The following is a 288,358-nucleotide window of genomic DNA, read 5'->3' on the forward strand; positions in this document are numbered from 1 at the left end:
GCAGAAATTGTATATGCTTGAAATATCTTTATGGCTTCTACGCACATTGTTAGCACGACTAATAATTTACAGAGGACGATAGTGCGATTGTTTGCCGATAACTGTTGCGAAGCTCTTACCTCTTCTTAAATCGAACACAATGTGTCATCCTACCGCTCTCCGTCGACGCCATTTAGTGCGGGCAACGCACTCAAATGACGCGTGATAAATTTTGACGAATGACACATTCGACATACGCGTAAGTTTGCGCACCTCACTTCGCTACAGTCACCATTACGTCACTTACTGATAGTCACTTGGAGTATGCAAAGGTTCTATAAATTGCGGGCGGATGTGGGTCTCTTCAGACATTCGATACTGTCAACTGAGTGTGGTCAATATTTGAAAAAACAACAAGAAAGTAAGTATTTTTCCTCTTTTTTCGTATTAAACGTTTTCTCTGTATTGTTTGTACAGACTCAACTCGAAAATATCTGTTTGGGCACCGTTAGGATTGTAAGGCATCACTGCGCTTGCAGCTGGTAAAAAGAAAGAAAAAAAATTTTCTTTGCTCACTTGCACCTTGTAACTTCGCTTAGCGTTCACCTTTATGAACCACACTGGCCGCAACTTTATTCACATTCAAAGTTGAAATTTCTAGCAAATATCATTCGCGTAATATTTCCGAAACAAGTGCCAGATCAGGCAAAGTATCTGTGCACGCGTTAGCCTAATATAGGACGGTCATGTGCGCATGTTTCAAACTTTTCAATGATCTACCGGCATTGATATATGTAGGCTCAGGCAAGTATAGTAAACATTTCAGCATTTTATATTCAATACATTGTTGTGTCATAGGTCCACTCAAGAGGATCGACCAAAAGTGTAACAACATGCACTGGCCTATCCTCTTGGCGTGAACTAAATGGTTTTAAAGTATAGTAAATAAACAGCCTCCAATATATGATGCATATTTTACTAAGACATCCGTCTGCTTTATAAATATGATACACTATATATATTAGAATAATTAAAAGTAGTTTATAACAGTATAAAATATAACTCATTACATTTTCATGTCAATAATAACAAGTAATTTTCTTAGTTGCTTGGTCTGGAGCGCGCTTATCGCCGTTACATTGTTGGACAACATTAAGATCCAATAAGCTGTGCGCTGACCCAGACGCGATACGTGAAGCCAGGTCCAGATGAAGAAAAGGCTTCTGGTTGATGCAAGGACGTGTACTGTGCCATGTGCACTCTTTCGTGACCTTCGAGCTTCGTTTCAAACAATACACGTACGTTCTGATTCTGATTAAAAGCTCCTCGAAAATTTTTAAAATGAAAAGCATTAGTGACTATCGGTAATTATTCAAGTTGCATATTGCCTTTCATAATATAATAACTTGGGGCATCAGTACCAAGTTCAGTTCCAGAAATCAATGCTGATTGCCCCATTGCCACCTCAAGGTGAAGCCAACTTACACGCTATTAGGTATCACACTGTGAACATCACTGTTTGGCTGTCTGGCTGTGTACAAGATGTCAAGTTCGGGGAACAATTGCACTGGAAATTTTTCATGTATTTCGGCACCGAATACGTACGTTGGTCTATATAATAAACAGCTTTACATCGAAGAACACAGCCATGTAGGAACGGAATGAATGCTTCTGAAGTTTGTTTGGAAACAACTTGAGGTTCACTGCTCATGAAGCAGCGCATGCGAAGAGCGAGTTTTGGTGTCTCATTTCTCCAGAAAGAGCCACATCAAGTAGTGATTTGACAAAGTTGCCTTCTACGGTATAGAATGATTTTGTCGGCGTTGAACAGTTGTGCACTTTAGGAACTGTTGCAGCATCGCCAGAGCCTGTTAACTGTGAAGCACCTGCATGAGTAATACCTGTGTGCAGTATTTTACACTGATATCTCTGACCGGCAAATTGAATAGTGCTCTCTCTATTGACGCAACATGTTCTGCACTTGTCCGTACACTTCTAAGCATCGTAAACTATTCCACAGATATGGAAAAAGAAGGGACACGTGTCTAACCCATTGCGCTGCAAAATATTTTACGATCAACAACCACCACCTTTCCCAACTCGCGTTTTTTCTTGAGCAGTTCTGAGCAGTGGCAACGCAGAGAAATGTTGATTAGATGTGAAAATAACCAGATGTTAAACGTTTTCAGGCGTAACACACCCCTATCGACCCTGCGTCTCTGAAGGTATAAAGCCTTTGACAGGTTAAGTCGCATACATAAGCGGGACAGCTGAAATTGGACTGCTAACATCACTTAACTTGCCATCCTGCACGTTTGATGTGACAGTTGTCTGCAGCTATCTTTTCGACTACTAACTAAATGACAAGTTTGCCTTGTATTTTTGCATCGGTAATGGTTACTCAACCTGAATGTACAGTACATGTCGTAACGTTGAGAAACCTCTTTACTCCGGCAATTGTTGAAGTCACATCCTTTTGAGCTCATTGTTTCAAAAGAGATCACAACGCAAATTGGGGTAACTTATCTGATGACAGTATTTTGAGAGCTAATGCGTTTTGGTGCTACTGATGACCACCTGTCATGCTACTTGCTTGAGCCATCCGAGCCCACGCGATCCCGCATGAATAGACGCAAAGAACGTGTACGCAAAGCTTTACGTCGCCTTTATCGTCATTGTGCATACCTTATACATATAATATGATGCGCTCATTTCTAAGAAACAACTTACGCCCTAAAGCAGTGTGAATGCTACGAACTCCAATCGAAAACTTTTAAATTGCTTCTTCCCAGAAATAACGCATATGAGTAGGTCTGCAGAGCTCACCGGTTTGCAACAATACCTCCCACCCAGCTCTTTTTTATTGAAGGCCCATAGCTTGAATTGCTTTGTCACACTTAGTCCTAGACATCTTGACTGAGTAATATGTAGCAACGTCGTAAGATGGAACCTATTGTTAGCGAGCCTGACGTAAAAGGCTGTGCTGTACTCCAAATGACTTGCATGACACAATACACGGCTTTATAACAATCCGAGCACTCCGTTTCACATTTTTGGGCAACGTGTTACTGAATTATCGCGGATCATCTTCGTTGTACCAGTGCGGCAGGGTTTATATACAAAATAAACACTTGATGGATCATGTACAGTTCCCACGTAAAATCATGACGTCGCGCGCAACTAGCCTTGCTACACTATGACATAACGCCATCAATTCTGTCACATGGTGCAAATTTTCTTGACGTGATTGTGTAGTTAGGGGTTGAATCATCTCAGGCTACGTGGTGACTTCATTACGAGTCTTCAAAAGGGGGCCGTTCCAGCTGGCTCTGCTACACCGCGTAAAGTGCAGAAAGCTTTGAGAAGGAAGATTCAATGGGAGATAGAAAGGGGCATGATCTTTACTATCTACCGACAAGAAAAGTACAGAAAAAAAAGATCGCTTTCGCCTTCAAGTCGTCTTTGGCGAATGTATAAGACATTATGCGACTTCTCATGTCAGCCACCGGCAGATGCGAGCAAGGAAGCACTTGCACATGAAGTCAAACACCAACACAGAAGCGTATGGATGCACACACACGAGCTGCGACACCCATACAAATAGGAGGAACCAAAATGGGTTGAATCAGACTCAGTCACAATGCGCACTGGTGCATCCTCCATATCTTAGTGTTACGTTGACCAAGATTTAACCGGCCATGAGTAAACGTAGTATTTTACACTCTAAATATAGCAAAGATATCCTGGTGGTACTGACAAGATGTCACGCGCACGTATTTTTACATATTGTAAGAAAGTGGTTTAACAAGCGCCCGGCATAGCTGCTTTATCGGCGACCAAAATGACGATCGAAAAATCGGTCATTGTTTCAGTCAACCATCAGCAAAATCAGACAGTGAAACCTGTTTCACGAAGCACAGAAGTAACACATACCAAAAATACTACGGACACAATTATTTGATACCACTCAACGAGGTGTAAATCATACATAAAAGCTAAAAATTCCACGCAACATGCATAATGTAGACCACCAAGTAGCTGAACCAAAGAGGACCACTGCAAGCGTAAGCGACCTTTCTTTCTGAGTGCTTTCAATGTGACGCTACTCGAAATGTCAGACCCTTGAACGCTGCGATGTCAGCTCACGTTAAAGAACACCAGATGTTCGAAATTTTCAGAGCCCTGCACTATGGCGTCTCATAACCAAGTCATGACTTTGGGACCTAAACCCGGGTTACTATCATTATTATTTGTAGTAGTAGTGGTACAGTAACCGATGTGGCCAACAGAAAACGGGGCCTCCACAGATACCGGTGCATGATGGTGGGGTGCGCGTTTCCACATGAGTACCGCCAAACTTCATCACCTGTCACCGTTCGTAACGCACCGAGCGTCTGCGCGCCTGCGTTTGTCTCTTCTTGTCAATCACTGCGGCGCGAGCCTATACTCCTGAGAGGCATCACTATCATTTGTCGTGTGAGCGCTTTGGTTTGAAAATAATATGCTTGCACAACTCATGATAGTATAGCAACAGTTACACTAACGTTGCAGTGTGCAAGTAATTAGACAGTTATACAATAAGGGATACCAGGCGTACCGTGATAGTGGGATCAAAGTACGCATGTGCAGATACGCACGTTACCCGTACCGCTAACCAACCGCGTCCTATTTTTCAGATTGAACGTTTCCGTGTTAGCGTAGGTGTAAGTAGTGTACGTAAAATATGGAAGCGCTCTCGGACGCCCGCTTCGAAGTGATTTTGGCGCAGTTGTTGAACGAATAACTATGTTCGCAGCAAACTACTGTTTAAAGTGGCTTCAATTGCCTTCAGTTAGCTTCGACGACCGAGTATTACGGATAAGTTGGCGAAGTTTTTGAGATAGCTTCCGATTTCGAACGTGTCTAAGCCTAACTACAGCCCTGCCGCGGTGGTCTTAAGACAAAGGTTGTGACTAAGGCTGCTGACCCGCAGGTAGCGGGATCGAATCCCGGCTGCGGCGGCTGCATTTCTGATGGAGGCGGAAATGTTGCAGGCCCGTGTGCTCAGATCTGGGTGCACGGTAAAGAACCCGAGGTAGTCGAAATTTCCGGAGCCCTACACTACCGCATCTCTCATAATCATATGGGGGTTTTGGGACGTTAAATCCACATATCAGCCTAACTACAAGATCGATGTAAACAAATCGACGTAAACAAACATAAATGTTTTCGCGTTGGGTGCGTTCTTGACATTTATTTACTTTTATTATTACTAAAACAAACTTGTAACAATGCTCCGTGCGGTGAACCATGGAGACAATTTCATTTTCTTTTCTACTTCTCAACCCTCCAATAGGTGGCGCCACAATCTCAGTTGGGGCACGTAAACCACGTAAACGCTATCCCGTTAAGCTATAAGACGCTGCCTGCGACGAACTTTTGCTGCACGGTGACGCAATTCCCTTAACCTCCGCCGTCACACTAGCGTTAAACTATAACTGTCTATTATTGCGCCATTGCATTTGCTGCGGCGCACATCTGTTGCAATAGTAATTACATAGACACACTCGACTGGATTTAGCCGCCGGCGTCGGCGTCCACCATCATCCACCGTATATATATATATATATATATATATATATATATATATATATATATATATATATATATATATATATATATATATATATATATATATATATATATATATATATATGGGAAAGAAGTGTATACTTATGGGCTCGTTTTTCCGTAATTTGACACAATATTATTAAGATTTAACAAACAATAATGCCAAGGAATGTGTAGGGGAAGTTATTAGAACCAATGTAATGTGAATAAGAAGAAAATTGGGTGAAAAAATAACTTGCCGGGAGCAGCAGTCAAGCCTACGACCTTCGAATAACGCGTTCAATGCTGTAACCACTGAGCTATCACGGCGGCTATCTCTCTAGCCACTTTATTGGGTTTCTATGTGAATTTAAACGTGGGAGTGTCGGTCAGCACCATCTGTAGCTATGGCGGCGAGTGTGGAACACCCTTTTATAAGCCTGTGTGGCGTCACGTGCCGTTAGATTGTATACGAGAGACTATTGGTCAGCTGCCCGCTCATAATGAGTTCACGTGCTATGTGACGCCACACAGGCAATTAAAAGGGTGTTCCACACTCACCGCCATGGCTACAGATGGTGCTGACTGACATTGCCAAGTTTAAATTCACATATAAACCCAATGAAGTGGCTGGGGGGGGGAGGGGGATAACACCCATGATAGCTCAGTGGTTAGAGCATCCAACGCGTTATTCGAAGGTCGTAGGTTCAATTCCTGTACACGGCAAGTCATTTTTCACTCACTTTTCATCTTATTTACATGACACTGGTTCTAATAACTTCACCTATACATTCTTTGGCATTAGTGTCTGTTAGATCTCATATAAATGAAACGCAAGAAAGAAAAATTATCTAAAAAGTACAAAGACTCCGGTGCGCGGAATCAAATGTCCGACTTTTTGCTGGTGAGTGCGTGGCGTTAGCCACTGTGCCACAAAGGAGCACCTCCTTCGACTTTGAAACGCACGCTATTTGTATCTATATACCACTTATCGCTAGCGATGGCTACCACTTACGCTAGCGATGGTGATCTCCGGGTAACTATCATGTGTACAGCATTACCAGTGAGAGGGCGCAATGAGCGCGCGTCACCAGATCGTCATGATCCAGCGACGCGCCCTTCTGCGTTCATCTACCACGCCTACTGCACCAGGCGGAAGGGGGTGGGGGCTGTTGATTCTCATGCGTTCACGCTTATCTCACGATTAGAAAAATCTACGCCTTGGGCTTTCTCCAAAACTATTCTGTTGTTACCTGTCGTAAAAAGGTCTCTGCACTCGCTGCACAGTCTCTTTTTGGGCAAAAGGTGCGTTTTCAGACACAGTAATGTAACAACTGCCACTTATTCGCCTTCATCTGTACCTGTACGTACGTTTCGTGCGTCATCTCTGCGTGAGAAGTGCGTGGCGTGTTTCGATCTGCTTGCCCTTCTTTGCGTGACATTCCAATTTGTTGCTACCGCATTCATTGCTTCGTGTTTGCGGCAAAGCTGTGACTTTTATTCAGTGAGACATGGTCATGGCTTTTGGAGATGATGTTCTAGCAATACTTGCGCTTGCAAAAATCATTGAAATAATCTTTCAGGCAAGTATTGTGTGCTCGCGCTTTCAGGCACAATATTTAAAAAGAAGATATTTAGGCGTCCATTTTCAACTTTTCCAGAAGATTAGACTCCGGCAATACCGAAGACCTTTTAAAGAATCAGTTTTACCACAAGGGCGAAAAAATGAAAGCGATATGAAAAAATTATACCCATACGAAAGAAGGCTAGCAGCTAGCTGTTTCAGATTCAATATCGCATAAAGGCTGGTGCACACCGGTGACTAGCAGCGGTCGCGCGACCATTTGCGACAGGTCGCAAACAGTCGCGAACGGTCGCAAAGCGACTGCTTTGGGTAGTCGCTTCCTGACCGATTTTTCAGTCACGCTAATGCAGTCGCAAAGCTGCTGGATCCAATCAGCGATGCTCAATTTTTAAAGACGATAGTCTTTCCTCGGGACCTTCGACGCAAAAAGTTTGGTCTATCAGTCTGTACATTTGTCTGTTTGTCCTCTGTTACCGCGAACCAGGTACTTTAAAGAGCACCAGCCAATACCCCGAACGGCCGACCCCTTTCGCAATGCCCACCAATGTTGCTCAAGAATCAGCATTCATACGTGTGATTGTCAATTGAAAATCAATTATTGCGCATATATGAAGTACCATAACAACACATATATATTCTGCATGCTCGTCTTTTACTAGAAAAGCCCCGCCGCGGTGGTCTAGTGACTAAGGTACTCGGCTGCTGAACCACACGTTGCGGGTTCGTATCCCGGCTGCGGCAGCTGCATTTCCGATGGAGGCGGAAATGTTCGCTCGTGTGCTCAGATTTGGGTGCACATTAAAGAACCCCAGGTGGTCGAAATTTTCGGAGCTCTCCACTTCGGCGTCTCTCATAATAATATGGTGGTTTTGGGACGTTAAACTCCACATATCAATCAAATATTTCACTAGAAAAGGCATACATAAGTAATTCTAAGGACCGTAGCGCTTATCACGCTGCGCTGAAGATGAAACGCTTGCACGGAAAGGCGAGTGTTTCCAACACTTTGCTAAGAAGACACGGTGGTGGCCCCTATCCGTCACCTTGCGTTCTACAACTTATCACCTCATGCCCGTCTGAAAGGTGATAAGGCGTGTGCGCCCATCTCAGGATCACGCGCTTTGTTTTCCAAACGAACCTGCCAGATGGCGCTCATGTCTCACGTGTGACGTGACCTGATGTGCTCGTTCGCCTCCGCTGCACGCTCGAGGCACTCTAAACGCAGCGCCTCCGGAATACGATTCGCCGATTTTCTTGCGCAGAACATCAAATAAATGTTTAGTTCACTCTCTTCACACGTAAGACTATCGTCTTTTGACGACATATGCAGAATACATGCAGATACGGGGCCATTTTTTGTTTTTTTTCATTGCGCTGGCCTCCATCCGCCATATACAAACGAGTGCGTTCCTCTAGATCTGTGGCACAATGGCCACTACGAAATACTTGGCTTGAAGATGGCGGGACACAGCAGCTCGAGCAAAGTGTCAAATTTACGTGGTGGCATTCGCAAAGAGCTGAGAATACGGGCACTATCGAAGCCCGTATTCAGAATCGTTTTTTGTCTTGAACTTTACTTGTCACCACCTTCAATGCAGCGCGTTTGAAACGCATTTGTGCTCCATGCATTGGCAACGACTTAAGACACCGCGTTCGAGACGCGTTTGTGCTGCACAGGAGGCTGTGGCAAGTCAAAATAAATTCAAGAGCGTTTCTGAATACATACGACTCTCGGAAATACTTCTCGTCGTCTCAGCACAGCTCGGGAGGCAGGCGGTTTGCATGGCCGGCCAACTCCTGTGATCGAAGGGATGGTCACACTCACCACCAACTTTTTTTTTTGGAGGCATATGTGCTGCCAGCGCTGACACCATGGCGCAGCACGCCAGCACCATAACGATTTCTTGTTCTTCGCTTGAATCGAACTCCTTCACGCTGTTGGGAACGCTGTGCGAGAACGGACAAAACAATAAATGTGGCGCGATCGGTTTGCTCTGCTCACTTAGCTGGCGGCAATCAGCTGATCGGCGCCGGTCTCCTGAGTTCTCACTGATAACGAGATCCAGACGTGACTCTCCAGTTTTGCGACTTCCGGTCGCTCGCATGCAGCCTCTGCCGATGTGAACATCAGTCGCTTTTTGGTCGCCAGTCGCGAATGGTCACGCGACCGCGGCTAGTCGCCGGTGTGCACCAGTATTAACTCTACAAAGCAGTGTGGTAAAAAAACGCGGCAGCTTCAAGGAGAGAGGTGGTTTTCGCGCTATCTGCAGCCTTAATGTGAAGTAAACGGAGAGAGCATAACATGTGCAAGGGTGTAAAATCCGTTTGCTGATATCTGCAGAGACAGTGCGCGTACTATCGCTGGAGACCAGGCTCTTTGGATCAAACGGACAAGTTTGACGCAGCACAAAACGACACACGGACACACGACGAGGCACATATGAACACCGCACAGCCCTACTAAAAGTTCGCAGTGTATGCTCGAGTGACGCATCTTTCCTCCCCCCCCCCCCTCATTGGCCAGCGTCACTTCATGCTTCTTCACCAAGCATGACGAAAGATGGTTGGGCAATTCCTTTCTGTTGGAGCAGCAATCAAGATTGTAATGATTGATTGATTGATTTGTGGGGTTTAACGTCCCAAAACCACTATTTGATTATGAGAGACGCCGTAGTGGAGGGCTCCGGAAACTTTGACCATCTGGGGTTCTTCAACATGCACCCAAATTTGAGTACACGGGCCTACAACAATTCCGCCTCCATCGGAAATGCAGCCGCCACAGCCGGGATTTGATCCCGCGACCACCGGGTCAGCAGCCGAGTACTTTAGTCACTAGACCACCGTGGCGGGGCTTGACGTTAAGAGGTCGCAATGTTTTTACAAGAACATCTTAATATACTAACTATTGACGATACTTTCCTCGTAAAGGACTCTGAGGCAGTTAACAGGTTCTTTAAGACCAAAGACAAAAGAATGAAGGCTTTCTTGAGAGACACAAAGGATTTGTATTATTCGCTTCCACATTTGTTCTAGTGCGTATGAGAACGCATCGATTATTTTGGGTACAGATAGACTTGCAGAATCCGTCAGGCATGTCGGTTGGTGGTTGTCTTGAATTGCTTTCGTCTTATTTATACTATACAGTTGCGTATTGTAATGAGGAACATTTTATTGAAAACAGTGGTGTCTGCATAGGTTCTTGTGTTTGGCACCAGTCTTGAGCGACATCTTTCTCGCGCACAAGAATCACCATCTTCAAAAAGATCTCGACTTTTCTCTTGTTGTGAAGGTCAGTAGGGTGGCCGATGACTTCATAGCATTTGTGGATTGCTCGGGTACCGTCCTTGAAGTTGTAGTACCTAGTTTTTTGGGTTTCTTTAGGAATCACTCGCATCATCTAGAACTTACTCATGAGCTACTGTCTGTGGATTCGACTAGGTTCTTAGAACTAACACTCTTTTTTCGGAGCAATCATTTGTGCTGTCTGTTCTTATGGAGAAGTTATAAACCCCATTTACTTTACCACACGGCTCATTCTAAACTGGTGAAATTGGGTATAAATATTTGTCTTAGGAACGCTCTTATTAGATCATGCCTGCACTAGATGCAACGAAGTTTCGAAGCACAGGTCCAGAACCTTTTAAGCGCTGGTTACTCAAACACCCTACTTTCTGCTGTTGCGAAAAAGCTTTCGAAACAAGTCAATAATAATCAAGGAGGGCAATCTCAGCCTCAAAATCCGTCAGTTCCTAAAAATTGTGTTACATCCCTTATCTGCACAACATTTCACGTAGGCTGAAAAAAAAAAATGGGGAAACGCGCTGGTATCACTGTTGTATTTTCTACCCCGGAAGAGCTATCAAACATTTGTAAGTTGCTGAATTATCAAGCTGCAAATAGAGTAAAATGCTCTCTGAAACACAGAACGCGCTTTGTACCCTGTGCTATCCGTGTAGTATAAATTCTTACACAATCCTGCGGAAGAAGATAGCGGGAATAGGGTAAATTGAAAGGTGCTTGAATGACCGTTTAAGAGAGCATAGTAATATTGTGCACAATGCGGCTCAAGGACATTCGGAATCCACTGCCGAAACTGCGGCTGCGTGTTTCTCCTTTAGCGTTCCGAGGTGATAAGCAACCTTCACTCGTAGGCCACGCGTAGAAAAATTGAAGCTTATTACATAAGTCTGTTTGACGATTGATTGATATGTGGGGTTTAACGTCCCAAAACCACCATATGATTATGAGAGACGCCGTAGTGGAGGGCGAAAAAGTCTGTTTGACGGTACATGTGTGAATTCCGCATATATTGCGATATTAATAAAAATGTGCATCTTCATCAATTTTAGGCTGAGTATTTGTTTCCAGCTCAATCAACAAGAGACAAGACTTTTGTTGACATTGTATCGCAGTGGTTTTTCACTGGACCCTTCTAAGCATACCCATTCTTTTTTTCAACTGTATACGTACACGACTCTGCTTTGAATAATTTTTGAAAGTCAGCGCTTTTTCGGTACCTGTTTTTTGCTTCTGTGTAGTTCATGAACTTTCAAACTCTCTTCGTTTGGTTGCGGTCGCATAAACATTCAAGCTACACAAAAAAGGCAAAACTCAAAGAAAGCGATAAAAATGGCGCAAGGACTCCCTCCGCCGTACCGCTAATGCATAAGCAGTATAAATGCTTGTTATTCACTTCTGGTAAGCGACCGCAGAAATAATAGTCCGAGGCTTCAAAAGCAAACTTGTAAACGATGGTCTCAGAGCCTCAAGAACCATCTAGAAACACGAACAAAGCTTCGGAAAAGCACGCACGTTCCCGAGCGAAGAAAACGGCGCACGCTGCCTTTGAGCCTATGCAGAACTTGTCAACTCCGTAACCATCCCAATGCTCGCCAGTGAAGAGAGTGTTGGCGCGAGTGCACAGACGTGCTTTCTTCTTCTTACAGAAAGATCCACTGCCGAGATACGTGGAGGTTCTCCAGTTGTTATTTCGCGAACGCTAGGCCCGCGTTGAGCGTGCTTTCTTCCTTTGCACAATTTGAAATCAAAGAAGAAATTCATGTGATGGACCTCCTCTCCGACGCGCCTAAGCTGTATAAACTAGTTTTTTATGCTATCTGGAACATGCGATGCAGATATGGCGTCACTTTTCCGCCGTAAGTGGAACGACTATAAAAGCACGCCACTAAGTAACTGGAACAAATCGCTGGGCTCGATGGCATATATTGGGTTACACTTAAGTAAACAAAAACTAAAAAAAACCAGCTGCTGTTCCAGATAACCCTCGCCAAACCACTCTGATCCACATAACAGCTTCGTCTGTTCCGGTTAACGAGTGCTTTATCTGGAAGCTATGTAGAACAAGATTAAGAGTGTAGTTGCGCTGAAACCACTTCTAGGTTGCGCTGCTCGTATATTCAGTTACTTCATAGTCACACAAAGAAATTATCTGTTGTTCTTCATGCGTGTGTACAAAGTGTGCGTGATTCAGCTCACGGATTAATCGTGCTACTCGCTGGCATTGCAGCGTGAGAGCTGCCCTCGAGGATAACAAAATTGGTATGAAGGACCCGATATTCACTGTGGGCGTCTGTCAATCAAACTGGGTGACACGTGCACTCAGGTGCAAGCTCGTCATTTCTGAGAAGTTCCACTCGTGACGGTCATACTGCCGGTGTGATACTCTGTCACGCATTTCAAGCGATGGACGCTAAGCAGCAGCTGATTTTAATATAAAATACTTTGTTGTGCTTGCACTGTTTGTGAATGTCCGCAATTATTAGTAGAGCCTGTGCTCACCTATAGGCTCTTCCAGCTGTTTACGTGGTTCAGCGTCTATCCAGCCTGCTCGGCCGGCTTCGGCGGGAAACTGCGTCAGCTTGGTCTCAATACGGGTGGTATTCCTTCCCTCGGTCTCAATTGGGTCCTAACAAAGGAATGAACAGTTGTGTCATAAGTGAAGTTGTTTCTAGTTAACGCAACAGTAATAAGACAGGCCTAAGTAGAATTGCTATTATTAGATTGATTGATTTACTCAGTCAGATGAATAATTCAGTTAGATGAATCATTGCTCTTTACTAGAGCGACGGGTCATCATTGTCAACGATTGTTACCTTACGGCAATATAACAGTAAAAAAAATCACTGCCCAAGCACTCCGCACAGATGGTTAACTAGCTAAGCAGAAACGTGCGGTCACAGGCAGTCGCAGTTATCGCAGCTGAAGCCCAAGTGCCACTCGAGAAATTTCCGCCGAAAGCGGTCATCGGCCCTGGTGAACGCGTTCCCGTTGTTGCCATGTGGACGCTGCTCTGCCTTCAGTGCCCATTCCTTCTCTCACTGGTGTCGCTTGCATTTAGCTCGGAATGTTGCCACATCCTCAGTGTGCAGTTGCTACTCGTACATCGCCAACATAGACTCTTCTCTCCGGACTGCTCTATCAGTCCGGCGAAATGTATTCTCTCACGGATCAGCTTTGGGCGCTGTTCTTGGAAAGTTGTCTGCTGTTCGGGCGTTCGTACGAACATTGTGTCCTCCCTATGTGGAAGTTCAAAGGTGAAACTGCTTTGAGTGGGCTTGGCGGCGCGGCTGTGAAGGAATGAATGGTTTCACTGAGGGCACAGCCAATGGCATGAGTGCTTGGGCATGACGCATAGAATGGCGTCTTAACCAATGGGTGTGAAGTAGAGAACGACGTAACCTACCGAGTAGCCAATGGAGACCGATATCGTTTCTTATGATGAATGGATTTGCGTTTCGCCAAGCCATATGCATTTTCACTGTAAAAATGGTCACAGCGGATGGCGAGTCTCCTTTCATATGCACAAACCATGTGCATATGAAATCAATAGTGTGTTCATACGTTTCAGGTGAACTTCCTGTACAGACAGCAGAGGTTAGACAACCTTAATATGAGTGGTTGTAAAGGCTCTAACTAAACATCCATCGCAATGAATCTCGAAGTAGCAGTTGTTTATACATGTCAAAACTTGTCAATAACTTTTTCTTGTTTTGCAGAAAAGCACCAGTGTCAGGACGCTCGTTAGAGGCTTGAACTAATATAAAAAGTGACGTACACAAAATAAAGCTTTATGATGGAAGTTTTCCGGTTTCTGCTGGTAGCTTCAGCGATGTCAGGTAAGAAGACAATCAATCCAATAATTTCAGAACACCTGTGTTATACAACCTAAAATGTCGGCCTTTCAAAATATGCCAATGAAGGCGCATTGTTCTGCTCGCAAACTTATTCCCAGGTGATTTAAAAAAAAATTTGAATCAGCACCATGTAGAAGTTTTGAACTGGTGCCATTTGGTTTCTGTGTACATTGCCGCCTTCATAAATGTCCCACTTTGCTGTGGTCCTTTGACTAATATTCTTGAAAGTGTCAAGTTGGTTACTACTGATCCGGGTTTTCGCTTCTGCGAAGTGAGTGAAGTAAGCGGTCATAGATCTGGAGAGTGCAGTGCGTTTCACCAAGAAACCTCATTCAAGCAAAACTGCCACAAAAATTTACCTTGTCTTTTTTTAATTATGGGTTTCGCTTTCTTTCCCGCGTAGAAATGACACGAACTAGTCATGTGAAGCTTTTCATAAAAAATGGGATGGCTCCCAGTCCTCGGCGTTCCACGAGATTACTGATAAGGAATAACACCAGCCTCCTTTTTTTTAACCGACGTCTTAGAGCCCACAATATGTAAAATTGCATGTTGTATACTAACTGCTGCTTTCTATCAACCTATTGCTGAGCAAGTAACAGCTGTAGGTGTATATATTTTCAGCTTACATCGCAGATAGCGAAATAGTTTACCCGCGCATAATTGAGGAACGAAGTGATTCCGGATTTCTTACCGTGAAAATAACGGAACAAATAATCCTGGTTCTGCAAAAAGCTTCTGCAACACTGTCAAGAGTTCGAGTGGACACTGTAAAGAAAAGATCAGTTCGTCACGAAGTCGTAAGTAGAATTTTTTTACTGAAAAAAATTAGCGTAGCTTGCTCTAACGCGCAGTGCTAAAAAGACAGCGGAACTGATGAGTCCCGTATGCATCACATAAACCTCATCACATGACGGGGTGGTGCCTCAACATACGCCTGCGCTGTTCTCCCATTTATCCATCCATTTATCCGCCTGCGGATACACCCCAGAATTTCGGCGCACGACCACCGTTTTCAAACACGCTGAACCTCGCATAGGAGAAATAACTGAAGCCTTTGCGATCTGCAAAAATGGTGAGGCCTGTGTTAGCGCACCGTCCATAGCATAACTTGATTTGGATCTGACGTATTCGAGAAAAAAAAAACAGTGATGCTACGTATATAGTCTTTTGTCATGTGTATAAGTTGCGCGTGCATGTTTCGCTCTTCTGTCTTCCCTTTGCTTTTCTGTTTTGCTCGAACAAAAGAACCATTCGCCAGCCTTCGCTCATGTTGTCTAGTCTTCCTTTGTGATTCGTATCTGCGCGGTTTCATTATGAAGACAAGTCAACTAGCCCAACTCTGTGTGTAAATCATGTTTTTCTGTGTGTAAATCATGTCATAGCACTATATATGATGTGTAACGAAGGGATGAAAAGGGGGAGTTAGGAGGTGGATGCTTGATGTTTGGGTAAGGAGAGACAAGATGAGCTGAGAGGGCAAACCATCTAACATGTACAGACTATATCATAGAAAGGGGTAATAAAGCAAGGTGAGGCATGAAAGTAAAAAAAAAAAAGAGGTGGGGACAATGTAGAAAAAGGTAGACAAGCAAAGTAGAAAGATGTGAAAAAAAAAACTAGGTGACGAAATATCAACAAAGTACTTTATCTGTGTTTTTTTCGGCGGTGGCGCTCTCTTGCCAGCTCCACTGTTTAGTCAGATTTCACAGGCGTGAAGCTGGCTTCAATTCTCTGTACCACTTATGATTTGCTTCACAATTTAATTTATTCCTGTCATTTACACACCTGTCTGATTGCCCCATACATTTGCAGAAAAGAGAAATCACACCAATCGATTCCCTACTGTCAATGAGGGGGGGGGGGGGGGGATTACCGGTTTGCCGCAAGGTGTGCGGTCGCGTCCGCGTATTTTGCAACATTTCGGTGGCTGGAAGGGCTAAAACACGGAAAAAGCGTGAAATAATTCACGCTGTTCCGATATATACACTTCATATACTGATATAGTGCCAGCACTGTAATCCGAGTTTTTAAATGATTAAAGATCTCTGGTTTCTCGAGAATGACTCTATAGCATGTACTGTTGGGGATCTTTCAATGTGATTGCCGCTTCTGCACATCGTTATATCTGTTTCTTGTTCGAGTTTTTATTGAATCAATGTAAGTTGATAGTCTAGCATTCTTCCTGTTCCTGCGTCAATTTTCTGTTATCGGTTTCGTCTGCTTTCTTTTGATATGGTTGACATTACCTGATACCAAAACCATGTAGGAACCTGCTCTGCAAGCCACCTCAATGACCTTTTTCCTTTAAATAAACCCGCTCGTCACCTCTCCTTCTCCCCCTCCTCCACATTCACAGTGAGCTTCTCTACCTTCTTTGTATTGGAGGTGAGGATACAAAAATGCATGCACAAGCGCTAACGAAAGCAGCTGCAGCATTCAAGAAGACAAGCCAGCTTGTCACCGCAGGTGAATACTAGCCAGAAATTCCTTTGTCCTAAAGAAAGGTACACAAGTAATTCCATTTTTACGAATTTTGGTGTGAAAAAATATTTATGTTATTTGAACTGAAAGCAAAATAACTTCTCAAATGCAAGTCAATGTATGATAAAGTTTATATCGTCTTAACCATTTCATCCTTAGATCAATGGGTCTACATTGGACGAAGAACTTTACATCAATTCGGCACATGGAGCTGCGCTAATGGTGCACAGGATCAATGGCGGCGTTGAACTGGTGCGTGCCTGAATATTTGATAAAATTTTCATGTTTACCTCACACCCAGCCTATAAATTGCGAACATCCCCACCTGCACCATTACTTGACCTTCATCAGATTACTTCAGCAAAATTTAGTGGGAAGATTGTTTTTAAAATAAAGTTTGTTTTAAAAATCGCTCGGGTTTCCAATGCCTAGAGAACCCTCAACAATTTTGCTTGTTATCGTATAATGGAGGCGGAAATGTTGTAGGCCCGTGTACTCAGATTTGGGTGCACGTTAAAGAACCCCAGGTGGTCAAAATTTCCGGAGCCCTCCACTACGGCGTCTCTCATAATCATATGGTGGTTTTGGGACGTTAAACCCCAGAAATCAATCAATTGTTATCGTATAAAGGCGTAGAATAGCTCATTTCCTCACGAATCGACTGCACACCGAAAATTTTAGAATCTGTCTAAGACGAGCGGAGTTACGGGGATTTGCGCACGCTTTGAACGCTTTCTCTTTCCTAAAGTGTGTACCAGCGAATGCGCTGGAAGTAACGTAGGAAAGTGATGACGAAAGGCCAAAAAAAAAATCTGTATCTTCGTCAGCACACGTCGTGACCATTAGCTCTTTTTTTCATGAGCGACTCACTTTGGGTGTGATTAGCACGCGCACACATCCTGCTGCAGCCATGGTATATAACGATTGAGCCCACAAAGCTAGATTCATTGAACGGCTACAGGCTTAATGTACAGCTATTAGGGTATAAGGCATCATTTTTAGAGAGAAAATTGAGTGATTTCTAGCTGACTTTGAGAATTAGTTGCAAATTTCAGGCCGTGTGCAGCGCCTTAATGTTGGCTCGCGAGATATGATGAGCCTCGACTATACTGACTGGTGGTGTTTTCTGACCTCACTGAAAAATACTTGCAAAGTCTCAAGTTGAATTTGAGGTGTGTTTTGAGGACGTATACATACATACGCGTGAACAGCCCACAACCGCCACTTCTTCAAGTGAAAACAAAATAATATGGATCTATACCAGCCCACTATACTTTTGTGACAGCTGCAGCAGCTTCACGCATTTCTGCTGAAAGGGTACCACTCCAGCATTTCGGGTTCACAGAATGAACTCCCAAAAGGTGTTGGTCTCGCAAAATTGCGAATAAATAATAATAATAATAATAATAATAATAATAATAATAATAATAATAATAATAATAATAATAATAATAATAATAATAATAATAATAATAATAATAATAATAATAATAATAATAATAATAATTGTTAATGATGTTGTTGCCAATTTCTCTAAATGACCTGAGCAAACAGACACTAATAGCCGGTTTCAACTAAACAGACTTTACAGCACATATTGCAGTCGGGCATTCAGTCTGTATGTCCCCTGTATCATTACTCGTGAGGCTCTGTGGCTATATACTATGTAAATACGTATTCCTGCAGTGATACCTGCTCCATCAATACCTTATTTGCCTTACATCGCTACACTTCACAAGGCAGTCGTATCAATGCATAGCAGTGACGCTGACGTTAAGCTGGTGCGTACTAAATGTTGTAATAGCAGATGTTTAACGTCCCGAAACCTCCATATCATTATGAGAGACGCCGTAGTGGAGGGTCCTGGAAATTTCGACCACCTGGTGCTCTTTACGAGCACCAGGTGGTCGTAAACCAGCATCTACTGCTGGTTATCAAGCAGTAGATGCTGCTTTTCATAACCAGAATACTGCTTTTCATAACCAGGTAAAACGGTTAGTAGATGCTGGTTATCCTGACAATGTGATTTCGTCTGTGTGTGAGTCAATGGTTCGGAGCGTTAAGCTCGTGAAACACAGAGGAGCTCAAGAAAATTCTGATAGAAAAAGAAAAAGAGCAGTTTTTCCTTATGTACACAAATTGGTGCATGGACTGAAAAACGTAGGCTCAAGGTACGGTGTCGATGTTCTTTTTTCCGCCAAACATAAGGTAGGTCGCAGTTGCCCGATGGTTGATCATGCGCTGAGGAACAAACAAGCCAAAGGGAGATGCGCGTGAATCATAAGAACAAGTACATCGCATGCGTAAAAAAGCTGTGTATTTAACTCCATTATCGTGTGGTAGGGAGTGCGTGGGACAAACGAAACGATGTGTGAATGTTCGTTTAAGAGAGCATGAGTTATCTCTTCAAGGAATCGCGCGACTTCATCTGCCGGAACATTGCAGGTCATGCGGTTGTCCGATATTTGAGAGAACCACCATCATCTTCAAGCATCCTAACCAGCCAACAAGAGAAATCACTGAGGCATATCATATAAAGATTAGGGGGAGCAAGTGCGTTAGTGAACCATCCAGCACACTGCATGAAAAATGGTTAAGTTATTTAGGCCAATTTTGTTTTTTGCCATGAGTGTGATAACGTTACCTCGGTGCACCTCGTATTCTGCGCATGTTGTGGTGTAGGCTGCCAGCACCTATATATACACTTTTCACCCCGTTTTTTTCCAATAAACAACAGTTGTGAGCCAGCGCCGTCTTTTCTTTTTCTTTTGCTCCTTCCCTGTCCTGTATTTTTTCTGGTCTTGCGTTGTAAGTAAGTTCACGATGTATTTATGGGTATTTGATTCCCGGAAACGTTATTCCTCTACTTTAATTTTTTTCAGTTGCGTTCATAACCATTGCCCTACAGTTGAAAATCCTGCATATAGTATCTCCTATACCTTGCTTGCCTTGCATGTACGTTTTATTTGGTTGAAACCTACAAAGAAACGAGCCCCTCTATTCCTGTATACTTTGGTCATGCGCTGTTGTGTGCTGTATTTTTTTTACATGTACTGATGTTCCTTTATAATAAAAAACGAATTTGTCATTTAACGCTGTCATTCTTGTTCTTTTTTGTTATTCGTCTTCCCAAGCTGTTACTTTTATATGTGCATAAATCGGCTTCATCCTGCTATAAGACATGTCCACTTTATCCTGCTTTCAGACTGGAATGATCTCCGAGAGAAAACGAATACATCCAATGCCGGAGATTTTTAGGACAAAATTACATATAGAAGGAGCACATACGCTTGAAAAGATTCCCAGGACCATAGTAAAAGACAGCGCAAGTAAACGCTAATACTACTTTTTTTTTTCATCAGTTATAATCACTCTAAGCGTTTTATGGTCTTTGATTTCCGGAGCTCTTTAGGTCAGTGTTATGCATATGGATAATTTTACTTCAACTAAAACTCTTACTTTTACGTTAACGGGAATACAACGGGCATACAAACGTGCCCTTTGCTCTATGCTACGGTTCACGTCGAACACCTGTAGGTGAACACATTCAGTTGGCTTTGACCACATTTCACCCACTCAATCCCCACAAGTTTACCGCGACCTTATTTTGCGGTGCCGTCGCACCAATTTTCGCTAGAGAATGATGGTGATGTAGACTGATTGATATGTGGTGTTGAACGTCCCAAAACCACGATATCATGATTATGAGAGACGCCGTAGTGGAGGACTCCGGAAATTTCGACCACCTGGGGTTCTTTAACGTGCACCGAAATCTGAGCACGCGGGCCGACAACATTTCCGCCTCCATTGGAAATGCAGCCGCCACAGCCGGGATTCGAACCCGCGACCTGCGGGTCAGCAGCCGAGTACCTTAGCCACTAGACTACCGCGGCGGGGCATAGCGATGTAGAGTTGTTGGTTAACGTACATTTTGCAGAATGTTCAATGCTATCCATCGGAGTCAGCAAGGGGGTGTGAAAGGTCTCAAGCTGCATGAGAAGCTTGCCCCTTGCTCCTTCGCAATGCAACGCAGAATTGAACCACCCGCAGACGAAACACTGCTGACGCCCATGCCGCAAGCACGTGACATCGGCCCGCTGTTCACTTTATCATTGTAAAGGAAAACTGTGTGAGTTTTGTGGATGTACGGGATTGCCAGACCGTATTGTTGTACGGGCAGGCCGTGCGAGATCACCGTATAGAATTGCCTCAAAATTTCCTTATATAGACTCTCCGTTTGGATTCTTCCTCAACAGGCAAAAATCAACGCCGTAGGCTCTGGGGCAAGAAAATGTGTAATATAGTTGAGTAACGCGTCTTTTGAAATCGTTCAAGGATGTTCTTCGAAGCAGTTAAACGTATAGCTGTGGCAGGATTTTTCAGAGAAGTTACCAAGCATGCACGAAAAAATACACTGCTTACAAGTTTATAGAGCCCAATGTCACGTGAAATTTCAAAGTGGCTTACTTTTATGTGGGTGACATATCCAGAAAGAATGACTCCAGACAAAATTACCTATGGCATAAAACTGTGTTCTGATCCTTCTCTAAAGAGTGAGCGAATTCTAGTTGCCTAAAACACTTGCGCTGTTCGTCTAAGCGGTAAAAAAAATCGAATTTGTACGCGTTGTCACTGGAAGAGAACGGACATATAATCAACGCTTAAGAGAACAATCTAGACATCAGGATTGTTTCAAGCTCTCAAAAATGACCCACTTAGTGAGGATGAGTGAGGGGTAGTCAAGCAAAGCACAGGTTTGGTACCACACGCCCGACCATCACATGTCGCATGCAGCGCTTCAAGTTCACCAGGAGGCTGTTCAATAACACAACTGGCCTCTCCTAATTGGCCTGATTTTATCTTCGGTCGAACCACAGAAGCATTCCAAACCATGATGCAGTTCAAATGAACGACCAATTGCGCACCTGCTAGCCACGTATTTGTAAATTGTGGCATTAACGTTATGGTGAACTTAGGCACTAGGAGTGGGTGAATAACAAATTTTATAGCCGAATCAAATGCGGACTTTAATAGCGATGACACCGAGGCAAATACTATTACAATAGTCAAATGGTAAGACAAACATTCTATACGCAACCTTCAACGGTAATGTAGTTTTTTTTAATTATGCAGTTTAAGAGTTCGAGAAAGTTTTATTCGAAACAAATATTAGCATGCTTTCTTTAACTTTACGATTGGTTCTAACCGAGAAATATGCAGCACATTTGAGAGAATCAGGGCAAGCACGTATGGAGTTCCAGTTATAGTCTCACAAGTGTTTTGTAGTAGCAAGTTGAAATACTGCAGTGATTGCTCCATTGAAAGCAACACTTATTCACTACTTTCTAAACAAAGCGGATGTATAAATGTTAAACACTACTCATGGGTCACCATTATCATTACCGTCATAATAAAGACAGTAAATTGATCGGTTTGTCACTTCGGCAGTGCTGCAGTTTTCAACAAAAAACGTCGTCACTCCGTAATGAAGGCAGCACCGACAGACCCGTACAACCTCTGACTGCGTCCATCTCGGTAATTAAAATCAGCGAAACAGGAAAGGTTATCCTTCTGTTTCAACATTTAATTTTTTAAAGCTTTTTAATCGCTGCTTATTGTTCGAAAGACATTCAAGACATAGTAGCTATTTTTGATATGCGTTGTTCGTAACGAGTACAGAATCCATTGAAACGCTATTCAATTCGCTATTCGAAAACTTTGAGTGTTGGCACATCCAGTTTAGACACGGTTAACCCTGTTACGCGCACGTCTCAGTTTAAAGGGCCAGCCACCATGGCAGATATTAGCTTTACGTCAAGCTTTTATTTGCAAGCGTTAATTTCTTATTATTATTACGCACTCATGTCGAGTTTTCACAGGGTTAAGTTTTATTTTTCTCATTCAGAAGGCTACAAATACTCGGGGATATCTACGACACCATGTGTAGTAGATATCCCGATGTGTGTCTTTCCCGACATATTACTTAGCTTAATTCGACTTTCTTTATAATGAGTATAAAGCTCAGTTATTGTTCTGAAACATGACTGCAAGTGACTTCATTACTTCCTGCTATGCTTCGCACGCCACAGCATAAGCGTCTACCAGCACCTGTATAGCTCCTCAACGTTCTGTGTTTCTGTTTTTTCCTCTGTAGGTAATGAAGTCAACAATATCTCAGGAGTCGTTCTCGTCGGTAAGTAGAAGCTTATGCACAGCTGTTGCAGACTATATTGTGCTGTAATAGGGAGAAACCCGTAGTCAGAAAACAAGTTCAAAGCACAAGAGCCGATTCTATGTGGCATACCTTGGCCATCTATCATGACTTTTTAAAGCAGAGTGTTCCTTTCAAGCAAAAGAATATATATATATATATATATATATATATATATATATATATATATATATATATATATATGTATATATATATATATTATCCTCTATTTTGTCAATGAGACGCACTGTTATAAATTCATCAGACTCAATAATTCTATGGAACTTTGCACTATATCGACATTAGAACAGCCCATTACTCCATGCGGCCTCTTCAAATCCCGGGTCGGCGCGGCGATCTGTTTGGAAGTCTCCGGTTCAAGATTCCGCGTCTCTAGGACCAGAATTTTCACAAAAGATGTCGCGACAGCAGCAGTGCACTACCACTGAGGATGTTCGCAAAAAAAAAAGTCTCTCTTTTGAGCTCTGGCTGCTAATAATGATGTGTTTCACATTGTAAAATGCAGGATTTTTTATTTAGCTCTAAATGCGAGATAAATGCGCAAACATACCATTGTGAGAAATGCGACACGGTCTGGGTCGAGTGATACGAGATTTCCAGAGAGCCTGCAGGTCAATTGGTCGTGCAGGCTGAGCACCTTGATGGCACACGCATCAATGAGGCCGAACACAAACCTTCTCCGTTGAGGAAACTTGTCAGACGTCTCAACGTGCTTCTTTGCGTGTGGAACTTTATTATGAGAGTTGTTTGAACATGCATGAATATGCACCTACGTCGTTGATGTTAGAGCCCTGGGTTTCTTGCGTATATTCTCAGAGTTGCCATTCCTCGAGTCGAGTTGAACAAGCTTGCCTGATTTGCCCAAAGGTTCTGTCCAGGGCTAGGCTGCCAGGGACCTACCGTTTTTATTCATTCTTATACTGATTTGCTTTGTCACTGTGGCGCTCTCCAGAAGTCACTCATTTAGTGTTGCCCACAAACCACGTGCTTCAGATTGAGATTACAGACATCCTTTTTTGCCTTTTCAAAGCTGTCAGTCCCATCGCTAACACAATACACAATTTTTTCAGACTTTCTCGTCGCGACGTCTTCGACAGCAGTACTATCATCACTTCTTTAAACGTTCCTTTCTGTAAGGCACAGGAATATTGTCATTCCTTCTAGCTATCGGGTCGTCGTCATTGTTGTCTTGAGGGTCGTCACTCTTATCATGTACGCCTCATTCCTATACACCAGCACTTGATGAAGGACGGACTGCTGGGCAAGTCGGTAAGTCATCTACAAATGGTAGTACGCAAAAAGGACTGTAACGCTAGAAAGAGGGAACACAGAGGCTACCCTGTTAACTTGCGCCATGGCAGTGTTTTCTTTTTCTAAAGTGTTATATTCTTTTCCGTGCACGACCGTTTGTAGATGTCTTCGTGACCACGAGGACAAAAATTACTCGTGAGTACACGATAATGGCTTAAAGTGATTGCGTGTAGTAATTGTTGTTCCCGACATTGGCTGTTATAGAAGTGAAACACCTGCTTAAAATATTCTAATTTCTTTTTCTCTCTAGTTATTCTCGCTTCCTGCCATTTTGCAGAAATTTTATGCGCGTCATTGCTTTAGGCATGACTTGATCGATCATAAAAAACAAATAAATATGTTACCTTTGTTAGGAGGGAACCGAGCTGCTGCTAATTTGGCGCTGTAGAATAAGCTTGTGTTGGTACCTACTGGCATCTGAATAAAAGCTCCCTCTTGTAATGATAGGCACACCTTATAGCGCCATGGGTACTTGTAAACAAATCAAATGGCGAAAGTTATTAGTGTTACATTCTCCCCCTCGCCAATTAAAAAGTCAGTAAGGAGCTCCTAGCGTCGTCTTCTTACGATACACAGTGTATTTCAAAAGCCTTTGTTGATGTCAATTTGTATTTATTTATATTTTTTTACATTTCATATTTATCAGAACCTAGCATGACACATTCTGGGCATTTTCTTAACAGAGGGCCGGGCGCCAACGTATGATGCAAGCAGTATTGTGTATCCGGAAGTGTTCGTGGCTGTTGACTCGAGCTACGGTGGAGGCGCCTCTAATGAACAGCTACTGCGTTATCTGATAATTTTTCTTGCAGGGGTGAGTTTATTTTCTCTTCATTTTTGTATTATGCAAGATACTTACTCTTCAGAAAGCATAGATTCGTCATGTAGGCCTAAATATTTACACTCGACAGCACAAGTGGTGCCTAGTCACGGGAACTTGCATGAATACGGTCTATCTTACATTTCGTTTAATGCTCTTAATAGACATCAATATCGATATTTTGTGGCTCTTTAACGCGTTATCAGGGCCCGTACGCCGGTGTTCTTAGCATTTTGTTCTATTAAAATGCAATCGCCGCAGCCTTCCGACATTGGTGCATGCTGGTGTTCGGCATCATCATCATCATCAGCCTGACTACGTCCACTGCAGGACAAAAGCCTCTCCCATGTTCCGCCAGTTAACCCGGTCCTGTGCTTGCTGCTGCCAATTTATACCCGCAAACTTCTTAATCTCATCTGCCCACCTAACCTTCTGTCTCCCCCTAACCCGCTTGACTTCTCAGGGAATTCAGTTAGTTACCCTTAACGACCAGCGGTTATTCCTGTCTACGCGCTACATGCCCGGCCCATGTCTATTTCTTCTTCTTGATTTCAGCAATGATATCCTTAACCCCCGTTTGTTCCCTAATCCACTCTGTTCTCTTCTTGTCTCTTAAGGTTACACCTACCATTTTTTTTCCATTGCTCGCTGCGTCGACCTCAATTTATGCTGAACCCTCTTTGTAAGTCTCCAGGTTTTTGCTCCGTAGCTAAGTACCGGCAAGATACAGCTGTTATATACCTTTCTCTTGAGAGATAGTGGCAATCTACCTGTCATAATTTGAGAGTGCTTGCCAAATGTTCTCCACTCCATTCTTATTCTTCTAGTTACTTCAATCTCGTGGTTCGGCTCCGCGGTTATTAGCTGCCCTAAGAAGACATCGCCTTTTACAACTTGAAGTGCACTATTACCTATCTCGAAGCGCTGCTCTTTTCTGATGTTGTTGTACATTACTTTCGTTTTCTGCAGATTTATTTTAAGACCCACCTTTCTGTTCTCCTTGTCTAACTCCGTAATCATGAGTTGCAATTCGTCTAGCGAGTTACTCAGCAATGCAATATCATCGGCGAAGCGCAGGTTACTAAAGTACTCTTCAATAACTCTTATCCCTAACTGTTCCCATTCTAGGATTCTGAAAACCTCCTGTAAGCATGCGGTAAATAGCATTGGGAAGATTATGTCCCCCCTGCCTTACACCCTTCTTGATCTGTATTCTGTTGCTTTCTTTATGAAGCACTATGGTAGCAGTTGATCCCCTGTAGATTTCTTCCAGTATGTTTATATATACTTCATCGACGCCCTGATTCCGCAGTGTCTGCATGACGGCTGATATTTCTACAGAATCAAACGCCTTCTCGTAATATATGAAGGACATGTATAGTGGCTGGTTATATTCTCAGCATTTCTCTATTACCTGATTAATAGTATGAATGTGGTCGATTGTTGAGTTGCCTGTTCGAAATCCTGCTTGTTCCTTTGGTTGATTGAATTCTAATGTTTTCTTTACTCTGTTAGCAATTACCTTTGTAAATAGCTTGTATACTACAGAGAGCAAGCTAATAAGCCTGTAATTCTTCAAGTCCTTTTCATCTCCTTTCTTATGTATTAGATGATGTTAGCGTTCTCCCAAGACCCTGGTACTCTTCCCGTCAGGAGACACCTCGTAAATAGGGTGGCTAGTTTTTCTAACACAATCTATCCTCCATCTTTCAGCAGATCTGGTGTTACCTGATCCTCACCGGCAGCTCTGCCTCTCTGCATGTTCTCCAAAGCTTTTCTGACTTCTTCTATCATTACTGGTGGGGTGTCATCTGGGTTACTGCTAGTTCTTATAGTATTAAAGTCGTGGTTGTCCCGGCTACTGTACAGATCTCTGTAAAACTCTTCCGCTATTTTAACTATCCTATCCATATTGGTAGTTATTTTGCCTTCTTTTTCCCTTAGTGCATGCATCCGACTTTTGCCTATCCCAAGTTTCTTCTTCACTCTTTGACGCTTCCTCCGTTTTTCAGAGCGTGTTCAATTCTCTCCATGTTATACCTTCTTACATCAGATACCTTACGCCCAATAATCAACTTCGGAAGCTCTGCCAGTTCTATTTTGTCTGTTGTACTTGAGACTTTCATGACTTTACGCTTCTTAATGAGATTCTTCGTTTACTGGGAAAGCTTGCCAGCGTCCTGTCTAACTACCCTGCCTCCAACTTCTACTGCACACTCCGTAATGATACTCGTCAGATTATCATTCATTGTATCTATGCTACGGTTGGTTTCCTAAGTAAGAGCCGGGTACCTGTTTTGAAGCGAGACACTGAATTTCTGTACTTTCCCTCTCAGTGCTAGCTCATTGATTGGCTTCTTGCGTATCAGTTTCTGTCGTTCCTTTCTCTGATACGCAAGAAGCCAATCAGTGAGTGTGCACTGAAAGGGAGAGTAGTTTGTCTTCTTAGCCTTGTTAGTCTAACATAATGGCTGCAGAAGCGTAAAATCACGCCAGGAGACAAAATATGTGAATTGAGCAACGTGTGGGTGTTTAAAGGGCCGCCCATTACAAAACGCTCAGACATATTTATATCTCAACAGCATCACAACTATCAACACAGTGAACAGCTGCGCAAGTTACGTGTTGCCTGCCGTACGGACGCGTATCCTTCGCAGATTCGAAAAAGAAATAATTTTGCCGGCACTAAGCATGAATTCAGTGACACTTTGAAACAGACAATGTTGAGTGCTCAGTTGTTCCTTTCCTTGCGGCACGGTTGAGGCATGTACCGACAACCATAGCAGGTGAGCAGTTCAGGATGCGCATGCACACGAGACCCGAATACGCTATCACGACCACTCTTGAAGGGGAAGCTCATGCGTCCTCCAATTTTTCGCTAGCACTAGTCAGCGTCCCAAACATCCAGAACTCGCTTCCCGCGAACAACAAAACGCGAGTTTTGCCATGACGTTCACAAAGTGCTGGTATTCCCGATGTGTACCACTCTTCACATGGGCCTCACATGACGTCCTGCTGAGGGCTAATCAAGAATAACACTTAAGAATGAACGATCATTCACGTCAGCGTTGCCGTTTGGTAGATTTGAGAAAGAGCTGAAAGTCAAGCTAAAAAGAAGTAGCCATAGTGTATAATCATGTACTTTATATTTTAGCTAAAAGTTACTTTGATTAAAAGTAGCCAGAGTAACCATGGCGGACAGGGTCCAAGAGTAGCTAATTTGGTGCAAACTAACCACCAACGGCAACCCTGATTGACGGGACAAATGAGCATATAAAATATTTTTGTAGTATTTAGGTATGAAAAATCTGTAATTTATATTTATTTCGTGACCTTGACCTGTTGAAGACTGATTCGGTAAGAGGTACAATAGCATCAGGGTAAAAGTTTATTAGGTTTCTTGTTTAGTAATGTAGTCAGTAATTGGTTACATTTCTCAGAAACATGTATGGATGTGTCCTCTGCTTATAGAAAGCTTTCAGAGTTAGGAAATACCCAGCAGTAAGAGTAACATCTTTAGTAAAAATAAAAATTGAGGACCCATTTTCATTTAGCTGATCATGCACACTACAAATAAATCCAAAACTTCTGCCAGAAAGTCTTGATTGAATGCAGTGTATGCTCCTGTAAAGATTTACATTTGATTAGCGTGCGCGTTTTGCCTTTACACCCCTTTTCTTGAGGGCCTTCCTGCATGAGGTTGGCCTATCAAGGCGGATTTTGAGGAGCCTTTTGAACAACTTGCGTCTTTTAAGAGCGAAGCTGCTCAAGCAAGTCATTCCGATGCCTCGTGCGAACGGCATTCATCTTCATCATTTCAGTCGAAAGCTATCAAGTCAACAAATGAAAAGATACCCCCGCAAATACACTAGCATCAAAATCTTTTTTAGTGTAACCAATAAATATGCGAAATACAATAAATACTAGCAGAAAAAGAGCTCGTCGAAAGCTTCACCTATGAGGTGCCTGCTGGTATAAAAAATATACACGAGTACTTAGTGATTGAATTTCCCAGTGCACTTCTAAAACATTTCGCTTGAAAATTGGGAGTCCCTCAAGCTTCGCCCTCCCCAATGCTGAGAGCCACCTCTTCACCAACCCTGAGTAGCAGGTCAAAACATAGACTTAGGCCAAACTCGCAGCTTTTCAAGCCTAATACATCTTTTTTTCTGTCTTTCTCACTCACTCTTAAGTTTGTGTTTGGAAGAAAACTCATATTTTGTTATTCTAATTGTTGTTTGGCGTGAATATGAAATAACGGTTATATTGCAAACTCTTTGTTCCGTATAGCTTGAAATATGACACGATAATTACTACATGTACTAACCCTTGTACTTGTACAGCAGCTTACAAGCGCATGAATGAATGAATGAAAGAATGAATGAATGCACATAGAGAATGGTGTGTTCGAAAAGCAATCGAGCTCGTGTGCCGACACGTATACCAAGAGACAAAAGTTTAGTTGAAGAATCAGGCATGTGGTATTGTTGTGTCGATCCGCGTTCTCTGTTTACTTGTGCACAACATCCTTACCTGTGAGATATTTAGGTAAAACTTTAAATTTACATCAGAAATGTATATTTCATGCACATTTGAACATGCACTTCTCTTCCGTGAGCTTTCATATAAATTCTAGTTTTCCGCCTTTTGAAGATATCTTTCTTCCCATAGCTTTTCATTCACTTTTTCCAACGGCCCCTGTTGTACACGATCTTGTATCTTGTGTTTTTATAATACAACCCATGTGCACTTCTGTACTTTCTTTCACTTTACGCTGTCTTAGACAGTGCTGCTATAAAGGGCTTTCAGGCAATCCTAAGCTGCGTGCTACAGCTTTTTTGCCTCAAGGGGCCCCGACAAATTGTACTAAAATGTGGGAAATATAAATGTGATTGATTGATTATTCACTGATTTCTCATTTATGTGTCGCTTCATTTTTTTTAGATAAACCTTAAGCTTGAGAGCTTGATGATGCCAAGAGTTCAACTACGTTTGGCTGGTTTTACAAGAGGTGAAGTAATGGTGCGTCGAACCGCCATTCCCCTCACTTTTGGTCTGCGCGAAGAGAAGCCCAAATCAAATGCTGAAATTTTAATTTCAGGACCGCAGCCTGAAGCGCGTGACTTATTATCACATCGATGCCGACCTGACATTGCAGCAATTTCATCTGCAGCTGTCAAGGTACCAGTTTGGGAACCCCGATATATTCTTGCTGCTCACTGGGTATGTATCTTTGAAATCTTAGGTGCACGAATGCGCGTTGGGGAAGCCATCTTACAAAACACATGACACTTAGCAAGTAATATTTTGTCCGGACACTACAAGCGACTCAAGCAACGTGGATCACTGCTAAAGGAAAATTTTAAGGGCTTGTTTTACTCCGGTAAACGATATACTAATCAGAACTCATTATAGAGAATTGATGTTAGAGAAAACTTGAGAAGCATGGTACATTGTCCTGACGCAGACAACTTTCTCACTTCCTGTGTGTGACAGCTTACAAATTTTGTCCAGATTCAATACTCATTGTAGTATTGCGAGCATTCCTGGGTTACTGCCAACTAAAAAGATCTCAACAAAGCATCTAAATTGGCTAATTACCGATGCAGTCATGCTTATTATTTTCGCAGGTATTATTTTCAGAATCGACAATGGTATGAAGAAAAACTTATTTCTAACTAACGTTCAATGAAATCCGCGCATTACTGAATTAGCAGAAAAGAATAAGAAAGGCAATCAGTTAGTGTAGAGATCATTCTTCACACGTGATTGATGTTATTTCAAGATCAACCCTCATTACGAACGTAAAGACAACCCTTGTTAAAAGGTTTGTGTCATGGCCAGTCGTTGTCCAACAAACCACCAACCTCCCTAAAATGTACCGAACACGCTTTACTGCGACACATATACTTCTCAGAAAAATATCCACAGCGCGAAAAGACAATCTGGAAACACTTTGGCGACCAGCGATTTCCAATAAAGTGGCCCTTCCAGAGACCTCTTAGTAAGGGTTTCTCGTTAATTACTCAGCTTCTGTTCAAAATGATGAAGCGGTTTTCTGTAGCGTCTACACATCTAAATGCACATGCCAGCCAAATTTGGTGCACTTAACTTCAGTGGTGTAGCCAGACGGCAGGAGTATCCCACCGGTGACTACACTTCATCGATGTGCCACTACAGCCCTTACCTATACAAGGCAGGATTTACGTGCAGAAAACTGGATTTGCAAGTGAATATACACATGCAAAACCTGGCAAAAAATACAGTTTTTTGTATTGATGCGTCTTTGTGAAAATGGCGCAAAGTAACAAGGTACCCTCTGTGAACCCTTTTTCGTGCACTCTGCTCTAAAACCTCATCAGCCACCTACCATATATATATAAACTGAATATACAAGATAATGTGACCAGCTTAGGTAAAGTGATTTCGGTGAGAGTACACTATTAAATGCGAAGCATTTTTTTGCGTACCGCAGACAAAGTTAGCGTTTCCAACCACCCATCCGTTTAATACAATCCATCCATCCATCCATCCATCCATCCGTCCGCCCGTCCGTTCGTCCGTCCGTCCGTCCGTCCATCCATCCATCCATCCATCCATCCATCCATCCATCCATCTATCCATCTATCCAGCCGCCTACGTCTGGGTTCTTTTGTGATCACTTCCTTAACTTGGGACACACCAAAATCAGTATTGGTGGGTGATAAGTTCCAGGATTAAGACTTTCAGGTGATGGCATGAATAATATAAAAATCCCATCACGTACGATGTCAAAGCCTTTCCTCCCGTCACATGTGGCACATACCCGTACACCTCGCGCCGCTATATGCACCACAAGTGTTTGACCATATATATCTGCTCAAGAACGGCGAGAACCGACATTGGTAATATTAATTGGTAATTGAGGAAAACTTACATCGGCAGCGCTGACTCAATAAATGCGAAGAACATGCGTTATTCGAATGCGAAGCAGCAATTGTATGGAAGAATTCTGTGGGGCAATGCTGTATTGTAACACAGACTCATGCCAGACATGAGAACTCCTTTGGAAAAAGACCCTATGGGGGTATAATGTTGGTGAAACAATTGTGGTTGCAGTGCGTCCCTTCTAATTTTATAAACATTACATTTTGACAATACAGGGGTCATGTCGAGTTCGCATCACTTATAATTAGGCGCCATCCACAGAAGATAGTTGGCGTAGTATCACCAAGAAGTACCATCTTCGCAAGCACAAGCCCTACATTGCAGCTTACCGATTCTGGTGTAGGTAATACCTACGTTGCCCTTGGCATTGTTTCGACTCTGCAAACGACTGATTGTATAAAACATACGCAACTGTTAAACTTATAACTTAAAGTGCTTGTCCGTATAGCAACTGTACATATGTTTTAGCGTCATTTTGGAATGTTTGCCCCTAGAAAAAAATTACACCATATAATCACATTCCATCCGCATGTTTCGCATGACATATATTCCCAACGCACGTGAAATCTGCAGATTTTTTCTGTATCTTTCGTTTGGTTCTCTTTTTTACCATGTCACTAACACTGTCAGCCATATACGTACTCATGAATATGCATTTATTTTTGCAATTTTCATGAGTCAGCTCTTCCCATAAGAGTACCGGAATGCCCTTTCTTTTCATCTACTGTTTTTTTTCATTCTCTTAATTCTCTCTTCAGAACTAATTTTCAGAACACTGAATCCACTAACGACTACTGCATCCCCATAAGTCTACACGACGTTCAATGTGGTCTGTATGCGTTAATGCTACGCGGCGCTAATGTTTGGTGTAGTCTAAAGCATAGGGCAATGAAAAAATTTGTGTAGGGTAAAGTAGGGTACTTTTAACCTTGGCAAAGAATATTTTGCAGAAATTGGTTGACAACAGTGTTTTTATGCTACAAGTGAAGCAGAGTTCCCCACTTACTGTACGGACGCGCTACTATCTATGGCTAAGTCCTGGTGGCGCCTAATGTTTACACGGCGTTACAGCATCATTGAGAAAGTTACTTCATTGTTGCGCCAACATTCCGTGCTACCAGAGCGGCTGTAAATATAGCACATGTTAGCTCTCACTGAGGGAAAATTGCGGGCTGATATGTAAGGGCTGCTCGGCAGACTAAGGTTGAGGGCACCGCCGAATACGCACGTCTTCTCGTGGCAGAGCATCTATAGGCCACGAATTATCAGTCTGCTGCGAGCGCAATGTGCCAACTCTACGTTAAGTGCTGAAAGTAGTTCGTGAGCATAAAATGAGAAAAAGGAACGATCAAGAGCCACAACTTTCATGCGCTTTGGTATTTTTCATAATATGTGGGCAGAACATTCCCTTGTATTCAGTCCAAATATGAAGTGTGTATTAAAAGTCTTATTCGTCGTAAGGGACAGCAGGAACGGAAGTACGAAGAGTACAGTTACATTTTGGGCATCGCATTTTGACATTGTAATACGGCGCGTACTACCATGTATAATAAGATTTTTTTTAGATATTTCTAACTCGTGGAAACCAAACGTGAAACCAGAAAAATCTTAGCGCGTGTGGAAAAGATGAATAGTTTTGGCACAAAGCTCAAGGCAAGAAAGTATTTATTTATATTGTTACAGTCCCAATCAAGCGAACTATGTTATAAATCATTTCAAAAGGGTTCTTATTTTGAGTTTTTGTCACGTCCATGTTTCCTTCCGACTCATCCAATGGAAAAAGCAAACAGTGACAGCAACGCTAATTTTTGAACTTGGCGATGATAACACGCACTATTTACCGCACACCACTTTCACGCTTGACAGAAATATCCGAATGCAACTCCAATGCATCGAAACGGTCGTACATAGCTTTTGTGTTGTGGTGTGAAAACTTATAGAAATCTCGTTATTTTATGTTAGCGACGACTAAAGTGCTGCCGCACAAATCCGCAACTAAACACAAATACAATGAAAATTAGCAGTAGCACAATAGATAAATGCAGCGCTGCAAAGTCTACAAAGATGGCAGCAGACAAGGAACACCAAGAGTGTCACCAAGCGCGCATGCATAAAATCCAACACCAAGTGAACAGGCGTGGCTTTCATAGTTCCTTTTTTTTTGCAGAAATACATTGCTCTCACAAGGGCACTTCCAAAATCAGTGTGGGCTGTTTTGTTTTCATGGCGTTTCAGTTAAAATCATCAGTCCCTCAATGACTTCCTGGATCTCTTATCAGTGCTAAGTATCTTTATTGATTCTGTGTAAATACCCAGAAAACATGTTTTTGCGATTTTGAAGAAATATACTTGGGCGCTACATTTTTGGGCCATTTCGGTAGACCCATGCGAGATGTTGTGATTTGTTGCGTCCTAGTAAGTTGGGGTCATTGGTGTGATACAATAGCAAGAAACATTGATTTCGTTGTCGTATATGAGGAAAAAGAGAAAAGGAATATGAAAAAAAGGTAACTAGAAAAGAATGAATGAATTAGGGTAAACAAACACTGAATTATTTTCGGAAATCCGGAATCCATGGGCATCTTTAGGCCCCAGAAAGCATCCTTTTTAAGATGTTACTAAAGCCTACTTCTTCCATGGAGGCAGGAAAATGACAAGCATGTAGCGTCATGCAAGTTTTTTAGGTGCAGTAATAAAAAAAGGCTTCGGAAAAACTTGCTAAGCTACCGCTCGTGATAGCTTAGCAGGTCTTAAAAGGTATGTCGTCGACGGTACTTTGATACCAACCCACGGTAGTCGCATTTTGGTGATGCGAGTACCATATGATCGAAAGCATAAATTCAAAAAATATATATATCAAGCACGTATGAAAAAGAATGTGCTAAAAAACCCTGTGTTTCAGCTGCGGGACCAGCCTTCGCCTTCCTGTGGCTGCAAAGCCAGTTTTTTCTGGAAGGATTTTTTCTACGTGCTTGATATATTCTTTTCAACATTTACGACGGGTTATTTCTTAGTTCATTTTTTCGATAGATATTTCGCTTCGTGTTTTGCCGTTATATTTTTTACAAAAGAAGAGGTAAGGGACAATTTTCCGCCCGTTCCTCCAAGTAAATACGTTTTTGCAACTGGCAATGGCGCAGCCCAGTGGCAGGGTACACAAGCACCACCCACCTCCCTAAATCTCTTTGTCTTGCATGTATACATTACACGCACAAGTACAAACATACGCAGGACCCTTAATAAATGATGGCTTTAGCGCATGTACAACAACACTCTGCACATTCTTCGTTGAACAAGCGTTTAAAACGTCTCATCGCAAGCCGCCGCTCTCTCTTCACTCTATTGCATCGAAAGCAAGGTGAAGTGTGCCATTTTCTTCGTGTGTGTTGCAGGCACGACTTAATTGGACCTGTAAATGGCATGTACGACCCACGGCTAACAGGTGAGCTGAAAACGTTTTTTTATTACTAATCATGTTACTTAACACTCAGATTTTAGGACGTCCCGCGAGCACGCGTTATCACAAACCTAGCGAAGTAAAGCTCACGCGTTGAAAACGGCCCTCATAGGAGCGCGTGTGCACACGCACACCATAGACACCCCCTCTCCCACTCACACACACATGATTTATTGGTTGATATGTGGGGTTTGACGTCCCCAAAACCACCATACGATTATGAGAGACGCCGTAGTGGAGGGCTCCGGAAATTTCGACCACCCGGGGTTCTTTAACGTGCACCCAAATCTGAGTACACGGGCCTACAACATTTCCGCCTCCATCGGAAATGCAGCCGCCGCAGCCGGGACTCGATCCCACGACCTGCGGGTTAGCAGCCGACTACCTTAGCCACTAGAGCACCACGGCGGGGCCAGTCACACGCATATACACACACATACACACAAGCACTTTTTATTGGATGGACGAATGTTTGTCGAAAAAAAAAACTGAATTATAGATGCGTAAACAAGCAGTCCAGTGTCTTACGGTGTTTTTTACGCGCAAAGCAGGAACCGTTGCCCATGTAGAAGAGGTGCTGGTTGAGAATTTGCACGTTCTCTTGGTGTTGTATTGGTATGGACAGCGTATTCCGGCTACTAAATACTAACCATTTATTGGGTGCATTCTTGTTAAATACTAAGTGCAAGAAATGCATGCTCTGCAGTGATACGGCAGTTCAGAGCGTTGGTCATCCAGAATATGCTGCAAAAGGTGTCGGCACTTCTACATGTGGAATCAAATATTCTAACGTTATCGCTGGTGGCCACGTTATTAGTCCCAGGATAAACTGAACTGTTCGCGTTTGTCTCACGACCTCAACAGAAGATTGTAAAATAATCGATGGAAGTTTCAGAAACAATTCGTTGTGGGTCCGCGCAGGACACCGGTTACACGTGTAACGAATGAACAGATTACACAAAGTATAAGAAGCGTGTGTGGCAGTAAGAAAACTGGTTTTAGCACTTTGCTGCTTGTATTGCCTTACAGGTTATTCCCCGGTAGGAGGGATGTGCATTTTAGGACGAAACGCTTTAATCTCTGAAGACATGTTCCTTTCATTTTCGGGATTGGATGTGACAGCGCACGAATTCGGACACATGTAAGTGTGGTTTCAGAAAATAATTAGTGACGGCTTCAGGTATTACGTAACGCTAACATAAATGCCACAGAAATGTTACTTTGCAATCTTTGCCATTTTTACAACGCTTGCACTATAAATGTACCGGGAATCAGCGAACGTAACTTGTTTTATAGCCATCTGGAACCAAAACACAGTGGTCACGCTAAGTCGTTTTTCAGACCCACACTTGTTTACCGACTGACACTGCGGGCTTTGATAAATCAGAACGCTTTTTTCGCAAAAGAAGTAAGCGTCTCTCTGGGTGAAAGGGTATGCTTGCCAGAAATAACTCACTTGCCGAATCTCGCGATTTTCATTTACTGATGTGTTCTCATTGAATACGCGCGGAAAACTGCCTGACACTTGAAATAACCATGATGTATTATCTATATAATCAAGTTAGGGTAACATCAATTTCAATTATGAAAAATGGAGTTCCTGCTTCGGCTCCGGGGGGGGGGGGTCAAGAAGCTGAAATTCGCAGTAAACGAGCCAGCAACGCTGCGAACAGGAACAGCTTTTATTTCACGACTCAAAAGAATCACAACCAGCCTTCACGGCCGGCACAACACAGCACTAACGCACAAAGGTGGACCGAAATCCCGGAATGAATACTCTCCGGAGACTTGTGGTCAATAAAAACATACTGCACGATACATAACGGCAGGACAGCCGGCGCGAAATATACTAGAAGGAAAGCGAACTCACATGCAGCAGTGGAATAACGAGCCATCAACTTAGCTTACGCTTGAAACTGGTGGTGCCTCTGCTCTGCAGCACTCACGGAGGAAAAACCTCCTGCCTAGCGTGGCCGTCCTTGGATCCCATCACCATGCCGTCGAAAAGTCTGTGCGGTGGTCTCACCCTTTTTCGTATCAGCTCCCACGTTTCCGCCCCCTGTGTTTTTTAAGGACGATAGTCTTTCTTGGGGACTTCTGACGCAAAAGTTTTGCTGCCGTTGTCAGATGGGTAGGAGAAGCGGTGCGAAACTCTTTGTGCCAGAGTTACACCTAACTCATCAACCCATCATCATCCGTACGTCTGTTCCGACACTTCCCCCCCTCCAGGGTCATGGTAGGGGAAGTTTTGTTCCGGGCAGACGGCCATATCCTGGCAAGGGGGTCACCACTCGGCGCCAAGTGCAAAACAGATGAGGCCTGCCTCCCAGCGTACAATCCAAGGAGACCCAACAAAGGGACTACCCTTCAGCGCAGATATTTTGGTCGAGGCGCACAAAGCGAACGTTCCCTGCAAGGTGGACTATCGCAGCGCGTGGGGCGCGCTGCGGTCATGGCCTGTCTTCTGACCACTAGGGCCCAGCGAGACTCAACAGGGGGGCGACCCTTCGGCACGGCGACTTCAGGCACCTCACGCCAAGCGGACGAACCCAAACACGTGACAACGGGACTGCCCTTCGGCGGGGTAACTTCAGTTACCGCACCCAAAGTGCGCGTGCTCTCACACTGTCGTGTGGCTCAGAGCCTGCGGCGTCCCCTCAGGACCGATGGGCTATCGCTCGGTGCAAGGCGCTTTGCGGTCACGGCCAGTCTCCTTACCACTATGGCGCGGTGAGAAACAATCCGTTCCTTGGGGAGTACGAAACTACTGTTGGGTACAGAGGCCAATGTCGCTGCACTCAAACCAAACTCACTCTGGGAAATCAGCTCGGCTGAAAGCAGGCTTAAGCCTGTTTCACATGCGAGCGAGTTTGCTCCAAGAGCGGAGCGGTGGCCGCTGTGCGAGTCCAAAACAGGTTTCTACAGCGGTGACAGGACGCTTTTGTGAATATCGCCAGAGTTGGAAAAATTCACTCACGGTAGAAGCGGCAGAGTTACCAGTGACATCGTTGTTTCACACGTGATGCCAGGGGTGGAGTCAAGGAGTGGACACACGCGCTGCTGGGAACTCGCTTCACAGAACTCGCTCCGACTGAGTATCAGACGACATCCGTCCTTTCCCCGGCTCACAAATGTCTCGCGCTGCTTTGAACCAGTTGCTCATTGCAGAAGTTGTGAAGCGACCTCGTCTTTGGGACGTCAAGAAGAGGATTTCTGCAAGAAGCACAAGAAAAACATTCTCTGAGAAGAAATCGTTTAGCTTCTTAGGAAGTCGCATACTTCTGTAAAGTAGTGGTCGTCGCTTGACCTGGCCATGTTCACTGATGAAGTCGAAATTCAGCTGTTTCGATTTTGTTGCTCTCGACGATGCTTCCACCGGAGTGATATTTGTGTGTGGTACCTTTTTTAATTCAATGATAATTTTGCCACTTTATTTATTTATTTTTGCATTTTGATAGATTGTTACTCCCACGTACAGGAGACGCATGCCACGCCGTACTCCTCTGTCGCAGTAAACGTCGCTGGTTTAACAAACTATGAAATTTGGTGACACGCTGCATAGATGAAATGGTTCACATGAACGAAAGAGCAAGGCGGGTGCTACAACAGTCGACTTGATAAGTAACATTCAACACAGGTCCCTAAAAAGGAGTTTCGGACTGTGACTCAACAAAGAGGGGGCGCGAAGCTTGCTGCCAAGGTTCCGGGAAATAAGGCATTTGTATTTGTTCTTCGCTTCAAAAACACCTCAATTTCTCACTAAAACCCGGGCTCACTTGTCCGTGTCCACTGCGACGCTTTCTGCGCAAGGAACAATTGCACCGTACAGCACTCAAGTTTGCAGGCTGTCGACAAGTCCTACCACACAGGCCCGCTGCTCTCCGTGACACTCAGTGCCGAAATACGTGGCTGGCTGGGCGAAAATAGATGTTTGGTTGCGAGCACAACATAATTGATTGATATGTGGGGTTTAACGTCCCAAAACCATCATATGATAATGAGAGACACCGTAGTGGAGGGCTCTGAAAATTTCGACCACCTGGGGTTCTTTAACGTGCACCCAAATCTGAACAATCGGGCCTACAGCATTTCCGCCTCTATCGAAAATGCAGATCCCGCAGCCGGGATTCAAACCCGCGACCTGCGGGTCAGCAGCCAAGTACATTAGCCACTACACCACCGCGGTGGGGCGCGAGCACAACATAGCCTGCGTAGATAACGAAGAACAGCTGTTGATTTCAGGCACCGGAAAAATGACGATGCCTAGGGGCATGCACCTTAATTACACGGCCGAAGGCTACCAATTGAATGTCACTGTGTGCTGACGGCAAAGGTGTGTTGTGTGAAATGATGTGATACTTCGGCTTTCCTGCTCACCACAGCAGCACTTGTGGACGCAAATTTCGCTAAAGCAAAACTCGCTGCATAGTCCCTGACCTGGGCCGCGCACAAGTTTATATATACATCAGCCAAAGAACCGGGACAACGAGCGTATTACGTATACCATGCTACCTGCCGTAGGTGAAACTCTTCTTGGGGTGCATTACTGAATCATTGACAAACCTAAGAGGCTAACTATTTATGGTGGAAGCATACAAATTTGAGAGCCAAAAGAGATGTAGACAATTCAGAAAATCCCGATGAACACTGTGTTTGCATATGCCACAGGGTGACCACAAATATAGTCGATGCTTACCACTGAGAGTTTTTATATAAACTTTTATTTTGTCTTGAGCGAACAGGTACTGGGCTGACAGAAACCCTGTTCAGCGTCCTAAAGTTAAATCACTGAAAGCAAGAGCAATGAATCGGAAAAACATGGGAAGTGCTGTGCAAAATACGCTCGCAGTTCTTAAACATTCACCTAGCTGGAACAGCTGTCTAGTAAAACCATACCAGCAAACTCTTTCTTTTGCTTCTACATGGTCAGTTATATGAGCGCGCAACAAAAACCATACTATAAAGAGCCGGGACAAAACAAAAAGAAACTATATACGTTGCTTATTCGTTATAAGATTCATGTTACACTTAGTTCAATCAGTGTACAGACGCGTGAAAGTCGAGCGGTTATTGATGATGAATTTTGTAGCAAAGGGATGCTAAAGGGAGGACACTTGGAGGAGAGCGCAGCTTATAAATACTACTGAGTACAGCGGTTAACTGGCACCTTTCGCGGACAACATTGCCGACCAGAGCGGCGGTCGTCGCGCAACAGCAGTGGTAGCAGCGGCACATGTCAAACGAACAAGCGTCCGCGCGTCCTTTCGCCGCTCATCGCCGCGACCATTGCCGCTTGGTCACTCGCATGTGAAACAGGCTTTCGTCCTTCGCGAAGAAGGGAACCACCCTCCGCCTCGGCTAGTACGGTCGCCGGGAATGGAGGAGGAGTCAGCATGGACCTTGCGAGTAAAGCCCGACATGGCGACAGGATCATCGTAGCGAATGCAAAGGTCCGGCGAGCAACCACACAAACTAAACTCGGAGGCGACCGGCTCACTAGGCTTAGTCGTGCAACCTCAGAGAACGCCCTCACTTAACTTGATGGTTATCTGCCCTTCTGGCTCACTAAAAATCACTGCCGGACGATGTCACATCTCATAAAACTTCTTTGCGCCTTGGCGCTCCCACTACAGAAGGAGAATGAACCTGACCTCTTTTCGTACTTTTGCAACTACTTCGTGAAGCTCGGGTCATTTCCTAGAAAAGATGGCACTCCACCGCGGCACCCACACTTGGTAGGAGCACTCAACAAGCAGAAGCACGTACTGCTTAACCGCTTGTCCTGACAGAAGATGCAGAAAACGAACAGTGTAGAAAGGAACACCGAGGTGGCCAAACAAGCTAGCTATTTTTCAATGAAGGGCGCCTGGTAATGCACACTGAGAGAACATGTGAACCATGTCCTCCATACTGCCACAAAGGGGCACGTTCTTCATTGAGGAATTCTCGTGGCGCCTGAACTTTATGGGCAGGCACCCTCTGCCCAGGCAATACATGCATGTAGCGCGCCTGGCGTCCGGGAAACTGGCTGTAATGAACCACCAGTAAGGACTATGATGGGACAGGTCAAATGCTCGACAGTTTGCAAGTAACTCTGCGTTGAGTCTATAAACCAACTCGTGGAGTTCGATTGAAGCTAAATCTATCAATTTTGGTCTGTCTGTATGTCTGTCTGTCTTTCTGTCTGCACATTTGTTTGTATGTCTGTATGTCTGTCTGTACATTTCCCTGTATGTCCGACCTTAACGGTAACCCAAATAATACGCCAAACGGCGGACCCCATCCGCAGCGCCCAACAGTATTGCTCAAGTTTGAGCGTTCATACTTGTGCAATTGTCAATTAAAAACAATTATTGTGCAGATCTGAGGCACATAACTACACGTCAATATTCTGTAGGTGTGCCTTTATACTAGAAAAGGCATGCATAAGTAATTCTAAGGACCGTAGCGTTTTTCACGCTGTGCTGATAATGCAACGCTTGAACAAAAAGGCAAGTGTTTCCAACGCTTTGCTAACACCAACGTTGGCTAAGACGACACTGTGGCGGCACCTACATGTCGCATTACGTTCTACACGCTATCGCCTACAAGACGGTTGCACACGCCGCGCGCTTCGTTTTCTAAGATAACTGCCAGATAGCGCTCTTGTCACATGTGTGACGTGACTCGAAGCGCTCATTCACCTCCGCTGCACGCTCGAGGCACTCTGACGCAGATGCTCCAGAATACCATTCACCAATCTTCTTGCACAGAACTTCAAATAAACTTTTTGTTCACTCTCTCCCGACGCAAGACTATCGTATTTCGACGACATTCGCGGTGTAACATGCAGATATGGGGCCAATTTTTTTTGAACGCTGACGCTTGTCATGCGCGTGGGCAATACGCGGGTGTTCTTCTCTCCCTCATTCCACCGTGCGTGCTGCATATGACGGCCCGTCAGCCCGACAAAAGGAAAAAACGAATCGCAATATGAGTAATGCTACGGTGGGATATATGTAGAAAGAAGTTACCAGTAACGATGTGCCAGCACCGATGGTTGGGTGAGTTGGTTTCTAATTATGAAGACGAGTATGTTAAACAGCATACTGAACAGATCAAAGCGGATAAAAATTGATAGTGTTTTACGCATGTGTCTTTGCTGGTTCCTGTTCGGTACGCTGCTTTTCACACATGTTGTGATGACAGAGTACCACACCAGGTAGCACCGTAGCAGTTCTCTAATTTTTTCTGTCTTTCCTTTGATATGTAGTACTATTTCCTCCTCTCTCTTTTTCGCTTTCTGACTGGACAGTATACTGGCTGGGTGACTGCTGGTACTTGCGCCGTTTTAAATAGTATGTTCCTAAAGAACACAGGAATTGGTCTAAGGCAGAAGCACCGCTTCGAAATAAGCCATGTTGCTTCGAGGGTTGCAGACAATACAGACACTGTCCTCTTAATACCTGTCTACCGGAACATGGAAAACGACTATGTCGAGCGCGTAGCCTTTTGCCTATGGATATGTAGTCGCCATTGGAAAAACTACGTAAGCCGTCGTGGTCTTGGCGTCTGCTCTCATAAGACACGAAAGGAATGAGGCAGCCGACACCCGTGCGCTCTCATACCGGGTGTTCCCAATCGATAAATACGACATTGAATCCACTGTCGTGCATATTGCCGCGAAATTTAGCAGCATTTCCAATACAACAACAGCTTTGTCCACGCCCGTGTGAAGGTTTAAGTGAACTAGAGGAGCAGCTCTTATTCGAATTGTACACATTCACTATGATATATGTTGAGCCCGCAGCTCTCAAACAGTTTGATCCCGATTTTGCCAGCCATCGCTCACTCTGTGGCAATGTCTTCCACCATCTATATTATGGTTTGGCCATGTCCCTCCAATTCTGCTATAGGTCGCCTATTTTCGGAGGTGACCCTTCTTGGCGGTTCTAAAGGCTTTGGTTGAATGAAATTAGGAAGCAGCCGGTGAAACACGGTCACTGAATTTTCAGGCCGAGTACGCAGATACTGTCGACCACGAGGATCTCTGTGCCGTTGATGTACAGGTAGATGTCGACCTCGTGCTTTCAAGTCGTCATTTTACGATAGGTACGAATAATATCCGTGACACACAGGCCAAAGTAAAGTACTTTCAAGTAAACCCCTTTTGTCGCCTAAGGGGACCATTTGCAGAAAGGAGTGGCACTGATGACACACTGCACCAGACTACTGCTTTAGGCGGTGCCTCAGAAGAACGCTGCAGAAAAAATGGCGCTGTTTGTGGAAGCAGCAAGATTGGAAATAATAAAAAGAATCTGCGCATGTACATCGCATTCAGCGACGCCGGAGCAAAGAACCGTTTCTTTATTGTCTGGTGGCTTATAATGCGCATACCTGTAATTTTCTTTCGCTTTTTTGCGTTTTTAGCAGCAACTTAAGTTCATCTGGCAACTATGAACTGTCGGTGTTTTGCTGTTTTTTGTTTTTTGTCGTGCTTTTTACGTGGCTGCGTCCAGCTGGGTCAGTGATGGTGTGCCGCGTTTCATCGTGGTCCTGCGATGTCTCAGCGCAGAGACAGAGAAGAAGCAACAGTTGAGGTGGACCTGACTCTTGTCGCCCTCGGCTCCATCGAAGATGAGCTAAACGCTGCGAAGGCAAGAGTGATGAGCCTCAAACAAAAACTCGTCATGAACAGCTTCATTTTCGCTGCTTCCGCACTGTCCCCCCGAGCCATCAACCGCGAAAGGTGGGCCTATGTGCGCAACGAACACTGGTTCGAAGACACATTGCCGTTATTAGGCGTTGGCCACTTTAAGCAGTGTTTTCGAGTGAGCCCAGCCACCTTTCTTTTGAGCCGACTCCATTGTTACAAGATACTACGTCGCCGACACAGCAACTGCCGCTGCCAACTCTAACATAATCGCGCTAGTGACGTAATGCAGGCGTTTGAGAGTATGGACAGACTATAGGCCTTCACTATTCAACAAATCGCACTGCTGCTGAAAATTAAAACATTTTCTCAGTGCAAAAAAATACTGACAGGGCACCGCAGTGTTGCGACACGTTTTCTTCTGTTGATAAATTATGCACACTGTATGCGAGAGTACTTCCTTCCTGCCAGAAAAGTAGATGTGGGATCTGCTTTTGCGAAAAGGATCTTTGCCGGAAAGGAGTTACTCCTTTGTCGTGTGTCACTGCGCCCGAACGCCTTTCTGAAAGATGTCCCCTTGTCTAAAGAACTTCAGGGTGCCCGTGTGTCAGGGGCATAATAGTGCTTCTGGTTTTTCCCTTCAGTTATGCCAACTGCATTTTGCAGGGTGCTTTTTATTTGCCCGCCACTGTCCTTGTTGATTCGTAATGTTAAATCAGCCGTGTATATGGGCACGGCATGGGCACGGCGGACCTTGCGCAGACATGTGGCATAAAGCGCCGTTCTTTTATTTCGTACAGGCTTTGCTGCTTGGTTTTGCCGGAGCATCTTCATCGCTGGACAGCGCCATGATTGACACGTGCTGTTCCGAGACGCACTGGTTACTGCCTGGACTCAGCAGCGGTCAGCTCGTCGACGTGCTTCCGGCAGCTCGCCTATCTGGCCACGTGACATCAAGTGAATCACCTATAAAGGATCGACCCAGCAACTTCACCTTCAGTGGGCACGGCGGGCCTTGCGCAGACATGTGGCATAAAGCGCCGTTCTTCTATTTCGTACAGGCTTTGCTGCTTGGTTTCGCCGGAGCATCTTCATCGCTGGACAGCGCCGTGATTGACACGTGCTGTTCCGAGACGCACTGGTTACTGCCTGGACTCAGTAGCGTTCAGCTCGTCGACGTGCTTCCGGCAGCTCCCCTATCTGGCCACGTGACATCAACTGAATCACATATAAAGGATCGACCCAGCAACTTCACCTTCAGTGGGCACGGCGGACCTTGCGCAGACATGTGGCATAAAGCGCCGTTCTTCTATTTCGTACATGTTGGTGCTTGTTACACTACATGTTGAAGTGATTGCCGCGGTCTCGTGGTTCTGCCGTGCCCCAGCAGTGTCTTTGCATCATATATGATGTGTACTGTGTGTGCCTATTGGTATTGTGTGGGGATGTCGAGGTAAATTTGGGTCCTACAGTAGAGGAAATGTTTGTAACACTCCTTTCGGGCCAAAATAACATAACTTCGGAAATCGCAGCACTTAGAGCTCAACAGGACGACATGCGAAAGCTTATGAGTGAGTGGGCCTTGCGTTTCGCGGAAATGGAAAAATGAGTAGCTAGGGTAGATAATTTGGAAAAAAAAAATCGCTTCCCTCCAGGCCAAAATAACTGACTTCGAAGATAGAAGCAAACGCGCAAACTTGGTCGTTCTTGGAGTGAACGAGGGTCCTGCGGAAACCGAGCCCGATTTGAAACGCAAAGTATTCATCGAAATCTTTGACAAAAAGCTTCATGTTCCTTGCAGGTCAGTTTGTAGGATACATAGGATCGGAAAGCCAGGAAAGCAAAGACCAGTGATTATATTCTTTCAGGATTTCAATGAAAAAAAGCAAGTTTTGATGAACGCTAATAAACTGAAGGGTACCGAGGTATCTATCCAAAATGATTACTCGAAAGAAACACTGCGCAAACGCAAGCTACTGTGGGAGAGCGCAAAAAATGAAAAACTGCAGGGAAAGAAAGTAGCCCTTGTACACGACAAACTTCGAGTAGACAAAGGAAAATTCGTATGGGACAATATCACAAACTCTCGAATTAAACTAGGCGCTTCTCCGAACAGGAAATTCAGCGCTTGACCAAGATCCCCTGAGGATAAGCAGCTCCGTCTTTTAAACATAAATACTCGCAGTGTTGCAAATAAATCGGAACAGCTTGAAGCTATCATATTGGGCCATAACCCACATGTTGTAGTTATTCCAGAGATTTGGTTACGGGGTGATATCGAGGACGATACTGTTTTTCCCCCTTCTTATCAAGTATTCCGCCGTGATAGATCGTCTAGGGGTGGCGGTGTTGCCGTTCTGGTAAAACATGGAATTAACTGTACTGCTTTGCAACAGCTAAGTAATCATGAGAGCCTTACTGTAAAAGCATCTTGTTGGGGGCGTTGTTTTCTCATTTTTGCGGTTTATCGTACACCCGATTCCCCACCGGAGTACTTAAAAGCTTTGTATGACCATAAGGCGACATTTCGGCATGACAGATTTTTTCTGGTAGGCGATTTTAACTTGCCTGGCGTTGATTGGGAAAATACTATTTGCAGTACAGGATTAAGCACTCACGCGTCTTCCCTTTTTAATATAATAATAAGCCATGACATGCACCAAATCGTAACACAACCAACACGTGTTTCAGGGTCAAGCAGCTCGATGCTTGATCTAGTTTTTCTGAGCCGTATAATTGAAAATGTTACCGTGAATGTTAGTAGCGGTATTTCTGACCATTTAATTGTTGAGTTTTCCTGTGTTTTTGAAAATGTACGCTACCCCGAGCCACGGCCTAAATCTGTATTTGTCAAAAATTTTTCAATGGCCCAGGATGAAAGTGTGTTAGACCATCTCGACCTTTCCCTCAGCTGGTTTTGTGGTTCTGATGCCGTCGAATTATGAGATAAATTCAAAAACATTTGCTTATATTGCCTCGACAATTTCATTCCAAACAAAATAAGACATGCATGAAAAACAACTCCATGAATAACGCGTGAAATTTCGCATATCAAAAGGAAAATCAAAAGGCTAAGACGAGGAGCGGCTGACCGTAATACTATTAGTGCCAACCAAATCGTTCTCAACTCCGCAGTAGCAAACTCAAAGCGTCTGTACTTTGAAAATACTTTGCCAAACTATATCAGAAATGCCCCACAGAAGTTTTGGCGTTTCCTGTCCAGTAAAAAAAAAAGCCTATAAAACAACTTAACCGCGGTGGCATGCTCCTTGTTGAACCTCTCCATATTGCTGAACATTTTAATGCTTATTTCCAAAGTGTTTTTTCTAAATAGAGTGATCCCATGCCTACAATCCATGTGCCTTCAGCCCCCGATGATGACTTTATATCTTTACCTGGTGTTGTTTCATTGCTCCTTAACCTTAAAACAAAAGCTTCCCCAGGCCCGGACAAATTGCCCAATATTTTTCTTCGTCGTTATGCCGAGATGTCGGCTCCATTTCTGGTTATAATTTTTCGCGCATCTCTTTCAACCGCAATTGTACCTCCTGACTGGAAAATAACCCGCTTGGTACCCGTCTTCAAAAAAGGTGACCCTACATGCCCTTGTAATTACAGGCCAATTTCAATGACATCATCGTGTTGCAAACTTCTTGAGCATATCATAGCTAACTACATTCACAAATTTTTACACGACCGTAATTTGCTTTCTTCTGTTCAACATGGTTTTAGAAAAGGTTTCTCTACAGTAACGCAATTAACATCGGTTGTTCACAGTTTTGCCGCCATTCTTGACAAGTCGGGCCAAGTAGATGCTATTTTTCTAGATTTCTCCAAAGCTTTTGATGTTGTTTCCCATGTTCACCTTATCAATAAATTACAATCTACTGGTCTTCCTGCATTTATAGTTAACTGGATATCTTCGTACCTGAGTAACCGCAAGCAATTCGTTCGCATTGATAATGACTGTTCACAATCCCTCCCCGTGTCATCTGGTGTCCCGCAAGGAAGTGTCTTAGGTCCTTTGTTGTTTCTCATATATGTTAACGATATTGTGGAGGTGATTACTGGCCCTGTTCAAATAAGGCTGTTTGCAGATGATTGTGCATTATTTATTGAAATAACGTGCCGAGAAGACCAATCAGTATTGAATTCCAATCTTTGTAATATATATGACTGGTGTACTAAGTGGAATATGAACCTAAAGGCCGACAAATCAGTTTTTATGAAAATAACCAATAAGAAAAATTCTCTATCCTTCCCTTACAACCTTTCAGGACAACCTTTGAACGAAGTTACAGAATATAAGTACCTGGGTCTTACCACAACAAACACTTTAAGTTGGAACAAGCACATTTCAGACATTTGTGCGTCATCCTTTCGTAAACTGAGCCTTTTAGGACATAAGCTGAAACATGCTCCTGCAAGTGTTAGAATGCTAGCCTATACATCTATTGTAACACCTAAATTGGAGTATGCATGTATAATCTGGGACCCTTACACAAAAACTAACATTCATGCACTTGAGTTGATTCAGCATAAAGCGGTTCGGTTCGTTTACTCTAAATACCGTTCGAGCGATTCCCCAACCCAACTCATGAGAGACCATAAGATACCAACCTTAGAACCAAGATGTAAAATCCAAAGATTAAATTTCTTTATCTTCTCAAGAATAACAAATTGTCAATGAGACCAGAACAATACATCCAATCACTCACCGCTCGCAGAACACGACACCGGCATGCCGACTCTCTAACGCCCTTCAATGCTAGAACTAACATTTTCAAATTCTCCTTTTTCCCGCGCACTGTAACCGAATGGAATGGAATCAATTACCAGCATTATTCATAAATAGCATAGACTCAATTGAACATATTGTATCTTAACCTGTATTGTTGAAGTGTTAAATGTCTTTCTTATTCATTGTTTGAGTTATGTCCTTATTCTTCGCGCTTTTTATGTTCTTGATCTTCTGTTGTCCTTATTACGAGCTTTGTAAATATGTCCCTCCTGCTTGGGCCCTTCACTGGGCCTGCAGTATTATGTAAATAAATAAATAAATATATGGTGTCGTTTCGATTTAGATTTTCGATATCACCCGTTCGAGAAGCCTCAACATTATGCGTGTTGCTGTTGCCATGAATGTTGGTGACTACTGCATAAAATAAGCTACATTTGTGACTACTGCATAAAATAAGCTACATTTTTGTGTTCTCTTTTACTTTTATTTGGGCAAGATGAATCAACTAACTTGTGGAGCATTAAATATGGGCGGCTAATTTCAATGAGAAAGTTGTTGATTTACTAGCAAAACTTTCCGGGTGACCGGATCTAACTTCAAATCTAATAATCTTTATAGTGTATATGTTTTGTACAAATCCCCGCAAAATGCCAAATTAGACTTCGTGACATATCCGTTTGCGTGCCGTGATTGCTGTGCTCCCTAACGTTCCGCGTACAGATTATATTGTCACGAACAAAACAAGACCTGCAGCCAGGAGTTCACTTGAACCAAAGCAACGAAGATGTGTTCTTCTTCTTCACGCCCAAAAACGCGTATGAGCCACAGTGGCTCGTTCATCAATGGTGGCAATATCCTTCCCTCGCCATAGTTTAAGACAGCGCTAAGCAGACGCAGTGGTTATCGCTTGTTGTGTAATTAGTAGAGAGAACTAGAACCGGGATTGCGCGGAACGGTCTCAGCACCAATGTACAGAAAGTGAAGCACAAACAGGGTCGGCGCTGAGGTCGGTAGTCTGCGATCTGTCACCGTTTTAAGAGATGTGCATGGCTCAGCCAATGTGGTGCAGAGGTATAATTACCGCTTCCCATTGAAAGGTCTGGGCTCGAATCGCAGCTGTGGATGTTGAGTCTTCATTTTTCCATGTAACTTCTTGTAGCTGTATTGTTTTTCTTTGTTTCTTAAAAGTAGCTTCAGTTGAAACGCACTGCAATAAAAAGTGCATGAAAATGTAACAGGACAGTCAAGAAAATGACACTGAGCCTAATTATTTGCAGCACCACCACGAGTGAGTCGACAAAAACGTGAAGTATCACTTCCAAGATTTCTAGTATTCGCAAAGAGCTCGGAGCCCTACGTTACTTTCTTTACGTTTTTCTTTAATGCCCTGTAGTGACGCTACCAGTAATTACGCTATATGTGTTAAATTTCTTTTATTATATTTCACATTTCAAGGCTCTCTTTATGGCAATACATACCAACTGAACATTGTTTTATGAAACAAATAAAACAATACATCTATAAGAATTTGAACTAAAAAAACACAACACTCACAACTGCGATTTAAGTGACTGGGCCTTTTGTTTGCAAGCGGGAATTTTACTTCTCTACTATTTCGACGGAACCGCGCACACCTGTGAAAAATACAACACATTGTAGACTGCCAACCACAGTGCCGCAAGTGGATTGACCCTGTTCACGCTTCACTTTTAGAAACTCGTTCCGGGTACTCCCTTTTTCCATAGTACAGTCTAGCCGCTAACAACAAGAGTGTCATCGCATAGCCACGACCATCGGCACTGCTCCGGCGCCTTTAGAGGGAGGGCGAACCACTCTTACAGAAAAGAAAAATACTTTCAAGGTAATAAGGGCTGCAGCGCGAGCACGAATGTGCTAGAAGAAAGAGACAAAGTCGAGGTACGGAAGGCAAAAGAGGACAACACGAGCGCTCTTTTGCCTTCCGTACCTCGACTTTGTCTCTTTCTTCTAGCACATTCGTGCTCGCGCTGCAGCCCTTATTACTATGAATTCAAACCAACTAGCCCAAATCGCCATTCTTCTTCAATACTTTCAAGGGTTTAAGAAAAATTTTAACCTTGCGGAATCAAAAAAACTACACCACAGTTCTCAAAAGTGGACGCAATTAGCACTTTTTGAAAACTACAGGCTGTGGCAGCTGGGCTTTCACAGCGAAAGCTGGTATGAGATCACAACTCGGGTCACGCGCAGCGACGTAGCTTGTACACCGCGGCCACCGCTGGTGTCCGCAACCACATAGCGCGAAATTAGACAAAAAAACTAGTATAAATTACAGTGTGGCTCAAACACGGGTCTGCAAGGTGCAAGCCCAGTATTCTACCATTTTACCACTGAGCCAAACTTGCCTTAAGCAGGCTTGATGTGGGAAAGCAATCGCGTTAATACGACCTATAAAGCGTTATAAAACAGCGAAAGAGCACCTGGTGATCGCACAATGTGAATAGCGTAACTAGGTGGTCGTCTGATCCTCCAACCCATAACAAAAGCTTGTTTTTGTTCAGCTAATAACTGTGGCGCATACCCACTTGAGGCATAACTTCCCTATCGTCGTCAGCCATTACACGAACGATTGGCACAAAATTCCCCTCTATAGTCTAGCGGATACCATGCTTCTCAGAAGAATGACAAAAAAATAGCATAGCGAATGCCGGCCTACTACCCTAAAAGTTTTATTATTATTGCCGTAGTGGCATCAAGCAAGTGCGCTTGCATCAATTAACCAATGAATGCTTAAAATTTCTTCGAAAGGCCACCCTTCTATAGCTTTCGCTGTGACTGTGCTGCGCCTTCTTCGCAGTCCAGGCGTTTTTTTTTTTTGATATGGTGAGCGAACGTGCTGATGTCATCCTCGGTGGGCCGCATTATAATGGTATCCTCATTGTTGAAGAACTGCTGGTGTGGCCTCCTCTAATATAACTCCAGCTACAAAAGGTCGTGATTCATTCACGAAAGCTATGGTTGAAGGCCAGCGCTCTCTCTCACGATCTCATTGCAGGTAAGCCGCGTACTAAAAGAAAGAAAAAGTCACAGCTTTGCCGCAAAGGCGAAGCAATGAACGCGATTGCAACAAATAGGAAGGTCACGCGAAGAATGGCAAGTAGATCGGAACGTGCCGATTTTTCGAAGCATTGGCTAGAGTTGGTTAGCCATCCTGCATAGGATTTGCAAAGTAGGGTTCTTGTTATTGTGGGCGCGAAAGCCTGAGTGCCTCATTGGTCAAATCACTCTTGGAAAGTGTGTCAAAGTTATCCCGAGTAACATGAAAAGACGCTGTACGGGTAATAAAAATGACGACAGCACCGCTTGTGCATCGCCTGGGTTCACGGAGTGAGACGCCACTGTAATTTTTTTCGGCTCCACAAAAATGAAAATAGCCTTGAGATTTTCTAAACACATGGTTATATGTTTTCGGCTGTCTGCTGCGGTAAAAGTGTTGACGCCAAAGAGGACATGAGTACAGTTAGCATCAAGTGCTTTCAATTGACCGAAAATGTATAATTCACCAGAACCCGTTTCGGGAACAATGGCAGACTGTAGGCCCTGCCACTGCAAGCTAATTGTGCGACTTCAACTAAACAAGTTAAGGAAGGTGTTGTATAGCTGTAGACAGATATCTAGACTTGTAATACATCTAAGTAATTTAAATGGGCAATGAGGCAGCTGACAGACCTGTTCTAGATGACGCATAACGATCCCAAACGTCATCAAGAATAAGCAGCGGTCAATCATTTTCTATCTTTATGCTTCCCACCTCATTAGTCCCGTGGGTTGCAGGGCTTAGCCGGGCAAGAACGTCCCCACTACATCGCATCGGCGCAGGGTCGGCACGTACGCTTCATGAGATTGACGCCATTCTGGGCTACTCGTGAAACTTATATCGACATCAGGAATTATCAGTAGAAGTTTAATGAACTTGGATAGGCTAAAGCGCAATTTAGACGAAGAAAAATGAAGACACTTAGACCACAGAGGAGCGCTGACTTACAACTGAGTTTATTTGCACTTGAACAAGCCTTTTTTTTTGCGTCAGAACCTGCCTCTACAACCTGCACACCACAGAAGAGCAAGCTAAAAAAACGATATAAATGGTACCCAAGTTCTATAGGCAAAAATAAATTGCAAATGCTTACATTGGGATCAAATATCAAAGATAATGCACAACTATATCACACAAGGCAAACTGAACTTTGAAATCAAGACGGCACATGATTTATACTATAAAAACGGCACCTTCAAAATTAAAGCTGACGAAGAACAGGGCGTGAAATGTTTATCTTGTGCTGGTGATAATTGAAGTGAGTGTCTAAAAGAAACTTCTTAGACATTATAAATCATTGAAGCACTGCGGTGTCTAGACTTGCCAGATACCAGGAAAAACGACATAGTGTTTCGGCGTGGACACGAAATATTTAGAAAGGAAGCGTCATGACATGATTTTGATAAACTCGCCTGGGCGAATGGAGACGAGTGATAAGCATCCTTTTCTGATGTTCGGTGAGATGCAGAGCCTAGCTAGCGCCACTCCGTACGCAGGACGGCTCACGGGTTACCGGCAATGTAAATGTTCTTCTAGTGGCACGGGCCTTCCTCTTCGCTGATCCGCGCTGCACTTTTAAAGGGGCCCTGCAACACTTTTCAAAGAATTCGTCAAATAGCTTTATTAGAAAATACTTATTGACTTCCCAATCGACTGCCGCAAAAACGTTAGAATCCGTGAAGTATAGCTGCGGAGATAACGGAAATTTGTCACAGGTTTCGAGCGCTTTCTTTCTCCTTTCACATCAATGAGCACGCTGAATTCTACCCAGAAATAAGGGCGAAAAAAAAAGTATTTTTCATCAGGATGCGTCATGATCCTCAGCACTTTTTTTATTGCGATAGCAATTATAAGGGCCCTCTCCACTGGATTTCGCCCCCGGCGTCGGCATCGTGCTCCGTATATGTATTAGTATCTATATATATGAAACTCAAAAAAAATGCAAAAAAGGATTCCGGCGTGTGAATCGAACGTAAAATTACCACGTCTTGAATGCGAGGCGTTAACCACTGGGCCACCGAAAGGTATCTCGTTCAACGTTCAAATGGCAAGCTATTTATATCTACCACTTACCGCTGTTGACGGCCTTCATGGGGGAGGGGGGGGGGGACTATCGTGTTTTAAGCATTATCAGCAAGGTGGCGCTATGAGCGCGCGGCAGCTCTCATCTCTCACGCGTACTTTGGCTCGCAGAGAAGAGAAGTGGACCATCTCCCGCGCGCCTTTATTTCGCGGTGGTGAGGATCATAGGCCTTGGCTGGAATTGCGCTTGAGCTGGAACTATTCTGTTGTAGTTATAGGGTGCAAAAAGGTCCCTGCAATCGTTGCACAGCCTCCGTTTGTGAAAAGGCTCCGCTTTTCAGACACAGCAAAGTAACAACTGAAACAATTATTCGCGTTCATCTGTACCTGTGGGCACATTTGGTGCGTCATTTGTGCGTGAGAAACGCGGGGCACGCTTCGATATGCTCGCTATTCTGAGTGTGAGCTTCCTATTTGGTGCTATCGCATTTATTGCTTCGCCTTTGCAGTGAAGCTGTGACTTTTTTTTTCTTTTAGTTCGCGGCTTACCTGCATTGAAATTGTGAAAGATAGCGCGGGCCCGTAGGGGCCCGCGCTATCTCTCACATGATTATGAAATCAGCCAACGGCCGTGAACATTTTAGAATATAAGGCGCTGTATTTTAGCACTTGGCTTCATGTGCACAGAAAGAAGAGAAAGTGACTCCTACATGATTTTGATAAATATTTGTTAATCCCTGGCCACGTGCTTGACTATATTATTTAGCTTACGTGTATTCGGGAGCCGCAACTACAGATGAGTAGCGTTTTTTTTTTACAATTTTCAAAAAGCGTTGTAGGGCCCGTTTAAAGGATGTAGATACTTTCCACATACTCCACAAGAAATCAAGGCGATAGTTCAGTGATTCATCCAGTTTAGGTGAAGAAACAGCGCTTTTTGAAAGGGCCGAAATAGCAGGACAGGAACAGCGCTTGCCGTTTCCTTTGTCAGGATCGCAAGTTCAACTTCTTCACATGAGCATGTACAAACCAGAGTGGACAATTGGGCCAGTTGGTGACTCATGATCGATGTATACTGCGGTGCGTGATAAACTTTGAGTTGATAGTAAAAAAACTGCGCTTGTTATTGTCTGCCTGTAGTGCGTGTTTTCAAAGTGCTCATCGGTCATGTACAAGCCCACTTCGGCTAGCATATGTCGGCTCAGTAGGTTATATGCGAATACAACTATTTAACCTTTTCTTTCATCCCTTAGGTTGGGAGCCCCGCATGACGTGTACCCTCAACCGTATCATCAGACATGCGGATGGGAGCTTGGGTACATCATGAGCTACCATGATGGTGGGCTGAGAAAACACTACTTTTCACCGTGCAGCGAAAACCTGATCCGACAATCCCTCAGGTACTGTGTTGTGAGCAATGAACTATTATTGCGAGAAAACAGAAAGCCTAAGTACACGAGTATGCACTAAACAATAACTACAGTTTACTTAAAAGAAATTTTTTGTTGGCTCCTTGTGCATTTGTTTAGGTAATGTTCAGGCTATACCATCTACAAATGGTCTGTGAGGCTGGACGATATCAACGTATTTACAGTAGACTACAAAAAAAAAATGGCAGACCCCTCGTACAGTGGGAATTTATGATATGTGAAGCACGAATGATAAATGTTGATATGTCACTTTAAAATAAGCGAAAGGTTACGAGGTGAAGGTAAATGATGTCGTACATGACTTCCGTGTCATGATTATGATGTTTGAATTTGTCGCATACCTTCGTCATCCATTCACATCACGTGATGCCAAATTCAGTATATGTGGAGCTAGCGAAACGGCCGCAAGCACGCTATGGGCGTGGCATGTTGTCATGCTCTTATATGATGTGCGTGTCAGGATTATCATGTTGCGCCAGTTTTATACCTTTGTCATCTATTGACGTCATGTAACACCGAATTTGGTATACGTGGAGCTAGCAAAACGGCCGCGAGCACATCATGAAGGCCCCAATATACTCCAATGTAGCGTTGACGTGCGCGCATGACTTCCGTGTCATGATTATCATGTTTGAATTTGTCGCATACCTTCGTCATCCATTCACATCACGTGATGCCAAATTCAGTATATGTGGAGCTAGCGAAACGGCCGCAAGCCCGCTATGGGCGTGGTATGTTGTCATGCTCTTATATGATGTGCATGTCAGGATTATCATGTTGCGCCAGTTTTATACCTTTGTCATCTATTGACGTCATGTAACACCGAATTTGGTATACGTTGAGCTAGCAAAACGGCCGCGAGCACATCATGAAGGCCCCAATATACTCCAATGTAGCGTTGACGTGCGCGCATGCTGGGCACAGTGACGCTACGTTAGCAAAACGCGAGCACTCTATAGTCTGACGCCAGGCGTGACCAGTGTCCGTCGGCGCGACCCGACGGCAACCGAAATACGACATGCTGCATTTCGCTCCGATGCGTTACCCAGACAACTCTGTGTCTCCCTCTATTCGTGATGGAGAGACGCTGGACCCGCTGAAACGCGCATACGTCAAAGCAATGCAGCGCGGCGCGCGCCCGCGAGTATATGGCAGGACCGGTGCCTGTCGTGGCAATGCCGGCGTGACGCGACGAAATGAACGTTGGCGAGCACGCGTACTGCGTCACGTCGAAATGCTTTGGCACCTTGAATGTGGCATGTAGTCATGTTCTCGGATGACACGCATCTCATGACAAACTTGTTTGCACCTGGCACATACCTTCGTCATCTATTGGCGTCAAGTAATACCAAATTTGACATTTATGTTACACGACACGCATGTCGTAGTTATCATGCTTGCATGTGCCATTTACCTATGTCGTCCGGTCGTGTCGCGTAATAACGAGCTTGGTACATGTGAAGCTAGCAAAACGGCCACGAGCGCATCAAGACCGTGGCATGTAGTCATGTTCTACATGGCACGCATCTCATGATTATAGAGTTTGCACCAGTCCCATACTTTCGTCATCCATTCACATACTATAAAACCAAATGTGATATATTTGACGCAAGCGAAACGGTCGCGTGCACATCATGAGCGTCACATGTAGTCAAGTTCTTACATGGCACGCATATCATTATTTACATGTTAGAGTCTGTCGCTTGGGTTCGCCATGCGATCATGCCATACCACACCAATTTTGCAACATGCCATGTGAACGAAACCACCGCAAGAGCTGCAGGACAATGAAATGTAATTCATGACATTCATGACACACATGTCATGATTTTCGTGTAATGACTCGTCAAATGTATTCTTCCTACAGTGATGTTACGCCATGCGAAGCTTGGTGTCAACACCATTATCGAAACGGCCAACAGAGCTAGAGGTCATAAGCGGCTAGATAGATAGATAGATAGATAGATAGATAGATAGATAGATAGATAGATAGATAGATAGATAGATAGATAGATAGATAGATAGATAGATAGATTTCACCTCCTTCTTAGCCTGTTCCAAAACGTTGTCATTGGCAGGTGAACTGAGCGACTGATGCACAGGGCTAACGAGGAACACATTACCGTTAGTTCACCGGTATAGTGTGCACTTGGCGCGTTCACTGTCGCCATAGTTGGAAACCAAATGTCGCATGATCGCACGTCTGCCTGCAAGTACTGTGAAACGCGCCCATGCATCAAAGTGATCTGCCGCTGAGAACACTACGCGCCTGTCACTCTATTTGTAACGTTCTCTTAATCATTACACAAACTTGTCTCATGTAGTTTTTTTTTCTTAACTATGAGTGATGGAACCTGTGGATGTGTTTTGTCCGCCATTGCTGCTAAAAGATGTCCTAAGTAGAGGCTTATTAGTGTCACCTACGCCAGAGTCTATATGTTCGCGTATTAGTGTCCCCTATGCCAGAGTCCAGATGTTAACGACACAGAAGCTGCACGTAAGCGCCATCAAAGCGTGAAACCATCACTGCTACCGAGACATTCGTGCATGCCCCTGCCGATTTCTTTCCCTATTTGGTCCCATAATAAACGTGCCCTAACAGCCGCAGTCAGAGTTAGCATTCATAGTATCGTAATCAAACTCTTTTCATTTTATTTGATGCGCAGCAACCTATAGTGGAGTTAAATGTAGTGCGTGGCGTGTCCACCCTTACGGCTCATGCGCAACCGCTGGCCCAAGCACTGCCAGTATGCGCTCGCGCACTGGCGTGTTCTGGCCTGTAATGACGCTGTGGCCTGTTCCCCTCACATTATCTCCGCAATCACGAGATGGCGTCAGGGAACAAGACTCTGCAGACGCGCGATGAATGCACGTGTTCTCACTTGCCGTGGTGACGAAGCTGCCTAGCGTGCTCTAACAAAAGCTCGGGGTGAATAACAGCAACAGAAACTATGGTAAGTTCATCGTTGTGCTCCACTTGCAGGGAGGCGTTACCATTGGGCAACGTTCCCGTGAAGAACACAACTTTGACCCATGCGCTACCTTGCATGCTAATCATTGTTCCTTGCCCCGCCACGGTGGTCTAGTGGCTAACGTACTCGGCTGCTGACCCGCAGGTCGCGGGATCAAATTTCGGCTGTGGCGGCTGCATTTCCGATGGAGGCGGAAATGTTGTAGGCCCGTGTACTCAGATTTCGGTGCACGTTAAAGAAGCCCAGGTGGTCGAAATTTCCGGAGCCCTTCACTACGACGTCTCTCATAATCAAATAATGGTTTTGGGACGCTAAACCCCACAAATCAATCAATACTCATTGTTTCTTTTAGTAGGGAATGGTGTAATTTATTTCCAATCGAGAATGGCATGAAAACGTGGCGATATGAACGTGCGGTTTCACACACGTATTCAATGTAAAAAATATGCCAGACTCACTAAGAACTCGAGAAAATTTAGCGCTGCACTTTTTCATAAAAGAGAAATACACTATAGTAGGCTAGGTTTAGGAAGATTCCTGCTCCCTGCCTCATATATCGACCTCTCTGCACCTCCCTAGCATGAAACTCTACTGGTATGCAAAATACCATCGCCGATATTGAGCACCTTGTATGTATTAGTATCCCAAAAGTAACGTTGTTATTGTTTCACGTAGGCCGCGTCCAAGCTTCTTCACACCTAATTACGTCTTTGCACCCTGAACTTTTGTAATTGCCCTCAATTTCATGAACTTGCTCGTCAGTCCTGTGCATCATCGCAAACACCACTATAACACGACACTTCCACTATAGAGTGCATCACGAGGCTTCATAGCATGCTTATAAAGTATCCAGCGCCACTCATTTTCACAATAAAAGACTCCTGTCACGATGGTGGCCCCACACATGGCACCTTCTGTTATGATCTTCTTTGTTACTTTTTATACCGGCTTATGAGAAATTTTCCTTTACACCAAGTATACTTGTATATTACACAATTTCTTACTCTAAGAGGGTATGTTGTAAAACTAACGCCGTTGATACCATCGCTTATAAACTCGTGTGTGTAAAGAAAAAAGTGCAACACAGGATCGCCGATAAGCCCTTGAATTTTCAGTAAACCGAGGTCCTATATAAGTCGCTGGCGCACTAGTTGGCATGAATCCGTGGTGCTTTTTCGGCGTAGAATAACAACCCATGTCAGATGACGGGAGAAAACATTACTCAAAACAGACAGCCTTTATTGCGTCAATGTATACAAAGGAGAATGAAGCAATAAATAATGTCACTTGAAAGTAGTACTGAGTCCTATCTGCTACGATGTCGTCTCATTCCTCGCTAAAAAACCCTAAGTGCCAAGAACGTAGTGCTAACCTATACCGCTATCTATATCAACCAAGCTCACACACTTCACCTTCAAACGAATGAGCAAACCTGCAAATGTTCTTTGGATCAATTTGCGTACGTACAGACTACTTCTGATCCATGTGTAGCTTTCAAGTGTATTATGTCCTCGGCAAAAATGAATAGAATGTCTGAAAATACTAAAAAATGTTTCACAGAATGGTCGTAATCTTTTGACGTGTACGTGCAGAAAAAATCGAATAGGTTCTGACATAGTAAATTAACAAAGGTACGCCTGGTAACGGGATTTTCGGAATGTCTGAAATAAAAAAAAAACATTGTCTGTACACATGTCTGACGTAGTTGTCGTTATTCCCATTCTATGTATTCCTTCAGCTTTCTTTGTTTTCAAACTGTATTAAAACAAAATTTCAGAAAATAACAAAATTTTATTATTAATCCCATGGGAAATATAGAGTTGCCTGTTAATCGGCAGCCAACTCTACATCGTTGTTACCTTTATATTAGGGTAACAGAACAGCAAAGATAACGAATCGTTGTGGTTGCCTCATACTTACTGCTTTGTACAGTATTCCCCTAGAAAATGTTTAGTACCTTACTTCTGCTGACGCTCTTTTGATGCGCCTTTCTCACAGAGGACAGAGCGCGCGCAGGGAACCCTTTTGTGCGATGATTACTATGAATGTGAAAATACTTTGTCGGTGACCTTGCGTTTTTTTTGTAGCTCAAAACTGCCGTCGTGTTTGGCGCTGAATTTCGTCCACGACTACCTTACCCAAGTTCCCGGAGTGTACCCTGGAAATGAGTTTAATGGCAATCTTTTCTGCAAAGCCATGCATCGGCACATACCCACCATCTATTTTCCGGTAAGTAAATGTGCGCTAACATCTTGAAGTGACAACACATGCTTTCAATTATGTTGTTTCGCAAACGAAGATGGACACAACAAAGACACACGAGGAAAGAAACACATGGCGCTGTCTTCCTTGGGTGTTCGCCTATTTGCGCTGGCCTATAACTTATAAATTCAATACCAACAAGCTGTTTAACATCTTTAGTTGAATGCATACTAACTTGGTAATTACATTTACGTCATATTTGTCAGCAAAAGCTCTCTGTTGGGACAAACAACGCCTCTCATTCTTTAGTAATAATGAAATATTGCATAACCAAACCGGCGAGGAACACCAGCCGTCACGTCGCCGCTTTGGTCTGATGATTACGGCGCTCTAACGCTGACCCGAAGTTCACATAATCTAATCCTGGCCACGGCACCCACATTTTAATGGAGGTGAAATGAAGAAACAGTGAATGCCCGTGTGCTTATATTTAGGGGTACGCTTAAGGACGGAAGATGTTCAAAATTTCGGAGCCTTCATCTATACGGCGTCTCTCATAACCATATAGTGCTCTTGGGAGTAAAACCCAAACAGTTGCTATGAGACACACTGTCAGTGCAAGTTTGTATTCCTTGTGTGGCATGTTCAGCTGTCCTGGCCAGCGCCTCCTAGAGTTCTAGGTGGCTTTGTCCTGGCACTGGTGAGCTGTGGCATCAGTGCTGTGAAGCGTGTTCAAGTATACCTAGCAGGGCGATCAAGTACTGTAGTTGTCCAGCATGTCGTCTATCCGTTGATCTCATGTGGCATCATCACGCTCATAATCAAGTGGTCAACAGATGCTTAAAACAGCGCTAGCTATTCTCCAAAGCAGGTTAATTGTTTTATTTATATTTAGCAAAATATTAAAGGGTAGCCTGCGTTAGAGCCCGCAATCTCAACATTATGATAGTCACGTACAAGATAAACACTCGAACTTGAAAAATTAGGAATGACTGAAGAAAAAACTAATCAGAGGCACTATGTACATATTATATACAGAATAGAATGCATGAATGAGCCCAATATGTATGGTCATAGTCCCGTTCATATATCGGGATCACATTGCGGATAGAGTGTGTAGAAATACTGGCAAAGTATTATATGAAATATAGAGAGTTAATTAGGCTTGTGTATACTTAAAATCTGGAAGACCACTCACTGCGTGCATTTGATTAACGGAATGTGGCCGCAGACCAAGTATTTTTCATATTGTAAATGTCCGTCTGTCGACTCGGATCAAGCGATCACTCATTTTAGGGCATTCTTCATTATAATGCGGACATTATATAAGGATATTCTCCTCTGACGAATCGACTTGATCGCAGTGGTCACAGTGTGGAGTCGTTCTTCCTTTTAGGCGATAGAAGAAGGGAGGTGTGTATGTAAAAAAAAATGATTGCGATCTCAAATAATACAAGCAACAAAATTAACCCAGAAGTAATCGCAATAATTAACTTAAAAATCAGTAAAAAAGGCTTCCGAAACATGCGATTGAGATCCGCACCACGGAAGAGTAGACGCAAGTATACGTCGTGAAGCACGCGATTGTTCTCCCAGCAGCACTTCGCCGGCCCTTCGTCGCGACATCTGAAGGAAGAAACAATCTGATGGGACTCGCTAATAACGACACGTATCTCAACTGCCTTAGCAAGCAGGTAGTCAATAAAGCACAGAAAAAGGAAAACGGCGCGCATATCACACACTGATTTCGCTAATCTCCTTCCCTGCACAAGTTTATACTTGTGCCAAGAAAACATTACGTGCTTAATTGAAACGCTGACGTCATCGACGGTTTGATAAACAGAGTAGCGAGAAGTCAACAAACGGGAATCGCTGGGTTTCCAGGCTCTACGCACTTGCTAAGTTGTAGTGGAGCTGCATCTATCACAGAATTTATAAATACATCAATTCCTACACATCTTTTTAATTATTCACTTTATGAAATCACACTCCAACATTAGTATTGATATTTCTCAAATGTGTTGTAGAACTGTGTTTGGCAGTTATACCAGATAATAAAGCGACATAACGAATTTTCAAAAAACCGGTTAGAGTTATTTAGCATTTGAGAGCTTCAAGCACAGAATAAACTCACAGACGGCATTCTTTTTTCTTTTATTTGGTGCATTCGAGTTGATTTCGAGCATCTGCAAGTTCAGACTGGAATTCCATAGTACTTTTCTATTTCTCCATTATCACAACTTTTCCGTTCCCTCATATGTTGTCAATATTCGAGAATGCAGTGATACCATGTTTTGTCCTGCACTCTTTAATACCACAGACAAGAATAAGTCAAGTGGAATTGTTTAATAAAATGCGTACACAGAAGGTGCTCCAAAAAAGAGCAACCACCTGAAGCGAATACATTCATATTCGGTTTTAATAGCGACAAACGCCATTGGACGGCTTTGAATTTTTCTATTCGGGGCACCCAGATGGAGCCAGCAGGCAGCCAATCCACAAACACAAAGCGGTACTTGACTACGTTCTTTAACTGAAATGTGTGAACCCTAAGGGAATCGCTCATTAAACTTTAAGAAGAAACAGCTGGCTGCTTTTAGCTCCATGTGTACCAAAGCACACAACGTTCGCATGAATTGTGCCCAATCAATGAATGAGTCAATTCACTTATACTGCAGCTATCTTTTCGTCAACATTCCTTAGTTTTAATGTGTGCGCCTTGGATTCAAAGAGGTAGATGTCAAAATGTTAGCCGGCTACACCAAAGCAACTTCACTTGTGGTTAAGTATCCATACGTTCCGTTCTTTGCCAGGAAAATTCACTAGATATCAAAAGAAGTGATCAGCAACGGTGTACCACTCGTCTACAATGTAAAAAGGTCGCACTAGCAGCTTTAAGAGAGATTGTAATTACAAGAAAACGTCAAAAAATCAAAAATAAGGTGCCGATGGTGCCATAAGTTTTATATTCAGAAATTTATTCACTACAGGTTGAAAAACCCCACAACAACCTCTATAGGGGCACCAGCTTCTGCGCAACGCCACCTTCACGCATCGTAGTGACTAAGTTGATTGCACGGCCTAAAGTGCCGTGCAATCAAGCTTGCGGGCATAAGTGCGTCATTCAGTCATGGCGGCCGCATTTCAATGGAGGTGAAAAGCGAATGAACATTTAACCTCTTTATTTACACACGCAGTGTAATTAAACACCTCAAAAGTCCACAGAAGTAGGCCAGATAGAGAAATCACTTGGCCGTTCTTCAGCAGCGATTGCTGTAGCTACAAATTCAGCGCTAAATTTAGCTCCAGTACTGTGAAACCCGAGAAAGTGAGCAGACACCCAGCGATTTTCTTCGTAACAGTCCTCATTGCTCAGTTTTGCAAAATGTTGGTGAGGTCAAAATTTGAGTGGGGGAACCACAATGACCTAAACGACTTCCGACCAATTTGGTATACACAACCATTTATCAAACGTAGCTGAACGTAATATACACACAAGACCCTCCATTGTTTTCCGCCATATAAAATCAACATTTGCGATAAAGAATATCACTTCCAGCAAAATTAGTCAACCAAAATGACAGTATTGAGAATCAGAGATACAATTATAAATAGCTGCGAAGAGAAAAAAATAAGATGGTAATCTTTTCATATTTGCGCAAGGCATTCAACTCTATATAAATAGTACTTTTGCTCTAAGTAAATGGTATCCCAAGCACAACATTCAAAATACTGAATAGTTATCTAGAATCTTGATTACAGTAGACTTCTTCACAAGATTACAGTTCATGAAAAACGTGTCATTTTTGTAATGTACCACAAGGCTTAATATTTGGGTCACTGTTTATCCGTAATATGAACTATGTAATAAACATTCCCCAAACCGATGAAATAAAATTGCACGGGATTGTCAATAATATATTCTTTTTTGTTATTGAGCATCAGAAATCCAACTTTGAGTAATGTAGCGCTACGTTAGATGAGGACAAGACACTGAAGTACAGCTGCCCATTTTTTTTTTAACTCAACGCGCAAGCTTCGACCACCATGACTCAAAGTGCTTGTTCCGGCCGTCCTGGCACCCAATTGCCAGAACATCAGAGCAGAAGACAGCTGTAAAAGACTGTTCATCGCGTGCATTCACATATACTTGTTCATTTCGCCACTGTGTTCTGTTAAACGCCGCTTATAGACGGGGCGTTCGAGGCTCACGCGTTCAGGTTAAATGAAATGGATGGCTGTACATGACAGGACGGACAGCATTCTAATTATTTCCATTGAAATGACGCGTACTGAACTTTATAGCAATAAAAAACAATGAATGCATGCACCTAACTGCCCCCCCCCTTCCCCAGATATGTTGTAGTGGCTGAGGTACTTGGCCGCTGACCCGCAGGTTGCGGGATCAAATCCCGTCTGCGGCGGCTGCATTTTCGATGGAGGCGAAAGTGCTGCAGGCCTGTGTGCTGAAATGTGGGCGCACGTTAAAGAACCCCAGGTGGTCGAAATTTCCGGAGCCCTCCACTACAGCGCCTCTCAACTGCACGGTGGTTTTGAAACGTTAAACCCCACACATCGCTCAATGAATACAGGGGCATTCATAAGGCTATAGTAGATAGGGTGGAATTTGTGCAAGCTATCACTTCTTTTAGGTATCCAATTCACTGGCACGCAATAAACTGAAACGACGCTGACGCACATGTAACCTGCCTGGGCAACGAAAAACGCTTTTGATAGTTCGCAAACTATTCTGTATTTACATTTACTTCTGCTTATGATATATATATATATATTCATGCCAGAAGAAAGCACGAAAGAAAGCATTTCCCGAGCCTTTTGTACACTAAAAATGCGTCCAGGGCCTTCCCCACAGTCTTCAGATGGGATTGAAAATTCTTAGTGCAAGGCACCTTACTCAATGATCAGTTCTCGAAAATGAGCGGCTTCTTGACCCAGCCAAGTGAGCACATGGTTTACGTTGCACATGGTAAGTGAACATGGGCATTTTTCGTCAGGTGAGCACATGATTCAGCCGGACGTGGTCAATTGATGGCTTTCCGGGGGTTTCTGCATCCGAGGGCGAGAAATTACAGATTCAAATGGCAACGACAACAAGCTCCCGCGCAATTTTCGTCACATATGGTAAATAGCGTCAAAACTATAAGCCCCCCCACGGTGGTCTAGTGGCTAAGGTACTCGGCTGCTGACCCGCAAGTCACGGGATCAAATACCGGCTGCGGCGGCTGCATATTTGATAGAGGCGTAAATGCTGTATGCCCGTGGGCTCAGATTTGGGTGCACGTTAAAGAACCCCAGGTGGTCAAACATTCTGGAGCACTCCACCACGGCATCTCTCATAATCCTATGATGGTTTTGGGACGTTAAACGCCACAAATCAATCTATCAGCAAAACTATAAATGTCAAAATACCCAAGAGCGCAAAGCGTCTTACTGGCGATCGAATGACCCAACGCCTGATTTGAGAATTCATCCGGTGCGTACCAGCCCGTCATTGCGAAAGCTGCATTCACCGAGTGGCTCCCAACCGTTATTCGATCACTTCCTTCTGGAATTCGGCATAGAGGGCAACCACGCCGGCTCGTTTAGCTGTGTGACTGCTTTCGTTTTTAAAAATATTATGATTACAACAAGATAATGAGTCATCCCTAGTATGAGTGGGCAGATATTTCATTAGTTGCTGAAGTTGGTTGCAGGGCTTTTGTTATGTTTACAGAAGTCATATTTGTTGTTGTTTTTTTCAGTTTAAAAATAAAAAAAAATCTGCTTCTAAATTCACTTCACCTATCACTTTAACGGTAACTATTCTATGCTGTTATTTCAGGAACAATTGCCAAATATCCTTCTGCGATGTCGTGTGACGTGCAATGAACCGCAAGGGTTCAACGGAGCCTACAAATTTTACACACATCATGCTCTGGAGGGTACACCGTGCCACAGTCAGAACCATAGAGCGGTGCGTATATAAACCGAAATTTTGCTCGTGTTTACAAAATAGTATACGTGTCCGTTTTCGATAGCAGGGCTCCAATTCAAAGAAAGAAACTGATATATCAACTTTGCCCTCAACAAGACAAATGATGGCTTACTTGCCAGCTAATGAGGTGCAGAGTGCCATATCATTGTTGCTATTTTCATCACACACAACCCCTCTCATGTTCTAAATCAATATGGCGTAGTAATCATCTATTTACAACACGCACGTCTACATAGTGCTCATTATTATGAAACATCATTTGCCTCAGTATGCGGTAACATGCTTCTTCGGGGCACTTTGTATGTTACGCATATTACGCACTTTGCAATATGAGGAAAGAAAAGGTTCAGTGCAGCTTGCAGTTAAAAGTGTGCAAATAACGGCGATACTTATAATTACATTTGGTGTCATTCGAAATGTGAACACTCATGCACTATTTCTAATTGTGTTCCTCGAAGGTCGTAGTATTATTCCGACACAACTTCTATATTTAGTCAACACATCATTCACAATGTTTGCCAGGAGTAACACCCCAAGTAAGGATGGGGCAGAATGGTTTGCGTTGAAAAATTACTTGTGAATTTCTCTTACAATTTCTTCAAAGCAGGCGCCCGACTGCGACAAATGCTGGCGTTGAGTTCAAAAAAGGAAGGATTACAAAAATTGCGTGTAAAGCATGAGAGCCCCGATTCGTGAACAACTGTGAATTAAACTGTTGTTGTTGTTGTTGTTGTTGTTGTTGTTGTTGTTGATGATGATGTTGATGTTGATGTTGTTGTTTTTGTTGTTGTTGTTGTTGTTGTTGTTGTTGTTGTTGTTGTTGTCGTCGTCGTCGTCGTCGTCGTCCTCGTCGTTGTATCTTATGGGCCAGGCATATACCCAAATACACAATAGGAGCAATCAGCTGAACAGTGTGTGAATTTTTCTTATATGTTTTGTAGTCTATAACCACTAAATGTGATAATTAATGTAATAATTCTCAGTGACTGTTATTAGTAATAAAAAGTTTAAAGCAGGCGGAATTCAGCAAGATGTTCTTTCAGTCGCAATTATGAATTTCTCATTCGCATAGAAAACATCATTGTGGCAGTAGCCCATAGTAATGACCTCGAAGGAATGAATAATCGGTTCTGCTAATTCCAGGCCATGCTTTCGAAGAGGTTATACCAGTTTTTTTTTATCACTGTAGTGAACCGGCGATCAGATATAAAGTATACCCCAATTGTAGCATTTTAAAATCTATTATGTGTGTAAAGATGTGTCCTCTTGATTACAAAAAAAAAACATAAAGAGGCAAGCCTGATCAATGAAAATTAAAATTTAAGGTGGGTACGTGGCATCAAAATTTCGTGATGGCAACTTCATTCATCCTTGAATTAGATCACGTATCTAGAGAAATAAAAGACGCTTGTATGTATGCTTGGGGAGCAGCCACTAGCGGGTCTGATAAACTTCTTCTCAATGCGAAAATGCGAAATATCAGCATTATAAAGTGTGTGCTGTTAGTGACAAAAAACTAATGATTGGCATGAAAAGTGACATTCTGGACAGAATATTAGCAATGTCATTTAAAAGAAACCTTTGCAACTTGGCGCCCACATTAAATTATTAAATTAAAAATTAGCGGGAACTAGTCATTTCAAGAGCTTCAGTACAGGCCTGTCAGCATAAGCAGAATGAAAAAAGACTGCATATAATTAGTCCTTTGTAATTACCCCTACTGGCATTGATCTACTTAACTAATGCAAACCTATCATTATTGTCATAAATTCAGGAAAAAACGCAGGAAGAAAATCAGGTAATCACGACGAAACAAAACTCCTTGATGATTACGATGCTGTCTAATGCAAACTCTTAGCGCAGCTTCCTGTCGGTGAAAGACGAACTGTGTTTGAAAAATAAGCGCTGCGCAAGGTACCGACTACGCCATATGTGTCAGTTTTTGTAAAGTAGGACAGCACCCGCTACGCCATTATTCGCCTCAGTTCTGTTGATAAGCGATGTGCTGTACAGCCGTCAGCACCTTTAACTTGTACGCTCCTAAGCGTAGCCTGGGCTCGCTTGGACTGAGGTCAGCGTCACCAAGCGTCTAACATGATATGCATCCTGCAGTTGAGGATTGATGTAGCGCGTCTCGGTTTCACTAGTAAATTTCTGTTTCCAGTCTGCCTGACCAGCGGGTCGAATACATTCATTTGCCTTTCCATTTTCGCCATGTTTCACTCGCGGTAACGCTATCGCGCACACCCGTGGCGTTTGTTGTCTTATACTTATTTCGACAACGAACCATTGCGTGTGAGAGCTTATGCCCCTTCCGTGTTTTTATTCGCAGCAGCTGCTCAAAAGGAAACACGTGTATAAAAAGCAGAGCAAACACACGTTCAGGGCGTTTGTACAAGTTGCTCATGCATGTTCTAATTCAATAATTTTCAGACAGCCTAAATCGAACTGTTCTCGCGATCATGAGTGCACCTTCCTTCTCGGTTCGCGCTGCACGGAAGATGTGGTCTTGGAGCACAACATTTTCTGCGGGTAACAACATCTAGAGTTTAGCCTCCCAGAGCCACGACTTCATTATAGGATAAGATGGCAGTTTAGGTTTTTGTGTGATAACTACGCATGAAAGTTGCTGTGTATGCGTTGTATCCATGCATATTTCTTGCTGAAAACACGCACAAACATTGCGCTCCATGCGACATCTTCCGTGCAGTATGAACCGAACTGAAAGGCACACTCCGAATCGCGACAACAGTTCAATTGACGCTGTCTGAAAAAACTGAGTTGTAACAAGAACAACGTCACGGAATTTGAGATTTATTTTTTGTGCAACTTTTGCAATCGCATTTAACATGCGTTTGCTCTGCTATTTGTAGATGTGATTCCTTGCAGTGAATTCGAACTCATAAGGTGCGCAAGCTTTCGCACGCAATGGTTCATTATCGAGGTATCGAGATAAGCATATAACAACAAACGCCATGGGCACGCGTGATGACGTAGCCACGAGCAAAACGTGGCGAAAACGGGATACCAAGGGAGTGCATTCGACCCGTTGGTCAGGCAGACCGGAAACGGAAATGTTCTGGTGAAATGGACGTGCTCTACATCTGTTGCTAACTGCAGGAAGCATATCATGTTAGACGCTTGGTGGCGCTGACCTCAGTTCAAGCGAGCCAAGGCCACGCATCGGAGCGTTAAAGTTGCTAACGGTTGTATCTTTTACACATCTCTAAAGCGACATGTGCACTTCTTAGATGCTGCGTGTCGCTGATGACATAGAAGAAATAGGGCTGAATACGTTGCAGTGGGTGGGAAGCATTAAAGCGCACACTCTTTGCGTAAGTAGCATTGTGTGATGAAAGTCGTGTTACTTTACTCTTCTGTGACACTATAGCACATAGGTAAACGCGATTCCTTGTCGGGCATGACGCCTGTATACGGTCTTTTAGCTAAGAGGTTTCGGGCACGAGCACGGCTCTGTGGTAAGCTGCTCGATTTCCACTCAGGAGGCCAGAGTCCCAATCCCATGTGATGGCGGATGTTCATTTTTCTCAATTGAGTTATTCATGTCTTGATTACGTCAGCGATCGTGATGGTGACGCCGCTTTACGAAGTGAGCACCCTCCGTAATTTCTTAAGATACAAACATTTCATCAACTGTCTATAGTTCATATTATAAATCACCACTATTTGTACAGACTCTATGCGCATTGTTATCCACATAATTCAGCGGGACTATACCCATATACACTGTGTTCACTCATGTGTTACATGCCCTATTGTGTATGTAGTATGTACATCGTTCCTCTGATAATTTTTTTTGTTACTATTCTTATTTTTTGTAGTTTTGTGTTTATATTGTACATTACTGTCATGATGATGGGATAACCGGCTCTAACGTAGCCTATCTTTTTATCGTTTTGCCAAACATAAATAGAAAGCATCATCTTCCTCTTTCGGCGGCGGAGGCGGTGTATTTGCCTCTTCATGAAAGTATGGTGATATCAGTTCAGTTCATGAGCACTCCCAGAAAAGTACGACTGCTAAATGTGTAATGTGGCCTTGACTTGATGTCGAGCATTGTTCAAGAACAAGTACGGGCACAGAGATGCAAAACCGAACGTTTAATTTAGACGAACATACTTAAATACAAAATACCTGACTGATCCCTCTGTCAAAGGGATCGGCAAAACACGAAAATGAAACGTCTCTTCAAATATTTTGTTAAACGCTCATTGTGTATTGTTTCACCGCAAGAAATGAATGTTATTGCAACAAACTGTATCACAAAGGAATGAATGCTACAGCAACTAATTATGTCTCGAGAAGAATGGCAAGAAGTTCGTAACTTGCAGCTCACTCCTCAACCTGAAGGTCGCACGTAAAGAACATACACAGGACGAGCGCGAACACACAGCTCGTGATTGAAAGCGTGCTGCTCAACCATAAACAACGCATGAAACGAGTGCACAAGTATACATATGACGAACACACGAACTAACAATAATATTTAGAGTTTAACAGCCCAAAGCCACTATATCATCAACAAAGATGCCGCAATAAAATGCTCCGGATATTTCGACCGCCTCGGGTTCTTTAACCAGCACCATAATCCAAGTACACAAGAGAGCACCAATGCCTTACACAGTAACTTTTTTGTGTTTGAGCAGCGCGATTTTTTCGCAAATGCAGTCGCTTCAGTGACCAATGATAATAATGAAAAAAAAAACGTTTAAATATGGAAGAAATTCATGTACAGGAAAGGTACAAACACTAGGCGGGCACTTCTTTACGGGAGACTATTGGCATGGGCCGTGGCTCGGGCACAAACAACTAAGCCTTGTTGGGCCGTCAGGCCAGAGCATCTAAGCAGGGCTTCCTCCCAGTACTTCCGGGAAAGGTTGGATAGAGAGGTGAAGTCGGGAGTTTTTTTTTTTTTTGACAGGCCCACACCTCGTTGAAAATATCAGAAAAGATTCCCTCACAGCGAAGGCAGTTCGCCATGCAAGCGGGGTTAAGTCACTTCGTGTTTTCTGGAACTTTTACGCCAGCACAAGACGTCAAAAATCACTCCAATTACGAGATAAGTGCGCGCGCATCACCACCAGTGGAGAAACGACCTTTAAAGCACATCCTCGCGCCCTTCGTACCGTCTCGCTAGTCGTAACGAGAACACGTTGAAGTCGCTGAGCTCTGAGTACTCACTTTATAGTCTGAGCCTTGCTGAAGACGCCGAGCTCACAGTCCAGTTCTCACGTTTAATGAATTAGATTATGCTCATAGACCGTTCTCTTGCGTTACAAACCCTATATATAAATATGTACATATTGATTGTTATTGTTGTTTCTTCTTTTACTTCTTTAACACGAATGTGCTTTATTTCGTGGTCCATCACGGCTCCGCTGACGTATGTTCGTCCCACACATGACGATGTAAAATATATCATTAGATATTTTTAGGAAAGGAAATTGGCGCCGTATAGCGTGCTTCGCTGGCAAAGGTTGTCGAAAGTCTTGTCTGAAAAGAGAGAATGAAACTACAGTGGCTAGAATAGAGAAGTGTGATGAACGCGCCGGCTTGCGCGAAACGCCTTGGGAGGAGACCGCCAGATGGCGCTGGCATATGTTTGCACGTCACCCAAGGCGGCGATGCGCTGCGCAGCGACGGCAATCAACCACGCGCGCGGGCTATGTGAAACATATAAAATATATTTTTTGTTTCAAATGGTGACCGAGAAAATACGTTAATTAGCTTGTGGAAAAGCGGATGCCTACGCGGGTGCACGACTGATCAGAAATATCATCAGGTCGACAGGATGCCGAAAGTGAGCCCGGGACGGCACTGAAACATTTTATCGATGTGAAGTGGTAGAAGAGTGGAATGATGAACTCAGTTGTGAGCCATTTCTTGCAGCACCTCCCACGGTGAACCATCATTTCCTCAAGCAATAATCTGTAAATAAAGCCCCATCATTCATAACGCCTTACTCATAGACAAGAATCACGAGCGCTATCTGAATTAAAACCTTTTATTTTCTGCACACAGGTCATACAATGAATTTCCGAGTAGTGACTCACTATATGTTTACAACAATGCATTCTTAATAATTTGTTGCATGTCCCCAAGAAAAAAAGTATTATAGTTCGCAGGCGCTCCACAGAACATTGGGCTGCGAGCCTAGGTGATGCGCCTGAGCTTCAAGTACTTCCTCTTTTCACGGGAACATGCTCGCTTCTTCTGGGGTACCTTTGTGTAAAAATGCAAATGAGTGAGCAGAAAAAAACTTGTTTACTTGATCGGTGAGGCTTGGACCAAGTTGTGTGCAGCCCAGTGTGACATTTTTTTTTTCAAGCAGGAAACAAGCGCTTCCAAACTGTCACTGTGAAGCTCGTTGTTGCTAAAGCACTCTAAAAAGTGATTTCAAAGGCGTCTACAAATGCAAAGAGCTTCTCCAAAAGGCCTACCCATAGGTGTCCCCACGAGGGGGGCAAAGGGGTCTGGCTAGCTGGGAGGGGGCGCTAATACCTTGACTAGGCAGCGGCGCATTTTTTTAGTCATCTAGAAGGAGGGAGAACAATCTGCCTCATACACTGATTTAATAGGAAGAAGGCACCCTGCAATCAACCTTTGCCAACAACCCCCCCCCCCCCCCCTGAATGGAAAGCACGCCCATGGGTGTACCCCTTTCAATGCGGACAATTTCGCCAACCATAGTATGCTCGAAGTGCCGGGAGATGTACCTCTCGCCGAAGTACAGCTCACACACAGCCGAGTTTTCTTGAAGCAGCTTGCAAGCGCGCGGGATCGCTCTCCACTACTGCACTAACAGAGCTTCGTCCTACGAAACACCGAAAAACCCATGCTTCTTTTAAGGTGACTTGTAGCCTGTAGTGAACCCCGGGACTAAGCAATGACACGCAATATTCAGCTTCGCCGAACTGTGTTAACGTTCGGCACAAAGCTACCGATATTTTTTTAAGGAAGGGGGGGGGGGGCGCTGAACGGTAAAGTTTGGTGATTGGTGGTTGCTGTGAATGCGTGTAAATATTTTAGTATACCCTGGAAAGTTAAATTACGAAAAAATTTCGTGGTGTAGGGGGTTCAGATTACCTTCTTATCCCATCTTTACTTATGGCTTCCTGGTTCTGCGTGCTTTTCACTTGGTATTGGTTTTTTTTTAATTTCACAGCCTACTGAGCGCAGCTAACTTCCAATAAATCAATTCAGTCATTCTGAATATTGTATACGCCTAATCAATGAACAAAGAGTGAAGAAAAAAAAAGGTGTATAAAACACGCCCTTTCTAAATTATTTTTCATCTCTCACAAGGGCTTTTATGGAGCTCAAAGTAAGTAGATTTGCGTGTCATACTGCAAGGGCTATGAAATTAATTGCTAGACAAGAATTATGGGCAGGTGCGAAGAAATATGCATCAAGAAAGCGCAACGAAAGAGCCGAAGCGCATAGCAGTTCCTGCACGCGGCTCTTCAGTGGTATTTGACAGCAGCGCCGCCGCTGTCGGCACCGCGGAAGGAAGCAGGCGGCGAGGCGCGGTCACGCCACTCAACACTTCTAGTACAGGTGTGCGCAGGGTTCCCCTTCAGGGGGGAGGGGGCGACGGGTCCTCCTCTCCATTATGTAAGCTTATGGGGCTACCATTGTGCCCCTCACCCCGTTCAGAGTCACAAAGCCCCCTTAATATTTCAATATGTGTGGCCGCCTTAGCACTCTCTCTTAGGTGACTAGGGGGACGGCCGCCCCCCTGCCCCCCTAGTGCGCACGGCTATGTTCAGAGTTACGTATCTGTAGATCTTAGAAATAAAGTAACACACTACCTAATAACCCTGTACTGATGTTGCACCAAAGTGTACGTAATACTTGTTTTTTTTTATTCACAATGTAAGCATGCATGAACCCCTAAACATGATCAAGATGACTGGTCGTTGAGGAAGGCGTTAAATTTTCGCCTTTCTACTGAATCGGTTTACAGACCAAAAAGCACAAGGTAGCAACGTTTATGCCTCGAAGTATTCCAGAAAAGACTGTTGTCTTTAAAAAACGAGAATAAATTAATCTAGAGCGGGGCGTCGAACCAGTGACCACTCACTGATCAGCGCGCAAAGCTAACCACTATTCCAAAGAGCGTACATTGTGAAGCTAGGTAACGACGACCATTTATATACACCATACACCACTGGCGGTCCTCATAGATCAGTATTTCGGAGCGTATTCGTTATCCGTACAAAGAAGGCGCGAGGGGCGCGCGTTGGCCGTGCACGTTCTAAAGGGAGTCACCTCACGCCACCCCACGCCTTGCGACGTGTGCACGCCTCCACATGGCATGGTCAAAGTTCGTATAGATATGTTCTCAAGCGTAATAGCTCGCTCACCCGCATGGTTATTTCGGGATTTGATTGCTTTGTACCTCTTGTGCTTTCACCGCACGTTTGCTTTGAAGTTACGGTGGCTAAAGTGTGTCCGAAGGTCACTTCGCTCGCTGCCGCAGCCGCGTTTACGAAAGGAGCACAGTGCTCACACACGAAGTGAGCAATGTGACAGTTATTTGTGTTCGTCCTGTAGATACTTGCTCGTTCGTTTTGTGCGTCTTTCTTTCGGATCGAGAAGCGTGCTTCAAGCGTCCAGCTGTCACGGTTCTTTTGTATGCTCATTTCTTGCACGCATTTTCCTTGAGGCGTGCGCTGCAAGTTTCCAACTATTTGCCATTATTCGTGTGACATTGCAATTAGTTGCTGTAGCCTTCATTCTATCGCTCGTGTAGCGGAACAATGTACAAAAAACGCCCAACTACTTCTGTGAAGACACGTTCCATTTTCTTGTTATACTGATTCCTAAAGAAAGAAATCAGCCACGTTTATTTATTTGTGTGTATCTTGAATATTACTACCATAATGTTGCAATAGTTGGCTCTAACATACCCTACACTCTAAGCCGAAGTTCGGCAAAGCTGGACTAACTGCAGTCGTTAAACCAACGAACGAACGCTTCATCCAACAGGGACTAAGTGCTTGACAGTGCGTGTCGTGCGCAAACGCCCGGCAATGAAGGGACCTACGGGGAAGGAAACTGCACCGCGATCGTCTCCTGTCGATGCTGCAGTGCAATTCACAGCGTGGTCGGTGATCATGAAAACAAGTTATGTAGGCTATATGCCAGTGTAAAAGCGAAGGACTATGAAACGAATAAAAGATGTTATGAGAGGCAAAGAGTACAACACACAGTCAGTGCACACAACAAGCGCCCTCGCGTTTCCACTAGGCCTGCATGGGCGGGCCGACACCCAGTGAAAGGTGCCGAACATGGGCAATGCTGATAACTCGCTTCAATGTGCCGAATTAGTTTGAACTACAAAGAAAGCTTACAACGCTAATAAAAGTAAGCTGTTCGTCAGCGGTCGTACACCAGCACAGTGACCACAACTTCAAAGCGATATATAAAAATAGGCTTTGTACGTCATCAGTATCAAGCTGGCTGCTGGTGTGAGTGCATTGCCGGCACACGCGAAGAAAACGTCACATAGAATTTCCTATACAGAAAATATAGTCCCCTGCATTAAAGCTCAGGCAAAATTATGTCTTTTTCTCCACGTGACAATTGTTATGAAACATCTAGCATGTAGGCGATCGCGGATACGACTAATCATGCGGCCGGCGGTACACAGCAAGTGACTTCCCAGCACGATGAAGGAGCCTTGCCTGCGAACGGTCTCGTCGCTGTAAGTGTACAGATATCTACATCACTACGTAAGATACCGCGAGCATGGGACACTTACCTATTTGTGGTTGTGACTATAAAACGACGACGACGAAAACTCCACGCGAGCCGCATGTTGCGATTGCCGGTGGTCGTTTAGCCGCACTTGTCGTAAGCCTAGCCACGCCGTCAGCAAGCCGACAGGGTATGGCATCGGCGGGGCGCCTGGCTGCATTGTCGGCTTTCCCGCATAAGCTCCGCTGCTATGTTTGTGTTTGTGGACTCGACCACCAGCACTGCGAACAATGGTTCGGCTGACATGATCGAATGTCAGCTGATAATTTGTATTCTCTGGCTGGAGGGATGTTGAAGATTAGATGGATCCATATTAAAATATTGGTGCACTTTGGTGCTACGAATTAGCTCATGTAATTTTTCACGTTACAGTGTCAATGTTTATTGCTTTTTATGCCGAGTAAAAGTCGCCCGCTGGCACTACATGGGAGGTCAAATTACTGTGGTATATATATACGATAGTTCGTTCTCTGTAAAGGAAAGCGGGCGGTCAGTGTTTGCAGTGTCTACTTTGAAACAATAGTGCGTATATATATATATATATATATATATATATATATATATATATATATATATATATATATATATATATATATGTGTGTGTGTGTGTGTGTGTGTGTGTGTGTATGTGTGTGTGTGTGTGTTGCATGACCAATATTATACTGCGTTTTTCAGTGCTGAATAAATTGGAATAAACATAAAACATACTCCACAAGTGCAGTGTCACCATTTTTTGCCATTTGTCCCGGTGGTTCAAGTGTTAGTTCCACTGCAGCATTCTACTGGGACCAACATTGAAACCAAGTGGAGTAAGTGCTAAGGGTTAAAAGTTGAACCCTTGCAGTTGCTCCCGCAGTTAGTCCAAAATTGGTTCAAAATCTGTGGCCATGCATTTAGTCCCCTGAAGAACCAATGGCAAACCTCCCTTTAGTCCTTTTCGGCTTAGAGTGTACCTTCTTTTTTTCAACCATAAATAATAAATAAGGAATAGTAATAAACGCTTGTATTTTCTCACCACTTTTTGGTTATGCAATATTTTTCGTTAATGATCTGCGGATATGGTATAGGTAATTCGATTCGCAGCAATGTCATTTTTGAAACTTAAGTATACCTGTCCGTCAAACATATCAGCCTGTCGACTAACACATGTGCCTGTCATTTCCCATACACGAAGCTGCAGTCACTAATTTTCTCGCCATTCTTTCAGGTCTGCAAGCGTGGCCAGTGCGTGCAACTATAATATGTGGACGTTCACAAAACCTTAAATTCTTGCTCTCATCTTTCCAAGTGACAGAGTATTCAGGGGACGCCTTCTCTGCTTGCTGCTTCCACGCAACTCTATTATTAAAGGGTCCCAATTTCTGCTGACCTCAAATGCGAAACCGTGGTTTGTTTGTCGCCTTCTCTCTACAAACGCTATCTCCCCTTGGCCTCTTATATCTTCATAAAACACGTGAAACGTCTACACTTAGCTTTGAGCCAGTGAGCATTTCACGCTTTTCTACTACACGCTGCTATCTGAGCTTGCGCAGTCTCAAACGTAAGAAACCAAGTGAAATCGATCTTTCACCCCAAATACTCATGCAATAGAAAGCAAAGCGTCCACAGAGAGCGGAAAATCCTTATTCCTTTATGCACGCGCTCTCGCAAGCTGACACGCAGCTCAGTGCCACTTTTTCCCCCGGCGGCTGCCTGGCATCCAACTAAAAGTAAATCACGAACAGAACATGTCTTTCATTACGTCACTGGTGAGGTCATCAAATAGAGAGAAAGACCACGAAAAACCAAGTGGAAGAGGGTTGGCACAGAAGCCTTCTTTACCCACTTCGCATGCAAGCAGATTGTGCTCATACCTTCTTTCAGGTCCGCTGGCCACTTAGACATCGCAGCGATTTTCGAATTTCGTTTGCCATTTTTTTTCAAATTTGTTCGTGTGTTCTGTATTTCCGAAAGTTAAGCTCACTGGTTTTCAGTGAGACGAAACTTGATCGGCACACATAAAATAAACTCTTTTGTTGCACGTTGTGTATAAAACAGATACAAACACGCAGTGCCATAGGGTCAACTAGGTTTAATTTACAAGTGACATATTAACATAAAAAGCAAATATTGAACCTGGAACATTCAACCCAATGCGAAAATTGTCAACAACGAGTAGGACACGTGGTATTTGACTCAATCACGTTTGTTAGAACGGCGCACATAGTTTTCTTACAGAACCTGAGTACCAAACAAGACTGAAGTTCACAGGCACAGAGAGGCATAAAGCGATATGACGTTTTTTCACGAGAAAACATCTCCGCAAACAGAGGCTTGAGAATTAGACTTGTCCTCATCAGGGCAATAGCGTCGCGTTGAGAAAAAAAATTCACTTGTCAAAGTGCTGGCTTCAGCGACATTCCCTGTAATGTTTTAGGAGCTTTTTGTCGATAATTTGTATTTGAGTGACAGTAGTAGAAGTAAAAACTAAAGCTGCTGCTACATGAATTCCAAAAACATGAAGGAGTCTATAACTACTTGGCATCATTTGAACTACAAAGCAAAAGAAGCTATAAGTATTTACTCGAACAAACGCAAATTGTAGCCTTTCATTAAACACATTTTCCCGACTGTGGCTTGGCTACCGTCTTGACCAATTAGTCTAGCGACAGTCGGTTCAGGCACGCTCGCCGAGAAAGAGGTTTACTCACATGTACTCATGCAAAAACAATATCTCTCCAATAATGGGTCCAAACACTATAGTGCACACCCGTTGGCACTAGCAAACCTGAAAATGTTCGCTCAACTCAAAATTTCAAGCTTGATGCACCGCAGAGACGCGAAAAGCGTGTGTTGCTCGATTCAGCCGTCTTCGTGGAATGCAGGGTTGACCTGCTCGGCGTTGCTCACTGCGGATTACCTTCTCTTCCCGCCAAAACTTGCTGATTTTAACAACTTTCCTGTATTTAGCAAAAAATAACCAGCCGTGGGCAGGTAACCTGCCCACGGCTGGTTATTTTTTATCCACTTTTCTGTCTTCTTATTTACATTCCATTGGTTCTAATAACTTCCCCTGTACATTTCTTGGCATTACTGTCTGTTATATCTCATTAATATTGTGTTAAAACACGGAAAAACGAGCCCCTAGGTATACACTTCTTTCGCTCATATATATATATATATATATATATATATATATATATATATATATATATATATAGAGAGAGAGAGAGAGAGAGAGAGAGAGAGAGAGAGATGAAATAGAGGATCAGAGTTTCTTCCGGCTACCGTAATAAAAGTTATAGACTTCGAGAATAGTGCAATATTGGAAACAAAACAATAAAATATTTATTTCTTCCTAACAGTTTCGGCTGGTGGACCAGCCTTTTTCGAAGGATATATATATATATATACATATATATATATATATATATATATATATATATATATATATATATATATATATATATATATATATATATGGAATATGGCACAACGGGAGCGTTGTCAACAAGGATAAATATATTTATTTCCCAACAGTTTCGGGAGGGGACCTCCCTTCATCAGGGGATGAGTTATACTGACATGAACTTCCTTGCTGCCGCGTCCCTCTCGCCTTGAAAGACGTTTGCGAGAGTGAGAGGGAAATGGAAGAAGGAAAAAAAAAGAGAGAAAAAAGACGAAAAAAGAAAGAAAAGAAAGAAAGTAAAAAACAGGAAGAACCACTGTCAACACTGAGAACGAAGCCAACTGTCCGTCTACATCCACCTACGGTTCATATCACGTGCTGTTCAGTTCTTGGCGTGTGTCGGGCCACCCAAGATTGTCGCCGCGGTGCCGGGAGGGTCCGGGACGGCGTGCCTAAAGAAAGGGGTTTCCCCGTAATTGGTCGTTTGGTCGTTCGGCGGGCGGCGGGCGGTGTGTGTAAAGGAAAGGTTTCTCGTTAATGGGTCGGTCGGCTATTTACCTTTAATCTTCGTTCGTTTCCCTTCAACGGTCATGAAGTGGTAGGCGAACGTAAACACTTTGTATGTGCATGTGAAAAAAAAAACGTGTACACTGTCCTCTTTTTTTTTTTGGACAGTTGGCTTCGTTCTCAGTGTTGACAGTGGTTCTTCCTGTTTTTTACTTTCTTTCTTTTCTTTCTTTTTTCGTCTTTTTTCTCTCTTTTTTTTCCTTCTTCCAGTTCCTTCTCACTCTCGCAAACGTCTTTCAAGGCGAGAGGGACGCGGCAGCAAGGAAGTTCATGTCAGTATAACTCATCCCCTGATGAAGGGAGGTCCCCTCCCGAAACTGTTGGGAAATAAATATATTTATCCTTGTTGACAACGCTCCCGTTGTGCCATATCCCATACCTTCACGAAGACTAACTGGCCCATTGAATTATTACTCCCACTATATATATATATATATATATATAACAAGTCCTTAGGTATACAGTTCTTTCTTTTATTCATTGACAAGGGTCACGTATGGCAGACTTGGTGCCGTTAGGTTGTATACGAGGGAGTGTTGGCCAGCTGCCAGCTCGTAATAAGTTCACGTGCTACGTGACGCCATACAGGCTCATAAAAAGAGTGTGCCGCACTCGCCGCCATGGCTACAGGTGGCGCTGACTGACACTCCCACGTTTAAATTCACATGCAAACCCAATGAAGTGGCTGGGGGGATAGCCGCCGTGAGAACTCACTGTAGACCATCGAACGCGTTATGCGAAGGTCATAGGTTCTATTCCTGCTCACGGCAAGTTATTTTTTCACCCACTTTTCTTTCTTTTTATTTACATTACACTGGTTCTAATAACTTCCCATATACTTTATTGGCATATACTTTCTTGGCTAATAACTTTCTTGGCATCATTGTCTGTTAGATCTCATTAATATTGTGTCAAAACACGAAAAAGCGAGGCTTAGGTATACACTTATTTACCTTATTCATTCACGAGGGTCTCGTATGGCAGACTTGGTGCCGTTAGGTTGTATACGAGGGAGTGTTGGTCAGCTGCCAGCTCGTAATAAGTTCACGTGCTGCGTGACGCCATACAGGCTCATAAAAAGAGTGTGCCACACTTACCGCCATGGCTACAGGCGGCGCTGAGTGACACTCCTACGTTTAAATTCACATTTTAACCAAATAAACTGGCTGGGGGAATAAACGCTGTGATAGCTCAGTGGTAGAGCATCGAACGCGTTATTCGAAAGTCGTAGGTTTGATTCCTGCTCACGGCAATTATTTTTTCAACCACTTTTCTTTCATCCTATTTAGATTGCATTGGCTCTAATAACTTCCCGTATACTATACATCGCATGATTCTCTGTTAGATCTCATTATTATTGTGTCAAAACAGGGAAAAAGGAGCCATTAGGTATGTGCTTCTTTACCTTATTCATTGACGAGGGTCTCGAATGGCAGACTTGGTGCCGTAACATTCAAGTAGCGCAACATTCATACTTAGAGAGTGGTCTCACGCCTACAGACACAGATGCAGTGCTCACATTTAGTGAAACATAAGAGAGTCAATTCTTTGAGCTATAAAACGAGTTCCCCTCGCACCGTAAATAATTTTTAAGATATGAAAATTGCACCCGCTTAATTTTTAACAAAGAATCTAGTGATACCCTATTCACGCAGATTTCTGAAAGTGGTTATTTAATTTGATATGTCTTAGACAGTATTCAATTCAGTGTGAAAAGTTAATAATATTCGAGTGCTCCTACAAAGTAAACAGCACAGTACACATGGTCGGAAATTCTAGAGGCCTTATCAAGCGCGAAACGTGCCTGTCACTGTCTACACAAGTGCTAAATAAAATCATTGGTTGACATCATAGATCAACAAAATTTTTGAAATCATGATGTCATCACGTGACATCGTTGCTTGGTCTAATTTGGGTAGATCCCCGAGAAATTGACAAACCACATTAGGTGCAGCAATTTTTCGGCGAGGGAATACAGTCGACCAAGAAGCAGAAAAGGATAGCTGCTTCGGCGTTCAAATTCTCTAAGACAAACGCAAATTAGATCTTGGGAATCTTATTGGCACAGAAATTTCACACCCCACTGTCGCACTTACTGTGCTTTCACAAATGCGATGGTTGGCCTGTCAAAATCTGATCAGCTTGTGCACATGGTACTGCAGATATTTTCATTCCCGTTTTAGAACAGCAGAACAGTGTTGTGGTATACGAAGTGATCACACTAAATAATTGCTTCATTAGTGCTCACCTATGTGAGTACTCATAGCACTAGAATTTGATATGGTTATCGCGAAAACTCACGCACAGTTTTTCAAGGTTCAAATTCTTTTGTTTCAAACTTAAAATTGCCTCTCCTCTCCCACCCCCTTCGTGCTTTTACCATCTTGAGTGTCTGGACAGCACGCTAGCTGATTGGGACCCTTGGCTTAGTGAGTGGAAGCTGCAAAACCAGTCCGGGTATTGCATTAGTCATTTGGGAGGTGAGGGGAATAGGCGGCTCACTTATTTGGGGCTGCACCCAGTGAGCACTCGAAGTTCATCGGGAAAATACGCTTGAGTGCCTCTACGTTTTCGGCGAACGTCTCATTTTCTATATAGGTGTGTATGGTGGCTGACGCTGAGAGTGAATGCGTTATGTCTCGCTTTGGTCAGTCAAGTCAGGGTGCGTAGAAAGTAAGATATAACATGACCTACATGAGCGAACAGATTGTTTTCCAAAGCTTAGCTTTCTAGAGGTAAATGGTCACGGTCTTGTCTATTTCGTGTAGTTCAAGCTTTATTTTTGCTACCTCTTTGCTAGACCAGTCACTGCCCTCTACAACAAGCAGAGGCATCATATCAATGATCTTCGAGGACACAATGATCATTCGCAATACATGTGTTACCGTAATGTGAGAGCAGATATTACGCTAGCTGACACATTTCTTATCGAGAAGTTGGCATAGTGAAAATATCGTTTTCAAACTTCAGAAGGCGTCAAAATACTCGACGTTTTTTTGCTGCCCGTGGCTGGGAACGCTATAGAGCTCACGCAGCCATCCGCACTTTTTGCTGCAGTCAGGGAAATATGGCTAATTGACTCACAGTTTACAATATAGTTACTACACACATGCAAGTTTGTTTTCCACCAAGTTGCCCGCAAACTACCCACAAACTTGTCAATGAACCCTCTTCAAGTCTGAAAAGCGCCTTCATGGAGGTCACTGAAATGAAAACTGGTGATCCGTAGACTCTGAAGTTATCCGCCACGCACTCGCACTGGTAAAAACATCTATGGGGCTTAGTATTTTTCAGGAATGATTTGCAGATGAATAAAGCTATCTCTCAGTTTGCAACTATCGCCACTCTGTGCTACGTTTATAGAGGCTGCTTGGCCTTGTGACCCCCCTCCTCTTCCAAGAAAAAAAAAAACGTGACGCGCATCATGCCGCCACCCCTTTACATCTGCAGGCTAGTCTCTCAAAAACGGTCCAATGTTATACTACCCTTCATCCAGTGTCACGTGGAACACTCACTGTTAAACATTCCTCACCTCCCCGCGAAGGAAAGACCACCAGGTAATGTCCTACAAGTATCAAAAATAGGAGGAGGCAAGGTCAAGTTCTCTGTGTACTTCAGAAACGCTGCTTCAGTCCCCTGGCAACAAAGGCGAGCTGCCAAGCAGGTCCTGGAGTCCTCGGCCAAATTGCCAAACCCCTTGGTCAGGAATGTAGCATGCTTTGTTCCCTTCTTTTTTCTGTCACTCCGCCTCTTTCTTTCTTTTTGAAGCACTCTCTTGGGCTTACATTGTGTATTACAGACGTCATGACTGAGTTTACCTACTGGACTAGACACTGAGGTCAGGAATCTGGAGAAATAATCCATACGTGTTTCGGTGGCATAGTCATGTTTAGTGGCATCACTGTTGACAAACGTCATAACTGATCCCAGACAACTTCATGGTTTTTTTTTTTCACAGACGACGCCACCACCAAAAATGTTTGCAATATTTATTGTTTGTTGAAAATCTTTTGATTCAAGCGCTGCTACGCAAAGTTAGTGAGCACTGGTAATTAAAAAAACATGACCTAGTCCTGCTAATGTGCGACAATTGTGAATTAGCAATAAAAGAAAAAAAAGTAAATTTGCACAAACCTGGCAAGCAGAAAATGAGCTAAATTCAATCTGTGTTATACTTTTCTAATTGACCTATGACAATTTTTTCTGCATAGAAAGGCTTGCTACTTCAATATTTAAAATTTCAGATTTTCATCTTGGACTGTTTTTCCACCTCGTCAGTAACGATTGAACAAGTAGATCCATATATATGTTAATTCAAGTAGTTATGATTCATGAAATATTCGTCAGAATGCAAAACAACTTCGCGGAGACATCAGTTACATTGTACCCAAGAAACCCATTAAATATTGTTGTTCTCCACAAAAAAATTAAAAAAGTTATTCACTCTTTAACTTGCATTGTTCTGCCCATTTTGGTTGAAATCTGCATGACTTTTTGATTGCTGCACCGCCTATATCTCTTCACAGAAACCTTGCATAATGCTTTATGAAGAGGCTCGCGAAATTTCATTTGGTTATGTTGAACAGTTTTGCCATTGCCAGTGCAACGTAGGCTTGGACAGCAAATGCACTAGTCTTTGCTCGCACCACTTTGAGTGCTATGCAATACCGCTTCAGACTAGGCGACAATACTAGCTACCATTAGAAAGTGGAGAATGTAAGCTCTCCAATGCAATACAATCCACATCAATAGGCTGAGCATAGAACGTCAGCAAACAGTGAATAAAAAGGAGAGCGGCTGCTGCCGGAGTGGGACCGCCACCTTAATAAATCATTTTGTTGGGCTAGTTGCTACATGCTCACTTAACTATAAAATGATGCATACCATCGGAGCAGAAAATTGAGGACAGAACAGAAAGAGTGTCACTCACAAATAACTCCATTTTCGGAAAATCAGCGAAATATATAAGCGCAGCAACCTTGCGCACCCACATTGCCTCACATGCTAGTCGAAAAAAACGCGATAAGATTCACAACAAAAGAATTATGACGAAAAAGCCACTAAACGAAAAAAGATTCCGAAGAATGGAATTCCCCACCACGTTGAGCAACAGATGTAATACTAACATGCGTATCTCTTCTTTTTAATGTAGTATGCTTCCATAACTTGGCGTGCTAAGGTGTCATTACTCTTTTCAAGAAAGGCTACACTAAAAAACCTAGCCTCACACTTGCAGGATCCTGAATGTGCAAGCAAAGGTGCTGGTGCATAAAGGACAAAATTAGGGAGCAAGAACTTCCTGGGGAAAATAAACTTTCGGCATATTTGCCAGCACATTGTGGTTTCTGCAAATCTGAGGCTAGGTTTTGCAGTGTATCCGTCTTCGGAAAGAGTAATGATACTTCGGCACGTGAAGTTATGGAAGCATTCTACATTATTAAAAAAAGGAAGATCTGCATGTTAGTATGACATTTGTTGCTCTCTCCGTGGTGGGGAATTTTCGTTTCTTGGAATCTTTTTTGTTCAGTGGCTTTTTTGTCATTTTCCTTGTGTTGTCAATTTTTTGCATGCTTTTTTTTTACTAGCATGAGAGGCAATGTGCGTGGGCATGGTCGCTGCGCTTATATAATTTGGTGACTTTCCGAGAATAAAGTTAGTTGCGAGTGCGACCTTTTCTGTTCAGTCCTCAATTTTGTTCCCCGATGGTGTGCATCTTCGTGTATTTCAGTAAGTACTGTGCTACTTTCCAATAACGAAACCCCAACAACACCAAAATTTTTTGTTCACCTGTCCATCTAGTTAGAGCAAGAGTAAGCTGTACACAGAAAATATAGAAGAAATAAAAGCAACGAATTATGCACCAGCATAAGGATATCAGGATAAGCGAAACGAAAATGATGCAGCCTAACTGCTCGCATCCCTGAATCTCTCAAAAAGAGAATGCTCTTTATCTCAAAGGTGCAGCGATAGCATTCTTACACATGCGTCAGTTGACCTTGCAATCTCCTCCACCTCTACTATCTCCCTGACCCTTTGACCTGGATTAAGTGCAAGAAACACACTGTCTTTAAAAATGGACCTAACAAATCAGCCCACGAAAGAATGGCGAGGAACCTTTAAGCTGCTGTTTATAGACTGAAACAGTGCTCACAGAGTGTATCATTATGTAAGGAGGAGGAGGAGGAGGAATGAATGAGGAAGGACAGGGAGGGTAGCCAGTTCTCAGACCGATCATTAGGTGAGGTTCCTGTCTGAGCCACTGACCCTCCTGCATGTCACAGAACAAAAAGAGCATTTAAGGGCTTAATTATCTTTCATAGACACAGCTTGAGCACTCACAAAATATTTTCATAGTACTGTTTCTGTTGCAATAAGTAGTTAATGACACACTCATTGTGGATGGAACAGTTAGTTACCTTGAAAAAGGTTTTACAGCGCTCAGTCACGATTTCGGTTTCAGAGGGCGCTAAACAAGTGAGGTGGGACGTAACGTGGTTTTCATGCAAACATAGCTGGCTACATGTACACAAAACCGCATGGACGTGGTCATCACACAGACAAATTTCTTCTATGAAGGCTTTCTGGGTGTAGCGATAATTGCCTCTGAGATGTAAATAAGCATGATCCATAAAAATGCGCAGCCAAAGCAAGGACACCAGCCTTTGTGCTCCCATGGAAGTCTGCCCCCCCCCCCCTTCATTTGGAGAAGTCTGCTAGGAGAGCACTTTCGAGGGTTGTGGAAGCCAACACAAACTTATGACGTAGAAGGCAGTGGGTTATTTAGACAGAAAGGAAAAGGGTGTTCTGCAAGTAATGGTATGACAGGTATGATAAAGTTGATTTTAGTTGTGTTTCAGCATATCACTTAATATGTTAAGACAACAACCGTGCCCCTGCATATCCATCCGACAAGTTAACTCGACTGCAATGGCTGCTCCGAGCAAATGCACTTGGAGGGACAAAACATACAAAGATGCAGCACCATCTTCCAGCTGAAATTTATTACAAAGGAGTGGAGATGTATATACAGTCCTTCAATGAGAACAGACAATCAGCCTATGAAAAATATAGGAGACGTTATTAGTACCTTTTTGACTGTAGTACAGCAAATACAATTAAAAATGTTAAACAAATAGGGTGGACACAAATTTCCACCGGCAAAGACTGAATCTACAACCTTCGGACAAGGCATTCGATGCTCTTAACAATTAGCTAAAGCGGCGGCTGTCGTCTTGTCGACATTATCGAGTGTTTCCAAGCACGTAAGCCTGGAAGTGTTAGTGGGCACGATTCATAGCGCGTGATCTTTCTGCGTGTTAGTAGCTGACAAAAAGCCCTCATACACTACCTAAAGGCATTAAGTCTACAGGAACAAGACCCTCGCCATGAGTGAACATAAGGAAATTGTAGGGGCTTATTTTTCTTTGTTAAAGGGATTGTGTTCACCATGTGTTTGAAACATGTTACTCACTTCTGTCTGTGATCAGAGCTGCAGCATTTTTAGTTCATTCAAGAGGTGGATCTGCACAGGCAAGAAAGTACACTGCCTGCTCTTCAACACTTTCTCCCTACCTCCTTGAGTCTGCGAGATACACTGTACATGCAATGTACGCAGTTGCCTTATTTCTTTCTTGGGCCTTCGATGTGGCCAGCCACTCCTCTTCACGCCTAGGATCCATCACATACGTAAGCAAGCTTACAGCTACCAACAGGAACACCTCTTGAGTGAAACTTGCAATCATACAATGGGATGTTTACTAGGAGAATGTATCATCCACATTGTTTGAGATCAGTCAATCGCCACAGAGCATTCTGCAAAGGCATGTGCATGTTCCGCCTTTTAGCCACTTTTAAATACCGCGACACAAAAGCAGCGATGGCTTCCAAGCCCAAGGTTCATACCATCAACATGAGTGTTATTCTCTGAGAAATCGCCTTAGGTTCAAGAATTTATTCGTGCCTCGTTCAATAAGCTACTGCGCGAATTCAAGAACTTGGAGCACATCTTAAGAAAGCTTCAAACTACGACATTTTACTACCAGCATATTGATTCTGAATAGTGAAACACAAAAAATCATCCACAGAGCAGGAGAATCTTACAGCTCTAGAAGTCATCAACCTTTTATGAATATTTTCCTTTCAGCACAGGCCAAGTACAAGTTATTAAAAATCGATGCAACGATTAAACAAATACAAACTTCCTGCCCACACAAAGATCTACAGCTCTTCGTCAAGGATGCTACGAATTTCTTCGAGCAATATCCTTCCCTGGAAAGTGTTCAATGTCACTGGCACGTGTTTGGAAGTGTTTCTCACGCTGTTACTTGAGTCTATCTTTCCTGGCTAGGTCGTAAAAGTGTATTTGTAACGGCAGGGTATTGGTATTGAGTTGAGCTCTGTATCAGTTCTTAGAGACCTGCACTTGACCAGTATTTGAAGGAACAATAATAATAGATAGCTAGGTTTTAGTGCTGTACAATATCCTGCTATGTGGATAATTTCTTAGTGTTTAATTTGGAAGAATCTGTGGAGTGCAAGTAGGTTGTCAAGCCCAGTTTGAAGGATTTGCAGCACAAGCTCCAGCGTCTTGTGGCACCACATGAGATTCCCGAATATTTAACAATCAAATCCCTGCGCCTAACACAGCTTTTTACAAAATGGTGCACAAGTTGGCAGTATAAGTCTCGTCCATAGAAGCCACTACTGCCTTTCTCGCTGGGGCACACAAAAGGAGCCAAGAGGGCGGCCATCCAAATGGCCTTGCAGAGTGCTCTGTGTGGATCACCTTAACACAAGGTGAAAGAAGCAATTCCCAAGTAAATGTGCAGACTTCTTTTTGCAGGTTCAACTCAAGACGAGTTGCCTCTAGCCGAGGATTTGCTTAAGCATGCAAGGTAGCCTAGGCGTAGAAAGGTGCTACAGACAACCTGAAGGGCTGCGAGAAAAGAAGATGGCTGTCGCACTTAGCATTCACAGTGTTTCTCACAAAATCTACTAAAAAAATAAGGAGAAATTGCTGGAGTTGAAGTAGTGTTTATGGCCCCCAAAACTTTCTGACCTACATAAATTCATCGATCAGATGAAAACAAGGAAACACTGCAGCACTCATCACCGGCAGAATTATCTAGCCAGTATTAAAGGCATGATGTGCACAATCACTGACATGCAGCAGGAGGTACATGGGTCAGATGGGACGCTGTCTTGATAGACTCCGTGAAACCTTGATAGCATACAAACAACAGTGACAAGGCATTGCCGAATCTATAAGTGAGATTGTAGGTGTCTTTGTGACTGTGTAGTACTTTCAAGTAGTCTTTATCAGTGGGTTAATCCACTCTGTTAACTTTTAAACATTAAATCATTAAGGTTATGGTCAACATTGAGTGGTTAGCGCTATACCTGGATGCGCTATACCTCGAACAACATAGCATTCGAGTGTCGAGATTGGTTACCTGTAGACAATGTGTAAATTTTAAAGATTAATACACAATTATTGACAAAGTTGCATTCATTTATTCACTTTTCAATTATTTGCTAGTGGTTAAAGCAAATGAATAATTGTGTCGCACGTCACCACGTCGATAGGAATACGCTTTACAGCCTACGGTTGTTTCAACTGCCATAATAGAATCATACTTGTTCTCCTCTCAGACTACTTGCAGTAAAAAATGTTAATGCTATAAACCGAACAAACGTGTACAAATATGGTAACTCTGGCTTGAGTCTAATGCAGAAGGCCATGATAACAGACGCAAAGGAAGATGTTGCGGCAATGCTGGTGGCCTGGGGAAACATGGTGAAACCATTGTTTAAACAAACAAGGGACTGCCACTCAATCAAAGGGCCACTTTTTGTCGACATAATCATACACAGCAACCTAACAATGATTCCAAGTATAAAACAGTTGAGATTATTTTATTTATTTTTTTACAGAATGTTGTCAATGTCCCCATGGGTATTATTACAAGGATGAACATCACTGTCGCAACTTTCGACGTTTGAATCAAGAAAAAGCAGAATAATAAAGAACACATAATCACTGAACACAGCAGTACGGCATAGAACAATCATACATATTTATTTGAACGATAACCAAGTACGATGTACACTAATGGTACACTAACAAAAAACAGAAGTCGAGAAGAAATGAAGCACAGAAAGAAGAAAACACAGATTGCGTATTGTTATCAAGGAACCATATTATACAATAAATATATGCAGACAAGTGTTTTAGTATAACATTTGGAAACAGGAAGGACTGCGTGAAGAAAAACAGGTGGTCACTGTACATGCTAATTAGGTTAGAATAGATTAGTGCCTTCAATTAGTTTCATAAAGTTCTCTAATGTTGGCTGCTGTGTAATGACTGGATTCAGTGTGTTCCATTCTCGAATTACGCGTGGGAAGAACGAATTGGAAAAAGTATTATTACTAAATGAGTATTCATCGAGTTCTCATGCATGACTTCGCCTCGTCGGTCTGGTATCTCGAAAGCTCAAGTAGAGATCTGGGTTTATGCGGAATGATCTGTGTAAAAGTAGATAAAGAAATTTGAGCTGGAAAACCTTTGCACGACTGTCAAGGGTGGCTAGATCAGCACGATGTAGTAGAGCAGTAGGTGAGTCGTGGCGCCCGTGTCTGTTGAAGATAAAGCGCACTGCTTTCCGCTGAACCCTTTCCAGTATAGTGATACTATTCACAGTGTGAGGGAACCACACAATATTAGCATATTCTAAGACCTGGAGGACAAATGTGACGTAAGCAAGAAGCTTCGTTTCATGTGTGGCGAATGACAGGGCCCTTTCAATAAAAAATAATTTGCTCATCGCTTTTTTGGACACTTGACGCACGTGCTCTGTCCAACTAAGATCAAATGAAATTGTGATACCAAGGTATTTGTACTGGTTAACCCTTCGTAGTGGCACATTATTAAAATGGTATTGAAAATCAAACTTAGACACCTTGTTGGTAATGGACATAAATACAGATTTGTCAATGTTTATAGTCATTTGCCAATCAGCGCACCACTGAGCTATTTTGTTTAATGAATTACTCAACTTCACTTGATCATCGTGATGACGTATTTCATTGTAGAGCATACAGTTGTCTGCAAAGAGTCTGAGTTTAACGTCAGCGTAGTTAGTTATGTCACTTATATATATTAGGAACAACACTGGAGCTAGTACAGGCCCCTGCGGGACGCCTGACAACACCGGAGCAAGGTCAGAAGTGTGGATGCCATGCTGTGCGTATTAATGACGGTCAGTTAAGTAATTAGTTATCCATTGGAAGATGGGGCTATCACCTAACAAATGATTAACATTCAGTAGTTGTTTAGGGTGCGAGACGCGGTCGAATGCCTTCAAGAAGTCGAGAAAAATTACATCAGTTTGAATACGTTCATTTATGCCGAGAGACAGGTCATGAAGTGTTTAGACGAGCTGTGTAACTGTAGTTAGTCCTGATCTGAAGCCATGCTGGTTGGAATGCAGAATGTTGTTTGATTCAATAAAGCTAATTAGAAGTTTTATATGTTCAAGAATTTTGCTACTAGTGCAGGTGATCGAAATTGGCCTATAATTTATATAGTGCATACATCGTATGCACTACGTAAATTGAGATATTGAAAGTTAACAAATACACTAATGTCACATTTATGATTTTTGGCTGCATAAAATAGATTGCATCGGTGTCACACGAGCACTTTTTCTCGTCAGAAGGGCTGATTTGCGTCTGATTTCCTAATTGCGATCAACAATGATCATTGCTAAGCGGTGCACATTATTCTTGATCGAGTTTGGCCCAGACATGAGTCAAAACGCAAGTTGGGAGCCATATCGCGATCAAAATTGCCTGTGTGACACCGGCAGTGAACGTGCCTTACGTCACAATTATTGCGACGAAGCATGCGATGGCAAAGACTACAAAAGAGAAGACTCCAAACGGTCTGCCCCGCTACTTCCCTGAACATGTAGCGTGAGGAGTGGTCAGGTGGAAGCCGCCGCCGAACGCCTTGCTTCGTTTTACACGGACAGGAGGGCGCACCGCAGAACACAGAGCCGATAAATGCAGCCACGCAGACTGTTGATTGATATGTGGGGTTTAACGTCCCAAAACCACCATATGATTATGGGAGACGCTGTAGTGAAGGGCTCCGGAAATTTTGACCACCTGGGGTTCTTTAACGTGCGCCCAAATCTGAGCCCACGGGCCTACAACCTTTCCGCCTTCATCAGAAATGCAGCCACCGCAGCCGGCATTCGATCGGTGACCTGCGGGTCAGCAGCCGAGTTCCTTAACCCCTATACCACCGCGGCGGGGCGCAGACTGTCTATAAACTAAATTTCACGTTGTTAACTATTCATGAAAGAACCACGGCGGTACCCTCCATTATTTTGAGCGCGAAATGCTATCACGTGACTATAACAGCCCATAATGCAAGGTGGGACCCAATGATGGCAATGTATAACCTCCGAGACAAATAAAGCCAGTGTCAATCTTAAAGAATATTGCTTGTTTTAACACTAGGTAATTTTAAATATTCGACGTGCAAATTGTACTATCATTTTTCAATCATGACTTCATTTTCGTTTGGTGACATCTGATGAGCGCAACATAGAAACCATCATGAAAACTCATCATGAGGGCTTAGCTTCTATTAGCGCGGCACATATGAAAAGGAAAGAGGAAAGAATACAGAGACGTCAAGACAGGTAGGCGCTAAACTTCCAACTGTTTATTTCATGCCCTTGACACCCATCTTATACATGCGTAGAAACACGACTCATCTTGCACGTGGTGACATCCCAAGAAACGTCATTTCCTTATCTGATCTGTATAGCTGCACCGTTATCAGCCGGTCTCGCAATCAGCTGACACGTGAGATCAAAGAAGCCGAGGCAATAGAAAAAATGGGAAACTTGTGTGTGAGTTCACCTTCGATTGCTTTGACAGATAAGGAAATGACGTTTCTTGGGATGTCACCACGTGCAAGATGAGTCGTGTTTCTACGCATGTATAAGATGGGTGTCAAGGGCATGAAATAAACAGTTGGAAGTTTAGCGCCTACCTGTCTTGACGTCTCTGTATTCTTTCCTCTTTCCTTTTCATATGTGCCGCGCTAATAGAAGCTAAGTTCATGGATAACCAACTCGCCCGAGCCACAACACTTTTGATCATCATGAGGGTGCAAAAAAAAAAAAGCAAGTGATGAGTGCGTAAGTGAAACTTCCATTGCGCAAGACAATGGTGAATTCCAATTTCTTTCTGCTCTGGTTTAAGTTTTCGTGGTTGTTGTTGAATAAAGCCAGTTAGTAGTTTGCGCCTGTCCTCGTGTGTTTCTTCCTGTGAATGGTTGGATGGATGGATTGATGCGGCTGTACCCTTTAGATAGGGCGGCAGCTAAAGCCATCTAGCCGTAATACTTGGTGAACAAACAACTAGATTTATCTTTTTTTTTTCATTTAAATAGTGAAGTTGATGACTTGTACTTTGCAGTGCAGGGTTTAATTTCCATTCGTGCCTTCACTTTAGCCACCAGTCAGATAACCTCCTTCTAGGTAATTCTACCCGCTTAAAGACTATTTGGCCCTCCCTTCCTCTAATTCCCAGTGTGTTGAAAAACTCTGCGCCACCATCCTGAACTATATGGTTAAGCCCTTTACAAAACATTATCAAGTGTTCGGCACTTTCCTCTTCCTCTCCACACGCACTGCTTACCATGTCTACCCCTTCGTATTTGGCCCGATATTTCTTGGTTCGCAATACTCCCGTCCTGGCCTCAAATTGTAGAGAACTACCCCGAGTATTATCATACATCCTTTCCTTGGCGATTTCCTGCTTAAAAGTTCGATAGATCTCTAGTGCGGACTTCTTAATCATGCCAATTCTCCACATGTTGGTCTCCGTTTCTTTCACCTTCTTTTTAACCGATAGTTCTTCTTGGTTTGGCCCTCTGCTGTTTTTCAAGTATTTACCCGTCAATTTTCTGGTTCGCTTCCTCCATTTTCTATCAACATTTTTCATGTATAAGTAGTTGAAAACCTTCCTAGCCCAACGCTCCTTCTCCATTTCTCTCAATCGCTTCTCAAATTTTGTCTTGCTGCTGGCTTCCCTGCCCTCAAATGATGTCCATGCCATTTTTTTGCTTCTGTGTTTACTCATGATAATGGCATTTTGCCCGAGTTTTCTACGTCATCATTGCAGCGGCCGATCGATGATGTGGTAATTAGCGAAGAGGGTGTCCTAAATCTTTTACTTAATATAAATACAAGAAAAATCCCCGGCCCTGATGGTATACCAAACGAATTTCTGTACAGATACGCTGAATGGGCGGCTCGCTTCCTTACAAAAATATTTCAGTCGTCCCTGCACAGTGGCTCTTTCCCACTAGCGTGAAAGTGGGCTAAAATTACCCCTGTTCACAAAAGTGGCTCCTCTCGAAACGAGCGCAACTACCGTCCTATTTCGCTTATCAGTACATGTTCAAAGATACTCGAGCACATTATTAACAAACACCTTATGTCCTATCTTGATACGCACAATCTATTATTTTCGAAGCAGCATGGCTTCCGCCGAGGCTTATCTACAACAACACAGTTAATCGAATTTGTTCATGATCTTTCAAAAACAATCAATTTGCGTGGTCAAACTGATGTGGTATATTTGGATTTCGCAAAGGCATTTGATAAAGTGTCGCACTCAAAGCTCCTGTTTAAAATTGACAAAACGTTTTAAAATAATCACTTGACAAAATGGTTTTCATCCTATCTCAGTTGCCGTCAGCAGTTTGTGCAAATAAAAAATAAACAGTCTAGAGCAGTTGCAGTTAATTCCGGAGTTCCCCAGGGGAGCGTGCTGGGTCCCCTTTTATTTTTGTTATATATAAATGACCAACCAAACCGCGTTACGGTCCCGATAAGGTTGTTTGCCGACGACTGTGTTGTTTATAGCAGAATCGAGACTGAACATAACCAAGTTAATCTAAACAACAATCTTCAAAGAATAAAGGATTGGTGCGAAGAATGGCAAATGAGTTTGAACACAGAAAAAACAGTCTTTAAGACTATAACTAGAAAGAAAGCACCTCTAGATTACAACTACCAGATTGGCAATGCTTTCCTCAAGCGTGTACAAAACTATAAATATCTTGGGTTATGGTTCACGCCCGACCTCCGGTGGAACACTCATATTGATAATGTATGCTCCAGGGCTACCAAGGCATTGTATAGCCTTAGACGTAACCTTTATACCGCCCCATCTGATATAAAGTGTCTTGCTTACAAAACCCTTGTCAGACCTATTATCGAATATTCTAAAATTGTCTGGGACCCTTACACAAAGACAAACTGCAATAAAATAGCAAAAATACAGCGACTTGGTGCGCGATTTATTTTTAATAAATATCGCCGACATCATTCTCCTACTGAACTTTGTAAAAAAGCTGGACTGGATAGTTCTGAACTTAAGACGAGGATTGAGCGTCTGAAATTCCTCTTCCAGTCAATTCATAATCATTTTAAACTAAACTATTCAGATTACTTCCAGGTCAACACACAAGAACACTCCAGACATCGCCATAATATGTACATACCACCCCTAGTCCCACGTAACGATTGCTTTAAGTTCGGTTACTTTCCACGTGCTATTGAAGATCGGAATATGCTGCCAGAGTCTATAATTGGTTGTTCCTCGCTTACATCATTTGAACAGAATCTAAAACGTTTATTTCCTGAATAACAGTGACAAATGTTTTTTTTTTCCATGCGTGTGTACTTATTTGTTGGTTGCATGAGACTGCAGTAGTTGTCTTTCTAATCTTCAGCGCGGTGCAAAAGTGCCGCCTCAAATGCGTCATGTGCTGTTCTGCGCGTATGTATTGCATTGCATGTGTGTTCTATTTCTTGTTATGTATAACTTCGAGTTGCTGGTCACAATAATACCGAGAAATTATCTCGAGACCTGTACGGTACTGCTTTTTCGCAAATAATTGTTTGTACTTCCACCCTGTAACGGCCCACTTCTGGGCTAACAGTATAAATAAATGAAATGAAATGAAATCACTTTGTACACCCTGGTTCGGTGTATTCCCGTGAGCTCCTAAAGCAAACCTACCGATTCCACGTTGTTTCATTTATAATCTTGCTTGAACTTCTGATCTCATGCACAAGACCGCATTTCCGAACGTCAGACCAGAAAGCATGACCCCTTTCCATATTCCTCTCACAACATAATACCTACTGTTATTCCCCAGTGCCCTATTTTTCATCAATGCTGCACTCCTGTTACTTTTAGTCGTTATGTATATTTCGTGTGGAGGTGCGCCTTGACGATGTTTTCTGTGTCAAAGCACCAACTCGTCCGACAGCCAACTCTTTTTATGAGTGCAAACTTAGCAGAAAAAGGTGCACTTTGGCACTGTGAACTCCGCTACATACCCTCTGAAACAGGGTCTGCGGTGGAATATTCACGCGTAGCAACAATGTGACCATATGCTCTAAAACATATATTTGTCGTGATATTTCAAACAAGCTTTGTCGCTGTGAGCTTCCTCGCTGTGAGCTTCCGCTGGAGCAGGACCCTCTCCGAAGCCAGCAGGTACGAATTTCGGCAATGAGTCAGGTCAGTGACAAAATACACAGGTCGGCAAACTCATTCGAGAGTCGACGAGGTTCAGATTGAGCCTTGGGTGTGAACCAGGTGAATGGTATTTTTGCAAGTTTGAATAGTTCGAGTCAGTCCAGTTAAAGAGAGTTCTCGCGAGTGTGAATTTAAAGTGCAAAACATATTTCCTGAGTGGTTCCATTGCTTTTTTTGTCCTCCCCTATCTATACTGACCTTCAGCATTACTACCAGCCTTGCCTAGATTATTGTTTACACACACGGGGACTCGCGTCTACTAAACAGTATCGTTCACTTAAACTCGCAATCGAGGGTACAGTATTAAAAGGCGCCAAGAAGAGCACCAATGACGTGAGATGTTCGTGTCAAAGAGCACCGACGCCTTAGTGGACTCGTATGAGTCATGAGTCGATGGATTCTCTCAGATTCAGATCGAGCAGTGAGTGTGCGTCTAAATGAGTACGCGTGAGTAATATTTTGGGAAGTTTGAGTCCGAGTGAGTCCGGCTTAAGAAAATTTTCGTGAGTGTGAGCCCGGCTCAGGAAAATTTTGTTGATAGCGAGTCCGAATGAGCGCTAAGTGCAAGATATATTTCAGTCAGGAGTGAGTCTGAATGAGCATTACAATTTTTGTGAACCTATGGTGAGGTAGGTGACTTATTACAGAAAACGATGGCAATGGCGCGCAATCTGGCTGCAGTTCGATCAGCCGAGTTTAACACACTGCATTATACAGGCATGCACAATCAACCACTTGCCTGCTAAACAACCCTCATTAAGTGATAGCGTTGTCCTGAGAATATTTTTGTGCGTAAATTTTATTCGGTCCTTTGCAAACAGCTTTTGTCTCACTTTTTTGCTGCTTCACCTGTCTTTTTTACTGTTGCAAAACCACCTTAAAAATGAAGTTGAAAGCGAAACTCGCGCTGTTTCGATTTCGACTCACTACTATCATCATCACTATCGTAGCACAGTAGCACGGAACATCTTATTTACGTGTGTTTTCAGTCTGCGTTCTCGGTCAGAGGCTGCCAGTTAGGGTGGCCTAGTCAGGCGTGAGGTGTCCTTCAAGTGTGACCGATAACGACAACCTCTAGTGAAAAAAGCAGAGTACCTCCACGCAGCAGCTAAGCATTATCAGTGAGTTTTCCTTATGCAGATCTTCCTACACAAAATAATGCACACTGCATAGACATCTGATCGCGTAAGTGCATGCATGATCGGCGATTTGTGGGCGAACTGGATGCTGTTCACACAGCGATTTCAGCTTTATTTCACCGTTCCAAGGCTAGAAACTTCATTTATCCAACAGACGGTGATCCTCTGACTTTCCGTAGCCAGCGGACCTGTTGCCCTTATATACAACAGTTTAGATTTCAGTTCTCCAACTGAGGTGACTCCACAACCGGAAATGAACGCTTCATGAACACTCTACGCCGACACGCAACGGAGGGTATACCCACTGCACCCTTTTCTGCTTACAGCGGCAAGCTAAATAACTTCTCGGCTCTTCCCCCACTGCCTGAATCCTAGAAGTGCATGAATGTAACAATGAGCAGCAGCGCGAAAAGATGATCAGACAACAGACCTCCTCAGGTAAGAATCACCATTTGTGTGAACTAGTGATAATAGCACACAAATGTCACGTACAGAGCTCACCAAGTTTACGAAAGAGTGGCAGCTCACACACGATTTCCAGCTCAAATCAGCCTCAGTCTAATTTAATAGTTGACAGTTTCATAAATGCAGCCAAGCCTCCGTTGTGTTGTGACCAACTCAAAAAAACACTGCAGTTGACCAAATGTATTAGTCATACAGAAAGCTGCATAAACATGATGCTACTTATGCATGTACATCACGCTGGAACACGAAGAGAAGCTTGCCTAACTGCTGACAGGTTACCATACATACCCTGTCGACAACAAACATGCTGCTTAAAAAACCTACACTGCACTAGTAGACTTAGTAAAAAAAATTGAATTAATAAGAAACTAGAACAGAGAGAATGCATTGAAGCTTCCTTTACCGAAAAAAGAAGGCTCCGTTAAAACTGCGACCTTTCACGCCTCCAATTCTATAGAAAAAAAGTGTTGTTGGGGGACCAGTAATGGCCAGAACATACAGCATTGAAGTGCACGATAGCGTGTTAAGGAGAAAGGAGCACATCTGAGACATATGCCTCCGCCATTTGTGTTGTGACTAACTAGAAAAACACTGCAGTTGACCAAATGTATCAGCCGTCCAGACAGCTGCATAAACGTGATACTACTTCTGCATCTACTACTTAGAAAGCTGCGTTAAGTCATGTCAAGAAAGAGTGGCATCTCATTAGCAGCTTTGCCTCGGTTGTGTGTCTTCTCGCTTGACCTACTCGAGCAAGAGAATCGCAATCGGAAGGTGCCTTTGTTCAAGCTGACATAAGCTTTTGTTCAAGCAGACATAAGTCAAAGTGAAGCTGAGGCCAGGCTTGGACAAATGGCAAGAGGACTACGGTGGTCTGGTGTAATTTGTGTGCTGCATAGTGTGTTGTGCAGGCTTGGCATCTCCTTGTTGGTGTCTCCCACATTTGCTGTGAGTGATAATGTTTGCGGAGTACTGTGCTTTTTCACAATACTGCAATTTGTCGTTTAGGTTTTCTTACCAACAACATAGTGTTTTCAGCAGGCGCGCTTTTTCTAAGTTGGTGTGTACTGTGTTTGTTATGAGGGATCGTCTTTCTGTATTAGGGTGGCATTTCATCGCGGTGCATTTTGATATTGATATTTGCTTGCGGACATTGTTTTCTGCAGGCCTGGCGTTTGCTGTGTGTGCCGTGAATGATAGCTTTGGCAGGAACAGATTAACACACGTTTTTTATGATTGCCCAAATTTACTTACATACAGTTATTAAAAAGACATGAATTGCTTTCATGACAATGCGAGTTTCCATCAAAGCTGTAAGAGCAGAGCATGTGAAATAGCTGCCCTATCGCATTTTCATCAGTCACACACACTACCAGATTCTTGATTACTGCAAACAGTTGTCAAGGCAGTTTCGAACCAGAATCAACACGCTTTCTTGACTGAAAGCTCAGCGTGTCTATACGTTTATTGCTACTTCGACCATCGTCCTAAAGTTTCGGCGATCGACCCGCCTCATCAAACGCTTGTGACATTTCAGTGTGTGTGTGTGTTTTCGCTTCCTCTTGCTCTCTCTTTCTCTCTCATTCCATTTTCCTTACCTTTCTGTCTTTCTTCCCAAGTGCAGGGTAGCAAACCAGATACCTGCTTTCCGGTGAAGCTTCCTGTTTTTCTTCATGCCATATCTCTCTCTTTCTTTCTCTCTCTCTCTCGACAGTGATTTTACTTTATTACTATATCCAGTTACATGTTTTTCTGTTTGCTTCTTTTGCTCAAATCATTGCATTGCTTTTTATGTTGCCCAGGAGTAAGGGCTCTGTGAAACAGCTGTTTTTCTAGCTTCGTGGTTCCTATTGGCTCCACTTCCATAATTTTTGCCAATCCTAGGGTTTGTTATGGCTATTGCGTGTCATCATGCAAGCATGTAGGTCCCGTTTTAGTAGATTTGTTTCTTGTGTGTTCCATCTGAAATCACTCTTTAAAACTTGATTGTGGTGATGCATCATATTGGAGGCACAGTTTGCTTTAACTACTGCTTGCTCACTTCATAATGTAATGGTTCCCATGCTAATTTTACAACCACAGAGTAAAAATTAAAATAGACAGGTAATTTATCTTCAAGTCTGCATGCATACATGCTAAGATGAAGCCTGCCTACAGCAGGCTTTTTATAGCCTGAAAATTCGGGTTCCTAAAAGGCTTGCTCTTGCACATATCTTTCTCACTTATGAACTCACTGTGTTTAGTGTATCTAGCAACAGACGTAACAAGGCAACGCAATGGTCTGCACCTTGCGATTGTGTTCTTGTGTTTTTTTCCGGTGCAGTCACTCTGTGTGAAGAACGTATGATGCGGAGCTATAGAGGCATAGTCAGATGACTCATGATGTTGTTTTTGTCTCCTGCGCTACGGCAATCGTGTGTTGTCAAACAATTAAATAAATAAAAACACAAAGTGCAGCTGTAATAATAAATCAAATTTATAGAAGGATTAGTGTGTGAAGATCATAGGCTGAACTGTTGTTTGTATTGTTCATGCTTCTTCTATTGCTTACTCAACCATACTAACTATTCACTGTGAGCCATTATTAAGTGAGTAAACGAAGTTGAAAAAGTTGCCATGTGTGTTATTGGATGTTTCAGCGATTATGTTCTCCATGTTGTTTCTACGTTCGCTGTTAAACATGGGGTTGGTTTCTATATACAACGTTGATGCAATAAGATAATTTGATTGTTGTTGCCACATAATACCATCACGTTAGGGCACCGTGATAATTTGAATGTTGCTGCCTCGTTAAAAACAACACGTTAGGACAACGTTTCATTTGATTGTTGCTGCAACATTAAAAACACTGTGTTATGGCAACGTAGTACTATAAACGTCAGTGCAATGTTATAATTTACCGTCTAACGTTGCCTCACATTCGTTACATTGAAACCACGTAACTCAACGTTCTGCGTTACCTGGGCATATTTGAACTTGGGAGCACGTAACTGAAACTTATCTATGAATGGTTTTTTTGCGCATGTGTGCTATATATTACTGAATAATCGTATAGCGTTTTTATTTTGTCAAGTGAAGTACTGTGCTCAATGACCGATTGTCTTTATAGGTAAGTTGCCTGACAGAAAACATTTAGGATGACAGCTGCACGAGTAGTTCATTGGACTAGTTTGTATTTATTGGTACAATGACGTACAGTGCTTTGTGGGCAACATGTCGATCTGCTACAATGTACAAAAGCATGTGGAAAATTGTAGAAATTGAAAAAAGAGAAATTTTTTGTCTCACATTCTTTTTTTCTGTGCCACTTGTTTTCCAGCGTACAGCAGTTATACTCACATGTAAAGAGTGCTCATGCTGTTTTGAGGCAGCCATCGTGGTACACCAGTAGCTTGTGCACCAGGAATTCGCTTAAGCTTTTCTCGGAAGTGCATGGCTTTCCTTAAGAATGCCTGCATGGACTGCAGGCCGTGCCATTCATTAAAAATTTTAATGTTGTGTTTTTGTCCTTGCTTCATAACCCCTTGTGTTAAACAATAAAATTTAATTACCAGCTAGAAGCTCCTTCTTGTTCATTTTCAGCCTTTCTTTGTTGTTGGGCACTGCATGACTTAGTGGTCCCGCCGCGGTGGTCTAGTAGCTAAGGTACTCGGCAGCTGACCCGCAGGTCTTGGGAATGAATTTGGGCTGCGGCGGCTACATATTCGATGGAGGCGAAATTGCTGCAGGCCCGTGTGCTCACATTTGTGTGCATGTTAAAGAACCCCAGGTGGTCATAATTTCCGGAGCCCTCCACTACAGCGTCTCTCATAATCATGACTCATCTATCTGCATGGCTTAGTGCATGCTGGAAAGCACACCAGGATGGTATTACTTGGCTGTCTCCTTTGTCAAAGCAAACTTAAAAAAATCAGTAGTATATATGGCACTACGTTGGCCAGTATAAAAATTTATTGCCCACCAGTTGCAGACAGAAAGTGACAGTAGTTCCAAGGCAGAAAGTGAAGCTTATCTGATGTGTATTTTTATCTAATACCCGTGACACACGGGCAAAAGTAAAGTACTTTGAAGTAAACCCCTTTTGTCGCCTAAGGGGACCATTTGCAGAAAGGAGTGGCGCTGATGACACACGGCACCGGACCACTGCTTTAGGCGGTGCCTCAGAAGAACGCTGCAGAAAAAACGGCGCTCTTTGTGGAAGCAGCAAGATTGGAAATATTAAAAAGAATCTGCGCATGTACATCACATTCAGCGACGCCGGAGCATAAAACCGTTTTTTTTTATTGTCTGGTGTCTTATAATGCGCATACCTGTAATTTTATTTCGCTTTTTTGCGTTTTTAGCAGCAACCTAAGTTCGTCTGGCAACTATGAACAGTCGGTGTTTTGCTGTTTTTGTTTTTGTTCCTCGATATGCGAGGTGCCCATGCATGTCGGGTTTTACAGGCCCGATCTTAACACACACTAAATAAGCAAGCGGGACGCGCGCGACAACGCGTAGCGTGAGTGGCCGTCTTATCTTAATGTCTGTGTCAAGTTGTCAATTTTTCCGTGAACTTGCGCCCGTGTACGCGGAATACCGGCGTCGGTGAGGCTCTCAGCAATCGCCTGGTACACTCCACCGTTGTGCTTTTGCCCTCGCAAGGCGTCCAAACGGTCCTCCCATAGCTTTATCAGCGCCCAGGTCTCCTTTTCAGTCCACTGGACGTGCGGTTTATTCTTCACCGACTGAGCAGACTCTATTGTTACAAGATACTACGTCGCCGACACAGCAACTGCCGTTGCCAACCCTAACATGATCGCGCTAGTGACGTAATGCAGGCGTTTGAGAGTATGGACATACTATAGGCCTTCACTTTTCAATAAATTGCACTGCTGCTGAAAATGAAAACATTTTCTCAGCGCAAAAAAATACTGACAGGGCACCGCAGTGTTGCGACACGCTTTCTTCAATTGATAAATTATGCACACTGTATGCGAGAGTACTCCCTTCCTGCCAGAAAAGTAGATGCGGGATCTGCTTTTGCGAAAAGGATCTTTGCCGGAGAGGAGTTACTCCTTTGTCGTGTGTCACTGCGCCCGAACGCCTTTCTGAAAGATGTCCCCTTGTCTAAAGGACTTCAGGGTGCCCGTGTGTCAGGGGCTTAAGGGACACTCGTTAGATATGCAAGAGTGAGTGACAGCAAAGACTTTTTCAGTAGCAGCCACAGCTCTTTTATTTCATGCAGGCTTCATAGACAGCAGGCGGCTCATTTCTCAAATAATAATGTAGACTTCAGTGGCTGCACTGTTGAGTTGTTGAGCTAAGTTTTACTCCATATATTTTCAGTTTGTGTGATGTGTAATCTAACAAATGTTTGTGCCCTGAACCCTCCATTGGCTCCACTAGGGCATTCGGCATATGTTAAAAAATAACTGCGCAAAGACCAGCCTATTTTTTTCTCACCAGTAGAGCACTGGCGAAGTAAAAAGTTCGCACGGTCCATTATACATTCGCATAAGACGACTCAAGGGCAGAAGCCATCATCTTCAGTTTTATTTTATTCAGTTGTACTTATCCCCTCCACCCCCCCCTCTCCAAACATCTCTTAAAAGCTTTTTGTACCTCATGTGATTTTGCATGCCTCTAGGATTGGCCAGCCCTGACCAGTTGACAACGCCATCAAATCTGTGATCTCAGATTATGTCACTATGACATTATATGACTTCATTTTTGTATCATTGTTGATGCCAACTTCGAAGAACTGTGCGAAGGCTACTAATATAATAAGCATTCAAAAACAGAGAGAAGCTCTGCAAAACAAGCTGCGCCTATGCATGTGGCATTGAAGGGACAGTGCTGTGCAGTGATGGCGACTCCCTCGTGCCGCGCTAAGCTATATAGTGCCGGCTGATATGCACCCTGCGGCGACAATACACTGCCCGCTTCTGTAGTAAAAAAAAAGAGCGAAAAAAGCAGAGGTAATGGTAGCTTCAGCACCATTTTTTTCTGGCGCCATATGTACGCCCTCTCCTCAGTATGTATACTCGTGGACGTTGATTGAGCAAAAAACCATGAAATGCAAGGCATGGGTGGTGTTGCGCCCCCTATGCTTGATGGTGCGTGATAGCTTTCCCGCCACGGCAGTCCTATTTAGATGGGGTTGAAACGCAAAGAACAACCGTGACCCAAGTTATATGAGCGCATTGAAGACCCCAAGGGGTAACAAGTAATCCTGACAACGACGCAACAGCGTGCCTCAAAATAATTCCTTATTTGGCGCTCCAAAGCCAATTATTGATGTTGAATAGACACCTTTATTTTAAGCACACAGAAGTGAAAAAACTAAAATCGTGGGTAGGTAAACTAGACTATCAGTAAATAATAAAGATATCTCACACTTTTTTTCGCCCACATTAATTCCGATGTTACTTAGTCGTGGCAGACAATGAGAAAGACGCTTACTGCCTGAGCTGGCTCCAGAAAGTTAAGCTTCGAGTAGTCCGCTGCAGTATTTGTAGCTACAACACTGTACTTAGCACTAACTGATTTAAACACAGGCATTTTAGCAGAAAGTGTTCATAGCGAGCGTATCTTTTATAACAGTGCAGCGGCTTAGGCCAAGGTACCCCTTCGTAAATCTTGTGGACAAGGCTGCATTCCTTCTATGCTACTGTTCCCAAATTATGTAGAGTACTTACTTGTATCAATGACTTGACGTGTGGGCATCAGATGAAGTTTGGTGGTGGTGGTCAGATGAAAATTTTTCTACATATGCCCTACGTATGCTGCACATTGTGGTTCTTTCATTTCCAGTAAAACGCCACATAAATTCGTTTGTTCCGTCCAGCTTTCCACGGGTATATATTCGCCTTTCATATCGAATGAATCTGGCAGGCGGGCGCGATTTGGTTTAAAAACCAGCCCGACCCCCCCCCCCCCCCCCCCCAGAGAGAAGAGCGAGAGCAAAACCTACTTTGCTCTTCTGACCGCTTGGATGCAACGCCTCCTCCTTTTTTATTGACATGATTGAGAAAGAAAAACGTACAACGATACGTCCTCCCTCATTTCTAACAATTGTCACACTTCAATACCAGGACTACAACCACCGCTTTTCGGTTTCGTTCCGGCACTGCGCGTCCGAGAGAGAGAGAGAGAGAGAGAGAGAGATTGACTTTATTTAAACATATCCTGAGGAGGCTGAGAAAGGGCCATTCGACCCTTAATTCAACCTGGAGGCTCCACCCAGGATGGCGCTGGCAGCCGAAGGCTTCTAGCGATGTCCCGGGCCCTCTGGACCACCTGTAGTTTAGGCTTGTATTGATTGCTCTTGCGGGCTTCCTGCCAAGCCTCTTGGGTATTCAGTTGTGCTGCGCTATGGGTAGGGCACAGCCAGAGCATGTGTTCGAAATTGCAATAGGAATGTTTGCAAAGGGAGCATGTGGGTGGTGTGTCGGGGTCGACTCTGTGTAAGGTGGATGGTGTTATGTACGTACGTGTTTGCAATCTTCTGAGAGTTAGAGCTTGTGCTTTGTTAAGTTTTGGGTGCGGTTCTGGGAAGGCACGTCTTTGTCCCCGGTAATATTAAGTGATCTCGTGGTATGTGAGTGCTTTGTCCTGGCTGCAGAGATTCTCGTACCGCTCACTCATCGAGGGGTCGTTGTCCGCGGCGTGGCGTGTGAGCTCAGGCGCCAGGCGGTTGGCCTCTTCATTGGGATTGCAGTGGTCGAGTCCCGGTAACTGTCCCATGTGGGCTGGGAACGAGGATACGTAGATTTGAGCTTTCTCTTTTTTAACAAGGGTTTCTTTGCTCTCGTACTCTCTTATTACGTTGACGGTGAGTTTTCCAGTGCTTCTAGCTACTAGGCCAGCCGCGAACGTTCGTGCCGCCGTCTTAGAGTCTGTGTATATTGTGGAGTAGGCTTGGCAGCTTTGCAAGGCTAGCGCGATCGCCATTTCCTCTGCTTCGTGGACACGGCTTGTTTGGACGGTTGCCGCGTTTATGAGGTTTCCGTCTATATCAACGACCGCTATGGCAAACGCCTCCCTGTCGTAGTAGCGGGCGGCATCTACGAATAGCACGTGCGTGTTGTGTTTTATTTTTCTCTTGTTTATGAGCGCCCTCGCTCTGCCTTTCCTTCGCCCTTTATTGAACGTAGGGTGAACGTTGCGGGGGATTGGCTCAACCCTAATGTGTTTCCTCACGTCATTACCAAGTTGTGTTCTTTTCTCTAGTTGAAAAATTGGGCAAATGCCTGCGTCTCGTAGAATGAGATGGCCTGCCTGCGTCAACGACAGGGGTGTGATCTGTGCCACTCTCTGTGCCTCAAAATTTCTTCGGCTGTGTTGTGCAGACCAAGTTGCTCGAGTTTCTCGTTGCTTGTGATATTGGGCAAGCCGAGTGCCGTTTTCAGTCCCTTGCGAATCATGGAGTCGACCTTTTTGATATCAGCCTTCATAAGTTTCAGAAACGGGAACGCGTATGCTACGTGACTTACGAGGAAGGCGTGATACGCCTTCATGATGTTGTCTTCTAGGAGGCCTGCTCTCTTGTTGGCGATTCTAGCAATGCCTCTTGAAAAAGTGTTCGTGCTTTTTTCAAGGCGCTTGTGTGCTTCTTTGTTGTGGCCCTCCTTGGCGTTTAACGTTAGCCCTAGTACTTTGACCGTATATACTTGCGGTATCGTTTGGTTGTTCTCAGCTTTGAGTACTACTTGCTGCTCCTCTTTGCCCGAATTTCGTCGAGGGTGAAAGAGCGTTAGAGTAGATTCAGTGGGGGACAGTGCGAGTCCAGTTGGCTTAAGAAATTCTTCAGTTGTAGTCAGTGCTTGTTGAAGAATTCCTTCCAAGGCGCCATATGAGTGGCCACATGGGACCCATATGGTAATATCATCCGCGTATATGGCATGGTGCACGGATGGGATTTGAGCGAGCTTCTCCGACAACCTGTGCATCGCCACATTAAAGATCAATGGCGAGAGCACTGACCCTTGTGGGGTGCCAATATTTCCGAGTCGTTCGGGTTCGCCGCATTGCTCTCCTATGCGTATGGTGGCGGTTCGGTTCGCCAGAAAGCCTTTATTGTAGTTGTAGAATTTCTCGCCTAGGTTCATGTGCGGTATTTCACCCAGTATGTGTTCATGTTTTACGGTGCCAAAGGCCTTGGCGAGGTCCAGGGCTAATATGGCTTTAGGCGTGTGAAGGAGGCCGTAACATAAGTGTTCTTTTAACATCAACATGGCGTCCTGTGTGGACAGTGCCCTGCGGAAGCCAATAATGTTTTGTCGAAAGAGCCCATTGCTGTCATTGTGGTCCGTGATACGGTTGAGTATTGCATGCTCAGCTACTTTTCCAACGCAAGATGTGAGTGATATGGGCCTTAAGTTATCGATGCTAAGCGGTTTTCCAGGTTTCGGGATGAGCGAAACCTTGGCACTACGCCATTCTTTGGGCACGGTACCCGTTTCCCATACCTCATTTATCTTCTTAGTAATGATTACAATTGCTTTTTCGTCTAGATTCCGTAGCAGTTTATTGTCGCTTCCATCTGGCCCTGGCGCCGATCTGCCATTGAGTTGTTGTAGAGCGTACCGTATTTCAGCTTCGCTGAATGGTTCGTCTAGCTTTTCTTGCGGTCAACCTCCATATGAGGGATTTTTGTTTTGCCAGGCTACTGATTTGCTTTCCAGTGGGATATATTTTTGGCCTAGCGTTTTGAGGAGAGCTTGGGATCCACCACTATCCTGGGCGTGCTTGTGCACCAGTCGTTCAATTTGCAGCTGGGTGCCACATCTGGTGGGTTTGTCACTGTCCGCCATAAGGTGTTTGAGCAGCACCCATTTGCTTCCCTTCCTCGTTTTGCCATCGGCTTCGTCACATGTGTTGTTCCACTGCTGGGCGCAGAGTGTTTTTGCGTGAGATTTAATTTCGCGGCCAAGATCCGCGATTTTTGTGCGTAAGTGTCTGTTGAGCTTGTTTTTACGTCACGCTTCTTTTAGGTCATGCTTTTTCTGCAGCAAACTGGCCAGGTGAGAGTCCATTGCCTGGATGGATTCATCAGTCTCGACTTCTTTGGTGGTGGCCTCATTCGCTGCCATTTTTAATTAATTTAAGAGGGCTTCATATGATAGTTCTGTATTGCCCTTCTGCTCCCGTATTTTACGGAACTGGTCCCAGTCTGTGATTTTGAATTTTCTTGGCGCTTTCGCCTCGTTTTCAACGGTAATTTTCAGAATGCAGTGGTCGCTACCTAGGTCTTCGGCGAGGTTATCCCAGGTAGCTCTGACGTTCTTGGTGAAGGTTAAGTCCGGCATTGTGTCCCGCTGTAACGAATTACCTCTTCTTGAAGGGAGGGCAAGGTTGTTTATCAGCTGCAGGTCCAGCGCATTCGCGCTTTCTGCTAACTTGGTGCCTTTGCCTTCGCTTTTCAAGTATCCCCATTCGGTACTCCTGGCGTTAAAATCACCCGCTACTATGAGCGGATTGTCACCCGCCATTTTTACCGCCGAGGTAAGTAGTCTGTTGAAATCTCTTTTCTTATCTGATGGAGGACTGTAAACATTGAGCACAAAGATGCTTCTTTTAACGGCCCTGTGTGGTAAGATTTCCACCAGGACCGTTTCCAGGCCTTTTTTGTATACGGGGGCGTCCCTTTCGGCGAACATTACATCCTTCCGGATGAAGGTAGCCACTCTTTGCGTCTTGTTCTGCTCGGGGTGCAGGGTCGGCCTGGCTACCCTGTACCCCTGTATGCCAATGCTTTTAGCAGTTTTGCTTTCTCCCCATTCCTGTAGCAATATTATATGCGGCTTTTTTTACAGGCTAGCAATAGTTGTGTTAGTGCTGCTTTGCGTTTCTGAAGTGAGTTACAGTTCCACTGCCAGATCTTAATCTCGTTACGGTCAGCAGCCATTTTGGCTTGGTAGCTTGTGTGCGTCGCGGCTCGTTATTTCCGCGAGATTGCGTGCTTTGACTGGTCGGACTTTAGCTCTAGAAGTTATGCTCGGCACGCTTGCCGTAACCGCTGGTTTGTCCGCGCTTAGCTTCTGAGGAGCACCTGCCACAGGTGGGTTGGCTGCTATCTTCTCCAGGCCCACGAGCCTCTGGTCAGCTTTGTCAGTGTAAGTCTTAAAGGTTTCCATAAACTTGGCAAGCGTGTTCGCCAACGTATCAATTTGTCGTTGAGCTTAGTTGTCGTGGACTCGACATTTCTCAGTGGGGCTTTTTTTTCTATCGAGACCATCTCGATATCCTCCGTCGTGTCGCTGTCGCTGTCTACGGCTTTGCGTTTGTGTGTGTTGTGGATCGTTTGTTGTGAGCGTGTTGTCAGTGATGCCGGTGAGCTCGACAGATTAATTCCGTGGCAGCTCTCTATTCTAGCTACTGAGGCCCGGAGCTCTTCAAGTTCCTTCTTGAGGGCCCTGTTTTCTTGTTCAAGCGCTACAATACGAGAATCGGGAGCATGCTCTGGCTGTGCCTTACCTTTGGGCTGACTACTTGTGCTTCATGATTCACCTGCAACCCTGCTGGCCCAGTAGCCATTGTTCGGCTGCTGCTGCTGCGTGGCTGTTGGTCTCGTTCTCGATCGGGATCTGGAGCACTCCCGAGATTACAGGTGGTTGTCGGATCCCGACAAGGTCGAGGGGCGCCCTCCGGAACGAGAATGGCCTCTGGATCGAAAACGCCTTCTGGATCGGGAACGCCCTCTGGATCGGGATCTCCCCCTGGATGGAGATCGGTGATGGACGCTCGAGGTGTTCTCCCGTCCCGGCACCTGGTTGTGGCAGGGTTCCTTAAACGTGACAGATGTTGGTGCGTCTTGACGCTGTTGTGCTTGCCACTTTTGCTTTCTGCGTCTTCTTCTCCTTCTCACTATGTATGGAATGTGGAAGCGTCTTTTGCATTCGCGATCTCCGGTGGGGTGATTTCCATCGCAAAGCTTGCATTTCGTCTCACAGTGATGCACGCCATCTTCTTGTAGCGTTTCTCCGCAGTTGTGACATTTCTTGCTCGTTGCGTTTGTGTGCCGGCAAACATCGGCGCGATGGCCGACTCCTCCGCACGTTCTGCAAACATCGACGTGTCGTTTGTAGAGCGAGCAGGGAACCATGGCGGTTCCGCATATCACTGTGCTCGGAACGCGCAACCCGTCAAACAGGATTGCGACTACTTTGGTCTTTTTAATGCGTCTTGCCTCGATGGCAGTGGGATTTCGGTCGTGCACAATCAGGCGTTTCAGCGTTGCGTCGTCAAGGGAGAGGTCAACGTTCTTGATGACGCCCTTGCATGTATTATCAGGCGCGGCCACGTATGCGGCAACTTCGAACGAGCCTTGGTTTGTGTGAAGTTTCTGCACGTTCACGTATGATGTAGCATTATTTTGGTACGGCGTAGAAATAACAATGATGTTTTGCATATTGTTGGGGCAGATAGTGTCCTCCCGTGCTTGTTTGTCGGTGATCTGGGCGGCCATGAGGACGGCTCTCGCCAGCAGAACGAGGTCAACTCGGGCTACGTCTGATCCTCCTCTGGGTCTCATAATTACCCTGATCTGGTCCTTGGGTAGGCGGGGTAGCCTGGAAGCGGATGCCACACGGTGTAGTGCCGATTGACTTTTTTAAAGCCCCTGGGGTGCTTCGGCTGGTTGCTGTGCTCGACCGTCCCAGTGACCAGCTTCTCGTTCGGTGGAGTCGTCTGTCTTCGGCGTCCCATGGCGGTGGCCCATCCTGGTCCGTCGAAGATCTCCGCGCTTACTTCCATTCCCTCCACGGTTATGGTGGAAGGCAATTTCAGTGCCTGGTTGTCCGCTGAGACGTACGGAGGTTGATCCAGTAGCTGCCGCGTCTGGCCGAGCCCTTGGCTACGTGTAACGACCGTACTCCTCGCCAACCCTAGGTGTGGTTAGGGTTAGCGAAGACACTCGCCGCGTCGCAACTTTAAAGCCCAAAAATATGTCTAAGAATTCACTCACCGCCAAAAATGGCGTCTCCACTGAAACCGCAGAGCTTGCTTGTTCGAATAAGCACAAATCCAAGTGATCTTGGAGCAAAAAAAAAAAAAACGACCGAAAACATTTAGAAAAGCGGCAGCCGACGTTTTCACGTCCGTGCTCCTCGACGCCACCTAGCAATCTCCTGCGCGTCCGAACCACCTCTACCAGTCACCACACTCACCTGCGGGAGTGGCTGAGAAATGCGCGCTTTGACTGCCTGGGCAACGCAGAGAATTCAGCGCTGGTTCCCTATACGAGGAAAACAGGGCACCTTGGACTCCACCTCTTGTGGCTCGAGGCCCTTGACTTTCGCAGGGTGCATTCATTAATTTGTGCGAGATTGCCTTCTATGTTTCAAATATAGTTGTTGGTTTTCACCGGCGGAAAAGATCAAAATTTTTTATTTCTGGTTACATTGACGGTCGATGCCTCCAAGAATTTCTACAGATTTATTTTCTTTTTTGTTGCCGGAGTGATTTTTTTTCATGTAGTCCATTTGAAATCCAGTGATGGCCCTTGTCATGGATTTTGGTGAAAACGGCTTTACATTTTGGTTTCAATCAACGAAAAAAAACACACCAAAAATAGAGAGAGTGATCAAAACCGCCAGAAATTTTGCCTCCCGTATAAGAGCGTGAAAACCGACTATATTAGATGTGAAGCAGCTCTGCTGTTTGACTAGCCTCTGTAACGCTGTCTCTCCGTGCCAACTCACCGCACCGCGTTCCCCCGGCCAAAGTTGTTGGAACAATGCCAAAAAGGTCAAGTCGCAGCTGCGCGTTGATGGCACAGGGAGGGGGGGGGGGGAGTGTTTATATTTAGAAGAAGGAAAAGAAAAGAAAAGTGAGTCCCGCAACGATGCATCAGGGTGCAACACCTCAGCAGTAGCTCACAAGGGATGGGGGTGAGGAGGGATTAAAAGGAGAGGAATAAAGGTGTAGAGAGAGAGAAAGAGAGATGAGGTAAGCCAGAGAGACCGACGACATATCGAGGGGATACGAGAGATAGAAAAGATGGAAACACGGTCACAGGAGTCCGAGGACGGGGCACCACTTGCGAGAGCTCTTGTCGACGTCAGGAGTAGCCGTACAAGTCCAGTCGGTCAGAGCTACACTGTCGTCGGAGGGCGGCGCCAGGAGATGACGTAGGGCGAGCCCAGTCGGCCAGAGCTACGCTGACGCTGGATATCGCGAGGGCACAACCGGTCGGCACGGAATCCAGCGAGCGACACGACACACTCTCCCTCATCCGCAGCTGCTTCCGGCATCTTCCAGTACATCTAGGTAGTGTTGCTCCTCCGCCCACTCACAACACACTTCTTGCTCGCTTTACTCTTTCCACCGCCCGTAACGCTCGACCGCCCGTCCAGTAGAAACAGTTATTCGGCTCGTTCATCTGCGACGAACTTACACAAAACCCGATCCACCTCTCGTGCCTTTGCATTTCAAGGAAACATTTACTTGAGAAAAAGCTACACCATGTTTCGCTTCAAACCGTTCTTCCAGCACCCACGTTGACGCCCTTTTCAGCAGGGTCAGCGGCGTGCGCACCACTGCTGCATCGCATCGCATCATGTTGATTTTCAGGGAGATGGTCAATATTTTTTAGCTGGAAAACTGCTAAATTAGAAACTCTGGTATATGTGTGTGGTCAAGCTGATCGATCTCACCTGTTGCTTTTATCATTGAGAGCGAGCCTCCGAACTTCGTCGCCAGTCATACTTCACTTCCGTGCCAAATCGCGAAGTGCTTCCAGCGGTAACAAAATCAAGCTGGTGACGTCGTCCGTGGTTGTTTCCTGGAGAGTAACCATTTGTAATTTCGAAGCAATAAGAAAAAGGCTTCGCTACGTCATCGGTACGAAATCCAACCAGCGGCCAGTGTGAGTGTGTCACTGGGGCAGGTAAAACAATCGTCGCATAAATTTTCTTCCATAGAAGACGACGTCGGCTAAGTGAAGTCCGAATTGTGCGCTCAATGCGTTAACCGTTGTCAAACATCTAGTGAGAAAGTTAGCACTGATACGAGGCAGACAGAACCAATAGGCGGCTGCTGGTGAGCACGGTGAAAAGAGGCTTCGGAACCTCGGCACTAGTTTCAGTTTCAAGGAACATGCACGCACGTAGCAGTTTCCGGGCATTCTAAGATCTGGTTGAACAGAGTGAGGTAATGTGAATGTTCGCATTTATTGTTTCTCACAAGTTTTTATAAATAAAACAATTTGATACACCTGTGAAGAACTTTCCTTTTAGTTTATATGTGTTTTCTTAATCCTTCGTTTGTTAAATTTAAATAGGGCCAGGTGGTCAAAATTTCCGGAGCCCTCCACTACGGCGTCTCCCATCATCATATGGAGGTTTTGGGACGTTAAACGCCACTTATCAATCAATCAAAATTACACAGGGCGAAGCGAGGAAAGTGATTGACGCTTGTTCGTAGCGCTTGCCTCCTCTTGTTCCCGCCTAATGCTCAGCGACATTAGGAATTAGATCGCACTCAGTTATCTCGCTCGGTTGCTGTGCATGTGAACTGCAGGAAAGATAAAGACAGAAAGTCATGGCGGGCAGAAAACGGACGCCGCAGTTAGCGACGCCTAACTAGTGAACCACGCATTTGTCAAAGATAGCTTAATCGGGCAACACATGTTTTCCGTGACTTTGAAATGTGCTAACCATGTCATTTCTAGTTCCGCGAAGGTTTCTTGGTGGTTTCTTAGCTAGAGGCAACGAGTAAGCACAAGAACTAGATAGATATGTGGGGTTTAACGTCCCAAAACCACCATATGATTATGAGAGACGTTGTAGTGGAGGACTCCGAAAATTTCGACCAACTGGGGTTCTTTAACGTTCACCCAAATCTCAGCACACGGGCCTACAACATTTCCGCCTTCATCGGATATGCAGCCGCCGCAGCCGGGATTCGATCCCGCGACATGCGGGTCAACAGCCGAGTACCTTAGCCACCAGACCACCACCGCGGGGTGAGTAAGCACAAGAACTTGGATGCTATATTTTAGCAAGTATAGATTTTGCTTGAGTACATGAGTAAACCCAATTGTCTGCAAGTCTGACTGGACTGACAGAAGTGAGGTGTTGCTGGTTACTTGGTGAAGATGGCAGCCAAGCTCCTGTCAGAAAAAAATGCGTTTATTGAAAGGTTTCAATTCGAGTACGCTCGGTTACATAGTTTTAGCTTCTTTTACTTTTGGTGCATAGTTCAAATGATGTCAAGTAATTATGGGCTGCTACCTGCTTATAAACTTCTTCTAGCCGCTCTTTGATAATTTGTGAGCCTTTACTTCTGGTACTATCGCTCAAATACACGTGATGGAATAAATGCTTATAAATATTATCGCATAGACTCTTGGTGGAGCCAACGTTTTGACAAGTTAACTTCGTCACGGCAACGCCATTGCCCTGACGAGGACAAGTCAACTTGATGAAAGACTGTTTCCAGTGACGTGCTTGATAAAAAAACGACTGATCACCTGAAGCCTCTCCACGAATTAAGCCTCGTTTGGTACCAAAGTTCTGTAGGTAAACTACGCATGTCATCATAACAAACGTGATCGAGTCAAATGCGACGTGTCCTACTCGCGGTTGTTGATAATTTTTGCATTGGTTATGATAGTCTGGGTTCATTGTTTGCTCATTTTGTCTGTTTGTCAGTTGTAAGTTCAAGCTTGTTTTACAGATTGACACTTTCACACTAGGTATAAGTTTTTTATACAAGCTGTGTAATAAAAAGTTCATTTTATTTGCACAGATTGAGTTTAGTCTTATACCGAGACATATGTAACCTTGAATTTCGCCTCTTCGGAACACACGAAGAAAATTTGGAAAAAAAAGATTACCACAATTTTACAAATGACCGCATCGCCCAAGTGGCCGGTGGACCTGAAAGCAGGCACGAGCGCATTCTGCTTGCATGCAAAGTGCCAAAGAAGGGCTTCCGCGGTAACCCTCCTCCTCTTTAAATTTCATCCTTTCGTTCTATTTCGGATCGCCACCAGTGACGTCATGAAAGAAATTTTCTGTTCGTGATTTATTTCTAGTATGATGCCCGACAACCACCAGCGGTAAAAGCGGCGCTGGCACTGCGTATCAGCATGCGAGAGCGAATACATGGGAGGTAGAGAGAGTTTCCGCCCCCTGGTGAAAACCCGGACATTCATCTGTCTCCTTCGTTGGAACTACATCGCTCCCTAAGACGCCGCAGATAGCATACATGCATTTTTATTTGCCTAAACTGAGAAGAGAAAATTGGCCCCGTATCGGCATGTAATCTGCAAATGTCATCGAAAGGCGATAGTCTTGCGTCTGTAGAGATTTAACAAAACGTTTATTTGATGTTCCGCGCAAGAAAATCGGTGATTGATATTCTGGAGGCGCTGCTTTAGAATGCCTCAAGCGTGGAGCGGAGGCGACTGAGCGCACCAAGTCACGTCACATGTGAGACATCAGTGCTATCTGGCAGCTATCTTAGAAAACGAAACGCGCGGCTCTGAGACCGGTGTGCGCGCCCATCTCAGAGCTGATGAGGTGTACAACGCAAGACGACGATAAGGTGCCGCCACCGTATCGTCGTAGCAGAGTGTTGGAAACACTTCATTTTTCGTGCAAGCGTTGCATGGTCAGCGTCGCGTGATCAATGCAGTGGGCCTCGGAATAACTTATGTATGCCTGTTCTAGTAAAAGACGCACATACAGAATATATAAGTGTTGTTATGGTGCCTCAGATATGCGCGATCATTGCTTTTTATTGAGAATCGCATAAGTATGAACGCTGAATCTTGAGCAACATTGGTGGGTGCTGCAGATGGGGTCGGCCGTTTGGGGTATCGGCTGGTGCCGTTTGAAGGACCCGCTACGATTAGGGGGAATAAACAGACAAATGTACAGACAGACAGGCCAAAATTTTTGCTTTGAGGGTCCAAAAGAAAGACTATCGTCTTTTAAATTTCACAGGAAATGCAATATGTGATAATCAGCTTCCTTTCATCGCGTTGCAGTGCACCTCAAAAAGGCCTACAGCTATACAGTCGGCAAGGAGCCTGTGCAGGTATGGCCCCGCTTTTCGCCCCTACTTACATAAATAGCGAACACTTCCGTTGGGCCCTGCGGCCCAGCTCCTGCGGTGTTTTCAGCGCCACGAGTGGTTGGTTGGTCAGACCCGATAGTGTCTTCTGCATGAATCAATTAACATTTTTTTCTTTTTTCCAACCCTGGGTTTGAACCCATTCCCTCAGCCTCCGAAGGCGAGTGTCTTTACCACTAGGCTACACACCCATGCTTCCACGAAAAGAATACAAGTACAGTACATCTAAACCACATAATTGTGCCTCTTTGTGCAAAAATAATGCAGAAAGACAAGACTTTCTCGTCATACTTTACTGTTTTTTTGCTATAAGGCATTAAATATACTCAGCGGGACATGGTGTGGAGTGGATACGGAAAATTGCACAAATCAATAAAATTTCGTCTGTGCAAAAATTGATGCCAAACTTGGGTATTCATTGGCCTTCTGAGGAGGCAAATTAATGTCTTAAAAAAAAGGAGTAAAAGCGAGGATGGGTATGCCATCTAGCGGTTGATCAGACCCTTTCTTGCTGGGCCACGAAAAGGCTCCAGTGGCCACACTATATATAGTATATTTCCCTATGCTTCGCTCGCATTCCTGAGTACGTGCTGCTACTGTGTTTGAAGACCACCACTCAGTGAAAATTATTGAGCTGCCGTGCTTTGTGTATGCATTGGTATAATTTGTGGACTCGAAGATCGGAAGTGCTGACGCGGCTGGGGCCAACAGCCCGGAGTGCCAGCTAGTTATTGGATAATGAGAAAGGTAAGATCGGTGTTTCTCATAGTGACTGGCAGAGCACTTTAATTTTACGCGTGTGCCTAACATTTGGGGCTCATCAATGACAAAAACCCTAGCGCTCCTACCCGCACTACTGGCAGGTCAAAATGCTGGGCCTATATATACTGGATTGTCAAAATGCTTTTGCTTAACGCGAGCAGTTCTTTCAGGTGGTGTTTGATTCTGCATTGGTAGTGTTAGTTAAGTATAACCCCGCTCTTACGTTTAGCGATTCTCGTGATTACACTGACGGTAGTGTTGACCGTGGTCTTAGTTTGTCAAGAGCCACTCTATTCTTTGTTAGTTTCAACATATGGGCCCGGAATCGGCTGGAAGACTAGATTTTGCCACCGGCGTCATTCACCGTCTATGTATACATATCAATAGATAATCCAGAATGGGCCTCCGGCGCGCGGAATCGAACGTTCAACATCTGAATTGTGAGGCGTTAGCCACTGAGCCACGAAGTAGCGCCTCCTTTTACATTTAAACGGCAACCTATTTCTGTCTACCACTTACCGCTGGCGAAGAGCATTTTGAGGGGAACTATCGTGTTTTCAGCAGTACCGGCGAGATGGCGCAATGAGTGTGCATCGTGAGATCGTAACGACACGGCGGCACGCGCTCTCATCTCTCATGTACGCGTACTTTGCCCCGCAGAGAGGAGACGCTCACGCGTGCGCTCGCTTATCTCGCGGTGGTGACAATTGTACGCCTTGGGTTTTCACCGGAACGATTCTATTGTAGTTACCGGGCGCATAATGGTCAGCACACTCGTTGCACAGTCTCCGTTTGCGGAAAGGGCGCACTTTTCTGGCACAGCGAAGTAACAACTGGAGCGCTTATTCGCGTTCCTCTGCACGTGTGAGTACATTTCATGTGTTATTTGTGCGTGAGAAACGCGAGCCAAGTTTCGATCTGCCTGCAAGTCTTGGCGTGACCTTCCAATTTGTTACTATTGCGTTCTTTGTTTCACCTTTACGGCAAAGCTCTGTCTTTTTTTATCAACACTAGTATCACGCGCTCCCCACTGTCTTGATGCCATGGCTGCCGCAGAGCGAGCTCAGAGCAAACCTCTTTACCCGAAAAGCTCGGGTCATCCTGCATAGCACCGCAATTCTCTAGCGCTTCTATAGTGTAAAACAAAACTATAGGCCACCTCCTGCGTGACAGCATATCGTAAAAATATAAAAGTTTTGCCTTTAAAACAGCATTAGGTACGCAACATGTCCCTAGCACAATAGATGCTCTTTTAATGATTGCTTTGTGCGTCTCTGCAGCGTAATGCTACATAAGTGTCGGTTGATTGCTTGCGATACACGATACTGTATTATCACTTACAAAGAACTGAACAACGAAGGCATAATTTGTGTTAGTGTGTTCGTCGATAGTGCGAACCTTCTCTCCTCCCCTTTTAATATTAATTCTGCTGCTCTAGTGCAGGTTAACCAACCGGGCTTAACATTTGCCACCTTTGCATTCTGCTTTCATTCGGCCTCTCTAAGAGAAATAGTTCTGCCGATTCCTGCTATTAAAAACAACATATGTCTTAGAACACACTCTTGTACTTACCTTTTATAATTTGCGTAGCCATTTGGGATTTAGAGAGAGAGAGAGAGAGATAAATAAAGAGGGAAGGCAGGGAGGTTAACCAAGCTCGGCTTGGTTGGCTACCCTACACTTGGGGTGGGGGAAAAGGAGAATAATTTAGATTTAGAGGTTTCGTATATTCCTAGTGGATGACTATGCTGAGAGTACCAGACAGAGAGAGAGAAGGAGAATAGAAGAAAGGCAGCAAGGTTACCCAAGACTGCACGGGGAAGAGGGTAGATAGGTGATAGAGGGGTAGAAAAAAGTCGCTGGTTCAGCTGACGTAACAGTTCCGCGTTTGAAATTACGAACGTCAAATCAGTCCAGTGTGATTGAGAATACGCAACAGTGCCTTGGTTGCCCTATGATGGGCAGTCTCGTGGTCTGAATATATTCTCAACTGTGAATGTGCTTCCATCCAAGTAATTCGAAGCTGTGGGGAGGAGAAGCGTCCAGTTTGAGTTCATGGCATGTTTTTTCCTCCTTAGGAATAGGCCGATAGAAATGTAAAGTGTAAATAGAACACGAAAATACACAGAAATACATAGCACGTTTTTCTGGACGTTTTTATTAACAATGTTGCTCAACATTTAACAGCACCACTAGAAACCATTTCCAGCAGCTCTAGTGTGGCTGATGCACAGAATCCCAGTTTTATTCCAGACAACCATGTTAAATAAAGCGTGGCTAATGGGCGTTTTTGTTAGGTTCCACTGCAAGCTGCGCACGTTTTTCGGGCACTTAAGCAAGACCACACAGACTGCGTCATTTCAAATCTCAAGTCGAAAGTGCGCACTGATAAATACGTCAAGTATTGAGGTACACACACAAAAAAAGAACCAACTTCAACACATGACACATGCATCCGTGGTATATCTGTGAACCCGTAGCGGTATCGTATGGCGGGAGTAATATTGTACAATAGACCGGCGAATGCGTGAAAATTGAAGAGAAAAAAAGCAATGCATGCCACCTGTTATTCGTAAAAATAACTCATAACATCTGCTCTCAAAGGCAAAATTTTCTAAGACGCAATACAAACATCGGAAGTATGATACAAAAGAAAAAAAACAGTGCCAGTGCCGAGCAACCGCGATAATCTCAGCAATGAAACCCAGTATCCTGTATATCGATTTATAACTCAGTTTTGCACGCTAACTTATCAACAAAACCTCTGCTTGATCATAGACAAAACGGCAATAACAATTGCGTTTTATCAATCCACATCACATGTTAAGCAATGTAATAAACCCTAACTAGACATGTAGAATATATTGCTAAGAATACGGATAATTTTACATTAACGTTAAACTCAATTACCAGTTCCGTGAATTCAATTGAACGCTGCTTAAACGCTCGAAAAAGTGTCGGCGTTTCTGTTCGAAAGTTATGTAGAGAAGATGTTGTTAATAACCTTTATTTTATAGAGCAGAGCATGTTTTAAATGAAGCTGTTCTTGTAACTTAGAGTGATATAAAAAAAAGAAAAGGAAGAACGATGATTCCTCGCAAAAAAAGAGCTCTTCGATCTTGCTACTCTTCTTCGAGTAAAACCATGCTAGCTTCTGTACAACGTTCTGTGAAACTATTAAAGCTTCTCCCGTGGTCTCGTTGGCTCTTCTAGGGCAGCAGGGCGCAGAAAGACACGCGACGGCGGTTCACCTCCGCAAGTGACGACAGCGACGCAAAAGCGAGGAGGCTTAAAGTTCCGAGGAATGTGTTCATACTGGTGGTCCTGGCGCGTCAAGGCGGAGCCTGTATCTGATTGGTGTCACGCCTATCGTGTCAATGGATGAATGTGTCGGTATTTATATGTATACTGGGCAAGTCAGGTTATATCCATGGTTTGCAGCACAAAACAAAAGGAACATAGCAAACAAAGCAAGACAGCGACCATGTTTGCCCATTCTTTTACCCATTCCCGACTTTTCACGCTGTGAAGTGCGAGAGTGTGTCTTTTATAAACGTGTTCTAGAGGCTACGCCGTGCGAGTTCCATGTTTAAGTTAGCTATTCTCCTGGTTTAACGAAGGTGTGCCTTTGACTTCGCTTGAAGCTCTATGCTACTAGGAAATAAAAGAAATGGCCTAGGGGAGGGAGAAAATAAGTACTGGGGTGAGTCAGGTATACAAACTCATATGTCCGAATGCACTGTGCCAAATGTGCGCGGAGTCGGTTGCTGAATGCGGACGGATTCCGTAATTGTGGACGCATTTATCGGCTTTTTTTTCGATTGCGGAGGTGGTAAGGGTGTTGCTCTTGGATGGCGCACCCTCCCGCTCTTGTCCTATGTAAGCGTGGTGACTTCCTATTTCTTCTTGATGTACTGCAGCGTCTGCTGCGCTGGTACAGCTGCTACGAGGCCGGTGTAGTAACGAGCGTACGATTCCACGACAGTCGCCCTGTGGGTGAGAAAAACATGCTTTTTAATTTCGCTTGCTGATACATGCAGGCACGCTCACACAAAATTCGCAAGATGCGCTGCAGTGGAGGGGCCAGTTGGTTTTGCATGGTTTGGGATAACAGTAGAGTAGCATAGGGAAGGGCGTGAAAATGGAACACAAATAGCACAATAACAACGGTTTATTCGCGATATATTTTACATTAGAGCGTCTTATTCTGGGTTCACGTCCGTCCCTATGCTGCAGAAATAATTTCCAAGAGAAGCCTAGTTTTTTTTCCATCACTGTAGTTCTCAAGTAGGGGTCTACGAAGTCATTTATGGCAGTCCGCTAAATCCATTTTCGAAAAATATAACAAAAAGAACAATGGCCCCTCCTAACTTTTCATTACCTTCACATTCTAAATGTATGCATTTCGTAGGAGCTCACTCGTGCTTTCCTTTTTCATGATATGGTTGTAAAACTTTCGTTGCGATTTTCTCCTACCGTTATTTTTCAAGGCTTGCATATTTGAATAGAAGATATAGCTAGAAACACGTGAAATGTACCTGCAGACCGCACAACTTATTTACAAACTGTAGAGATAATGCATAACTACTGAGAAACAAAGGGCACCTATTTCATGTGGCACGTTGTGTTCATATAACCCCCCTCCCTCCTTTTTTACCATATCACTGCCACGGGTTTCTCATCACTTCTATCCTTTCATCAAAGATACATGAATCATTCATGACTGAGAAACACTGCTCAATAGAAATGGGCAGACTTGCCAACTACTGCAACAGCCTGCGTGTCACATTCATTCATTCATTCATTCATTCATTCATTCATTCATTCATTCATTCATTCATTCATTCATTCATTCATTCATTCATTCATTCATATTAAGTGTACTGCAGCTCAAGTGAGACATTGCAGAGAGGGGAGCAAAAGAAACAAAGGTGCTAAAAAAACACAAAATTCACCGCAAGACCATTAGTGCTCGATTTATAGAAGTAATTCAAACAGCGACACAAAACGTATTTGACTTGATAAAATATTACCAAGCTATCTAATAAAAAAGAAGGAACAGGGCATTTAGAAGCTTTGCCGCCTTGACAAAATGGGCATGTATTCAACTCACAATAGTGCTTAATGCACAGCAATGTACACGTGCAGAATCCGACAACCTTTCCCACCTCTTCATTGTGATTTATTTCACTCCCCTTAAAATGTTGACGTACCTGTGTTGACGTACCTGCTTATCAGAAAGAACTGCGGAGAGATATCAGAAAATAAAAAAAAAACTTTCATTATTTGGCATGGCGACAGTAAGGCGGAAAGAGTGGTAAGCTAAAGACTACAGCGATAAGATTTAGGCGAAAATCGTTCATTGCAGCGGTGATAAATGAAGCGTAGACTTTTACAAGCTCGCGTTTGTTGGCATCAGATATGCAGCCAGGGTAGTCCTAGTACTTCTCATGAATCTTATAGACCAAGGGTCGGCAACCTTTTCAGGCGCAGGGCCAAGTTGACTGAATGAAACCAACAAATCGGGGGGCCACATGGCAAGTCGAAAAAGGTGTGGAAGCTTTGCTGCCCCCTCTCCCAGTTTCATAGTAACATTCTGAACTGGACTATCTATCATGTTTACTTTCAGCACGTACATCACAAAGTGGCCGTTAACATAAATTACGTGCCTAAATTTCACGTTAGGTCAAAACTGTCATGTCACCCTTCAAATAGGAAGTGAGAGGGTAAAGAGGGGAGGGCGTAGACGTCGTGCCGCTAAATATTGCCGCGCAGGCCGCAGGTTACCGACCCTTAATATAGACCGTCACTCTGGTGGTTATGTTACAGAGAGTGGCAAGGATGCTCACATGAAGACGACCTCTCCCTCAGGCTGGTTCTGGGGTGGCAGCCAGAGCAGGGACACGTGGCTCTTGGGGTGCGCGTCATTGTGGGTGACGGCGCTGCAGCTGACGGGGTGGGTGCCCTTCACCTTGAGGAAGGAGCCGATGCGCTTCTGGGTGCGCGGATCCATAGCCGCGATGAAGAAGCCCTTGAAAGGGTGGCCGCCCAGCTCAACTGCAAGACATAAGAGGACGATAGAAAAGATTCAATAGAATAACTTTTGCGGTTCTCCGTGCTAAACCCATAATCTGATAGTTTATTCGCCGTACTAGAACACTCCAAGGATTCATTTTTGATCGCCCAGAGTTATTTGACCCTATATAGCAGGTGTCTTAAATACGCAAGCCACATGTGCATGTGGCCCGGCCTTCGCATGACTACAATTTTCCTCACATATATATATATATATATATATATATATATATATATATATATATATATATGTATATATATATATATATATATATATATATATATATATATATATATATATATATATATATATATATATATATATACTTTCACATAACAAGATGTTATGTAAAAAAGCATATATATATATATATATATATATATATATATATATATATATATATATATATATATATATATATATAGTGGGAGTAATAGTTCAATTGGCCAGTTAGTCTTCGTAAAGGTATGGGATATGGCACACAATGGGAGCGTTGTCAACAAGGATAAATATATTTATTTCCCAACAGTTTCGGGAGGGGTCCTCACTTCATCAGGGGATGAGTTATCAGGGGATGAGTTATAGATGCACTTTCACATAACTTGTTTATCAAGCCTAAGTTTTGACGAGAGCCCCGTCTTTTTCAAGGCATCATGCCTTGAAAAAGGCGGGACTCCCGTCGAAACGTCGGTTGAATGAACAAGTTATGTGAAAGCGCATCTACTTTTATACTCATAACCTTGCGGCAAGTGAAGTTCATCTCCTGCATATAATCCTTATATATATATATATATATATATATATATATATATATATATATATATATATATAATATATATATATATATATATATATATATATATATATATATATATATATATATATATATATATATATATATATATATATATATATATATATATATATATATATATATATATATATATATATATATATATAAACGGATGATGAAACATGGCATCAGTCAAAACACCCGTTAAATATAAATTTTCGTCTATCTCATCTTCCTTTCCCCCATTTACCTGTGAACCGTCACGCGTTTCCCCCACGTGCACAATGTCAGTAGTTCTGCTTGACGGTGTCACGCATAGGTCGATCTCATGGTTTACAGGAGAGACTCTACGAAGGATTGTGTAAAGTCCCTTCCATGACTGAAATGAGCTTTTTATGTTCGGGTGACGAAGTGTTTCGTAGAGGACCAATTCGCCAGGTTTGAGGTCTCGTGGTAGGAATTTTTCGTCGTAAATGATCTTCTTCTTCTCGTGGTAGGCAAGAGTGTCCTTGACTGCACTTTTTCTTGCTTCTTGCGCACTCTCCATTAGTGCATCTAAAATTGTGTCTTATGAAGAGATTCCATACATGTGGTATGATGGTGTATATCGTGTTACTTCACGTGGAGTTTTGTTTTATTCTTCGACGACATCCGAAAGATGTTTGACTGAAGATTTCTGCGGCTTCTCATTTATTTTGCACTTAGCCGGGTTACAGTAGCCTGATTCGCACGTTAGTGCGAATCAGGGTACTTTAATCAGTAGCCTGAATCACTACTGTAATCGCTACTGAATCACTACTGAATCGCTACTGTAATCAGTAGCCTGAATCAGGCGCAGCTCACCTCGAACAATGGTCAACGCAAGCCCCCAACTGGTGCCTCAAGGCAGCTTGCCGACACATGCATCTCAGGTGACCATCTTTCAACCATTCGTTCCTGATTGCTTTAGTGGCGGCGCCTATGAAGACGTTGACGACTGGCTTGATCCCTACGAGCGTGTCGCCAACATGAATCAGTGGCCAGAACAGGGAAAGCTTTCTCGCACTTATTTCTAACTTGACGATGGTGCCCGTACTTGGTATGAGAGTAGAAAAGCCAATATATCAACATGGTCCGACTTTCGACAGCAGTTCATCGATACCTTCGCCAATGTCGATCGACGGAACCGCGAGCAGCAATTATTGAAGCTACGGATTCAAAAACCTAACAAAATCGTTGCAATGTTTCCCGAAGACATGACTTGTTTCTTTCGTTGAGCTAACCCAACCAAGACGGAAGATAAAATGTTGAGTTACCTCATGCGCGGTGTCAAGGAACAGCTTTTCGCCGAGCGCAACCCTCCAAGTACCGTGGTTGACTTTATTAGGAAGGCTACGGCTATCGAGCGTGCCCTTCATCAACGCTGCAGGCAATATGACCGCATGTCGAGCAACGCCCCAATCAATACTATTGCCATGACGTCTGAGAGTCAGAGCTCCTTGCGAGACTTGATTAAGGAGATAGTTCGCAAAGAACTGCAGAAGTTCCGGACTCTGGTAGCTGAAACTCCCATGGCGAAGGTCGTAAAAGTCGTGCGTGAAGAAATCCGCCAAGCCTTATCTATGGCTGGTCCTAATACTGAGCAGCGTTCCTTTAGCTACGCTGGCGCTCTCCGACGTCCACCACCTGCTACGCCGACGCCATACCACCAGGCACCAATGGCCCTTTGGTCACCACCGCAAGAGCAGACACTACAGCAACCACCCATGCTACAGCCATACAACCAGCCGTCCACAGCCACGCCATAGGCATCGACATCAGGGGAGATGCTCAGACGTCCACCGACCCGAAGAACAGATGCATGGTACACCGTCAAAAGGCGCCCACTTTGCTTTCACTGCGGAGGTGCAGGCCATATTTCCCGTCATTGCTGGCATCAAGGCGATTCATTCCGTCCTGTTTGACGGTCTACGTGCCAACGACAAATACACTCCACGCCGCGACGACACCTCTTTCTACGAAGCCCGTTCTTACATTGAGGACGGCTGTACTACTGCAAAGGAGGCAATGCCTACTAATCCGCCTGGTCTGGGACGTCGATCCCACTCTCCGTCTACCACGCGTTCGCTTTTCTCGCACCGCCACACCTATGTGGACCTTAACACAAGAAGGTCACCTAGCCCGTGCCGGGGAAACTGAGGGTGGCGACATCCCGGGACAAGGTTACAGGCCATGAAGATGACTAATAAAACCAATTGCATGACGTCGTACAGCCGATAAGCCGTGAAAGCGATGAAATTGTGACTGCCCACCTAAGTATTCTTCTTGCCGGCCACAAAGTGACAGCTTTAGTCGACACTGGTGCCGACAGCTCTATTATCATTCAGGACCTCACCGACAGCCTAAGGAAAGTGAAAGCGCCATGGACGGGCCCTCATATAAGAACAGCCGGTGGCGAGTTATTGATGCCTTCTGGAAGATGTACTGCAAGAATGGACATCAGAGCTTCTTCTTTCACTGGGTCGTTCGTCGTTATCGCCGCATGCTGCAGAGATGCAGAAATCCTTGGCATGGATTTTTTACGAGAATATGGCGCCGTCATCGACATCCCAAAGAGTTTGAATACTTTTTGCAACAGTACGGGCTTACCCGATTTTCCAGAGGTGCGAGCAAACCAACTCCGTCTTACTGATGACGACGTAGTCCTCCCTGCTAGGTGAAGCACGATTGTTTCTGTGGCCGCCACGGTCCAGTTTGATCCCGAAGGAGTTAAGACCAAATGAGCTCGCTTCTCTTCCCCCACGGTATTTCTGTTGCACGAGGTATCGTCATAATTGCTGCAGGACGCACGAACCTACTGCTGACCAATTTTAGCGCTGAGCGCTGGCACCTTTCAAATGCCATGGCTGTCGCTTACTTCAACGATGTCATAGATGCCGAAGGCTGCTTGGCGGTAGTCGATGACGCGCTAAAACTTGATTCAGCGCCTGTTGTGGACCTTAGCATTACTTTGCTGAAAAACGAGCGGCGCAGACTTCTTGAGCTATTGGTCGAATACCAAGAATGCTTTTTGACAACATCAAGAGTCGGCCACACAGCTCTAACCAGGCATCGAATAATTACCGAAGAAACGGCGAAACCTATTCACCAGAACCCTTATCCCGTGGCTCCAAAAAACGGGAAGCGATAAAACAGCAGGTAGACAGAATGCTTGAAGATGACATCATTCAGCCTTCACAGAGCCCCTGGGCGTCGCCTGTGGTCCTCGTTAAGAAAAAGGACGAAAGCCTGCGCTCCTGTGTGGATTGCCGGAAGCTGAATCAGCTGACCAAGAAAGACGTATATCCACTACCTCGTATAGACGACTCGCTCGACAGACTTCGACATGCTCGATACTTCTGTTCACTGGACTTGCGCAGTGGATATTGGCAAATCGAAGAGGACCCGAGAGACCACGAGAAGACCGCTTTCGTAACACCAGATGGGTCAAATGAATTTAAGATGTTGCCATTCGGTTCGTTCTCAGCGACTGCTACCTTTTAAAGACTCGTGTACAGTGTGCTTTCCGGGTTGAAGTGAAAAACCTGCTTAGTATATCTGGACGATGTTGTGGTGTTCTCCGCAACGTTTTACGAGCGCCTTGAAAGGCTTGACGTGGTCTTACGAGCCATACGGTCCACGGGCTTGACGTTGAAACCTGAGAAGTGCCACTTTTGCTACAAAGAGCTGCAATTTCTTGGTCATGTCATCAGTCATGCAGGTGTTCGACCCAATCCTGAAAAAAATTGCAGCCGTTGCACAGTTTCCTGTCAACAGTTAAAAAGGCTGTCAGACGCTTTCTCGGTCTCTGCGCATATTATCGACACTTTATCGCAGACTTTGCACGCATTGTATTGCCGTTAACTCGCCTCACGAGGAAAGACGTCACCTCTGAGTGAATGAACGGAGAGGAAGCTGCTTTTAACGATCTTCGCCAGGGACTACAAACACCTCCAGTCCTTGCCCACTTTGACGAGAGAGCCCCCACGGTGCTTCACACCGATGCTAGCAATGTAGGTCCTGGAGCTGTGCTTGTGCAGCAGCAAGATGACATAGAAAGGGTAATCACCTACGCTAGCAGAACGCTAACACGCGCTGGGGCTAATTAGTCCACGAATGAGAAGGAATATCTCGCCGTGGTATGGATGGTAACAAAATGTCGCACATATCTATCATCCCTTCAAAGTAATTAGCAACCACCACTAACTGTCTTGGTTAACAAGTCTTAAAGACCCTACCAGCCAAATAGCGCGTTGGAGTCTCAGGCTGCAAGAGTTCGATATGGTAGTCGTACATAAGTCAGGCAAGCGATATATGGACGCTGATTGTCTGTTTTTTTCACCCATTGAGTCGCAAACCCTACCCGAGGAGGAGGAAACGGCATTTCCAGATGTCCTCGACACGGCCGCCATTGCGCAGCAACAACGTGACGACGCTGAGTTGCTTGGCTATATAACTAATTGGATGGTAGATCTCAGAAGGTGCCAAGAGTTTTCGCAAGAGTGTTGTCATCATTTTGTTTTCGAAGCGGAGTACTCTACAAAAGAAACTTTTCGTCGACGGGATCCGTCTATCTGCTCGTCATCCCAGCAGCTTTTTGCACCGAAGTACTCAAAGCATGCCACAACGAGATGACCTCTGGCCATTTGGGTTACACGAGAACGTTGGCCAGAGTACAGCAAAGGTATTACAGGCCGAGACGAACCACAGCCGTGAAGCACCAAGTTCGTACCTGCCTCGACTGCCAGCGACGCAAGTCACCACCGACTAAACCAGCTGGCCTCCTACAACCCATGCTGGTTCCAACGATTTCATTTGACAAGATCGGCATGGACATTTTGGGCCCACTACCTACTTCTACTGCAGGGAACCGATGGGGTATCGTCGTGACAGATTATCTGACCCATTATGCCGAGACAAAGGCTATCCAGAGAAGTGCAGCAGCGAAAGGGGCTAGATGTTGCATCAAGAATATTGTACTGAGGTATGGTGCACCAACCATCGGAATCACAGACAGAGGAACCGCATTTACGGCAGATCTTTTGGGCCATGTCTTGATGCTGAGTGGAACAACGCATCGTATGACCACCGCGTACCACCCAGAAACGAACGGGCTGACAGAGCGTCTAAACAAAACTATTGAAGACATGCTTTTGATGTACGTAGACGTTGAACACAAAAAATTGGGATGAAATCTCGCCATACATAACGTTTGCGTACAACACGGCCAAGCAAAAAACGACCCGCATGATCCCGTTCAACCTCGTTCATGGACGAGAAGTACGAACCATGTTAGATGCGATTTTACCGCATGAAGGTGACAACATCGACCCGGACGCCGACACGTTTACAGAACACGTGGAAGAAGCTAGGCAACTTGCACGTTTACGGATTCGCCAGCAGCAAGAGTACGATGCAGACCCCTACAATGCTCACCGCAGAACAGTCGTCTATCAAACTGGCGACAAAGTATTAGTTTCGACACCCATACGGAAACGAGGAGTTTCCGAAAAGCTCTTAAGAAGATACTTTGGGCCATACCGAGTACTGCGACAACTAAGTGATGTCACTTACGAAGTCGTTCCCGACAGTTCATTACGAGGCGTCACCAGAACCATCATGAACTCGTTCACGTAGTGCGCATGAAGCCTTACGTCAGCGAGTGATTGCGTGAGACTTAAAAAAAACTGAATTGTTGACTTTGCATCGGGTTGATGCTCTTTGAGAAGGAGGCAAATGACCCTTGTGTACATGTGGACGAAAACAATGATGGGGGCATTTATCGGACACCAGGTAGTGGGCCTCTGGCTTTACTTCTTGCGCCTCGGCTGTTTTGAACACGCTGCTTTTGCTGTCTCAAGGCGTACCTGTGCTTTGTTCGCGTTATACCGTGACATTACAATATATATATATATATATATATATATATATATATATATATATATATATATATATATATATATATATATATATATATATATAGCTCAAAAATATAAATATTTCTAGTTTCTAGCTCAGGTTGACGTAGGTCAGCATGCTGACCAACGTCAACCAGAGCTAGAAATATTTTAAAACATAACAATGGCACAGGTACTGCATATTTCAGAATGTGCGTTCAATTTTTGACCTCAGTATTGATATGTCTCTAAAAAAACTGACGTCAAATCCTCGTCACAAATGACCCGTATATGATATACCGAGAAAGTGTTCTTGCAAGTGTCAATGCGAGTTAACATTTTGTTCCAACTCCCCCTTCCCTCTCATCATGCCACCTTTCTCACTGTGCCAGCTCTGGCGGGAGACAACTTGGTGACCTTGGCCCGCCAGCTTACAAGAGTTTGAGACCACAGATCTATGTCGAAAGACACGGTCGTTTTTTGCACTTCGCCGCCCAAATGCCCAGACACGACCGCGTACTGAACAAGCATAGTCGGTCTTAACAGCACTGCAGCATTTCTGCTAAGCTGCTATGAAGGGTCAGGCAAAGATTCATACAGCGTATACATGAACATGAATATAATCTTTCGTGATGGCGCACACTAGTAATTAGGAGAAGCACGTAAAAAATTGTTGCTAATGACACGTCTATAAGACTGCGCGTGATGGTAGTTCAGCTTCGCGTTTGTAGCCTTTCATTTTTCTTTTCACAACTCACAATTCTGTCTTTTCTTCGACAGCAGCAAAGTAGTATTGTGGTGCCAAGGTTAGGTAGACGTAATGACGTCCTGAACTATGTCTTTCTTTTTTCACAGCATACGCAGTTATGAGATCAAAACTGGGGTGACGCGTGCCGCCGTAGTTGTCCGGTGCCGCCGCCGCCACCACCACCGGTGTTCGTAACCACATCGCACCAAATAACAGAAACAAATCTAGTACCGAAAACGCAGTGGGGCTCGAACCCAGATCCGCTGTGTGCCAGGCCAGTATTCTACCACTGAGCGACGCCGCAGCTTGGAACTTGTTCGCACACTTGCCTTAAGATCGCTTCATGTCGGGAAAGAAATCGTGGTAATAAGACTAGTAAAGCGTTTTAGAACAGCAAAATAACAACAATGCAGACGACGCACAATGCAAATAGCGTAACGAGTGGGTCGCTCCATGCTAAAACCCATTACAAACGCTTCCTATTCATCACCTATTACCTTTGGCGCATATTCAGTACATGCATATTTCTTCATCATCATCAGTTACTGCAAAAAAAAAAAAATAGCACGAATTGATTTCAAGTGTTTAGCGAACACCGCGCTTCTACAAAGAATGAAAAAAAAATAGTGGAGCGGCTGTCAGTGTACTAACCAGAAATTATTATTATTAATATCGTGGTGGGTACCAAGCAAGTGTGCTTGTAGTAGTTATCCAAAGATTGCATAGAAAATGCTTTGAAAGGCCGCTCTTCCAGCTTTATCTGTGACTGTGCCGCGTCATCCGTGTAAGCTTCGCATTTTTTTATATATATACACCGAAATGCATTCAATCAGAACAGTGTCGTGTTTGCTAAGACGCGCACTTGAGTACAGATTCGTGTAAGTCAAACAATTTTACAGCACTCTTCATTCAGCTGGCTTCTCTTAGCTATTTGTGTACAAAAACAACGCGCAGAAGAAGTCAGCAGCAATAATGCATCTGTTAGCACAATGAAAGGCTGGAACGCTTGCTTCAGTACATCCTGTTTTAGTGCATGCGAGAAAAAAAAAAGATCAGAGGAGAGAATGACAAACACTTCGAAACAATGTGCGTAAACCGCCTGTGAACCAGCGCGAAAGCTTGTGTCAAGCCTGGTTTTAGAACAGCCACGCAAGTGCCTACATAGCTCGGCAGAGTCATGTTTCCCCCTCATAATTGCATGAAACGCTGATACGAGCCACATCTACATGACCACATTCTCACGCCGGTGGACACGGCAATCACGTGCATACTACGTGAGTTACGCCTCATGTCAAAGTGCGTTATCAAAAAAAAAGAGAATTCATTTCACCAAACTGAACAAAAATAGGAACAACGAAAGCACTTCAAACACCTGGCTTCACTGTGAGCTTATCGCGCGCAGAATCGCCCCCCCCCCCTAAAGAACAAAAATATCAACAAAATATGGCGGATATAAACTTCAGTTTACGTGGGCCAAAACAACAATCTCACTGGGATGCATGTTGTCATGGGATGCTCCTGATTAATTTTCAGAAACTGGTGCTTCCTTGAAGCGTTGCTTGTAGTGAGTGCATGAGTGCTCTTTCCTTTTTACATTTCATTCGCTCCTGTCTTCAAACTAGAGCAGCGTGTCCACAACGCAGTCTTAACATCGTTGAGCGGATATAAAAACAGAAATGTTCAGCATAATTTTTAGTACTGTACTGGTCGCGCACCCTAGCACAAAAGTATAACAGACGATTGTGCCTCAATTTTCGTCTTCTATAGTTTACTGTTGACTTAGCTATAAGTTCATCACTTGAAGCTCACGCAGCTCATTTTGATGAGAGCAATACGAAAGAACACCCGTGTAGTTATAGATATAGGTGCACGTTAAGGAACCCAAAGAATCTGGAGATCCTACCATCCACCCGTCTCTATTTGCCACCTCATAATCATATTGTGGTTTCGACACGTAAAATGTCATGGCATTACTACAGTCAAGCATAATCAATCGGCATATATAGCAGAAAAGGGGATACAATTTTTCATTTTCTTTTTCTCAAACAATCTAGCGCTTGCACCAACGATGAACTATCTATATAATGGAATTCTAGGCGCGTAAGGATAAACGGCCCCAATACAATCGTTTTCGTCAATAAAACTGCCGTTACAGGGTTGTACTTACAAAACCGGTAAAGGAGACACACCTACAGATCGCCCAATTTAGAGCCACCCGGTTCTAATAATGGCCACTGATAGCGCACAGGCACCGACCACGGCACCGTCACGCTAGTCAGCATCCTCTACACAGTCAGTGCACGTCTGCGGCGTTGCCGGTGAAGAAGTGTGGCGCCCCTTCCCACAACGGGCCTTCCCGCATCGAAGAGACGAAACGAGCTTTCTTTGCACTCGGCGAGCACGGAGGAGGAAGAAAGCAGTGTAGCGCAAGCATTTTGCTTCTTTTTTTACTACCCTGACATCCTGATCTCACGTTTAGGCGCAGCTTCCGAACTCCGTGACCATCCGTGTAAACGAGGTACATATGAAACCCGGAACACAACATACGCTCGATCGCCGGCATGCTCTCTCGTGTATGCTGGGGCTTCTAGATCACATTTTCGTTAGTATAGCTCTGCAAGAGGCTTTTACAAAATTCGAAATGTCGCGTTCCTGTGAGCAAAAAAAACAAAACAAAACAAAACCGCCTCAGCCCCAAAGTGTGAGCAGTGACTACCGGAATGACAGAGAATACGTATGCGCGTGCTGCGACAGTTACGGGCGCCACTTTTCTATTCTTTACATAATCGCCTACACATGCAGCCTTCGTACTGTTTCTTCACAACTTTTCGTACCCACTAAACAAGGAACAGGGATGAGAGAGGTACTTTTGGCATTTTCGGGCGTGATTATTTTCGGGTGCTTTCGGCATTTCATGTACGATTGAGCATAAAGGAGGAGGGGGGGGGGGGGTAGGGGTGGACTTGCTGGTCCTAACAGGAGCCAGGGACATAAATCTTGCTTTTTCCCTGAAAAACGTCAACGCCTCACCATGTTTCGTTTGTCCTTTTTTTTAGAAGTTAAGAGCACACAACACGTTTTGCGAATGTAATGGGGCCTTCCAGTAATGCCATCACAAGAGCTCGCACTCAGTTTGATGTCGACGCCCAGGTTGCAAGAATCATGCCCCCAATGCTTTCCGGGTTCCCCCTCTTAGGCGTGAGTAACTTTCAGAACCTCTTTAACAAAATTGGACTTGAAGCTCAGGGAATTATCAGACCAAGGTTTAGTCGAAGATGTCGCTGTTATTCAACATTTCTTGCTGTGCGACATCAATAAAGCACTGTAGACACATACGGTGTCTTCGCCATGCATGTATGTCATTGCATTTCTGAGGCGTCCGTCTATGGCTGTTGTGCAAGCGAGTGGCATTGACTGAAGCACATTCTGCATTTCATCCAGCAAGCTGATGATGTTTAAGCGCCTCTCACGCTAGTTTGAATGGAAAGATGTTGTTCTAGGTTGTCGGGGCCCCAGAAACGAATACTTGTTAAAAACCATTGCAGAAACGACTCCATTGCGCTGCAGAACGCGAACTGAGTTTTAGGCGATATCTTTCGATGTAAAGGTGTAGTGCTTGAGACACCACAAGCTTATCGCCGAATGAAACAAAATGAACAGTGTTGTGCGAAACCCAAAACATGGCACAGCGAGATACAAACAATAAGGTTCCCTTGGCAGTTGCACCGTGCTTCTCGCTTTCCTTATTCAAGCGGTCAATGACTTGCCGATACTAGAGCAATCGTTTATCAGTGCATTTTTTTTGTTTCTGTTCCAAAGGTCACGATTACCGCGCAAAAGGAATGAAGGCGATTAATTTTCGTCGTTCAGGAAGTAAAGGCCGCCTGTACTCGAGCACACCTGAGCTTTGATGACCAAAAAAAAAAAAAGAACGGAAGAAAGAAGAAAATAAGAAATAAATAAATAGACAAAGAAAGAGAACTGTGTTGTAATATTGACCTGAAACGCGCGTGAGGAGCGTAGCAATAAAATAAATACAAAGATCCATTTAACGGAACGGGTACACCTTATCATTCTGCCAGGATCTCAACTACCCCCAACTGTATAATTGTAAATATTTTTAAGCCCAACGTTTACACTCATTTAAATAGAATATTGTTCAAAACATGGACAAGTTTAACAACGTTATACGTCTACTGCATGACAGTTTTTTGCGCAGCATGCCAACTTTCTATGCACTGCTTTCTCGCCCCTACTTTTATTTAGTTCTGTATTCTTTTCGTGAGCGAAAGGTAACACTTAGCAAAAGAAAAGAAGAGATAGTAATTCATTTCTTATAATGAAGGAGACACCACGTAATTACCTCATTACGAGACAAGTGACCCTTGTAGATGATCGTCTGGAAACAAAGCCACCTTTCGTGTGTTCGTTTGACGCGTGTGAAGTCGCGCTCACGGTCATTTGAAAAGACCATGCACTCTTCTTTTACTTTAAGCCAGTTTATTATATCTTCAAGTAGAGAAGACAATTGGCCACTGTTATTGAGAGCACCATATAATACCGCAGCGTTCTTGACAGACGGACCTAAATACTTGCACGTAAACGAACGTTCATACTGGAAGTCATAGCTATATAAGTGCTGAGCTCAAACTGAAACTCCAGAGGATTGAGAGTAGCGCGGGAGCCATGCCTAAAGCACAGAACTATCTTCGCGCAATTGGTCAATATTCTGCTCCTGCAGAATACCGACCTCGACAGCCGTTCGCAAATGAAACCGAGACCACCAGAACAGCAGATGCAAGCAAACAGCGGTCATCGACTCACGTCAGTGTTTCCTTCTCTGCGAGCAGCCGCCGCTGAAAGGAAAGAGCTCCCGCCATTATTAAAACAGAGCTCGCATTTTTCTCTAGCGACAAGGCCGGCCATGTATAATGAACCCACCCATTCTGACCGCTGCATCTTCGCAATGCGCGCCTGCTCGGGTACTTTATGTAAAGAGCGAGCCGCGAAAGAAGCTAAGGCATTCAGCGCGGGTAAACGAGTTGCATGCGGCCTGCAGTGAAGGCTCAATTTTCCGCCACCTCTGGCGCAAGGAAACCGGTGCGTGCGCGGCTCTTCGGGACGACAAGCTTCTTGCAGATCCCCAGCCGTGCTTAACTCGGGGCGTTCTGCTGATGAGGGTGATGAGCGTGCGGGCATACAACGCTCGCACGTTGGTCGTCCTCCTTTTCTGTCTAGCCGCCCATCCTCGTGAAGCTCGGTGCGGTAGCGCGCGTACTCTCTTATTTAACAATAACGACGGCGCCTATGCGGGTACTTCTGTATTAACGTCACTCGATCCGAGCAGTTTCGTACGAAAAAAAGCGACGCATTCCTCGCTCGGCTTCACACATACTTCATGTGCAAAAGGAAACGTCTGCATGGTAATGCACACTGGAGCCCTTTGATGTATTGCTGAATACAGCTGGCCGAAATGCGAGCCGCAATGAATGCTACAAGGTGAGAATGAAGTTGTAATAACAGCTTTGGATCCATCTATCGAAGTCGAGGTAGTCGACGCTGCTGGTTGGTGCGCCGTGTATATTGCCGCGCAGTCGGCAGAGAGCATTTGCGCGAAGAAAAGTCTGGATAAAGAAGAATTGAATATGTCGTCAGGTATAAGTGAGGGAAAACAGACATGAAAGAAACATCCTCGAGGACAAAGGCGGAATATCACAGAGCGAGGAGGTTTCGATGGTCACCGCCTCTTTCGCGCTCCGCATGGGTGGTGGTGTGGTGGCGATGCTTGCTCGTGAATAGTTTGCCCCGTGTGATGCGTCATATTCTCTATGTTTTCACACGATGCAGAGCACGCGAGTGCTAATTCGAATATTAGGCTTCCCTTATGAGCTTCCACCTCCGCTCATTGATGGTATGCATTGCATGAGAGTACACTGCAACGTGTGTAAGTGACCTCTTTCGTTTTCAGAGTATTCCGTCAAGCCTATCGACACCCATTTTTGTGATTTTAGTACAAAAGTTCGATGTGTGCGTTCTTCTTTACTATGTGTTTGTCTTTTTTTTTCAATTTTACTAACAGTGTATGTTCTCAGCCATTTCGCTGTGCCCACCTGAACATATCATCCCGCCACTGTGATCTAAGGAGGTCGGCTGCTGACCCGCAGGTCGCGAAATCAAATCCCGGCTGTGCCGGCCACAATTTCGATGGATGCGAAAATGTTTTAGGCCCGTGGGCTCAGACTTACGTTCAGGTTAAAGAACCCAAGGTGGTCGAAATATCGGGAGCCCTCTACTACGGTGTCTCTCATAATTATATCATGGTTTTGGGATGCTAAATGCGGACATTTATTACCTGAACGTAACAACCGCTAGTGTAGCCATGGGCGAATGAGTTTTTTTGATTTAATTCATTATATATCTGTAGGCCCCAAAGTATATAGGAGAGTTGGTTATATTTGTAATACAACATACTTTCAAAAGTGTGGAGTTACATATATACTATGAAGGAAAATACCATGAACAGCGCGAAGTAAGAAACAAAAAAACCCCTGACTGAGAATGCAATGCATCAAAAGATCTGTTATAACAAAGAAACAACACGAACGAAATAACACTCAGAGCACTAACACAGGCCTATGAACCAAAGAATGCATCGTTGTAGCAAAATATGTTAAATATTATCGTGTTCAGAAAAAGATTACGCAAAAATAAAAAAAAGATTACATTGCAAGAAAAATAATTACTTGACGACAACAACAGGTTAGTTCCTGCAGCCTTGAACTTAGAATTATCCGTAATCTTCATGACAGATTGGGGAAGGTGATTCAAACTTGCTGACTGGCATACGGTGGTTGAATGAATTGCAAAAAATTTGTGAGTAGGATCCTAATGAATAGTTTATTATAATTCTCTTTTAGGTTTGTTAAAAGTACACCTTTTGCTGCGCATTACTTATTGGTGCTTACAATGTGTAAGCAATGCAAGCCAGCCAGTACTATCCTAAAGAGCTCGGTAACTTATTACGTTATTTGATTTCATTTTTTTCATTTTTCATGTTCTGCGTTTATTTATAGTAGGGGCGTAGCCAGGAACTTATTTTGGTGGGTGGAGGAGGACTCGTCTACCCCCCTCTTTTCATTCATAACCATGCGTGTGTTTCGGGAGAGGGGACTATAGTGGACACCTGCTGTGAACCCTAGATTTTTTTGTTTCGCTTCTGTTAGTTCGAAAGCCGATAGATTAAGGCAACAAACATCACGACTTTCGCCTTTAAACTTGCATGCTGAACGTTCCGACACTGTCTTTTTTTTTCCGCATGTCCATAGATGTTTTTTTTTCGTAAGACTGTGCGCTCCGACATCTACATCTGACTTTGACAGGCAGAAGTGAAAGCAAGTTCACCTATGCGTAGAGGATCGGGAGAGCGGATAGACAAGCATTTTATGTTAAACTATACAAGTCTAAAAAGCTGAGCACGACAGCAAAATGGGTTCATTACAAAACACTCTCCTCTTATTGCTCCGTATATCTGGCTTCGCGTGTTTAAACATGCGTAACGAGGTGTCGGTCAAACTAACAGCCATGTACCTATAGGCTGTGCTTGTCCTTGCACGGACGCCCGACATTTTGTCCCAGGCCTCCCACGTTTTGCAACAACAAGGAAGTATATACGGTGTTGATAGAACAAAAGCTAAAGAGAAAACGAACCACGCGCATGCTTTCCTCACAAACAAAAACACGAGAGACAGACAGAGAGAGATTTGATTTGTGAGGTTTAACGTCCCAAAACCACCATTTGATTATGAGAGACGCCGTAGTGGAGGGCTCCGGAAATTTCGACCACCTGGGGTTCTTTAACGTGCACCCAAATCTGAGTACACGGGCCTACAACACTTCCGCCTCCATCGGAAATGCAGCCGCCGCAGCCGGGAATCGAACCCGCGACCTGCGGGTCAGCAGCCGAGTACCTTAGCCACTAGACCACCGCGGCGGGGCCAAACAGAGAGAGAGGGAAATGCTGAGGCAATATATGTAAATGCCAAGCAGGGTATGCAAATAGCACCAGCTCAGCAAATTACGAAAAGGGAAATGGGAGCGTGCCGCAGATTTCCAAGGAAGGCCCGAAACTGTGCTGCTCCCTCCTCGGCTTTGTTTCATCATTGACTGATCGCCTGGACCATAAGCTGTACCGTGTGAAGCAGTGCTTCACTGCGTTTTGTTCTTCACGTGATACCGATGCAAAAGAGATCCTGTTGGGCGCTTGTAATACTCACTAGACACTGCGAAACAATGCTTTTGACTTGGCTAACACGAGAGATAAGGGAACAATGCCTCCGCGAAAAAAAAAAGAAAATGAGCAATAATTGCTGTAGAAACGCGAAATGGTGACGCAGTTTACCGCGTCACAAAGCCTAAACTATGGTTTAATTATTTCTGTGTTGGCGGATGCATAACTGGTAGCCCTGACATGCAGTGTGCAAATCAGGAGAATCTAGACTTTATCCGACAACGCGTGGTTATGGATATTGTGTGCGTGTCAGAAATTGTAATGGTTCGGTCAAGTAATTTATTAAAGTTTGCACTACAGCTACCTTAGCAATATTTTTTATAGTTAGGTTGGACGTTTATAACTTTGTATGAACTCTTTTAAGCCAAATTATACAGATCAAAAATTGAAATAGAAAATTGAAAAAATATATACCTCCCCCCGCCCACCCACTGGGTGGCTGAAATTGCTTCAGTAAATGGAAGCGTTTTCCGCACGCGCTACAGTTGCGTAGTTTACTGACCAAACTAGTGGTCACGGGTCGTATTCGCGAGCATGTCGTTTGGACCTGATTGATACTGAATGCTCGCCTTTTATAGTAGTGTAGCCAACTTCGTTATTGGCTGAAATTCTTCCTCCCGAGTAATCATTTGACAGCATTCTCGACAATACTGGTGTAATGTCACTGGCAAAAAGATACTACCGGCCTGTATCCGAGTTAAAACGGGTCAAATGAGTCCATATGTTGTAGTGTTCTGTGAACATTTAGTTAATTTCTTTTAAAGGGACCCACAACTAACCAGAACGGGTGATTAGATACCGGTGGAAAGAAGAAGAGCGTGAATCATGGTGAAATGTCAGAGCATAGGTTTCAATATCTGAGTAGCATTTATATTTTTAAATCGCGTTCAAAAGTTACCAAAACCAGTATGTCGTGCCCCTAGAGCCAAAGCTACGAACCACAAGTATGAAGTCCTAATAACTTTGCTGTGATTATTTAAAGCGCACCTCAATGAGGGCTTAAATTTTAAATATATACGTTATTGTTCATTTCTGTTTGTTTCTATGTGGCTTGAAAGGTAAAAGAAGTAGAGCATAAAAAGTGGCGCTGCTTTCGTGGCCTTTACGGGGAAACGGGTGTAGTTGCGCATGCGCGTGCCGCGCAGCGTTTCTCGAGCAGCTCGAATCCCGTCGCGTCGGAATAAGCACGCGTGCTTGTGAATGCGATCGCTGCAGCACGCGATTGATTGATATGTGGGGTTTAACGTCCCAAAACCGCCATATGATTATGAGAGACGCTGTAGTGAAGGGCTCCGGAAATTTCGACCACCTGGGGTTCTTTAACGTGCACCCAAATCTAAGCACACGGGCCTACAACATTTCCGCCTCCATCGGAAATGCAGCCGCCACAGCCGGGATTCGAGCCCGCGACGTGCGGGTCAGCAGCCGAGTACCTTAGCCACTAGACCACCGTGGAGGGGCACGCTGCAGCACGCGAGATGCTGTCTACCTACTGCTCTGTGGAGAATTGCTACCACTTCATGCGGGCTGCTAATGGTGGCGATGGTGACGCTCCGTCGGATTCGTCGCTACCGCTGTCGTCCAACGAAGCATGTCGCTCTGGCGCTACTTGATAGAGGTCCTCATTTTGGGCTCGCATGTGAGCCAAAATTCGTTCCTCTAACTCGCTCGAGTAGTCAAGCGATGACATCGAAGCCGAATAACTGCGGCCTACCGTGAACTACTATGCGTGAATTGTTATTCACGTGTAAACGAGTCGTTCCGTTTTCGAAGACTTGTCTTGGCTCGACTTGGCTAAAGTAGAAGAACGTATACTTGTGCACGGCCAAAAGTACTTGCATAAAAAGCCGCGGAAAAGTGCTGTAACTCTTGTAATATATTTTAGCACGCTAGAAAGCAGTGGTCACGGGACTGCAGGCTTGACAAACACAACATGACGTGTTTGTACTTAGAGCTTCACTTTTGCTCACTGCTGGCGTTACACTGGCGTACAATCGCGATCGCGATCACATCCACTGTTTGCAGCGTGTCTCCTTAAGACTGCATATTCACCGCAAATCGAAAAATTTTGATTAAAAATGCTCTACGGGTTGTCCCGCGCTACCATTCTGTGATTACAAGCACTGATAGGTAAGCTTTACGTTGCACTCAAGCAAATGGCTAGCATAAAAATTGGTTGTAGGTCCCTTCAAGTGAGACACCACAAATTGGGCGTATATAAATAAATAAATAAATAAATAAATAAATAAATAAATAAATAAATAAACAGATAGATAGATAGATAGATAGATAGATAGATAGATAGATATATTCGGTATATATATCTATACACCTCTTGAATTCGAGCATGATCACACCAGACAAGATGTATGAACGGCAACAGAGGCCCCAAACGTGCTCCGCAACTAAAAGGGACTTCTCAGTTTGGCGTTGGGAGTCACACACGGTATCAACCGAGCATGTCCTGTTGTCGTGCAGAGCACCGGCAAGTCCAAACCACCCGCAAAAAAGACACTGTCACAGAACGAGCGCTAAAAATGGGCGCACCGCCAAATTGTCGCGACGAAACGCCGGAGTGGCGCCGCGAGGTCAAAAGAAAAAGAAAACAAACATCTAAAGGCTCCCCGGGGGCGCGCGCTCTCCCCTCGGAAGCGTGGCTTCGCCGACGAACCTCCTCACCCCACATCGGCGGCTGAGATAGCCCGCGAGAGTTCTAGAACGAAAGGGGCGTGGTCATACCGAGTTGAGTCATCGGCCGCGGAGGGCATTCCAACCGTCTCGCCCTCTTCCCAGCCTTCGCTGCGTATCGCGCCGACGAAATGACGAGAACCGTCTGGAATGTCGCGCGCAAGGTAATTAACCGAGCAGCCGAGATGAGAGATCAAGAGAAGACGGAAGTAGCGCCAGAGTGCGTAGGGATTCCGCCGTGTAGTCGGCGAAGGTTTCGTGAAGCAGGAAATGAAGAGGATTTCTACCTGAGGGGTGAAGGCTCGAGCTACAGGCAAGAGAGTGTGTTTACCGCTATCGAGCGAAGACGCGTGGCGACAGCTGCGTGTGTGAAGCCGACGTGTTCGGGCGAAGAAGTTTGAAGCTGGGAGATTGGCCAATTGAAGACGCGAGGTTTCCTGGAAGAGAAACCGCTGGACTTTGAGTGAGTGATTCTCGGAAGAGTATCATCCAGACTTTTGTTCCAAGAACTTTGGACTGGATAGGTTTTCTATCTCTTTAGTCTTTAAGTGTCTTGTTTGTTCAATGCATGCGACTGCATTGTAGTGCGTATCGTTGTCTGTGTCCGTTGTTTTGAGTGTGGCGGATTGTACCATGTGGTACGTTGTTTGATTGGTGACGTATTGTATGTAACTATTGTGGAGTGTGCATTCTTGTGTATTGGTTTCGATCTGCCATTTCTGAGAATATAATATTTGTTTTGTTTATCAACTTTCGGCTCGGACTTGTTCTTTGGGCCACAGCCGGCGTCCGCTGGCGTGCCAAAAAGGACCACTTCTAAATTGTCCACACTTTCGTGGTGCGGTTCGGGGGGACCAATACTTCGGCCCTTGGAATTAGCCCGGCGATCGCCTCCCTAGTTAACGGGACTGTGTGACAATTAATCTGGCGTCCGCGACAGGACCTTTTGGTGCACAGTGTGTCCAAAGTAGTGAGAAAGAGCCTCGTGTTGTGATAGTGCTATCGGAACGATTTTGTGTGTTGTTCGGTGTTCTCGTGACCCAGTGCAGGGGAGTGTTCCGATAGACTGATTTAGGCAGATACTTTTTACACGCGGCAAGGTTTTATTTGCGAGACACAATGGATCTCGGAAAGTTAGTCTCTCTTGGTGAGAAGATGGGTCTTTCCGGCGCCGAACTACGGAAATGGGTAGGCCAGAAGGAGAAAGAGGCGATGGAGAGAGAGAGGTTGGCAGCTGAAAGGGTGAAAGAAGAAAGAGAGCAGCAGTTGAAGTTGGAGCTGGAGAGAGAAAAGCTGGCCGCTGAGAGGGCGAGAGAAGAAAGAGAGGCAAAGGAGCGACAGCTGAAAGAAGAAAGAGAGGAAAGGGAACGGCAGCGGCAGCACGAGATGGAACTCGAGCGGCTCCGGTTGCAACAGCGAAGTGAAACTCCCGTCCAACCTAGAGTTGAAAGCAGCGAACGGGAAGATCATGGCTTCCGCTTGAACCCAAGCAAGCTGCTCGTGGCGTTTGATGAAAGGAAGGACGACCTTGACGCGTACCTTCACCGATTCGAGACGATTGCGAAGAGCCAGAATTGGCCGGAACATCAATGGGCAACTGCTTTGAGTACTTGCTTGAGTGGTGAAGCGCTCAGTGTGTACGGTAGGCTGACGCCGACCGATGCAGCCAACTATGCAAAGGTGAAAGCTGCTTTGCTGAAGCGATTTAGATTTACAGTAGAAGGTTTCCGGGACAGATTTCGGACAGGAAAGCCAGCTGATGGTGAGACGGCTACGCAGTATGCCGCCCGACTTTGTCATTATTTCGACAGATGGATTGAACTTTCAGGGACAGCGCTGGAGTACGATGAACTTAGAGAGCTCCTAATTAGAGAACAATTTCTTACTAGTTGCCACCCAAGCCTGTCACTGTATTTGAAAGAGAGGAAGGCTGACTCACTTGAAGACATGCTTGAATTGGCTGATCAATTCCTGGAAGCGCAAGGTGGAACTAATTTGGCCAAGGTCAAGAAGGATTGTCCCGATGATTCGAAGAAATTGGCTCCCGAAGAAAAGAAGCGTGCACCAGAGAGCATTCCGCGATGTTTTCTGTGCAACCGAGTGGTTCATCGCGCGAAAAACTGTCGAACGATCTTTACGAGCCCTACGGCTGTAAAATGTTTTAAGTGTGGTCAGACTGGGCACAAAGCAGACGCATGTCGAAACGGAGCGAGTCAAACTCACCAGGTATCCTGTGTGCAAGCGGCACCGAAATCCGGTAATAATGCCGTCACAGATGGATTCGTAGAGTTGAAAAATGGGGAGAAAATTCCTATTGTGGGAGCTGTAATGTCAAAACGGCCAACCGGTGTTACGAAGGGAATGCCAACGCTGCCTGGAAAGGTTGCAGGGAAGAAGATTACGGTTCTAAGAGATACCGGTAGCTCCACGGTTATCGTGCGGAGAAATTTGGTACGGGAAAGTGAGTTGACCGGCAAAACGAAACCGGTTTGCTTAATTGACCGTACAGTTCGGATGCTTCCCGAAGCAGAGATTGAGGTGGACACCCCGTACTTCAGCGGGAAGGTTACTGCTTTATGCATGACGTCCCCCCTTTACGACCTTGTCATCGGAAACATCGACGGGGCGCGAGGACCGAATGATCCGGAATGCTTGGGAGAAGATCCTAAGATAGAACCCTCGCCAACCCAGCGACCGCGAGATACAGTGGAGGAGCAGCCCGTGACGGATCTCACTAGAGCCCAAGGTGAAGCCGCGGCGCAAGAGACAGTGAAGGAGAAGATGATCGTGTTGAATGAGTTCACGGGCCGAGCAACCGGACTTACGTCGGCATGACCTTAACCGACCGACAGTGTAAAGGTGACGGAGTCGGCCAGCCGGGCCAAATGTCGAGACATGAACAAGCTGGTAAATAAACAGACAGGACCCGTCGAATGTTATGACCCGTTAACGGTGTCGGAAGTGACAACGATGGCTGAGACGCCGCCTCAGATATCGTCGTTGGAAAGGGCCCGCCGAAAAAGAACGTAGAAACACAAGAAGAGATCGAGCGAGCACCGCAAGAAAGGGCGCAAGCGCCGCTCGAAATGCACAGGATAGGTGCTGAGGTGGAATCGAATTGTGTTTGGCAGTGCTGAGTGCCTTATGTTGTGTTAATGTTGTGTTATCCTGTGTCACAAGTGTCGAAGTGTCTGTGCTGTGATGTGATGTATATTGTTGTATAATTGTTGTAATGAGAGAACTTTGTACGTTTGTATTGTTTGGAATGAGTGATGAAGCGTTGTAGTCGTGTACCTGTGGCTATATTTCATGTGTTGTGGAATTGAACTACAATGTAAGATTGTATTGAGCGATATATTGTGAATGTGAAGTGTCATGAGCGACGGATTGTGTTACAGTCTGTGAGAGTGTGTGGTGACTGTTCGCGCTCGTTTGTGTGGTTTTGAATATTATGAGATAATATTCTTAAAGTGGGGGGCAGTGTCACAGAACGAGCGCTAAAAATGGGCGCGCCGCCAAATTGTCGCGACGAAACGCCGGAGTGGCGCCGCGAGGTCAAAAGAAAAAGAAAACAAACATCTAAAGGCTCCCCGGGGCGCGCGCTCTCCCCTCGGAAGCGTGGCTTCGCCGACGAACCTCCTCACCCCACATCGGCGGCCGAGATAGCCCGCGAGAGTTCTAGAACGAAAGGGGCGTGGTCATACCGAGTTGAGTCATCGGCCGCGGAGGGCATTCCAACCCTCTCGCCCTCTTCCCAGCCTTCGCTGCGTATCGCGCCGACGAAATGACGAGAACCGTCTGGAATGTCGCGCGCAAGGTATTTAACCGAGCAGCCGAGATGAGAGATCAGGAGAAGACGGAAGTAGCGCCAGAGTGCGTAGGGATTCCGCCGTGTAGTCGGCGAAGGTTTCGTCCGTAGGGACGAAGCAGGAAATGAAGAGGATTTCTACCTGAGGGGTGAAGGCTCGAGCTACAGGCAAGAGAGTGTGTTTACCGCTATCGAGCGAAGACGCGTGGCGACAGCTGCGTGTGTGAAGCCGACGTGTTCGGGCGAAGAAGTTTGAAGCTGGGAGAGTGGCCAATTGAAGACGCGAGGTTTCCTGGAAGAGAAATTTCGAGGGCGCGGAACGACAACAACGCTGGACTTTGAGTGAGTGATTCTCGGAAGAGTATCATCCAGACTTTTGTTCCAAGAACTTTGGACTGGATAGGTTTTCTATCTCTTTAGTCTTTAAGTGTCTTGGTTGTTCAATGCATGCGACTGCATTGTAGTGCGTATCGTTGTCTGTGTCCGTTGTTTTGAGTGTGGCGGATTGTAGCGTGTAGTACGTTGTTTGATTGGTGACGTATTGTATGTAACTATTGTGGAGTGTGCATTCTTGTGTATTGGTTTCGATCTGCCATTTCTGAGAATATAATATTTGTTTTGTTTATCAACTTTTGGCTCTGACTCTTTCTTTGGGCCACAGCCGGCGTCCGCTGGCGCGCCAAAAAGGACCACTTCTAAATTGTCCACGCTTTCGTGGTGCGGTTCGGGGGGGCCAATACTTCGGCCCTTGGAATTAGCCCGGCGATCGCCTCCCTAATTAACGGGACTGTGTGACAGACACAGAACCAAGAAAACAAAATCGAAGGTTCATTCTTATTCCTCAGGCATTGTCCCAAGTAGAAGGTATGCCTGTTACTGCGCGGCATGCGCCGAATGCGAAGCAAGTAGGACCAAGCAAAAAAGAAAAGAAAAACCGAAACACTGTGATGCATTCCTGTGCTCCTATCTCGTTGGACGCGTTCCTTTGTTTACGAGCGCTATCTATCCTTGACCAGTCCGGTCATGCTTCGCGTCCCAACCAAGGTCTATTTCAATAGGTCTTGAAGGCTCGGGCGAAAAGCGGTTCAGAAGCTATTGCCAGTGGCATCAGCATGGCGAGTTATCGAAGCTGCAATTTAAGCGCGACTGTGTGTGTAGGGAACAAAAACTAATATGAAAAAAGCAAGTTTAATTGAAAGTCTAAACAATGAATAGGTTTTACAAATGAGATTTTTCCCCCAACAATATTGTGCAGTTAAAAGAAACAAAAAAACTTATGATGGTTTTCATTATTACGAAAAAGTCCTTTTTCTACCCTCTGCCCACGCTATTATTACTCAGTGCAGCCCTTGCACTACATGGGTATACATGGCAAAGCCCGCTCGTAAATTAATCTGTGAAGACATACCCCCTCACATGTTTTAGTGATCTGCGCTAGCTTGCGTTCTTTGTTGTGCGCGAAATTTTTAGGTGCATTTTATCGTTGGTGAACATCTTCAGTGCAGTGTCCAACGGACAGCGGAAGGACGCCAATTGAATTTAACGCAGAGTGCTTTCGTCGATAGCTGCGGAAACGATGTGCTGTGCAACTATACAGTAGAAACAAACGTATACCAGGTGACCCATGTCTCCTAGATAAGAAACAAGAACAATGGTTCGGAATGCACTGCTCGCTGAACTTTCATCCATCAGTATTCCTGCAGCCCGGTGTCCTTCATGAGCACGCAGTGCGTATACTATTCGCGTAATCAGTGAGCATATTGCCGAGTTATCTATCGTGGTACGATTCGCATGTCTAAATTCGCATACGTAGCGGTAATGTATTTGAGCATAATGCAAAAAAGGATAAACACAACGCATGGGAGCGTCCGCAGATTTTTTTTTGTTCTTATTACCATTTTGTGCAGTGTAATGAATTTGAGTTATTGTGACCATTGAATAAAACCAAAATGTCAATATTTTGGCGTGGCTAGGCGTCATTTCTTCCTGTTCAAACAGAAGATCACGAGACTTGTGCATGCTAAGGAACCTGCGTAAGTTTGGAACAAATAAGCCACACTGTAGATATGGAATGTACACGCTTTTACGCTGTTGGTTGCCTTAATCCATCGGCGGAAGATGCCATGAACGGGAATTGAAAGTTCGAAGAGTAGGTTTGCTTGTAAAACCAAGGCGAGGGGAACGGTAGTACACCTAAACATCACTATTTAGTCATAAGTTAGAATTAGATTACCTGGCGTTGACTTGTAGTGCAGATGACTGACCGGCAATTACTTTAGCGTGAGTCCTTAGCGATCAGGGGCCCGCGAAAAAAAATTTGAGATCATGTTTCACACTAGTGCACACTAAATGACATCACTTGTTTGCGTGCTATTTCGTCACATTCGCTGTACTTTCGTTCCGGCGGACGTGTTCCCTCTTCACCGAGATGGCGGAGACCCTGAGCATCTGATCGGCCGCCATTTTCTGAACGTATGGGCCTCAATGAAGCCTTCGCTACCAGTATATCTATACCTTGTCCCAACGGGCAAACTACGCGGCAGCGTCTACAGAAGGAACATGGACGCGGGCGGAATTATGTAAAAGCGAGTGGACGAACCTTATTCGCGTCCTAAATTGACGATTTGGCTGTGCCGTAGCGAGGAGAAAAAGGTATGGGGGTTAACTAGGTTATGCAGTTTTCTAACCTGCGAGTAAAAAGAAGAATGTGACGTTAAAAGAGAAAAAGATGCGAATGCGCTGTGTATACATAAGCGGCCCGTGCAGTGCCGGTGCCCTTTTAATTATCCAGGCCGTCCAAATACCTACGCTGCCGCTACAGGCCATTTTGGCCCTTCTTGAAGACGGGTCACTGTCGCAACAGGTGGTATTACAATGCCGACATCACGTCTTATCGCACCAAGAAAATGATTAAACCTTCCTTGAACGTTTTGCGTGGCAGTTGCCAATAGTACTCCCGCTCCTTACCTTTCCTAGGTTTCTTGTTTGTTTGCTTGATTGTTTGCTTGTCTTGTCTATTTTTCGCGCACTTCCTCTCTTTTTCGCTTTTTTCTACCTTTCCCTTCCCTTGTCTCTGTCTTCACTGTGTAGGGTAGTAAACCGGTGTTCCAATTGCGGTTGAGCTTGATGTCTGCCTCTTATTTTTTCATTTCTTTCTCATTGGCCCTCTCTTTCTCTCGTTTCTCTCGCGTGGCTCGGCTCCATTTTTTGTTTACTTGTGTACAGATCCGTGGGGCGGAGTCTTGCGTTCCTCGTGTTCACAATATATATAAGTGGCTTTAAGAGAAGAAAAGAAGAGATATGTGCGGACCCCTAACTGTCTCTCCTTACGAGGACACCTCAGCAGGTCGGCAGAAGAATGGGGTATGGGGAATAAAAGATATAGAAAAGATAAGACTGGAGAAGAGAGAAAACAGAGGTGAGGGTCATTCGATCTGCTTCCCGCAACGGACTCACAAGCTCCACGCGCCACGCGCGGCCGACCTGGAAAACCCCCAAGAAGACCGGAGAAGTATTGTCGCCGCAAGAAGGACGAAAAACGAGCCGGATTGGCGCGTTCTATAGAGCGCGTGAAGCACTCGCCAAAGCGCGTAACCTCTTACCGGGAAAAAGTGAGGTCCGTAGCACCCACTAATAGGAGTTCAGTTCACCTCGATGGGGAGGCACTAAAGTTACTCCCGGTCATAAGCGCTCCAAGCGCGCAGAGGTCACGTAGAAGGGGATGAGGGCAGCGAGCGCGCGCTTGACCAGGCATGCGTGCGCATGGGGAAAAAGAATTACTTCAACAGTGGTGGTGAAGAGTGCCAGTTTGCTGTAAGCACCGAAGAGCGATCTGCGCACATCCGAATAATGATCACACCCAAAAATAATGTGATCGATTGTTTCGGGCTGCGGGCAATGACGGTCGTTTGGGTCTCCCCGTCCCGACTGTCTGGGTACCCGTTGGACTCACCGCTGTAGTCAGAGGGGTTCTGGGAGAGTGCGCATCCTTGGCGAGCTCGTCGGCCGCTTCGTTGCCGGATACTTCAACGTACGCTGGTATCCATTGCAGCACAAGATCACACCCGAGGTCCTGCACCGCTTCGACCTTTCACGCGATGCACGTGGCAACAGGAGGTCTTCGGGAGTCCTTCGCGAGCAGTTGGAGGGCAGCACGTGAGCCCAAGAGAACGGCAGCCGGTGAAACTCTCTCCCAGTTCAAGAAGGGCATCGGCGGCGACGTCAAGCGCGGCGAGTTCGGCTATCGTCAACGATGCCTCGCAGCCGAGGCGGCACTGAATGTGACGCTGCAGCGAAGGCACTACATACGCAGCCGCGGTACGACCATCGTTCAACACTGAACCATCGGTGAAGACGAGGAGTCGCCCAGCAAGGAAGTCCATCGAACGTTGCGGCAGTTCCGTGCGGAAGCACACACTCGGGCGTTGTCCCCTTGCTTGCCCCTCCCGGTATCCGTGTCCGAATGTTCAAAGGACGATGTCGGCAGGGCGGGGCACCAAAGTGATTCACGTCCGGTTAGCTCGGGACGAGGGCGTTGAATGCGGCAGCGCATTGCCCCATCCCTGAGTGCGGCAGTGAAGAGAGCCAGAATACCAGCTATTGCCCGTGACGCGAGCGTTTCATACGCTCTATGTGATTGAGCGCTTGAAGGTCGGCCCGGAGTGACAGCGGCATGTCTGCCGCCTCAGTGAGTGTTGGGCCAATTTGAGAGGAACGGCGCAAGCTGTAGAGCTGACGGATTGCAGCACGATCCAGTTTCTCCCAGTTGGAACGCGTAAGGGCCACGAGAGGATGGCCATGCAAAATGCGCACCGCAGCCATTCTTTGGAGATGCGGAGGGCTAGAGTCGGTGTGCGTCCATTGCCGCGAACAAGGAGCACTCGAACGGCCGAGGTGACCCGTCCCGCGTTTCGAAGCTGGTCGCCGACAGCTGGTGACCAATTGAGGCGTTAGTCCAGCTGCACTCCGAGGTAGATCACTCACCTCTTCCATGGGATGGGGATTGTTCGGAGAGTGAACAACGCTGGGCGCCATAGCTGGGGTGAAGCAGCATCGCTTCCGTTTTCGCCGGTGAAAGCCTAGCCCCCCTGCCCATGATGAACACATCAATGGAGTCCCGGACGGCTTGGACACTTGTGCGGACACGCCAGCCACTGGGCACAGGTCCCGTCGCAAACGCCGCAATGTCGTCCGCGTAGACCGCTAGGCGAACATCGCAGGGGAGGGCACTCAGAATGTGGTCGTCGATGTCAGCCAGGGCGAGGTTGAACAAAAAGGGGCTGAGTGCACTGCCCTGCAGAACATCGACACTGGCGGGACGCAGTTCACTGAGGACTCCACCGACGCGCACAAGCGTGCTTCTGCCACCGAGGAAGGCAGCGATGTACACGAAGAGGAGACTGGTCACACCGAGATCGCGCACCGCGTTCAGGATAGTGGGGTGTCGCAGGGAGTCGAATGGCGGTGCCTTGATGTGAAGAAGGATGAGGTAGCCGGCCTCTCCGTTGTGCTGTGCCTCCTCTAGAGTTGTGATGACGCATTAAAAAAGCAGCATGTTTTATAAAGTGTCAGTGGAAGTCTTCGCACGCCCAGGTTTACATACTCATGCGTTTCTCCCACTCTTCTTTATGTTTTCTTTTTCGCCTCCTGCTCAGTACACATATTTACGTTAGCCGGGATGTCTTTCAATAAAAAGAAATAGGCTGTGTTTATCAGAATTTTAATACATATGTACGTATAGCTTATTCGGCGCACGAGCGAATGAAACTTTCAAAAACACAGGAAGAGAGCGGTATAGCATTTTATGCGGCATTTGTGTAGCTGCCAGTGTAATGAATGCGCGCAAAGCGGAAAGAACAAATATGATAAGCTCGGCCTAGGTATATTGCCTACTGTAATTCAACAACGTCTCCGTTAACTGCATGGTTCTCCTTCACTAAAACAGAAACATCTCTTAGATTTGGTCATACACGTACTAAATTTATGAAGGATAGAATGACATCTAGCCAAATAAAGTCTTACAAAAGGAGGCAATCAACTGGGTATAGCCCATTATCACCATCATCATCATCATCAGCCTGACCACGCCCGCTGCAGGACAAAGGCCTCTCCCATGTTCTACCAGTCAACTTGGTCCTGTGCTTGCTGCTGCCATTTTATATCCGCAAACTTCTTAATCTCATCTACCCACCTAACTTTCTGTCTCCCACTAACACGCTTGCCTTCTCTGGGAATGGCCCCGCCGCGGTGGTCTAGGAGCTAATGTACTCGGCGGGATCGAATCCCGGCTGCGGTGGCTGCATTTTCAATGGAGGCGAAAATGCTGTAGGCCCGTGTGCTCAGACTTGGGCACACGTTATAGAAACCCACATGGTCGAAATTTCCGCAGCCCTCCACTACAGCGTCTCTCATAATCACGTGGTGGTTTTGGGACGTTAAACCCCGCAAATCAGTAAATCAATCTCTGGGAATCCAGTTAGTTACCTTTAAAGGAGCCCTGAAACACTGCTTTGAGTAACCGTGGAATTAATTCACTGGAAAAGCGTATTACCTCACAAATTAAACGCTGCAAAGATTTTAAGAGTCCGTCCAGTACAAGCAGAGTTACGAAGATTTGTCGCACGCTGCAATCACATTTTCTCTTCTCTCGTCCGACGAAGTGCTGGAAGCTGAGCAGGGAGGGATGGGAGGGGCAAACAAAAAACGTCACTCGAGTCTCGTGACCTTGAGTATTTTTTTTCTTTTTTTTTCTTCGATTACGCGGCTTTCTCAGTGCGATCGCGCGCGCGTGGACAAGAGACGGCCTCTTATGGCGACCTCTGTAAAAACCGAGTGCGCCTTGTTCAAATCAGCCAAAGGCTGATAGATGGTCTTACAAGGCTTAATTCCGTGATTCGTCGAGAGAAGAGAAAGCTTTTTTTAGCTGACTTTGGTAAGTTATTGTGAATTCCAGGCCACGTGCTTCGCTATAATATTTAGCTCCAATGTTGTCGGGAGCCTCTAGTACCAATCGGCAGCGTTTTCTGATGATGCCTAAAAAGTGTTGCAGGGCCCCTTTAATGACCAGCGGTTATCTTGTCTACGCGCTACATGCCCGGCCTATGTCTATTTCATCACCTTGATTTCAACTATGATATCCCTAACCGCGGTTCGTTCCCTGATCTATTCTGCCCTCGTCCTGTTTCTATATGGTTACACCTACCATTTTTCTTTCCATCGCTCGATGCGTCGTCCTCAATTTAAGCTGAACCCTCTTTGTAAGTCACCAGTTCTCTGCTCCGTAGCTAAGTGCTGGCAAGAAGCAGCTGTTATATGCTGTCACGCAGCAAAGGACGACGAAGTTGTCTATAAGGAAAACAAGTTTATTGGAGCGAACCTGTGCTCCCCTAGCAACTGAAAGAATACACAGGCGGCGAAGCAGCGGCCGGCAAAACGACGTGCACGCTAGTGAGCAAAACACAAATAAACAAACCCAATGCATGGTTCGCGGCAATACCTTAATCTTGAGGGATAGTACGGCTCATACACATTCTTCAAAACGGGAATTAGGAGCGTTGTATGTGGAATTTCTACAACTATATACACACAAATCTCTGCGTACACTCCACGTTTCAACAATTCTCGGACATAATATATACGTAACTTTATGCCCCAACAAACGTTCACACGCGTTACTATAACAGGCCACACGACACTTTCCCACACCACTGACCAAAAAGCGACTCAAGGAGACCAATGTTCGCACCAACGCACCAGCTCCCCGAATTCGAGCCTTCTCTTTATGCCGTTGTCTTGTAACATAAGCTGGCATTCTGTTCCTGCGCGTGTGATTGGTTCTGAGGTTTTCGACGACTGCATTCATGTCAGTGCAAACATCCAGCATCGACACTGAACCGACCGAGTCGACCGAAGTGATCGTTCGCGAGTAACGACTTGGTCGTGCGACCAGTGCTTTCAGCATGCTTCAATGCAGGTATACAAGTACACAGGTATAACATACGCCCTAATGAAAGCAGAGATGAACGCTGTCCAAGCGTCCAATTACCTGCGCTACCAGTTCTGTTCTGCTATATTCTCAACGACGTATACAGTTCGGAGCTAGCTATTCATGCATATATGTAGACGCTCCTGCACCATAAGCCACAGGAAAGTGTACGCTATATGTCTGACAAAGAATGGCATTCACAGTAGCGGCAATAGTGCGAGACATGGCTTGAAAACTGACTCCCCGTTTTTCAACTTTTAACTGTCATCGTTCCAGGCGTTTCTTGGCATTGCGGCGCAGCGACCAGAAACGCTGTGTGTGTCTCTGGTGTCGCGCGCTCTGCCCTGCGGTTGAGGCTGTAATTGCTGCGACCTTGTTTTGTATGCGCATTCATTATTATCCGCAGCATGGGTCATTTCCAAGGAAAGATCACATTTGCTCGTTGCTCGACGAAAAACTAAGATGAATTCAAAGAGCTAGAGAAAAAAAATTCTTACACACATGGGCTATAATCCTGTCGGCACAAATGTAGCTATGCATAAAAAACGAAAACAGAAAAAAATTTAAAAGCTTTGTTTTTTTTTCGCTTTGAATGAAGTGGAAGAGAAAAGTAGATTACCATTTTTTTCACTCCCAGAAAGATATGAGACTCCCTGCGCCCAATCTGGAATGCAAGTGGCACAGATCTGTGTTTCTGGCGGTGAACGCATGAAACGCGTAAACACAAGGCGGGAAGTAGTGATGAGGGAGACACGATCTTGCTTGCTGCATAGCGCGCCTTCTTGTTATATCACACTATATCCCCCTCCCCCCAGTGCGAATACAATTGCTTCCATGAACGTGTTAACCCTGTTTCGCATGCGAGCGGCGGCGGTCGCGGTGATTAGCGGCGGGAGGACGCGCATGCGCGTTCGTATCACATGTGCCGCTGTTACCGCTGCTCTTGCTCGACGCCCGCTGCCCTGGAGGGCAGTGTTGCCCATGGAACGCGCCGGCTAACCATTGTTTTCAGTCATAGCTAAAAACCACGCTTTGCTCCAAATATCCTTTTTTTTGGCACCCTTGTACTGCGATGTTCCGGTCGACTTTGACGCGTCTGTATTGATTGAACTAGCTGTAACGTGACTTCTATATTAAATAAACGGAGTTTACAGTCGTTTTCCGTTTTGTTCTGGCTTTTTAACGTATGGTTCTTGTTGCGCGCTCAAATAACTGGCCTTGAAGAGGCAAAAGAAACAGTTTGCAGGTATGATTTTATTAGACAGCTTTTCTAGCTAGGTGAAAGCTTAAGAACTGTTAGCGTGTTTTACGTAGCAATTCCTGTGTTTCTCCGATTCATTGCTCTTGCTTTCAGCGAACGATTTTTAAAACGCGAAGTATATACACCTCGCAAAATTGATACTTAAATTTTTGTGCCTGTTCGCTCGAGTCCCAATAAAAGTTTATATAAAAAGCATCAGTGGTTAGCTTCGGCTGTGTTTTTGGTCACCCTGTGGTATGTGCGAGCACACTCTTCATTGGGATTTTCCAAATACATTACATCTCTTCTGGCACTCGGATTGGTATGCTTCTACCGTAAATAGCAAGCCTCTTGGGTTCTTCAATTATTCATTACACCACATCAACAGAGTTTCAACAACAGCAGGTAGCACGGTATACGTGAGACACTCGTTGTCCCGGTTCTTTGGCTGCTGTATAATAAACTTGTGCGTGGCCGATATCGCGGACTACGCACCAATTCTTGTTTTAAAGGGATGTACATCCATAAATGCCGCGGTGGTGAGCAGGAAAGCCGAAGTATCACATCATTTCACACAACACATATTTTCTGTTGAAAAACAGTGACATTCAATTCGTAGCCTCCGGCCATGTATTGAGTTGCATGCATTTGGGCATGTGTTCCTGCACAGGTTTCTGAAATGAACAGCTGTTCTTCGTTATCCGTGCAGTGTATGTTGTGCTCGTAACCAAACATCTATCTCTGCTGAGCCAGCCGCGCATTTCGGCACTGAGTGTCACGAAGAGCAGATGGCCAGTGTGGCAGGACTCACCGACCGCCTCAAAACTTGAGCGCTGTGCAACGCTGAAGGGGACGTGGACAAACGAGCCTGGCTTTTAGTGAGAGATAGCGCTGTTGAAGGTCAGAACAGAAACAAAGGCCCCTGGTGACTGCCTTATTTTCCCGAACCTTGACAGCACACTTTACGCCCCCTTTTTGTTGAGTCACCTCACAAAATTCCTTTTCAGTGATCTGCATGCGTGGAATGCTACTTCTCAAGTCGACTGCCAAAGAGCCCGGCTTTGCTTTCTCGTACCGTTAACCCTATCAGCTATGCACCCTGTCACCAAGTTTCATTTTTTTGTTAAACCACCAACATTTACTGCGACAGAGAATTACGGCATGTGCCATGGGGCTCCTCCACGTAAGAGTTGAGGTGCAATAAATGTAGAAAAAATAATAATGAAATGTAATAAAAAAGGCACGTGCACACTAGTGTAACTCCGGTAGAAACTTCGTCTAGAGCAACAAAAGGCAAAGAGCAGCACTTCGACTTCACCAGTGAACATGGGCAGTGCAAGCGACTAGGCTTTTACTTTATGGAAGTGTGCGACTTTTTAAGGAACTCAGCAATTTCTTCCCAAAGAATGCTCTTTGCTTGTTGTGGAAATCCTTCATCTTGACGTTCCAAAGGAAAAGACCTTTCACTACTTCGGCAGTGGGCAACTCGTCGAAGGCAGAACGACACATTTTTGAGCAGGCGAGTGAACGGATGTCGTCTGCTACTCAGTCGGAGCGAGTTGTTCTGGGGAGCCAGTTCCTTGCAGCGCGCACGTCCCCTCCTCGACTTCGCCCTTAACGTTACGTGTGATCCGCGTCACTGGTCACTCTGCCGCATCTGCGGCGAGCGAATTTTGCCAACTCTGCCGATATTCACTACAACGTCCAGTCACCGCTGTAGAAACCTGTTTTCGGCTCGCGCGGCGGCCACCGCTCTGTTCTTGGAGCGAAATCGCTCGTATGTTTCGCAGAAGCCTCTAACAAGCCTTACAGGCGCACCGTTCCCGACTTGCTGTCAACGGCTATGCTTACCGACTGCAACCTGCTCAGGCTTGATATTGACGTGTTTACTTTCATAAAGAAAGAAAGCAGAAAGCAATTAAATACGAATATAGAAGGAAGGAGAGCACAAAAAAGTAGATCGGTCGTATCCGAGATCGCGGTGACTCGTGCTTGTGTTTTATACCCCAAGCCATGCATGTAAAAAAGACACCACTGTCACACACACACACACACACACACACACACACACACACACACACACACACACACACACACACATATATATATATATATATATATATATATATATATATATATATATATATATATATATATATATATATATATATATATATACACACTTAAGTAGATGTTCCGTGAGCAGTCACAGCGTACGTTATTTCGACTTTTCAGCCACAGTTTTGCCTTCACCAGGATTGAGAGTGCAGTTGGTTGGTGCTCAGCTTTATACAATATTAAATGGAACCGGGTACGCAATCTAAGTTCTCGATTAACATACGAGAAAATCTAACATGCAATTCTTTTTATGGGATATACCTACTTGAATGCAACGCGCGCAGTATGCAGTACATCGGACAAACAGAAACACCATTGTTCCGTGAGCAGTCACAACGTACTTTATTTCGACTTTTCAGCCACAGTTTTGCCTTCACCAGGATTGAGAGTACAGTTGGTTGGTGCTCAGCTTTATACAATATTAAATGGAACCGGGTACGCAATCTAAGTTCTCGATTAACATACGAGGAAATCTAACATGCAGTTCCTCTTATGGGATATATCTACTTGAATGCAACGCGCGCAGTATGCAGTACATCGGACAAACAGAAACACCATCTACGATTCATTTCAATAATCATAAAGCCCATGCGAAATCAGCCCCAAGTATGCCTCTATCGAAACATCTCAACCTTCCCGACCATGCGTTGACAAACTATCAGTAACACTCTTAGAAACGGGATTTAAATTAAAACGAGAACGTGAACAACGAAATCCATACCTCATCCACCGATTCAACACCCTCGATAGAGGAACAAATGAGAATGCGGGTGCACTTGCAGCAATTAAAGCATTAGAAAACAATAACGGCAATAATGACAATAATAACTGATTTCACAGCACTGCAGCTGCGACGAGCAATGGACAACTGAAAGTACTTTCAAGTGTAACTACTATTCCTAAGAAAAGCTGTCTTCTGTTCCTGTTTCTACCTTACCATTCAATCAATTGTGCCAAGCGTGGCATGCCCAACAGCAACGCTGTGCACAATCAGGAGGCCCCTACTGCATGCGTAATCCAGAAGCTGACCAGAATGGACATTGCACCCGCTTGCCAGCCTCTGCGGCAATGCGCGGCGCCCCTCTTTGAGCGATGAGATGTCCACGAGGCGCTGAGTAGTTCTTAGCTTCTTAAAAAAGCTTTTATCCACACCGAACCACCAGACCCATGCGGCGCCATGTGGTCGGGAACAATACGTCAGTGGAAGGAAGGATATGCAGACCACGGTCAACGTCAGAAGAGAGGCGGAAAGGAAAAAAAGGGGGGAAGGGGAAAAGAGAAAAATGGTGGAATCGGGCGGCCCGGAGAGTCCAGCTTATGTTCTCATTACTTTTTTCTTTCTTTATTTATTTCCTTCTTAGTCTCTCTCTTTCTTTCGTACTCTCTCTCTCTCATTTAAGATTGCATAAAGCTGATCACCAACAAACTGTACCCTCAATCCCGTTGAAGGCCAGACGCTGGCTGAAACGTCGAAATAAACCACGTTGTGACTGCTCACTGAGGATCTACTTGACTACTTGCAACGCTACGGCTACTCCACCCACCGCTATTTCTTATATATATATATATATATATATATATATATATATATATATATATATATATATATATATATATACATATATATATATATATATATATATATATATTATGGCATCGAATAAGCACTGGTTTTCCTATAAATTGAACGTAACCAGCGTAAGGGCCCATGCTACAGCGTTTCCGTATCAGGGGCTCAATATGCCGTCACGTTCGACGCACGCCCATCGCACATGCATATACACGCCCTCGTCAGACTGCGGCAGCGTGCCGGCGCGATAAGCACACACAAAATGCACGTTATGACGAAGCCGCACCCGGCTCCTCAGAGCGCTGTGCATTCCTTCTCCCCACCCACCACCCTCACCTTTCACGCACATTCCGATACGTGCAATGCCGGCTGCCTCGAAGTGGTTCACGGCTTCACCTCCTCCCCCTACTCACTGCCATTTTCTTTGCTTTCCTCACGCATGTGTACACGTTACGCATACACGGATCACTGCGGCGTCTAACAGCCGGGGCGTGGACATGGCAAGCGAAGCGAGATGGCCGAACGCGCTGGTCCATTGTTACGCCTGCCGCAGTGTCCGATAAGCAGGCACTGCACCCTGACTGGATACACTTGCGTGAACGGCGGCACCACCTTGGGTTGTGCGAGGAAAAAAAAAACGAGTCGACAGGTATGGAAAGCCGAGAGAAAGTGTGTCGCGGTATTCAAGGCGATTTAGAGCGAAGGCCCATCGCTCATTTCCCACTCCGTCTCTCGTATGGCCCTGCTCCTGCGATAGCGAGTAGCCGGCGCGGGAGCTCACGAAGACAACAGCAGCGGTAGGAAACAGGCCACCGCCGCCGCCATTGTCTTTGGCGTGGCGCATATTTTGTGCGGCTTTCTTGCTGTTCGCAGCAGCTGCGGGAGATATATAGCACACATGCGCGCACGCGCGCCCCCAATGGGGCGTGTCTCGTTAAAGGTCATCTTTCTCTTTATGCGCTCGCGTTGCTCGCCAATTCTTTGATCGTTCGGTCATTTCTGATTGTGCCATGCTTTTTTTTTGTTTTGTTTATTACTTCCGTGATCGGAAGATAAAACTTTTCCGCGCGTCTAAGGTTGGCCTTGAAATACTGGCGCTTGAAGGCGTCGACCTTCGTGATACAAAATAACCTCGCCTTCAGTCTCTCTTAGTTTTCTGCCCCATGCAGCTCAACGTTTAAATATTAATAAAAAAAATTGTTCTACAAACTTCGTGGCTCCCTTAAAGTTGTCGGAAGCTGCGTATAGTCAGTCGTTGAGATCAATGTTGAAATGTTTGTTGGGTAATGCTGGGAATCGGTAAGAAATCGCCTCTGCACTTTGCTTATTCCTCGTGGTAGCTCGCCCGCTTTTGGCGTAATGTCAAAACATTTTATTATAGCAAGGGACACTTGTTCGCAAAGCAATGCTACGACGTATAACGTAACCCTATAAAAGATTCTTCTGTAGAGTTTCGTGTACTGCGGTAGTACAGTGCTTTAATCAGTGCTCGGCTGCTGACAGGAAGGTCTGGGGGTTTGATCCACACCACGGTAGTATAATTGGAGATGAATCGCTATAGCCTTGTGTGTAGTGCAATATCAGTGTATGTGAAGAAAAAAAACACGCGGCCATGAAATGCAGAGTTCTCCAGTACGTCGTACCTCATGCTCCTATTGTGGATTTGGCAATCTTGACACGTGAAACTACTTAAGATATTGTAACTTCTTTGGGTCTAACATCTCTTTGTAGAGTGAAATGACTAAGGCTTCAAAACTTTTTGAATAAGATTCCCAGCTGTATTGCGGTGAACGCTAAAGCATTGCCCGGTACTACGGCTAAGTCAGACAATCTTTGTTACGCCAGTCTACTGATATCCAAAAAGGACATAAGACGACCTCAGGGCTTGAAGGCTTAGTTTTCGCCGGTAGTTCTCATAATTCGACGTGAGCGTCAGGCAGGAACAATCTATGTTATGGTTTCAGAGAGTAGAAGGGTGACTCCATTAAGCTAAATTTTATACGAAGCTGTTCACTGCAGCGCCTGTCAAAGTGTATGTACGCGCAAAACAATACTCACGACTTCTCGTCAAAACAATACACGTGACTTCTTGAGATGCTGTATGATACAGATAAAAAAAAAGATGCGCACTATATTTGCTACGGCTTTTGCTCTCACTTTTGCATACGCTTGTGTTACAACTCTCCGTTCCAACGTCAACTTACCCAGTTTTCAGAAGAGGCTTCATATCGCCATAGTTCACGTGTCAAATGCTTAAGTTCTAACGTTTGTTGGGCATGCGTGCCACTAAGTGTTTCCTTATATCATCCTGCTAGCAATCGATGCTGCCTCGTTATAGCGACTTGTAAACTTGCGACACATACATTTTGTTTGTTCCTCTTTTTTTCTGTTTTTAAATGTGAAGGAAAATGCTGATAATAATAATATTTTGACATTAGAATATATGTTTGTGTTTTATGTCTTTTTGTGGGACTAGCACGTTCTTTTTTTGTGTGTCATTGTAACAGGAAAGTTTCTTGTGTATTGAGCTAATTTTATGAACATACTTTATAAGGTCTCCCGAGAAGATGTAGCTGCAACTTGATTTGACATATGCTACTATTAATGCGTCATTGGCTATGTTTTGACTAGCAGTGCTGCCAAGGTCAAGTAACGGTTGCTAGGACAGCCCCGCAAAGAGGGGCTTGTTAGCTCTAACTACAGCTTTCAACCAATATTCTACAGCAGTAACCCAGTTGCCTAAAATTGGTTAACTTGTCTGCTTTTCCTTCCCTACTACTTTGCCCCACCGCGAAACTCTATTGCCTAAGGTACTCGGCTACTGATCCGCAGGTCGCATGATCGAATCCCGGCTGCAGCGACTACATGTTCGATGGAGGCGAAAATGCTGTAGGCCCGAGTGGTCAAATGAGGGTACATGTTAAAAAACCCCAGGTAATCAAGATTTCCTGAGCCCTCCACTACGGCGTATTTTTTAGTCATATAGTCGTTTTGAAACATTAAACACCACACATCAATCATCCTCTACTGTTTTTTCTCTCTTCTTTAACCTTTAGCAAACCATCCAGACTATTTCTCTTGAAACAATCTGAGTTTGAATATGTGAGAAGATGCATATTGTTCTCGTGTGTTTCCAATGGTGTACAAGAAAGCCATGTGCGAAGCAGTATACTTCTATAGTCGGTGAGTGGCTTCATATCGACATGTCTTTTCCTTGGTCCTCGGCTGTCGTTCGAGATTGTACACCTGAGCAGCAGCAAATTCGTGCCCGTAGTCGTGAAAACCTCTTGTGCGAAAAGTTTCGTTAGACATAGTTTCAGGCAGTCATATGCTTGGGCCCATCACTTAACAAAGGTGTCTGTCCAGTGAGAAAGTGCACTTAGGAGCGAAAACCTTCAGAAATATACGACTCTCGACCTCCAGTAGACGTGTATATAAACAGGTCAGTGAATGTCGGTCAACCAAGCGACAATTTTTCAAGGGGACCATGGTTGCTCTCTGTAAGCCTCACTCTAGGAGAGACAATCGCGCGCCCATTCTGTTGAAACTCCCTCCGGCTTCGTACTCAGCGACTGCTATTTTCGTTGTTCTTCATTTCCTGGTGACGCCCGGAGGCCTCGCATAAACATCTAAATGTCATTGAAGAAAAACAATTTCGCAATACGTCTCTATATATACCGCCAAAAAGCACACACGCACACGGCACCTGCATAGCACCCGGCAAAGCAGGAGAACGTTTCCCCCACGCTGCATCTACGCACTGACATTCCTATTATACAAAATAATAAAGCGGCTCCCCGTTGTCTGCAGTAATTGCCAGCTGTCAGCGTGTGTGCCAGAACAATGGTTCCCGAAAGTTCGCCGAAAGCTCATTTACATGTCGCGCACGCTTTGTTTCGCCAGTCGCCTTCGAGCCGTGCAGCGTGTGTGTATACTAAACGATGTAAATAATCTTTTCGCTCGATCGCCCCGTGCACGCAGACAGGTGGGCACGCACGCGGTGGTGTTGTTTCTTCAGGGTGGGCAAGGAAAGGACCCCCTAACGCAGCGTTCCCGATCGCCGGACCGTGCACCGCCACTTCGCACGTCCTTGAAGTCGCGGGTGGCCACCGTCCCTCTCCTTTCCTTGTAATGGTGCTATGTAGTGTAACCCATATCTGATCCACTGGTTCTCTGGCCGCTCAACGTTCGTCGGAATGGACGGCATGGCAGGCAGCGCGCCCGCGCGGGCCTACTTGCGAATGCGGCGCCGTCCCTTAATGACAAACACGCGGACCATTCGCGGGACGCGTCGTCGCTCTGTGACTGGGAAGTAAACAGTGCGCCATCTTTTCTTCTTAACGCTGAGAAGAGAGAAAGCGGCGAACCGAACCTCTCGGCATTCAGAAAAAGGAAGTAGAACATCGTTAAGGTGTTGCGTGGAATTATTTCTCCCATCCCTGGTTGTCTTTGTTTTTTTTTAAAGTACCCGAGATGCGGCTGTAAAAGTTCACGTTCTCTTATATATATATATATATATATATATATATATATATATATATATATATATATATATATATATATATATATATATATATATATATATATATATATATATATATATATATATAGAGAGAGAGAGAGAGAGAGAGAGGTCATTTCTTGAGCCCTCCACTACGGCGTCTCTGATAATCTTGGGACGTTAAACCCGACATATCAATCATACCAATATATAAGTCATCAGAAGAAGTGAATGAGCAAACGAAAGAACAATGCTTTATTGCCAACGTTACGGCCGTGGATGTATATATGCCCTGACCTATCTAGCCGCCTACAACTATTAGCTCTCATGGCCGTTTAGATAATGGTATCAATACCAAACTTGGTATGGCATAACATGACTGTATGAGAACATGTTTGACTAGTCGTAACAAGAAAATCATGACATGTATGTCATGATTTACATTTCAAGGTCCTGCAGCTCTTGTAGTGGTTTCGTTCACATGGTATGTTGCAAAACTCGTATGGTATGACATGATTGCATGCCCAACACAAGCGACCGAACCTAACATGATAATCATGATATGCGTGTCATGTAACAACATGACTACATGCCACGCTCATGATGCGATCGCGGCCGTTTCGCTAGCGTCACATATGCCAAATTTTGTATTACGCGACGTCAATGAAAGACGAAGATGTGTGACTGGTGCAAACATGATAATCATGAGATGCCTGTCATGTGAGAACATGACTACATACCATAGTCAAGGTGCCAATACATTTTGACGTGATGTGCTGCGCGTGCTCACCGGTGTTCATTTCGTCGCGTCACGCTAGCGTCAACGCCAGGCGCCGGTCTTGTCACATTCTCGCTAGCGCGCACCGCACTGCGTTGCTTTGACGCGTGCGCGTTTCAGCGCGTCCGGCGTCCCTCCGCCACGAAAAGAGGGAGACGTAGTGTTGTCTGGGTAACACATCAGCACGAAATGTAGCATGTCGCATTTCTCGCCGGTTGCCGTCGGGCCGCGCCGACGGACGCTGGTCGCGCCAGTCGCACCTTGTGTCAGCCTATATAGAGTGAATGCTAGCGTTTTGCTAACGTAGCATCCCTGTGCCCAGCGTGCGCGCTCGTCAACGCTACATTGGAGCATATTGGGCCCTTCATGATGCGCTCGCGGATGTTTTGCTAACTCCACATATACCAAATTTGGTGTTACGTGACGTCAATGGATAGCGAAAGTATATGATTGGTGCAAACATGAAAATGCTGACAAGTGTGTCACTGAAGAAAATGACAACATGCCACGCTCATAGCGTGCTCGCGGCCGTTTTGCTAGCTCCACATATACTAAATGTGCTATAACGTGACGTAAATAGATGACGAAGGTAAACGACACGTTTAAACATAATAATTATGAGACGTAAGTCATGTACGGCATCATTTACTTCCACCTCGTAACATTGTGCTGATTTTAAACTGACATATCAACCTTCCTCATTCGTGCTTTGCATATCATCGATTCCCACTCTGGGATCTGCCAATGTTTTCGTTTGCTCCTCTGGTTCATCTTTCATCTGATGACTTATAACTTGACCAAATCCAGGGAGACTTTCAAATATATTTATATATATAATTTTATGGCTACAGCACAGAAGACTAAATATAGTTCTAACCTCGAATGTTTCCTTCCTAGGATTATTCTTTTTCGCGGCTTTTCGCTCAGCGCCAAGGCTGGCCTCAATACATATCCTTACCAGGCAAAGCTAGAGTGCATCCTTTTCCTCTTTCCATTTTCAGGCGCCACAAGGTATGCGCAGTCGGAGCTGGTGAAGGTGATGACCTTTATTTCGAAGTGGAGTGCAGGCGAATCATTCATTGCAAGATTCATTGTATTCTCGAGAGAGCGAATAATATCAATCTGCTTTGGTATCTTTCTTCGTATGATATGGTCCGTATATCCGGCACTTTTGTGGCGCACGCTCGCCATAGTAGCTTAGTAAGTGCGATGTTAAAAACTCCAAGACACGCCTTCGGTTGTCGTGCATGGCGGCTGCATTCCAGTAAGAGGACAATGCAAAATCACCCGTACACTTGGGCATAAATGCTCTTAAAAAAACCGATAAAGTCGACGCTAATTCGATGGCACACGCTAAGTCCCATAGTAATGTCGTGGTTTTGACACGTAAAGCCCCACAAATTAAATGTTAATTTTTCGCAGGAGAAGCAAGCTGTCCGCTTGAAGGGAAAAGACTACAAGCTTTTCTTCAGCGGAAATTGCGGGAATCGTGTATACTTTTTTTTACTTTGACGGCCTGAACGATTACGGATGCCTCTTTGTCAAAAACATGACAAGGACTGCTCCTTGTTTACACTAACCTTGCGAGATGTCGGCAGTGTGGCCAGATGTGAAAAGAGAGTATATAAAATGTATGCGCAATGCTATGACAGCTGGCGCAACGCCATGACCACTGTCCTGCCACCTCCGCGGGTCTCGTAAAAGTATAGAACTTCGATGCTGTTTTCTCCTATTCCCTAGATTACCTGCGCACCACGCATGTCATAAGCTGGGAGTTCACTTCCAATGAATAGTACAATCATATAGCTGGTAATTATTTCGCTTGAGGCGAACAACGCAAAACGTGTTCAGATTGCTTTGTGCTGTTCGCCGAATGACAAGGCCACCTTACAAATAAGTGTGTGTGTGTGTGTGTGTGTGTGTGTGTGTATGTGTGTGTGTGTGTGTGAAAATTTTACATGTGAACACTTACAGAAGTTTGGCTTCGGCAAGTGTTCACATGTAAAAGAAGGTGAAGGTCACGGCAAGAAGAAGGTAAAGGAAACGGAGACTGACATGTGGAGAATCGGCATGATTAAGAAGTCCGCTCTAAAGATCTAGAGCAGAATATTGCCGCTCTAGAGCCGGATATTGCCAAGGAAGGAATCTATGATATTACTCGGGGTAGTTCTCTATTGTTTAGGCCAGGACGGGAGTATTGCGACCCAAGCCATATCGGGCCAAATACGAAGAGGTAGACATGGTATGCAGTGCGTGTGGAGAGGAAGAAGAAACTGCCGAACACCTGATAATGTTCTGCAAAGGCCTTCACCCTGTAGTTCATGATGATAGCGCAGAGTTTTTCAAACCACTGGGGTTTAGGGACAGGGAGGGCAAAATAGACTTTAAGTGGTAGAAATAACTAGAAGGAGGTTATCTGATTGGTGGCTAAAGTCAAGGCGCGAGTAGAAACTAAATCCTTCACTGCAAAAACCTAGTCCTCAACTTCACTATTTAAAGGGTGAAAAAATAAATCTTTGTTGTGGTTCACTCAGTACTACGGCTAGGTGGCATTAGCCGCCGCCCGATCTAAGGGGTACAGCCATATCAATCCATCCATCCATTCAAGCGGCGAGCCTCGGCAGGCGGCAAAAAATTGCACCGAGAGCGATCACCCTTGCCGTCTGATTTTTCTCCCGCTTTCGCCGCTCGAGAGGAGGTTTTTCCCGCTTTCTGTGTTGCTGCCTCGCCGCTTTGATCACCCCGCCTTCGGTGTGAACGAGCCTCAAGGGGTGCGCACAGACTGCCGCCGCCAGGCTGCAGCGCTCTGCTGCTTTCTTTAATATACGTCGATAGCCGGGCGGGTGTACATATACGGCTTCAATGTGTATTTGGGGCGGCCCTGTATTTTATATACGCGATACAGCCGCCGCTGCCGCAAACTATCTCCCTCTTTTTCCTGCATTTGTCGCCATTAATTCTGGACTCGGCGGCGGCAGGCAGCCACGCATCGCTTTGCGCTGGTCCGCGTGGCTGCCAAGCGGAGCACTTTAATACACTCAGATGCATTTTCGTGCATGCTATGCAGCGGCTGCGCTCGCGCTGATGAATCCAGCAGGTTCGTTCTGTTTATCTTTTCTGAAGGTCATTTTCCACTCGCTCGCTTTTTCATTGAGTCCCCAATTCGCAGCGAATTACTCGCGTCTTTCTTTGGCAACGAAATACAAGAGTGTGGATATATATTATCCATTTCTCCTCCACATGCCGGCGTTCAATGTCGAAGGAAAAAACTTGCGCATTCTCTCGATTCTCTTCTTTTCACCATGGTGGCTATGGTGTCCTCATATGTGTAACTTTCAATAGGGCTCCATCTTTGACCACGCTGCATTCGATTGAATGTAAAATAAACGGGAGACAGGCATGCTTTACGCCTGCGCCTATAAGCGCAGCTAATATATTGTTGGACGCACTGAAGGGCAAGACGCGATTCGTAAAGGTAATAAATAATCTGCGCGTATGTGTCTCCATCAGAAAAAAAATTATTTCTGGAAACTCGAAAATTGAGGACGTTCTGTCGCTATCTTATTATTCGATTTGTCCTGCACGAAACCAATTTTATTATAGATAAATATACCATCAATCATTAGGGAGTCGTGGGACCAAGAAGAGCGCTAACGTATCTATTTTAAAAGAAGTATATGTGTGCAAAGTCAAGCCTCACCGAAGAGAGTAGAGGCTACAGTTTCGTTTTCTTTGAGTTTTATAAAACTTTTCTCACAATTTCGCGCACGGCGCGGAATTATTCTAATTCTTATAATAAAAATTAAGTGACAATATCCAGATCAATCTTCGTCCACATATGTTTATGATTTTATTAACCGGGCTCCTTAACCTAACAGCTTTTGCATTTAGTTGCCATCGAAATACAGCCACCATTTTCTGAAATAGAACCCCAGCCTACGATCGATGACTTTCGCGAAAAAATTACGCCATCATCCGCTAAAGAGAATCATGCGTAGATGCGGAGCAGTGGGCGCTAACACTTACACTGATGGTGACGTTAGCGCTTATCACGGCGTTGCGCAGGAGAGAGTTACCTGAGGAGGCGCAAAACACGCTGTGATGAACCAGTGTTTTTTACTGGAACATGCCAATTGTTACTGATGGGCAGTCAGAGACAGAAGACCCCCATCAGACACAGAGACCCGCAGTCCACTTTTAGTTAACGCGGACGCTGCGAATTCCTATTGTTCGACAACGCACTGGAGAAATCTCTCACCGGCACTACCTTGGAGGTCAAGATCCAGTGCCCGTATACATATACGGCGTGGCCAGTGAAGGGTTGTGCAGTGCGAGTCGTCGCTTCTTTCGATCAAGGAACTCGTTAGCAGACGCTGCCTGTGTCAGCGTTGCGAGGCGACAGAGGGCGAGCGTAGGAAAGGATAGAGAAGGGGAGGCGACGTGCATGCGCATTGGTGGTTTAAACAACATGGGGATGAAGGCCTAGAGGGAGGGGGAGCAAGCGCAGGTTAGCATACCCTCTCTGTCAGCATTGCGAGGCGACAGAGGGGGAGCGCAGGAGAGGAGAGGGAGGATGCGCATGCGCAATAGAGCTCCCCTTAACGCCACTGGGAGAGATGCCTAGAGGAGAGGGAGGTACTGTGAGTGCAAAAAGCGGTAGGAGATAAGTGAAGGGAGTAACGCGCAGCTGTTGAAGAAAGGAAAGGAGGACAGTTGCGCAAGCGTAGCACGAGTGCTGACTACAGGAGACATAGCCCCTAGCAAGAAATGGTTCACATCTGAAGTTTCTTAGACATCGGACGGAACTGTTACAATGCACGACACTGACTCCACAGAACATAGGTGGCACGTCGTTGATTTCAGGTCAGCCAGAGTTTCGGCGAACCCGAGCTACCAGCGCGAGCATCACGAGACCGGCGAGCCGCGCTTCTTGCTGGTGATGATGATATTAGTGTCCGATGCCACAGCTTCTTCTCTTCTTAAAGAGAAGAAGCTGCAGTCGCTTGACTTTGGGACCCTCGTCTGCATACTACATTCTACGAATTTTGTATTTTGAATGAATGAATAAACTGAATGACTGAATGACTGAATCAGGAGCGCGTGGCTATCGCGTTGAGTGCCGCAAAGGTTGAGTGGCTGGAATCGGTGAATCGCTTGCTCTTTCACCCGAAAATTTTTGACGGGCCGATAGCGTGTCGGTGTCGCACGATTCGTCAACTGAAACGTCCCGCCGCCGCACTTGGTCGAAATGCCGCCGTTCCGTTCCCTCCATCGTGTCCACTGTGACCAAGCGCTTGCCCTGATGATCCCGCACTATACCTGGTAGCCACCTCTTCCGTGGCCGGAACATTCATGTCCAAACACGCTGTCCTACCGGTCATCGCTGTTCTCGTTCGTTGCACGGCTTTGCTCTAACAGCATCTGTGGTCAGCATAATGCAGTCGAGTTTCTTTCGTATTTGATACCCCAGCAAAAGCTATGCTGGAGGCTTGCCCTCTTTTGTTGGCGTGCGACGGTAACGGAACAAAAATCTTAAAAGTCGAGTTTGTAGCGGAATTTCTTCGTTTTTCTTCAAGCCTTCCTTCGACGTTCTTACGGCTCGCTCCACTAAACCATTTGATTGGGAATGATAAGGTGCTGTCGTCAAGTGTTTTATTTGGTTCCTCGCTAGGAAACTGTGGAATTGGAAACCCGTGAACTGAGGTCCATTATCAGCCACAAGAGTACGTGGTAGACCGAACCTCGCAAACACTTCCCTCAGGGCCTCCACTGTCACTTCTGCTGTTGCAGATTTTGTTAGAACTGCCTCTATCTTCTTTGTTTCGGCATCTACAACTATCAATACCATGTGCCCTTCAAGGAGACCTGCATAGTCGGTGGGCAACCGGCCCCATTTCTCTCCCGTCATGGGCCATGGTACAGGTGTTTGCCTGGAGGCATCGCCACAGCCTGTATACAAGCAGGACCTTCACGCATTAATCGCTCGATCTCACTGTCTATACTGGGAAACCAAAACAGGGATCTTGCAATGTTCTTCATGGTCGCTATGACTGGGTGTTTTATGAAGCAAGTCCAAGATGCGTCGATTTAGAGCCGCGGGAAGCACGATGCGGTGCCCCCAGTATACAAAGTTTTGGCAGTAAGTGAGGTCACCCTTCTTGCTGAATTGCGGCCGGAAGCAGCTCTGCTCCTTAGACAAAAAATTTGGCCAGCCTTCCTTAATCCAGAATTTAACTTGCTGCAGCAGAGAATTCATTTCTGTAAAATGTACCACATCGATGACACTGATCGCTTCTTTTTTCAGGCGTTCCGAGTACAGAACATACTCTGGCGGATTTTCCGTGCATGTATCGTGTATGTTCGGTAATGGCAGGCGACTTAATTAAGGCATCAGCATTTGACTTTTCAGTTACCCTGTGATACTTCAATGTGTAAAGATTATTGTCCAAGAGAAGAACCCACCTCTGAATCTTTGCCGCAGCCATGGGAGAAAGGGCTTTTCCTGGGTTAAACAAACCCGTCAGTGCATTATGATCCGTTACCAAAACAAAGTGATTAACATATAAGTAGTCCTTAAATGGCGTCATGCCGAATACAAGGGCCAATGCTTCCTTTCCTAGCTGCGAGTAGTTTCGTTCCGCTTTGGACAAAGTTCTGAAGCGAAATCCAATCGGATAGTCTGTGCCATTGATGCAAAAATGGTCGAGATTTTCACCTTCAATTAGAAATGACCTCGCAACTGCGGATCCAGGCCTGGCATTCATTATAGGGCGTTCGTTATCGTATTGCCCGGTGACTCTTCTGCACGAACCAACCCCAATATTGCATGTATCCTTATACAGACAGCTAAATAATATTTGTAGGAGGTCACTATGACTTTCAGCTTCTTGGATGAACTGCCACGGTATGAAAATGAACTCCCGATATTAGCCATGTGTGTTAAGTTTGGTGACTCTGCATGTATCTTGACGCAATTGTAGACTGCGTTGGAACAGGGAGATCACACAGGTTTGTCTTTCCAGTACATTTATATAACTAGCAAAGACGGCCAGTGAATAAAAAAAGCACTTGCAAAAACTCTGTGCAGAAAGCACTTACGAAAAGCATGTGCCAATTTAAGGACTGCATATTGCTCATATGCAGGGAAATTTTGCTCTTGTACCAATTATATCGTACTTAATAAATGACTACGAAGTTCTTTTTAAATACAAGGGTCCTGCTTCGGGGTTTTCCTTTTGTCCATTCTTAGTTTTTGTAGAAAGACGAAAAGAACAAAAAGCTGGCAGATCCCAGGTACAGTGGGAACCAATGATATGCGAAGCACGAATGAGGAAGATTGATATGTCACATTAAAATCAGCACAACGGTACGAGGCAGACATAAATTACGCCATACATGACTTCTATATCATGAATATCATGTAATAGGACGTGTCATTTACCTTCGCCCTCTATTAACGTCACGTGATACCAAATTTTGTATAAGTGGAGCTAGCGAAATGGTCGCTAGCACGTTATGAGCGTAGCATGTAGTCATGTTTTACATAATACGCATGTCATGATTATCATGTTTGGACGTGCCATTAACCTTCGTCGTTTATTTACCGCCACGTGACACCAAATTTAGTATATGTGGTGCTAGCGAAACAGCCGCGAGCGCGCTATGAGCATAGCATGTAGTAATGTCTTACATGACACGCATATCATCATTATCATGTTTGGACGTGTCGTTAAGCTTCGTCGTCCGTTCACATCACGTAATACCAACTTTGGTATGTGTGAAGCTAGCGAAACAGCCGAGAGCACGCTATGAGCGTAGCATGTAGTCATGTTTTACATGACACGCATGCAATGATTATGATGTTCGGACGTGTCATTCACCTTCATTGCCCATTTGCGTCACGTAATGCCGAAATCAGTATATAACGGCCACCAGTATAAAACGGCCACCAGCGCATCATGAGCATGGCAGGTGGTCTGACACTATCTCATGATTATCATGTTGGCACCAGTCATATACCTTCGTCCTTCATTCACGTTCCTTTATACCAAATTTGGTATATGTAAAGCTAGCAAAACGACCGCGAGCACACCATTAGCGTGGCTTGTAGTCATAACTTAGATGACATGCATATCATGATTTTCATGTTAGGGTATGTCACTTCGTTTCGCGATGCAGTCATGTAATACCATACTAGTATTGGAATATGTCATGATAACAAAACCACCGCAAAAGCATCAAGACTATGAAATGTAAATTATGACATTTATGACACATATATAATGATTTTCATGTTATGACTAGTCACTTATGCTCGTCATACAGTCATGTTATGCCATACCAATTTTGGTATCGATATCATTATTGAAATGACCAGGAAAGCTAAATGTCGCAGGTGGATAGATAGATAGATAGATAGATAGATAGATAGATAGATAGATAGATAGATAGATAGATAGATAGATAGATAGATAGATAGATAGATAGATAGATAGACAGACAGACAGACAGACAGACAGACAGACAGACAGATAGATAGATAGATAGATAGATAGATAGATAGATAGATAGATAGATAGATAGATAGATAGATAGATAGATAGATAGATAGATAGATAGATAGATAGATAGATAGATAGATAGATAGATAGATAGATAGATAGATAGACAGACAGACAGACAGACAGACAGATAGATAGATAGATAGATAGATAGATAGATAGATAGATAGATAGATAGATAGATAGATAGATAGATAGATAGATAGATAGATAGATAGATACGCTCAAAGTCACCGAAGTTCACTAAGAAGTGCTTCACATTTAAAAAACTCATGCACATGACGATGTGTCAGATGTACGCTGATGGATCTGCCGTCGGTGCCAAGGCGTTCTGGATGCCACTACTATATATCTGCACTATTATTTACGCCGATGCAGAGGGAATTAACACAAGGAATGTGCATGGCCTTTTACGAGACCATGAACTTCACAGCCGTACCATCGAAGCACAGGCGCCGCTATTAATAGAAGTTTCGCTACGCGGACTATTTCGAACACATTGTTCTTTGTAAAGGGAAACGTTTTCGTTTTGGGGCCATAGAATAGAAGAAGATTTTAGTTTTGCTCGTTGGTCAACGACGTCGATTATTCGGCGGTGCACTCTTCGCTGCGCACGTGCTGACCCTTTATGTACACAAATACATAAGGGGGCCACTAAAGTTGCTTCATCTGTCAGATCAGGCTTTCTTTTCTAGACACACATCGGCGGTCAGCGCTGCCGCAGTTTGCTCGGTGTGATTTTCATTGTTGATATTCGAACCAGAATGCGGTGGATGCGACCTTGGCGAAGTCCCACTTCCTGGTTTGGGAAGCATGGCGTCTCCATCCGTCTCGTGCAAGGACTCCACGTCATCCGCAACCCCGACAAGCCGAGACAAGAAGGCACGCCAGATTGGGAACAAAAGCGTGATTCGTTACGCACCAAAGAAGCCGCAGCTACGAGAGAGAGAACGCTCGCACGCGTGCGGGCGTTTCCTTTCTTTGTCACGAAGAAGGCTCGATCAAAGTGGGCAGACGCATAGGCGGCACACTTTATTCCGCTTTTACTGCCTGCCCTGTTCACACAGCGACACGTGCGGAGCATCAATTTTCTTGGGTGTTTATTTCCTGACGCGCGAAACAGATTGAAGCATGCCGATATCGAACGAAAGCTGGTGGCTTCACTTTCTCTTTTGTTTTTTAAAGCTGTCTATATTTTGAACTAGCAAAACGAGGTTGAGAGAACGCTGAGTCGTGAAAGGTGGCTATTCTTCAGATAAGTAGCTATATTGATCCTTTCTTTCTTTCGTTAATTTCGTGCAAATATTGTAACTTGCTGTAGAGTGTCACAGCGTGGTCTAGTACGCAATTAGGCTTGCTAGATGTTGTTCTCCTTGTAGGACAGGAAGGGTAACACGCGAATGGCAAGAAAAAAAGAAACAATAACATCATTTTTTTATGTTCATTCTCGGCGTTGTTACGTTTCACCCTGCAATTCGTCTGGGCAGACGCCATTGTGCGTAAACCAGTCTCCTTGGGATGCTTTCGACCCCATCGGCGCCCAGTCTGCAAGACGCTGTCCTGTAGATGTTCCGGGTAGCAGTCGGGTCTCAACTAAATCTTCGGGAGACACGCCTTTTGTTGAACGGGCTCGAACAGCGTGGGACGGCACCACTGTGGCTGGTCTCATTAAGTCGGCCTCTCGACTAGGCTATTGTCGTCGCCGACGTGAAGTCGTCACAAAAGAACCGTCAGCCCTGAAGCGTAGGAAGACGTCGAAGAAGCCGTCCCCAGGATCGAGCGTTTGGACTGCCATGTTCGAGAAAGTTCTCGAAGTCTGTTGCTGAAAGCAGCCATGGACCGCTGCTGACGTTCGGGTCAGCGGCCATCTCCACGGAGCAGCTCAACTTTCCCTCTCCGGACTCGACCTTCTCACCCTGCGGTGCCTTCAAAGCGTGGGCCGGGTGCGTCATTGTGTGGTGCGCTGGTGCTACCATTGGACCTTTTCGCCCAGCCGAGTGGTGCAATATCTGCACCTTTTCTGGTGGGTGATCCATTGATACTTCATCACCTGATTTGTGGCGAGAGTGGTCACCGCCTTCTTCGGACCTTCACTTAAGGAGATGGCGGGCTATAAAAGCCGACGACATTAATAATCACAAGCTGAATCATGAACTGAATCTCTGTTGTACATATTGCGGGATCTACTTAATCTCTGTACAGTTCCTATCTTTCAACTATCATGTAAATAAAGCTTCATTCTTTCTCTCCTAACACGTCCCATCACTGGCGAAGATAGGCTATGCGGACGACGGCGGGGAGCCAGCTACCTTGAAAAAACCCACCAAGTTATGGGCGTTACACTGCATGCACCCATGTTATCACGATGTTTATACGCTAATCTTCGGGAACGCGGTAAGAACCAACGCGTTATCGTGCCCTGGTGAGCCGCCATGCAGCAAATAATCGGTAATTACAAGGCGTGGAACCACCTTGGCGCCTTCGGTTGTATAGGAGACATGCATGCACTGCACTGTGGCCTGTTTCTAACACGATCAGCCGCCATTTATACACACGGGCGCTCGAGCAGTTATTTACGAGCGCTCCCTCTAAGGGCAAATTCCACTGGTAGATCCGGAGTGGCCACCGAAATCTTGGAGCGAGCACTCGGAGTGTGCCAAACGAGATCTGCGAGTGGAACAAGTGAATGCCCCGAGTGAGGTCTCTACGGAAGTTTTTTACGCATACGTCACTAAACCGGTACTGCAAACTATGTTCTTTTCTGCTCTCGACGTTTCAATGACAACTGTACAGAGACTATAATAGTATTCTAACCACTGTAACAACTGTGTCGCCACTGCAAAGCACGTATTTTGACCACGCAGTTTCGCGGAAAGCAGGGCAACCGCTTCCTAATTTTAGGAATGTAAACAAGCGCACAGGATTACTAGACCGCCTCAGAAAACACTGAGGGCAACCTAGCTGCCAGACTGTAACCGGAAATGATGGCAACGCATTCTCGGAGTTCCGGCAAAATCCGTCTCTGCAAGACGGAGCACCCGGAATGCTCCGTCGCGGAGTTGATTGCTCCGAATCTTCCAGTGGAAAATGCGAACTTGCTCTGAATCTACCAGCGGAACGTAGATTGTCAGCTTTGGAGCAAGAAAATTTGCTCCCGTTCGACGAGTGGAATTTGCCATAAGGTCACTGGGCGTTCATAAGCCGAGAACGCCTTCTTTCTCTGAAGTGCGGATTGTGAATATATCCACACTGCAGGTGAGCCTTCAGACTGATGGATGGTCACGTGCGTGTGACGGGTCGATGTGTCCCTCAACGCCTGCGCTCTCAGCTGGGGCAGTTATTGCTGTGAGCAACAACCAAGGACACCACGCTAGTATAACTGGCACAAAGGACTCCGGTAAAACGCGCAGGTGGTGTCAACGCGCGATGGTAGCCCTCCATTTTGGCACGATAGCCGCAACGTCTGTAGAGGAGGTGGAACTATGTCTTTTATCTCAGACTGGCGGCTATTATGATCTCTACTTTGTGTCTAACGACGAAAGTTATATTTATAGAGGTGCGAAGCGCCTGTTGGGAAGTTTACGCCGAACTGCAATGCAGCATACTATCATTCATGCGAGCATTGCACACATTGCGCGTTATGTAACGATTCCTTCGCGTAGCGAAAATGTTACAAAATCAATAAAAGTCTGCTCCAGGTCGAAACAAAAAGATTGATAATAGCCACGCATGCTTTGATATGCGCCGTATTCGCTCTCTTGAACGCCTACAATACGAACGATGTTATTCCTTCTCTCACACTTTATTGTCGTTGTCGGCGAGAAAGGGCGCTCACTCATTGATCAGGCTGTTCACTCATAGCTGAAGGACTGACAAATGGCGTAACATATAAACACGGCGGAAACTATACCTGCACGGGTGATCGAAATCCGAGAACAAGACAACCACGCAGATCTGTAGTTTGTGCGATCAGTCGGCCCGGCACAATGAAAGTGCATACACCGACTCCCGGTCATGCGCAAAGGGTCACGAAAAGAAAAAAAAAATATACCAGATGGTGAGATAGCAGAGTATTTCTGTGTGGCACACACACACTCACGAAGGTGCGTTCAGCGCCAACTGCTGCACGTGACGGTGTGCTCGTGCAGGGTTTCGGGAGGCCGAAAGAATTGCGCGTGTTTGCTCACAGAACGAACTGAACGCGCCCCACTTGTTCCGCTCTTCTCTTGACAGAGCGGGTGCAGGGTAGTTGATCGACTGACTGCTGGGGCACCGCATCGTCTCCGTCTGGGCCAATGTGTGTGGAGTTTGGTTGAGTGTTTGCCTGATGAGGGAGAGATGAATTGCGTAAACACACGCAGCTCTATTGTGTCATAATAAAACATACTGCTGAACCATGGGGCGAAAGGGCGATGCATTCTTGTTGTCCTTAGAGGAATAAGCCGGCGCTAGTGTTTCATTACGAGTACACTCAAAGATGTAACGGTGCGGGCGCTCATGTTGTTGTGTCTTTCTGTGTCCTCGTAAGAAAAAAAGGGCGGGTGGGTTTACTTTCACGAAGAGTGAATACATGTGTGGGCGGTTCGTGCCGTGTTTGGCCAAAAGTCGAAATCACCTAGCTCTTTCGTAGGACAGACGCTTGCGTCACGTTCAAGGTATGTATAAGCTTCGCGAAAGTTTCCTGACACCAAGAGATGCTTGAAAAACCGATTTCCCGCCGTTTCTAAAATATAGGGCTGCCACACATGATCTCCATAATTGCTGTGTTAGCAACACAACAATAGTTTACGAAAGAAGGCACAATTTCACATCATAGTTTTTAATTGTGGCGATGTTAGTTCAGTTAAATGTGTACAACCTACAGCATGCCAGCTGGTAATGCTATTGTGTAAGCGAACTCCGGCATATGCACGGCGGTGTGCGCATTATTTGAATTTGGTCTGGTGTCCTTGTCGTCGCTTTTCCTCGCCCTTTTTCTTTCTTACTTTATTTATTTCCTTATCAATGCGATTTCACTGTTTACAAAGTGCAGAAGCGACAAGACAACATTGTATAGTTCTAGCTGTGGTCGCATTCTCTATGGAGACAAATAGGCTGAGGCCCATGTACTGTGCAGCGGTGCCAGAGCAAGTTGAAAAAGACACATTTCCTGAGCCCTCCACTGTGGCGCTACCCATATACATATTGTGGTATTGGCATAAATATCCGCCCCGGCCCCAATTGATTATTAGATCGTACTTTCAGAAGATTGCACCTCTATTCGAACGCACAGCTTATCTGACGCTTACAAATCAACGGTCACCGAAAATGGAGCCTATAATGAGTGCAGCAGCAAAAGAATACCAGAGAGAGAGCAGCTGTTCTCTCAAAAAGAGTTCCGCTAAATTGCTTGCTGAACAACTAAACAAAATAAAAATGACTTTCCGAATGATTAAAATGAGGTATTAAAACGCGCAACTATTCCAACGTCCTCATTTCATAGTACAAGATGAAGAAGAGAAGAGACGTCAGACTCTGTTCCTCTTGCGTGTCGCCCCTCAACCGCGTCTTATGAATTAAACCCGTTCTCTCCCTGCGCGTGTCAGGGCCGGTTGCGCAACTCGCACGCAGCGGCTCGTGCTAGTTTACTCATCCTGTGTCACTCGCGCAGGGCATCGACTGTTTGGCCGTTTCGCTCCTCCCGTTCTACGGAACCGTCGACCCCGTTATACGGACGCCGCCCGGTGACAAGCGCGGTGATTTCGTAACTTGTTCGAAGGAGTCGGACATCGAAACAGGCTGGCCACGAGAGGAACGAAAATTTTGTGCGTAGACGTTGGCATACCATACGGCCGCGCGAGGAAGCCAACCAAATCATGGGGGATTTTCGAAGGATGCGGCCGACAGTCCATCGTGACTCTCGTACATTTCACTGTGTAACTGTTGTTACTTGATGTTTTTTCTTTGTTTCCTGGCACGCTCATTTGAGAGAAATGAGCTTTATTAATTTCGACGCCTGCCTCGTGTGCTCCGAAATTTGCGAAAAACGGCGGCGATTCTCAGCGCGGAAGCCGCCGTGCGTCTGCGAACGTAGTATAGATAAAGAACAGCTTTTATCGACAGATTCTATCTCTTCCTCTACGCTCCCAAAATACAGGTTTGGGAACTGTGTATAGGACCGTGGGTGCCAATGAATCTGCGTCGTTATTCGTAAATCCTCTGGGCTGGGCGTACGAAGTATTTCTCTTTTCCTTTTTTCCTCCCTCCTTCTTGGCAGGCTAACGTGCCAACTGGTACACGCTTTGGGCCACGCAGATAATCTGCCTCCGCCGTCGGCGAAGGCGGAATAGGAATGCTCGCTCAATGCCGCAAGTTCGCTGGCACTTCCCACGGGTGCAAAGATATGCAAAGGCGTGGCCCGCGTTCAGCACACACGAAGCACGCAAGGACGCCGCGGAGTGTACACCAAAGCAGCAGCGACAGACTGCCTCTCATTTATTTTCCATTTTTTCCGTGTTAGCTCATTCAAGCGAACGCGATCAAGGACGGCGGAACGAGCCATTCGCAAGCCTGCCCCGGATAATAATTTGGACAGAATACTTAACGTCGACAAAGCAGCTGTGCGCCGGCCTCCTTTTCGCGGAAAATGCGCTGTTCATACTATGTTTCTGAGCGATTGCATAAAAGACACCTCCGTTTGCGAGTGTGGGTCAAAATAGGAGTATTTGACACAAAGGCTGCTATAGTCAAGGGCTGGACTTCGACATACTAAGGTTCAGTTAGATTCCTTTTCTTTGAGTCAGTGGGGATGGGCAAAAAAAAAAAAAGCACGGTACACGAGACTTTTCATGCAGTCCTGCAAGTGTTTGTGAGAGATCGAGAGTACCTGCTCGTGCAAGCAGATGCCTAACAATTTTTAAGGATGTTAAGTGTGGTAATGCTACACCGATACCTGTGTTGTTCATTATTGTGAACATCTTAGCGTGACTCACCGTGGCGCTCGTATCGGTATTTGCCACGATCGATCAATTGATTTTCTTACGTGACTCGATGTTTCATTCAATCCATGCCAAAGAATTCGATTAGTTCACTGTTTAAAGTCACGCGTACCAAAGCGTACGTACGATTCTTTAATTTCTCCTTCGTATCGGCTGATCGAAGTCACGTAAATCAAATGAGGCAACCGCCACCACACGCGCGTAATATGGAAGGCGTTTCCGCATACTCAAGTAATCTTCCTTCGATGACGCTCAGTGGGGTATCAGGTGCGATTGTCCTGTTTAACAGCAACGCTGCTATCTGATGAGAAATATCAAGCCTACTATGAAGGGGCAGAAGGCAACAGGCTTTACAAATTGCACATACTTTAAAACGCGATAGCGTTCAGGAGCTCGTTTCGCAGAAATAACGGTGTCGGCATCGGCGTCGTTGGTTGTGAGCGAAAAAATCATCATCTTGTGGGTGACCTGAAAATCGAGAAAAATGCAAATAAAATGGATTGTAAAGAAACTTTGGGTCTAAGTGGGCATCGAAGAAGGGTCGCTTGCTGGAAAAACGCGTGTTTTACTTCATAGCCTTGCGTCCTTTTTTTCTTGCATAGTATTCAAAACAAATGCAGTTTTATGACCAACTACAGCTTCATCCGGACTGGTATACAGAGTTCATAAAATGTGCTGCTCAAATACCCCTTTCGACATTGTGTTGTATGGGATTTGCTTTGTAATGTCCATTGTACACTTGTCGAAGTGACCTTGACTGTTGTGTTCCGCTATGTATATACGTTAACAGACACGCGTCCGCCTGTGAATACCGAGAATACTTCCTCGCTTGGAAATGCAGTGACAGTAACTTTCATGCTTTACAACACGTGTCCTGTATACATGCCTCTCAATACAACAATAAATATTGCAGTAACAATGCGTGTTACAAGCGTTCATTGCCATCGCGCTTCATAGCCCCGCCACGGTGGTCTAGTGGATAAGGTACTCGGCTGCTGACCCGCAGGTCGTGGGATCAAATCCCGGCTGTGGCGGCTGCATTTCCGATGGAGGCGGAAACGTTGTAGGCCCGTGTACTCAGATTTGGGTGCACGTTGAAGAACCCCAGGTGGTCAAAATTTCCGGAGCCCTCCACTACGGCGTCTCTCATAATCAAATAGTGGTTTTGGGACGTTAAACCCCACAAATAAATCATCGGGCTTCATAGCGCGACATTATCACAAAGAATTTATGATTTAAAGCCAGTCACCCACAACAAAAGGCACACACGTTACGGCGTCTATTCCCTTAAGAACACGCACTGGGTGCGTAGCAAGTTTGAAAAGATTTCGCGAATAGAGTGTTTGAAGTACGCACACGATATCATTATCGCATTCAACTTTTGAAGGCGAAGGTATAGGAATGCTCTAATTTTTATTACTAGAAGAAACTAGCGCCGAAAATGGGACACATATGCACAAGATACACAATATGATTGATATGTGGGGTTTAATAACCCAAAATCACCATATTTTATGAGAGACGCCGTAGTGGAGGGCTCCGGAAATTCCGACCACCTGGGGTTCTTGAACGTGCACCCAAATCTGAGCACACGGGCCTACAAAATTTCCGCCTCCATCAGAAATGCAGCCGCCGCAGCCGGGATTCGAACCCGCGACCTGCGGGTCAGCAGCCGAGTACCTTAACTACTAGACCACCGCGGCCGGGCGACAAGATACACAATAGGCAAGGATGAACGCTCCATTATGTTTGTATCTTGATTATCTGTAGGTTGTTTTAGGCTAAAATATTGTATAGTAGTAATGTGTAACCAATCAGCCTAACAAGCAGTCTATCTGACATACTTTTATAATTGAAAGCTTAGTCGATATACTGGCACCTTCGGGACAAGTGGTAGTTACGTCAAAGGTGAATTAGCTGAAGCCCCTCTGAAACTATTGCTAGCGTTGTCTGTTCGCAAACACGGAAATGCGAAGTAGTTTAAAATGCATATATGAGTGGTTTCTAACGCAGGGTGACTTCTTGTACTTTCTCGCTTTTCTGTTTCCCATAAATTTGGAGGCAACGTTTGTAACATAGAATGACGCCTGCGTATATGTAAAATAGGCGAGAACTTCAACAGGAATGAAGAGACAATTTTTATTGCGCAAGCCCTGTGTCGTTCACTCTGCAACTCAAAGCAGCATTGCCATTGACGGAGTCGCGTTTTCTTCCCCTTTTGTTCTTACTTCTCTGTGCCGGTTGTCTTCCCCGCACAGGAATAGGGCTGGTCCCTTGGTACTAGCAAATCTCCAACACCAAACTGACTCCTTTGCAATTTTCTTCTCGCGTATGCTGTGCGAATAGCGGCACCTCTGAAACACCGTGATCTATGTACTATGCACTGTCTGGTATTTTTCCAAATCTCAAAATTTTCGTCTTCACTTTTATGTGTTGTGATGCAACACAGTTTATCTGCAATGAGATATATCGTGCATACAAAGCGTCTTTACTCATTCAAATCAAGCTCAACAAGAGAAAAAAATGATCGAGGCGAATTTTTTTAGGTAACTCGATGAATCTATCAGCAAGCGCAGAGAGAGAATAGACAGCGGTAATCACTTGCACGTTCTGACTGAAGTGTATTAACAATCTGATAACGAAAAGTGAATTTAAAAAATCATCCCGCCTGCGGGGACTGAATCCACAATCCTCGCATTACTGCAAGGTGTCGTATACAAATGTTTCATTGGGTATTTTGATCACAAAGTAATAATCAAAAACATTTTTCTAGGAAGAAATGTCAAGACTGCTTCATTTTGTGAAGGCCAAGTAATGGTGCATTTTGCCACTGTTCGGTCACATTTTTCCTCAGCTTTAAATTGCGGAAGCATTACCTGGAAGACCCCGCCACCCATGTAGCATGCGTGCTCTGCATTAACCGTTGCGTTAGTTTAGCAATCTAATCACGCAATTTATACGTTCCCAATGGCTTGCATGTACGCATGTCAGTCAATGCAATAAAAATTCGATTTTAACAAGAAACCAAAATTTATTTTTCGGGCATTCCTGTACAGGTAACGGTCTGAATACACGCAGCGACTGACGAAACACAAATATGCCGCAACGTGGAGCCCCCGCCGCTGCATCCCTTCGAAGGAAGCGTCAGGCCATCAGAAAAATTGCGCAATGCAATTTTGTGGAGTAAGCGCTATACATGCGAAATGCGGCAGAGTGAAGCGCACGCAGAATGGCATCTGTTACCGCGTTAGGTATACGAAATGACAAAATTATAGATAAGGTGAACCGGGAAGTATGGGAAGTATAGATAAGGTGAACCGGAAAGAACACATGGAGGAGGCAAGAAACTCGCATTGCGCATTGCGATTGAAGCCCATTGTGTCGGTCCAACACGCGATCAAAACGTCAGAGCACGCGGTAGGTTTTAGTAATCCCGGCGGCCTTCTGTTTTCGAACCTCCTCAGTGAGCTAGCCGATCTCCGTCGACGGAGCGCCCTTGGGGACTCGCTCAATAGATTCCGTGCCAAACGGTTGTGCCCTCGCGATGTCCGACGACAGTGCAGCTCTGGCCGACTGGGTTGGTCCTGCGCCACCTCCTGACGCCGGTCCCCTACGGCGACGTCAGCGTAGCTCTGGCCGACTGGATTAGCCCTACGCCATCTCCTGTTGCCGACAAGAGCTCTCGCCAGTGGTGCCCCGTCCTCTGACTCCTGTGATCGTGTTTCATCTTTCCTATCTTCTCTTTACTTCCGTCACTCCCGGCCCCTGCGCCTCGCACTCTCCTTCCTCTCTCTCTCTCTATATATATACATTTTAATCCTATCATTTTAATTCCTCCTTACCCCCATTACTTGTGAGCTACTGTTGAGGTGTCGCACCAGACGCAGACAGTTACGGGGCTCACTTTTCTCTTCTTTTCCCTTTAAGAACCGCCTAAGTAGAGAGCACCCTCTGATTAAGCTTAAAAACAACCAGGCGCTATACACTGACGTCTCGGCAACTCTCGTTTATTCCGCGATCGCATCGCATAAGGACACCTGTCAGGCTGATACTGCTGGCTTCGAAACGGGTTGGCTTGCTAAGGCCACCTGGGTGACGCAATGCTCGCTCTTCTCCTCTTCCTTATTACAAGCTGCGCGCAAAGAGCTGCAATTGTCAGGCATCAGACAGAGCGAAATCAAATATTTTTTCGGTTATTACAGCAAATGTTGCGGTGTGCTTCTGATAGCACGCCCACTTCCGTCATTTTTTCCTTCAAAAGATTATTGATGTGTGGGGTTCATCATCCCAAATTCACCATATGTATATGAGAGACGCCGTAGTGGAGGACTCAAGAAATTTTTACTACCTAGGATTCATCAACGTGACCGAAATCTGAGCACACGGGGCTACAGCACTTTGCCTCCATCGATCGAAAATGCAGCCGCTCTTGCTGCGATTCAATTCCGCGACCTGCGAGCCAGCGGTGGAGTACTTTAATCACTATATAGGCCACTGTGGCGGGGTTTTTCCTTGAAAAGAATGCCAGAGCAGTTTTTTTTTTCAACGGTGGGGGGGGGGGGGGGGGGGATAAAACCATACTTTACACAGGTTCGTGCGTGCATTAGTATGCCAGCTTGTGTACGTACGCCAGCGAAATTTGAAAATTTGCGAAAAAAATTGAAACGAGCCCCCCCCTCCTCTTCCTCTGGCTAGGGCCCTGCCCGAAAGTTTCTACATGAATTATGCTTGAAGCAGTATATTTGGTAACTCAAACATGAGGCTCCCTGGAAATCCAAGGGCTGTACCAGAAATGCACTGCAATCGATCTTGCGTATTCTGTTTACGTCTTCCTGAGCACTGCAACCATACTTTGAAGTGGCTCGTAAGATATCAGAAATTTGAGCTTTTCGGGCAAGCCACCCTTAAGTTCAGTAATGATTTTGACAATACCTTGGATGAAAGAAAAATGAAGGAGGAAAAAAGTGAAGAGACTAGAGGTTGCTACAAAAAAAAATGTGGCTAAAGGCTGCTGGAATACTACAGCGACATACTGGAACCCTTTACGAGGATGTCGCTGGCATACGCTACCCGCAATCGCATTTTAATCACCGTTTCAGGTACGTGTCAAGGAAACTGAGCTATAAATATACTCCGCGCGTTGTAACGGTGACGCCTCTCTGAGTGGCCGCAATATTCGTGCAGCCTTTGGCATTTCAGTCATTTCACACCGCTTTTATTGCCCTTCTTGGGATAAGCGCACATGACATGCACTGGAGGAACGGTGTATGTGAACACAAAAGTTGTATCTCTATTTAGCAGAATGCATGTGGCGTTGGACGAGTTGGTGCTTGTAGCATAAAAACAACAAAAAAGAAAGAAAGAAAACCGGATATTGGCACCCTATCATCTCTTCTCTCGCTTTTCTTTTTTCCTCGTTCTGAGTTCGTGCTACAAATATATCGTTGTAACTTGATATCAGCAGGCGAATGTGCACAATTTTAAAATGCAAAGAAAAAGACACAGGGCGTAAGAAAGTGTCTATTGAAGGGGGGTGGCTATAATAGCACCTGTTTGATAGCGAGAAATCCGGTATAGTCAAGGGCGTGCGCACGGTATACTGCTTCGGAATCCGCCAAAGGCCAAATACGTACTTTACAGCGTTACTTATTGCAGCCGAATGTCCCAAAAGTCATACTACAAACGTCACTAACTTTGACGGGTTTTCTGAATTTGCTCTCACTGCCTGTTCCATCATCCCCAGCAGCGCTAGAGGCTTTCTGCGACGTAGGCCAGACCAGCGACTCCTCTATTTTTTTGAGTGCCCTGGCGAAGGAGCGGATTTCAATGGGAAGCAGCCGTCCATGGCCTCCGAGATTGCGAGCGCGCGGCAGGGTTCTCTCCGGCCGTCCCAATCACCGCACTCCCCAGCAAAACCAGCGAGTATCGCCTCACCCATCCGGCTACCGCGAGGGGGCGCGTTTAGTGTGGGTTCTCGAGCGGCGGAGACCACAACAGAAAGCAGAGTGCACGGGATTGCAGCGTGCGCATGATTTTTTTTTTTTTTGTAGCGTGTGCGCAAAATCACCGACAAGTCTTCTGACTGCACTGAAAGCAAGTATTTTTTTCTGTTACTGCTTTTATATTGGTCAAATTGTCAAGTAAAAGCTTTGCAAATGCTGAATTTAGGTATTATTTCGTCTGTGACACAGGCATTCTAGCACTCCCCCTTCCTGTAGACGCATATGTGGGTGAAGACTGGGCTAGTTATTGTCGTTGAATCATATTACTCTCCTGTCGTTAGAAATCGTTTTACTATTTTATCGCGTACCGATATTCATCACGTGGTCAACGAAATGCCACTTATACGCTGGATAATTAAGAGCACTGATCGTGCCACATATTAATCCGATAAGTAATTTTGCCGGAATATTGTGAAAGGCCACGATTAGCTGACCTGAATTTACTCCACAGGTTATACACAGTGAAAGAGCTTAAGCTATCATCGTCTCCTTTTTTGCCATCTGTATTTTGATTATGATTTGTGTCTTGTACAATAAAACAATAAAACAAATTTAGAAAATGGAAAAAAATTGAAATTGAGTATAATGGCAATATCAATATCTTGTTCATATACAGTTATCTCTACTGTATTGAAATCAAAGGGTCGCACATGCGGCCGAATGGTGTCTTTCAGAAAACCAAGTTTTTGTCGAGGTAGACTACTGTAGAACAAAAAGGATCGGGCTGTCATTTTTTTCTTTTTCGCCAGTGCCTCCCCCCTTCCTACTATACAGCCCGGGAACTTTGAAGTATACTTTCGAGCACATGCGGATATCTTGCAGGGTCATTCTAATTTGAACTGCTCTAATATGGACGGCGCCAATCTACAGCAAAATTAGAACTCCATTTGACAATATAACGCCCAAGCATTCACTTTGCCTCCTGTACACTCTGACCCGACATTTACAAACGAACACAAAATTACATACAAGCGCAAAACCATTTTTTTTCGCCACATATAAGCTTCGCCAACAGCGCAGCAGCCTTTTCAACCAAAAGAAAAAGCGCCGTGGTGCGGAGAAAAAAGTGGGCCACGCCCACCTCTGGAAACATGCGCTCTCCGTTCCATGCGATTGGGGCCCTCCGCGCGCCCGCAATCTCGGAGGCCATGAGCCGTAGATGCCAGTGCGGCGTTTCGCCGCTAGGCGCCGCAACTAGCGTAGAGATGCCGCCACGTCGTCTTTCGTGCAAACGAATGCCGCGGCTGCATGCGGAGCTGCTATATGGCTCGGTTTTCGGGTGTATTAGCATTGTTTAAGACGTAATGGAAACTTGGAAACGAGAATCGTGAATCACTTGTTCTGGACACCCAGCTCATTTCAAATGCGTGTGTCGTTGGCGACTATTTGATCGAGGCGCTCACGCATCGTCTTAGGCCGATACCAAATAGCTGATGCTAGTAATATACGGAGGATCGTTTTGTCACCGTGGCGTTCGCTTGACTGAGAGTTGCTTTTTTTCACTAACTGAAAGTCGATTTTTGAGAGAGGCTTTTACCAGGAGCTAATATTAAAAGCATGGGTGCCTAATGCTCCCCGATGCTCGCTACTCTCTATAGTGGCGTAGCACATTGTTCGCAAGCCTGGAGTTCATGCACTGAATTGCACAAAGTGCCGCTAGTCTACTTCCAAAGATACATGTGATCATCCGTTCCCTTCGTAAAGCATTACATGTGTTGCCGCCGAGAAAAAAGCAAGTGTCAGACAATGAGGAACTATGGCTGGTAATTTCACCATTTGGGAGCTTAAACAATGATATCGTGAAATAAACAAGAAAAGCTCTATATGCGGCGCGATTTCTGCGATAATTGCCTATGTTTTGAACAGGCGCTGCTAAAGTCTGAAGTCTAATGCCGACTCTCAACTTGAGCCAAGGTGGCAGGCATGAAAAATGCGGCCTCTGGTCAGTTGCTTCAGCTCGTCTGTGTATTTGTGGACGGATTGCTGTAGCGTTAATATTCGGCTGCTCAGCTCTGTTTCTTTCTCCTTCCTTCTGGGCTCTTCGGTAGCGAGCGGAGTAGAGGCCCAATGACTGTGTGGTGCCCATGGGCTCCCATACCCCTTCTGGGCGTAATGTTAGCGTCGCACACAGCAGCGATCGCGAGGTAGCGTTGTTACTCACAGACTCATTTGTTGACTGCTCGGATGCAGCGCACTCCGGTTTAGTTATTCTAATTGCCATGTTGCCAAACGTGACGGATAGTCTTCAGCCGCCGCTACTTATATTCTATAAAATACTCGGGTTGTATTTCACGGCTACATAATAGAGTGTAGCAGGAAGATTTATTAAGAGACCAATTGTTCTGCCTGATTACTGCGAGCACGCTCTCGCCGAACACCAGCGGAAGCTGAAAGTTTATGGAGCTACAACCGTACAGTGCATCAAGGCGACAGCTTTAAATATCTCATCAAAACCGAAAATTGATCGCCGGCGGCGTCCGACGTCTTCTCACGTCGGCGGCGTGAACACAAGTGATGCAAGAAATCATGATTACGTCAGAACGTCATCATATGACGTCACATATCATAAATGTTTGTGACGTATTGGAAGGACACATAACTTGACGGCTTCATTTAACATCTTCACTTGGTTTAAATGGGCCGATTATGAGGGCAGTACATAACCAGCTGAAGGGCAGAAAACTAGCTTTGTCTCCAATACTTGAGGCAGTAAGAAAACCATGGTGGGCGCCGAAATGTCCCGGAGTAAGTAGGAAACATTCAGTGCATTGAATCGGAAGAAAAGGAGGAAAGTTTTTGCCTTTCAGTCGTCTCAAGTGAATCCATAAAGAGGCCAGCGAGTTTTTTTTTTCTTTGTAACTTGTGAAAAATGAAAAACAACAATCTGGTTTTATTTTCGTCAGATATGCAGAGCGGTACACAGCAGTATTATATACTGAGGCATTCAATCAGGTGGCAACAGCTTTAAAGACAAAATAAAACACGAATGCTACAAAACTCTGACGCATGTTTCGAACCGGTAGCACGGCCTGACAGAGCCAGGTGAAACAGCACGCCGCTATGCTCGTGTTACTTTTCATCCCGACTGCATCCGTGAAAGCCGTCAAGAAGCACGACTGCAAATTAACTCGCATGAAATCACGAATTCGCGAGCGCCAGCGTGCCGTAGTCTACTCGGCACAGCGCCAACATGTGGCAGCGGAAAGCGGTGGCGGAGCGCGCGCTCGACGGCCTGAAAAGAGCGTTCGCCCGGGCACTTTAGGCGCTGGCCAGACACAAGGAGACAGAGAGAGAGGCGGAGAGAGCCTTGCGACGAAAGAGTGCCAAGGCCCGCATGCGCGGCCCACTCTCGCAGTAAATGTCTTAGCCCGTGGCGTAACCTGCTCTCCGCCGAATATGCTACGCTGGCAGCTCGTTCGCGCGGCGTTGATTTGCATTGTTTTTCGGCGTTCGTACTTTCCCTGGCTTTCACACAGTTCGGCCAGCGTATATCGTGGCAAGCGCCGAGGGGAGACCGTGCCCTCGATCTCGAGGCTTTTTATCCACCACAGCCCACTCGTGGCACGCGAGGGCCAGTCGGCCGCCGACGAACAACGCACCTTGCTCCATTTTTTTTTTCTTCGTTTCGTCCAAGCTCTTTTTTTTTTCAGTTCGTCGGCGGCAATTAGTGCACGCCGCTTGCAAGCTTATATCCTGTGCGCGCTTTTTGGCTGAACTACACACCTCCTCCTTCGCCCCTACCCTCTCTATCGCTCTCGGCGCGAGAACAAGGAATAGATCGCTAGCCTCTGCTCCGCTTGTCCAATGCGCAGTATTTCGCCTGTTCATGTCTTCGTTTTCTTATCGTGGCCGTGTACGTTTTGAACGGCGTATGTTGCACTTCTCGTGCGGCTACTGGTCGTGCGCGTTGCTGTTCGAGTTTCGCCCAACCATTGTGCTGCACGAGGTGTGCCACTGGTTCGGCCGGCTCGCGCAGGTTGAGAACCACTATCAGCTAATTTAGTGGCACGCGCAGCAATCTGAGTGCACGTGGGAATAGGGTGCACATATTGCGAGCGATGTAGATGACACACATTTTGCGCTAGTTGCGCACGCACCGTATAGCTTGCGGCCTACTCATGCTAATATTATCAACACCAGGGGTTTCATGTCATAAAAGCACCATAACATTGATTGATTGATTGATTGATTGATTGATATGAGGGTTTGACGTCCCAAAACCACCATATGATTATGAGAGACGCAAGCACCATAATATTATGAGACGCTGTAGTTAAGGGCTCTGAAAATTTGAACCATCCGTTTTTTTTTCCTTATTGTGCACTGGTAGCACGCAGTATACTCGAACGGAGCCGCCTTTTCGCCTCCATCAATATGCGACCGCCATGGCGGGGATCAAACCAACGGGTCAGCAGTTGAGCACCATAATCCCTGTTCGACCGAGGTGTACTGTGTACTTGTGCTGAGACCCTCGGTGTATATACATCTTGCAGTTTGTTTACCATTTGTACTTCGAAACAACTTCGCTATACAAAAAATGCTATATCTGTTCATTTCTTCGTCATCTGCTCTCGCTCTTGAGTGTGTGTCTGCTTAGTTGGTTTTACGCTGTCCGACAGTGACGCATAAAAGCGTGAAAAGTGTACATGAAGCACTACCTTCAACGCCTGTGTCCCACTTAATGTAAGTAAAAGAGCCGATGTGTTATGTGTTACTCAACTAGCAAAATGATGACTGATATGTGGGGTCAACGTTCCAAAACCAACATATGAATATGAGAGATGTCGTAGTAGATAGCTCCGGAAACTTCGAACACCTGGGGTTCTTTAACGTGCACCCAAATCTGAGCACACAGGCCTACAACATTTCCGCCTCCATCGTAAATGCAGCCGCCGGAGCTGGGATAAACTAGGAAAATATTTCTGTATCTTCCCTCTCCCCTTTTTAAGCGCATTTTATAACCTATAGCCGATGCCGGTACAGAGGCTGCTGCAGCTGTTCGTTCGCTGCGCTGTGCTTCCTACCAGGTGGCAAAAAATAAGCGCCTTCTTCTTCGTCTAACCTCCACCACTTCAAGCTGTGTGTTCGTAACATAGATGCCACTTTCAACTACTTCTGACGACCAGCAGAATCTGAAGATCACCGTTTAAGTATTAACTGTAAAAAGAAGTCACTTTCTTGTGACTAAAAAGCTTCCTGTTTGAGCCCACGATGCTCCTTCATAAATTCAGAGTTTTACGCGCAAGAGTCTTGTCATAGTGGTGAGGGGTTGCTACGGTAAGAAGCACATATTTACCTACGCAAAATATCCTGCACCGCCTACAGTTCCCCGTAGAACACGATGTATCCTCCCTAATCCAAACTAAAATGTCAAAAACGCTGAAGAGACAGAACACACTGATATTTACTTCAGGAAGCAGCGTTTTTTAACATGGACAGAATCCAGACCGTTCGTTCCACAGTGGTACAGCAGCTATTGCGTCTAACCATGTCCAACCCCTACCTTGATCACTTGTATTTCAAGTGGCCACAATTTGAAACCAAGTCTACGCGAGTGTGCCCTGATGACGCAATCTGCGACCAGCTTTGTATTTTTGAGCGTCGGTGGACTGGTTGCCAATTGAAGCGTGAAAATGGGTGGCTCCCACACGGGAGACACCTGTTGCTGGCCGTTTTGTCGCGGTATAGTACTACCACCAACGCGCGCGCGTTGTGTTTGTGCGTGTGTGCGCGCGCGCGTGTGTGTGCGCGTGCACACGCACACACACACACTGCTCGGGGCGCTTCAGTGCGCGCAGGAAGCCGTCAGTCACGCGTGGACAAATGCGGGCGTCATGGTTGATCAGCCGAAACAAGCAGTCCACTTAACAGTCGATGCCCTCTCTTCCGCCAATGATTCACCCCCGCCGACTGCACGCTCATTCACGCCCCGTCTGCTCCCGCGTTTGGGATATGTAGATCGATTGTATAGTGTCTGTTTTCATTTCCATTCTCACCGGTCCACGCATCGTCGCTGAGAAAAAGAGAAACTTCTCCCACACCGAAGAAACGTGGTTGAAGTTTCAGTGGTATCGCCCACGCGGCCTTGTCTCTTTTAGGGGCGAAGCTCCTCTTAGCCTAACCTTGTCCTGCGTCAGGCGTAAGCGGCAGTATCTCACGAGGCCGCAGCGGTTCGCATGCTCGTCGCCCATACATACATACATACATACATACATACATACATACATACATACATACATACATACATATATACATACATACATACATACATACATACATACATACATACATACATACATACATACATACATACATACATACATACATACATACATACATACATACATACATACATACATACATACATACGTTTCACCCCATTCATCATCTTTCACTCCGTGGACATGCTGTTATTTTTTCTGAAGTGTTACGTTATGTAAGCGTGCCCGACGGCTGTTCTATCAGCGACGAACAGCCTCGATTTCGCATTCATACAAACAGACAGAGAAAGAGAATTTGAGGTTCTGCTTTTTATGTGGAAAAACAGAACATGATTAGGAAAACCGCGTGGCTGGAACAGCAACCACGTGCTCGACCTTAGCACCGCAAAGAAGACCTTTAAGCGAACTTTCGAACAAAAAGCTTCTTAAATTCGGCCCGATTTCGTTAGTGTAATCACCGTGGTCGTTGTTGTTCGTTCAGTAGAATACAGTTAAAAGCAGCAAGTGCCATGGTCGAATGGGCTGCCACTCCTGCGTAGAATTTGTTTATGGATGGCACTTTGCCATTACGCTTCATGCATGCAAAGTATGGCTGTGTACGGGTGAACCTAAAAATCGCTTGATATCGACGTTCCAGTCTTGGCGAGAAGGTGGAGTGCGTTTGTAGGCTGTTCATTGCTTCAAGCAACATTTCACCAAAACAAGTGTACTAATCAGCACCGTTAGTTGTATACACCATTGTCTCAGAGCCAGATTCCCGGATTCTCTGAGTCTCAGAGCCAGATTCTCTTGCGCGACTGAATCCAGCCTTCGATATATTTGAAGACGCGTGCGTGTACAGCCCCTTCCCACGAATTGCAGAGAGATATTAGGATCAACCAGCTGGAGAATGTGAAGAAGTGGTTGGACATGCTACACTATAGTTGAAGTGATTCAGTGTTCTAGTAATTTCAATCCCTGACTGCCATTATTCCCAGCACACGAATGGGCCAGACAGCCCAGAGGAAAAGGTCATCCTTATTCTAGTAATATGCCGCGATACTACTACTTCTTCCTTTCTCTTAGTGAATGTCCTACTTTTTCCCGCTTAATGTTGCAAAAATCGATGGTGTCCTGGCAATTTAAAACAAACGTTCACCGTGATGGTGCAGCGGTTACGGGGCTCGGCTGCTGTCTCCAAAGTCACGGGTTCGACCCCGGCCATGGCGGCTGCATTTAGATGAAGGCGAAATGCATATTGCTCGCCTACCGTTCGATGCGTGCGTGCGTTCACGAGCATCATTGATTGATTGATATGTGGGGTGTAACGTCCAAAAACCACCATATGTTTATGAGAGACGCCTTAGTGAAGGGCTCCGGGAAATTTCGACCACCTGGAGTTATTTAACGTGCACCCAAGTCTGAGCACATGGGCCTACAGCATTTCCGCCACCAGTTTGCGAACATCAGATGGTCGAAATTTCAGGAGGCCTCCACTACGGCGTCTCCCATAATCATATGCTAATTTTTGGGACACTAAACCCGAGCCAATATTATGAATAAATAAATAGAGCTGGAGAGCCATTTATTCCGCTGCGTATTCGCATATGATTTACTCATCCGCGAGCGTAAAATTAAGCTGGCAACCAATGTAAAAAAGCAAGCTTTACTCATACAGTCATACAAAAGAAAGAGTTGCGCCATGAGGTTAACAATTACTTGAAAGGAAAAGAAACAAAGAGAGCAAAAGAAGAACGTTGCTAAGGACTAGTGCCAGTTTCCTCCAACCCACCACTTCTTACTTCCCTTCCCGCTTGATGCAGCGCACCGGATAAAGCCCGCCAACGAGCGCTGTCTTGTTCGCCCTCCCACTTTTCGGAAATTCTAATGACAGTTGGCTTCGCCACTTTCCGAACATGGAACGCTATATAAGTTAACGTATTCCCTGCAACGTTTCCTCGTCATTCTAAAAAGTAGCAGCAATAGTGCGCCAGAGTGCGCACAAGGTATACTGCGCTATCGTCTCCTCTCGCTGAAGACTTTGTCATTTGTGCTCTTTTGTTCAAGCTTTGAGGACAGCAGGCACCAGGGCGGAAGAAACGCGCCTCTTTGATATTGTTATTTTCACGCATGTGCCTTTCGCTTTCTGCCACAATTTTTTCTCCAGTTTTTTTTTTTTCGCTGCTACCTGTTTTCCTTCCGTGCGTAACCACTCGTGCTACCCACGAACCAGTCATTGTAGAAAAAAAAAAAGGCTTTAAAATGAAAGCCTTTCCATCCAGAACCTCTCGACGCCCCAAGCGGGAAAGCGGATCAACAAACGAGCAATGAGGCATGAGGGGGAAAAAAAGCGAGAACAACAGGTGGCGGCGAAGAAGACGAGCGCGGTGGGGTATCAGCTGTAACGACTGCCCCGTCGGAATGGACGCCGCTTACTGGTACGTGAGAGGGAACTAGGTTGATAAAGTAAAGGAAGCGAGATGCGAGACGGGCGCCGAGTGGTTCGCGTCCTAGAAGATGCGCTCCTGGTGTTCCCGCTTCCGGTCATTAAATACGTTACTTGAGACCCTCCTTCCCGCATTTTACCATATGCGCCCGGTCACGTGCGTCGTAGCATTAACAGTTACGTGCCGCGTGTGGATCGAAAATGCACTCTCCGAGTCGCCGTAATGCAAACGTTTCCGGATGCTGTTCTAGTGCCTGTGCTGCTTCCGGTGACCTCAGAATAACAGGGTATAAGTCAGTGCCTGCTCTTCGCTCCACGTCTGGGAATTCCTTTCCGGTGCGTTAAGCACCTTTACCACTCGTCCGAAGAGATTTAGTCACGCAGAAACGTGAGCCGGAAAAAAATTGAGGCTTATAACCCATTTCGCATCGCGTCTATCGGAGTCGTTGTCCCTTATCATGCGATAAGCTTGACGGCATCTACAGATATCACTGTAAAACTTTGAAACAGTGTTTCGAGCGATGTCCGGTATCACCCAATTTCGGAGAATTCCCAGGTCCAGCACTCCCCTAGCTTCGGCTGTCCTTTTGGCCTTGGCGACGAGTTCTCACTGGTATTCCAAGACTGACCTCAAGATTCAATGAAAACGAGCGCTCTCCAACGAGCGTTCCCGGGATCACTGGGGCGAAATCGAGGTTGTGATAAAGCAATTCGATTTTAGTTTGCACGATTCGTTCGAACATCGAAGCACTTGACTCTCGTATTATTTCACTAATGCACTGCGTTCTTCTCTTGCGATATTTTGCAGCGCGATGATAGATCTGATTTATTATTTTTTTTTCTTTTCGCGCAGATAGTTGTTAGATAATTGTTGCAGTTTTCTTCGTTGGCCGGTACATCAATACGTATCTAAGTGGCCATCAAGAATACGAAAAGGAAAATAATAATAATAATAATAAAGGTCCGATTTTATGGCTCGAGACAGTGCGCCGACAGAGTTCATTTTAACTGCGCCGTCATTTTTGTTACTCATTTGGCTGGGATATATTGTATAATATATGCGGGCCCGTAGCCAGGAATTTTTCCGAAAGGGTGGGGGGACTCAGTTGGGTGACAGCCCTGACACCTATTTTCGTCATTTTCTCTTAATAAAACAAAAACACCCCCTTCCATCCAAATACTGGGGGGGGGGGGGAATGCTAGGCCACACAGACCCCCCCCCCCCTTGACACGGGTTGAGTATACGTTTCTGGATTGTCTCACTTCAGAAGCTCTTCTTAAATTTTTGTTATATGCTCTAAACATTAAAGCAGGCTGTATCGCCCGTCACGCTGTGGCATTGTCTCTATTCGGGGACTTCCGCATAGCTATAAGCAATATAGCATTATAATAAGCACGAAAGAAAAAAAAACAGATATCGCCGAGACCTGGTCGACAATCCTTTCAGCTTCACGATTTCGCGATTGCAACTGTCCATACATTTACGCATGCACTTTTTTCTCCGAGGCTACCCCGGTCCATTCCAGTGTGCCCCCCCCCCCCCCCGCTTCTATTGCCTTATCTGTGAACACTCACTTTTTAGTGCTTTCCCCTCTGCATATTTCCCTACTTTTTTTTTTGTCGCGGCGCTTAGCTGCCAACAGCAAGTAGTGGGCAGGTGTATGTATATACATTTATACCACGATTCCGGATTGATTGTATCTCGAGAGAGAGAAAGAGCGAGGTGCATTCGATTCCCGGTCGCCCACCTCTTCTCGTCGATGTAACTGTTCGATACGGTCTACTTAGCACGTTTGTCCGGGTGTACACCCTGTCCACCGGCGACTGCCCCGCTTTTGTCGGTGAAAAAGAAAAGAGCCCGCGCCGAGTCTGAATATCTTTGCCCGGAAAGCCGAGGCATCGAGTGCGCACACATTCTGAGCCTATGCCAAACGGAACTGCACGCTTGCGTAGACAGAGATAGAGGGAGGGAATTGCAGAGAGGCGACGTGTGGGGAATGTAAGAAAAGTCGATCAGAAGTGCACATCTGCTTGGCTACCCGAGCAGTGGTCGCGTATAGCGTCCGTCTTCTATGTGGGACGTACAGGGTTTGATTTCCAGTGCCTATACGGGTACCTGCCAGTTTTCTAATGAAGAGAGAGACACCTCAGCCTGGCGCACGGTGTTGTGGGTATTTGATGTCATCGATGTGGTCATGAGTGGTGCCAGGATTTCTTAGATTGTGGGGTTGGGGTGAAGGCATCTATGACAGGCGAGTTTCCAACTCAGTGCGTGTCTGTGTATGTGTTGTGTTACGTGCTATCTTTCCCTCTCTTTTAATCTCCCACATCCTCTTTCAACTTCTAGGGTAGTAAACCGGTTACACTCAACTGGTTAACCTGCCTGATTTTTTTTTCTCTACCAGGCGGTGAAGGAAGGAGCATATCGCCTAACTTGGGTCAGCAGCTCTGTTAGGAGGGCGGAAGGTGGAGGGGGAGGGTGCGGGAAAGAGTATATATTTGAACATCTTGAGAATGAAACCCTTGAAAAGTGAGAAAAAAAAAAGAAAGTGCGCAAAGTTTTATTTTTTTCCGAAGTGCACTTTCTACTTTCGCAGATCGTATATTTTAGACCTGAGACACAGTACAAGAGGGAGCATTTTTGTATCTTATTTCGTCCTCGGAAATGCCGCTGGCGAGAATTGTCCCCGTCCGCCTCTGTACCCTTCGCTGCTGGGCTGCGCGTTTTGCTTTCCGTTGTCAGCTTGACTAAATATCGTGTCGAATTTCATTGGGGCTAGCGTATTCGCGCGAAGCTCCTCGCAGTAGCTTTCGCAATGAAAAGAAATGTCTTGTGCAATCCAAACTATGGAAATTATCTCTAATGACTAATTTCGTTTTGGTTATTGAAGAATTGACTGGTTGATTGGTTCACTAATTGATCAGCGCAGAATGATGCTTGTCATAGGAGCAGTCCGCGTCGACCAACAATGTGACAACTATCTGATTATCGGAAAAATAAAGAGGGAGAAAGAAAAATATAAACAGGAGAAACATAAGCCGTTAAGGCATAGAATCGAGTAGAATGGTGAGCGGCCTGTATTCGGAAAGACTGTTACTCGGTGATCTTACTTAAGTCATTGAATTATTTCTGCCCACGAAATAAAAGGAGCTCTCGATCTAAGTTCGGCATCACATAAAATAAAGATGTTTACTTCAAAAAAAAAAAAAAGCAGAAACAAGTCGGGCGGAAGTACTTAGTCAGGATTGCGCGTCGTCGTCTCTCGGCGGCAATCTGTGCAGCCTAGCTGTGTATTGCTATTTGGGGAAGGCCTATAGAGATGGCGTTTTATTTTTATTTCTCTCTCTCGCTTTTAAAACAAGGCTTCGCACATAGGTGGGCATGAGGAAATGAACACGATATAATAAAAACGTGACTGAGAGACAGAGATAGATAAAGAAAATTATCAGGTGCAGAAAAGTAGAGAGAATCACACTTTTTGCTGCTGCCCACTCAAAACTTGGTTCTCACTACTGGTACTGGAGAACCTCCGCAAAACCGACACTTCCGGGAAGACAAAAAAGACGGCAGCGGCAGGGACGGTCGCGAGATATTGCACGTCGACTGCGCTAGTTCTGCTCAACCTACAAAGGCCCCAATGCGTGCCGCATGCGGGCGCGCGCATTACTGCGGATAAACGAGAAAGAAAATAAAAATAAAAAAGAAAGGAGAAGACAGGCAGAGTAGGTTCGGAAGAGGCAGATATGGCGTGCGCTTGTGCGGCGTGCTCTTTCGCTGAAGCGAGTCGCTTTCGCTAGTCCATGCATGCGGAGCGTGAAGATTTCGAGTATATGAACAGGGGCGTACGGACGAGCCATGAAAGGGAAATCGTGTCGCCACTGGTTCAGTGCACGTGAGAGCGCTTTGGCAAGGTTGCAGCTGTGAGGATGGCCGCTTCCTTTCATCCGCCTTCCTTGTCGACAAAGGTGGCGCAAAACATTGAGTGTACTCCCACGTTTTTCAGTGTCATTTTCACCTCCCTCATTGCAGCGCAAGCAAACGGGCTCAGTATGACCGACAGCCTAGTCTAGTCTTTAGGTTTAGACTCTCTGAATACGAGACACACAGCCTGCAGCGTTTACAGCTGTTGCCTTGCTTCGCACCGCGTGACCAATGCAATTGATTCCTACATGCGTTCAAGGAAGTGGAGAGTACGTACATACAATTGTTTTTTTGTGAAGTTCTCATCCAGTAAGCCTCACTGAAAGCTAATAATATATCGTGTTTTACGGCACAAACCGCGACATGACTACGAGGGACGCAGTACATTCTGTTGCTCCGAAAATTCTGACTACGCATTTGGTTTTCCCTGACGTGCGCTCACATTGCACAGTACACGCGGGCCTCCAACCATTCCGCGTCCATCGCTACAGCCGCGATCGAGTCTTCAACCTTCGGGTCTGCAGCCGAATATCGTAACACTAATTCGCCTAGGCGGACACATGCACACGACAACTAGGCGTCTTGAAACGTCATGGAACACCTGACCTCCGTCACGCAAAACGCACGCCGTCACCCAAGAAGATGTACTATATCAGCGTCAAATGAAATCCGAACAGTGGTAAGCCTTCGTGATGGTGTATAGTGTGTGCCATCCACTTATCACTATGGGCAGGCATGCACGCGCAAAGCGGCCGAACAGAATGCGCGCAACTGTCAATTGTGATAACTGGACGGCGCGCACTGCATACCATCGTGAAGGCTTGCTGCTGTTTGAGTTTCATTTGACGCTGATATATAGTACCTGTGCGCTAGTAAAGGCGCGAACACATGCGCGAACATTGACCATCGTCACTACGCAATGTTTCATAAAGCGATGTCAGCCGCAATCTTCATGCAGAGGGTGCTCGCGTGGTCTTTTTCGCGTGGTTGCCACGTTTAAAAGCAGGTGCGTTGCCCCCTGCAGCAGAACGCGGAACTGTTTTCGCGTTGATTTTCCGTCGGTGCGACACTCTCCGCAGCCCGTCGTGCTCACTCCTCGTTGTATGCAGCGTTTCCGCGTGCGTCAACGACTGCCTCGCGTGCATGTTTAAGGCAGCCTAGGTTTAACTGAGACGATTTCAACGTTCTCTTCTATAGTATGTGCCTGTTTCGTCGACACAAGGAACCCGGCCTAAAGGTGAATACATATCGTTTGTCATTATGTTGAAATTTTAAATCATGACTGCGTGTACACCTTCGAGGCTTGAAGTATTAGTATGGGGTGTTGCCATTTCCTGTTCAGCATAAAGCTGGTGTCTCAATGGGGCCGTAAGGCATGAAGAGGCATGCACCTGCTTGAAAAGAACTGCCTGTGAAGGTTCGACGTGAAAGAGGAGACAAGCAGACATGCCGTTCTTAATGTTAGCAACGCGAGCCCCAGCCTTGCACGTTTCACCATGCAAGCGGTGCTTCTTGCTACGCATACGCGGGACCTTGAATATATGCTATTGGCTAAATAGGCGGATGTATAAATGAAAGCAGTAGCAGAAAATAGACAAAACGTTGCACGGTACAGACTGTCACCTATCGTTTCACTGCCATTGCAGTGAATCAATAATAATACAAGTTGCCCACCCTTGTTTTCGAACTGCCGCCCAATGAGCCACTATAAAAATAGAGGCACAAGCTGTATAATCAACGAAGCGGCCACATTTCAGTTGTTTTGTCGTGAAAAGCACCGTTGTTATCTACCTGCACTCCAAGGTGTGATAGCATGCTTCACAAAGTACAAGTTGGTATGTATAAGTGTTGGTAGGATGTTTCAATGAACTTAATTAGCTATATCACTTCTGTTCGCATTTTTGTGTGTGTGCTAGACTACGTCCTTCTCTTCACCAAACAAGTTCAAAAAGTATTGAAAATCTCTAGGCAATCGATATCGATCTAAAGCAAAAAGAGATATTCAGCTTGTTGGTAATTCATAATCAGGAAACAGAGCAGCAGCCGACAAGTGAAAGTATTAGGGACAATGGCACTTTCACTTTATTGTTACTTTTTTTTCTTCGTAGTCCATATTGCCGCTGTTTCTTGAAAAAAAAAATCTGGAGCTCTGCACTCGGGCAGGCCCCAGGTAATTGAACGTGCATTCTCTTTACCTCATTTATGTCGCTCCATACACATAGTTGAAGAGATTATTCACTTTACACTAACTCGAAACCCCGAATTCGATTAACAGCGTGCAGTTGCTGCAGATGAACACGCGATTTCCCCGAACAGTACAAATAAATCGATCATTATAGATAAAATGGCGGGTTTGCGATGCTGATCGGGAACGCCGATTCCGAGGACGCACCGTCAGGCATGCTCTTCGATTGCTTTCGACCGCTTGCTTGCTACATGCTCTTCAACCGCTTTCGCACTATCAATGGTTGTCTCGTAAAGCCAAAGCCCAATCGCGAAATGCACAGCGGTTTTCTCTTTGCTGTAGTTTCAGTTTACAAACACGCTTTCTTTAATATGAGTCCGGTTATCGCATTTCTTTCTGTGAATCAATAGCTTTTAGTACTGTGCACGAAAAAAATTTCCAAAGTAACGAGACCGTGGGGTATTGGCTAACTGCCATAATTCACTCTTGACACCTTTGCTTCTCGCACTGCTTGGATGGGAAACGGTAGAACTTGACGGGCAGTTTTCAGGTCTTCGTCATGTTTAAACTTTTGTAGCAGCTCCCAATGGAGCAGTAGTGCGCGCCTGATTTCCAGAAAGACGAAGAGAGCGCTGCTCATAGCGTGCGAAATGCTAGATAAGCGCCTCAAGATCCACGTTTTCTGCGCGCGCAATGAGCAAACCCAGCAAGCACGGCCCGTCCAAGCGACCGGAGCTTTGCCCTCTTTCCGCTAGGGCAGTGTACGGCGCTGCGCAAACTTGAGCCGCGCGCGTGTGCTCATTCCCGCGCGCGCGCACACACACAGACATGGGCGCGCAAAATCGCATGCAAACACAGGCACGCGCAAAGACGCACTGTATGCATGCCATGCAAGCAGCGCACAAACGCAAGCATTTTCTTGTTTCTTTAATCTGCTGCAGATCTCCCGCTTCCGCGAGCTTACTGTAGAAGGCAGGTCTTGAAAGAGATTTTACCTTTCCTGTCTACACTGAGTGGCCCTGCTTCGCGCTCTCGGCAATCGAGCCCTCGGCGACACGCCTGTGGCCTTCTCGGGTTGCACCGCTGCCTTTACAAGAATGTGTATATGGATCGGTAGCGTATCGGATCGCTATCTGCCGAGCACTGTAATCGATACCCTAAAGGCATTGCGGGAGAGATAACGCGCGAGTGCACAGCAGTGCATTCCACCTTCTCTTTCTGCTACTTTGCGAATCGCGTTTGTTTTTTTCCCTTCCACAAGCATCGCCCACGGACACGACGGTGCTGCTGTCTATTCGTGGAGCACCTAGGAAGGCATGATATACTGTTCCCCGCGGGAACATTCGTGTCCACGCGTTTTGCATTGTTCCACCCATTTTATCGATGTCCCGCGAGACCGAATTTTTGTTGCAAAAAAAAAAAACGATCGCTAGTTCTTCGATATAGTGCTTTTTCGCGAGCCCACTCACCATCCCTACCTTTTTCTTTATTTCCATTATTCTCTGCGCACGGTTTTGGGATACGCGTTAGTAGGCAGCAGATTTATGCAAGCCTTTTGTTGAAGCATGCATATGAATATGGAGGCAAAGAGGGAGGGTGGGGGATCTGCACGTCCATCTGAAGGACGACAACACGGGTATAATGCCGACGGCAATTTCTTTCTTTCGTCAAAACTCTGTCTTTCTTTCTTCTTTTTTCCGGCGACAAACGCCAATATTGGCTCAGTTAATGAAACGACACAGAGAGAGCGTACAGCGTGCCCTCGTGGACAGGGAGGAAAGTGGGTGGTGGAAACCATCGAGTTTCCTAAAATTAACTAGAGGGCACTCTGGCGCTGCAATCGTTCAGCGACCATGGAAATGATGGGTAGTACACAGATTTGCCTAGTCTTCGTACTTGTGGGCGGCGAATTGTACTTTCAGCTTTGTTTATTACTGTTTACGGTTTTGTTTTGAAAGAACAAATCCTTTTAAACTAAGGGAATTGATTCGAAATGGTAAGCTTAAAAGAATAAGGTTGTGAAGCGCAAACTGTGAACATTTGCTAATTTATGTTTTCGTGAAAAAACAGCTCCAAGCCACACGAACACACACGGAGCGAGAAGTAGGCCAGAAGTACGAAAATTAGACAAATGTGTGTACTACCCATCATTCCCATGCTCGCTGAAGCGCCGTGTGTTGCAACTCCCATAGACACTAGCGCCAGAGTTCCCTCTAGTAAGTATTGTGGGAAACTCTATGGTGGAAACAACAACGAGACCCAATCGATTGTGCTACTTTGTGGGGCGGAGCGCGCTGCCAGCGTTCGGAATGCTGGAGGCAAATGAGACAAGAACGCCAATTCGATTACGATCTGCGTGGTCGACACGCGCTCATGCTGCCCTCGTTATGGAGACGCGCGCGCGTCGGGCACCGAATGCCGCGGCGACCCCCTAATGGGCGCCGGCGTGTTGAGCGAAATTAACGCGTTGTCGCGCGACAATCAATCCATCGAGGCTGAGTCCTGGCGGCCGTAGGGGTCGACGGGCTGCGAGCCATCATGCGTACCTGAGCTCGAACAGCAGCACGAGGTCGCGCCAAAGGCGGGCAGAAACGTTCCGTCTGGGGGAAACGAGTTCAGGCATTTATCACTTCGCGTTGCCGTCTATCTTATTACGAAATGAATTACATAACTAGTTGGAATGGTAAAACCGCGGGAGAAAGAGAGCAAGCGTCCCGCTTGCTATCTTACACTCGGATTAAGAGAAAGCAAGTTGTAAATGGGAAAGACAGTATAAAGGAAAGGAGCGGGCATTACAGGGCAGGTGTAGAAATCACTCTCCTCCATTCTACTGGGCTGGTGCAATTTAAGGAGTACACTGAGTGGCTTTGTGGCCCAGAGAGATCAGTGACAAATCAGCTACTGGAAGAACGCAACCTCGTATGACCTGCATGGCTGCAAGTTATTCAACCGAGAGCTACATCGAACACCGTCGATGTTTAAAAAACGCAGTAGCGTAAGCGAAGAATTGCTGGCGTTGTGACATAAGAAATGACCCCCCCCCCCCCCCTTTTTTTTTGGCAGCGTACCCTGATATTCATCGGGTTCGCTGCCGATGTCAGATTTTTTTGACGCTCTCGCATTTATTTTACCAATCTCTGTTGTCACTATTCCTGGGTACATATAAACTGTCAATCACGTTTAGAGTGTACCCACCCGCAGTTATGTGCCCCTGTTTGGCGGAAAGTGTTTGACGATATATGCGACGGGATTGGGGCATTGTTCCTGTCACGACCAGGGCGTCATATTTTTCAAACCGTCTTAACCTTTCATACCCATTTTGGTTCACCCCAAGTCAAGGACGTCATCACGAGAGCACACAGACGTAGCCGGCTAGTTACATAGGTAGACAGAAACGCAGATAGATGCTAAAAGTGCCTGAAGTATGCAAAAAAGTGCTTCTTACTTAATATGTCCAGGACCCAAACTCACCAAAGTATTCTCGTACGCTTTTAGCATAAGAAGCTTTTCTGAACACGCATTCTGGGAGGCATAAGCAAAATCCGACATATTTGCAAAACTACGTATCATACATCCTTTGAGGCACGAAGTCTGTGAGGCACGTGCTCATAAGCTACACAGGCCAGTAAAGTGTAATATGCGTATTAGCTAAAATGATGTCAAATGATTTTGCCTCCGGAAAGTAGTGAACACCAGGTCGGTCCAGAACTCAAAAATGTGGTTCCAACACGTGTTCGTGCTGCTTTTCTTAGCGCCTCGAACATGGAGTTTTTTTTTTGTCCATGTAATCTTCTTTTTTATTCTTTTCGTTCTTTCTCTCTCTCTTTGTTTTGAACGAGATGCTATGGTGAGGCACTCACACAACACCTGGAATGATTTTCTGTGGAGCGGCCGTGCTGTGGATACACGCGCCCTATTGTCCCGAAACTGACCTGACAGTATGTTCCCAGCCCTCTCTCCACCGGAAAGAAGGCCGGGTCCAAAAACCTCGTCTGACCTGTCCGTCTTCTCAAGGAGCTGCGCCGTGTCGGTGGTGTCGCCCAAGAAGCAGACATTTTCCTTCCTTCAAGAATACCTCACTCATTTTTCCCATTTCGCCAAGTCATCGGGCAGGTGCCGAAGTTGCTCATTTTTTTATTTCTCGAGTGCTTTTTAAAACATTCATTTACGTTTGTGGACTTAATAAATCGAACGCGATACTACGTAATTGTAGGCTTGTGATACCGATTTCATCGAGTGTGGGGAAGTGGAGTGCTACGGAAGTTTCCTCGTGTGAGCTCCACAAGGTTGTGCCCTCCCTGCGACCTGGGCCGCTGTTGCGGCGAGTGCCAGTCTGACCATTTCGCTTGCGGACATGAGTAGCCGCAAGGTGAATCACAAATACCAAAGAAATGCTCCCGACAAGAACACCGGCATGTGACGAGAGTCGTGCTTCGAAGTAGACACGCCAGTCGCACGCTACAGGTAACACGTGTTGACTGCTCATACGTCTCACACAAATTTTGTTACCTCATCCAATCTTTTACGAACATGAATTATTGATCGCCCTTTCTTGTTTATTCTGCTGTTATGGTGTGCATACACTTTCATTCGCACTCATATTTTCATTTCATGTTCATTTGCATGTTCAGCAGGTATATTGTGTGACTATTAATGGGCGAGAATATTTTTAGGCAACTAGTGTCAGGTATTTTGAATAAAGAAAGATCTTTAGCGCAACCTTCCGTTCATGTTTTCTCGGCTAACGCATTTTCCAAATTGCACTGGATTCTGCTAGAAAGTCGTTCGCACATATACACATACGCATGTTGTCGAAATGCATGGGTTGGTAGACAGTGTTCTTAACCATCGTAAGGATTTCGTGTTTACGATGCTTGACTGTCCATCGAAAACACGGCGGTTCGACTTTGGACGTGGTGGTCGCATTTCAGTGGAGAATAAATGCTAGAGCCTCGCCAATCGGGCGGCGTTATACAGAGCCCACCATACGGCGTCCTGAATTGTTGTGGGACGCTAAACCACATGGATGTACCAACAAACCGTTTACAGAGCGTGGACAAGCATGCTTAAATATAACGGTTGTAACCAACTGCTAACAGACTGTACTAAAATACAGTTTACTAGACAGTCTTTTTATTGCGAGAATGTTACTACGACGTCTATTGAACATTGTTGATAGGACGTTACTACGTGGTCATAGCCAGTCAGATGACTACGTGGTCATCAGTCTGGCTATGACCGTCTTTCTTTTGAGAGATTGTTACTAGGGCGTCTACTGAACATTGCTGATAGGGCGTTACTACGTGGTCACCAGACATGCTATCAACAAGAGTCTGTTCAAGGTTGGTGTCCAATTGCAGCCAGAGCGTTGATAAATAGTTGCTAAAGGAGCGTAAAGACAGTTGGTAGACACTTTTTTTGATAGTTGGTAGGTTCTAGTGACAATCACCTTTAGACAGTCAACTTATCGTTATTGACCATTTTTGCAAGGGAGGACCACTCGGAAAAGAGAATACAAGAAGGGCGTTTATTTACAGCGCCACATCTGGGTTGCTCGTCATGTCAGCTACAGGCATGAAGCCTGTGGTACAGAATACGTTTTTATTTAGTTCGCGAACTAACGGGGAAGCCCACTGCTCAACGCCGAGCACTGTACTTCACACAACGACCTATTGTGCTAACAGCCTGCTCAACGCACTGTATGCAGAAGACCCAGTGCTGTCTAAATGAACGCCTCGGGTCTTGTATCCAAATAGGCCTAAGACAGACTTTCAGGGAAAATAGAAAAGCTTGGGGAATTGAAAAATTCTTGAACGTAGGGTCTCTCAGGAGCCGACGTTTCGACAAGCGGTCTTGTATTTTTCATGGCATCAAATGAAAGCAATTGCTCTTTTGATGAAGACTATAGTATGTTCTGTCGAAACATCGAATCCGACGACACTTTATTCAAGAATTTTTCACCTCTTCGAGTTAAAAGTTCCTGCTTCGAGTCTGGCACATATGTTAGATTCCTCGTTTTAGTTATCACATTAGTAGCCCCGTACTCGGCCACATAATCGTATTCGGAAATATTATTGCAACATTACTGTACAAAGCACATAGTCCACTACACGATCGGCTGCACAGTCCAACGCACTGTCAAAATTATCATTTCGCTATGCTTTAGTGTTCGCCGTCGCTGGCAGAGCTGAGCTGGCTACAGAGCATAGCTTTCCGTTTCTCATCGAGCCTTCCTCCTTGTTTCTCGCGGATCCATCTTCCTTCCAGTCGAGACGACGGCGAAATGCGTTTTCCATGCGGCACACTTTTTTTTCCGCGCCGACGACGCTACGAGGCGTCCCATCTCGCGCGTCGAGCGAAACTGAGGCGCACGCAAATGAGCCGCGTCCATATGTGCCCGCGGCCTCACTCACGACTTTCCGTCACGGCCAGAGACAAGACAACCGCACGCGTCGAGGCGCGGGGCATGCGATGAGCGTTGTTGCACGGAATGGGAGCAGTGCGAGGCCGAGAGGCTCGCCGCAAGTCGCCTGGTTCCAGACGCATGCGCAGGGATCGCTTCGTTCCAGACGCATAGAGCACGCACGGCCACCGTAGAGCACGTACCACACATACAAAACGCGACGGACAGAGGCGCTTACACGAGGAACACCACGACGTCATGCGCGGCAGGTGCAGTGCACGGCAGCGACGACTGCTATGACGAGGAGAAGGGCGTCGAAACGGAACAGCGTCGCGACGAGGCAGCGACAAACGCATGCAAATCGAGAGACCGACGTTTCCACCTTTATATATATATTTACGCCGTCGTCACGGCCCTTGCATGCTGCGTGCTCAAACGGGCGCGTGTGCGTTTTAAATACTGATATACTTGTTTGTCCGCTTCGACTTGTTTGTTTTCCCGCCCAAGCACCTGTTTGGGAAGGCATTGCGGGCTCGCTGCGACCGAGCACTTCTTCCCCATACGTGCTCCGGCGGCCGCAGCACGTCGTGAACGCACTTTGCGCACCCGAAAAGGTACGTCTAAACAGATCTCTTACAAGGGCGTACCACCCTCGTGTTTCTATGCGGAAAAAACAAACAAACATTGTAGTACAAGCAAGCGAGGAAGACAAGCGAGCGTGCGAAGGAACGAAAAAATTGGCACATCTCACGCACCCGTCGAATCGAGGATATGCGAAGCACGAATGAGTGAGGTTGATATGTCAGTTTAAAATAAGCACAACGTTACGAGGCGGTCGTAAATTTTGCCGTACATGACTTCCATGCCATGATTATCATATTTTACCGGGAATTTGTGTTCGTCATTGATTCGCGTCACGTAATACTCAATTTGGCATATGTGAAGCTAGCGAAACGGCCGTGAGCACGTATGAGCGTAGCATGTAGTCATGTTTTACATAGCACACATGTCATGATTATCATGTTTGCACGTGTCACCGTGTCACTTACTTTCATCATCAATTCACGTCTCGTATACCAAATTTGTTATATTTGAAGCTAGTGAAATGACGGCGAACGCACCATGAGCGTGGCGTGTAGTCATGACTTACATGACATGCATGCCATGAATTCCACGTTAGGGTCTGTCACTTATGTTCACCATGCAGTCATGTCATACCATACTAGTTTCGAAATATGTTATGGGAACGAAACCACCGCAAGAGGGCACCTCCTGCATGCGTGAGCCCGCCTGTCTGCGCCGAACCAGCGTGTGTCGTATAAAAGCTACCGAGCGCCACACTCTGAAGTCTCGACAAGTCTCGCTGCTCGCGTGGTATGGATGCAAATGGTCATGTGTTGGGCCGACTTGCTGGATTCGAAACGGGTCGGCTTAGCAAGGCTAGCGGCGTGGTGAAGTTATGCTCTCTCCTTTCTTTGTCTTCTTGGGTGGATAGAGGCTCTGAACTGACGAGTTTTCGTCGATCACCCCTGCCGATGCGTGCGTAGATCATTGCAACGCGACCGTGCTTGCGTGCGTTCCAACTTACACTTCAAGAAGCGGTTTATTGAAATGCGCAATCCGTCGCTACTTGTGGCAAAGTGCATACAGGGGTCATCTGGGTTATCGGTCGCCTCGAGCAAGTTAGCTGCTATCCGTGCACGAATCACAATATCCAGCATCGCCTTAGCTGCGTCTGTTGACGCAAGTCATCGGCATGTACGGGTGACATAATTCACGTGATAATGCGAATACGTGTCGAACTTCAGCGCAGATACGAGGAAACTTAAAAAAAATTGGAAGCTTTACAATGTTAGGTATTCCGCTTCATCCGACATCGCTGTTCAGTCGTGTGACATGTTGTGGAAGCGACTCGTCATGCAAGGGATCGGTGATTGCGACCACTCAGCCCATTTGTGGAACAATGCCGGGCAAATTATTCCAGTTCCACTTGATCACAGCCGGAAGGAAACTCAGCACTATCAATCTTAGAGTACGGAAAATGCCTCAAGGGATGTTGCATACTTACAACTGGTTGTTAAGAATAATAATAATAATAGTGTAAGGACTTTTCCGAGCAGAAACAACGGTAAGATTGTGCGGCATGCCGCGATGGGTGACGATGGATTAATTTTGAGCTCTTGAATCTCCTTCATTTGCACCAAATTATAAATACGTTAGTGTTCTCGCATTTTACTTTCGTATGAACCCGGTTGCCCTGAGTGGGAAGCGAGCGTGCGTTGTGTCGAATATAGCAATAGTAGCGCTGCACCGTATACCTGCTAATTTCATCGCTGGTTACGAGTGAGCAGTGTCAATTATGTATAGCTCTCGGGTAATCAAACTCGTCCTCGGAACGAGAAATTCAAGAATATCGAAGCTGCCGACGCGCGGCCACAAGTCCACGTCACTTACACAGTCACCCGATGAATGGGTCCACTCGGAGCTCATTCTCGTCTCTTCGTACCGCCAGAGGTCTTTCTGGCACAGCGCTGCAGTGTAGTCTTCCGGTGAGGCAGACATCGTGCACGACACTTCTTGGAGTTACATTTGCGTCTCGCTCGCACTCGATCACGCTTGCAAGCTACGCCAATGCTCTCAAACACGACTGCGCTTCTGCACTCGCCGGCCACCTCTGGCAAAAAAATGGTTGGCTACCCAGACTGCATAACGTCCTAGCCGTTCATACAAGCTCCCTATACTAAATATTCACTGTAAATAAGTGAGCTACGTAACAGTTTCAGGAAGCAATACTTATTGCCAGAATAAATTGGCATCACATATTTTTCAGAGGAGAGCGTCTTGCCCCCGCTGATTGTAGTAAGAAATATGTTCGTTCATGCGATACTTTTCATGCTACTTTAGCCGCATCCAGTGACGTTTTCGCATGGTCATTTATATGCTGGGTTACACGTATATATATTTCATTCGACTGACCTTTCATACATGGTAGGAGAGAAAGGTCATTACGCATAAGCGACAGCAGATAATCTTCTCACGACTTGCTGTATTTCGCCCACGCACGGAAAGCAATAAAATACTTAATGAATGCGTAACCTCTTACGCACTAACCACCAGGCTCACAAAGATAAAAAAATGTTTCCGGGTTACACGTAACACAAGGGAGAAGAAAAAAAAACGCGTTATTATGTTTTGAACGCCATTCGTCAGCGGAAAACTTCCGGAGACACGCTCACCCCATTGTTCACAGCGAAACGGTGCGTGCAGTTGCAACCATGTTTTAGAGCATTACAAAAGCCCTATGGGCACGCGCGCGTTGCCATCATTGGTCATGGGAGAAATAATACAGAATGGTAGCCTTCCGCACTTTTTTCTTTCTTTTCATAGGCAGTCGTCATCACTTGCACTTTAAGGGCTCGATAGAAGGAACTGTAATCACAGCACGTTCAGAATAGTATCGCGACAAATCCTGTTCACATGGGCCAATAATGGCGAGGCATACCTTGAAAACACATTTTCGTCGCCGCACAAGGCTATCTTTCGCAATGTATGATTACCACTTTCCATAAAACTTTTTTTTTTCAAATGTATAATGATTTACTGTGATGCTAGTACCTTATAGAGAGCTGAATAATAAATCAGGGACGGCAAAATTAATTACCGGGAATCTTTTTTCGTTTCGGCTTTGAACGACTCTGTGACTATGCGAATTTGCTGTGCTGTTTTAACGGCATCTCATGGTACGGGCGTCACGGCTCCCGACAGTAACGCACGTACGCCACGCCTGACCATCTTGCTGTGTTTGCAAGACTTCATGAGTAGGTTTTAAAATTTGTAAATGTAAAATGTATTAGAATACGTCACACGAACGTTTGAAGTCTCAAGCAGGAAGGCCATGTAAATGATGATCTATATGTTAGGTTTACCGTCCCAAAACCACCATATAATTATGAAAAACGCCGTATTGGAGGGCTCCGGATATTTCGACCACGTGGGTTTCTTTAACGTGCACCCACATCTGAGAACACGGGCCTACAGCATTTTCATCGCGGGATCAAATTCCAGCTGTGGCGGCTCCATTTTTGATGGAAGCGAGAACACTGTAGGCCGTGCGCTTAGATTTGGGTGCACGTTAAAGAATCTCTTGTGGTTAAAATTTCCGGAACTCATAGTTGCATATAAATGATAGTATTCAGGCCGAATAAGCGCGGACCTGCTAACGCGGACACACAAGAGGAAAATGAGACGGACTTTGTGGTGGCCCGTTCTTTTCTTCTGTGTCCGTGTTTGCAGGAAGTCCCCTTTCGGGATGGTCCCTGTAGGCGTGATAAAGCCTTTTATGCAGAGCGAAACAATTTCGGCAACACTCTAACTGGAAGAAGAGTTGCATGTCTCACAAAAATAATGTGCCAAGCGGCACATGATATAGCACGAAAATATCGCGTAGTATCGTGATTTGACAAAAAAAGCGCAACATTCTACGCAGGTAAAAAAAAAATGCTCTAGAGTTGGCAATTTCTTCCAAGACGTATTGACGTAAAGCTAAGAGCGGTGGCGTTGATGAAGTGAGGACACAAAAACGACGGGACAGGGCCATTGAGAGTAACTTGTTCTGCTTGTGTATTTTTTTGCGCCACATCTAGTGAATGGAGAACGATGAACATGACGAGGAAGGCTGAGCTAGTCTCTTAGCATCCACATTTTTATCTATCATTTGATGAAGGAGCACAGAAAGGAAGCAGAAAACAAGTGCATCTGAATGAAACGAGAGCACAGGAAACATCATTCCGAAGACATCAGTACTAAACCCAGCGTTGGTGACAAGTAATATAAAATATGAATACAGCTCATGCGAGCCTTGAAGGTGGTATTGGTCCGATATTGGCCAATTGTTTGGCCAGTATTGGTCCAATGGTGGTCCTACGCAAAACGGAGACAAAGGCAACCTTCGTGGTCAGACTCCCAGTAAGTGTTGCCCAATTTTCACGGGTCACGTTTGTCACTTTCCAAAATGCAAATACATTTAGTCCTGCACTCTCGACATTCCATATGTGAATATTTATCTCATAACAAAGCGGCTCCTATGTTGTGGTTCTATTGAGTTCACTTCACTATAAAACCTGATTAAAAAACAGAATGCGTCCTAAAACAAAGAAATTATTCAGACAACTACCGTGGTCTGTAGAGCACTGCTACGCTGCACCCCACATAGGGAACGTGCGGTCCGCTCAACAAGAAAATTGCCAAGGGATAAAATCAACGAGCCTTTCAGGGCGTCGTGCGTGGCCAGTAATCATCGACACGACGGCTCTCACCTTGGATGCCGTCGACGTTCTGGTAGGAAAAGCGGTTGGATGACGCCACGAACGTATAGGGAGATTCGTGCGCTGGCTTGGGCGCCGTGTAGACGTGCCGGGGCAGCATCGAATCGCAAGACTCGGCCGGTCCACCCTGTGGGAACGCCTGGGTTATCACCGTCGCCAGGAGTAGGGCCAGAGGCGCGCAGGCCAGCGCCGAGCAGACACCGTGGTTCTTCATCGTTGTATGTATGGTATAACAACCGCGTAAAACGATTGACGGCGGCAATGACGGTCGATGCTGGAAAATCCGGGTACGGCAGTCAGTCGGTCTTCCGCGGCTTTTGGCGGTCGTGGCCCTCGCTCACAGGCCCTTCAGGAGAAAGCGCCTAATCCTGCTTCTGCTCGCGACGATGGTTCGTTCCTGGACTGCGCGGGCTGCTGGCTGTACCACGCCGCTGGCCGCGCTGACGGAAGAAAGGGCAAGGAGAATCTGCACGCACGCACAGGCGTCTCTTTCGGTCACACTCTCGGTTTTTTTTTCCATTCCTCTCCGAAAGTGAGCCTGCCCGTTGGGTGTCCGGTCCTCTCCCGCTCCGCCTTCTTCCGTCACTTCTGGAGCAACGCTGGTTTCCCTTTTCAAACGCGGCGGCGAAACCGCCTAAGCAGTACCTGTGCCCTCGCATTCTCTCTCCCTGCACGCACGAACGCACACCCTCCTTGCGCCGCTAGGCCCGCTTTCCCAGCCGCAGTTAAAGGCTCGCTACGTCGCCGCTAGCCGTAGTACTCGCACGCTGGTAATCTCTCGTCGCTGGCAGTGGCACACGCCCTTGTCGAGAAAGTCCCGTCACCCGGCCGGCCGTCGGCGATTGCCCTGAGGCTGGCCTCCACGAGACTTTCTAGAAACTAGTTTCTGCTTCGCCTATTCCTTCCTGTTCCCACCGGCAATCGTACTCAACTACATCTGCCGCTTCTAAAGACGCTATGTTCAAACCAGTATCAAATGTCCCGGGCAAGGTCATAGCAGGGCCTTGCGAATCACGGCAGAGGACATTGAAGTAAAAAAATGAAGCGAAGAGACAAAAATATAATCAAAAGATAGGCTTGGGTGGCAAGGACAGGGGTGCCACCGGATGATCGAGTGCGGGAGTGGCTTCGTGTTAGCGCACCCAGTCGAAAAATCTATCAGGCTGTGTCTGGTATTTTTTTTTTCTCGCCCACACCAGAGCGGGAATTCAGACCCGGTTTCCGGCGTATACAGCCGGTCTGGTGTATACGGCCGTTTTCTGGTGTGATATGGACTGGTGTGTTTTGGCAAGTCTCTCACTGGTGTGTTTGGGGAGAACCCCGACTCGTGTGGTTTGATAAGAACCGGGCTGGTGTGTTTTTGCATGACGGGTCCTTGTGCATTCCTTCTCTTCACGTAAATAAATACATTGTGGATGAAAACATGCGCTTTTACGTGTCCATGGGCAAAAACAGCAGGCTTGCACAGTAGTGAAGGACTGAAAATGACTTTCCTGTTTATTTTGTCTTCTTTTCCCGTATCAGCTTGATCTTTGAGTTGACCTGCATTGCTTCCTTTTCCACAAGGATTCAGGTAGCACTGCAAAGCACGGAAAAGACGAACCATTCATTACAACATTGCCCAATTTGATAAATGAAGTTAAAGATGTTTGTTGCAGATTTGCGCTCTTACTTTTAGAAAAAAAATTAACTGTGAGCAAATATTTGAACTTTAAAATATTTTACGAATAGCACTTGACTGTCGAATATTTGCCACTGAAAGTTTTACTCTTAGAACTTCCCGAAGACAACAATCAATGCCGAATTGACTGCGGCCCCTTCATACTTTTTTAATAGCTTAATCTTTTACGCCCGCACTTAGCGGTAAAGCTGACTTTTAGGCTATAATAGCTATTGCATTGATTCGAGAAAATGCTGATTCTAACATGGAGGTTCAATTTGCCGTTACAGTCACTCCTTCATTTTTTTTAAATATGCTTCACCGCTTCGTGGGCTACGCTACGAGCCTAATCAGATTGAATCACGAAAGCACTGGTTCTAACCTGCATGGCAGGGGTGGAAGCTTTATTTATTGTGTCAGACCAAAAGGTCCGAAAAAAATTGTACGAACCTTCTCACTATCTGAAAATTAAGGTGCTTTTAAACACAGACATCTGCCGGGCAGATCAGCAACTCCAAATTCGAAAGGAGCACGCCCTTGTCCACCAAACCAGAAGGACTTCCACAGAAGTTCATGTGGAGGGGGGGAGGAACCTTTTACGTGTAAACTGCTGTCGACACCACATTGGTTGCACCAAATATGATAAATAAATACAATTTGGCCTGCAATGCCTCATCATTTATAAAACAAGGGAGCACCTTCTTTCCAGATCTTCACCAACCCAGCCAAAAAAAAAACAATGCCATATTCCTTTTTCAAAATAATGTGCTTAGGAATCTTTTGCAACTTTTACTCTGTAACTTCACTTCGAAGTATTAAAAAATATTCAAGAAATGTTGAAAAATATTTGATTAACACTCACTTTTCAATGTTAGAATTCGTTTTGCACACAAAATTTTCCCATTTGCACAGCTCTAAAAAAAGACAAATTCATTCCTGTTCATTAAGAAATGCCTAGCGCTGAACTACGGCAGTTCATTATAAGCACACTAAAGAAGCATTAGCAGTAAATATACATTTGCATAGAATCTTATGTAGTTCTCATACAGCCTGACCAACTGAGAAACTCATTTTTAAAAATAGGACTATCTTTCGAACAAACCGTGACTAAGGGAAGGCTCACACACCATGAAACAGCAGTGGCTGGAATGTCAGTACAATCATGAATCACAGTTGAGGTTTTCCTTCCGCTGACCTCTACAGACAATAAAAAACAAGCAACAGGTAAATGCCGTGTAAGTTTCAACAATACCAAATTATTTCTGTGTGCAATAATGACAAAAGCAAACTAGCAATGCCTTTCAGCATTTCCTTCATCAGGCATGTACAGCTGTCAGCAGCTTTAACTTGAACGCTCCAATGCGTGGCCTCGGCTCACTTGAACTGAGATCAGCGCCACCAAGCATTCAACATGATATGCTTGCTGATGTAGCGCACGTCAGTTTCCCTAATAAATTTCTGTTTCCCGTCTGCCCGACCAGTGGGTAGACTGAAATGCACTTACTTCAAACTCACTTCGCATCCCATTTTAGCCAAGTTTTGCTCGTGGCTACGTTATCGCGCGCGCCCATGGCGTTCCTTGTTGTATGCTTATTTCGACAATGAACCATTGCGCGTGGCTGCTTACCCACCTTATGACTTCGCATTCGCAGCAAGGAATCACATGTATAAATAGTCGAGCAAACGCATGTTCATGGCGTTTGTCAAAGGTGCACAAATTAAATCTCAAATGTGCCGTTGTTCGTGTTCTGATTAAATAACTTTCAGACAGCGTCGATTGAACTGTTGTCGCAATTTAGAGTGTGCCTTTCTGTTCGGTTCATGCTGCATGAAAGATGTTGGAGTGCAATGTTTCTGCGTGTTTTCAGCAACAAAGGCGCGTGAACACAACAAAAGAAAGTGATTTTTGTGCGTACTTATCACACAACTGCTTAAACTGCCATCATATCTTGAATTCAAATCGTAGTAGGCGCGCTAAAGCCCAGGTATTTTTACCCACTCAGATGTTGTGCCCCAAGACCACATCTTCCGTGCAGCGCAAACTGAGCAAAAAGGAACGCTCTAAATTGGGAGAACAGTTCGATTCATGCTATCTGAAAATTACTGAATCAGAACATGAACGACGCTACTGCATGGCAGATTTATTGTGCAGCTTTACAAATGCATTGAGCGCGCGTTTGTTCTGCTTTTTATACGTGTGATTACTTTTGAGCAGCAGCTGCCAATTCAAACACGAAAAGTGTGTAAGCTGTCGCACGCAATGGTTCTTTATCAAGCAAAGAATAAGAAAACAAATGTCATGGGTGCACGCGAAAACGTAGCCACGAGCGAAACGTGGCGAAGATGGGATGCGAGGTGAATGCATTCAGCTCGCCGGTCAGGCAGTCTAGAAACAGAAATTTACTAGTGAAACCGACGCGCACTGCATCTACCCCTAACTGCAGCAAGCACATCATTTTGAACGCTTGGTGGCGCTGATCTCAGTACAAATCTTCAACCTCACTATTTAAGGGAAAAAAATAAATCTAGTTTTTCGTTCGTTAAGTATTACGGCTTGGTGGCACTAGCCACCGCCCGATCTAAAGGGTACAGCCATATCCATCTATACATCCGCAAGCCGAGGACAACCGTAAGAGCGTTCAAGTTAAATGTGCTGATTGCTGTGCAGCATCAGTTTTGCTCCAACACATGGGACCTGCTTCGACTGATGCTAACACTGCCAATTCTTGGACTCAGTTTATTTACTGGAACAAATAATAAATGAAGGGTGGGTCGATTTCTCCAGTAAATTTCCAGTTCAATTCTGCCTAACTGGCGGGTCTAAAACACTCTTGACAGGTACTTTTTCGCCATATTTTGCTCGTGGATAATTTTACGCCAGCCTATGAAATTTGTTGCCAACGCTTATCTCAGCAATGGACCATTGTGTGTGCCAACACGCGCACCTTTCTAGTTGGAAATTGCAGCTGCTGCTAAAAAAAGTGAAGTATTGGAAAAACTGACGAAACGCTCATTCATAGCGCTTGTAAATATTACACAATAAATAAATCTGAAGTGTGTTGAGCGAGCAGTTGATCCTCTGTACAAATATACTACTTCGTTCAAGCAGCAACTGCAATTTCGAAAACGAGTGATGTGTTAGCTGTCACACACAATGGTTCATTGCAGAGACAAGCATATGGCGATGAATTTTAAGGGGGGTGCGTGCAACATAGCCATGAGCGAAACATGGCGAAAATGGACTTGTCCAGTGAGTGCAATGAACCCACCAGTCAGGCAGACATGAAACAAAAATTTACTATTCAGATCAACCCCCTCTTAATTTATACTATAAGGTGCAGCAAACATGCAGAGCCCAACACTTGGCAGCACTGCATGGTATCAGTCAAAGCGAGTTAAGGAGATGCGTCGGAGCATTCAAGTTAAGTTTGCCGATGGCTGGAAATTCTGTGGCTGGAAGTTTAACTTGCAGCTGTGCTCATAAACAGGGCACTGTAGTCGCCAAACTGGAAGCAGCTTATAAAAAGCATGCATGACAAAGCATACATTCCACTGAAACGAGCAAGCATCCTCACTAACCTCTCTATGCTGCCTAGTGGAGGCAATTGCTGCTGTGCAGGCTTCTGGCTGCCTTCTGCCGCAAACCAATTCCAACAGTATCCGTATAGCTCCTATGAGTGCCGTACCGGCCTCTGTCTACCTCACTGTGATGGTAGACCACTTGACCAAATGGAAGTCCTCGGAACTCTCATCAGCCGACTCTAGGCGGCCCATGAGGGCATCACACCATTAGCTAAGTGAGCTTGCGCACACAAAAACCAAAAATTATTTCTAAATAAAGCAGCAAAGCAGCACCGATTACTTCCACCCGATGATTGAAACGATGTGCTGAGTTTCATAAGCTCTGAATTACACTTTGAACTGAAACACATGCAGTAGAACTGCCCTGATTCATCCTTGAGAGGACAGTAAGAAATGAACTGAACAACTGTAAAACAGGCCAAACAAAAAAATTGCTGTGCTGAACCACAGAAAATTTAGTTTCAGTTCATGCACTTGAAAACAAAAGGTGCAATGTTTCCTGGAGAATTTAATTATTCGATTGATTGATTGATTGATTGATTGATTGATATGTGGGGTTTAACGTCCCAAAACCACCATATGAATATGAGAGACGCCGTAGTGGAGGGCTCCGGAAATTTCGGCCACCTGGGGTTATTTAACGTGCACCGAAATCTAAGCACACGGGCCTACAGCATTCCCGCCTCCATCGGAAATGCAGCCGGCGCAGCCAAGATTTGATCCCGCAACCTGCGGGTCGGCAGCCGAGTACCTTAGCCACTAGACCACCGTGGCGGGGCAAGTTTTATCAACATCCCTTTTTAAGCATGTGTTAACTCATACTTGTTGTCTTGCGTGCCTTCGTAATATGAGATCGTCCTCTAACATCATGTGGCTTATGACCTGTTACATTATTTAAAAAAGAAAAAAAGAAAAAGAAAAAAAAACTCAATTGTATTATTTCTGTATGTATGTTGCCATCCCTTGCAAATAGCGAAATGTCACGTTTCTTTTTCTTTATTTCAGTGCAGAGCTCCCGCTTTCTAGTGTTTAATTTTATAACGATAGTCACAACCGTGTTGGACAGTGCTTGGGTGGTAGGGCCATTGTCAGGCAGTTATTTCTGCTTTTAACCGTGCCATCCCTCGACATGTATTATGTTGAAAATAAACAATTCAATACGTGGGTGTTGGTTGGAGTACAAAGTGATGCACCTGTTTTTCCGAGAAACATGTTTGTGAGTAAGTGCCACTTTATATTTTTTTCTTTTTTTGCTGACATTTTTTTTTTCAATTGCGGTATTCTGTCTTGATATACAAGCAGGAAAACCACTCTCACCTGTTGTTACTTCTGCTTACCACCAGAGCTTGAAAAAGCGAAACCCACAGATCGGCGCTAGTGCTATACATGGCCGACGGCGATTATGCCAACAAACAGTCTTAACATGATGTGAAAGATTTAAAAAAGGTCATTAGGTAATATTCATTTAAAAGATCTCGCCAATGCCAATGACAGCGTGGAGGCCCGCTGATAAGTCGTGGATCGGCGTGCATACTGTTTTGCAAATTGACATATATTATGACGATGCCAACGAATGGGAAATAATGGGATAGAGAGGAGGCTCGCCAACCTGGAATGGTAGCAGTTTGAAGAGAGAAGAGAGTCCTATTCTAGTGTAGCATTGTTGGAGGGGGTCAGGAGTGAAAGAAAAGAGCGGAAAGGAGATTACTTATCGGTGCACAAGTTATAGCGTCCTTTATTGAAGAATGAAGTTAACGCAAATCTAGCAGAAAAAAAGACAATAATTTATTAAGCGCGTTTAGCTACATCCACCACTATTCCTATAAATCTTATGAGTTCATTTGCTCCTTCTCTTGACTATATTAAAGCAGATTGTCCAGAACTATAAATACGTTCACTCATGAGCTCAAAGTTACTACTAGTAAAGATCTCACCAAGATGATACTCGAAGGCAAGAACTTCAACAGCGCTTTAACTACTGATGTGAGGAGCCTGTAGACCCTGATTGACACACGGTTGAATGAGCGGCGCGGAAATTTAACAATCGCAGACTTTCGGAGCTGGTCTACTTTATCACTAACAGCTATATCAGTGTATAGCTTCGTTCTCGAAACCAACGTAGCTCTTATCAAAGTTACTAGAAGTAACGTTGGCTCTTATAGCAACAGTGTTTCCTACATTATCTGTCTATATACATTGCCTAGGGCATGACCAGGGTTTGGGGACATGTGCACGGGGCACTATATCTCATTAGCCACTGCTGTGGCCCGCCATAACTGAATGTAAAATAGGCATAAAAATTATATCTGACGAAGCAAGCTAGTTATAAAAATACGACTTTCGGTTTTATACAGCTGACACTTGCTTGAACAGTCTGGCAAAGTAACAATGCAGCCCTACAAATAGCTTCAAACCGCGTTTAATATTTAGCGATAGCATCCCATGTGTGTCTAAAAGCGGTGTTCAATTGTCCTGGGAAGACACACGCTTTGTATTGTGATACTACAATTTTACCAAATTGTACCAGTGGGTTTACATATAACCTGGAGTCGTTTTCAATAACTAGCTTTTCTCGAGAGATATGATTTTTCTCACCTATTTCTCATTTATTTATGGCAGGGTGCCGTTTCTGCTTTCGAAAGATGCAGCCATGTCTAGATGTCCAAAATTACTGGGAACGCTTTGGGTTGGATGCTTTTCAGGCCGTGTGTATTGCACTGTGCACACGGCCTGTGTGAGCTTCTGTTATTATGAACACATGCTTTTTCTCAATGAGCTCAGACTATTGATATTGAAATGCATTTAGGTGTGGACGTACTAGTTGAAGTGTGATTATTTATTCCGAAATGATTCTTATAACTGAGTAATGGGCTTATTTGGGTGAGTGGTACTTGACTGCATAAGAGAAAAATACAAATGGTTAAACAGAGACAACAAAAACAAATGTTATTTTATAACAGCACAAAGCTTGTTTTAGTCGACTCATCGTTGGGCCATTTTTTTCGCAATCTTAATTTTTCTGTTAATATAACAGCCGCTAAAGCTACGATGCCACTGTGTGTAACAGAGATGAAAGTCTGCTAGAGCGCTGCGGTCATGTCGCCCCGGCTTCACTAGATCGCACAGTCCATTGAATGAGTTATCGCAGGCGTTGTTAAATGTATCTTTATAGTTATGTTAACCATCAGTTTTGCACTAAATATTTCCCTTTGATGACAATGAATCCTGATCGCAGTGTTGGCATTTCGATGGAGGCGAAACGCTTAGGGCCTGGGTGCTTCGATTTATGTGCAAGTTAAAAAACTTCGAAGTGCAAACATTTATTGTGGTTCAGGACGTAAAACACCAATAATTATTATATTTATTAGCGTTCAAACGTATATTCGAGCTCGATCGAAACTAGTGGGTAACCCTGCAGCAACAGATGCCGTGCACTGAATTTACCGCCCAGCGGGAAATACTCGCAGAAAGGGTTGCCGAAGCACGTGTGGTAATAGTTGTCACCTCCACCTTTTGCTGCTTATAAAAGGGAAGAACGCGCGTGGCGGAGTGCTGTCACTTCCTGTTCTAGGCCACACAAAGTTTTCCTACCTGATTAAAATAAGTCGCCACATAGCATTCGGCGAGGCACCCCATTGAGGACCTGAATGTATACATAGCACTTAGCGAAGAAAGCTGCATTGTTGGAGGCTAGAGATAAGGGGAGCCCATTCGAGGACTGTAACCACGAGCAACTCAATTGACGCGGCATCGTAGACACTGATAACCAATTCGCTACAGCTGCGCATTGAGTCCTCAGGCAAGCTCTCTTGCGCGCCGGCTGCAGTGCTCGTGCAGCAACTTGTTTCGCGCTAACTGTAATACTGGCTGTCGCCTGTTTAAAACAACTCGCGTTGTTACGTTATCACCTTGCTTCATTTCCAGCGCAGTGGTGTATCTTTGAATTTATCGTACATGTTTTATGTATTCACTTGATACAGGCCGCATGAATTTTAACTCCGGGAGGTTAAATTATGATCAGTCGTTTGGTCAGCGAGAACCGGTTTGGTAGCTCCTGCAGGGCGGCTTAATCGCTCACTCTTTCTGAGTAATCGTTCGCGCTTTTTGAGCAGTGGCCGTAGAAAGTGGGTGCCTTCTAAGAATCTCTTTCTTTCCGCTACAGACTGGTGCTGTCCAGGTATTCCAGCCGAGCAGCATTCCCTGTGCGCACCTAGGTCAATTCTACGCGAGCCACCCCTGGCACTTCCACTTTTGCCTGACTGCGTCTGCGCTACGTGGCTTCTGGAGAATCGACATCGACTTGGTATCGTCGTTCTGTACGACCTTTAGCGTCGTGTCATTCGCACATGGAACTCTCGGGCACTTGTCCCTCCTGCGCTGGCCTCATCGCAGGTTATATACACCAGAACACAGCGAGCTCAGTGCTTGATGCTATACTGAAAAGCGCGTGGCGCCATCTGTTTCAAGTGCGGCGAAGTAACCCCCTCAACTGCTACGCGAGCAGACGCTCTGCAAATCATATGCGAAACTTTACAAATCGAGTCCGGCTGTAAGCATGTCTTGCGCTGTTCCTTTGCTGAAATTTTGTGCTTATTTCGTGTGAAACGTCGAGGAGACCTTCCTCGACAGTCCGGAATGTCTGCAGCACGTGCAGTGCAGACTGTGGAAGCAACTTCATCAGGTACGTATTCGCCGACTGAAAGAAACGCGAACAGCGGAAAGCGTTAACTGCGGCGTGCTTTGGCTGTGACAAGGCAGAATTTTCGCTGTAAGCCGGCGCCAACGTAGCGCTAGAGTCTGGCTCCAACTTACGCTCATGCACCGCATGTATATCAATTTCCAGTCCTTCCGGGCACTCGGAACACACACGTGGTGCAAAGGTGCCTGCCAGGACAAGATTTTAAAATGCTACAGTGACGTAGGCCGAAAGCACATGTTGATTCGCCTAGGGACAGTGAAGGCATGTCGCAGTTCGACCGAGTCGAAAACCATAATTTTCGCGCCGTTCACGTCTCTTTCCATCACGATGATAGGCTGTTACAGTTGTACTAAACATGCGTGGTACGTGCATCCACGCATGAGTCGTATTACGTATATCCTATTATTGGCATGCGGCCTGCTAAAGAGTACGGCGATAGTTTTGTGCCGCATACTACAAGCATACTGCACGCAAATCGCTTGCAAATAGCTGCTGTAAAGTGGAACAGCGCTTGATTGAACGCAATAAATATACTTACTTGTACACTTCACTGGGCTCCTAGATTTTCCTGTTGATTGCGATTATATCTTATAAGGCGGCGAAATTCAGCGTTTTTCGTTGTGGACAGAAATCTGTGCAATCGCAAAACACCGCACCGGTATGATTCCCGCTATGCGCTGTGCACTTCACAGACAATGATGAGCAATAATTTCCTCTTGCGCTGGCTTTCATCGCACCAGATGACAGCGCAGTGGTACCCAGATGGTATTTTATAAGCGGGCGCAGCGGGAACAGGCGCGTTTTCGCTTTTTAAATTCGCAGAACCACTGCTTGCCATTCTAGCGAGACGCGGCTTGGCAGTTCCAAGCAAATCGTGGCGTGTCTGGGAGCGAGGGTATATGACCGAAAGTGCCTGGGTGCGAGATAGGCGTGCTCTTGTCTATAGAGAAGCCACAAACGCATCCAGACCACTTTTTCAGCAGCGGCAGTAGGAAGTGGACGCCTTCTAATATTCGTTTTCTTTCCGTACAAGTTGGTTTTCGTACTATTATTTTTGTTTATGTTGCGTACTCCCTACCGCTGCTAGCCCGCCGCGGTGGTCTAGTGGCTAAGGTACTCGGCTACTGACCCGCAGGTCGCGGGTTCGAATCCCGGCTGCGGCGGCTGCATTTCCGATGTAGGCGGAAATGTTGTAGGCCCGTGTGCTCAGATTTGGGTCCACGTTAAAGAACCCCAGGTGGTCGAAATTTCCGGAGCCCTCCACTACGGCGTCTCTCATAATCATATGGTGGTTTTGGGACGTTAAACCCCACATATCAATCAATCGTTATGGCTGCTGCTCATAAATGTTGCTTTTTGGTTTTTCTTGCACAACATTCTCACTAACACCGAGCTTGCTAAGAAAGTCGAGCACGAGTCACTGCTTCACGCTAAACTTGATCTTCTTGAAGATCTTGCGTCTAAGATATGGAAAAAGTTGGAAGATCAGGGACTTGGCAATCTTTCTGCCCTTGCTGAGAGCGTACGTTACATCAGTGAGCTATATGATTCAGTGCGCGACTCAGTAGATGGCCTAGTGCAGTCAAACAAAGCACTGAGGGCGGAAATAGACGAGCTATCTAGGAAGATTGCAGATATGGAGCAATACAGTAGCTTCAACAACCTTGAATTCAAGGGAGTGCCATGTACACTAGGCGAGGACTGCGCAGTTCTTTTGAAAATCGTTAGACAAGTGATTGAATGTCCTATTTCATCGACAGATATTGATATAGCACATCGGGTGGACAGCAAAGCAGCTGACAAGTGCATTATTGTGCGGTTCATTTCACGTGAAAAAAAAAATGAATTTCTTCGGAAAGTGCATAAGGCACGACTGCGTACTTCCCAGATAGGTCTATCCGGAAATAATAAAACTACAGTTTTTCTCAATGTCCATTTTACCATTGCCAATGAGAAAATATTTAGGAAAGCACTTGCCCTAAAAAAAAGAGTAGAAATGAACGATCCTCTGGACAGAGAATCGCCGCATCAAAGCCCGCAAGTCTGAAGACAGCAGGGTCTTTTGGATTAATGTGGAATCTGATCTCAGCATATTCACTTGACGTTGACAACTTCGCTTTGTCTTTTTCCATTCCATAGCTTTCGGCTAGCATCATGTCCTTGCTTCCTTTCGAGGAAACTAAATCTTTGCTTGCTAATTCTACTTGTTCATTGCTGCACATCAATGCGCGTAGCTTGCCGAAAAACTATGACAACATTATTGCTTTTACTGACTCGCCATGTAATTCCTTTTCACTTTTATGTGATGCTGAAACATGGCTAGGATCTCGCGATGGCAATCTGTATGGATTTAGATCGTATAACTCTGAATATTGCCACCGTGATTCGGGTTGCTACGGTGGCTCAGCTACCTTTATATCATCTCAAATACAAAAACAAACGCAGTTCTGACCGATCTTTAAATGTTCGGAACTACAAATCAGTATGAATAGAAGCTCACTTTCCCACTTCTGGTAATCTGAATGAAGTGATTATTGCGTGCATTGACCAATCTCCATCTCCATCTACTCCGCATATTTTACACAATCTAACTGCTTCACTGAACATCGTCAATGCTGAAAATAGGCAAGTTGTTCGGGTTGGTGACATCAATATTAACCTAATGGATACCGATAATAGCAGTCCCATAGCATATAGTGATTGCTTTTTTGGCTTCGGGCTTGAGTCCTTATTCTCATCTCCTACTAAATTCTCCCACACTGGAACTAATACTCTCATTGACCACGTAATAGGTAATTTATCACCAACGTCAACCACAGGAGTCATTGATGTGCCAACTACTGATCATCTTCCCGTATTTCTAAGTCTCGCTGTAATACTCCTCGCCATAACGCGTGACACTTCAACCTTCAATCAGGAAAACTTCATCAAGGATATTCAGGGCACTGACTGGACTTCCATTGGCAGCTTGAAAAATCCCGAGGACGCACTAGGCAATCTCTGCTCCCTATTTCTTAAAATTGTGTATGCAAATACTAAAACAAGTAAATGCAAGAAATTATTTAAGGCTCGCCGCAATTCCTGGTTCATGCGACGCTTGTTAATGAGTATGCGAAAAAAAGATGACCTTTATAGGAAAACTAAAAGTCAGCCATCGGATATTGATCTGAGATATACATTTAAAAATATAATAACATGTTGAATAATCTTCTCAAACAATCAAAACGGCTTTACTATGAAAAAGAAATTTGTAAGGGAAAAAATGACCCCAAAAATGGAAACTTTTTCATGACTTTTTCAACGAACCTCGGGTTAGTAATATAGTTGAGAAAATTAAGTATGAACAGCAAATCTGTACTAAGTCGTCTGACACAGCTGAGTCTTTTAGTAATTACTTCTACGAAATCTATAAGGACCGACCTACAGCATCTTCATGCTCCTCTACCCGCTGTACCCATTTATCATTTTTCTTTTTCCTGTAACTACAGATGAAGTATATCTATAATCCTGAGTCTAAGAAAATGTAGTGCTGGGCTTGACAACATGTCGGCGTTTCAATTGAAGCTTGCTGCTCTAGATATTTTGGAAGTACAAATTGATATATAGTTAATGTCGTTTTTGAACTTCACACATTTCTGAGCTCACTAATAAAAGCTAAGTTAATCCCAGTACACAAAAAAGATGAAACAATAGATGGCCGTAATTATCACCCTATCTCTATTTTGTCCTCTACCAGCAAACTTGCTGAAAAATTATTTTTGAAACGTATTAACAAGTACCTCAACAAGTTTCAGTTACTATAATCCTCTCAATTTGGTTTCCGTGCTGGTAGCTCTATAAATTTAGCATTGCTATCATTAACTGGTTTCTTGAAATTTTCGATCGACAAAGGTAATTTTCAGGGTCAGTTTTTGTCGATTTCATGATAACCTTTGACACCATCAGTCATAATATTTTATTTAGCTAGTTATAATCCTTAGGTATCACTAGTTCATGCTTAACATTCATAAAGAATTACCTACTTGATCGTGAACTATGAGTGCGCATAGAGAGCGCGAATTGTAGCGTTAAAATAATAAATCAAGCAGTTCCACAGGGTTGAATTCCTGGGTCCTTACTGTTTTGTATGTATGCAAGAGATGTGCCTAGCTGCCTTATTGATTCTAACGCTATTATTTACGGTGACGATACGACTATTTCTATGTCGTATATATCACTAACGATTCTGATCGATAAGCTGATCAACAAGCTAATCAATCACGTTAAATGGTGTTGTATGAACAACTTAATTTTAAACCCTCTAAAGACTCAGTTCATGATTTTTAAAACATTTTAAAAAGTGCTTCCTTTTATACCACAGGTGTCTATTGACCATCACTTCATTCCTGCATCTGATGGTGTGTATTTTTTAAGCATAAAATTACACTCGTATTTGAAGTTCAAGATTCATATATTTTATGTTAAACAAAAAGCAGGATTTGTATAAGATCACTAATTACATTTTGTTCATTTTTTCACTTGAAGCCTTATTATCTTTATACTTTGCCTTCATACATAGTCACATCACCTACGTCATTACTTCATGAGGCAACACTTATAACACTCATCTTTCATTCGTACAGCACATTATGAAGCAGGCCATTCACATTATTACAAGCAGTTAATTTTAGTTAACTGCCATTCCCTTAACTTGGACCACGCAATCTCACGTGCCTCCATTCGCATCGATTCACTCCGATCCGAACTTTTATAACCTTACAAATATTCACCTCGATGCACTCAGACACACACAACTACAGTAGTAGCACACAGTTGGGCTCACTTATACTCATGAGGGGCATCCTGTCAGGATGAGTACGATCCAGTTCATTCATAGTGAGTTTACGGACATAAGTATTGCACTGGGAAATGCTGGTCGACGTTAAGCTGTTCTATGCCGGATGCAAGGTTGGCTCATGTCTGATGCCCTAACAGTGTCTGTAGAGCAGTGTATAGCTCTGTTTGCATCAGATTTTATTAGCCCTCTCAAAAACGACCTATAAAGAGTTGTATTTAAGCGCGTCAAATTTACGTCAGGAGAATTATGTCAAGGCACCCATAATCTGAATGTGTAATGTGCCGCTAAATACCGGCGCACAAAAGAAGGCACGGACGACGTCACGGGCAGCAAACTATGCATTCATGTCTCTCACCAGCTATACACTCTGAAAAGTTTTGAGGAATAACGGCGCAGTTACCCCCGAAAAGGCTTCTTCCTCCTCCTAAAGACGGAAGGCGCGCTAAAGATTGCACACGGCAAGGGGGTGCACTTTCCTCCTTGTGCAGTAAAGCGCTCGCTTTTTGGAGAAACTGCAGGAATGTTCGCGGCGTGTTCAAACGACCCATCAGTGCCCACACAAGCCTATTTCCTTTCAGACGGTGCCGTAGCGTTGTGTGGTGTGGTGCTTAGTGTACGCGCATGCTGACTGAGAGGTCATGTGTTTGAATCCCGTGTTTGCTGCAAATTCGCCGAAATTTATTTTTGAATGTGATGCTTGCACATCGATTGTAGATCTAATAAAATGCCAGCACGCACTTCGAAAGGCTGGCAAAGCCAACTAAAATATTTTTTTTTGGTAAATGTTACTCCGTGGAGGAGTAACCACGAGAGCGTGCTTAATTCTTTGAAGTTACTCCCAAATTGGTGCAACGGGTGTGGCAAGTTAGATACTCCTCTAAAAGAGCAACCTCACTACCCTTTTTTCTCCTTTAATTCTTAGAGTGCAGGCAACGAACAAGTTTTGCTTGATAATCTCTTGCAACAAAAATATAGTCAATATATAGTATTACCTGCGGTTTCACGTGTCAAAACTGCAATCTGATTGTGAGGTATACGCTGTAGTGAAAGAGTCCGGGAACTTAGACGATATCTGGTGTTCTTCAACGTGCAGTGACATTGTACAGCAGGTGAGCCTCTAGTCTTTCACCTTAATCGAAATTTGACTGCCGCTGCCAAAATTGAACTCGTGACTTACTGGTCAGCAGCCGAGCCTTGTAACCGCTACCCTACCGCAGCGGACAAAAAGTAGTCATAATATTTTTATTTGGGTATTGTACAGCAATAATTTTTATAAAATTACAATTAAATACATGTGTTTCGAAGTAGTTCATGTTCTGGCTTGAAGCAAATAGAGAATCATGTCTAAGGTTAGAAACTTCACTCACTCACAGGTACGAAAATGAACTATACAGCAAACTCATCACCAAGTATAGACGTTTTCACTGTTTGCAAACATAGGGCGTGTAGGGCTCCCAGTTTTGCGTGCCAGCGCGGCCTATTGTAGCTTTGGCGGGGAACGAAGAACTTAGCGAGCACACCCTTATTTTCAGCACATTTCTCCTGAGTCCTGACTGACCAAACATTTGAAATATATTTTTTCTAAGCTACACAATATTAAAACAGTTACCTATAACAGTTATAACAGTTAGCTATAACATTATAACAGTTAGCTATGGCAGTTAGTTAACACTTTATTTTACTTGAAAACTGAGAAATGGGTTTTCGTTACTCTGGCACAAATTGAAAAAGAAACTTTTGGCTTCGATTTTAAAAACTAATAATAGAAGTGATCGGAAGTTTCGTGGGACGCAACACGTACTGTTGCTATTGTAATTTTGAAACCAGCTGAAAAGGCGAACATGGCTGGAAGTGTGACATGTGACAAAGAGCATTTAACAAAATGTCTGAGTGGCGCAAAAGATGTATTCGAAAGCAGCAATGAAAAAAAAAACGGCTCGAGCAACTACTGAAAGAGTCAAGACAGAATAAGCAAGGATGCAATTTAGGATAATTCGATGGGAAGCGCATTGCTGTATGAAGCAAGCCCGGTCGCCTTGGCCCGCATATATTTAAAGAGGAATTCAGTAAAAAAGACAACTGCACACGCGCAGGGAAGTCAAAGAAAGAATGGAGCATGTTTTAATTTAATGTGACGATAATCACCTGGTTGCATGTGTGCATTCGTTGCAGTCATCAAAGATCACATGAAGGCGAAATGTGTCTTCTTGTGTATTTCTCAATCGATTTTATTAATTCCTCTGCCCTATGAAATATTTTTGTACTCAGCGTAATTTTGCACTGCCTCTGGAATCGGAGCCATTGCAAGCTTCCTTAACCTCACGTGTTCATGAGATCGGCTTATCTACTACCAAGTGACGGTTTCGTGTGATGATGTCATCATTTGACGCCAAATTATGTGATGTGCCAGTTGATTGATTTGTGGGGTTTAACGCCCCAAAACCACCATATGATTATGAAGACGCCGTAGTGGAGGGCTCCGGAAATTTCGACCACCTGGGGGTTTTTTATCGTGCCCCCAAATCTGAGCACACGGGCCTACAACGTTTCCGCCTCCATCGGAAATGAAGCCGCTGCAGCCGGGATTCGAAACCGCGACCTGCGGGTCAGCAGCCGAGTAGCCCGTATAGTCTACATGTATTGCTGATCTATCATGAGTGAAGTGCGGTAATTATCTGACGCCTTATAAGAACATCGTATAACCACCCTGATACCCCACGCTATAGCCAAAAAATTTCGAAATTACCCCGCAAGTAGAGCACTTACCTTATTTGGTTGGAAAGCCTGGCGATTATATGCAACAGTACACAAAATGAAGTTCAGTGAAGGTAGATTAATCATGCAGGCTGACCTATCTCTGATTTTTATTCATAATACACCTCACTCTCTGTCTCTCCATTCAGCCAAACCTAGACGTGTCTTGTTATTTCTTACCCAGATACATGCACGACTAGAAGAAGCAAAAATGTGTGGAAAATGTTTGATCCTCCGTTTCTACTCCCGGCATAAAATTAAGCTATTCTATCTTTCCATATTTGTATTTCCTACGGGTGCCTCGAGTACTGTGTAGAGAAGAGAAATTCCCAGCATTTCCACCGAAATATTATGTAAACACTGGATTAAAACTTTTAGTGGCGTCAAAACTGTAGCAACAAAAAGTGAATAGGTGCAGGAAGTGTTAATTGCAGCAAACACAAGAAAGGCAGCTCGAGCTCATGCCTCGTGCAGGGCTGGCGATGTGGCTGCAGCGCTAGGTGTATTTCTTTTCACAGCAGAATTGGTATACTTCAGAAGTACAGAAAGCCGAACTAGTTGGAAATACGTTTTAAAACGGGGCAAAAATTTAACACGTTAACAATTATAAATAAACGCGAGTTGAAAGTTTTCGCCCATGCCGTCGTCTTGCTGTGTCCACGCGTTTCTTTAGCTGTTTTACAAAACTGGTGTACTTGTTACTAACTACTTTGGTATTTCAGTGTCTTAATATTTTTAAAAATGCCTACCTAAAGACCACCTTAAGAGTAAGAGTTTTCCAGCGAACTGGTTAACATTACAGTTATTTAATCAATCAATCACACACGTAGTACAGTGTACTGTACATTTTGATCATACATCCAGAGATATGTGGGCAGGGTTGGTTAAAAGACTATTTCAAGTCTGATAAGGAGCCGTAATCCACCCCAGTCATTGAACCACTCAAGGAGCAGCAATGTATTCCTAATGAACAAAAAAATGGAAGATCCCACAAACAGTGGGAATTCACTATATACGAAGCATGAATGAGGAAGGTTGATGTGGCACAATAAAATCAGCACAATTCTACGAGGCGGACGTAAATTATGCCGTACATAGTGTGATGGCACTCATGTTTAAACGTGTCATTTACCTTCGTCGTCTATTAACGTCAAGTGATACCATAATTTCTATATGTGAAGCTAGCGAAATGGCCGTGAGCATGATATAAGCGTAGAATGTAGCCATGCTTTACATTACACGCATGCCATGATTATCATGCTTGGTCGTGTCATTTATCTTCGCATCCATTCACGTCACGTAATACCAAATTTGGTATATGTGAAGCTAGCGAAACGGCCGTGAGCGCATCATGAGTGTGACATGTCGTCATGTTGTTACGTGACATGCATGTCATAGTTATCATGTTTGCACCGGTCGCATACCTTCATCATCCTTTCACGCCACGTAATACCAATGTGGTGAGCGTCGGAACACGTGCCTCCGCACCCCCATGTAACATCAACTATGTTCCCTCAACTTTACTCTGTGTGTTATCTCTTACACTGAGGTTTTGTATATACGTAAAACATCCTCCCATGTACGCTTTCCTCCTCCTCCCTTTCCTTCTCCCTCTCGCGGTGGTGGCCCGCACTCACGTGCCGCAATAGCTTGGCAGACGGAGAATAAACAATCATACCGCACGGACGTCTTGTCCCGCAGTCAGTCAGGCTGCCACATGCCCTCTACAATTGGTGACCCGGTTTTATTAAACGCACCTAAGTAACGTAGACCAGCGTCTCTCACGACTGACAAAGATTGTACACCAACGCATGGATCTTCCAAAATGTACAATCAAGTTCATACACTCACCCTAAACGAAACGACGCCAGAGACCGATTCATCTAGTGAGGCCGTCTCCACCATCACTTGCCGTCTTTCGCCATACTGGGAACGCAACCCTGCTGTGTGGTTTCTGCAAGTGGAATCTCAGTTCCAGCAATCAAGAATCACCTCGCAACTGCGGCAATTTCATCACGTGGTCAGCGCACTCCCCTGAACAGCTGCAGAAAAAGTAGTCGACATAATTACCTTGTTTCGCAACAATTCCCAGGCAAGACCATACGACCAGCTCAAGGCAGCCCTCCTAGAAAAGACCACTGCGTCGGAGAGAACCAAAATACAGCAGCTACTCTTCGCCGAGGAGCTCGGTTATCGACGTCCAAGCCAGTTTTTGTGGCGAATGACGCAGCTTCACGGCACTAGTGTGAGAACTATGGACACTACAGTGCTACGTGAACTTTTTCTCCAGCGACTGCCTTCCCAGGTCCAAATGGTACTTGCTACAGCCACAGGCATGGATTTGATGTCACTGGCTACGCCAGCCGATAAAATTATGGAGGTGGCGACTCATACTTTCTTAGTCGCCTTTACCAGTACACCCACGCAATCAACATCACCGACAACTCCTGCCACCCCTGCTCAGCCAGTTAACCTGCACTCACTACCATTGGCCCCTCCGATGTTGACCGCCTTTGTGCTCGACTGGAATATCTCATCGCGGCAGCAACTCACCCAGAGCTATCCGCACATCGTGAGCGCCGACATCATCGTTCTTCGACGCCCAATCGTCGCATATGAGAGCGAAGTGACTCTCAAAGTCTACGAATGTGTTTTTACCATCGCCGTTTTGGTGCAAATGCTCGCCACTGCCATTGGCCTTGCACATGGCCGGAAAACTCAACAGCCGACCACTAGCGGTGACGAGCGGTCAGCGCCAAGAAAAATGTCGCGTTTTCCACATCTTCGACTGAACTACCAGACAGAAATTTCTGATCAACACAGGAGCCCAAGTTAGTGTCCTCAAAGCCACAAAAGCAGAATGCACCTCTACTGTACCGTTTCACCTCAAAGCTGTCAACAAAACACACATTCCCGTGTACAAGCAACGCTCTGTAACACTCAACTTGAGACTTCTAATAATCTTCCGCTGGGTGTTTTTGGTCGCTGATGTTGGTTCTGCAATATTTGGTGTTGACGTTTTAAACCAACATGGACTCCTCATCAATGTCAAGAGAAAGCGCTTAATAGACCCCGCAACTAAACTCTCCATGCACGGACTCACAGTGCACGCAACTACAGATATGCACTCTCATGGTCCACAGTTGCCAAAGGGCCATTTGCAGCCCTCCTATCAGAGTTTCCTCAGCCAACATCACCATCGAACTGGACCCAACCAGTATGCCACAACATTCGGCATCACATGGTCACATCAGGACTATCTGTGTTCTCTCGACTACGACGTCTAGCTTCAGAAAACTAAGGTGGCTCGTTCCGAATTCAAAAATATGCTGGAACTCGGCATCATCAGACGCTCTTCTAGTAGCAGGGTATTTCTCCTTCTTCTTGGCTCCAAGAAGTCTGGGGATTGGAGGCCTTGCGGGGATTACCAGTCTCTGAGTACCAACATCGTTACGGACCGGTACATGCCTTTCGTATTCGCATACGTTGATGACATAAAAGTCACTAGTTCGCCACTCCCCAAAAAACTTGCACCCCCTGCGCCAACCCTTCAAAAGCCTCTCCGAAAATGGCGTAATCATCAACACGGAAAAGAGCCAATTCGGACAAGTCCTCGAATTCCTCGGTCATTACTTGGACATCAACGACATCCGTCCACTTCTTCACAAAGTGCAAGGCATCATCGAGTTCCCAAACCATCGTCAATCACAAAGCTCCGCAAGTTTCTTGTGTTACATTTACCGCCACTTTATCAGAAACGGCGCCACGTGGCTGGAACCCTTAGACCGCATAGTTTGCGCCAAGCACTCGGCCAAAGCACTACACTGAATCAGTGCTGCGGATGGCGCAATTGATGCCATCAAGAGTGCCTTGGCGAAAGCCACTCTACTCACCCACACACAGCCCGATGGCCCGCTGGCACTCATGACTGACGCTTCCAACACAGCGCAAGGAGCAGTTATACATCAGAAGGTCAATGGTGCATGGCAACCATTTGCATTCTTCTCAAAACACATGACTCTTACTCAAACACGATACAGAGTTGCAGTCGGGAACTTCTCGCCATCTACCTGGCAGTACGTCACTTTCGCCACCTACTCGAAGGCAGAGCGTTCACACTTTTCACAGATCCCAAGCCACTCACCTATTCAATAGGCCGTACTGCATCACTCTATACGCCACAGGAAGTGAGAAAACTAGCTTCTTCTCAGAATTCCAGATGGACATCCGGCACATCAGCGGCGTGGACAACACTCCTGCTGAGGCACTTAGCCGCATGGACGCTGTCACGCGCAGTCGTTCAAAAACGTCCGTTTCGTCGTCCTATCCCATTGATCATTACGTGAGCTTGCAAGGGCACAAACAGACGACACAGACCTATCTCACCTACGGAATACGCAAACATCACCGAAGCTGAATACAGTCAGTATTGAAAGCTTGCCAGTCATTTGAGATACCTTTACGGGCACACAGAAACCGTATTTGCCTATCGCTTTCCGTAAGAAAATCTTCGATTCTTTCGACAACCTTTCACACTCTGGAATTCGTGCAACTCAAAGACTGATCAAATCTCTCTTCGTCTGGTACCGAATGATTGCTGACATTCGAGACTTGGTATGTGCGTGCGCACCCTGTCAGCGTGCCAAAGAACATCGTTACCCAGCACCCCCCTTTACCGTTTTCTGCAGACTGATCAACATTTCGCAGTGGTCCACAACGACATTGTTGGCCCCTTTCCTCCTTGTCAAGGTTACCGGTATTTATTGACTTGTGTTGACCGCTTCACACGAGGGCCGGAGGCTACGCCTATCCCTGCAGTATCAGAGCAGCTACAGTGGCCGATGCTTTCATCTCTACTTGAATGGTGCGATTCGGCTGCTCCACAACAAGCGTCACCGACCGCGGCCGCCAGTTTGAGTCATTGCTTTTCGAGGAACTCCTCAAGCTGCTGGAAGTGGCGCGACTGCAAACTGTCTCTTACCATCCACAAAAAACGGGATCTAGAATGTTTCCATCGTCACCTGAAAGCAGCGTTTACAGCACACGGTCCCACGGCCAAGTGGCTCTTCGGCTCTTCGGCTCACGCTGCTGGGAATCAAGTCTGCGTTCAAGGAAGTCCTTTCGTGCACCAGTGCCAAGCTTGTTTATGGAGCCACTCTTCGTTTACCGACAGATTTCTTCGACACCACTAAACCCGACTATTCGCTCACACCAAGCGAGTAAGTTGACAAACTGCGTGATATCTTTCGAAACCTTCGACCACAGCCAACGTGAGCAAGCCACTCATGGAGTGTTTACGTGACTCCAGACCTCGACAAAGCGACGCATGTCTTCGTGCGCTAAGGCTCCGTGCGCCGTCCCCTGCAACCCCATTATTGCGGGCTCTTCTCCGTACTCGCACGCCGTTCCTCAACTTTCATCATGGACCTTAATGTAAACCGCGATGCAGTCACACTCGAGCGGCTGAAGCCAGCATACAAAGACGGCCCAGCTTCTTGCATATCAGCATCTGCTACGTGTCCCCTTACAGCGCCTGCAGATCTTTACGACTAACATCACGGCTAGGTCAGCTGGTGTACCCCTCAGGTAATCGACAATCGCGCCATTAGCGCCAAATTGTACCCTGGTGTTTGGTAGGCCAAATTGTGAACCTAAAAAAATTAATAAAAATTGCTGATGCTGCTATGGCAACGCTTTTGTTGATGGGAGAAGAGGAAACACCGAGCTGCTCGTCGTCTGCTACGCGCTAGGTGAGTGCGCTACTACCTTGTGAGGCACAAACAGAAAAAAACATCGCTTACATGTTTTTTTTTTTTCAAGTTGTGTGGCTTCCGCATATATTGTTTTCGACCCTCCAGCTTTCGGGTGCTAATTTTCTCAGAATTTCACTATCCCAAAATATTTGTTTGGAAATATTTCTCATTTGAATACCCGTGAGCCAGCAAGTTTTAAAGTGTGAAAGTCTTGTTTGAGCAAGAAAATAAGAGTAGCCAGAAATTGTGGTTTAGTCAGTTTTTTTTATTAGCAAGGTATTGCAAACGATAAAACTCAATACAGGCCACCATAGCTCAAAGCTGTACATCTCGTACAATAAATACAAATGTCGGCATTCTGCGTCGGTTACACAAACATATTAGGATTCTCGACACAATTCATTGTATACAGGATTCACAACGTTCATTGGTTGTACACAATACGATTCCCCAGAAACGATGGCTTATAGTAACACGTTCGGCAATAATGAACTGATAATGCAGTGTACACGACCAGCACATCGAGCCCAGCACTACCAGCTCCCTTTTTTTTCTATGAAAGTTGCTAGTCGAAACAACCTTCTAGAGCAAGCGAGTTTCCTACATAACTCAGCTTGTGCTAATGCACCGTTACATGTTGAGCAAATTCTATATAAATGTTAGCACTTTACTGTTTCTCAATACAATGCGTAATACCTCGTTCAAAGCAGTAGCATTGATAACAGGGCAATATATTACAGAACTGTACACCAGTATATTGCCCTTATTCCTCGCAATTCGTAATGCACACATTTTTATTACTGTTTATACATGAGTATCTTAATCCTACAACAACAAACACCAAATGTCACCCTGAAGACAGAGCTTTCCATCGAGAACAAATAAATGTAGTATAGGCAAGTGTCGATGGTTAATCATCATTCGAAATTGGGCGAGAACAGAGTGATGCCCAAAGGTATGATGGAACTCACACCTTCTAGACATGGAGAAATGTTCACAAAAGCGATCGTGTTGCGCAGGTCTCGTCGCGTTGTTGTCGTCAGCGGCCGCACAGGATGACGCGGAGGAAATTCAGATCAACTGCATTTAATGAATCAGCATGTACACATAAAACGGTTCTATCCTGACCGGTTTACAAGACAGTCATCTAATATGCCTGAATCGTATAAAGTATACTGTTTTTTAAAGAGCTCCTAAGCACAGCTTCGTGGGTCATGTTGGAAGCGTAGGACAAATCTGAACTGTACTAATAGTTTAGTGATTGGTTGAAGGTAATTTGTCATTTGACTTTCGAAGACGCCTTAACAAACTTGAGAAAGCCCCTAAGCTTTGCTGGTGCACTTGCTTGTGGCACAGCGGGCTTTCTTGACTTACTAAAATATTTCTGGCTTTTATAGAAGAAGCTTCTTCCTCCTCATTTTGTTTTGAAACGAAAGTATTCATGGCAAGAATGCCGAGTTGCATTAGTTATTTTGCAACTTGACCACATCAAGTTTAAGGTCACAAATTTTGTGTAACGCAACAGTGCCTTTCAACGCACCCACGTGATCTATGAATGTCTGTATAAAGACAATATCTTGCACGCTGTATGCGCCGACTTCAAAATGCGCTCAAGCGTCTTGTAAAGACAACCTACTCTAGAGACTGCCCAAAGAACCGCTGCACCTACAAAAGTTTTAAGCTCTTGATAGGACAATTTTTCCTATTTTTGAAGCTCCTGAAGCTTTCCTTTTGCAGCGGACTTTTTTCACGCTGTGTAATGAGGGCCTGATTTATGTCACTTACGTGCAGCATAAGCCGTGCATAGCAAAACGGCCGCAGAAAGTCCAAGCGGCACTTTTCAGAGCAAAAGATTTCTTTGGGCAGACTGCTGTTTAGCTTATCTTTCAGCACAGTAGTTACGCGGCACAAATACGCGACTATGTATTCCACAAAACATTTCTCCATGTACTTCACTACCTTATAAAAAAAACAACAGAAGGCGGCAACGAATCGGCAAAAAGACCACCTTCTTTACGATGAGACTGAAGCATGGCTAACGTTTGGTGGGAACCTAAGAATGCCTAATCCCCACTCATTAGGAATGACTCAAAGATGCAATCTGCTGGCCTATTCTCAAGGAATTGCTGCGTTATGCCACCCACAAAGCGCAACAATGCTTTCTCCTCCGTGATATCAAGAAGGTCCTCACCATAGGTCTCGCTTGGGAAAAGTGTTTTCGTTATCACAGCCTGATGAGCTCGAGGCTCACCTGTACTAAGGTACTAAGGTCAACCTTGCAAGAAAGTACGAATCGACAACTTCGTGATTCCCGTGCGACGACAGGTTTGACCGTTTCCTAACGAAAATGTGTTTCAACGCAGCGATAAATTTACACACATTCAGATGTTCATTGCAGCCATGCTTCTGCATCAAAGTGCCGAATAGGTTCTCCAGCAAGTCTTGCTGCAGGCAACGAGTCAGGAGGCAAGTCAAGTTAAAGTTTTAAGAAGGCCTCCCCACACCATAAGGACGGCCTGTATGGTGACTAGCCAGCCACTGATGGTGTGCGGCTGTATAGGGCTGTGAAATCTCCAGCACAATATTAATTTGATTGCCTCTTGTAAAAACACCAGGTGCTCTAGGTGGCTCTTAGAGCATAATTCATTTTGGCAGGAGTACTAGCAGTGGCAGTTTTTCTACTGAGGCAATCAAATAGCTTGACCATCTGTTCAATGAAATCTGCAGCAGATTTGGCAGTCGCAGGTAGCTTCACAAGAGCAATCATGACTGACATAGCTACCGACACAGACTCGCTCAGGATTTGCGCCGCGAACTTTACCTTCGCGCAGTTGAAAAACCTCTGCAAATATGCTCCAATGTTAATTTTCTCACCAATTTTACTCTAAGTGGGCCAGAGCACTCGAACAGTTCGCAAATGTAGCTCCAGTTCACAATTTCGGTGCCAATAAAAAGTTTGTGAAGGGCTCGAAGACTATTTCTTGTGCACTTCAATAGGTGTGGAGTGTCGGAGAAGAAATAAACTTTGTGTGCGTTCACTTGAAAATACGGATTTTGTGTTGTGGCTGCGAATGCATCAAATACTTTATTATTACTTGGCCCTTGATCGCACACCACGGCTTTGACATACAGCTCGCATTCTGCAAGTTGCGCTATCAAGGCTAGTAGCAGTTTCTGGATCTTTTCCGCACGCAGAGCAGTTTTCACAACAGAGAACGTGGCTGGCATCACCCACGATTGCGAGATTCCAGAAAGGAGTGCTGCAAAGGCTACATTTGTCACCGCTGCTCTCCTCTTTGAGCCGTCATCTGAAAATCCAGCGACTACGTAATGTTTTGTCTCATACTGTGAATTTGGTCTCACTGACGTTTCGTCAAATGCAATTACGCGTGCCTGATCTTCTATTGGCCTATTTCTGCTGCATGTTTAGAATGTCTATTTGATTAGAAATAATTCCGGGTGTCATTGGCATTTCAGATAACCACTTTCGAAGGGACATTAGTGATGACAAAGCGAACGCTTCAGTGAGTTGGCGGTAAGAACTTGGTCCATGAAAATACATATTCAAAGCGAATTCCTTCACCTCTCAAGACCACCTCCTTCGCTTCCTCTTGCGACAATGGAGTGCCACTTGGCTACCCAAGAGTTTGCATAACTCAGGACTCACATTAAGCTTTAACTTGTCGAGCGCTTACCGTGTAGTAATTTTTCAGCGGCTTTTTATCCTTGCTGACTTCCTATACCTTTGCGCATCATTATTTAGTCGCTTGATGACGTCGGCGTTCATCGGTCAATACACCTTCGTGTTTGAGCCTCGGTGAGATGGTATGAAAACTGTAAAGAGAGATGCATAGAATTTAATTTGTCTCTGAGTCAGCATATGTACACAGGGCGAGCACAGCGTCCTCTCTATAAGCAAGTGTCACGCACTTTGGTAATGGGAATTTCGTTGGCGACAGATGAAGATGAATTATCATCGCTCTATAATATTGATGAACTTATTAAAAGTCTTTGACATACAAAATCCTTGAATTTTGTGAGTGGTTGAGCTACCTTGTAGAATTTTCCGCTTATTTAGATTGATAGTTGTGGTTATCAAAACCTGTGTTAAACTTAACAGTGCTTCATAATATTACATCTTACATTAATTATTGATTAATAAGCAATTTCGGCATGAAACCCAACCAAATCGCACAAATATTTACACTGCTAAAATTTTTGCGGTTCATGTATGTCCTTCTGAATAAGTATTAACATCTCTTTTCAAACAAACTCTGCTTTGCAGGTTCCTCCTACAAAGCACTCTTAGACTCGTAACTTTCTTGTGGTAAATATTAAAAAAACAAAATGTTGTCACTTCATATGTTGTCTTCCATTCTGTGGCACCCAGAATAAAGCAGCCTTCTGGGATCGCCCACTAAAGGCATCCAAATAGCAAAAATTCAGTAAAGCTCGTAGTACGCAAGAAAAACATTGCATTTATTGATATTTACCTTTACTTTTAGCGCACACTTACCTCGACCAAGGTGAGATGGTGATTCAGGGGAGGCTTAGCTGGCTGTTGTGAGACCGCCTTCCGGAAACAAAAGAAAAAAGAGTGGCAATTAAGTTCGCATATTTTAAAGACGGTCAGCACGTTTTCCGTAAAATGGCGTTTTCTGACCCAAAGGGTTCAGCTGCGATTGTACATCTGTGCATGACTTCTACTAAAATATTCCTCTAAGAGACAGTAAGCATTGCTCGAAGTTTTATTGCTGTTGTACATTCACGTAACATATCGACCGTAGGTGCTGTGTTATTTGCTGGCTCAGATTATTGTTGTATTGCAGAGGTGTTTTCTATTTACTTTCACTTTAACATTTTGTACACTGCCCCAAGAGGTAATTAGGTCCAAAAAATGAAAAGCTGCTGTCTACCGGCACGTGCAAACCTACTCCTGTAAAATTTCTATCATACAGCACCAATCAAATTCATGAATATCATCGCAGCACGTACGCAAGACTTGGCTTTGTCGTATTGCATTGTGCGGTTTTACGGACATGAAACGTGCGTGAGGCACGGCATAATAAGCAAATGCGAACTATTTCGACCACCTGAAGTGTGCACGAACTTCGCCCTTATCAAAACGCGATTTAATCCCGCAACATTGTGTTTTCCATTGTAACATCGTGTCCGATACGTGACAACAGCGGGTGATTGATGTATTGTTTACAGCAAGGCCAAGAGCGCTGCTTCTTCTTACGAGCGTGAATTCTGTCGTTGTCAACAGAAAATATTCTCCTCTTTCACTGCTCGAAGAAGCTGGAAGATATTCGCATCGTTAGGTACACGAGCAGTTTAGAACACCCTTCACCACGCATAATCTTTCAACAGATTAAAAACAAACAAAAAGTACGCAATTCTCTGGTGCACACTGAAAAATTTTGCTGCGAAAGGTCATGCGAAGCCGTGGCAGATGACATAAAAAAAAGCGCTTGTTGTAGTTCACTTTTGCGCCGTACCCTGTACACTTGTTTTACACAAAGCAAGCACACCTGCCCGTTCCTTAATGCCCAAAATCAACAAGCCGGCCTGTGCATACCTGCAATCTGGGCTATGCTCTTTTGGACAGGTCGTCTTAAGCCGCAGCAACCGTGACTTCTGCCAGGGAGGTTCCTTGAAGATAGTGTAGATACCAGTCCCGTTTAAGTAGGTGGCGAAGGAAGGCGATTCTACATTTAGGTGGTAGCATGAAATACAATGTAAAGTACACACGCTTTGAAGTCATGCGTATCTATGGAACGTTAATTATGCATCAAGCGATAGGGTGCGCGAAATGGAACTACAATACCGCACATATTTGCAACCGCTAATAAATTGTTTTTCCTACCATCATCAATCGGGGATCCTACTTCCACTGCAACAGTGGGAACAGCCATCTTCATGAGCTGTGTTTTGGCCGGTTTCGCAAAGGCACTTTAGGCGAAGTGGTCGGAGCAAAGGCGGAAGCCGTTGTACATTGGCGCCTGTGTGATTCCTCCATGGTCTGCCCTTTCCGTGTATTTCCGCCATATAACACACCTTTAAAATGCAACCAATAACAGAATGGAAATAAAAAAACATGTTAAAGCGACACAAATAAAGAAGGTGCGAAAAAGGGCGAAAACAATGTTTCATAAGTTCAAAAGCGAAGCGCAGCTCGGCCTTAGCGCAGGTAACACGGACTTCTCTTAACCCGAAATACAAGCAGTCACTGCTACGTAAATAAATTTGGGGGCTGTGTCTTAAACGTTGAAATGTGGTAATGTCACTACAAGCTACTGGTCATCGGAATGCTCTAAAACCGAACTAGTTGAAGCAAAATTTCTATCTGCATGTCAGCTGGCATATATCGGCTCCAGATAAACTGCCCACAAGAGCTTTACATGCTTACAACATCACCGACAAATGCACAGTGCCAATAGTAAAAAAGGAGGTTCACTGTGAAGCAACAACAGATACATTTCGGTTAACCCTGCAGCTGTTTTGATAAGGACAGCGCTTGCTTTTTCGTACCGAACGAAAAGTACATGTGGGTACCTGTCGTCCACTGGGAAGCGGAAAAATTTCACTGCGCTGTTTTCCCGAGTTATTGCACCACAAACAGGCGCAGCACGCCTTGTATTCTTTTCCACCTTTCATCGACATTTTGAGCGTGTTCGCACTCACAAACATCGAAAATTTTACCTTCAAAGCACTCTCAAAATTTCCCACGTGCGCAGGGAAAACGGCAGTACCAAACGAGCGGAATGGTAGACGAGAAAAGAGCGACAGCACCGCCCGTTGGGGCAGAGAATTCTGAGTCTGGATAAATATATTGGGTGTTAAGAAAAGAAAACAGTCAAAAACAAATTTTATTTCTACACAAAATTGCGTAACTATACTTTATTATGCGAAAGTTGGGATGAAAAGGCCACATATAAAAAGTCACTGACTTTTTGCTTCCTACCAAAACAATGACGGAGGCCTTATTTCCAATGCCGAAACTAGTCGAAGGGTCCGGCCCCTGCCAGCACGAAGTACCTCCGGCTCGCCGCATTCATTCACTAGAGCTAACTGATGTGTCACTTTGGCTTCCTCTCTCAAGTGGGCGGGGGGGGGGGGGAGGAACCCTGTGGTGTGCGTTGGAACACGCGCTATGTGCCCTCAACTTTACTCTGTGTGCTATCTCTCACACAGTGCTTTTGTTTATACGTAAGACATCCTCCCTGGTGTGCTTCTCTGCTCCTCCCTTTCCACCCCCCCCCCCTTTCGTGCCGACGGCCCGCACTCGCGTGCCGCCACCGCTCGGCAGACAGAGAATAAATAACCCTACCGCACGACGTCTTGTCCCGCAGTCAGTCAATCCGCCGCATGCCCTCTACACCAAATTTGGTATATGCAAAGCTATGGAAATGACTGCGAGAGCATCACGAGCACGGCATGTAGTCATGCTCTTACTTGACCCGCATGTCATGATTTCCATGTTAGGGTCTGTCACTTGGGTTCGTCACTGTGTCACATGTCTTACCATAACAGTTTTGCAACATGTCATGTGAACGATTGATTGATATTTGGGATTTAACGTCCCAAAACCACCATAATATTATGAGAGACGCCGTATAGTGGAGGGCTCCGGAAATTTTGACTAACTGGGTTTTTTTTTACCTAAATTATAGCACATGGGCCTTCAGCATTTCCGCCTCCTTCGGAAATGCAGCCGCCACAGCCGGGATTCGATCCCGTGATCTGCGGGTCAGCAGCTGAGTACCTTAGCCACTAGACCACCGTGGCGGGGCGTATCGATACCCTTGTAGAAACGGCCAGGAGAGCGAAAGTCGGAGGCGGCTAGATAGATAGATAGATAGATAGATAGATAGATAGATAGATAGATAGATAGATAGATAGATAGATAGATAGATAGATAGATAGATAGATAGATAGATAGATAGATAGATAGATAGATAGATGCGTAACTGCGCAGTTCAGTATGTAGAACGTGCACGTCGTGGTCTTGGGCGTTTTCGAAATCCGTCAAGACCGCGACTGCCGCGTGTACGACTGAAAACTGACAAAGAGCTGCAGGATGGAGAACGCGAGACACAGGAATTTTCTTAGATGCATGTTTGTTTGTTTGTTTTTCAGTTTTAAAATAACATTTTTGTGTCATGTTCACGGCTAGTTTGCTTTTCTGGCCAGTTATTCACTTCGCATTTTTTTTAACAATTGTAAGAGTTTTCAGTTAAGTTATTAAGCTTTATGTGGAAGCGATGACTCGCACATGTCAGCTAAATGCCTGAAATGAGTTTTTCTTTGATTTAAGAGCACTTTGGTCATTAATGAAGATTTGTATGCTCGCTAATTTTCAAAGCGTGGTAGCGTTGTCGAGCGCAGCCGAAGTTTGCGTGCTTCGTGCCCTTTTTTGTGTACGGCTCGAAGCTGTACGTTGTATTAACAGAGTAGATGAGCATTCGTAAAGGGCCCCTAAACCACCGAGCGGTCGAAATTTAGTTGAGGCGAGGAAGTTGTGCTCGAGTTTACAACGAACACGGAGCTGTGAGAATTCTTCGAAACGGTGCCATAATAGCAGAGTTTACACGCGTTTGATGATCGAAACGCGATGATCGCTTCTTGCCCTCTTCCTTACGCTAACCTCTTCCAAAACCGCTTCGCTCCTGCTCGCTGAGTCAGCTGAGTGCCCCTCCTCATCTCGCGTGCCTTAAGTCACCGCTGACGCGCTGTTCGAGACAGCGTCTACTTCCGGTTGCCACGATCCGCCACTCCGACGACCCAGCTCACCGTCAACTGCGTTCTGTGTGTCATCTGGGTGCACTGATCGTTAACTAACCGCTGCTGCTATCATGCCAGCCCGTGCCCCTACGAATCATGCCGGTATAGACCCTGTGTTACGTTACGGGCCACAGATGTTGATTCGCAAGTGGCGACACGACCAAGAACAGCAAAGTGCGCGCGAAGTTTGCAGAGTGAACAGATGTCGTCGGTTGTCGATCGGCCACTTGCCAGCATCGAAAGTGGTAACGTCATCGAGTTTCACTGGTGATGTCACACTTGTCAGTGGTGGAAATGGTGGGGACCGAAAAGGAGAAGCATTGTTTTTTTCGAAATTGTGGCGCGCCAGCTACCTGTAGCACTGCGGCGTGTGGGATCGTTGATCGTGACGGCATTCTGCACGCGATGCGCTTGTTTACTTGAAATGTTTGGGAAAATATCGGAGCGGGTTTAAGGGCCCTTTAAATAAGGTTTTAGAATAAAGCAAAAGCGGTTTTTTACACGCTATTGTTGGAGAATCAGTTGATGCAGAGTATTTAGCGCAAAACTTACGCAAGTTTTGTTAGGTGTTCATGACGTGCATCGCATCAAGAGTTGTTCTTTTGCGCGTTCTTCTTTTTGAACATTTAGGTTTAGACGCGTGTGTAGTATAATTTAAGTGAGGTATAGGGATTTGGCCAATGGTTAGGTGTGTATTAGTATACTAGCGCACTTTGGATGAGAGTATACGGTGTCGTGCTGGGGCACATAGCAAAGTCCTGTGCGTTTTTTAAAAACATGGGCTGACATGAGGCTACATTCAACAAATGAGCGTGTTAGTATACGAGCTGTATTTCCTTTTGTTATTTTAGTGAGTTCTTCGAGATCATGTGATCTCTTGAGCTTAGAGTTACGCTTACTGAACTTTGAGGTAAGAAATACGTTTCAATGATTTAGAAGACGCAGTTTAATCTGTTGTGAGAGAGTTTTATTTTGCGTCAGGGTCTCCACAAGTAGGTAATATCGACTTCGTTTTGAGTGTGTTTTGAGAGAATTAATGCACCCAGTTATTTTGTGTAGGTTCCAGGCAGCATTTGAGTGAAACCATTGTAGTTGGCTCTGTTTCTTAAAGTTAAGTCATGAAAATGACAGATGTGGGTTACAACTTTGTAGTGCGGATGGTAGGAGAAAGCTAGTTTTGAAAGAGTTTGTTTATCGTTATCTGGTGTCAAATTTTATTTGCCTTTGTGCTTTTCTCGCACCACAAACATATCCATCTTCACGAAGCATCTCCACATCCATAATTGTTGTAAATTTGGTGGCACAAAATTGTGTTGAAATTTTAGTGTAGCCAGTTTTTTATTTGTTTGTGTTTTTTTAGAATCCTAGAGGGTTCGAAGCGAAACCAATGCACTTGACTGCAGCATGGTATTGTGTTGCGTGGCTGGTTTTGCTCTTGTCAATCTTTGTGACTTGGTTTGGGAGTTAGATGTGAGTTTGCAGCTGGATGTTACAAGTTAGGCCATCGTCCTCCTCACCAGCCATTCTCTTCGTGCCCAGCGGTTGGAAGCGCTTGGTGGTAGTGGTTAGAAGATGCCTTTCTCATCTTCTAACCACTACCACCACCACCAGCCGAGATTTTTCGGACGGCGGAGGAACTGTTACGTTTCGCCCAGCTGTTCGTCTAAGCGAGGCGATTGTACGTGAGCCGGTCTGCGATAAGGCTTTCTCCACGATATCGGCGCCAGGTCGGAAGCGAGAAGCACGACGCTGTCCTGCAGGTGGGTCAGGCCGCTGTGGTCGAATCACAAAGAACTCGACGAAAGCTTCGCCGAACAACCCTTTGTTGAACCGGGTCGAAGAGCGTGAGATGGCGCCACTGTGGCAGTTCTCAAAGAGTCAACCTCTCGACTCGGCTATTTTCGCCCACGCGAGGTCGTCACAAAAGCACCGACAGTTCGGAAGCGTAGAAGGGCATCGCGGTGGCCGTTCACAGGAATCAAGCACTTGGACATCCATGTTCGAGAGAGTTCCGAAACACTGTAGATGAACGCAGCAATGGACCGCTGCTGACGTTCTTGTCAGCGACATTCTTCTCCCCAGAAAAGCTTGACTTTCCCTCTCCACCGGACTCTACCCCATCGCCCTACGAATTTTTCAAGGCGTGGGCAGGATGCGTCATTGTGCGGTGCGCTCGTGTTACCCATTGGACATTTGCACCCATGTTCCTCATCAGCTGAGAGATCCAACATCTGCCCCCTTTCTGGTGGGTGGACCACTCAGACTTCACGTCTCCTGATTTGCAGCAACAGTGGCCACCGTCTTTTTCGGACTGACGTGTATAGGACATGACGGGATATAAAAGCCAATGTCATTTTGTAAATAGGAGCGGAATCTCTACTGAATCTCTGTACAGTTCCATTGTTCTCATCATGTAAATAAACCTTCGTTCTATCACCAAAGAACGCGTCTCCTCACTAGCAAAGATGACTATATGGACAACGGCGGGAAGCCAGCTACTCAAAAGAAAGCCGCTGTACCTGCCACTAACCTCGAACCATTTACAAACAGCATACGTCCATACGCAATTTTTTGTGGTATTTACTCCTGGGTGCAGCGAAATGTAGTTTACTTCATCCGCAGTAAGAGATTGCGGCAGCACCACACTCGTGGGAGGCATATTATGACACCCTTGAAACAAGTTTTGTCGGAGCATTCGCGTCCACTTCAAAGGAAATAAACAAGCAAAGGAAATAAACGGATCTCCGTAGTGCCACCGGGATGACCGCCGCTCCAGCCAGTTGGCAGAGCATCGGACGCGTTGTTAGAAGATCACAGGTTATGTCCCTGCCGACGACAAGATGTTTTTTTGTCCACTTTGCTTTCTCCACTTATACATCATTGTTGCTTAATATTATATACCTTACTTTTTCCTCGGCTGTGTTATCTATCAGTTCTTTTTTTTTAATTTTGGAAGTCCGCAGCTAAGTATAATATTTTTAATTCAAAAATACAGATGCAGTTTTGCTTAGTGTACCAAGTCCAGTGGAGAATGCTGGTGAGGTCCACAAATCCAGCGGTCAAAGTCGGGTGATCGGCCAGGCCTGTGGCCTGCTGCAAAGAGGTGACGACAACGACTTAATTGTAGACCAGGGCTGGTCCACTGTAAGCGTGAGGCGGCTGCATCCTGGATTGGGGCGTCATAAAATGGGCATGACTGTGTCATACGGGCCTCGGTACATTTGCGCCCAAAGGGTAGCCACGGATGGGCAAGTGAATCCCCAGTATGAAGCCTCCGCAACGTCCACCAGGGAGGTCTGATCCACACGAAGGTATAAGAGCTCGTATGACACGTCGGAGGCTTTATTTTTGTTAGTTATTATTGACGTTGTGCCTTTAACAAAAAAAATGATTCCTAGAAATTCTCCGCCCATCGTTCATGCCCCCATAAAATATTTCCGCAAATGCAAACAAGCCTGACGTATTTTAAGACTTGGTAGACAAAGAAAAACCGTGATTTGGCAAATGGTAACTTATCTCGAAAGGCTTCGACCGATGTGTTATGGATATATTCTGAAATCAAATCAAACGCAGAACCTGAAATAACTTAAAACGGCATTCCTTGTTTTTTTTTTTTGAAATCGTAATGACACGGAGATTTGTTAAAGGTTGTACTTCTGCACGGAGATAACCGCACTATTGGTAACGCTTCATTTAACATGCATACTGTGCATACCTTGGGCAGGACAGACGTACGCACACTCATAAAAAGTGTCGGGAGCTTACTTCTTCACCGCCTTACAGTTTCCTCGCTGACAGCACCAACATTAAAAAGTGGCTTCCCGGTAGCGCTCGCAAAGTGAGGTCGGTAATAGAAGTGATCGATATTGCAGCAGCATGAATATCATTGCGTCAGGTCTTGTATACCACAGGTTGTTTCGTTAGGATTTTTGGCAGCTTACATGGGATGTCAATGGCACCGATTGCCCTACAGCGTCGGCTCAAGCAACCGATCGTGTTGGATCTTTTGCGATCGAAGGTCGAGGATGCTTCTTTGGAATTGACAACCGCAGGAACTCAGAGTTCCGAGGTGATCACCTTTCTATGTCTATTTTGTATGGCAGCTGATCGAATAAAACCAAGGCAAGGCTTTGTGGCGAAGCAATGCTCTCATTTATGTGCTGGCAGTTTCCTGTGACGCTGTGCTTTAGAGTGTCTGCATGCTCTCTTCATGGCCGAAAGGTCCTTATATAGCAAGAATGCTTTGTGAACGCGAAGTGGCCGGTGTGAAGTCCGGTGATTAATTAGGATTGAACCGTCTTGAACTTGTCACACTGCTCAGCCGGCACTCGCCAACGATCTCGCGACATACCGAAGAGCATCCTCCATTCTCTCATCCGCGTTTTCTAAAAAACACTGCAGCTGTTTCATCGGAGGTGCAAGCTTATAGATTCCATGCGATCAAGATAATTGGGAGCGTTTTTCTTCAAACCGTCTCAAACAGAGCAATGCCTGAGTTGTAGGCTGAGGAAGCTAACTCTAATAGTTGTTGTTCTTTTGATAAGTTCAATCACATATTTTATTCAGTTTTATGCTTCCATTTTATTATCAGAACATGGAACATCACCGTGTATTCAGAGGTAAAAGCTGTTTGCCGGCTTCCTTGGGCGCTTTCGGCTCATTAACTAGTAGCTGTAAACAGCTGCAAATATAAGTAAACGGAATTCTAGATTTGTCATTGCGCGTTTTGCAAACTTACTATATTGTAACAACACTTAAGGTTCCTCTCCACTGGGTAGTTAAAATTCTTTTCCAAAATAACACTGTTAATGAGCGAGACGAATATCAGGGATAACGGCATATGAAAACAGTGTAACTCATGGCTAAATTCAATTGTTAATGATTGGCGTCGGGCTAGTTAGGTAATATCGTAACGAAAAAACAGCGCAATAAGGCAAGGACGAAACGGGCGCAGAGCTAAACAGCAATCAAATCTCACCTGTCGTTTTTAACTGGGCTAATCCTTGCAAAAAATAAAATAACAAAAAAAACTTATCAAAAAGGAAACACTGTATACAGGTGGATATATTGAGGCGCATTGGCTGTTTTAAATTCATCAGCAATTGTATTCTTATTTCTCAGTGGTACTGTTAACGCTCACGCAGTCATTTGCCATTCCAAAATAGACAGGAAAGATGAAATAAAATTGTTGTCACTAGTGTATAAGCGCAGCGGTGGTTGAAATCACCATGTCACAAAAAGCCCGCCATTCGATCGCATAGCGCCTTACGATAAATATAGAAACAGTTGCAACTTTTCCGCAGCGAATGCGAGAGAAGCAGAAAGATAGTCAGTCCACCTAATCCCCTTGTGGTGCATTCACGCCCGACTGCTGCTGTTTCTTGCGTGCGTTTGTCGCAGAGTGTTCGAATTTGTTTCACACGGTGAGGAAGCAACGTGGTCGAAGGATGGTCCGGGGGGTTGACCACTGAGAGATAACCCAGAAAAAACTGTATTTCACGCTTCCTGAACGCGCTTAAAAGTCGCCTCCTTATAAACGTGCGTATACACTTTATACTCGAACGGCCGCTCATCGGGCCAAAGAGTGAACGCAAAACAAAGGGCCCATAAATCTTGCGCCGCGTACCTTCGTATGGTATCCGCGCCGCCACCGCCAAAATAGGTTTTGCTCGGCGAGCCAAGTTTCTCTTTTGCTTTGTGATTATTGACGTTGCGCCTTTAACACATGGGAGCCGAAGTTGCGCCTGGCCACTTCGGCTCCCATGTGTATGGTAAAGGCCACTCAACCCATTTCAAGTAACCGCGGAGCACTCGAAGTTTGTCTGTATAGGAGCGAGGAAAGTTTAGATGATGCATCTTCATGATGACATTGAAGGGAGGTGGTGATACAGTTTATTTATTTATTTATTTATGTATTTATTTATCTATTTATTCAAAAAACTGTCAATCCCGTAATGGGATTATTACAGGAGTGGTGTCATACTGTTCATTGGAAAAACAAGCAATACACAGACTGAAAATACATGTTGCAAGCACTAGAAATTTCAAGCAAATATCTCAAACATAGTGCAAAATTTGCCGTTGTGATAGGCAAAGTGTGTTTATCAATATAAACATCAGATGAATTACTGAGGCAAGCAAAAAACAAATACAAGACGTAATTGTACAGACAGAGTTAAAACTTGCGTTATCATCGATTCAGGAAATTATGGCTAAATAAAAGTCAGCACACTTTCACTCGCTCGATTAACAAATTTGTCAACTGTCGGCTGTGTCAACACGGTGGGGTGCAGGGCATTTCAAGCGCGTATGGCTCGCGGAAAAACAGAGTGACCAAAAACATTGTTCTTGAAGGGATACTCATCAAGTGTGGGATAATGCTTATTTCGTGTTTGGCGCTTACTGTTAACCTTAACATAACTAGCCGGATTTATTTTCAAAGAGTTGTGTAGCACCAGATACAAACACCTCAGAATATGAAGCTTGACACGGCTCGCCAGGGTGGGCAGATCCGCTCTTATCAAAAGAGCAGTGGGAGAGTCGGTACGCCTATAACGGTTATAGATAAAACGGACTGCTTTACGTTGTGTTCTTTCAAGCGCGGCTACATGTTTGTTTGTGAAGGGGAACCAGGCCACACTCGCATATTCGAGGATTGGGCGGATCAGCATGGTATATGCGCTAAAAGTTTTGTTTGGGGTGTCGAATGACGAAGGGTTCGCTTAAGAAAAAATAGCCTGCCAAGTGCCTTCTTTGTAATGCATTCGACATGCGCAGTCTAATTTAAGTCGGATGATATCAAGATGCCTAGATATTTGCAGGCAGCGACGTTGCGAAGTCGGAAATTTCCCAGTGAATACGAAAAATTTGCCGTCGTTTTTTTCTTTGTAATTGACATGGCGACAGTTTTCTCAGTATTTATTTCCATTTGCCACTCTCGACACCAGGTTTCGACATTTTTTAGCGAATCATCTAGTTTTAAATGATCCTGGTGGCTGTCTATTCGCTAGTAAAAGATACAATCATCTGCGAACAATCTGATTTTTACATCGGCTACGTCAACAACATAATTAATACAAAGAAGAAACAACATGGGGCCTAAAACAGAACCCTGGGGCACTCCAGATAATACTGGAACCGTGTCAGAAACAGGTGCACCATATTGAACAAATTGGTAGCGGTCAGTCAAATAGTTTTCGATACACTTGGTGTTAAAGAGGTACGCGTATAAACAAAACAACTTGTGCCGAATATTATAAATGAGAGGTGGCTGGAGCCTAAATGCACATGCAATACCCTGAGTTAACAAGAGAAAGAGACAAATGTTTCAAGTTTTGGCGTGTCGCATTTTCTCTTTTTATGCTGGAGCAGTCTTGCAGTCACGCGCTGCTTTTACGAAGTCGTTCACACAGTTACCTTTCGACAGCTTTCACGCGTCATGTGCTCAGAATAACCTGCTTGACGTGGTTGTGGTCGCGAAAAACGTTTATTGAAACTATTTACAAGTGAGAGATAGAGACGGCGTTAAGGGCCGAACCTGTATAAACTCTAGGAGGAGTGCGTAGTCCGAGGCCACTGTGGCTTCCGCAGCGACACGTGCCGTGGTCACGAGGGCTCTTTGACCCTCCAAGGACGAGAGGCAGTTGCTTTTGATTGAAGTGGCCACGACACGTTTATGTGACAACGTATGAATATAGAATCCAATAAAGGAAGAGCGCCATAACCTTGTCAACTGGAGATGTGGCGGCAAGGCGGTCGGGCTGCTCCGCACTTTATATGAATACCTGTCTGATCACAGGATCTAGAAAGGTGTTCAATAAGTACCATATATAGGTACCGCGTGTCGCGTTAACATAAATGTACGTTAGTGGCCTGAGAACCACACCATTGTGACTCAAGACTCAAAGGACATAGTTAGGCAAGACTGAGTTTTGGACGCCGGCAATTTCGCTTAGACGAGCTTCCCTCAGAATGGCATCCTTCATGCCCACGTGTACTTGTCACAGCTGCTGTAACATGTGGCTGAACGATTGGGCACTTGCCTGTTATCTTGTGTCACCCATAAGAAAAAGAAGGTGAATGCGACCTCGAAAAGTTTGGATATTATATCTTAAAGGGCCTAGCAAAGAGAGTACAAGATATTAGGTAACGCAAAGGTGGCAGTGCCCTCACTGCACTTAATTAAAATATATTGTTGTGATAAAAAAAGCGCATTTCAGTGTACTCTCTCGCTGTCGAGATTATGCACTGGGTGCTATAATTGGTGGATCCATGCCAACTAGCCCAAACGAATCGCATCAATATACAGAATGTTGTCGTCTCTGTTGTTGATAGTGGTCATATTTGTTATTGAAATAATAGCCCAAAACTCAGTGACTCTATAAGATTCTCATGACGTATATCAAGCAAAATTGAACTCCTACATCTATATTACCTAAAAAGCACTTGCTGGCAATGCCAGTGCAGTTAAATAAAAAGGCAAATGAAGAAATGCTTGTTTATAAGCTTGAGGATACATATCGCATTTGTGAGCTTGAAGCCGAGCAACAATCGCCGAACCCGGTGTGTCACCCCCTGGCTGCGCCACCAATAATGTCGAGAAACTTTCTTGTCTTATCCGTATGTTGCGTTTATTCGTCTTCCGCGCTGCCTTATGTCTTGAGCTAAATGTGAGCGAAAGTTTCTATAGAGGCTTTCATTCATCGTAATATCGCTGCGGTGGCTACATTTTCTATGGAGGCGAAAATGCTGTAGGCCCTTGTGCTCGAATTTCAGTGCACGCTTAAGAATCACAGATGGTCGAAATTCTCCACTACAGCATCTCTCATACTCATATGGTTGTTTTGGAACGTTGAAGCACACATATTCATCAATAATCATAACATAAACAGTTCTGCCACACAAACACTTTTTGTTTTGCATTTCTTTTGCGTCCGTCGTCATTGTCTTGTGCTAAGGTGCTTGGCTTCTTTTACCAAGATTGTTCATAACATGATAAGAATTGAGCAGGAGCCGAATTCTGATGGCAGACATTGGACGTAACAACTTTTCTGATTGGCTCGAGTAGCTTTTGACACTCATATATTCACTTTCACTGTCAGATAGTTTTTTATATGACAAACGTCAATATGTAGCGTAAGACCCTTTCCATCTTTTTTGTAAGTACGGACTCTGAATCAGTTGAAATCTTTCCTCACGAAATACAGCCCCCCCCCCCCCCCCTTTTCGCAAGCAATTACTCCTACCCTGACACGTCGTCTTTCTGGCGAAGCAAGGTGGCTTTGCCACTCACCAGAATACAAAATAAAGTGAATGAGTGTGCTACGCGAAACAACACGGAGAATGCCTCTATTGCAAGTGAAGTCGGCGCGCTTCAAAGTGCAGCTGCCGGGCCTACCTAGTCTATGATGCGGGCACGTGCGTGGAAGACCAAAGCCCACTCGAGAAGCGCTTCAGGATACACAGCAGATGCCTGCGGGTGACGTCATGAGCCACAGTACCGCAGGTCTGCCAAGTGCACCGACCTGTCTCACCCAGTGGTCCGAGGCGTCGTTAAGATCACCTGGCACGACGCAGGTAGTGGTTAGGGCACATCTCCGCACCGGCGTAAAGGTATGTTGTGCGTACGGACGAGGCCACGGTGGGTCTGCACGATCCATCAAATGAAACGCTGACGCGCCGCTTCAGACGACCATACGCGTGCGTGCGTGCGTTGTCCACATACACCTATGATGCTGTAGGCTTATACTAAACTGCACATCCGTCTTTAGTTGTGGGATCGTCTGACAAATCTCTGACAAAGGGGTTGTTTTTCCCCCAGGGCCCCCAGTGATTTGGACCAGCTGAGACGACGGATCCGGCCGTTCAGTTGTCAGTTGTTAAACACTAACTTACTGGAGTCATACGCGGAGGCTCTCGTAGACACGGTGCACATAATACACTGGAATTTGAAAGGGACGCGCAATCTAATCTCTGAGTCAGTTTCATATGCGCGTAACATGGACACGAGCATGTTTAGCTATAGGCGGCCTCCAGAACGTCCTGCCAACGCAGACATCGAAAAGCTCCAGTGTGGCATCGGGGTCTTGCCGCCATCGTATGGTGAAGGATATGCTGAACTTCTGGCGTAAGAGGAGTTATATGATAGCGTGATTTGTTTTTAAAGCATGAAAAAAGAAACATAACAAAAATTACTACATTTATGCTCAACGTATACGTGTTGGATGACCCCTCGCAGGACATGTTAGGTAAGAATGAAGCTCAATACAGTACAGACAATGCGATTGTGTGCACTGCAAAAGACGTGAACAAAGATTCCACTTTCTACGAAAACCACCTTTCTCCACTACTTTGCCTCTGAAGGGGAAAAAGAACAGCGTAGGCTGATCACACAGTTGCTCACAGTTCTCGGCCTGTGAAGTTTCGCCTGAATAAAAGCCACATACTACTACTACTACTACTACTACTACTACTACTACTACTACTACTACTACTACTACCACTACTACCATAGGCGTCCACACAAGGTGGAGCAGAGAGTGCCACCCATCCGCCCACTAGTCACCTACCTCTAGTCACCTAAGAAGTGGGGTGCAAAGTCTTCCTAATATATTGACTTGGAAGAGAGAAGGTGCTGTAATATTGTTGCCGGCAATATCTTCACATGCCACAGCAACACGCCTATCATACGATTTTGTTAATTCATTTAGCGTGGTTAAATGTACAAAACGTTTTTTAGTACATATTTTAAACAATATGCTAGCACAATACTCTGGTATCAGCACTACAGCTGTCCAAAGTTTGCCTTTATGTTGTTGTTGTTGCCTAGGAGAACTGGGAATAAGAACATATATCGTAAGTGTTGCTTCTTATTTTGAGTACTAGGGCGATCATTTGTAAATGCACTTTGTCGTTGAACGAAAGCATTCACTATCGGATGACTATTTTAAACGTCGAGGATAGCTGCAATTTTTCCTTGCAAAAGAATTCGAACGTGAATACTTGTGAATAAAACTTCAACTCATAAACTTGGACAGGATGATGTTGAACTACACAAAGGGCCAAATCTTCTTTTTGCATGGTTACGTCTTTTAAAGTGAAGGTGCATTTGAACTTGAGAACCGAAAAAATGGCAAAAACGCCAAGGTGGACGGAAAACCGCGTTGCCACACGTCGTACACATTCACAATATTTTAGCCACTGATGCATTACGCCACCGTCTACTTTTCCCCACTCTTCGTTAACAAATGAAGAGAATGCATGCCACGTAGGATGCTTTCTGAGCATTTATTTCACATAGATTTCAATCTATTTATGCAGAACACGGAAAATAAATAGTTTTCACATGTTCAAGCGGTTGCTTTCGGAGATACATCATCACAAGCTACATAAGTGGTCATGCCGGTCGCGGTGGGGTGAGGGGGGGTAGTTACCCAACGGTGCCAAACCGAGATACGTTGGGGTATTACGGTTTGCTGCTGCGGCACCTTCTGCTTTTTACATTTTTCTGGGCAATGTTAATCGAAATTAAGATTTTGATGATGTAGCGTCCTGGTAGAGCATGCAGGGGTCCCAAGCTCATCTCAGCAAAAGTTCAGGGCACAGTTTCAAAATTTTGTCCAGCTGAGGCCAGCACACTGAAGAAAGCTAAAGTGTCGGGGGGGGGGGGTGAGAGGGTAGATACCAATCTGCTGTTTAATAATATTAATAACGACTAATAATAATGTCTAAAACTCTGACAGAGTTTCCGTTCAGCGGTGATATTTGACACATAGTGACCGCATTGCGTGTCTCAAGACTCAGAAAAAAGTTTGCGTGAGACCGCTCAACCCGACCTTACCCCAGACCCAAGGGAGACTACCCTGAGAAACTCTCGTCTCACCGACCAGCAATGGGCCATCCAGCAAGCGCACGAAGTGGCCGCTTGGTATTCTCAGTCAGTTCCTACATTGGAGACAACCGCTATGCTCTTAGTGCGCCCTGCAGGACAATATTTGGAATGCGAAGCATTTCTTAGCGAACTTAGGGGACTTTGAGCATATCTATCTATCTATCTATCTATCTATCTATCTATCTATCTATCTATCTATCTATCTATCTATCTATCTATCTATCTATCTATCTATCTATCTATCTATCTATCTATCTATCTATCTATCTATCTATCTATCTATCTATCTATCTATCTATCTATCTATCTATCTATCTAGCCACTTAACTTGGCGTGTTGCCCCGCCGTGGTGGTCTAGTGGCTAAGGTACTCGGCTGCTGACCCGCACGTTGCGGGTTCGAATCCTGGCTGCGGCGGCTGCATTTCCGATGTAGGCGGAAATGCTGTAGGCCCGTGTGCTCAGATTTGGGTGCACGTTAAAGAACCCCAGGTGGTCGAAATTTCCGGAGCCCTCCACTACGGCATCTCTCATAATCATATGGTGGTTTTGGGACGTTAAACCCCACATATCTATCTTGACTTGGCGTGAACCAAAATTAGCATGAGAGAGTAAGATGGTTTGACGAATGTGACGCGCTCGTCAAGACACTCATATTGTCACCATCCCATCGCGTACGTCGTCAAACGTTTCCCGCCAGACAGTGGCACATAACCATGGACGGGTATGTGCCGCTGGTATGCGGTTATGTGTCACAGTAAATTGCCACTTATTATCTACCCAGAAACGACGAGAACACACATGGGCAATATCACCACACGAGCGTTAAGAAATACCCGACATAGGTAGCGTCGACCCGGCGAATGCAAACATTAAATGTCAGGCTCCCAGCTGGAATCGAACCCCAGTATTCTGCGTGGCAATGAATCATTTAACCACCGTGCTACGCCAGGTCTCAGAACTATTTTTCAAATAGGCGCTAATCTTCGAGAAACGTCAATAGTGGATGCAGTGCAGCCTAACCAATTTTATAGAATTTACATATGTACTCCTTTGATGCAGCCGTAACGTTTGGTTAACGTCAATTGTGGTTAGTTGCAATGCCCTGAAGTTGATTTATGTAGCAGTGTCCAGGGCCAGCCTTCTCGTGAGCATCAGCACTTCATATCAGCTCCTGGTGTTGCCAATACGCATGCTCCAGTTGGCATTGTTACGCAAGCGCAAACAACTAGCTATATAAACATCTGGAACATTTCAACATATGTCTGTTCGTGCAAAGTTGTACATATATTTAGCGCCATTGCATCACGTGTCACTCATTACAAAAATTGCAACGTGGTCACCTTTCCTCCGCATGCTTCGCGTAATGTCGATTTCCAGGTACTTGGGATCTGCCAAATTGTTTTCCAGTCTTGTTCAGTCAAGTCCTCTCATTGAAGCTCCCCCCCCCCCCCCCCCCTAAGAAAGCGTTATTATCGCAATAGGTGAAAAAAAAATGCGGATACCCTTGCAAAGCCACTAAAGTTTATTCCCTGTGAAGCTATGGGCCCATATACATAAAGTTTCACTAGCCGCGTGTTTGAAATCCCTTTTGCAGAGGTTCAGTGTTTTGTCGTGTAGCATAGGTAGTTGGCAATTGCGCCGATTAGAATCACTGCCGACTCCTTGGTAGCCACTTTAGCTGCCACGGTGGTCAGCTGCTGACCCGCAGGTCTCGGGTCGAATCCCAACCGTGGCGGCCGCATTTTCGATGGAGGCAAAATGCTTAAAGGGGTACTGACACAAAAAATCGGCCTCACGTTTTTCTGCTGCAATTCGTTGCTATAGGGCTGTTAGTCATTACATTACACATTCTTTGCTGCAGCATGCGATAGATAATTATTTACAGGACCCTCATTATCGATCAGTTTCAGTTGCGATTTGAGAGAGTTCCAAAAAACTGCGAGAAACTATCACCACCTAGCGTGTGCAACTCTTGACCACGTCAGCACACAGAACGATGACGCACTTCCACACCATGCGCATCAAGAATTAGTTTCGAATAGGAAACGGCACTGGAATGTAGCCAAACACAAAACTTTCTAAGCGTGCGCCAGAGCCACGCACTCGCAACCAGCCGCCGAGAAATATATACTTCGGGAACTAACGGGGCAAAAGAAAAATGGCGGCTATGACATCATCATAACTTGCTTTGTTGACTGCAACGTGGTGACGTGAGGGAAGTATGGGGTCACCTCGGGGTCAGCTCCGAGGGCGTCTATAGTGCTGTGGAGTCGCTCAATCACGCAAAGTTCAAGATTAAAATACCTTTCAAGCTATATTCGCTGTTGATATCTTGCAGATGATCTACGAATGTTCACGAGAATGTACCTTTGCAGGCTATCTCGGCCCCGAAATTTTGTGTCAGTACCTCTTTGAGACCCCGGTGCTTCTAGCTTTAGATCCACGTAAAGAACCCCAGGTGGTTGAAATTTCAGGAGCTCTCCACTACGGCGTCTCTCATACACATATGGTGGCTTTGAGACGTTAAACACCAACAATTACTATTGTTGGTAGCCATTTTGAATTTATGGCCGAGCGTTCATATTGCGTGGTTTACATGCTAGCTCAGTCAAAACACCCATGTATTACCCGTGAGGAGGGAAAGCGTTCTGCTCTCACGACGTGCGAAAATCTATTTTGATGCAATTTTTTTTCGAATTGAGCTCCGTTTGTTCTTTCAATTTTGATGCAATTTTTTTTTAATTGAGCTCGGCTCGTTTTTTTCCGTCCATTTAGGCGGCGAAAAGAGCGGATTGCTGCAGTAATTGTCGCCCACTACGAGGTTATGCGTGAACGTGGACTGAGACGCGTACGAGCCAATGATTCAAAAAAACACTTTTCGTTTTAAACGTTTGCAGGTGGCTTGACGCTCACAGCGCCGAAACTTTTTCTTCCCATTTAGAGCGATTTGCGTCCTCTATTAAGCCACCCTCTGAGAGGACAAAGAGTAGTATTGTCGCAGTGAAGTGGAAAGGTTAGCCACAGGGCAGGACTGTCTGCAAGCACACACTTATTCAGGCGTCGCGGACTCACTTTGAGGTTCCTTGGTGAAAACGAAGCGAAATGAGATCAACAAAAGTAGCGCGCGTTGGCGACGTCCATGCCTGAAATTCAGCGCGTCGTATAAGAGCAGTGGACGCGACGCACCGTGACTTCGAAATGGCAACGTATACCTGGCCGGTAAGCGGGAAAGCGACGCCTGCGTGGCGACAATCGTGCCGAAAGTTGACAAGTGAGGGCTCAAAAGGATGAGGTCACAGCGAAAGGTCTAATGTGCTTTCACGAGTGCGCTTTTTACCCGTAACGACGCATAGCTTTAGTCACTTTCCTCGTGCTATTTCTTTGGTGGCCCTTTCTTTCTGGACACTTTATCTCGAATCACTCTAAACGTTTTTCGTGCAGGTTAATTACTTTTTTTCGTTTCGTATTTTGCCAGCTTGATCGAATATCGAGTAACGCGTGAAGCAGCGTCTGTGCGGAAAAAGGATCATTAGAAGAACGTAGAGCATTCGCACAGTGCTTTTTGTTCCCTCGACCATTATCATTATTAAATGCGAAGCATTTCTTTACGTAGTGCAAGCACTTTTAGCGTCAATCTACGTATCTATCTATCTAGCTGCTTACGTGTGGGCGCTCTCGTGATCACTGCTTTAACTTGCCATAAACCAAAATTAGTATGAAAAGGTAAGATGGGTTGAAGAATATTACGCGCTGGTCAAGACATGACTAATGCTAGGATCCCGTCGCGTTCATCGTCAAACACGACCCTCCACAGGGGCACATACCCGCAGGCGGGAATGTGCCACTGGTATGCGGGTATGTGCTACAGGCGACTGACACTTAGTATCTACCCAGGAATGACGAGAATACATATGGGCACTTTTGACGCGTGGGCGTCAAGAAAAAACTGACATCGGCAGCGTTGAACCAATGAATGCAAAGAATTAATGTCAGGGTCCCAGCAGGAATCAAACCCGACCATTCTGCGTAGCAATGAAGTATTCTACCACAGCGCCACCCCAGGTCTCGGAGCTGCTTTTCAAATAGACAGTAATGTTTCTGAAGCGTCCGTTGTGGTTGTTGCATTGCTGGCTATGCAGTTTTATAAAGAACACTTGTGCACACGTATGATACAACCGTCACGTCGGGATAACGTCAACTGTAGTTAGGTGCCATCCGCTTAAGCTAACTTGTGTAGCAGTGTCCAGGGCTACCATCCTCGCAAGCACCAGTGCTTTATGTTAGCTTATCGCTTCTGGTGTTCCTAATACTCATGTTCTGGTTAGCACTGTTGCGCAAGTGCAAAAGACTGGCTATATAAACATCTGCAACTCTTCAACATGTGTCTGTGCGGTCAACATTTATACACATAAGCGGCGTCATTTCATGACGGGTTCATCAGTGAAAAAATTACAACATGGTCACCTCCCCTCAGCATAACTTCGATTCCCAAGGCATGAGCCACGGAATCTCGATTTTTTTTAGTGTATGAACTGGAGCTTCAATATCAGGTAAACATACTTAAATGGGGCCTAAACCACACCGAGTTCAAAGGTGCAGTTTCTTTCTTGCCCTCTCTGCCCTCGCTAAATGAGATATTGGTTTCTCGCCACTTATTTCTTCATAAAACTCGAATGTTTGCGCTAAGCATTGAGCTGGTAAGGATTTCGTGTTTTTTTCGAGTACTTGCAGCTATCGCCTCTTGCGCAGTCAGAAATGCAGAAAACGAAGTGAAATCAGTTTATCGCGCATGATAACCACGCGAGAGAAAGCACAAGGGCCGAGCGACTGCATGGCAAAGGAAGTTAGGACGCAATCAGCAACAAACATCTCTCGTATATCGACTGATAGAGAGCTTATTTCATGCTGACGTCACGTGAACGAACTTCTGGCGTCACGAATTATATGTGACCGGTAATATGAGAAATTGCAGAGAACTGTAGGATGCAATGGCTTCCGGTTCGACACACCACGTGGGTTATCAGCGGCAAGCGCGTGTTTTTGTACCACTCCGTTGAAAAAATCCCCTCTACGGGCGATGCCAGTGCTTTAAAAGCCGGATTTTTTTTCTTTCGGCTAACCGTTACTGCAACGATGACAAGCTACGCTAGCTATGAATGGTAAAGAAACTTTTTTATCACACCAAATTGATCTGTGATGCTTTTATGTTACCAGGGGGTACTGTCAGTTTGGCTAGGTCATTCGGTACAGAAGACAGTTTTCATTGTACGATGCGGCATACTGAAGATAACAAAATCACCATTTTAAAGATCTCAAGGATGGAAATGACTGTAGCAGTGTGCTAAGAGTCTATTTCGTGATCGCTGCTTTGGACGGCATCGTCGGTCGATCGGCATGAAGCGAAGCCCTTATTGCGCGCGTTTAGATATCTTTTCTTCTTATATAGCCTTCAGCGTGCTATAAGATGCATTTCTCAGTCAAAGACAGATGCTTATTTGAACGCTGATCTTGGTCAAGCTGCGCGGCACGGCGGCACATAAACAATACAGTCAAATATAGACGGCACTGAATAATCGAAACTCTGCGCTTGTTAACCCACTTCTTCATTCGTGTGCCGTCCTATAGCGCACAGTTTGACCAAGATAACGCAAACGGACCCGTCCAGCGCTTCGTGTAAACTTACTATTGAGTGATGCTTTCGCGTTTTTGTCATATATATGTGTGCAATGGCCGGAGCTCATCTCGTACGGCTAGATTTCGCCCTCGCGTTCCCATATTATCTTTGCTAGGCGCGCCTGCGCTACAATTTATTTCTCAATATAATATTTGCAACCAATTCATTGGTAGACTTTTTATTAGTGCGGAATACATACCACATCTGATAAAATGGTCTTCGCACACTCTGGCTCTAACGTTCGGTACCCGAAGGCTACCTGTCACTGTGGCTTGGCCCTCCCCGTTTTTCTTTCTTCATTTCACGGGTAACGATACATACCGGCTCGACTTGGAGCAGCCAATGCCTGAACAGCCGACCATGGTTTAGCAGGACGAAGATGAACGCACGACCGCGCGCGTGAATCCCGAATAATCTGAGGCTCTCGGTGGAGGAGGCGCATCCCACAATCTCTCGCTCTTTTACGGGTCACCTATTGTGCTGCGAAGACGAGAAACGCCGGGAGAGAATAACACGTTCGTTCGTTGCATTTTCAAGAGTTCTTGAGAGGCCTTCAAACGCGATTAAAGAAATACGAAGGTTACTGAGGTTTAATGAAGTAAAGTGGACGAACACACATTTATAGCGCAAAACCATGCATATATCCATACGGGTTTTTTTAGAAAGAAATGTTCTCAGTTGCCGAAAAACATGTCCTGGTCCTTGAATCAAACCCGGGACCAACGCCTTTCGTGAGCGGTCGTCCTACCAACGGAGCCAATTTTTTTTTGGGGGGGGGGGGGGGGAGAGTGCAACTTAAAATTTTCCTTAGAAGTCTAAATGGGTTTCTTTGCGACTTTGTGCCACGAATGGGTACTTGTAAATTTCTCTTTTTTAGCCTTTCTACCTTGCAATATTAGGCAGAACTCATATGCATGATTCAGGTTTGATTGTTGTTTGCAGTCAGGATTCCACAGCATACTGTAAAATTTTTTAGGTAAACCAACTCATTAGCTTCGAAACGCTCCTTACAGCTTAAGTTTGTCGCCGAATGGGAACAGATGGCCATTTGAATAATAGGTGTCCGCATTAGGCGCCTTAGCAGCCAAACTATCTCCACCACTAAGTCAAAGAAATGTTATGAAGAAGGTGTCCGCGTTGAAACGTATTTTAAATTGATTGAAAGAGAACGTTCAGCTAGAACTAATGCAGGTTGAACTTACCTAAAATGAACGATTGAGAAAGTTGGCTCATGCTTGACATTAACGCAGTGCTAGAAAACACGGAACACATTTTGCCAGCTATGTGTCTGTGTGTCGTTCTGTGTGTTCCGTCTTCTTTTTTCGCGTTTTCGATGTGATGTTTCGTAACGCTGGTTGCCAGTACAGACCCCAGAACAACAACTTAGCCAAGAGATCGAAGGAAAATGAACGCTGTTTGTGTTGCAATGGCAGCGGGTAGCCAGTGTTACCGAATAATATATCCTAACGTTAGCAAATACACATTTCCCTCATTTCGCCCACAATTCCCAATACTTAGCCAGGATGTGGCAACGCTGGTTGACATTTGCAGATAGTAAAGGGGCCCTGAAACACTTTTTTTAGTAACGATGAAATTAACTCACAGGAAAAGCGTGTTTCCTCAAAAAATACACGCCGCGAAAATTTAAAGAATCTGTTCAGTGTGAGTGGAGTTGCTAAGATTTGTCACGTGCTGCAATCGCATTCTCTCTTCTATCGTCCCGACGAAAGCGCTGGGAGCTAAGCAGAGAGGGGTGTGAGAGACAAAAAAAAAAAAAAAAAACGCCACGCATGCCTCCTGACCTTGCGCACTTTTTTTTTTTCTTCGAATGCGCGGGTTTTTCAGAGTGATGGCGTGTGCCCGCTTGGACAAGTAGTGGCCTCCCGCGCCGATCTGTAACGACCTAGTGCACCATGTTCAAATAAGCCAATGGCTGAGAGATGGGATCAGTGAAGTAGTACATATGATCTGTAATCCTAATATACCATAACTTCAATCATTCTAAACCTTCATATTATTTCATAAAACAGCAAATTTCTTGGCCAATCTCTCATAGTGGGTGTGCACCACAGGTAACAGGTGAACATGAACAAGCCATATACGGCCTAAATAATTATTTTCACCCTTTCGTACAGTGGGGCCCAAAATATTCACACTAGCCTAACTCTTTCTTTATTATCTCCCTAAACTTTTGAATTTCTTACAGGCAATCTTATCCTCGATATCCAGACGATCGCCGGTAGGTTGAGCGCGCGAATAAGTCGACGAAGACATAGAATGTCACGTGTGAAAGAACAATCTGAGCCTCCGCCGAGAACGAAGATAATGGACAACCTGAGCCCAGATGCGGGTGAGCAAGCCTTAGTATATTCAAGGGCAAGTGAGCAAGCTCAGCCAGCTACCAGTGTGGCTGCGACACCAACCGTGCGAGAGGGAACTACAGCAGGCGAATTGACTTCGCCAAAAAACATCATGGACCACCTGAACCCAGATGCAGGCGAGCAAGCTTCAGTATATTCAAAGGCGAGTGAGCAAGCTCAGCCAGCTACTGGGGTGGCTGAGACGTCTACCATGCGAGAAGTGACTCCAGCACAGGAAACGACTGAATATTCACCGCCATGCACACGTTCACAGACAGAACGCTTTGTGAAGCAGTGGAACGTCTACAAGGATCTGAACGTCGCTCCAACACGAAGCCGGCGCCGACGGGCCCAGGGACGAGTCCAGCAGCGGGAAGAGATGAAGCAGGTGCTGGGAAACGTAGATGAAAAGCGTGGTGCAATGGAAGTGTCAACATCGAAGGACGTCAACGAGATCAGCGGACAGCCAAAGTAGTTGAACAACAGGGCCTGTACTTCGCTCGATGGTATCAGTCGTTGACATCCGCTGAGTGACTCATGTGGACTGATCTTCGCAAGAGACTGTTGATGAGCCCGTGGTTTTTTGAATAAAAAACACCAATGTCTTTTTATTTGCCATTGCAGCCTCACTGCACTATAAGCGCACTTCCATTGACCGAATACGACAACCTTGACCTTGCTTTCCCCACGGTCGCATGTGCTGAACGGGTGTGCAAATTTCCTAATTAACGTTTGCGACTTGTGTGAGTTGTGAATGTGTGCACTAGCTTTAAGGTAGCAGATCAGCTTACGCCCCGCCACCTCGTGTTGGTGGACAGCTGCATCAACACTCTCCTCTAGTGGCCGTGCTGTATCCAGACGACGACGAAGTTTTCGGGTATCCAAAAGCTTCTGCTGCAGCTACTGAAATTAGTATGGGTACCCGGTCATTGCGGCTTAGAAGTAAATGAAATCGCCGACTCTCTAGCACGAGCAGCATTGGAAGGGCCAGTACTATCAGTCCTTCCCGAAGTGGCCTCTTTAACTGCGACAAGATACAGAAAACTTGCGCTTAGTGCAGACGCTATGGAAGCAATATTGTCAACACCAGAATTTACTCATTTAAGATTTCTATGGAAAATTCATTGGTGTCCTACAAGACAGTTGGAAACCATAATAACTAGATTTCGATGTCGTGTCCCCCCGCTAAATTTCTATTCCCATAAGGCTGGTCTGGCGATATCACCACTACGCAACTTTTGTTCAGAATTACAAACAATAGAACACTATTTTTTGTCATGTCGCCGATACAAATTGCTCAGGAAAAAACTCTTAGTCCTCCCATTCGCTATCCTAGGGCTGATTTTCACTATAGAAAACATACTTTCTTTCGGTGCTTACGATCTGGGCTTGATCCACGAGAACGTTTTCTACGCAGTTTGCAAGTACCTGAATGAAAGTAAAAGAATTAAGCTTTTAATTGCGTGAATATTATTCGTGCAAAAAAATAATTCCAACGAACACAAGAGCATTGTTTAACCATGCTGATTCTTATTCAAGGTGATGAATAAAATTGTCTTATCTGAACGAGTGACAAGCAACTATTGCACTCCTTTCATTCTGCCTAGGGTGTCTTCTTTTTTCTTTCTTTCTTCTGGTGGGTGGTTTCAATATTAAAAAAAAATCTTACTTAATTAAGTCATCGATTCTTGGCCGATCACCCTGAGTGGGTACGAGCCATGTCTGTGGAATCATCATCATCATCATCATAATCCAAAAGCTTCTCTCTATGCTCTCCGATTTTTTCGGTCCAACCTTCAGTTTTGTATGGTGCCTCGGCTCCGTGTCTTGCGGCCATGGACGTGTGGCTTTCCGGAGGACCGCCTGGCCAGCAGTCATCTCAGCTGACCACCGCGAGGAAGAGATGAACTTCCCTTAGTGAGAGCGAGGACACAGAGCTGCACTCAGCCGCATCGAGGGACGACTCATCCAACGATGATTTCATTCCTGTTTAGAGCAAGAGGGCGAAGAGAGAGATCGTCAACGCAGCCTCGCCCACCTTAGCGAGTACAGCGACAATAAAGTCAAGCATGAACGCTGGCCACACGCCATCATCTTTGTACCAGAAGAGTTCTCAGGAAACCTGCCACTGCTGAACAGGCAAGCACGCTCCTCTTTTTTGGAACGTGTGGTACCTAATGACATCAAGGAAATCAGAATAAATACGTGAAAAATATACTCGTCATCGACGTATTCCACGTGAATGCTCTTGGACCACTCGAATAAGTGACTGAGCTAGGCGGCATCAAAGTGCGGCCCTTTACACCGAGTGACAACTCATTCATAGCTGGTGTGATATACGACGTAGACATTACGATTCCCGACGCCGACTTGCCTACCCTCATCAAACCGGCAAATGAGGGTACTGTCATCACTCAGGTACACTGCCTTGGGAAGTCACGCTTTATGAAACTGGTCTTCAAAGGCGATTGCACACCATGCCATGCCAAAGTCCTATAGCGCACAGTTTGACCAAGATAACGCATACGGACTCGTCTAGCGCTTCGTGTAAACTTACCATTGAGTGAAGCTTTCGCGTTTTTGTCATATATATGTGTGCAATGGCCGGAGCTCATCTCGTACGGATAGATTTCGCCCCTGCGTTCCCATATTATCTTTGCTAGGCGCGCCTGTGCGACAATTTATTTCTCGATATAATATTTGCAACCAATTCATTGGTAGACTTTTTATTAGTGCGGAATACACACCACATCTGATAAAATACTCTTCGCACACTCTGGCTCTAACGTTCGGTACCCGAAGGCTACCTGTCACTGTGGCTTGGCCCTCCCCGTTTTTCTTTCTTCATTTCACGGGTAACGATACATACCGGCTCGACTTGGAGCAGCCAATGCCTGAACAACCGACCATGGTTTAGCAGGACGAAGATGAACGCACGACCGCGCGCGTGAATCCCGAATAACCTGAGGCTTACTGTAGAGGGGTTTGCCGTCGTCTATATGTATACTCTCCTCGAACCAGAAGCCGGCCGTAGGCGATGCATCCCACAATCTCTCGCTCTTTTACTGGTCACCTATTGTGCCGCAAAGACGAGAATCGTCGGGAGAGAATAACACGTTCGTTCGTTGCATTTTCAAGAGTTCTTGAGAGGCCTTTAAACGCGATTAAAGAAATACGAATGTTACTGAGGTTTAATGAGGGAAAGTGGACGAACACACATTTATAGCGCAAAACCATGCATATATCCATTCGGGTTTTTTTTAGAAAGAAATGTTCTCAGTTGCCGAAAAACATGTCCTGGTCCTTGAATCGAACCTGCACTCTAAGCCAAAAGGGAGCAACAGGGGTATAGGGGTTGCTCCTTTCAGGGAGCAATTGTATTGCCACTCCCATTACTCCCCTAAAAGGAGTAACTGCTGAGGGACGAACCGTTGCTCTCCTTTCAGTTCCTCCTTCGGGGGATGAACAGTTACTCCCTCCAGTTCCTCCCTGCTGTCCAACAGTTACTTCCACCAGTTGCTCCCTGTGGACCAACCATTACTCGCACCAGTTGCTCTTCTAAGAGCAACAGTTACTCTTTACCGTTCGTCCTACGTGTTCGCAGTTACTCTCTGAAAACCAACTGCACATGCTTCCAGTTGCTCTTTGGGGAAATGACTATCTCGAGTATGCTTGTCACACGCTTAACACATGGCGAGAGCTCCTTGGAAGAGCACTGCTTGGGTGCTTCTAACACAAAAAGTGGACAATATTGAAAATAAAATAAATGTTTTATTGTTCTTTTCATGAGGCGACGTGTGAGCGCACGTAAAAGTAGACTTCGCCACACTACAGCCAGCACTAAACAAGCACCATTATACATCAAAAGTTTTCTGCGTCATCCCTGGAAAAACAATCTTGAATTTCTAGCATAGGGCAGTCTGTGTCATCATTGGTGAGAGAAGGGCAACTTCTCCAATTCTGAAGATCTCAAGTTTCGCAGCTGGTGTTTTCATCAGGCAAGCGCAGCGGAATGTCACTGCAGGCATATGTAAAGCATCTCATTGCTGCAAGAAAAAAAATAGAAGTGTGAGGTTAAACATGCCAGCATCAATACATAACAATGAGTCACACACACTTCAGCAGCCCTTACATTCTAGGATGTGTACTGCAAAACGAAAGGTGAAAAAAATGGAAGGTTCGGCCAAACGTTACTTGGCAAGCCATATAAATGCTGATGTGGTAGACGCTCTTCACATGATGTCTCAGATAGCAATATTCTGGAAGAAAATGTGCAGCACCTCAGCAAGGCATATTTGTAGCAGTTAAAGATTTCATTTCATTTCATTTATTTATACTGTTAGCCCAGAAGTGGGCCGTTACAGGGTGGAAGTACAAACAATTATTTGCAAAAAAGAAGTACCGTACAGGTCTCGAGATAATTTCTCGGTATTATTGTGACCAGCAACTCGAAGTTATACATAACATACATAAATGGAACACACATGCAATGGAAGGTTCGGCCAAACGTTACTTGGCAAGCCATATAAATGCTGATGTGGTAGACGCTCTTCACATGATGTGAAGATACCCTTAGCTTCAGTTAACTTGTTTCCTATAGACAGCTGAGTGACATTTCTATGATCCCATTCACCAATGGGCATTCTAAGTGAGATAATGTGTGTGGCAAATAACACGTACCGTCCGCTCATGTTAAAATACTTATTTAGCTCGTGCACATAGTTGCTCTCGATTCTACTGTTCTATCATACGCTGCTGCGTCTTGAACTATGCAATACCTGTAGGCACAAGCCAAGCATGCAAAGCCTGCTTGAAAGCAACCATTTATAGAGGCTACATGATAATCTTCAGTATATTTCTTTGTACCTGATGCAAACGGTTGGACAAAACTATAGACAAATAAATGTAGACCGCGCTACCTTCAAAAAATGCTTTAAATTTAGTAAACTAGTGTGCATTTGTTCACTCGGTGGACGAGTCACACCCACGAGATATGTGAACGAAGCAATATATCTTAAGACATGCACACATATTCTGATTCTTTGTTTGACAGTGTCACAGATAGCTTGCCAATACATATATATATCTGAGAGCAACAAGATGTGAAGCTTTTATTAGTTCAACGTCTTGTTGGTTCACAGCCAAACAGGTTACTGCTTTGTTAGACAAATCGAAATAAGCGCACCGTGGTTTCCAAAGAAAAAAAGCATTATTAGAAGTTAGCTCCCGGTGTGAATGTCTGCCTATTTATTTTGTACTGCATTCTACATGTGCCACAGAGACATTTGTTGAGGATGTGCTACTAGTCAAGCCAAGATCGCATACTTGGTCAATGTGATGGAAATACAAGCATTAGAAACACTGCCACCTCTAGTAAGAGCATAACACTTCAGGATCTTGGAACAGCAAGGAGGTGCACAAGAAAGTTAAACCCACTCTTGCAGAACTTTGAAAGCGAATTTTTTAGAGTAGGGAAGGTCAACACGCTGTGGCACTTTTAAACCCACGAAACATCTGCAGAAAACACGGTAAAGGCAAGTCAAGAAACGATGTTATGAAGGCCTGCACATGGACAGCTTTGTGAATCCAGGCCCAAGTGTTATGCTTTGTGCAAGCCAAAATCCATGTAAATAGGGAAAGCGTACTTTTAGGAGTACCAGCGTAAACAAACCTTGGTAATTGGCTTTCTAGTACGAACAGCAATCCTTGCAATGAAAACATAAACATTTTATCTTAACGGTAACAGTGTGAGCACACACACAGGCCAGCAGAGCCATGTCCAATTGTCAGTGCCAGTGTAACCATGTGGCATGATGAACTACTCTCTGGCCAACACATGCACAGTTGGCCCCTAAAAAGCGATGCTTTCATATACGAAGTACAAAAAGTCTGCACTTACCGAAATTCACTTACTTTCTGTACTTTAGCATCGTTGGGAGCATCTTTATCTGCAGTATAACCAAATTTGTGTCATATCCCTGAAAAAAAGTAGTAAAAGACATGCATCAAATATTGTTTCATTTGGTAGCAGTTAAGTCGGGTTAAGAACAGCCAAGTGGGAATCAGCCTAATTATGTGCATGTGGCAAATCCCAAACGGTGTTACTGAGGCTGTCGAAATTTTCGTCCATTCGTATTAACGTCGATATGTGACTTTAATGGCATGCCCAGTTTTCACAGCGCATAAAGGTTTCATGATGCAGAATAATGACAACGCTAACGAGAACAGACAGCATTTATGATTGTCTTTTACAATATTCAGTTTTGCAAATTTTTTGCATCACTAACGAAATCTGAAAGATTTGAGTCATTCCTCCTCCAATTGTTGTGTCCATATGTAAACTGCTCGCCTGATGGTGCGCTTATAAAATAGTACGTTCAGCGCGGAGGTGAAGCAAGTGACGCAGTGATGTGGGCAGATTTTTTTTAGGCGTGCGGGGAGGGGAGGGGGGGGGGGGTCCGCTTATCTGAATAGGCCGGGCAAGCGAATATGGTCGTCAATTTGGGCTCCCTACGCCCGGCCTAAAAAAAAATCTGTGCGCAACCGCCTGGCTATGCCAGTGAAGTGATGCGACAATGATTTGTTCACTTACTGAATTACATACACTTTACAGCACTAAAAACTGCGGCCCAAGGCCCCAACACCCAGCCGTTAACGTTACATAAAGCCAATGGTAGAAAAGTGCCAGTATGAAGGCAGCTACAACTCCGCCCCAAGTTTTTTTCAAGCGAGGTAGTGTTGTGGAAATGAACTTTTAACTGCAAAAGTACACTGGCATTGCAGTGGTGACAGAAGAAGCAAGAGGGTATGCAGGCGGTAATAATAGAGATAATTTAGTCCGATACGGCTAGCAATCGATACGGTAAATAAGAAAGAGCAAATCATTTCTCTTTTAATAGCGCAACCACTCAGCAATGTATTGTAAGAGCATTAAATGTTGCTGGAAATGCCACTCACCTGCACGCTGATGCATGCACAGTCCTTTGTCCGACGAGCGAACAGGCTTGCAGATAGCTGAAGACGCGGTTACGATGTGTTTGTTCCACCCAGCACCGAAATTCACAACAAATTCGCTCTCCATAAAGATAAATATACACTAACCTTCATCACGAATAAGTAGAAACGCAAACCTGCGACACACACACACGATCAAAACATAGCTCACAAGCTCGCATGTCCATGTGCTCGCCGACCACAGACCACATGAGTATGAGTAGTGTGAACGCGAACCTAATTGCTCGGAAAAAAAAAAAAAACGTCGAGCAGTGGCAGCAAAGGCGTCAGCGCAATGCTTTCAGTGTGTTCTCCTAATACACTTATAAAAAAAACTGAGGTACACTAAAACTCATAATTAAACATAGAAAACTGAGTGGAATTTTTATTTAGTGCTAGTAAACATAAACACCGAATAAAAATTGTTTTGTAAATTACATTGCTTGCTACACTAGCGCCACACTTGTCGTGCGGGCGCAGATGGCACAGATTTGTCATTCTGCCCTCAAACTACACGGTGAAACGTGCTACTAAGTGCACGGCTTATGAAAAGCGCGTCTGAGTCCGCTTTTTTTTTTTCTTCTCCGATATATTTTGGGGGGGGGGGGGGGAGGGGGCTCCTTAAGCACGTGTTTTGGTGACGAACGGCGTTTCTAGGCTTTTTTTAATCGTTGTTTTGCACGTGTTTCGGCGTTCGGTCCGCTTTGACGTGCCAACTCTCCATGCTGCTGCTGCGTGTGTTAGGTACTTGCCGTAGCTGTATTCTCAGGCCTTCTGTGTTCAGCCAGCGCCGCTATTTTATTATCTGCGGATGCTAAAATAAATCATTGTTCTGGTTTGGTGAAGTTTGGCACACAGAACAAACAATAATCTGGCCCATGAATATCAATGTGGGCGGCATGCATATTTGTGTGCGGTGTCCTTCAGGAGACTAACCGTTGCGTGACGAGGGCATTTACAGCGGTTCCTCCTTCCGTTGCTCCCTTACAAACTTAAGATGAATACATTTGCTCCCCCATTCTCGAACAAGTCGGCCTTCTTGTTCCGCTTGGTCTTTTGGGAGAGTAACAGTCGGTCTGAAGGAGTAAAAACAGCCGTTGCTCCCATTTCGGCCGTTTTTGGCTTAGAGTGTGGGACCAACGCCTTTCGTGAGCGGTCGTTCTACCAACAGAGCCAATTTTTTTTTGGAGGGGGGGGAGTGAAACTTAGAATTTTTTTTAGAAGTCTAAATGGGTTTCTTTGCGGCTTTGTGCCACGAATGGGTAGTTGTAAATTTCTCTTTTTTAGCCTTTCTATCTTGCAATAATAGGTAGAACTCATATGCATGATTCAGGTTTGATTGTTGTTTGCAGTCAAGATTCCACAGCATACTGTAAAATTTTTTAAGTAAACCAACTCGTTAGCTTTGAAACGCTCCTTACAGCTTAAGTTTGTCACTGAATGGGAACAGATGGCCATTTGAATAATAGGTGTCCGCATTAGGCGCCTTAGCAGCCAAACTATCTCCACCACTAAGTCAAAGAAATGTTATGAAGAAGGTGTCTGCGTTGGGAAACGTATTTTAAATTGATAGAAAGGGGAACGTTCAGCTAGAACTAATGCGGGTTGAACTTACCTAAAATGAACGGTTGAGAAAGATGGCTCATGCTTGACATTAACGCAGGGCTAGAAAAGACGGAACATATTTTGCCAGCTATGTGTCTGTGTGTCGTTCTGCGTGTTCCGTCTTTTTTTTTTTTTGCGCTTTCGATGTTTCGTAACGCTGGTTGCCAGTACGAACCCGAGAACAACAACTCAGCCAAGAGATTGAGGGGCGGAAGTATTGTAGGCCCGTGTGCTCAGATTTGGGTGCACGTTAAAGAACCCCAGGTGGTAAAAATTTCCTGAGCCCTCCACTACGGCGTCTCTCATAATCATATGGTGATTTTCAGACGTTAAATCCCACATATCAATCAAATCAAGAGATTGAGGGGGAATGAACGCTGTTTGTGTTGCAATGGCAGCAGGTAGGCAGTGTTACCGAATAATATATCCTAACGTTATCAAATACACATTTCCTTTATTTCGCCCACAATTCACAGAACTTAGACAGGATGTGGCAATGCTGGTTGACATTTGCAGATAATAAAGGGGCCCTGAAACACATTTTTTAGTAACGATGAAATTAACTCAAAGGAAAAGCGTGTTTCCTGAAAAGATCAACGCCACGAAAATATCAAGAATTCGTTCAGTACGAGTGCAGTTACAAAGATTTGTCACGCGCTGCGATCGCATTCTCTCTTCTATCGTCCCGACGAAAGCGCTGGGAGCTAAGGAAGAAGAAATGGAAGGGGGAAAAAAAAACGCCACGCACGCCTTCTGACCTTGTGCACTTTTTTCTTTTTTTTTCTTCTTCGAATGCGTGGGTTTTTTAGAGTGATGGCGCGCGCACGCTTGGACAAGCAGTGGCCTCCCATGCCGATCTGTAACGACCGAGTGCATCATGTTCAAATCAGCCAATGGCTGATACATGAGCTTGCTACGAGTGATTTTTGGGCTTATTCTGTGACTTGTTGAGAGAAGAGAAAGCAATTTCTAGCTGACTTTGATAAACTATTGTGAATTCCAGGCCGCGTGCTATGCTCGCGGGTTGTCGGCAGCCTATACTATCGATCGGCAGCGTTTTTTGGCCATGCTCAAAAAGTGTTGCAGGGCCGCTTCAAGCTAAGAGAAGGCATTATTTAGCAACATGGGGCTACACCTCATTTTACCAAGGCTAGCCATAGCCAATACAATGTTCTGAGGGGGCGTCAAGTGATTCCGCTAGCCTCAGAATGCCAACCTCCTCTGACACCGCTCTTTAGCCCGAAGCGGTAAGTATACGATACACTGCTGCGGACCCGAAGGTCGGTAAATCGAATCCCGGTTGTGGCGGTCACACTTGGATGAAAGCAGAATGCTGGAGACCGGTGTGCTGAACTTTAGGTGGACTTTAAAGAACCCCAGGTGGTCGAAATTTACGGAGTTCTTTATTACGGCGGCTCTCATATTCACATCGTGGTTTCGGGACGTTAAACCACAGCCCTTATTATTATAGATGCCACCTCTGGCGACCGGTGCGTGGTGCCTGCTGTGCAGTATTATGCCCCTGAAGAACCCGCTTGATAAGTCACTAAATGAAGTGGACCAATAGTATTGGACTTGCATATGACGTGACCAGGGTCTATTTTTTCCTTAAATGTTTTACCACAAGACTTCAAGATTATCACGTGACGCTCACTAATAGTTTTTGCTCTCCTTACTTTATGGTACCAGTCTCAAGAAGAACGGCTATTTGGGCTAGTTGGTTAAATTCCATGGTAACAAGGGTTGCCGCGCAAGTACGAAGGTGCTAGAATAAACGTGAAACGAAAGGCAAGGCAAGGACCTTGTTGTCCTCTTTGCTTTCCTCTCGTCGCCTTTCGTTTCACGCATCTTCTAGCACCTTCGTGCTTGCGCTGCAACCATTATTACCAGTCTGAAGGCCAGGCTATACCACCGCTGCTTTTCATATATGTTCACAAATCACAGGGAAAGAGGGAGGGGTGATAGGATTAGCGAAGATTTGCTGTCACATTTATATTGCCTAGCATCAGTACTTGTAAGTGTCAGCCAACAATTCAGATAATTCATGTCTAATTAAAGCTAATTATTGTAAATACTAATTTTGACAGAATATAAGTCTGCAATCCAACCAAAGTACCCTCTTGCTGAAGTGTCACGTGGCATAACTAGGCTATATATGCATAACTAAGCTAATTAGACAAAATCAAAGGTAACTATAAAAATTCTGCTTAAGCTTGGTTGGTCATAGCATCATCAGATCAATTGGATTATATTATTTTTAATTAAGCAACATCTTATTGAAACAGAATTAACGTAAGTGAAGTCAAATTGTCACGACCCTAGTTATGCCTTGATTAATCTAATATTCTTAATTAGTTTTAAGTTAGTTTGGTTATCTATATTTAGCCTAATCCTGCCACGTGATATTGCAGTACAGTGAGTACTTTAGTACCCTCTACACTAGAATCCATCTGTACCCTCGGATGATTACATCTAGTAAGAAAAAACTCGTTCGGCTAGTGGTTATCAGAGACTAAACAAAAAGCATTTCCAAATGAACAGTAATATTTTTAAATATACTTATTATCCGAGAGTTGTTCGAAGCTAGAACGGTTTTCCTGGTTCTGTTGATGTACATACGCTGTAATATTTGTTAAAGCGTTGTTTTATTAATTTTGAGCCTTTTTATTTTTTTGCTGTTGTGTTGTCCTTGTGAACTGTTTTTTTTTTGTTCCTGATGTAAGTGTAGTACACTTCTGCAGTGGCCCTGTATAGAGCTGCAGTACTTGAAAATAAATAGATAATAATAAACATGTTGCGATGTCACGTTCTCGCGTTCAGTTGAGTGGGATGCAATAGATGTACTGAAACCGACGTGTTACCTGTCTTGCCTGACGTATGAAAAAAGAAGAACCAGGAACAAAACAAGCAAAGAAGCTCGCGTGTCAAGTCAGCCGAAGACTGATTCGAATACCTTCTTGTTCTTTTCTTTTCTCCTGACGATCGTTTTGTAACGTGGGCGTCCTTGTAGGCGGCTAGCACGCGCTAGCTGGCTGGCGGTGGTCATTTAGCGCTGCCCGATATCTTACAGTAGGTGCACGGCCAGGCATTCGATCGGAGGTGACCTCGTGGCTACGCGGTGTGCACGAAGTTCTCGTTTGTTAGTTTGATTCGCCCAGGCTCGGCGCAAACACAGTGCTGCTAATGACGCAACGCAGGCCGGCAGTGAGCGGCCGCACAGCGAGACCTATTGAGTGCTCCTGGCCACTCACCCACTCAACTGTTGCATTCCTCGCACAACTTAGCTGTGCTTTCCAATGCCTGTGAGCAGATATAGGTATACATAGGCTGCCCGCGACGTTCGCATGGCGTTTTTCTTCCTACATGAGTTCGTCACTTATGTAATTATTATTTATTAAGAAATGATGAAGCCTCATGCAACTACACATTGCACAGCTAGACAAAAAAAACGTCAATAGTTGAATGTCCTAGGGTGCGAAAAAATAAAATAAAAAGTGGACATATGTCGATTGTTAGCTAATTGGCTCGTAATTTAAATAAATTAAATTGAATGCAAAATAAACCTCTATGACGAAAAGGATCGAAACAAATGGGAATGCAGAAGTAATTATTCACCCTAGTGTAGAAATAAGATTGTTTGCAGACTATTGTGTTTTGTTCAAAGAAATACGTTCCACTAACGATTTCAACGATCTGAGCACTAGTCTTTGCAATATATATGAATGGTGCAACAAATGGGGAATGTGTCTCAACACGAACAAATGTACGTGCCTTCCAGTGACTCGCCAAAAGAATCCACAATCGTATCCATACATATTAGGGTCTTCACCACTGCTACAAGTAAACTCCTACAAATACCTTGGTGTGACACTACTTCCAACTTATCTTGGAATCTCCATATTGATAATGTTTGTTCATCTGCCTTTCGTAAACTATGTCTTCTTAAACATAAACTTCAAAGTGCTCTCACGAATGTTAAACTACTTTGTTACACAGCCCTTGTGTGGCCAAAACTAGAGTACGCGAGCATAGTATGGGATCCTTATACAAAACGTAATATACACACTCTTGAGCGTATACAAAGAAAAGCTGTTAGATTTATATTCAACAAGTACTCCAAGTTAGACTCACCCTAATATTTATTGCTAGCCAACAAAATTCCCTTACTGCAGATGCGAAGACAAAAAGCTAGATTAGAATTCCTTAATCAACTTTTGAACAAAAAATAGCTCTAGACCCATCCCCGTATTTGACACCCCTTAGTAGCCGGCCCACCCGACACCACCACCCAAAGGCCTTCATCCCATATTTTGCTCGCACAGACCTACTGAACTATTCGTACTTTCCAAGAACCGTATGTGAATGGAACTGTCTTACTAATACATGTGATGAATGAACTAACTTACCAAACAACCTTCTTCGCTTTTCATTGTTTCGTTTCGCAATTATTTTATTTGTATGTGTATTACCACCCTGCTTGGACCTCGAGTCGGCAGTATTGAATAAATATCGCCTGTTCTTTTAGTGCGTGTTTTTTCCTCGTTCTGTTTTTCTTTTTTGCTCGTCTTATATCTTTGACCCACCGTAGTTTTCTAGTGGCGATGGGCTTGCCTTCTGAATCTCTGTCGTAGCACCCGCATTTAGATGCAGAAAAAATGCAGAAGGGGGCCAAGTTTACGTTGAGTGCCATGTTAATAGACTGCAGGGGGTCGAACTGTATGGCGTGCGATGCACTGAACAACCTGCGCAAAAGGAGAATAGAGGGTAGAGCGAGATCAGAGGAAGTTGATTGCTCAATGTGTCTAATCTTTTTCTACCTTTCGTGTGCACATAGGACAATCGTTGTAGCTATACTGACGACTGATGTCTTACGCTTGTGCCATACCCGTGATTTGTATCAATATTTTACACTAGTAAAGTGTGTAGGTAGTCATTTCAGTCCTTCATTTATTGTGACAACTGATACGAACTGTACAGGTCGAAATGAGAGAGTATAAAATGCGCAAAAAATGCAGTGTGGAAAATCTGCTTGTTCAGTTGCAACGGGATCATGATCCCGTAAAAAAACAATTCTGGAAATTATGTCCCCATTGGTGTCCTCACTAACTTTAGCCACCACAAGGTGATTGTAGTGAGATGTGATGTTTTACATAGTCATCTATATATTCAGGGAAATATACGAACACTTAAGGTTAACGAAAAACAGCAGGAGAAAAACTAGAAAGAAGAATTACATTCTGGTAGCCATTCTGTTTCGTAGCTCTGACATTTCGAATTTACGTTGAACTTCATGTAGAGTTAAATATACATGTACAATCAATTGATGTAAAGACATTTGATGCATGCCAGTTGTTGGATTACAGCCCCTGGTTCATTATATTAGGCTTACGTAGCTTTGATGAGCTACCGCCAAAAGATTCTGCGGTGTTGCTGCCATTCGCAAATGTTGTATTCCTTTTCAAGTGACGCCCTTCTTTTTCACCATAAACTGAATCATGCATACACACTTAACACGTAATTTTACACATAGAATGGCAGCAATGAATTTCAATAGAATAACTTGAGATGCCCGCTGTTATGAGCAGGTAAAATAAAGCTGTGCAAACCACGGATCACTTGATAAATCAGGAACAATTGTCCACAAGTATCCATTGACCACGGTTTCATTTCTGCAGCTGAATGTGTAAGATTTCTTGCCATAAAACTTCTCTTATTTGTAGTTTACAAATTATATTGCTAGCCTTAAACAGGAAACTGCTTTCGGTGCAGGAGCCCTCACTAGATCTTGACTATGTTTCTCACTTGATACCTTGTGTTTGTACTTTACCTTCATACATAGTCAAATAAAATATGTCATTAATTTATTAGGTAGTACATACAATATAATCTTCTTTCGTCCATTCACTACATTCAGAATCCAATGATTCGCGTAATTACGAACAGTTCTTTTATTGTGAGAACGTTAAAGAGCTGGTTTTGCAGAAATTCCAGTGGTGGCGTCGACCTCGTTGGTTGTAAGCGAAAAATCATCTTGTTGCGCACAGCCGAAAAATCGAGAAACGCGCAAATAAAATAAATGATAGAAATTTCCGGGTCTGAACGAGGACTGAACCCGGGCCGTTTTTGCAGTAAGCAGTTGTTCTGCCACACAGTCACGCGTCTGCTTGAAAATACAGTCAAAAGAACTTACTCCACTTGAGAATGCTGCGCAAATAACCTACATGCTTTCCAAACACACGTGTACTGTATGCAGGCTTCACAATACGACATGCAGTATCGCAGTAATGCTGCGTTGTACAAGCGTACATTGCCGTAGGGCGCCAAAGCTGGTGAGTATCGTAATGACTTCGTGGTTTAAAGCCAGTCATCCACTACAAGAGGCAAACAGGTTACGACGTGTATACCTTAAAGACCACGTAGATGGTGCACAACAGCTTTAGAACATTTCAGGTGCATAATTACTCGTCGTTTGAAGCATCCTACCTATTGCACTGAATTCACTGGGGACAGGATATCGCTATCACTTTAAACTCTGAAGGCGAAGCCTAAGGGTGAGCACTTTTTTGTTTACTCGAATGCGCTAACCGCTCCTTTAGGCTAGCTTCATTATTCCTGCGTCTGCCTTGTTGAATTTTACTTAATAATAATGCCTATAAACAAGTTACCAACAGTTTGTATGTGAATTAATCGATTGACGGTTGCTTAAAAGTCCAATAGCGCTAGGTTAGCATATATTCACTACTTCATTTGAACCGAATGTAATAAAAGCTATGGGAAAATGATATCCTCCTTCACAGCGAATAAATAACGTATTAACCTACCACAAACAGTTAAATCCTAATAATCATTGGATGCATTGATACGTGACCCTAAACTTTTTTCTTTTATTATTAGGCTGTCAACAATTAATTTTCTTTAACATAGGAGTCTATAGATAATCAACTTTAAAATGTTTCTTAACTTGGGTTTATATTTTGTGGTGACCCGATTTACATGAATAGCTATTTCTGATGTAATTGCTGTATAAAATTGAAAGTGATTTTCATTTACTAGTACATTCACTATTCACTTACTTTTGCGTTGTGCAAAGTTGATATGCTTAAATCATTAATCCTTTGCATGTTCTTGTTAACGGAAGATTACACTGCAGTTGCTCGACTCTGGATACCTCGTTTGTATATTTGTAACCATGCACCGTTGTAGTTTAAACAAATAATAAGTTACAATAATAATGAAATAAAGCAACATGCGAGTATCAACAGCTGAGCGAAATGCAGGCATAATATAATGCCGTTAATTTTGAGTGCCTGAGTTACTGCTATACATAGATACAGAAGAGATAAGAAGAATAACGGGATTTGCGGGCAAGCATGTCTACTAAGGTTCAGTATAAATTGATCTTAAAAAAAAAAATCAAGATGCTCTATGAACGCTAATACAGGCTGAAAGATTGACGTATCAGCGTTATAAAATACCTGCAAAAACATCAACAACAACGAAACAAAATCAAGAAGATATATATTTCTTACAATTCTCCATAAGTAGAAACCTTTGCCTTCCGAGACGACGCATCGTTGTAAGAAGATGAAATTTCGCAAAATACGTTTTCCTTGCAGGTGACACTAGACATACCTACAGACAAGCTTGTATTTAACCTTTTCTAACACATCGCAAGGCCTGTAATTAACGATTAAATAGACGTAGCGACATGCCCCGCCGCGGTGATTTAGTGGCTGAAGTACTCGGCTGCTGACCCGTAGGTCGCAAGGTCAAATCCCGGCTGTGGTGGTTGCAGTTTCAGTAGAGGCGAAAATGCTGTAGGCCCGTGTTATCAGATTTGGGTGCACGTTAAAGAACCCCAGGCAGCCGGAATTTCTGGAGCCTGGGGTTCTTGGAGGTTTTGGAAATGGAGGTTTTGGGACGTTCAACCGCACATACCGATTGATAGACGTAGTGACACCACTGTGATGTAAACGCAATAAAGGGGAGATCAGTACGAGAAATGGAAGATAAAGCAGTATGAGGAACCTGTGCTCAATGTTGACAGAATAAGTCAGACTGTATGTTGAGTCCATACGCATGCACGTTATTTGCTGTCCCTTTACGACATGGTGTACACCCGCCTCAAACCTTACGCAAATTTACTTAAACTGGATGAAAATGTCTCTCAGAAGGCGAGATCTTGCACGCGACCCTCTCCACCGTGCGCCTGTCTGCTTCTGTCTTGATATACACACGCACGCCCTCATTCTCAGGTTAGCTCTCAAGCTAACGTGATCCCTAAAGAAATAAACAAGAATAGGCAAATGACGACACGGAAAGAAATATATGACAAGCAGAGACAAACACAGCCTAGGAACGAAATATTTGAGGCGGCATTTCGCCCGTACAAACGACATGCGTGACCTAACCGCATATATTAGGAATATCAAAGTTCGCCCGCTAACCTTTCTTTTAATGTTTTATCGGAGTCAATTCGTGTCTTGTAGGCAGCGGCTACGAGATATAACTCAAACCAACTCTGGAACTGCACAAAACCCGAAACAGATATAGACGAAAAAATTTCAGCGCCGAGCTGTGAGATATAATAATCAAGCCGGAAACATTTCTTTCCGCTCGGCTGTACCTGTCTTTTGTTCTTTCTGTATTCTCTGAGGTAGTTGCTTGCCTATTGAATAAGTGCACGCTTTTTGGTGTATCATTCAAAGCTTCCCGAGTGAAAAGAGCTATAAAACAACGAAAGAAAAGCCCGTGGGCTAGATAGATAACCTCTCAGGCAGTGCCAACATTACAGCAAAACAAATGGATATGCGCGTTTCACGGAGGTATAGGTAATAAAGCGCCCTCGAGCGCTCATTTACGACAGCAGACAAGGCGATCGCGGGCCAGTGTGCTGCGCCGCGATAAAAACGGCCGATGCAGTCCAGTTGGCCCTGGGTAAACACGAGCAAGCACGAAGTGGTCCGGCGTGGAAAGATCTGCGCGCATGAGATGGTAAAGAGGAGGGGGATGGCCGCGGAACTTTAGCGACACAGATTTCGCGGGATTGCGTGGAAGCGAATTCTGGCAGGCAGTATCGCGGCCATCTGGTGTGATAAGGCACCTGGATTGTTTATCCCGTTCCACAAATATTAACGCGAGTTCCGCTGTGCTCTATTAAAAAAGAAGCAGTATACGTATCAATGTTAGATTTTTTTTTCTTTCCCCCGTTACTTCAGATACGCTTGCGTGGTTTCCCTAGCGTCAATTAAGTTCCGAGCTTTTCTTGCCCTCCGCACAGATATGAGTTGTCACTGAGACCCAAATATAGGGTTGGCGTAGAGAGATTCAATTGCGGAACGGAAGCACTTGCTTCGGTTGGCCCTCTGGTCATTGTTAGTCCGTGCGCTTTGGACCGTGGAATCGGAACTCGCATTGCCCAACTCATTACGCTGATGGTTACGCGCCTCTAAAGAAACGTATTTCCCTTCTTATTTTCTTTGCCGCTCCACACGCACGCTGTGTGCTTTTGAAACTTCACGGGAGATTCCACGTTGTCCCTTCAGCATTCAAGACTTTCGCCATCCATGGTTGTGAATGTAAAGTCGTGAGCGACTGGTTAGGTTTTAATACTGTTTCGTTTGTTCTATGAAACAACCTTTTTCTCAAGTCATTCTTGGCACAACATTTGCTCTATTTGCTGCTAGTTTTTTTTTCTCTCGAAGATTCCGACACGTATCTTGATGCGATGTACTCGGAAGAAGGCTGTAAACTAACCCCCTCCGGAGCTCTGTATTCAAGCCGATTTTGTTGTTGCATGGCGCGTCGACGGAAAACCGCTTCTGAGAATGGCGTTGTGTAGGCGTCCCCCTCTACAGAACGTCTGCTGAGACACTCCTACGCACTACGTACATGCCTCAGTTTTCTCGGCCATGCACTTTTTTTGCAGGGTTGCCGCATATCTATGGGGGGCCTGATTTACATCTCCGACAAGCCGGCAAAGTGTGCATTGTTCCCGTGCATCAGCTTTCTACATTCCACGAAGTAAAGGAGGAAAAGACATATCGGGGTCGCTCCTTCAGAGAAGTAACTAACCTGCCACACCCATTGCGCAATTTCGGCAGTAACTGCGAAGGGGTCACCATGCTCTTGTGGTCACTCCTTCGTGGTACACGCTGTGTTTTAAGTCTGTTAACTTACAGCACAGTTAGTACATCACAATCTGATTTAGTGCAATGATATGGTGTACTAACAATCGAACGTAAAATTTTTCGTTAGGTGGTGTGCGAATGGAGAATTTTAGAACTGAATCAAATACGAATCCAACAGGGCTAACAGCGCATCGAATGCATATACAAATGGAATACTATTGCAATAGTTTTCCACTAGTAAGGAAAGCACTTACCAAGTAGCTATAAAAAGGTAATTCAGGTATTTTCGAAACAATCAAAGAATTTCACAACATTTTAACTGAAACCAATGTTTGTCATATGTAGAAAAAGAACACTGACGTGACGTTTAACCGAATAAAAAGTCTCAATTCTATAAAATGAGGCAGGCTTGTACACAGCAGCAACTAGAGCCTTAAAAGTATTTTCTGAGTGTTTTTTTGAAATGCCGGAATGACTGCTAGCGACTGCTGAAGCTTTTAAATGAAAAGGAATATGTAAAAATTATCAATGCTCATGAGTCAACATTTTCATGAATCTCCTGATGAAGATAGTGGATTAGAGACATTGCCATTCGCACGACACAGCAGTTTTAAGCGAAAATGCTTTCTCTTTGTAATCAATAAGGTGCCAATAATCTCGTAAAGTATTGAGCTGCATTGATCTGGGTTCATTTATGAATAAAACAATAAACGCCAGTGCCCTCTTTCTTGACATCTCCTTCCCTTGAGGTTTTTTTTTTTTTGGCTGCCTAATATTGGGAAAATATTCGAAAAATACATGGTATGCACAGTGTCAATTTTTATTCAAAGGACCATGGTGACGGGTGGCCAGCGCGCTCCGGTGGCTGCTGGCAGCGCGATCAAGTGGGAGTAAGAGCAACCACCATCTCTTATCGCGTCGTCTCGTGGCGAGCAAAACAACAATTCATTGCTGATATAGAATGGCAAGATTGCAACCCCTTCCTCTTCAAGGCAATTACTGGCGCTCGCGTAATCACCTTGAAGGTGGGGGGGGGGGGGTCGCAATCTTGCAGCTGGTTTGATATTAGCAATGAATGGTTGTTTTTTTCCGCCGCGAGATGACGCGAAAAGAGGCTGTCATTGCTCTCGCTTCCGCTTGAACGCGCTACCAGCAGCCGCTGGAGCGCGTAGGCCACGTGCTGCCATTTTCCCTATCGTAAAAATTGACACTGTACAATAGCCACTATCCGACTTGTCTATGGATTAGAAGAGAACACTTCTCGATTCGTTGTTCAAAATTTTCAAATATTCGCGAACCTCTAGGTTTTATATATTCTTTCTAAGGCTGGGTGCCATTTTCACGGGGTGGTGTCAGAGCACATCACTACCAAAATTTCTCCAGTGCTCGTTCGTACCCAATTTAGTGTTTCCCCTGGTATAGAAGCCCGCATGTTCGAATGTGTTATATTCAGTGATAAGAAGGATGAAACAATAAATGATGTCACTCAATTGGCGTCTATTCTGCGAATCATTATGACTCGGTTTTAGGGAAGCACTCAGTGACCCCAAAACAGTAATAAAAGAAAAAAAAGGAAGGTTGCCATGTCCAAAAAGCTTTATTTCTGCGCCATTTTCCATAACAATATGCGAAGAGGCAGTGGTTGCACGTTGGCTGCATTTGGGTACTTAAGTCATGTAGTGCACGTTTTCGTTGACCCGAAAAAAAGAAATACAGCAAAAAAGTTAACTTCATTGTGCGAGAAAGAATAACGAAGCACGTCTTCAAGAACATATATACACTCCTTCCATCTTTTCTTTTTGCCAAGACGTGGAGTTCTCAGCTGGAAGAGTAACTTCATTTCATCGATTAGACCCAGTGAAAGCGCTTTCATAATAATATTTCTCCGGGTTTTCCGTCCTATAAAACAGCGATATGTTCCTGAGTGACCCCGAATTGGAGGGTTTCGCACATTTAGGTAACCTGGGGTTCTCTAACGTGCTCCTAAATTTGAGCCTACGGGCCTCTAACATTCTCCCGTCTTTCAATTGCAGCCGGTGCTGCCGAGATTCAATCGTGCGACCCTCGGGTGAGGTGTCGAGCATCGTGACCACTAGACCATCACGGTGGGCGCTTTAGAGCAAAGATACAGTTGCAGGAGATATTTATGAAACACTCAAGTACACTTCTTTTTTAGCCCTCAAGAGCAGGAAGGAGTTTCCTCGTCATCTGGATATTGAAATGCCCTTCCAGGTGACGTTTTATCTTAGATAAATTATTTACGCACAGTTCAAGCGGATTTTCTAACAGCTTAGAAACGGTGCCAAATAGACATTTTTAGTTTCCTACTCAGGCAGAGAATGAAAAAAAAAAGAAATCTCGACTGTGCTGAGAGTGCATGCGCCGAGTCACTCCTATTTGATTTAGATTGGAGAGATATATCAGCAGAATGGGCTGCTCTAACACTATATTATTTATAATCACTGGAAGATTATATCGTGAAAAAAGGACGAATACATAAAAGAAAAGCAGACAACGAACGGACATAAAAAAAAAGGTCCATTCCGTTGACTCATTACCGCGTTCTGTTTTCGTTGTTTCTTGTTCACGCTACACTACAGTAGTGAAGTTTCAGTGACGTCCTGATGCTCTTTTCCAGATTCGTTCTTTGTTGAGCTATTGGTCTTAACAAAAACGGCTGTGTCGGCTTCACGCTGCGTGCGATATTCTATGGCGCACTCGACAAGGTGGCTGTATGATTTGTTCGTTGAGGCCAATTATTACTTCTCCCTTGTGCAATGAAGGGCCACCATAACGAAGGGAGGGTAATTATAAAAACTAGTGCCTCCTATGTGAAGGCCAATTTCTGTCTTGTCATTGTTACGACTATAGTGTTCAAGACTATTATGTTTGCGCCACCGTCTTCCCTATATTTCCTTTCTCCATTGTACCACCCACGCCTCTGTCTTCGTCAGCGCGTCCACACGCTTGATGGTTTTGAGTGTCACATACTCGATAAATAGAATACATGTACAGACATCCTTGTAAATCGTTGTGTTTCACATCTGAACCATTTGAGCTTTTGTTACAAGACACCCCTTCATGGCCGCTATGTACCATGCATACTGAATCTTCTCACAGTGTGGTCGGCGTAGAATTGTAGAATTCAAAAAATAAAAGAAATATTGGTGAGAAAGCTTGGCAAGATCCATCCTTTATTACTGCAGCTGAGTAAGCACACAAGAAAATGAAAACATTCATAGCGTTTCATGTTACGTATTCGCTTCAGGCAACTTGAAGGTGAAAGCCTCGACTTATTTTTCATCCCGGTCGATGTACCAATGATCCATCAACCTCCCCTCCATCGTCGCATCACCGGCACTGTGGTGGAGTAGATGTGAGAAGATAGACCACTAAAGACAAACGTTCTAGCCGCAAAAAAAAAAAAACAAAAAACTCGTTCATGGTGTGTCCGTCTTTTATAGCCCCAGTGGGTGGCGCAGTCACCAGCATTCAGATCCCACACACGTCCTAGAAGGCGGGCGTCGCTAGGTCGAACAGCTGACTACGTCGATGCGTTTTCACGTGAGTTCCTCGAAGCCTTCGTCGCGTTCGATGCAGCGCCACATCTTTCTTTTCTTGTAGGAACTGCACTCTATTTTGAAATTTACTTCGCAATGGCAAGGCACCCAGAGAACAAAAGGAAGTTTTGACACATGCATGCTATGCAATGGCCACACCCGAATCGCATCACCGAACAAAACAATTATTACTAGTAATAATAACGTTACGGTGCCATCCCCATTATTCCCTAGCTTCCCTCAGAAATATTTCTGCACACAACGTACTTTTTCACTGTATCCAGGATCGAAGGCATTGCACGTTTTCTGCACTTTAATTGCCTAGTTATATGGGCATTGCCTCGTTCATCGGCCGGCTCTTGACCCAAGAACAATGATATTTGACGAAGTCATAATGTGATGTCTCCATGACGTCACAGCTTTGGCGGTGTGTGACGCTATGAAGACATCATATGGTGATCTGCTCACGTATCTTAATTTTTGTGTAAATCCTGCAGACTTCGGCTGCAAAGGACGGCGATGGATGCCGACAGTCATTTTTCCAGTTTCTCGAGGCAGCTAAGTCTTTCGTGTTTAACAAGCTATATTGTAATTTTTCTGCAACTGTAAACAGTGTTTTTAGGAGTATGCGGTGAAGAAGAAAAATAAGTGAACTGGAAACAATACGAGCTCAAAAGCATGTTACTTGTAGCGTTAATTTATTGTAGTTTGTATGATAGCCATTTTATTTATGATTTTTTGAGAATCTCCTACCTTTTTCAAATGACCTTTAAAATTTTTGACTACTACTTTTGGTCAGCCTCCAAGAGTGGGTACGTGTCATTGTTTTAGAAGTAAAAACAAAAACAAAATAAAATAATGAAGTATTCCTTTTTTGCTTGCAGGTGGTTTACTACAGTATGAGAATAACTTTTGAAAACACTTTGACAGCATAGGAATTAATTTGTCTGTGCCTGTCATTTTGTCTTTCGGAGCTTCTATTTCCTCGTTCTCCAATGCGAAGGTATGCGTGGTTGTCAGGGACTATATTGATGAAACTAATGCGTTGGCTAACTGATCAGTGTGATCCTAATTTTTCTACACCATTGTATAGGTATCAAATAGAAGCATGTTGCTTCATTTTATCACCTTTCACTTGCAAAAACAGACAGCCTTTTTATTTTTAACACATAAGTAAGTCAGTTCGAGCACCATATTTTCTGTGTGATCTCGTCACTCATCATCACCATTGATGATCCCTTAGGGGCCCCTGATGGGGAATTACATAAGGGGGAAGTAGCGAAATATACTTGCAAAGTCCCAATTACAAACAAAAACAGGCTGGTTAGCTCTGCACGCTGCTACAGAACCGGAAGTTGAAACAAACAAAAAGACACATGCTAAGTGTTATTGCCTGGGTTGAAAAAGTCTTTGCGTTGTGGTTTCACAAGCACAAAAAATAATAAACTTCATAATAAGTGTTTACAATATGATCGGTGAACTAGTTCTTAAACAAAAGTTGTTATACATTGTTATGGAGCCACGCATTATTAGGCACAATATTAAAGAAAAGAATGAAAATGAATAGTTACAGGACAAAATAGTTGTACACTAGAAAAAAGGAGCAGAGGTTCCAGTTTCATGTTTGAGTTGGTGAAGAAGCCATCTGCTTTATTTTGACAAGTGAGCTAATACTAACTTCCTAAATTTCTAACTGTTGCACTGATGGATGATTGATTCGGGAATTGAGTTCCACTCTTTTATTGCCAAAGGTAAGCAAGACTTATTAAATGCGGTTGTAGAGCCAGTTATATGCTGCACACTCATGGAATTAAAATGTCGATGTGATGTTCGCAAAGGGGTTATGAAAATCAATGTTCGTGTGTCCGAATGATTATGATACAGGTTGTAAAACAGTGCTAGACGCAGCGTTTTCCTTCTTTGGGCTGATGAATTGATACCGAGGGATGATTTGATGGCACTAACGCTGACCGAGCTACTATATTCAGAACTGATGAAGCGGGCGGACCTATTATAGACCATTTCTAATAATTTAATCGAGTAACCTTAATGTGTGCTTCATACTGCGCTGGAATATTCGAGTTTAAGTTTGACGTAAAGCTCACAGGCAAGTTTTATAATGGAACTCGAA

General features: G+C 44.8%; 2 protein-coding genes, 2 long non-coding RNA genes and 1 pseudogene across 4 annotated transcripts; 3 read left to right on the forward strand and 2 right to left on the reverse strand.

Annotated features, from left to right (window-relative positions):
* The first annotated feature begins 254 nt into the window (after positions 1–254).
* LOC119160995 (A disintegrin and metalloproteinase with thrombospondin motifs like) lies at positions 255–77,773 on the forward strand. The gene is made up of 15 exons (XM_037413294.2): positions 255–400; positions 14,170–14,289; positions 14,932–15,107; positions 16,951–17,043; positions 19,997–20,120; positions 22,946–22,984; positions 25,018–25,148; positions 30,099–30,176; positions 30,256–30,377; positions 35,474–35,523; positions 36,568–36,679; positions 55,263–55,409; positions 60,499–60,640; positions 66,456–66,587; positions 77,599–77,773. The coding sequence occupies exons 2-15, from the start codon at positions 14,244–14,246 to the stop codon at positions 77,629–77,631; spliced, it is 1,425 nt and encodes a 474-aa protein (XP_037269191.2). The 5' UTR covers positions 255–400; positions 14,170–14,243; the 3' UTR covers positions 77,632–77,773.
* A 41,774-nt stretch (positions 77,774–119,547) lies between these two features.
* LOC119160993 (reelin domain-containing protein 1) lies at positions 119,548–212,366 on the reverse strand. The gene is made up of 3 exons (XM_037413292.2): positions 211,934–212,366; positions 123,266–123,473; positions 119,548–121,406 (listed from the first exon to the last, which is right to left on the reverse strand). The coding sequence occupies exons 1-3, from the start codon at positions 212,154–212,156 to the stop codon at positions 121,313–121,315; spliced, it is 525 nt and encodes a 174-aa protein (XP_037269189.1). The 5' UTR covers positions 212,157–212,366; the 3' UTR covers positions 119,548–121,312.
* Positions 198,980–222,433, forward strand: LOC119160994 (uncharacterized). Its single transcript, XR_012887543.1, has 3 exons — positions 198,980–199,267; positions 204,429–204,679; positions 221,347–222,433. It is a non-coding gene; the product is annotated as an uncharacterized LOC119160994 (long non-coding RNA).
* An 8,866-nt stretch (positions 222,434–231,299) lies between these two features.
* Positions 231,300–232,310, forward strand: LOC142775420 (uncharacterized; annotated as a pseudogene).
* Positions 232,311–235,471: 3,161 nt separating this feature from the next.
* On the reverse strand, positions 235,472–241,220 carry LOC142777338 (uncharacterized). Its single transcript, XR_012888040.1, has 4 exons — positions 241,097–241,220; positions 240,809–240,882; positions 239,744–239,800; positions 235,472–239,061 (listed from the first exon to the last, which is right to left on the reverse strand). It is a non-coding gene; the product is annotated as an uncharacterized LOC142777338 (long non-coding RNA).
* Between the last annotated feature and the right edge of the window lie 47,138 nt (positions 241,221–288,358).

The sequence above is a fragment of the Rhipicephalus microplus genome, chromosome X (genome assembly GCF_043290135.1).
Source record: "Rhipicephalus microplus isolate Deutch F79 chromosome X, USDA_Rmic, whole genome shotgun sequence".
NCBI lineage: Eukaryota > Metazoa > Arthropoda > Arachnida > Ixodida > Ixodidae > Rhipicephalus > Rhipicephalus microplus.

Coding starts and splice junctions, on each gene's coding strand:
- LOC119160993 (XM_037413292.2), bottom strand. CDS start 212,156: ATGAAGAACCACGGTGTCTGCTCGGCGCTGGCCTGCGCGCCTCTGGCC. Junction 123,474..211,933: donor GAACGTCGACGGCATCCAAG/GTGAGAGCCGTC, acceptor TATGTCTTGCAG/TTGAGCTGGGCGGCCACCCT. Junction 121,407..123,265: donor GAGGGAGAGGTCGTCTTCAT/GTGAGCATCCTT, acceptor TCTCACCCACAG/GGCGACTGTCGTGGAATCGT.
- LOC119160995 (XM_037413294.2), top strand. CDS start 14,244: ATGATGGAAGTTTTCCGGTTTCTGCTGGTAGCTTCAGCGATGTCAG. Junction 20,121..22,945: donor CATAGTAAAAGACAGCGCAA/GTAAACGCTAAT, acceptor TTTCCTCTGTAG/GTAATGAAGTCAACAATATC. Junction 55,410..60,498: donor CTGATCCGACAATCCCTCAG/GTACTGTGTTGT, acceptor TTTTTTTTGTAG/CTCAAAACTGCCGTCGTGTT.